This window comes from Rhinatrema bivittatum, unplaced genomic scaffold (assembly GCF_901001135.1).
Source record: "Rhinatrema bivittatum unplaced genomic scaffold, aRhiBiv1.1, whole genome shotgun sequence".
Classification (NCBI taxonomy): Eukaryota; Metazoa; Chordata; class Amphibia; order Gymnophiona; family Rhinatrematidae; genus Rhinatrema; species Rhinatrema bivittatum.
Window position 1 is genome coordinate 990,935 of NW_021820270.1, and position 236,597 is coordinate 1,227,531.

At 45.8% G+C, this 236,597-nt stretch overlaps 1 protein-coding gene across 1 annotated transcript; it reads left to right on the top strand.

The window, feature by feature from the left end:
• The first annotated feature begins 36,343 nt into the window (after nt 1-36,343).
• Nucleotides 36,344-221,706, top strand: TRPC5 (transient receptor potential cation channel subfamily C member 5). Its single transcript, XM_029585808.1, has 11 exons — nt 36,344-36,452; nt 72,498-72,896; nt 102,824-103,345; nt 154,054-154,390; nt 166,378-166,517; nt 175,473-175,795; nt 197,302-197,497; nt 213,909-214,115; nt 214,295-214,336; nt 215,085-215,174; nt 220,539-221,706. Exons 2-11 carry the CDS (start codon nt 72,519-72,521, stop codon nt 221,259-221,261), a joined length of 2,958 nt encoding a protein of 985 aa, XP_029441668.1. The 5' UTR covers nt 36,344-36,452; nt 72,498-72,518; the 3' UTR covers nt 221,262-221,706.
• The last annotated feature ends 14,891 nt before the right edge of the window (nt 221,707-236,597 follow it).

Below are 236,597 nucleotides of genomic sequence, written 5' to 3' on the forward strand. Positions count from 1 at the left end.
TATCATGGGGATCCCAAAGAGTGCCGCGGCTTCAACAGTCAATGTTGCATGCACTTTGAACTTCAGTCTACTCTATTTCCCACCAATAGCTCCAAAGTGACTTACATCTTGTTGCTGCTAGGCAGTACGGCTCTGACTTGGGCATCTCCTCTATGAGAATTCTCTGCTCCAGACTCTCTTGGGCTTCCTTTACCAGTTGTAGCTCGTGTTTGAGAAACCAGTTCAAGCGTCCGCCTTGGCTGCTGAGCTTCTCCGGGTTCAGCAGGGTTTGCACACTGTCGGAGAATATGCTATAGTGTTCAGTACCCTTCAGAGCTGCCGTAGGGAAAAGACAGTCTCCCTGCCATCTATTGGCAAGGCCTTTCCGGCAGAATAAAGGATGAACTGGTTGGCCAAGATGTTTCTACAAAATTGGATACATTAATCTCTCTGACCAATTCCACTGAATTGGCTACGGCTCTGGAAACTAAGGCAACTTGATGCTCTGTTGTATTGACCCCCATCTTCCATCTCCCTAAGTATCTAAGCCAGAATCCAGGTTCCAGAGCAGCCTATGCAGTTGGGCCACGCTAAGGTATCCACTGAGGAAAAACTACGGAGATGACAATTAGGCTTGTGCCTTTATTGTGCAGGTTGAGGACACCTTGCATCACAGTATCCTGAGAAATCGGGAAACTCTTGTGCCTAGGGTTGATTGGGGTGGCAACCCTAGGCCGAACACACACCTATCTGCAACTATTGGGTCCCATCTCTCTCATCACTGAACACTATCAGCTTGCAACGGAAGCCTTCCTTGATACAGGAGCAGGCGGGAACTTCATCAAAGAAGCCCTGGGCTGGCAGCATCGGATCTCTACCATTGTCTTGGAACATCCAGTAAGAATTTCCTCTGTATATGGGGACCCTCTCCCAGGACGCTTTATGGAGATGACCTTGCCACTTACCCTTCAGGTCAGCCTTCTTCACAAGGAAATCATCTCATGTCATGTGATACTCAGATTAGTGAATACGGTAATCCTGGGTCTGCCCTGGCTTCAAAGGCACCAGCCTATTATTGAATGGAACTCTTTGGAGCTGGTATTTTGGGGGTCCCACCTGCTTTACCACTTGTCTTACTCCCATCCACCTTCCATCTTGACAGTGGCTGCCACCATACCTGAAACCTTGTCCCCACATCGGTCCTAGGACCATGCCATAGATGATCTGCCAGAGAAGGTATCCCCACAGGGAAGGGTATCAGTTCCCAAGACTAAGCCCATGAGTCCACATATCAAAGAGAACTTGAAAGGGGTTTTATTCGTCCATTTCCTTCTCCAGCTGGAGCAGGCTTCTTTTTTCGTGGGCAAGAAAGATGGTTCCCTTAGGCCCTATATTGACTATAGGGGCCTCACGGTTATCACAAAAAAGAATAGATACCTACTACCTCTCACTTCTGAGCTTTTAAACCACCTGCAAGGGGTAAAAACTTTCACCAAATTAGACCTGTGGGAAGCATACAACCTTATTTGCATCTGAGAGAGATGAATGGAAAAACCGCGTTCAACACCAGATGGGCATTATGAATATTTAGTAATACCATTCGGCCTCTGTAATTCCCCCACAATGTTCCAAAATATTGTGAACAAAATATTTGTATTCCCATGTAGTGGTGTATCTTGATGAACGAGCACAACACTTCAGAATCCATACGTTAGTTTGAGTAAGGCAATTACTTATTTATTGCGGTGACTCCACAGTATTTAATGCAACACAGTTCTTTAAATTTCAACAAATTCCCTGACATGGTATCTGTGTTTTGCCTTACAGCTGCATCTGGAGGGACAGCAACAAATCTTAATAAATCTGAGGTGATACAGCGCTGTGTTGTGCACTGTAACACCTCAGATTTATTAAGATCTCGGTTGCCTAGGCCCAAGGTCTAGACATGGGTCCAATGTCAGAGTCTAGTCAAGGCCTCAGCCTAGACCTTGGCCCAATACTGGGGCCTGGCTGAGGCCAGGTCCTGGGTCACCAGGCTTAGGCCTAGTGCCTAGGCCTGGGTCTGACACCAGGGCCCAGCCAAGGCCTTGTCCTAGTCACCAAAGCCCTGCCCTGGGCTTAGGCCTAAGTCTGAAACTGGGGCCGGGCCAGAGGCCAGATCATGGTCTCTGAGGCCCAAGGCCTAGGCCCAGGACTGATGCTGGGACCGAGCTGAGCTCCTGGCTGCTGAGGCCAAGGCCTGGACCTAGACCTGAGCCTGTCGGCGACTGGGAGCTCATTGTTGGATCTGGGCCTAGGCCCAGGTTTTATTGATTGGGTCATGGCCTCGGCCCCCGTAACTGGGATCTGGGCTTCGACTGGATCCCGGTGTTGGGCCTAGGTGAAAGCGCAGGCCTCAACAACCAGGACTCAGCCTCAGCTGGGTCCCTTCGATGGTCTCAGCCTTAAGCCCTAGGCCCAGGACCTGGTGACTGTGACCTGGCCCCAGCCAGACCCCTGCTTTGGGCCTAGGCCTTGGGCCTGGCCTCCTAGTGTTCCATCAGCTCCCAACAACCCTAGATATGAAATATGAATATCTGCCAAACCTGGTGACCAAATTGGCTGTAGACTCTCCCCAACTCCTAATACTGGGAGATTCCAACTGGCACTTTGATGACTCAAAGTATAGTTCAGCCATGAATTTCCTACCCGTGTCATTCATTTTTTTCTTTTGTTGTATGTGTAACTTGCATAGTCTTATTGACAGACAGATGCGAGCAAGATTTGATAAAATTGATAAACACGATAGAGGAATGGTTTATTCATAACACGACAGCCCGTCTTATCTGAGTGTAATTCCTTCAGGCAGTCATTTTCTTATAATGCAACTTCTGAGACATAAAAACCAAAGAGGAGATTACCAGGATCCACGCCGTCTCTGAAAAATAGATGGGGATAATAGGGTGGGAGCCTGCCATGCTGCCTATTGAAATCTACCTCTTCTAACCCACTCCATCTTTTTAAAGTAAAACAAAATGATGGCAGTTAATTGCGTCTTTACAAGAGGACCTGGAACATTTCAGCTATGCTTGAGAATGTAAGAGACCATTTTATCCATTATTTCTGGCCTCTGTCACAGCATTCGTGACTCTGCTGTTATGAAAGGCCGGGGCTAACTTGGGAAGATAAATCTCCTAAATTTAGGTCAGATGAAATCTTACTCTATATTGCTGCAAGATATAAAATGCTGAGGAAATGTGAATTAGCATGTGGAAGGTCACAGTTGATCACTCAGCTGTGCCATTAAATTAGTTATAGTAATATATATCTTACAGTAAAACCCCGGTGGTGCATTCACAGAAGCAGAGGTATTTATACAAATGCATGAAACAAAAAATGTATCCAAGTTGTGTTTCTGTAGGTATCAGCCAGTTTTTTTCTGTGAATTAGTGGCTGATGCATCTGTACTTCACACTGCTCAGTTATGGCTCATTGGCTTTGCTGGCTGGCAGGCAGGCGTTCCCTAGTGGACCCCCATCTAGCTACCAGCCAGATTTGACCCTGTTTAGTCAACTACGCACAGGGAGCACTGTGTCAGCACAGATGCAAATGTCCCCTTTGGCTTGAGGCTATGATTTAGGACAGTCAATAGGTATCAGCTATAAACGTGAAGCTTTGAAAGGGCTAAGGAAAGCCATTTTTTTTTTAAATTGAAATTTCAAATTTTATACAGAAATAAGATACTTCATTCTTATCCATGAAATATTATAACAAAACATAATACCATATTATCCTTTAAAAGAATCTAGTAAGGTAAAGAGCTTGAGAACAAGGGGTTGCAAACATCAAAATAGGAGCATTTAGCTAATTGGAAAAACATATAAAGCAAATACTTGATGCTTAACTCATCCCATTATAATTTTTTTTCCCCTTATTGCACAGCTTGTTAAGAGTGTGTGTCCAAATATGTTCGCAGTTGTTCAGGCTGAGTGAAAACCTATCTATTATTTCAATGTTTGATTAAACATCTACAAGGAATTGTGCACCTCTTGATAATACTTCTGGTCGCATTACTAGAAACTTTTTTCACCTTAACTGAGTTGGGCGGGCAATATCTGGGAAAATCCTTATAGATTGCCCATAAAAATTATACTTCTGATATTTAAAATGCAATCTCAACACTGCATCTCTATTTGTGATGCAAATTGTACCAACAATGCTGCGGTGGTATTAACTTTTGACTCAAAAGATTTTTCCTAATATCTCTAATATCTAATATCTCTCCATTCTTTTCATTTCCCCCTCCCTCTGTTTGTGGTAAATAAAAGTTTATTTAATAATGAAAGCCATTTTATGGGAAAATGAGAGATGCACTATCATCTCCACCCCGAAATGTATTATAGAAACATAGACTATGTCCCACCGTTACGGGCTTTAAGCCCTATCCAGTCTGCCCAATTTACTTCCGAGTACGATGCCATAAACTCCAGTTGAACGCTGGCTTCTCTTCTTCACAACTAGGGATCCTCTGTGCTTATTTCCAGGTTTACAGAATTCCATTACTAGTTTTGCCTTCCCTGGAAGACCATTCCCTTCATTCCCCACCCTTTTCATGAAAAACTATTTTCTGATGTTATTCTCCTCAAGAAGCCCCCTCTAGAACGGTCTGCAAGGTCCCAGTGTTCCACCTCCTGGACTGGATGGAAGGATCAGTCCGCTCCCCGTGCGAGGGTGCAGTGTACCTTATTTTAAGGCAAAGGGAGCCTTAAATACTTACTGCATGTATCCCTGCAAAACATTTAGGGCCCAGTATTCAGTGCCGTTCAGCCTTAAGCCGGCTAAATGGCGCCTTTTGAGTATCCAGCGGCAATCAGCAACTGCCACTGTGCCGGATACTTCTTTTATTCAGCTGAAACGTTAAGACAGCTTAGCGAGGGGCGGAGCCGCTTGTCCAGCTGATTTGGCTGGATAAACGCTGAGATTCAGGGTTGTCCAGCTTAGGGTTGTCCAGCTTAGTCAGCTGTTGTTCAGATATCCTAAAATTGACCGGATAAACTCATCTGGCTAATTTTAAGGCCGGCAAATTTATTCAGTAGTGCAGCCTCTAAATATCTCAGCCAAGTTAGCTGGGTAGGTTTTTATCCAGCTAATTTAGGAAGCGGGATAGAGGTTCAATAAGGTCTGACTCCACTTACATATTTGGTGAACACCGAATAAAGGTATTTGTCCAGTGTTTCTGCTTATCCCTTGTCACCTGGCCTTACTGCCTCTGCTATCTTTTCTTTGGCTTCCACTTGTTATGCCTTCTCTCAGATTTCCCCAGATGTTCTCCTCTGTCCTCTTTCTGAGATTCCTCGTACTTTTTGAATGCTAATCTTCTTGCCCTTAGTTTTTCTGCCACCTCCTTGGAAAAATCAAAGATTTGTAGCCCTTTTAGTTTAACCCACCGATCTGTTTCACAAAAGATCTTCCCACCCTGCCGTTGCCTCTTTCAGGCACACCTGCATTTGAACAAAGTTGGCACTCTTAAGTCAAAGTCAGGCATTCACCTTGAAGAACACTTTTGAAGTACAAAAGTGAACGCAGTTTATGTCTTTACTCAGAATGAGGGATAGTCTGCCCTGGTGAGGGCCCACTGATTCCCCAGGGCAGATTTATATAGAAACACAGAATTTTTTGGCAGATAGGGGTCCGTCTGCCCAGTTTCATAGACCCCTCCCACCAGTTCCTCGTTGGCTTTCCCTTCACTTTATTAAGTCTGAGAGCTGAGCTGATAGCCCAATTCAAACAGGCCCTGAAGGAAGGCGGATGATGGCAACCTAGAGGAGTTACTCAGTGGGATCTTCATGCTGGATCTAGAGAGGCAAGTTCTGCAAGCAAGAAAGATTACAATTGTGGTTTCACCCACTGCCATGTTTCTTGAGAGAGGTTCATTAAGTCGCTGCGTGGCAAAGGTAACCGGTTAATTCTAATCTGTTATCTTTTAGGTGGATTTTTAGCAGAATCTAGCTGACTAGGATTGCAGCTGAAAATTCCCCGCAATCCAGCAAAGTTTGACCCAGCTAGATTTAGGCCTGCTGTTTTTCTGCTCGGTTAACCTGCTAGCGCTGAAAACGGCCTTCAAACAAGGGGCTTGGGAGAAAACAGATATGAAGTTTGCTTTCCCAAAAGGGGAAAATGTTGCTCTCTGACAGTTTCTCAGGAGTGTAAAGGTGTTAATGAAAGAAGCTGTTGGGTAGAAAAGCGGTGCTGCCGTGAGCTTGTATCGGAACGCAACCGAGAGGAATTGAAGCTTTCCATGTGACTCATTAACAGGACAACATTTAGCATGATAAAGCGAGGCAGGGCTGAGGGGCATTCCAGGGGGCAGCGCTAACACTTGTTCAGCTGGTTCCAGTAGCGCTAGGTATGTTCCATGGAGCACTTTCCCAGTAAACCTACCTAGACAGAGCTATCCGGGGAGGCCATTGCACAGGGACCTCTTCATCTTTTTATACCTCACATAATAATCTATTTCCAATCAAATGGATTCCTAAATGCCTTCCCTGTGCATAGCACTGTACCTTCGGCCAATGAGTGGACACGAGAGACATAAGAATAGACTGAAACGCTGATGTAGGGGCCCCATTGGGATCCTCATGAAGGAGTATGGCCTAGTACTTTAGATCATGGTAGTATAGAGAGTAGTGAACCACCTGAGTCCCAGCACCCCAACTACTGACTGCCTCGCCGCTTTCTCCCCCCGAGTGTCTGGGTGGATTTTAGTTTGATTTTTAAGAAAGATGGAGCATTTCCTTTCAGTTCTCTTAATTTTCAAGAGCAAAGGCCCAAAATCTTGGCTGCGGTTGCCTTTGCAAGTAAGAAAAGTAATTTTCAGCTCATACCCGGTGGCGAACCTACTCAAAAAATCTCTTACGGCTTAACTTATTTCTTAAGCGGATTTTTACAGGCAGAAGCTTTTATTCGCCCTTCCTGACCACAAGAGAGGAGAGTAAGAAGCGAAGCTTCTTTGGTTAACTGGATGTCTCATAGTCCAAAGGATTTCTGTTGCCTATCCGGCAGTGTTAGAGGAGGAGAAGAAGAAAGGGAAGTCATCCAGCGACCGGCAGAGATGGAGGAAGCAGGAGAGGTGGAACAGGGACACCACAACAGATAGAAAGAAGGAGTACCTGACGGGGGTGCCAGCCAGAAAGTCAGGATGTTCTTCTTGGCATTGACTTCCAGCTGACACCTTCCCCCACCCCTCAGCTTTCTTTTTTGGGGCCTGCTTTGAGGCTGCTTCTTCCCCATTGCCCAGGCTGCTCTACTATCCAGGTATAGGCAATGGGACTGGATTTGAAGCAGCCTCTACTGAAAGTAAAAGAGCGGTGATGGAAAGATTGCTTTTAATAATTGCGTAAAAATAAAATGTGAAGCTTTTAATGAAATCTGTGCTCAAAATAAAAAGAGAGTGCTCAGGGGTGTGAGAAGTACAAAAAAAACTGGAACCTTAGAAAGGCGGCTCCGTGGCTGCTCCGGGAAGGCCTGCAGCAGGAGTCTGATTAGAGCTCAGCCGGGCTTCAGAGCTTGTGGCCTGGGCTGAGCAGCTGAGACCCAGAGCTCCAGGAGCCTCAGCGATCAAATAAAGAAATAAAAAGTAATAACCTGCTGCTCTTTTAACTTATAAAACTAAAATAAAATTTAGAAAAAGGCAATTATGGGGAAGGGTTGAAATTAAATAACTAAATCAAACAAAACAGTTAAAATAAAACTCTTCCTTCAGCTCCAATGGGAGGCTGAAGGAAAGAGCACAGCAAAATGTAAAACTATAAGACAAATAGGAAAGGAAATGTGCTTGGAAAAAATTCCCTGCCTAAAACAAAACTCAGCCTAAAACTAAAGCCCTGACTGTGACTGAAACTTCGCCCTGAAAAGACGGAAATGTTTGCCAGTTTGCTTCAGAAGTTTTACATTTTTGCCGCAGGATCTCACCCTGAGCTGCCACAGAAACCGGGGGGGGGGGTGGGGACGGGGGGGACGACACACAAGCTGCCTTAGACCTCCTGCCTCCTGTTGTCCAACCCTGGGGGAGGAGGGGGGAGGGAGGATGACAGGGGGGCGACCAGCAGCAGCAGCAGTGCCCGTGGGGAACCAAAATCCTAAATCCATTACTGGGTGAGCCCAGACTTGGGGAATGACCCGAGAGCATGGGGTTGAAACTACATGACCATCCCTCAGCGGTGGAATATATAGAGGGTTGGCAGCCAGGTTCTGTTTCCCCTTTCCTTATGTAGATATAACTTAAAGTAGCAATATTGCTTTTTTTTTCTTTTTACAAACAATTGGGGGTGGACGGTAGTTGTCTAGTCTGAGAATACCGTGGGTGGAGGGTACGAGCGTGCCTGATTTAAAAGCTGTTTATAGAGCGACAGAATAGATCTGTGCACTGAGAGATTGGGCTAAGGTATTTTTTTGTTTATTTGTTTTGCTTTCCTTGAAGGAAGGACTATGAAAACTGTTACTGGTGAAATAGAAGAACGTAAATTAGAGTGATAAACTCCGGGAGCTAGCCCTTAAAGGTATGTTAGAGGAGTGCAGTAGTTTGGGGCTGTGTGTGAACTTTTGGATACTGCACGGGTTAACTTACCCACAGGAGTCCAAGCAGTGTTTGAAGAGAGGTTATCAGCCTACGGAGAGGAGAATCCTCGAGGCACACCAGAGAAGGCAGCTTCTTGACCATGGGTAAAGAGCACTGTAAAATCCAGTTTTAAGCACGTAAATGCATTTGAAAACCAGGCCTGTATTGAGCAACCCCAAGTATGGGGGGGTTACACTGGGGCGGGAAAATAGTAATCTAGCAGTCAGAGCATTTACCTACAAGTCAGAAAGTGCCTACAAGTTGGTGGGCAATTCCCCCATTCTCTCCTTGTGCAAGTTTATCCAGACGTATTTAAATATCCTTCATTTCCTCCTCGGAGGGTTTTTGTAGTCCAGGCACCAGGTCATCCACCCCATCCAGAGGTGACCGCACGCGTGTTTGTAAAGCAGGGACGCTGTGTAGTACAGGGCGCGTCTGCGTGGATGGAAGATGCCCTGTGCGCGGAAATAATCACCAGCACAGAGAAGCTGCCCGGGAGGAGGAAGGACTCAAACATGGGAGCCTGAACCCGCACTAAGCAACAAGGAAGCTGAACACCACCCAATGAAGAGATAAGGAAGAGCTGAGCAATCTGTTCCTGACAAGTTGTTTCCTAGTGACTATCCAAGAAAACTATCTAGCTGCTGGGCACAACAGTCTATATTTTATATCTGTTTTGTTTTGATAGCTCGTTTGAGTGCTTTTGCATTGGCCACCAGCACACCGAGAGATTATGTTCTTTGATTGTTTAGTTTATTAGAAAAAATCCCCAAAAACAATTCTCCAAGCAGAATGGAAGAGGAGAAAATAAAATCCCCTCTGTGCATTAAAGACAGTGCAACCCAGAGAACCAGGCTACAGCAAAAAAAAAAAAGGCTTTGAAGAGGGAGAGCTGGCAAAGTGAAAAAAATGTAATCACGCCATGCTCCATTAGGGCTGTATTAGCAAGTAAGGCAATGAAGCGTACGTGTGCTGGCAAAACTGACAGCAGAAAATGCAAAGAAATCATTTCAGAAAGAGGAAATACGGCTGTGAATAAGGACAATGATTGTTGCATCTTTTTCCATTTAAGGAGGCATTATTATTTTATTACTGTGCCCTGCTGTGCGTATAGGTCTGCAGTGTGCTGTATAAAAGCCTGCTTTTGTAGTTTTGTATGTTTATACGGCTCGTGTGGGTCTGGGAAAGAACGGAGACTGCCGACTTAGCAAGACTGGGAGCTTGGGCCAGCCCAGTGACTGCGGAGGATGGTGCTTACCAGAAAATATACTGCTGCCGCCATGTGACTCCAGAATTAAATTAAGCACAGGCTAATTATTAATAAGATGGGACAATGAGCTTCTAAGCTGTATCTCCCCGTGCACTAAATGTATTTATTTAATAATTTTTATATACCGACTTTTCATGCAAGTAGTTAGCAAACATTCATTTAAAAATGTTTGCATTTCCATAGAAGAAAGGAAGTAAATACATTGTTTTCATAATAAAATAATTAAAAAGGCAAACTAAATAGTAGGCTAAATAATCAAAATTTAAACACTTAGGTAATATAGTAAGTGTAGAGATAGTATAATAAAAATAAAAATATACATTACCTTGGTATTAAATCAGAAGTGTGGGATAATTATGATAACAGCTCTTTGTAGGCTTGGTTTAAAAAGCCAGGTTTAATCCCCTTTTTAAAATAATTTGATGTCAGCTTTCTAGTTGTAATTCCTGTGGCATAGAGTTCCACAGTAGGGGTCCAGCAATATTTTTAGGTGGACAATTTGGGGGAAGGAATTGGCAGCATCCCTGTTCCGGTTGATCTGGTGGTTCCTGAGGGGGTGTGGAAGTGAAGGGATGAGGTTAGCCATTCAATGTTTTATTGTAGAGGGTTTTGTGAATTAGTGATAAGATTTTATGCTGGGCCCTGTATTTGACCGGCAGCCAATGAAGTTCTTTTAATATTGGGGTGATATGTTCGGATCTTCTAGTACCTGACAAGAGTCTGGCCTCAGAGTTTCTGCAGAAGTTGCAATGGTCTTGTGATATTTGCGGGAAGCCTAAGAATAGTGAGTTACAATAGTCTAATCTTGATAAGATCAGTGCCTGTACGACAGTTCTAAAGTCTTTAGGGAATGGGAGGGGTTTAATCTTTTGAGGATGTTTAATTTGAAGTAAACCATCGCTTACGATTTTTTTAACGCAGGATTTCATGGAGAATCCGCAATCTATAAGAATCCCTAGATCTCGTTCTTCTAGGGAGATGGGGTAGTTTTTGGCCGCTTCTTGAATTTCAAGCTCTTTTGTCTTGCTTAATTTAGGTGAGATGTATAGGATTTCAGTTTTTTTTATTATTTAGGGATTCATTTGGGTTACCTTTTCAGTGGCGGATTGGTATATGTCCCAGAGCTTAAGAGTTTGGTCGATAGATTTTTGGATCGGTATTAAGATTTGAACGCCGTCGGCACAGATAAAATGTGTTAGACCGAGGCCTGCATAAAGGGAGCATATAGATACTAAATGTGGTAGAGGATAGAGAGGATCCCTGAAGTATTCTAAAGTTGAGATCGATGGGATGTGATTCGTTATCAAGGAATTTTACTTTGAAGTGCATTAACTTTCTCACAGCCATGCAGTTGTGAGAAATGACCCTGGGATGGGGCAGAGGTGGGAAGGCTATCACGTCCAGCCCTAAGCCTCCCGGGTCCGACACAAAAGAGAGGCCAGAGTTGCTTGCGCCCCTGCCTTCACAGAGCCCAGCACCCCTTCTGCTCCCCCAAAACAATTAGGCACCCCAGGACTCCCGGAAGCCTACCAACCCCCCCCAACATCTCCCCGATCCATGCCCCTCCACAGGGAGAAGCTGCTTACCTCCTGTTGTCTCACTGTCAAAATCATGCAGTCCAAAGTGCCAGGCAGAGATGAGCGGCACCATTTGGACAGCGATGGGCAAGGCAGCGCGAGGTAAGCACCCCTCCTCCTGCCAGGGCGGGGGAGAAGCAGCTCAGGGAGGCTTCAGGGATGGCCTTTGCCAGACAACCCAAGTTTGGATTATGGATTTCAGGGAGATGGGCAGGAAAGAATTGGAAGCAGGAGATTAGTGTGTGTAACCCTATCTGGGGTCACTGATGAGCTTGCTGAGGGGCTCCTGCTCTCCACAGATCGAGCTTTGTGCATGCTGAGCTCCTGGCATTATGCAAGGAATCCTTCCTTATAAGGAGGGCTTTGGAAGGCGTCATCAAAGGCAGTGGTTTCCAGCCTTTTTTGTGTCACAGCACATCTGGCATTGGGCTCACTTCATCTTGGCACACCAGCACCTTCCCTAACTGCAACCTCCTGGCATCATCACCTTCCCTTCACTCTCCCTTCTGCGCCCACATCATCACTTTTCTCTTCCCTCTCCCCTCATCCCCACTCCATCACATCATCACCATATTTCCCCCCCCCCCCCCCATTCCCTCTCCCTTCATTCTACTGCAATCCTCTCCACCAACCTTGGCATCATCATTCTCTGCCCTTCTCTCTATCCGGCATCATCACTTCTCTTCCCTTTCTTCTATCCCCCGGCATCATCACCTTCTCTTCCCTTTCTATCCCCCGGCATCATCACCTTCTCTTCCTTTCTATCCCCCGGCATCATCACCTTCTCTTCCCTTTCTTCTATCCCCCGGCATCATCACCTTCTCTTTCCTTTTCTTCTATCCCCCGGCATCATCAACTTCTCTTCCTTTCTTCTATCCCCCGGCATCATCACCTTCTCTTCCTTTCTTCTATCCCGGCATCCCTTTCCTTTCTTCTATCCCGGCATAATACCTTCTTCCTTTCTTCTATCCCCGTCATCATCACCTTCTTTCCCTTTCTTCTATCCCCGGCATCATCACCTTCTCTTCCCTTTCTTCTATCCCCCGGCATCATCACCCTCTTCCCTTCTTCTATCCCCGCATCATCACCTTCTCTTCCTTTTCTTCTATCCCCGGCATCATCAACCTCTTTCCCTTTCTTCTATCCCCCGGCATCATCACCTTCTCTTTCTTTCTTCTATCCCCCGGCATCATCACCTTCTCTTCCTTTCTTCTATCGCCGGCATCATCAACTTCTCTTTCCTTTCTTCTATCCCCCGGCATCATCAACTTCTCTTTCCTTTCTTCTATCCCCCGGCATCATCACCTTCTCTTTCCTTTCTTCTATCCCCCGGCATCATCACCTTCTCTTCCCTTTCTTCTATCCCCCGGCATCATCACCTTGTCTTCCCTTTCTTCTATCCCCGGCATCATCACCTTCTTCCTTTTCTTCTATCCCCCGGCATCATCACCTTCTCTTCCTTTTCTTCTATCCCCCGGCATCATCACCTCTTCCCTTTCTTCTATCCCCTGGCATCAATATCTTTTCTTTCCTTTCTCTCCTCCCTCCATCATCAACTTCTCTTTCCTTTTCTCTCCTCTTACCCCCTGGTATTATAACATTCCCCTCCCTTCTCCTTCCCTTCACCCTTGCTGGAATCACCACATCACCTTCCCCTCCTTTCTCTCACCCTCCACTCTTCTGGCATTATCACTATCACCATCCCCCAGGCCCGGCGCCACTGGGTGTGCAAACTGTGCAATTGCACAGGGCGGCACACCCGATGGAGCAGTGTTGGGAGCAGGGAGTGGCCTATGCTGCCGCCGGTGGACCTGATCCCTTCGGTGGCGGAAAAGGCCCATTGTGCTGCCGGTGGACCTGATCCTACTGGCGGGTGGAAGGAGGCCCATAGTGCCTCCAGTGGCGGCAGAAGCAGAAGGCCAAAGCAGAGGAAGCCCATCCTTCAGCTTCTCTCTTCCTCCTCCTCTGGTATTGAACACTTACGGTGCTAGAACTTCCTGTATTCTCGCGAGAATAGTCGTAACACTGAATAATTTTGTATCATCTGCAATTTAATTACCTCACTCGTCGTATTCCTTTCCAGATCATTTATAAATATATTGAAAAGTACCGGTCCAAGTACAGATCCCTGAGGCACTCCACTGTTTACCCTTTTCCACTGAGAAAATTGACCATTTAATCCTACTCTCTGTTTCCTGTCTTTTAACCAGTTTGTAATCCACGAAAGGACATCGCCTCCTATCCATGACTTTTGACTTTTCTTAGAAGCCTCTCATGAGGGACTTTGTCAAACGCCTTCTGAAAATCCAAATACACTACTTCTTCCGGTTCACCTTTATCCACATGTTTATTAACTCCTTCAAAAAGTGAAGCAGATTCCATGCTGACTTTGCTCCATTAAACCATATCTTTCTATATGTTCTGTGATTTTGATATTTAGAACATTTTCCACTATTTTTCCTGGCACTGAAGTCAGGCTAACTGGTTTGTAGTTTCCTGGATCACTCCTGGAGCCCTTTTTAAATATTGGGGTTACATTAGCCACCCTCAGTCTTCAGGTACAATGATAGGTTAGAAATTTAACTAATAGGTCTGAAATTTCATTTTTTAGTTCCTCAGAACTCTGGGGTGTATACCATCCAGTCCAGGTGATTTACTACTCTTGTTTATCAATCAGGCCTATCTCATCTTCTAGGTTCACAGGATTTAGGTCACTTCATCTGAATCATTACCCAATGAAAACCTTCTCTGGAACAGGTATCTCCCCAACATCCTCTTCAGTAAACACCGGAGCAAAGAAATCATTTAATCTTTCCGCGATGGCCTTATCTTCTCTAATTTCCCCTTTAAGCCCTCGATCATCTAACGGTCCAGCTGACTCCCTCACAGGCTTTCTGCTTCGGATATATGCTCATCTTCCTCCCTCTGTAATAATTCATAAGTTTATCCACAGTATGTGTGACAAGATCAGTAAATATGGCACAAAGGACAAAAACGATGCGCTGCGATACGCTGAAGAGTGAAGCCTACACAATCTCATTCAAAACTACCGTCCTGAATGTTGGTATATAAAAAACTTAAATAAATAAATAAAATAAATAAAACGACAGCCAGCTCTTAAAAAGAAGACAAGGAAGAACAGGAAACAAGGGAGCTCATGGAAAAAGCTGCAATACCCACAGTGGGAATCTCTTTGGGATTAAGGGAATGACAATTATAACTCACAGGCAGAGTCTGAAAGAGTAGAACGTATGGGCCGGTATAATTACAGATCATCCAGTCGCCTAATCAGGATAAATACACCAACAACAGGGACCTTCATTATCAGTTTAAATCCATTGCAAAGATAAAAATTAGTTTGAACCAATTGTAGGCCGTTTTAAATCAGCAGCTCCCCACTGACATGCAGCGGAAGGACAAGCATGCCGGGCCTCTGGCAGAGAAAAACGGGGAGCTAGCCAACACCGCTGCTGCCTGTGGCACAGTTGTCCTTTCCCTTGTTCCCCCATCTCTTGCTTTGTCCTCTTCAGCCAGTGGGAGGTGTCCGTGAGCAGGGCTTCTTTCTTGCTGTGAGGGCTATGTGGTTTAAAACTACCACTAAGCAAGCTTTTGCAAAATGCGGCCGCTTGACTTATATCTGGCCGTCATCTCTATGAACTCATTCAGTGGCGTGCAACTTATAAAGATACATAAACTGCTGGCACTTAACTCTTTTGCATGGACTAACTCCATGCTTAGGCTACACAACCTTATGTTCTTAATTCTCTTCCCCCAGTAGTTGCTACTTTTTTGCCATGTACAAAAACGTTCAGGGCTCTTTTGAAAACATATTTATTTTAGTCAAGCATTTTGTAATTGCCTATCACTGCTAATTGTCATTGAACAGGCTAGGACGTTGAGTTGGTTTTGTTTTGTCTTTGACTAGTATTGGTAGTTCTACAGCTTTCCATCGGATAAGGTATAATTCTTGTGCATCATTAATACTTTTTCGGATATTTAAACGTCTGCCATATCTCCCCTATCCCTTCTCTCCTCTAGGGTTTACATATTTAGGTCCTTCAGTCTCATAAGTTTTCCAGTGCAGACCCTACAACCAGTTTGGTTGCATCTCTTTGGACCGCCTCCATCCTTTCTCTGTCCCTTTTGAGATGTGGTCTCCAGAACTGAACCCATCGCTCCAGGTGAGGGCCTCACCAAGGACCTGGCAGTGGCATTGTCACCTCTTCTTTTCTGCTGGTTATGCCTCTCTCGATGCAGCCCAGCATGGCTATGGCCTTAGCCACCACTTTCTTATATTGCTTTGCTGCTTTCAGATCATCAGACACTATCACCGCGAGCTCTCTTTCTTAGTCTGTGCTCATCACTGCCTTCTCCCGTCCCCCCCACCATCTTATAGAGCTCTTTAGGATTTTTGCACCCAAAATTCATGACTCTAGACTTCTTGGTACTGAATACCACTGCCAAATTTTCATCCACTTCTCAAGCTTTCATGGACCAGTTTTCATTCTCTCTACTCCTTCAGGAGTTTCTATTCTGTTGCAGATCTTTGTCATCTGCAAACAGGCAAACTTTTTCTTCTACCCCCTTCTACTATGGCCCAGCACCAATCCCTGAGGAACTCCACTTATCACTCTTATGTCTTCAGAGTAGGCTCCATGTGCCACCACTCACATTTCTAATTCATTCCGCCCCCTTGGGAACTATTCCCAGGTTTTTCATTTTGTTCCTAAGCCTCCTGTGCAGAACCAGGGCCAGTGCACAAGTACGTGGCACGCTAGGCGAACCTTCGGTCATAATCCTCCTCTCCAGCTTACTTATTGGTGGCAGTTCCAGCACAGCAGTCACTCCTGGCAGTGGCTCCAGCAAAGTGCTCCCTTTTTTAGCGGTATTAGATCTGGCACAGCGCCCTTCTGTGCCTTATGCTGGCAGGATTTTGCCACACCCCCAAATTTTGGCACCCTAGTTAACCGCCTAGTTTGCTTAATGGAAGCACCGGCCCTGTGCAGAACGGTATCAAAATCTTTGCTGAAATCCAGAAAAAGCACAGCAAGTGATCTAATTCTCTAGCCACCCAAATCAAAAATATCTATCAGATTCTTTTGGCATGACCTTCCTCTGGTAAAACCATGTTGTCTTTGGTTCTCCAACCCATTGGATTCTAGATAGCTGACTATCCTTTGCAGTAGTGTTTCCATTTATTTTTTCACTACTGAGGTAAAGCTAACTGGCCTGTAGTTTCCAAGTTCTTTTCCGCTCACGATTTTGTGAAGCAGGACTACCCCCTGCCCTCCTCCAATCTGGTAGCACCACGTCCATTTTCCAAGGAACTATTGAACAAGCCTTTCAGTGGACCCACCAGAATCTCTGGTAGCAACCTTAGTATCCTGGGATATATCCCATCAGGCCCCATGGCCTTGTCCACTTTCAGTTTTGCTAGTTCCACCGAAACACTCTTTTCTGTAAACGGGGTTTGTAGCTACTCCATTCCCATCCGTATTCTTATCAGCCACCAACGATCCCTCTCCAAGGCCTTCTTCGGTGAACACTGAACTGAAGTGTTTGGTTTAATGTTTCTGCTTTTTTTCCTCATCTTTCTCCACACAGTGACCCTTGTCTCCTTTCAGTCTTACAATACCACCTCTGGCCCTTCTCCTTTCCTGATGTATCTGAAAAATGTTTTATCGCCTCTCTTTACCCTCTCTGGCGATCTTCACCACCTGATTTCTTTCCTTGTCTCTTTCAGCTTCCTACGATATTCTCTCTCCCTGTCTTCCTCTTTTTCAGTTCCTTTGTACTTTCTGAATGCTAATCGTTTTGCCTTTATTTTTTCCGCCACCCTCTTTTGGAGAATCTCTTACACTTATTTACTTTTCTTACGTAAAGATTTGTTGCCATTATTATAGCCCCTTTAATTGGGCCTGCTGTTTATTCCACTTCACCATTTTCACCCAGACCTTTCCTTCCTCCTCAAGACGCCTCCCCAATTTAACAAAGTCTGTTATTTTTTTAAATTCGGAACGCTGATCTTCATGTGACTTCTCTCCGTCTTGGCTGCTATATGAAAGCATACTGTCTGGAGATCACTGGCTGGGCACCTACCCAGATATTAGAAATACTACCCCCGTTTGTGAGCATCAGGTCCAGTATCGCTTCTTTGTCTAAACAGAAACACCTTGAAGGCCATCCACATTTTCTCTCTTCTTCTTTTAGATTCTGCAGCAGGGATACTCCTGTCCACATCAGATAGATTAAAGTCTCCAAGTAGCAACACTTCCCACCTTCCTTCTCACCTTTTGGATGTTTCAGACAGATTTCTGTCCAGTTCTTCTGTCTGATTTGGGCCTCCTGTAGGGTAAATGAAGTGCAATCATCTCTTTCCAAGAACAAGGTTTTCCTTCTTTCCTCCCCCACAAAATCTAGAATTTTGTTGCTCGGACTATGAGCATTTGTGCACGTAGCTTTCCAATATTTCTCCCTCAACTTGCTGCTCTAACTGGGCACCTTTTCCCTTTTGCTTAAGAGTGGACTAATTTTGTTCTTTTCTCCACCCACTTCCTGTATCTGTATGTATTATGGGTGACATTTTCCTTCCATTGACTTCCTCCTGCCACCCATGTCTTCTTAAACGCCTAGTTATAGGCTCTCTATACCGTATAATCTTTTATTATTCCCTGCATGGTCCCAGCCCCCAAGATATCCAAATCCTTCTTCTTTACACTAGATTTTGAGCCGTGTATTGAAGTTTCTATGTGGCTTAGCCTCTCTCTTCCCGTTGCGTGAACAGGTTACACCTCTGAAAAGCAAATTGTCTTTGCCACTTGCTCAAGCTGCTTCCCCAGAGTCTGGAAGTCTCTCTGTACTGCTTGGATGCTGTTTCTAGCGAGGACATTGGTCCCCAGATGGATGATAACAATTTTATAGTCCTTACTTTCTTCCTTAATGTCACTGACAATCTGGTTCACATTTCTGCCAGTTGAGGGTCTTGGAAGTTATTTAACTATTGTGTATACCTCAAAATAAGGTCCCCCCATGAGTCCCCTAATGTTAGAGTCTCTCAGCAAAAGGAGCTTTCTGTTACACTATTTGGCAGTATTTTAAGATTTCTGTGGCCACTGCTGACAGTGTCTTTCAGCCAAAGGGGGCTTCCTGTTATGTTTGAAAGTATTTAGGAATTTCTGTGTGCACTGGATGTCTTTCCTTTCAGATGCCACTTCAGTTTCCATTTCTGGAACATCTTTCCAATGTGGGGTATCATTTAGAAGAGTTGGTGTCTTTTCTGTTGCATGTCTTATCCTTCTAGAGCTCACTGTAATCCATTTATTCTTGGGTTTCTGAATCCTCTGTGGAAGTGGAGATTCAGACTGCTATGCAATTGAGGAGAGTGAATGCCTCTCATCCACTTGTCTAATTCTTCCAAAGCCCACTGTAATGCATGTATTTCTGGGCTTATGATCCTTCAGTGGAGATGAGGCAGATATTCTGGATGCTGCATAATTGGAGAGGTTTTTTCAATCCTAGTCAGCTCCTTTTTACTGCAGACAGCTGAAGACAAATGGTCAAGACTTTAACCTCCAGATAGTGTGACTTAGAACTAAAGCACCATAGTTATTGTACGGAATAAAAGTCACTGTGTTAATGCATCTATGAGGCTCACTTGAAATTATTGTGACTAATCCACAAATTGTTGGATTAGTTTTTAAGTGAAACAATATTGACATGTCCCTGGAAACACATTTAAAGAAAAAATACATGCTAGGGAGATAATTTTCAAAGGAGATATGTGCGTAAATGTAACATACTGTTATAGCAATTTTCAAAGCCCATTTATGGGCTTAAAGTGCATTTACACACGTAAAACCCAGTTTTACGTGTGTAAATCCATTTGAAATTTACCCTCTAGGGTGGGTGAGAGGGAACGAAAAACTCCCTAGAATCAAGACCCCTTTGAAATTTCTTAAAAACCTATAACTAAGCCAAGTTAAACTTTAGACTCAAGCAAAAGATTTTGAACAGGGTGGAATACAATTCAAATAAATACATAAATAAAAATAAGAGGTATTTGAAAGTAAGGAAAAGAAAAAAAGATTTAAACACAAGACAGTAGCGATTAATAGGCAGAATCTGAAAGCAAATATTATGACAAAGTTAAGTTTCTATGAGCTGCAAAGTAGTTGTGTAGCTGTGTTACTATTACTATGTAAGTGAAGATAATGTAATTTAAAATAATTAGATAGGAGTCCAGGGAAGTCTCTAACAAAAGTAGTCTCGGGTTGGTGGGTAGAAGGACAGGAGGGAGGGAGGGTATAAACAGTTGATATTAGTAACAGAAAAACTTAAGGGCAAGAATGCAATATAACTTGCCACTCCCTAAGAGAGAGAGGCTCAGGAACAGACAAAAAAATTATTTCTTTCATAAGCTTATGACTAAATATGTCATCCAATAAATTCTGCACCCAAGGAGTGTGGAATTCAATACAAAAAAACCTATTCCAAGTCCTTTTTTACCTAAAAAAAAAAACTTTTTTTTTTTTTTGCATTAACTGAATGAAATAAATGTTTTAAAAGTGGAAGGCAGAGATTTCTTAGACAGCCAAATACAGTACCATCCAGATTACCGTGGCTCTTATCTTTAATCATTAACCACGAACTATCCACCTTCTTTCATCCACTTAATTTTTACATTTTTTTTTTTTAGAAAAAAGATTACAGTAGATTACAGTACTATCACCTAAAATAAATATCCTGAATTATCCATATCCGTTCGACACTTGCTATGAAAGAATTATTTTTATTTTATTTTTATGTATGTGAATTATGTTTATGTTATATACTTAAATTTGTTTTATTATGTATGTAAACTTGTAAACCGTCAAGACGGACCCGTAAGTGACCCCATGTGCGGTAGATAAAAAACTTTTAAATAATAAAATAAATAAATGCATTTTAAAATCTACTTATAATTGCCATCATTTCCAAATTCTCTCCCAAACAATCAGCATTGATGTTCATATGTCCTCTCCACACAAACTGTGTAAAAAAATCAGGTGTCTTGTGCTGTCCTGCTCCAAATGTGAATCACAGAATGTCTGCCCACTACTCTCAAGCCCGATGTGTTTGAGTTTCAAATATTAATTCTTCATCAGGGAACAAAATGTTGCTTCACTCTCTGCCAGGTAAACATCACTCCAACATAGCAGCGTTTTCAGCAATTGCCTTCATGACATATCTTTTGATTAATTATGGAGTTTTTGTGGTTTGCATGTTCATATGGTTTAATTATGAATGTTTTAGTGTAAGCCACATTGAGCAAGTATTTCTTGGAAAGAGTGGACTATACATTATTTTTAAATAAATAATAAAAACAAAATATAGTTTGTATCCTACCTCTTTTACCCAACTTTTGCCTGTTAATTAATTTTAAACCTACCCTCACAAAAGCAAAACAGGTATACAATACACACAACTATATATTTGCCCCAGAGATTATGAAAAAGAAAAGAATTAGAGACTTATCCACTGGCCAGACAGAGCACACATTCTCTGAAAGCCTGAAAACGATTGACACTTAATAGCGGGGAATCACTGGCCAAATGCTTTATAATTCCTATAGTTTGCCACTCCCTAGGATGGTAACTTTCATAACGCTGCACAGGTGTACGCTGGCACGTGTGGGCCAGCGTACACCCAGGGACGCGGCCCGATTTTATAACTTGCACACATTTATGCATGCATGTTACAAAATAGCCCGGACGAGCACACATGTGAGGCAAATTTTAAACAGGCACAATCGTCTCGGCACGCATATCCCATTTCTGCTGCGTGAGGCGGGGAATGTTAAAAGGGGCACGTGTCCGCGCCACTGCCAGTTTCACCAGGTTCATCCACCAGGTTCGCCCAGTAAACCGCTAGGGTCCTCCAAACCAGCTGGCTGAATAGCTTACACTCCCCCAGTTACCTCAGACCCTTACAATCCCTCGGGTATAGCTAGTTTTTAAAAATTTTTTAAACTTACACCTCATCCCTAGCAGAAGTAAACTTACGCGGCAGGTGCGCGTATCCATCTATCTTAGCTGGATAAGTGTCAATACGTGGGACTTATCTGCCTGTGGTAGACAGATAAATTGGACCTGCTCACTAGCAGCTCTAAACTTAAGCCAGATATGAGTTATCCGGCAAAGTATGATTTCTATGGAGATATTCAGCTGCATACCGTAGCCTTGCTGCTAAATATCCCTTGTAAGTTAGACAGATAACTCTTATCCAGCTAACTTACATACCGTTCAGCTTTAAATATTGAGGCCATAGTTTCTTCTACCCCAAGCTCTTTACCCAACTTTCTCTGTAATGAAATTTTAAACCACCCCTACAAAAGAAACACAGGTACAAAAATTCAAACTATGTACTTTATATTAGCGGGATGACATCCAACTGTGCATTATAATAGGATCTGACCCAAACCTCTTCCATTCCTAATTTCAGTGACTGTTTTACAGCAGTAGTCCAATGGCTTAGTAACCACAAACTCAAATTAAATCTCTCTAAATTGAACATCCTCCAACAAACCTGCCGAGTCATCCCCTACAATCTCTACTTTCCCTGTCAGGTGCACCTCTTCATCCTGAGGAATCAGTACACGTGATCAAAACCTCACAATGGAATCCTACATCTCAAAGGTGGTAAGAACCTCCTTTATACATCTACGCCAGATTCGCCAACTGCAGAAGGACATGGATAAAACACAATTGAGCTGCCATATTTCATGCATTAATCACCAATTGAATTGACTATTATAACGTTCTACTCATTGGCATCTCCCAATACAGCCTGAAATACCTCTCTTGCAGAATTCTGCTGGCAGAATTTGGATAGTGACCAAAACAACTGACCACAGAAGGCCTATTTTATGTCAGCTGCCCTGGCTCCCAATCGAAAACAGGATAAAATTCAAACTCTTTGATTCTTCTATAAATCCATGAAGGAAAAAGCCCCTGAGTATCTCTTGTGATGGAGAGTCAAAGCTGCCACTAATATTGATCTTGTAATTGACTATTCAATGGCTTTTAGGAGGAGTTTTATATTTTTTTATTCCTCCCTATGGGATAACCCCACCTTTTTGGGGGATATGGCATCTGGGATATATATTGCCAAAGAGCATGTCCAGAACTTCAGCAGGAAGGCAATACAAGAAGAGAAGGGAGCTTAAGGTTCATCCCTGGATCTCCAGAGAGGGTTGGGTCTGGCTGAAGGAGCACTGGAAACAGCTAGAGATCCCCCTAGAATTTCAGAGCAAAGGAGTTAGTATTTTGATATCCCCCCCCCCCCCCCAAGGATTTCAAATACTTTTGGGTGAAGGTTCTCCCAGGATCTATGAGAAGGAGCGATGAGTTGTGGGACTTTTTAAAGGGGCTCAAAGCAAGAGTGTAGAGAACTTATTGGATGGGCCTTTACTCATCACTTTGGTAATTTTGATTTTCAAAGAACTTTTGGATTAAAGGATTTTTTTTTACTTTGACTTGACCAGTTTGAAGGGAAGGGTGTACCCCCAGTATCCCAGAGGACTGGGGCAAGGATCTAATTGCCTGAGTGACCTGAAGAAGCAAGGGTAAGAAGATTTTGATACTTTCTGATATGAGGACTCAAAGGGGTAAACTCAGTGAGATAGTGATACAGTTTTTCAAGTTAAAACTGGACCACCTGCAGTTGGATGTCTTTGTAAGTGGGGACAGTTGAGTTTTTGTGCTTGGGGGATTTTCTTCTATTTGCTGAGTGACTTCATGCTGGATCCCCATTCCCAATTTTCCAATCTTGCAAGGGGACATTAACAATCATCTTCATTGCTATTATATTTTTTATGCGTCTCTTTATTTTTATCATTGTGGCTTGGATTATTTTTTTATAAGTTGCAGTAAAGTCCATTTTAGATAAATACCGCATTTGGACTTCGGTGAGTGATTTATTCTGTTTTGCTGCTCCATCTATTGCCAGAACTGTATGGCTGAGTCCTAGTGTGAATCTGTTTATTTATCCCTGCTGCTGGTAATATCCTCCTTACTTCTATGGACAGTTTGGCACATTTGTGAAGTCTTTTAACTTCAGTGTGAGCAGTAAGAGTAAAGAGTGATAGACACACCAGAGGGCCCAGCTCGAGGTGAGCCTTGCAGGAGGATCTGAAGAATGGGCACGCTGGGAAACCGAGCAGGATGATAGACACAGTAGCAGACTAAACATAAGGGTCAATTTCCAAAACGTTAACCCGGCCAGCTTCAGAGAATGACAGATGGCTAAAACCGTCCTGCAGAATGCATTGCGTTTCATGAAAAAAAAAACAAAAAACCAAACAGTCAGATGAAAGCATTGGTCATATTGCCAACTCCTGCATAGTGAGGGTTGAACCTTATTGGGACTTGGATTGATGCTTTTCAATACATTTATAAATGATGTGGAAAGGAATACAACGAGTGAGGTAATCAAATTTGCAGATGACACAAAATTATTCAGAGTAGTTTAGTCACAAATGGATTGTAATAAATTACAGGAGGACCTTGTGAGACTGGAAAATTGGGCATACAAATGGCAGATGAAATTTAATGTGGACAAGTGCAAGGTGATGCATATAGGGAAAAATAACCCTTGCTGTAGTTACACGATGTTAGGTTCCATATTAGGAGCTACCACCCAGGAAAAAGATCTAGGCATCATAGTGGATAATACTTTAAAATCGTCGGCTCAGTGTGCTGCAGCAGTCAAAAAAGCAAACAGAATGTTAGGAATTATTAGAAAGGGAATGGTTAATACAATGGAAAATGTCATAATGCCTCTGTATCACTCCATGGTGAGACCGCACCTTGAATACTGTGTACAATTCTGGTCACCGCATCTCAAAAAAGATATAATTGTGATGGAGAAGGTACAGAGAAGGGCAACCAAAATGATAAAGGGGATGGAACAGCTCCCCTATGAGGAAAGGCTGAAGAGGTTAGGACTTTTCAGCTTGGAGAAGAGACAGCCGAGGGGGAATATGATAGAGATCTTTAAGATCATGAGAGGTCTAGAACGGGTAAATGTGAATCAATTATTTATTCTTTTAGATAATAGAAGGACTAGGGGACACTACATGAAGTTAGCAAGTAGCACATTTAAAACTAATTGGAGAAAATTCTTTTTCACTCAACGCACAATAAAACTCTGGAATTTGTTGCCAGAGGATGTGGTTAGTGCAGTTAGTGTAGTTGGGTTCATAAAAGGTTTGGATAAGTTCTTGGAGGAGAAGTCAATTAATGGCTATTAATGAAGTTTACTTAGGGAATAGCCACTGCTATTAATTGCTTCAGTAGCATGGGATCTACTCAGTGTTTGGGTAATTGTCAGGTACTTGTCGCCTGGATTGGCCACTGTAACTTATTTTGTTCTTATGTTGTTAAGATTATTCTTCCTCCCCATCCGGACTAAACTTGAACCTGTACCACCTCAAAATGAAGGATAAAGCACTCACTAGGGGACCAGGTACACTCTCCCAATTTCTTTCCTTCTTCACTCCCACTAGAGAACTATGATCCTTCCAAATGGCCCGTCTTTCTTCTTTCCTCCTCTGGTTCTGCAGATTGACTTACACAAGACTTGTGAGCTTTCAGCTGCTATGTACCAACAATAATGGAACAAGCTGTAAGCAAGTTTAGGGTGCAGAGACCTTGTCTGCTGCAGGTCACTTCCAATTACCCTCCCACTTTACTTCACGATCCTAAGTCAGGAAAAGACAACGTGTATTCTGCTCAGAAACAGACTTTTATTTGTCAGACTTGACAGGGTTTAGCATTTAGAAAATAGCAACAATTCTCTAACATTCTGACCACTGAGCACTTGTTTTCCTAAAGAAAGTTCGGTACCATGGGTGGTAACAAACATGCCATAAACCTTAGCCTGCTTAATATATTAATCCTTGTGGCTGACTTACTTACGCCTGGTCCCAGCTTCAGGCAATATCCCTCTGTTTTATCTCAGAAGCAGACGCTGGCAGGATGGCCTAGAGAAGGTGGGCAGAGGGAGAGGCTTGCTTCCTGGGGTTGGTACTGGCAGAGCGGGCAGGCGTTCCTGAAAGGAGACTTGCTTCTGGCTCTGGTACTTGCCAAGCTATTTGGACTTGCTCTTGCCTCTCACCATCCCAGACTCCATGTCACTCTCTGCATCTGAGTAGGGTTTCTCCTCTCTCTGGTCTCCTGCCCCAGTCTCTTGGCCACACTTAGTCTTCTCCCTCCTCGATAGCAGGGCTGCTAGTTTGCTTCAAGTTCCCCTTTCTTTTCTTTCAGGGGTCCCTTCTCCAGTTTCAGGGTTTTTCAAGATTCCCCTTCAGGGTTCACATCCCCAGGGGAGTCCTTTGCTTTTTTGGGTCTCACTCCCCTCTTCTTCTTTGCCTCCCTGTCTTGTACATTCCATGTGATAAATATGCATAAGCTCATGCATAATCACGTGGTGGGTGGAGGGTCTTTGTCACATTGCAGACCATTTCACCGGGGGGGGGGGGGTCCTGCCATGTTGCAAGTCTTCTTCCCCCTCCCCATTTCTTTAGGGGAAAACTGCCACATCAGTATGCCAAGCTGTGTGCCAGAGTGTTTTTTCTCCATCTCAGATTGCTCTCCCTCTCTTCCAAGGGTGGGGGGTCTTTGTGACCTCTGTACTCTGCCTTGGCTGCTGATGAGCTTAAGTTGTATTGTCTCTCTGTCTGCTTTTTTTATTTAGACAGACACAAACAGGCACATCTTGATAAAGTATCCTTCAGTGTATCCAGGCAAAATGTCGTCTTTTTCCATGAGACAGTGCTGTTTTATTAGGGGCATAGGTTCTTTCTCTTGCTTTGACAGTGTCTGGGGCCTGTCAGCAACTGGCCTGTACATTTCTTGGCTATTATGATTCATATTTGGTGATTCAGTGGTAAAACATGAGATATCTCCCTACAGAGCTACCACGACCCCTTTGCTTCAAGCTGTCATCTTGGTTTCCAGAAAAACGTTGAGGCTTGGCTGTTCAACCAGGCTTTCTACAGAGTGCTCAGTAGAGAACAAGAAAGAAACTTGTAATGCTCCTATGACTGCACACTTGATTCAGTTATGATTGCAAATGACCCTACAATGTTATTGTTATATGACCTGTAAGTAATTTAAATTTGATTGTAATGTGCCTTGAAGCCATTCTAAGAAAAATGTGGAATATATAAAATGTTTATAAATAAATATGAAATACTGAGATGAGTCAGGATTTAAGAATTAAAAGCAACCTCAAGGTTGTAGGGTTTTAGGTAGGACTTGAATATGGCCAAAGAGGAGGTGCCATGCACCAAGTTAAAAAGGCTGTGTCAGTCATACAGCGCGGCAAGGTGGAAAGCATGGCATCAGGAATTGGTGTTAAAGCAAAACAGCCTACTCACCCAGCCATAGTCTCCCTCTCTTACATACACCTATAACCATGCTCTCACAGATGTAGTCACTCTTGCACGCGCATGTACGCCAAACTAATGGTCCTTAGAAGGCTAAAACCCTTATTAAATCAGGAACACTTTCGTCCAATACTACAAACATTAATATTTGCCAGCACGGACTACTGTAACATACTTTTCCTAGGATTACCATACACCACTATCAGACCACTGCAAATACTACAGAACTCGGCTGCCAGAATACTTACTGGTAAAGGCAGAAGAGATCATATCACCCAGACACTTGCAGATCTACACTGGCTCCCAATAGAACAAAGAGTACAATTTAAAACACTATGCACAGTTCATAAACTAATAAATGATGAACATGCTGACTGGCTAAACACCACCCTGCGATTACATGTCCCTCAAAGGAATCTCAGATCGGCCAATAAAACTCTGCTAACCATTCCATCAGTCAAAACAGCAAAGTTGACCCAAGTCAGAGAGAGAGCACTATCATTGGCAGGACCTTTATTATGGAACTCATAACCCCTGGAATTAAGACTAATGAAAGAATTAAAGCTCTTCAAAAGAGGCTTAAAAACATGGCTCTTCAAAAAAGCATTTCACAGTGAGGTCGCTGAATAGCAACACAAAAACAGCTGAAAGTCACCAGTAAAAATGCAGAGTTGCTTATTTTTATTATTTTTTTCTCATATTTAATTATTATATTAAACCACACCCATTCCCCATTTAGAGTATATTATTGAACTATGTAACCGTATAATACTGGCACCTTTTGGATAATTTAGAAACCAAACCAAACCTATTTCTGCCTAACTGTAAACCGTTGTGATGGTGCTCTGCTAAACAACGGGATAGAAAAGCTTTAAATAAATAAATAAATAAATAAATGTACATCCTCTCTTACGCACGCCCAGCCACAGTTTCTCACTTGCAGTTAGAATATCGTGGTCCAGTTCTGGAGGCCATTCCTCTGAAAGGATACCGACAGGCAAAGGGCTATCAACATGGTGCAGAGCCTACCCCAACAATCAAATCATGAGAATTAAGGACCTAAATAGGTAAACAATAAAGGAGAGGAGAGAGAGAGAGAGGGAACACGATACCAATATCCAAATACCTTTAAGGTATAAATGGGGCACAAGAAGCAAACCTTTCTCAGAGGAAAGAATGTTCTAGAACAAGCGTTCATGATATAAGGCTCAGGGGACAGGTGGGGTGTTGAAACTGAGGAGAAACATCAGGAAATATTTCTTCATGGAAAGGGTGGTGGATTCATGGAATTGGCACTCAGCGGAGGTGGGTACCAACCAAAATGGTAACTGAATTCAAAAGTGCCTGGGCTAAGCACTGTGGCTAGGGAGTGAGGGGGAGAGCCAATGATGGGCTGGGGTCTTTGGCACTGTGCCAGGGGTGGAGCTGGGAGGACTAGATGGACCCAAATGGTCCTTATCTGCTTTTATAGCCTATAACAGTGGAAGGAACATGGCTGGAAGGTTGCAGTATTGCAAATAACCCACCCGCCACTTCCTCAAGAGTAGAGGCAAGTGGAGAGGTGATAAGGACAAAACAAAACAGAGAATGGAAGCACAATCCAATGATACTGCAGGCTGTGGGGAGGAGGGAAGGGGGAGGGTCAGGGGAGAAAGAGGAATAATGTGTATCTGCTTTCTCTCGTCAACATCATCCCTCACTAATCCAGACTTTATCTCCTCCCAAACCACCACTTCCCCACCTCCAGGGATGACCCCCAGCATTCTTCCCCTTCCTCCTTGCTCCCACCCACTCTATAAGTTACAACTCCCTGATCTGTGCACCCTCACTCTACTCTCATCTGAGTGAGCCCCAAGTCTTGGAATTGCAGCCTCTCTCTCCACTTTCTCATATGCTGCCTGCAGTGCCTGCCTCAGAATCACCCCTCTCCTCCTCCTCCTTCACTGGCTTACTGAGGAAGGGGAGTGGCTGGAGCACTAATCAGAAAGGCCCTGAGCTTTTTAGTGATTCCCTCAGCAACTGAAGCAAATCCCCTGGGTCTCTGGGGGCGAAATCTGGAGAGATCTCAGATATTTCAGACAACAGGCTCACCAATTTCAGTGGCTGTTAGGATTATTACAAACATAGAAACATAGAAATGACGGCAGAAGAAGACCAAATGACCCATCCAGTCTGCCCAGCAAACTTCACACATTTTTTCTCTCATACTTATCTGTTTCTCTTAGCTCTTTGGTTCTATTTCCCTTCCACCCCCGCCATTAATGTAGAGAGCGGTGATGGAGCTGCATCCGAGTGAAATATCAAGCTTGATTAGTTAGGGGTAGTAGGGGTAGTAACCGCCACAATAAGCAAGCTACACCCATGCTTATTTGTTTTACCCAGACTATGTTATACAGCCCTTATTGGTTGTTTTTCTTCTCCCCTGCCGTTGAAGCAGAGAGCTATGCTGGATATGCGTGAAGTATCAGTTTTTCTTCTCCCCTGCCGTTGAAGCAGAGAGCTATGCTGGATATGCGTGAAGTATCAGTTTTTCTCCCATGCTGTTGAAGCAGAGAGCCATGCTGGATATGCATCGAAAGTGAAGTATCAGGCACATTTGGTTTGGGGTAGTAACCGCCGTAACAAGCCAGCTACTCCCCGCTTTGTGAGTGCGAATCCTCTTTTCTTCTCCCCTGCCATTGAAGCTATGCTGGATATGCGTGAAGCATCAGTTTTTCTTTTCCCCTGCTGTTAAAGCAGAGAGCTATGCTGGAAATGCGTGATGTATCAGTCTTTCTCCCATGCCGTTGAAGCAGAGAGCTATGCTGGATATGCGTGAAGTATCAGGTTTTCTTTTCCCCTGCCGTTGAAGCAGAGAGCTATGCTGGAAATGCGTGATGTATCAGTCTTTCTCCCATGCCGTTGAAGCAGAGAGCCATGCTGGATATGCATCGAAAGTGAAGTATCAGGCACATTTGGTTTGGGGTAGTAACCGCCGTAGCAAAACTTGGTAACAAGACATGGCCGTAGCAAAACTTGGTAACAAGACATGGAAGGGGACCTGGGTATTGCATTAGGTATTGGTCGTGTAAGAATCAAAGAGAAAGATGACAAGGCCTAAAATGGCCCTATCAGCGAAGGTCAGCACTATGGCAGGCTTTGGGCATACTTGTGACACACATGGAGGCAGTGATGGGCTTGCGGATGTATGGAATGCCCTCTTGGAAGAGGTGGTGAAGACCCCAGGACTGGACTTCACCAGATAAACAGAGGATCCCTAGTGGCTAAAGGATGGAAATAAAGAAATGGAGTAACCTGTGGTTACTTTAGCTATAATATATCTGCATTGGGGGGGGGGGGGGGTAACCTGCATGGAGCAACAGTTACAGCTCTAAACATTTTGCTGGGCAGACTGGATGGACCATTCGGGTCTTTATCTGTCATCCTTTCCTAGGTTACCATGAGAGATCAGGTGGAAGATGTTAGTGGGAGAGTGAGAGAGATGTTGCTGGTTTGTATATGGGAATCTGTATGAGGGGATATGATAGAGGTGTTTAAAATCATGAGAGGTCTAGAATGGGTAGATGCGAATCGGTTATTTTCTCTTTCGAATAATAGAAAGACTAGGGAGCACTCCATGAAGTTAGCATGGGGCACATTTAAGACTAATTGGAGAAAATTCTTTTTCAATCAACGCACAATTAAACTCTGGAATTTGTTGCCAGAGGATATGGTTAGTGCAGTTAATGTAGCTGTGTTTAAAAAAGGATTGGATAAGTTCTTGGAGAAGACCATTACCTGCTATTAATTAAGTTGACTTAGAAACTAGCCACTGCTATTACTAGCAACGGTAACATGGAATAGACTTAGTTTTTGGGTACTTGCCAAGTTCTTATGGCCTGGATTGGCCACTGTTGGAAACAGGATGCTGGGCTTGATGGACCCTTGGTCTGACCCAGTATGGCATGTTCTTATGTTCTCATATACCAACACTGATAGAAAAGCAATGGAAACATCTCAGCTGGGCAGAGTGGACGGGCCAGTTGCTGTTTATCTACAGTCCATGTTCCATTGCTAGAAAACCACTTTACAGCATAAGGAGGCCGCACCTCTGTGCCAGCCGTTTTGAACAGCAGAAGTGGAGCATTGTTCCAAGAGCTTCTTACTAGACAGGAGATCACTGTAGTTCCACTTGTAAGGACTCTTTCCTGTACTAACTTGCTGGTGAGTTTCAGTGAGATTTTGTGAGTAGAGGCTGGGTTTTGACTCCCCCATGTGGGAGCGGTTGATGGTGTGCTCTAGTACACTATAAGCCCCTGCCACCATCTTAGGCTCTATATTTCTGAGGAGAATTTCTTTTTGATTTTTCGTAGACTTCAGTAGATTCTTAGTTTCATTTTCCTGTTGTGGGTTAGCCTTTCTGACTGACCCTTTTCTGCGAGAGCCCAGGTCTCTCTTGTCAGGAGGACTTTGGGGAGTCCCTGTGCGTGGTTAGGCCTGGTGTTAGGGCAGATCCACTCCTCTCTATAACACCTCCAGTGAATAGACCAGTTGGTGATCCGATGCAGAGTTGTTCCAATTTTGAGTTGTTTTTTTTCCATTACTAATTGTCTCATTTTAAGGGGGAAGGAAGTTTTTTTTTTTGTCCACCCTTCCTGTCTCTTGTTGGTTTGCCCCCTTTGAGTACAATTTTTACATTTCTGGTTTTCTGGACTGAGTGCCCATGGTACCAGGGCTCCAGTTCGGAATCATTCACGAGGGAGAGGAGTTTTTCACAGACATCACAGAGGAACGGATTCACATCCAGTAGAAGAGTTAAGGTTTTGTTGAAAAGTATATTCACTATTGACTCGAGTGTCCTCCGCTTGGGAAGAGCGTGCCCCTTTCATACTGCCAGAAAGAGAGAAGACTTCAGAAGAGATCTGAGACTTGGCACTTTACATTTTGTTAAGTAATTGGGACTTCTAATCTGGCTGTTCCACAGTGGGAAGAATCTGTTGTCAATTTGGGAGACTGGAAGAAGATTTACACATTTCCTTCAACTGGAGTATTGGAAAGGTGGAGGAGTTAAATGATTAGGGAATTGGATTGATCAAATGAAGACGTTTACTGGAAGAGCAAGGTTACAAATTTATTAATTTCAACTTGATATCAACTGATATCTGCTTGATATCAACTTGATATCAACTAATATCAACTTGATATCAACTGATATCTGCTACTCTCAATAGATTTTATTATCAAGCTTACCCTCACTCTAACATCATCAGTGTCTATTTGCTACTTGTAGTTCGCGATGTTAACCTCTCTTTACCGCTTCTCTACATCAGAATGCTATAATCCTTGTTAGAAATGTTCTCCAAGTTCTAAATGTTCCTCTTTTAGCCTTACCCCAAGTTAACTTGTTACAATGTAAGAATAAGCAGTTCTTGTCTTATTTGTTATGTTTTGATGTAAACCGATGTGATATCTCGATCGAATGTCGGTATATAAAAACAAACAAACAAATAAATAAATAAATTGATTGATGTTACATCCAATAACAGCAAACAATTTCATTCATTTTGATCAACTCTCAGTAAAAGGATTTGGGAACCAGTCAGCTTCCAGCACATTTATTGCTGATCTAGACTTGAGAGATTACTGGGGTGCTTTCCGAAAGGACGTAAGGGCGGTGGGAATTGTGATGCATGCAAACGGGCCTTGTAGCTCTGCTTCCCCCTCCAGAAGTAGGAGCTCTCCTGGAGAACTGCTGCATCCGGATTCTGTCCCACTCAGGGCTTACACGCTGTATCACTGCCAGCCATCGCATCCTTTTTGCCCTTTTGACTAATGTCACCGGTGGTACGCACGATCCTATATCTTGCTTTATTCTGACAGTTTGCATGGTTTCACAGCAAAACCATAATCAGTTCCCTGTCACTTCAGTATCATGCGATCTTAAGGGAGAATAATAGAGGCGATGTCTTGATCATCTGCTTCCTTCCATCATCCCTTCTTCTCTGAATAGGGATAGAAATGCTACTGAAGTCTGTTCTTCTTGTGAGCCTCCGAAAACAAATGGGAGACATAAGAGAGGCCTGCATTGTCCCAAATTCTGCATTAAAATACTGTGACAACTGCATCGTGGGGCCAAGGTATTCGCGGATATATTTGCCCTAAAATTATGTATAAAACAGGTCCTCATTTGTGGTACCAAGTGATGTAAGAAGGTACAGAGATTATATTTTGCCTCGGGCAGAGAGAGAGATCCAATTTAGCATCAACTTGCAAACATGTTTTAAATGACACGTCTCATGGCACAGGAGACATCATTTACAGAACTTAGGGCTGGATGTACTAAGGCGAGGTGGCCACCTCCTGGTTTCAGGATATCCACCGTGAATATGCAAGAGATAGATTTGCAGACGATGGAGGTAGGGTGCATGCAAATCTACCTCTTGCATTTTCATGGTGGATAGTCTGAAAACCAAACCTGTTTGTGACGCTCGAGGGCTGGAGTTGGCCATCACTGTACTAAGGGTTTTCTCTCCTATAAAACGGCAGCATCCTTACACACCTGCGTATTTACATTCCTCGGAGTCTGAAGTATTTCTTACAGACAAATCAGAAAAGCAGCAGCAAGAGCTGCATTGCTAGAGCCGATGATGCTGGGCAGCTGTGTGACCTCTGAAATGTCCCTGAGATGCGTGAGACATTTTATTCATTCGTTTATTCACAAGGCAGCAAACGGGCCCTGTTGTGTTAAGTCTTCTTTGCTCCGTCCATGGCCCTGCATCGTAACTCCCAGCCTACATCTCTTATCTGTCATCCTCGCAAAAATTTTAGCAGATCAGTTGAACAAAATCATTGGTTTGCTGATTCATTTGGACCAAGTGGGTTTCATAACTGGGAGAATGTCTGCAGATAACCTTAGAAAGATAGCTGATATAATTTGGTGGGCCCAAAAGCGAGATATTTCCTCGTTGCTCCTCACTGTCGATGCTGAGAAGGCATTCGATATGGTGTAGTGGCCATTCCTTTTTAGAGTTCTGGAGAAAGTGGGGTTTGGTGGAGGCTGAGGAAACTCTATTTATCCCCGCAGGCCTGTATTAAAGTTAATGGGGGATATTCTAAAAATTTTCAAGTAGAAAAGAGAACCAGGCAAGGATGCCCATTGTCTTCTCTTATGTTTGCAATCTTTCTGGAATCCTTTGCTATTCAGGTGAGAAATAACTCTAGAATAAACGGATATAGGGATGGCCTCTTATAACTCTAGAATAAAGATAATTGCAAATTGGTCAAAGTAAATAGCAGTCATCTGCAAATATTGATAATTTATAAGAGGCCTCTTATAAATTATCAATATTTGCAGATGACTGCTATTTACTTTGACCAATCCGAGGTTGTGGTAGGAACGATGGGGGATTTCAGTAAAGTTTCTGGTTTTAAAATCAATTGGGACAAGTCTAAAATATGAAATCTCTCTTGTCTAACTGGGTTAGAACAGTCCCCCGAGACATAAACATCCATTTAAATTGGCAAGGCAGAAAATCAAATATTTGGGGATATTCTTAGGCCTGAAGATTGAAGATCTGTTTCAGCTTAACTGTCTTCCCCTTTTCCATGGTATCTGCACAGATCTGGAGAAATGTGAACGCTCCTCATTCAGAGCAATCAGAGCAAACCAACACAGATGTTGGTGCAACAGACAGCTCTGGTGGCCCGGTGTGAGGTCGCCTTATGCTGGAAGAAAATGAATGCCCTGAATATTAAGGCAGTCATACAGCATTTGGAAGAGGTGTACCGAATGAGTAACTTGACAGCCAGCATCATACTCTCCCTAACTTCCATGCAGCATGGGGGACGTATATTGCATGGAGACAAGTGCTTAATAGATCTTTGAATAATTGGCAGTCCAGTACATAGTACTGTGATTTTTTTTAAGTAAGAGTGTAGTTCTTGGCAAGGTTCACATCACATTTAAATCCTGGATAATATTTGTATTACGCTTGTCTAGGTTGTGCATTTTTATATCTCTGCCTTACTTTAACAATTATAGCTTTATTCATGCTATCTCCTGGAATAAGATTAAGTGGAATGGTGGGAGGGGAGGGGATTTTTAGGAGAAGTTGGGGCAAATTGAAGAATATGTGTGGGGATTAAAAAGGCTGAATTAGTTTATCGTGTATAATATTTTTTAAAAATCATTATACCTGTGCCTGTGACAGCTTTGAGCAGGGTTCTTTTGTGTTGGCCCTGTTTTGTTTTGCTCTGTTAGTACAACATGGGTACAATAAATTTTTTGATTATAAAAAAAGAATATATACCTGCAATCAGACCGAATCTTTTAATTTTTCAAATGCTAGAGAGCAAACTCTTAAAAGGTTTTGGAAAGTACTGCTCAGTCTATGAATCTGCCGGTCTCTGTAACAGTGCTATTAAAACCAAGCTCAGAAGCAGAATAGCCAAAATGTAAAATCTCACTTCAAAACAGCAAAAATAAACCATCCTTAGATAAATGGACTAAAACGAGATCTCACCACATTAAAAACATAGATTGAATAATTGATTTAGTGAACCATCATATACTAGCACATGGACTGCAATAATAAATCTTTGTCTTATATCTGCTTATGTGCTCTTAGTTATAATCATCAGGTCAATGTCATGAGTCCAAGACATTATTCAGAGCTATATTTTTTGAAATTTTTCTTTATGCAAATAAAATCACACCTAGCTCTCATGTTCAAGAGTCATTTCATGTAAAAGTGTCTTCTTCAAACTGCTTTTCCATAAATCATGTCTGCATGTGCAAATCAATATTATACTTATCTTAGTGAATGCAATTTTCCCTTGTCGAGGTTGAAGAACTAGTTTGTCAGCAGTAATAAAGCACAGCCCGACACTGCAGCGTTTCGAGTGATATCTTCCTCCAGGGTCTGAGCACACAATTGATCATACTCCCAACCGAATGACAGGTGCATGCAAACTATGTGCTATGCGGGATTATGTTTCAGCGACATGATGGCAAAAGCATCATGTCGCTGAAACGTAAGAGGCATTGTGTTGTCTCTGTAGCAATCTCCACAACAGCTGTGCAAAAGAAACCATTAATTTGCCCCAAATATAAAAGAATACTCAATGAGAAACTATTTAAGTGTGCTGCATGTAATACTATGCGTAAATAAAAAAGAAGCCACCTAATCAGCCTAAATACAATATACAACTCTTTCTCAATATGCCAGCTCCTCGATGTCTCTTTGATGCCACAAATTGGTGATCAATGGAGATTTCAACCTGCATACAGAAAACCCTGATCCCAATATTGCAAGTTTTCTCAAATCCAGATCTGCACTACCTGATGTAAAGAAAGTTTGCCAGCTGTACCAATCTACCTTAATGTTGTTATTTATGTATCTTCTGTACACTGCTTTGGGTGAAAGTTTACTTTCAGAAAGATAGGTTAATAAATTATAATAAATACATTAAATAAATCGATGTATTTATTTATAATTATTTATATACTGCCTTCCAGGTCCAAATATCACTCACAAATTAGTCCTCTAGAACCGTGAAGCTTTCACAAGCAGGATGCAGCACAAGTGGCAGAAAGATGAGAGGCCTGATAACAGAGAAAAAGAGGTAAATAAATATGTATCCATGAAAAAAAAAAAGATATTTTGTAAACCTCCATGAATTAAATAGGAGGACTACAAAATTCCAGAGTCAAATAAAGAGCAAAATATGAGTCTGTGCTCTTCTTTTTTTCTCATGCTGCAGAAAGCATACTTGTCAGCATATCTGTATGTAGAGATGAATAGATACTGTCAAAAAGATGGATGGACAGATATGCTAGAAGAAATAGATACTATAAAACAAATGTACAAAGACAGATTGGTGGCAGAGAGTGCTTGATTTTTTTTTTCAGGTTTTGCTTTTGGTACAAAATGGCTGTAGCAGGAATGACCTGGTTTACTACATTAATTCCCAGCCAGTAAGTATCTGTGATTCGAGTCCCAGGGCTACAAGCAATGCATAAATGATCTTCTTTCTTTAGTTTCGAGCTGCTGAGTAGTATTTCTAGCTCGACCACACAAACCGTATGCTTGGTGGATGAAAGCGAAGGATGGCTGGAAGAGTTGAGATTGCATGGCTAAACAGCCGCGGAGAAGACCAGGAGGTGCACCGAGCGCAGCCTTCTTCCATTGCGACGGCTTACAATTCGGGTGGGCCCGGCTGGACGTACGCAGCGCTGTTCAGACACGTGGAAGAGAAGCCCCCCTGGCTCTCCGGAGTTTACGGGGCTAGCCAAGGCACGCAGGAAAGACAAAGAAGGAAATGTACTTAGCACAGTAAAGCTGGTTAAAATTGACAAGACAATAAACGCGGCCTGAAAAAAGCTCTCATGGAATTCTGCTCCTAAAGTGATTAGACGCGTACTCCAGAGATCCTGAGAGTTCGTAAAATGTGTAGCTTTCCAGTAATTGTCTCTTCCTCTCCTCGGCACTGCTCGGAAGATTAGGTTATACCGGGGTTTTTAATATATTGTAAAACATATTTAGGGGCATGTGGTTTTCTCTAGAATTTCTGTTGTTCTTTTGTTTTCGTATCAGACATCCTTTGCATTCAGCAGACTGTAGTCAAAACAGCAATCATGTATTGCATTAGATGAGATTTTCAGCTATTTTAAATGTTTGTTTCTGTCTCTTGTGAAGTTTTTCTGGTTCCTGTTTTCTGTCTGACAGGCCGATGCACTAATCCGGCCATTAAGAAACTGTGAACTGGTTTTCAGGGCACATTTTTAATGCCCAGATTGATTTTTTTTGAACTCCCAATGGAGTAAACTAATGATATGCAAATGCAGCTGGAGTTAAAAAAAAAATACATCTAAGAGTAAAATGTGCATTGGGCACAGGTCCAATGCATGTTTTTAACTCTGACAGACATAAGTGACGGCAGCCGCTGCCACTTAGCCTGATAAATACTGATCTATCTGACTATCTGGTGCAGGTGACCGCTACTTAGTCGGATAACTGTTCACAGCTGTTACCCTCTGTGAGATGGCTGGATAAGTCAGTACTTATCCGTTTAAGTGGCAGCAGCTGGCACGACTTACCTGGATATGTTGCTACTTATCTGCGGATATTTTTAAAGCATTTTCCCCCTAACGCGTGGAAAACGTGTGGCCAACCCCCCCCCCCCCCCCCCAACTTAATAGCACCCGCAACATGTAAATGCATGTTGATGGCCCTATTAGTTATTCCCGCGCGATACAGAAAGCAAAATGTGCAGCCAAGCCACACATTTTACTCTAAGAAATTAGCGCCTACCCAAAGGTAGGCGCTAATTTCTCCGGGCACTGGGAAAGTGCACAGAAAAGCAGTAAAAACTGCTTTTCTGTGCACCCTCCGACTTAATATCATGGCGATATTAAGTCGGAGGCCCCAAAAGTAAAAAATAAATTAAAAATTAAAATCAGCCCGCGGCTCGCAGGTCGGAAGACGGACACTCAATTTTGCCGGCATCCGTTTTCCGAACCCGTGGCTCTCAGCGGGCTCAAAAACCGACGCTGACAAAATTGAGCGTCGGCTGTCAAACCCGCTGAGAGCCACCGCTCCTGTCAAAAAAGAGGCGCTAGGGACGCGCTAGTGTCCCTAGCGCCTCCTTTTACTTCGGGCCCTCATTAGCATATTTTTTCTTACTGAATCGCGCGCCCAGGAGTGGCCTGGGCGCGCGTCGGGAGAGCGGGCGCTCGCCTGCTCTCCCGCGGGTTTTTCTGTATCGGCCCGTAAGAAAGGTGAGCTGGCCAGATGCAGTCTCCCTCTCTCTCTCTCTCTGCATCGGGGAGCACTGCCTACTGCCCTCATTTGCATGGGATTTCCATACGAGGGCGCTAAGCAGTACCTCCCGTTTAGGGATGCGCAGAACTCTTTGCTGCATGGGCAGTAAATCTTGCACGCAGAAGATGTGATTTGAAGTGCGGGCAGAAGGGTGCGTTCAGCTGAATGCGCCTTTCTGTCTCAGCCTGTTTGTGTTTCGCTTGTGTCTGTGTGTATGGATTTTATGTACAGATGCTGCAAGCTGCCTGTAGTCTCTGTGGAAAACAGGTGACGTAGCTTGCAGCCCCACTCCAGTTTCTCCCCACATGTCCAAGCTCGCCCCACGTCTCCTGTTCTCTGCAGGCTTACTGAGGAAGGGGAGCGGCTGAGCTGCGTAGAGAGAGGCCCTGAGATTTCTGGTGTTTTCCCGGCAATTGATGCAAACTCCCCGAGTTCCCGGGGTACGCTAACACCCTTGCACCAGCCCTGGCTGCACCGGCTCCAGGCGGGAAAGCAGACTTCCATCTGGAGCTGTGTTGTTGTTGTTGTTGTTGTGGGCCAGGCTCTCCCCAGCCTCTGCTACAGCCTTGACCAGGGCTTAATTTCCTTTTTCTTGAGCTCTGTAGGAAGCAGGTAGTATGGATTATTTCTAGACCCCCGGCTCTCCAGGCAGAGGCGAGCCTAGGGGATCGTAAAAGCAGCAGACTGTAGCGCGCAGTCAGTGAGAATGTGCAGAAGTGGAGGCGAGCTAGGGAGGGGGTGAGCCAGGAGGAGAGAGGCCTGCGTAGCGGTGGCTGAGCTGAGCTCGTGTGTGTGTCTGAGCCACTGGCTGGCAGTGCGGTTGTCTCATTACTGGGCAACTGGGTCACAAGCTGACCAGGACCCCAGGATATATGAGAGATGTAACCAAACTTGTGAGGGGCTGAACCGACTCGTGGAGAGAAGTGTGGGCTGCAGCTCAGTTTGCTCACCCCCTTTTCTGGGATGTGCTCTACTTCATGTTTTATGAAAAAGCTGAAATTTAGGTTGGAGACTCTTTTTTTTTGTCTCGATTTGGACAGGCTCTGTGTCCTTTTGGAAGACACTGAAGCAACTACTGCACAGAGAGCACATTAGTGAGTCACAAATACCCTGTGGGTTGGTTTCACAAAAAATCCCCCAGGCTGGCATCTGCCTGCAATCCACCCCTGGATGGAACCCAATGTAATTTTACAGGAACCTGAGTGCAGTTAAAAAACTACCAACCAAAGCTGGCCAAGCCGCTCTGGAGAGATTTATACGAGCGTCCCACAGAATGGCCACTCAGCAAGAGATTTATACGAGCGTCCCACAGAATGGCCACTCAGCATGCAGGAGAGCAGAGAAAAAGCAAGCATCCAAACTATGCAATGCTTGAAGGATCAACGGAAGAGCTGGAAGCCAAGCTCAGAAAAGCCCCAGCCGTTGATGGAGGACTCAACGTTGGCCTCAAACATTTAACATCTGGCAAACTACAAAAACCAATTGATCAGACAGCCAGAGCTAACAGCACAATGGCTAATAACAGGGAGCGCATCCCCAAATCTATCAACCAGTATTCTGCCTACCTCCAGCCTACAAGCTGTTCCCCTTCAACAGACCCAGATAGACTCTAGCAACATCACGGTGAAAGAAAGGAGCACGTTCAGCCAAAGATCAGTGGATGCTGAACAGAATCATTATGACCAGCTGTATAAATAGTCAAAACCTCACTAAAGCATGCAACCACTATAAAAAAAAAGATTCCAATATCATCTTCTGTTCTTGGACGATAAATTGTACAGCGTGAACCTTGGATTGATGGAGTATGTCAAGGTTATCATGAAATAATGGCAGACTACATGCCATCCGAATTATGAAGATGGACAACATGTTATTCCTAACATCAAGAGGAAAATTTCAAGGAGGTTCACTATCACCATTCCTGTTTTGTCTGGTACCGAATTCACCAAGTACTCTTATTCACTTCTTGGGCTACAGATTTAGCCTTCGGTCCTAGAGACACTAACGATCCACAAATGTCATTGCACCTACAATCTGTAGATGAGTGGAAGATTTACAGCTCCTGTGACCATCCCATAGCAGCAGAACTCCGAGTAATCAGGAGCTTCTAGGACGAGATCAGGCTCTAACATTTAGGCGGCAAACTTTTGGGGCTGGCAGTGAGCACGTCCTCCACGGCATCTCCAGCCCCTATCAACCTGGGAAACAGGATACTGGCCTGGGTCCTGAGCTCACCCTGGCCCTCAACTTCTTTTTGCCGATCACCTTGGATCGATTCAGATCTATGTTTTCTTCAGATTCAAACGAGATCTAAAAGATTCAAATTGGGCAAATAGGGAGACTTGAGTTAAATGGAGAACAGCTTGAATATTTCTGATTGACTGGTAGTCTGTCCAGTTCGATTCCCTGAACCCCTTAAACTGTGGGATATATTTCTTAGCAAAGCGACAAAAAATGGGGGACTTAATTGCTTTACACTTATACACTGTATATAACAATAACGCCTTCAGGAATCTCACAAATAATCTTTATACCTCCAGCGGGATAGGGATACAGTGTCACTCTCCCAGTCCCCTCAGCCTGTAACCTTGGGTCACTTCTCAGCCTTGACTCCTCTCTCTCAATTCTCTACGTATATCCAAAACACTGCTATAACATACTGCTTCTTTCTCTAGAACAGTGCCAAAATCAGTCCCTTCCTTTCTGAGCACAGCATTACAACCCTTGTCTACACACTCCTCACCTCCCGCTTAAACTACTGCAACCTGCTCCTCGCGGATCTCCCAACGAACCATCTCTCTCTCCACTACAATCCACTTAAAATTCAGCTGCGTGACTTATCTTCCGTTAATGTCGCTACACCCATGTAACCCCCCCCACCACACACTTTTCAAGTCACGTCACTGACTTCCTCTCCGCCTCCGCATACAGTTCAGGCTCCGCTTACTCACCTATAAGTGCTTTCATTCCTTTGGCCATCTGCTCATGGGCTGGTCACTCTTTTCCATGCCCTTCTCGTCCATCCCTTGACCATGCTTTCCACCTCGCCGCGGCATACGCTTGGAGTAGACTTCCTGAGTCGACGCGCCATGCTCCTTGCATGACCGTATTCAAATCCAATCTAAAACAAACCACCTTTTTCAGGCAGCTTTTGAATCTTATTCCCTGGCTCTCCTGGCGTATTACTGTTGGTTTTAACCACTTTCCACAATTCTCTTAGTTGTCCTGTTCCTCTTGTAAGCTCCGCAAGGCAGGAACGGTCTCTTATGTGTATTTATACAGCGCTGCGTATGTCTGGTAGCAGCTTAGAAATGCTAAGGAGTGTAGGAGAAGGGGCAGGAGGGAGTTGGTGGGGGGAGGGAAGGTAGGATGGGAGAGCAAGGGTATTAGGCACCCGAGGCGAACCTTCTGCCTTGCGCCCACTCTCCTCCCCCTCCCCCACCCCCCCGGTCCCGGCCCCGACCTCATTCGCTGAGACGCCACTAGTGCCCCACCGAGTGTGTGTGTGTGTATGTGAGTGTGAGTGTGTGTATGTGTGTGCATGTGTGTGTGTGTGTCTGTATGTGAGTGTGTGTGTGTATGTGTGTGCGTGTGTGTGTGTGTGTGAGTGTGTGTGTATGTGTGTGTGAGTGTGTGTGTGTATGTGTGTGTGTGTATGTGTGTGTGTGTATGTGTGTGTGTGTGTGTCTGTATGTGTGTGTCTGTATGTGTGTGTGAGTGTGTGTGTGTGTGTGAGTGTGTGTGTATGTGAGTGTGAGTGTGTGTATGTGAGTGTGTGTGTGTGTGTCTGTGTGTGCATGTGTGTGTGTGTGAGTGTGTGTGTGTCTGTGTGTGCATGTGTGTGTGTGTCTGTAGCTGTGTGTGTCTGTGAGTGAGTGTATGTGTGTGCGTGTGTGTGTGTGTCTGTGAGTGTATGTGTGAGTGAGTGTGTGTGTGCATGTGTGTATGTGTGTGCATGTGTGTGTGTGTCTGTAGGTGTGTGAGTCTGTATGTGAGTGTGAGTGAGTGTGTGTGTGTGTGTCTGTGTGTGTGTGTGCGTGTGTGCTTTTCTCAGCTGCGAGCAGGATGGGCGCCGCTCACGGCCCGCTGAGTCTCTACTCCTCACTGCCGCCTAGTTCACCTAATGGGACGCACTGGCCCTGGCTGCAACGCACACACACAGAAAACTCAGCCTGCAGCCGTGATTCCAGGACTTGGGAGTCACTCGGCTAAGGGCAGAGTGAGGGATGCGTAAGATCATGGAGCTGAGACTTATAGAGGGAGGGAGCAAAGAGAGCACTGGGGCGAGGCAGGTGATGGGGGGGGGGGGGGGGGGGGGGAGAAAGTGTGGATTAGATGGGTGGCGGAGGCAGTGGAAGAGAGAAAGCTGATGCATTTTATTCCATCTCCCCCCATCCCCACCATCACCACCTTCTACTAATCAACAGCAATCTCAGGGTGACCACAATTCAAAAAGTTCCCATGTATGGGTATTAGGCACCCTAGGGAAACCTTACAGCCGTGCATTCCCAGGCCTACCCTACACACACACACAGACACACACACAGACTCACACACAGACACACACACACACATACACTCACACTCATATACACACACACACAGACACACACACACAGACACACAGACACACACACACAGACACTCACACACACACACACACACATATACACACACACACACACACAAATAAAAATGGTGCATTGTGAAAATGGACATTCAAAGTACAGCCTTCTGACATGAAAATATCACAGCATGCACAGCATATTTACAGGCACCGCTGTGATGCCAATCACAAAACCCTGCACAAAGGAAGACGCTCAGAGCTCATATAGCATTAGGCCTGTTGGGTGTAGGCTTGGCCTTAAGAAAGCCCAGGAGTAAACTAACCTGCACTTGCAATACAGTAAATCCCCAAATCAAACAGCACTGACTGCCAGCACTCAAACAGTAACAACCCTACCTATGAAAACCAGGCTCTAAACGTCAATACACTTACTATTAGAAAACAGAACAAGCAAAGCTGCTATAGATCCCTTCACAGAAACTATATCCTAACCAAATACCTCATTTTGGTCTGGCACAGGCAGAATACAGACAGACCCTCAACAAAACAGAATAAAGAGACCACAAAGTATAACAAAAAACAAACAAACCATGCAGACAAAATCTGTACTGGAAACTGCAACAAGCCAGACACTGTATTTGAAAAATAGAAATATTACCATTCCTTATAAAACATCAAACAATAAAGCCAATATAAAACATGAGTAAAGCCATACTAAAAAACACCCCAAATATTTCAAAACAGCTGCTAAATAGATTATCCAATAATTGAAAACTCATACTTTTTTTTTTAATCTACTATTTCAAATATTGGAGGTGTTTGGGAGACACATCAAATAACACCCAATAATTAAAAATAGCAAGGTTAAAAAAACAAAATTTCCTGCTCTCCATACATGGGAATATTTGATTTCCACTCATCCTAAGATTGTTCTGGATTATTAGTAGAAGATAAGAGGGTACACAAACTTTCTCCTTTCTCCCTCTCACACATACATACGCAGACTCCCAATCTGTCTCTCATGCATGCAAGCAGGCTCCCAGTCTCTCTTTCTCACCGGCACCCACACACACACAAGCAAGCTCCCGATCTCTCTTTCTCACCGGCACCCACACACACACACACAAGCAGGCTCCCAGTCTCTCTTTCTCACAGGCACCCACACACACACAAGCAGGCTTCCGCGAATCTCTCTTCTCACCGCCACCTCACACACACACAAGCAGGCTCTCCAGTCTCTCGTTCTCACAGGCTCCGCAACCCACCAAACACACAAGTCAGGGCTCCAGTCTCTCTTCTCACAGGAAACCCACACACACAACAAGCAGGCTCCAGTCGCTCTTTCCTCAAGGCTCCCCCCACAAACCACAAGCATGCTCCCAGTCTCTCTTCTCAACAGGCAACCCACACACACACACGCACAAGCAGGCTTCCAGTCTCTTCTTCACAGGCACCCACACACACACACAGCAGCCAGTCCTTCAGGCTCCCCCCCACACACACACAAGCAGGCTCCCAGTCTCTCTTTCTCACAGGCACCCACACACACACACACACACACAAGCAGGCTCCCAGTCTCTTTCTCACAGGCACCCACACACACACACACAAGCAGGCTCCCAGTCTCTTTCTCACAGGCACCCACACACACAAGCAGGCTCCCAGTCTCTCTTTCTCACAGGCACACACACACACACACACACACACACACACACAAAAGCAGGCTCCCGATCTCTCTTTCTCACAGGCACCCACACAAACACAAGCAGGCTCCCAGTCTCTTTCTCACAGGCACCCCCACACACACAAGCAGGTTCTCAGTCTCTCTTTCTCACAGGAAACCCACACACACACAAGCAGGCTCCCAGTCTCTCTTTCTCAAGGCTCCCCCCCCACACACACACAAGCAGGCTCCAGTCTCTCTTTCTCACAGGCACCCACACACCACACACACACACAAACAGGCTCCCAGTCTCTTTCTCACAGGCACCCACACACACACAAGCAGGCTCCCAGTCTCTCTTTCTCACAGGCACACACACACACACACACACACAAGCAGGCTCCTGATCTCTCTTTCTCACAGGCACCCACACAAACACAAGCAGGCTCCCAGTCTCTTTCTCACAGGCACCCACGCACACACAAGCAGGCTCCCAGTCTCTCTTTCTCACAGGCACCCACACACACACACACACAAGCAGGCTCCCAGTCTCTCTTTCTCACAGGCACACACACACACACACACACACACACACAAAAGCAGGCTCCCGATCTCTCTTTCTCACAGGCACCCACACAAACACAAGCAGGCTCCCAGTCTCTTTCTCACAGGCACCCCCACACACACAAGCAGGTTCTCAGTCTCTCTTTCTCACAGGCACCCACACACACACAAGCAGGCTCCCAGTCTCTCTTTCTCAAGGCTCCCCCCCACACACACACAAGCAGGCTCCCAGTCTCTCTTTCTCACAGGCACACACACACACACACACACACACAAGCAGGCTCCCAGTCTCTTTCTCACAGGCACCCACACACACACAAGCAGGCTCCCAGTCTCTCTTTCTCACAGGCACACACACACACACACACAAGCAGGCTCCCGATCTCTCTTTCTCACAGGCACACACACACACACAAGCAGGCTCCCGATCTCTCTTTCTCACAGGCACCACACACAAACACAAGCAGGCTCCCAGTCTCTTTCTCACAGGCATCCACGCACACACAAGCAGGCTCCCAGTCTCTCTTTCTCACAGGCACCCACACACACACAAGCAGGCTCCCAGTCTCTTTCTCACAGGCACCCACACACACACAAACAGGCTCCCAGTCTCTCTTTCTCACAGGCACACACACACACACACACAAGCAGGCTCCCGATCTCTCTTTCTCACAGGCACCCACACAAACACAAGCAGGCTCCCAGTCTCTCTTTCTCACAGGCACCCCCACACACACAAGCAGGTTCTCAGTCTCTCTTTCTCACAGGCACCCACACACACACAAGCAGGCTCCCAGTCTCTCTTTCTCACAGGCACCCACACACACACACAAGCAAGGCTCCCAGTCTCTCTTTCTCACAGGCACTCACACACACACACACAAGCAGGCTCCCAGTCTCTCTTTCTCACAGGCACCCACACACACACAAGCAGGCTCCCAGTCTCTTTCTCACAGGCACCCACACACACACAAGCAGGCTCCCAGTCTCTTTCTCACAGGCACCCACACACACACAAGCAGGCTCCCAGTCTCTTTCTCACAGGCACCCACACACACACAAGCAGGCTCCCAGTCTCTTTCTCACAGGCACCCACACACACACAAGCAGGCTCCCAGTCTCTTTCTCACAGGCACCCACACACACACACACAAGCAAGCTCCCAGTCTCTCTTTCTCACAGGCACCCACACACATACACACTCAAGCAGGCTCCCGATCTCTCTTTCCCACAGGCACCCACACACACACACAAGCAGGCTCCCAGTCTCTTTCTCACAGGCACACACACACACACACACACACACAAGCAGGCTCCCGATCTCTCTTTCTCACAGGCACACAGTCTCTCTCTCTTTTCCGTACTCACAGACTCCCAATCTCTCTCACACTTTTCTGCCTTTGCTCATTCTTCACCCCACCGGCCTGCAGCTGGGTCTCTCTTGATTTACTGTGGCCCCATTGGTGGCCCCAGGGAGTCTCTCCTTTCATTTCAGCCCCGCCGGCCTACGCTCTGGCAGCAGCCCTCAGTGAATCTTTCGTTTCGGCTGCAGCCGGGTGCCTCTCTCTTTTTTTTTCTTTATATTTCTGCCCATAGTCAGGTCTCTCTTCTTTTGCTCTGGCAGTGGTCCGGGTCTCTCTTCTTCCTTTGGTTGCCTGTATTGCTAGGTTCTTCTGGAAACCTCTTTAGGCCCTTCACGCTGTATTCCCCAGACCGTGGGGACACAACACAGCAAGCAACCAATGAGAGGTGTCCTCGCACGACCAAGGTGAGCGGCGCACTGGGGCCAGTCCGCCCCTGCTTCATGTCTCTCGTTTCTGCTTTTCCTCACATCTCCACCAGCTCCTGGGCTTCTGAGGTTGTTTCCGGTTTGTTATCGGAGCATATAAACGTAAGGGCGGCAAGTTTCAGCTGGAGGTTTTGGATTCTTCTCATTATTTCTTGGTGTCCCCGATCCTTTGAGGTACTTGACGCAGTGATTTCATTTTTTTTTTTTCCAAGGAGGAGTTATTTTTCTCCCTTCTATCCTTGTTGGTAGGACCTTCTCAGTGATGAATTTTGCTGTACAATAATGTATCCAACTTATTTCTGTGATATCAATAGGTGCCTTTAAGCAGGATATGACCTTGTTTATCTTACTTGTCTTATTGCCTGTGCATGGTTTGGTTTTTTTTTTTTTGTTAGGAGGATGATGTTTTATGATTTTAATTCTGTAACCTACCTAGAATGTCTCATGTTGAATTAGGCGGGATGTAAAAGCATTTAAATAAATAAATCATGCTTTGTGCTCTGGGGGTCAGGTTTAACTTGGGGAAAATCTTTCCTCCTGGACCCCAGCGTGCGTTTCCATTTCTGCATAGGCCGAGAGCTCAACCGCCAGCTCCCGGTCTCTCTCCGGCTTTTTCTATTCCCTCTGTGTCCTGGCTTGTCTTGCATTGCTGTCGTCTCCTGAGTTGCATCATTACCATTCACTGATATCTCATCCGGTAACTCCCTCAATTGCTCAGGCTGTTCAGGCACTTCTCTTCTGGTGCTCCTCTCCCTCTTTCTGCATCAGCAATCAGTTGTTTTAAGACCTCATCTTTCCGGCACTTCTTTGCCTTGATTTCTCCAGTGAGAGATCTTAAATCTGTATCTCTTGCTTTCTGCAGCTTTATACGGGAAGCGTGGTGGAAATTTAAATGACAGACCCAAGAGCTCTGGAGATAACTAAACTTTATTATGTAGTCCCTATAACACTAGATACTGCAGGGTAACTTGACAGCCAGAATGACGTGTCTGCCTTTGCCTCCCTATGCAAAGATAAGGAAATGTCTTACCCCATCAGCTGACCCCTCAGAATCGGAGGTTCACGATCAGGATGGCCTCAGTGGCTCATCCGCTTTAGTTTCTGCCGTCTGAACCCAACTGGACTGCACTGGACCGGGTGTGTGGCGGCTGCAGTTGTACCCCTCCAGGTGCAAACAGTAGGCCAAATATAAGGCCATAGGTTACGTGCTCAGCTGGTTTCCTGCCTGGCGCTGAGCGTAGCAGGTTTGTGCGCTAGCAGTTTCAGCTGTTCAGACTCGGGGGGCCCCACTCATCCTGTCTGGCGGGATTTGCTCTTTGCTGGGTTGCCTGTCATTTCATGGTGTAATCTGCTCTTCTCTCATTCTGGTAGCTGACTGACCAGAGCCTGAGAGAAAGGATGATTGTTCTTCTCTATGCTATACTACACATCCATGCGCTGGTCCTATTGTTAAATACCCTACTGCCTCGGGTAACCTGCAGCATTCATAGCATATTTTTGTACAAAAAAGGAGAAAAATCAGAGTCAGCGCGGGAGTATCATAAACATATGCATCTGTTTGGTGCCTGCCTGCTTGCAAGATGTGGTTTTTCCTGGTTATTTCTGAGGCAGGAATCTCAGCCTGATATATTCGCTTTATCTAGCATCATTTTTTTATTGCTCCTGTCTTACTAGTACAGATATTTATAGTTTTCCTACCCGTACTGCTGTGGGAAATTCTACTATTGCTAACACTTCTATGGCTAATAATAGTTTCCCTCCTTCGGCCAGTTTTTGATCTGCTCTCTTTGTAAACCCTTTTGACTTAAATATAGGGTTTGTGTGTAAAACAATAGCAGTACAATATCTCCTTTATGTCTTCAGAAGTCCATGTAACTATAGCTCATCCTCTTAATTTTTTCTCTGTGTATTATGGCAGGTGTTTTCTTCATTGATTCCTAAGGAGCTGGGGTGAATAAGTGTTTCAGACAGGTATGGTGATTGGTCAGGCATTTGTTGGGGTTTTGATTTCCCCGCCTTTTTCTACTCTATTCTGTATATTATTTAAGATATGTTATTTCATTATATTCTTGGTTTCTATCATTGAGATTCATGATATTACTGTTATGTTTCCTATGTGATATCCTGTTTTGCTACATCCCTAAATAGAGAGAGAGGAAAAAAAAAAAGAAAATTGTGTGACCAAAATATACTGTATTTGCATACTTTTATGTGCACAGAGAAGAGGTATTCCAGGGGACAGAGATTGGGCAGGGTTGTGACTTACACGTGATTTTTTATTTTAAAAAGTATGCATGTAAATTCTCTCAGCAATAATATCAGGTGTAATTGTATGCAGATAGTTTTGTCAGAATAATTTTCAAAGAGGATTTATGCTTTGAAAATCAGTGTAAATTTATGTACATATTTGCTGGCTAACTTATGCACGATGTTAAATATTTATTCCGTAAATGCCTATTTACCCGTTAGGCCTTCCATCCAGGCTCTGCTCCAGCTTTTAATTGAAATAACTTTTTGCTGGGCTATTTGCTGGGCTGCCCAAATAGCTTTACAATTCAGTCTCCTTTCTGGCCTCAAAATGGATAAATCTAGCCCTAAAAGGGTAAATAGATCTTAAACGTTCATGCAGTACCATGTGTAGCCCCTGCTTGGCCACTAGAGTATACTAGAGTGAGGCCATGTTTTAACATGCAGACCTTCCAGCCTGGAGGGTTCACCAGGACTTCAAAGGGTGGGTAGATTTGCTGACTTGGAGAGGACCTTTTCAGCACTGGAGGGTTCACTAAGGGTTCAGAAGTGTCATGAAGTCTGTGCTGTTAACTTTGGGAATTTTCTTGCTCGAGAGGTTCAAAGGGAGTTCAATTATTGCAAACACAGCCGCCAAAGTCATATTTGGTCTCAAGAAATTCGATCCCATGACTCCTGTTCTACAAACTCTTCATTGTCTACCCATAACCCGTGGAATCAGGTTCTAAATCTTATGCTTAACGCTTCCTGCTCTTCATTTTGGCTTCCCTCTTCATTTTTCTGAACTTCTGATTCCCTATGCTCCTTCTCGCACTCTGCACTCTTCACAAAAAAAGCCTTATCAGGCTTTAGGGCACAAGAGAGTCATTGTTTAGTTATCAGCCCCAGCCCTCTGGACATCTGTGTGGAATCAGATTATATGAAATTGGAAGTCCGTAAAAACATAGCTATTCAGCCAGGCCTTTGACTGCTAATTTCTTACTTGGCCTTATGTATACAGTTTGTTTTATTGTATGCCTTGTTTGTTTAGACTTTGATATGATTTTATGTTTGTTTTGACTGTACATCATTTGGACATCTTCTTTACAAGTCGATATATTAAATCTAATAAATAATAATAATCTACATCATTTACTAGCGTGAGTGGGTAGATCTTCCCTCAGATGGGATGGGAGAAATAGGGGAGTATAAAATATGACTCCCATGAGGTATAGCAGGGGAGTTTTGGCAGAGTTTGGTGTTGGTCTGATCTGACATAAAGCTGAGCTGTGTGAAGTAAAAGAGATGAGAGAAAGGAACTATAAGAAAAGGACTCCTGGCCTGCCTTTTCAGTCATTTGGAGGGCCTTTGGAAAGGAAGAGGTAGTGAAGACAAGAATGTTAATGGAATTCAAAAGGGTGTGGGACAAACCCAGAGAATCCCTACTGACTAGAGAATGGAAATGAGGTAATGAAATAACCTCTGTTACACCTAAAATGTACATTTCTGCAGGGGGGAACATCCACAGAGTGGGAGTTTATACCTTTAACAGAAAGCTTGGGGGTAACCTGCGTGGAGTGGCAGTTACTATCTATAACAGAAAGCTTGGGAGTAACCTGCATGGAATGGCAGTTACTACCTATAACAGAAAGCCTGGGGGTAACCTGCGTGGAGTGGCAGTTACTACCTATAACAGAAAGCTTGAGGGTAACCTGCATGGAGTGGCAGTTACTACCTATAACAGAAAGCTTGGGGGTAATCTGCGTGGAGTGGCAGTTACTACTTATAACAGAAAGCTTGAGGGTAACCTGTGCGGAGTGGCAGTTACTACCTATAACAGAAAGCTTGGGGGGAACCTGCGTGGAGTGGCAGTTACTACCTATAACAGAAAGCTTGGGGGGAACCTGCGTGGAGTGGCAGTTACTACCTATAACAGAAAGCTTGGGGGTAATCTGCGTGGAGTGGCAGTTACTACTTATAACAGAAAGCTTGAGGGTAACCTGCGCGGAGTGGCAGTTACTACCTATAACAGAAAGCTTGAGGGTAACCTGCGCGGAGTGGCAGTTACTACCTATAACAGAAAGCTTGGGGGGAACCTGCGTGGAGTGGCAGTTACTACCTATAACAGAAAGCTTGAGGGTAACCTGCGCGGAGTGGCAGTTACTACCTATAACAGAAAGCTTGGGGGGAACCTGCGTGGAGTGGCAGTTACTACCTATAACAGAAAGCTTGGGGGGAACCTGCGTGGAGTGGCAGTTACTACCTATAACAGAAAGCTTGAGGGTAACCTGCATGGAGTGGCAGTTACTACCTATAACAGAAAGCTTGAGGGTAACCTGCGTGGAGGTGGCAGTTACTACCCTAAAAGGATTTGCTGGTCAGACTGGAAGTCCCATTTCGTTCTTTATCTGCTGTCATTTAGTATGTTACCAGAGGCAAGGGGAGGATTCTTCGGGTCAGTTGTGAGTATGAATACTGTGAGCAATAGCAAGAAAGATTCTTTCATCTTTCTATGAACAACAGAAAGCCTGGGGAAGATTCTTACAAAGTATAAGATCTGGATTTTTGGGAAATAAGTTGGAGGAATATTTGTAGTTTTTGTGACTGGAATTTCTACTCTTTTTTTTGCTGTGGACTGTACTTGCTTTGTATCTGCTGAAGTGGTTAGTTTTTCAAAGTAACCTCTCTTCTGTTTGGAGCACCAAGCTCTGTTTGGACCGTGTTTCATTTTTGGAAGGTAACCTCCACCCAGTTTGGCCTTGCGGGATTTCCTGCACCATTCCACGGACCCCGGAGAGACTTATCCCCACCCTCGTAGACTGGATCCAGTGCTCTCTGGGGCTGAGAAGTGGGGGGTTACGTACGTTTGCATCGTTTTTCATAGTGACTATTTATTTATAAACAGAAAAATACAGAACAAAAGGCTGCTTACCTTAGCAAACATACGTGGTATGCCTGTATGATGGCTTCCTGTCTTCTCCTGGGCCCTGACTTTTCTCATCCCCTGGGACCATAATTCCTTGCTAAGCTGGTTCTTAAGAAGGACCGGGCAGGATAGCTATGGCCAGTCCTGTACTGGGCGAGTTTCCTCTATACTCCCTCAAGGGAGTAGATGAAATAAAGCAGAAACAGTGAAAGAGAGTGCCTCCCGATTTCTGGCCATGGTGAGCCCGTAACTCCCCAAAGTTAGTTCATGATTATTAGTGACCAGTGGAGCAGGGACAAAAGAGATCATGAAGCTGCGAATTGCCTTTCGACTGATTAAATGTTCACCAAAGCATACCAAATCACCCAATGAACAACACAACGCCAACCCCCTCCAATCTAACCTGAAGAAAAATGAAAGTCAACACAACGATGTATTATAGCAAAGAATTGAAACGTAAAAAACTGAACAACAACTAACTTCTATGTGATATCCCCATGTTAACAAGATTTTGAACCTTTTTGAAACCCTCGTTATCCTCCTTAACCTTGTAACCTTTGTATTTTTTGTAAACCGTTATGATGGCGAAACCGAATGTCGGTATATAAAACTAGATAAATAAAATAAATAAATAAAATAAATGTAGCGCGATGCATCTGGAATGCGCAACGCGGGCAGGTCTACCTTGGGAGCGTAGCCTGCAAGACTGCTTCTTCGCTGCGGTGGAACGAGGTTAAAGAAGGCTTCGCGGTAGTGCAAAAGGAAAGGGAAATGGGCCTACTGGATGGGTCCTGTGTGCCTTTCTGCACTAGCGTTTTGTAGAGTTTGATGTTCAGGGCACTCCATGAGGGTTAATTTTCACAGAGGACCTCAATGGGTTAAGCAACGTTTTAGGTGCAGAGATGACCTTTTATGGAGTTGTCTACCCGGTGCGGGAGTAAACCCACGTGTGCGTGTTACGTCTGCTCGCGAATTCACCTGCAAGGAGCAGAGGCTTTCCTGGGGACTGAGACTGGGAAGGGTTCAATATTTTGGGACTTTAAAGAGAGAGTTTCTGTGGACGTTTCAGCGGGTGCGGATCTGCCGGGATAACTTTCAAGGTATGAGCGTGGGTCTGCTTTGAAGACTGGTGCAACGTGCCTGCGTGTTTGCTGTGTTACGCGGGCTGCTGGAAAATCGCAGGCTCTGTGTGTGCTGTAAAACCCAAAGTAGGATTTGCCAAACGTTTTTGGTTGTGGAAAAGGTTGCGGTCGGCCTTCTTTCCCGCTGCTCTCGTGTCTCGCATCCCATTGGCTACAGAGATGTGGCGTCGGGCTTGTGGAAAGCTTATATTTATTAAGAGGGGGACATCAGCCGGAGGGAAAACAAGAGCCCTGAATGGCAAACAGGAACGTGGCATGCTTATGCTGGCGTTTATACGTGTTCTGTGACACGGCTCGCGCGGTCTGTGGCTGGTTGGAGTACACATTTCAGTCTGCATTCCAGCTGTCTTTACACAAACTTTACCATTTAGCCAAATGAATAGCAGAAGCTGCTTACCTCAGCAGTGCTTCTCAGATACCCAGCAGCAGGTCAGCTATCTTCGCAGGAGCTGCCTTGTGCTCTTCTCCCAGGGCAGGGAAAACAAGAGCCCGTGTTCTGTGACACAGCTCGCGCGGTCTGCGGCTGGTTGGAGTACACATTTCAGTCTGCATTCCAGCTGTCTTTTACACAAACTTTACCATTTAGCCAAATGAATAGCGGAAGCTGCTTACCTCAGCAGTGCTTCTCAGATACCCAGCAGCAGGGCAGCTGTCTTTGCAGGAGGTGCCTTGCGCTCTTCACCCAGGGCTTCTGCCTGCTTTCCACCTGAGCCTAAGCTCTATATTCTTCCTCGGGGGGGGGGCTGCCCTGTACCCAGAATGCCTTGCCTTAAGATGGGCCGGGAGCAGGCAGCTGGGACCGGACCGTTAAGGTGTTCCGAGGGTTTCTCCGGTGCATTTTCTGTCTCAAACACATTATAATGCGGGTAGAGCAAGTCCTGACCTGAAAAGCTTACAAGCTAAGTGGGGACCCAAGGCAAGCTCAGTATCAATGGAAGGAGCAAGATTTGAACTCGGGTCCCTCCCTGGCCAATCCTGTAATCACTAGGCTACCCCTCTCTACCCCCTACATAAGCAACAGGGCCGAGCCCAAACAAAATGTCCCAGTGAGATTTTGGTCTCCTTTGTGCAATGTCAGATTGACAGGCACGAGGAGCATATAATCTGCCACATCAGAGCTATTACCTCAGGCAAATAACCCAAAATGAAGCCAGAGAGAGAGAGGGAAAACTGTGCTCTCTGTGTGAAGCAGCAGCTGCTCCTTCTCTCTGGCACCAGCCGCCCAGATCTGTTCGCTTCACTTTGGCTGCTCTCAGTCCCCTTCGTGCCAGAGATGGAGGGCTCAGCTCTTTGGAGCAGCCCTGTTAGTGGTTTGGGTTTTACTGGTTAGGCAGGTGGACAGTGTCAGCGGTGAGTTCCAGGTCTCTGGATCTCAGTGAAATGAAACCTCTATGGTCCTCTGCGATTAAGTAGCCAGAACATGATTTCTGGTACCATCCTTCTGTCTCGTTGTCAATCCTCTCGCTCAAGTGAGTTAAGAACTCCAAGGTAACCACTGCTTTCAGTGCCGCAGGAACCCAGAGTCTGGCAGATCTGTGCATATTTCTGGTCCGTGCCATTGTTTGATATTTCTGGTCTGTGTCATTGTTTGTCATGAGATTTATTTGCGTTTCTTATTCACCTTTAACAGTGTTACTCACGGCAAAGTGCAAGCTAAACACAAGCGCATCCAGATGACAGACATACAATCAAATAAAAAATGCAATAATAAAAAGAAAATACTCATTGCATCACGCAGTAAGAATCACCTAAGAGAAATGATTAGACAGGTGGAGAATAAGAGCAGTGCGACGCAGAGTTGAACAGATTGTTATTTTTAATTAGGCTGGGAATGGGCTATGATTTGTGTACAATATCTGGTGGTGAAGCGTGCTGTCTGGTTGCATGTTGATTTCCTTGTTACCTGGATGGAGAGCTGGGTGATTAGTTTGAGAGATTTTATGTCGAGTATTTGTTATTATGTTGTTTTTTGGAAATGTATTTTATGTTATGTATTCCCACCCTTGGACTATGGGGGAGGGGGCGAGTTGTGGATGTGAAAATAAATAAATATTACCTGCATGGACATCGCCACATAGGACGATCACCAACAAGTTCAGACTGCAACATTGCCAAACAATAACAAAAATCCTAATAACATCCCAATAATATTATTATAAAAAATAATAACAATATCAATATCATTAGAGATGCCCAACATCAGAAGACAAACAAGGCCTGCAGAACTCTGAATTGTGAAAACTGAAGGTTCAATTAGGTTCTTACATGCTAAGTGGCTTTCCTGGAGTCCTGTACTACAAGAAGGAATACATAATGGATTCCAAAATCCAATTACACGAACACTGAAGGAATCACTACCATAACTATATCAAAACTCTACAAAATGTCAGACTTAATTATACAATATACATTAATGAATACTTCATTAAAACATCTTAAACATATATCATAACATAAATGTACATATATTTTTCAAAGAATTTACATACTTCATTCACCTCATTCAATACATTCAAACCCTAATTCTCACGCATTCCACTCATATGGGACCCCCTTACATACGGGCCGATACAGTAAAAATAGCTCGCACAGGCCACTCTCCTGTGCGCGTGATTCAGTAAATAAAATTATTCAAATTAGGGCCCGCGGTAAAAAGAGGCGCTAGGGACACTAGCGCGTCCCTAGTGCCTCTTTTTTGACAGGAGCGGCGGCTGTCAGTGGGTTTGACATCCGACGCTCAATTTTGCCGGCGTCGGTTCTCAAACCCGCTGACAGCCAAGGGTTCGGAAACCGGATGCCGGCAAAATTGAGCGTCCGGTTTTCGAGCCGCGGGCCCATTTAAAATTTTTTTTTTTTTTAATTTTTGATTATTTTTAACTTTTGGGACCTCCAGCTTAATATAGCCATGATATTAAGTAGGAGGGTGTACACTTTCCCGGTGCAGAAAGAAATCAACGCCTACCTTTGTGTAGGTGCTAATTTCTGAAAGTAAAATGTGCTGATCAAGCATTAGGCAGCAGTCTCCCTGATTCTACTACTCCATCCCCCATGGCATACCCACTACGCCGTTTCCCTTGAAGGCACCTGGATGACCCATCTACAAACAACCTCCTTCCCTTATGTAAGGGTCCATCAGCCAGGTCCATTCTGACTTTAGTCTGATATTCAATTCTATCCAGACAATCCTGTGTTTTATCTGTCTCTCCCTCCTCCCCTTGTCTGTGTAAGAACCTCCATCATCTACTGTTACAGACAAACGGAAAGGTTTGTCTAAGGAGGACAAGGCTAAAACTGGGGCAGAGATTAAATCTTTCTTTAGGTTTTCTAGTATCTGCTCTTCTTCCTCTGTCCACTGTAAACTAGTTCCCTCCTATTAATTTACCATAAAGGGGCTTGGTTTTTTGGGCATATGAATCTATCCACAACCTCCTAGAGTATCCTATTAGTTCTAGGAATTTTCTCCATCTTCTCTTTGTCTTTGGTACTGGCTGTTCTATTATTCCCTGTTTCCGTTCAGGGATTATTCTCCTCTTTCCTTCACTGATTAAATGTCCTAAATACTTTACTTCTCTTTCCACATACTGTAGCTTAGCCTTGGATACCCTCAGACCCTGTTCCCCTAAGAAATTCAGCAATTGATTAGTAGCTTCTCTTACACATCCTTGCTTTTCAGGGAAATGTGATAAATGTGTCCCTGGGGACAATAAGAATCCTCCCCAAGCCTTCTCCAGGTGAGTGGGACTTGGTAGACTTTGAGGCATTCTCACGCCACAGATTAAATCCACACTGGGGGGGGAGGGCAGTAGAACCCAACAAGAACAAAACAAAAAGTCCATGGCAGGATAAGGCCAAGGACACGAAAAGAAGCCCTCTCAAGACTAAGCTTCAGACTGATCTCCCGCTGCTTCCCGGGGGGCTACCCTCTTTCAGTGGATGAACGCAAGCCATAGCTTAGCAGAACAGCTAATGTGTCTCGCTGCTGGGCTGCATCATCATGAAGTGAGTTTCTGACATATTGCTCGATTCTTTAAAGGCACATTTTAGGATGCAGTTCTTCACCGTTTTTTGGCAGACAAAATGTGCTAATCCCCCAAGAACAGCATTGCTACTTGAAGCGTCAATACTAAGTGACTGTTCTGCACAAATGCAGACAGATCATCAAGTACCAAAGGATGCAATCCAGACCAAGAAAGTGTGGCAGAAGGATACAGAAAGTTCTTGATTGTATTGGGTGTCGCCAGCTTGATTGAAAAGAGCCTTGATATGTTGCCTGTTCACAATACACCCTACAAGTTCCAAAAGGTAGCCGTGGTTGGCACGATGCAAGAGCACTAAGAAGAGCATTAGAGAGACTGAGATCACTCCTATCGTGGTATGTTCACAATCAGCCCATTCGGAGACATTACCCTGAGAGACACCTGGCTTCAATAAAAAGTTGAGAATTCAAGTTTTCTATACAGATGAATGCATATAGGGTGCAACTTGTATTTATTTATATTTATTAACCACTTATCCTGAAAGCCCCAGGAGATGTACAGAAAGAATTATAGAAACATAGAAATGACGGCAGAAGAAGACCAAATGGCCCATCCAGTCTGCCCAGCGAGCTTCACACATTTTTTTCTCATACTTATCTGTTTCTCTTAGCTCTTTGGTTCTATTTCCCTTCCACCCCCACCATTAATGTAGAGAGCAGTGATGGAGCTGCATCCAAGTGAAATATCAAGCTTGATTAGTTAGGGGTAGTAGGGGAAGTAACCGCCGCAATAAGCAAGCTACACCCATGCTTATTTGTTTTACCCAGACTGTGTTATTCAGCCCTTATTGGTTGTTTTTCTTCTCCCCTGCTGTTGAAGCAGGGAGCTATGCTGGATATGCGTGTAGTATCAGTTTTTCTTCTCCCCTGCCGTTGAAGCAGAGAGCTAAGCTGGATATGCGTGAAGTATCAGTTTTTCTTCTCCCCTGCCGTTGAAGCAGAGAGCTATGCTGGATATGCATTGAATTATAGACATGAATCAAGTATAGTCACATACAGCCAACAAGTGACATCTTAACCTCAAATTAATATCTTGTCACCAATGAAAACAAAATTGGCAACAATAAGTCCTAGCAACAAAAATAAAATCATCCTCCCAAACCTCTAAACATCCAATAATCAGAACAACTGGCCGACAAACTAATTAAAAGCCAAATTAGAAAAACGTGATTTTAAAGACATTCAAATTGTGGGCAGAAGTGTAAAGTCCACAGGTGCTTTTTATCCACTGACTTTACACCAATCTCCAAAGGAAAAAAAGTTTCCTTTGAAAACTGACTCAGACAAAAGTAATGTGCGCACAGACCAGATATATTCCACACATTAGAAAAGGTGGAAAGAAGGCTAAACGAGTACTGGCATGGTTGAAAGGTGAGGTGAGAGAGGCTTTAATATGTAAAAGAATATCAAGAAATGGAAAAGAGATCCGAATGAAGAAAACAGGAAACAGAATAAGCACTGGCAAGTTAGATGCAAAGCACTGATAAGGAAGGCAAAGAGAATTTGAAAAGAGGCTTGCCATGGAAGCAAAAACTCATAATAAAAACATTTTCAGGTACATTCGAGATAAAAAGCCTGTGGAGGAGTCAGTTGGATCATTAGATGATCAAGGGGTAAAAGGAGCACTTAGGGATTGACAAAGCCATAGCAGAGAGACTAAATTAATTCTTTGCTTCAGTATTCACTGAGGAAGATGTGAGAGATATACCCTTGCCAGAAATGATATTCAAAGGTGATGATTCAGGGGAACTGAAACAAAACTCAGTGAACCTGGAAGATGTACTAGGGCAAATTGACAAACTAAAGAGTAGCAAATCACCTGGACCAGATGGTATACATCCCAGAATGCTGAAAGAACTGAGAAGTGAAATTGCGGATTTGTAAACTATCAATAACTTCATCTGTGGTACCTGAATACTGGAGGGTTGCCAATGTAATGCCAATTTTTAAAAAGGAATCAAGGGGTGATCCAGGAAATTACAGATCAGTGAGCTTGATGTCTGTGCCATACAAAATGGTAGAAACTATCATAAAGAACAAAATTGCTGAACATATAGATAAGCATAGTTTAATGCAGCGAATCTGAATTGGTATATCGCCAAGCCCACGCAGGAGTGTCGCCACGCTTCCCAGTCCCCCACTGGTCCAGCTGCTCCCCTTTACCACTGAGAGATGCAAATTCTTCTTCCGCCTGGGCTTGAAATGCTGATAAGCCCGGGCGGAACACGACAGGGTAGCTGGAGTCAGCGGCACTAGCAGCGTGGTCTCTTCTTCCCGCCACCGTGGCTCAGAAGGGGAAGTGGTGTGCAGCTGCTGTGCACGCAGGAAGAAGAGACCGTGGTAATTTACAAGTGCAAGCAGCATCAGGCCAGCGCAAAAAGAGGAAAAACGTCAGCTCCTGTGGCCGATGGGACACCTTTCTCAAGACTATGAGGGTTGGAAGATGAGGTTGCTGCTCTGCTGCTGCCACCAGTTGTTTTTTGGGGTGGGGGTAAGATAGAGAGAGAGAAAGAGTGAGTGAGCAAGCATGTGTGTTTGAGACAGCATGTATGTAAGTGTGTGATTGAGATCCTGTGTGGTGTGTGTGAGAGAGAGTCTGTGTGTGTGTGTGATTGAGAGCCTGTGTCAATGTGTGATTGATATCCTTTGTGTGTGAGACACAGCATGTATGTAAATGTATGATTAAGAGCCTGTGTGCATAAGTGAGAGAGAGCATGTGTGATTGAGAGATACCATGTGAGTATGTGACTGAGAGCCTGTGTGTAAGTGAGAGAAAGAGAGAGAGCATGTGTGTGTGATTGAAAGCCTGTTTGTGTGTGTAATTTTGAGAAAGACAGAGAGCATGTGTGTAAATGTATGATTGTGACCCTATATAAGTGTGAGAGAGAGAGCATGTGTGTCTGTGTGTGATTGAGAGCCAGTGTGAGAGAGAGAGAGTGTTTGTGTGTGACTGAAAGGAGAAAGTTGCAAGTAACTCCCCTTCTGCTAATTCAAAACAGTCTCAGGGCATTTGGATACCAAACGTTCCTAAGTATGGAGACCAAAGCATTTTTATCTCATTATTTTTAATTATTTGGACTTTATAGCTGCTGTTTTGAAATATTTTATTGGTGTCTGGAAATTTTTTGAGTTTTTAATTATTGGATATTTCATTCATCAACCATTTTGAAATAATCTGTTCTTTTTGTTAGTAATGGTTTTCCTGCTATTGATTTTATATTTCTTGATTTGTTTAATGAGAACCGGTGATGTTTCTCTTTTTCCTTTGTTGCATTGCATACAGAGTCTCTGGCTTGTTGCGGTTTCCAGTTCAGTTTTGGGCTGCATGTTTCTATTTATGCTTTATGGTCTCTTTATTCTGTGTTAGGTGAGGGTCAGCACATGTGACTGAGGTGAGGTATTCTGTTGGCGTGTAGTTTCTGCATAGGGCTCTATAGCAGCCTGGCTTGTTCTGTTTTTCTGATATTGGTGGTTTAAGGCCCGGTGTAATGCTTTGTATTGCCTTTTCTTAAGTAAGGTGGCTACTTTGAGTGCTGAAAGTAGGTGCTGTTCTGGTTTACTATTTATGTAATTTCTGTTCAGACAGAGTACTTTCTTTCCCTTCTGTCATCCTTAACAATAAAAATAATACTGGGCTTTTATTTTATATTTCCACCGTGGATTGTAATGAGCAGCGTGTCTCACAGGTGAGTGTTGCCCGTCAGGTGTGTCACATTGGGAAAAAGTTTGAGAACCACTAGTTTAAGGGGACAAAGCAAACATGGATTCAGCCAAGGGAAGTTTTGCCTCACAAATTTGCTACATTTTTTTTGAGGGAGTAAACAAACGAGGATAAAAGTGAGCCAGTTGATACAGTGTATCTGGACTTCCAGAAAGCATTTGACAAAGTCCCTCATGAGAGACTTCTTAGGAAAATTGAAAGTCATGGGATAGGGGGCAGTGTACTATTGTGGATTGTGAGCTGATTAAAAGATAGAAAACAGAGAGTAGAGCTAAATAGAAAAAGATGAATAGTGGATGCCCCAGGGATCTGTTCTGGGACCACTGCTTCTTAATATATTTATAAATGACCTGGAAATGAGAACAAGTGAGGTGATAAAATTTGCAGATGACAAAATTATTCAAAGTTGTCAAATCATAAGAGGATTGTGAGAAATTGCAAGAGGACCATGGGAGACTGAGCATGCAAATGGAAAATTAAATTTAATGAGACATTTAGGGAAAAGTAGCCCAAATTATGGTTACACAATGCAAGGTTCCACATTAGGAGTCACCATTCAGGAAAAGGATCCAGGTGTCATCGCTGAAAATACGTTGAAATCTTCTGTTCAGTGTGCAGCAGCAGCAGCCAAGAAAGCAAATGGGATGCTCGGGATTATTAGGAAAGGACTGGAGAATAAAACAGAGAATATCATAATGTCTCTGAATCACTCCATGGTGCAACCTCATCTTGAGTACTGTGTGCAGTTCTGGTGACCACATCTCAAGAAAGATACAGCAGAATTAGAAAAGGTACAGAGAAGGGCGACCAAGATGATAAAGGGGATGGAACAGCTCCCCTATGAAGAAAGACTAAAGAGGTTAGGGCTGTTCAGCTTGGAGAAGAGATGGCTGAGAGGGGATATGATAGAGGTCTATAAAATAATGAGTGGAATAGAACGAGTAAATGTTAATAAGTTGTTTACTCTTTCCAAAAGTATAAAGACCAGGGGACACACAATGAAGTTATTGGGAAATGCATTTAAAATAACAGAAAATATTTTTTTTTACTCAATGCATAATTAAGCTCTGGAATTCGTTGCCAGAGGATGTGGTGAAAGCTATTAGCGTAGCTGTGTTTAAAAAAGGTTAGGACAAGTTCCTGGAGGAAAAGTCCATTAACCATTATTAAGGTGGCGTTGCAGAAATCTACTTCTTATTCCTGGGATAAGCAGCTTGGGATCTTATCTTCCCCTGGGGATCCTGCCAGGTGTTGGAAACAGGATTCTGGGTTTAATGGACCCTTGGTCTGACCCAGTATGGTAAACCTTATGTTCTTATGACATGTGCCTGCCATTTGTGTGAGGACGTTTTCCGGATTATGTTTGAAAACTGAGGCCTGATTTTAGAAACATTTACACACTTAAAACTGGGTTTTGTGTGTGTAAATGCGCTTTAAGCAAGTGAGTGGGCTTTTGAATATTGCTACAATATGTGCCATTGAATTGTGCGTAGGATTTATGCACCCAGAACAGGAATTCTGTAAAATGGGTGGAATATAAATTGCTGTAATAATAATAATAATAATAAATAAATACCTGCATGTTATGCGGGTAAATGGCTTTTGGAAATTGCTACAATTCTAGTTGCATTTACAAGTTTGAATCCTTTTGAAAATTCCTCCCTGGCTGCGGAAGTGCTGATTCCTCCCTAGCTCGGCCTGTAGGAAGGCCTCCTCTATCTGCGCCCAGCGTTGGGCTCTACATGTGTAACTGTATGTGCGGATAGGGGGGGCAGATTTCTAAGACCCCCCCCCATGACTTTGCATTGCCCTCGCTATAGGATACTGAGCCAGCTGTGCTCTCTCTTACATCTGTAACTGCTGCATTTCTTTCCAGAGGTTGCTTTCTCACTGGATCGACCTTACCATTGATCGGTTTTTATGTTTTTTTTCCATTTCTGCTTCTCACAGTAGCTGTCACTGCCTTCAGATCCCTCTCACGGGGGAACCCCTGTGCATTTCCCCAGGTTGCCACCTAAGGTTTCTTCCATTTGAGGAAAAGTCTTTTTTTTCTTTTTAATAAGGCCCACAATCTTCTCTTACATTTGAGCCGGGTAAGTGCAGCTCCCGTGGCTCCTAGTGGAGGGGACTGAATATCTTTCTCCAGCCAGCACTGGATACAACTCAGCTTTGTGACGCAAAACTGTAAAAGTGCTACTTCAGCAGGACTAGCACAAGCTGAAAGCTGGGATTTGGACCCAGATCCACCACCCTACGATGGTTTCTTTACCATTGAGTCATTAGAGTGGTTTCCAAGCATTGCTATCTTCAAAAAAAAAAGTTTCAATTGCTTAGACAAAAATCCTTCATGACAGGACGTTCTACTTTGCTTCTAATTCTCTTCAGTGGGCCTATGATTCACTTACAATCCTACAGTTTTAGCTCTACTATTTATTTTTCAAAAATGCACAGCAGTGATGAAAGTATGCCAGTATTAGGGTTAGACGTGCTTGTATAACTCCAAACACAACAAGCCAGTGAAAGTTAATGACATAGTGAGAGCGTCTTGCTCCGGTAATAAGATGCCGTTGGATTTTCAACAATAATTAATGCGCTGAAGAAGCCTTGTCTCCGAAACACTGGCCAACGTCGGCAATGCAAAGAAAAATTTGTGAACTGAAATGGGCATTGTTATGTTTTTTAGATATAGGAAAATTTCATAAAAACATTTTTTGCATTTGAATAAAAGGAAGGTTGGAAGTTTCTATGACTGATGATTGGAATGTGTGTAGCAAGTTCTTAACTTTTTTTTGACTAGTCTTGCTCATATTCTGAGGTCTTTTCCTCTATGTTATGAAGTTGCAAGAGTTGTAAGATCCAATTGTGGCAACTGAAATAATCTAAGTATTTTGTGAAAGTATTTTTTATGTACCACTGAGTATTAGGGTTAGTATAGTGCAGCGCTGGGGTGGACATGAGCATTAGCTTAGAATTAATAGTCAGGCCTAGTCAGTTGTCAGCCTCTTTCCACCTTTGTGCCGGTATGCACTTCTGGATAACATCGTGAAAACAGTTACTTTCCCACAAGGAAAAAAAAAAAGAAATTATGCCTAGTAGCTTCAAAGGACGTTTGGCATGGAACATGGAGCTCTAACAATCACCTGCAGAAAGTGACTTCCTTCAGCCCTCTAACAAGCTAAATCAGTAACTCAAGGACAGTGTATTCTGAAGACTTGCGGAGCTATCGTTCCCTGTTTCCTGCAAGAGAAAACCAGCTACTTGAGCCGGCTCAGCCAAGCAATGGATCAAATAATCTCTACTGCTAATTGGAAAGATTAGTGTGGCCCTTGCAAATAATGTGTGTGTGTTGTGTAAATAAGCTACACACAGAGTACAGCAACATCAGCAATAGCATCAGACTACACCAGTATCCTCTTTCCTTCACTGCTAGCAAAAGTGGGGAAACTGGCTGGCTTGGATGAGAGATAATCCGGTTCATCTGGTAGCTAAGCACAGGAAGACGTTTCTCTGCCGACCTGGCTTACTGTAGGTTTTACGTACATAGAAATGACGGCAGAAAAGGACCATCCAGTCTGCCCAGCAAGTTTATGGTAGTTTCTGTTGAGCCATACAAGTCCCCCATTCTTATCAGTTTCCAGACCGTCAAAGTCAGGGCCCTTGTTGATTGCTGTTAGAGTCCAATTCCCTGTTACCTTCTGCCATAGCAGAGAGCAATGTTGGAGTTGCATCAAGAGTTTCAGGCTTATTGATTAAGGGTAGTAACAGCCGCATCAGCAAGTTACCCCTATGTTCATTTCTCTCAGTCCGTAAAATTCAATGTCCTAGTTATTTGCTGTCAATAATTGCCTTTCCTCCTTTCTCCCTGCCGTTGAAGCAGAGAACAATGATGGAGTTGTGAGTTGTGACTTATTTGTTAAAGGTAGAACCACCACACCAGCAAGTTACCCCCATGTACTCATTTCTTCGTTTCTATCCTCTAGGGATCCACAGTGTTTATCCTATGCCCCTTTGAAATCTTTCACCGTTTTTGTCTTCACCACCACCTCCGGAAGAGCATTCCAGGCATCCACCACCCTCTCCATGAAGAAATATTTCCTGACATTGGTTCTGAGTTGCCCTCCCTGGAGTTTCATTTCGTGATCCCTAGTTCTACTGATTTCTTTCCAATGGAAAAAGTTTGTCGATTGTGCATCATTAAAACCTTTTTTCAAGTATCTGAAGGTCTGTATCATATCTCCCCTGCACCTCCTCCAACCTCTCCTCATAAGTCATTTGATGGAGACCCCCCCCCACACACACACACCCACCATTTTGGTTGCCCTTCTCTGGACCACCTCCATCCTGTCTATGTCCCTTTTGAGATACGGTCTCCAGAACTGAACACAGTACTCCAGGTGAGGCCTCACCAATGACCAGTACAAGGGAATTATCACCTTCTTTGTCTTACTGGTTATTTCTCTCTCTGTGCAGCCCCATATTCTTCTGGCTTTAGCTATTGCTTTGTCACATTGTTTCGCCGTCTTTAGAATACTATACACTATCACCCCAAGGTCCCTCTCTTGCTCCATATACAACAGCCCTTCACCTCCCATCACATACAGCTCTTTTGGATTACCACGCCCCAGATACATGACTCTGTACTTCTTGGCATTGAATCCCAGTTGCCATATCTTTGACCACTCTTCAAGCTTCCTTAAATCACTTCTCATTCTCTCTACTTCTTCCAGCATGTCCACTCTTTTGCAGATTTTAGTATCATCCACAAATAGACAAACTTAACCTTCTATCCCTTTCGCAATGTAGCTCACAAAGATATTGAACAGAACTGGTCCCAACACTGATCCTTGTGGCACTCCTCTTAACACCGGTCTCAGAGTTGGTTCCATTCACCATCAAGCACACTATCTTCTGTCCGATAACCAGTTTGTAATCCAGGCCACCACCTTGGCACACATTCCCAAGCATCTCATTTTATTTACAAGACTCCTATGAGGGACCATATCAAAAGCTTTGCTGAAATCCAAGCAGATCACATCACGTGCTCTTCCTTGAACATAAGAACATGCCATACTGGGTCAGACCAAGGGTCCATCAAGCCCAGCATCCTGTTTCCAACAGTGGCCAATCCGGGCCATAAGAACCTGGCAAGTACCCAAAAACTAAGTCTATTCCATGTTGCCATTGCTAATAATAGCAGTGGCTATTTTCTAAGTCAACTCAGTTAATAGCAGGTAATGGACTTCTCCTCCAAGAACTTATCCAATCCTTTTTTAAACACAGCTATACTAACTGCACTAACCACATCTTCTGGAAACAAATTCCAGAGTTTAATTGTGTGTTCAGTGAAAAAGAACTTTCTCCAATTAGTTTTAAATGTGGCACATGCTAAATTCAAGGAGTGGCCCCTAGTCTTTCTATTATCCGAAAGAGTAAATAACCGATTCACATCTACCCATTCTAGACCTCTCATGATTTTAAACACCTCTATTATATCCCCCCCTCAGCCATCTCTTCTCCAAGCTGAAAAGTCCTAACCTCTTTAGTCTTTCCTCATAGGGGAGCTGTTCCATTCCCCTTATCATTTTGGTAGCCCTTCTCTGTACCTTCTCCATCACAATTATATCTTTTTTGAGATTCGGCAACCAGAATTGTAAACAGTATTCAAGGTGCGGTCTCAACATGGAGCGATACAGAGGCATTATGACATTTTCCGTTTTATTCACCATTCCCTTTCTAATAATTCCCAACAGTCTGTTTGCTTTTTTGAATGCCACAGAACACTGAACCGATGATTTCAATGTGTTATCCACTACAACGCCTAAATCTCTTTCTTGGGATGTAGCACCTAATATGGAACCATTGTGTAACTATAGCATGGGTTCCATATTAGGTGCTACATCCCAAGAAAGAGATTTAGGCGTTGTAGTGGATTCCTCTCATGAGGAAAGAGATTTAGGCGTTGTAGTGGATTCCTCTCATGAGGAACTTTGTCAAACGCCTTCTGAAAATCCAAGTACATGACATCTACCGGTTCATCTTTATCCACATGTTTATTAACTCCTTCAAAAAAGTGAAGCAGATTTGTGAGGCAAGACTTGATCCAGTTCTTTTGTCACCCAATCAAAAATTTCCATCAGATTTGTCTAATAGGACCTTCCCCTAGTGAATCCATGCTGACTGGGGTCCAGGAATCCTCCCGACTGTAGATAGTTCATTATCCTTTCCTTCAGCAAAGTCTCCATAAATTTACCCACCACTGAGATGAGGTTAACCAGCCTGTAGTTTCTGGCCTCCTCTCTTCTCCCACTCCTGTGGAGCGGGATCACCACCGCTCTTCTCCAATCACTCGGCACCACTCCCGTTTCCAGGGATCTATTGAACAGGTCACACAGCAGACCCGCCAGCACATCTCTGAGCTCCTCAGTATCCTGTGATGTATCTCATCTGGCCTCATGGCCTTGTCCACTTTCAATTTTCCTAGCTCTTCCCCTACATTCTCTTCTGTAAACGGAGTTTCATCCATCCCATCTCCACCAATGGTTTTGTCAACCAGCAAAGGTCCTTCTCCAGGGTCTTCTTTAGTGAACACCAAACTGTTTAATATTTCTGCCTTTTCTTTATCTCTCTCCGATCCTTGTCACCTTTCAATTTCACTATACTACTTTGGAGCTTTCTCCTTTCTCTGATGTATCTGAAAAATGTTTTGTCTCCTCTACCTCTTTGGCAATCCTTTCTTCCGCTTGACTGTTAACTTTCTTGATTTCCTTCTTCTTCTCCCCGTTTCAAGCGATATTCTTCCCTGTGTTCCTCATTTTGAGATCCTTTATATTTCTTGAACGCTGATCTTTTTGCTTTTATTTTATCAGCCACTTCCTTTGAGAACCAAATTGGTTTCTTATTTCTCTTACTTTTGTTTACTCTTCTAACATATAGATTTGTTGCCTTTTGTAATTGCTCTTTTTAGTTTGGCCCACTGTTGTTCCACCTCACCCATTTTCTCCCAGTCTTCTAATTCTATATCCAGGTATGTCCTCATTTTGACAAAGTCCGTATTTTTTAAATTGAAAATCCAGGTCTTCGTGTGACTTCTTTGCATCCTATTTGCGATATCAAACCATACCATTTGATGATCACTAGTGCTGAGGTGGGCTCCCACCTGGACATTAGAGATATTTTCCCCGTTAGTGAGCACCAAGTCAAATATTGCATTTTTCCTCATGGGTTCTATTACCTTTTGTTTGAACAGAGCCCCTTGCAGGGCATCCACTATCTCTCTACTACTGTTAGATTCCACAGAAGGGATTCTCCAGTCTACGTCCGGCAGATTAAAATCTCCAACAATCAACACTTCTCCCTTCTTTCCTACCTTATGGATGTCTTCGACCAGATCTCTGTCAAGTTCTTCCGATTGAGTCGGAGGCCTGTAAACCACGCCAGTAAAAAAGGATGCACCATCATCTTTTTTTAGGACGGCCCATAATGCTTTTTCTCTACCCCTCATTCCTTGCAGCTCAATTGCTTGGATATTGTTTTTGACATAAAGAGCTACTCCTTCCCCTTTCCTGTCTTCTCTGTCCTTCCTTAACAAGTTATATTCCGGGATGGCTGCATCCCAATCATGAGACTCTGTGAACCACGTCTCCGTGACAGCAACATTGTCCAAGTCTGCCTCCACCATTAGGGCCTGCAGGTCTGGGATTTTGTTGCCCAAACTATGAGCATTTGTAGTCATCGCTTTCCACTTTCTTTCCCTTGATTTGTTTTGCTTTTTAGACACCTGTTTCACTTTTTTTTGAGCTGATTGATTTTGTTGTTGTCTCCTCCCATATCTTTTATAGCTTTTGTGCTTTGTTTATATACCAGGGTTATAGGTGTAGGGATTTTGTTCATACCCTACTAATGCTTGGACTGGAGTATAGATTTGGTATGGGGGTAGCAGGTTGGTAGCTTATTGGGTTTGCAGTTTCCACTTGTGGCAGCTGGAAATGGTGGTGTCCCCAGGTTTTTTCTAAAGAGGTCACCATTTTGCTCCTCTGGATCCTTTTTACTTTCAAGGAGGCAGCATATCCTGTGCTGTGCTCTCACGTTTCTATGTCTTAAGCTCCCTGGAGACTTGTGGTTTGGATGAGAGTTTCTTTCCACCCTCTCATTCCACTTTTTGTTTTGGAGTGCCAAATCCTTTTGGCCTCAACTAAGCTATTTCGAGTTTTTCTTCTAATCCAAAGGAGGAGGTTTCCTTCCTATCAGAGAAATTTGAGATCACAAGAATCCTGAGAGAATGAGGAAGAAGAAAGGAGAGAAGGAGAGGAGATGGACCACATCCACGGCCCATGAATATCCATTGAAGAGGCAGAAAAAGGGATCGCCCTATATACTACAGAAGGAGGTAGGAGATAAAGAACTTTTAAAAAGTACTCTTTGATACTTCATCTACATTGGGAGGGAAGTACCCTGCTTACCCTAAGATCCAATGGGAAGGAAAAAATCAAGAAATTAAATGAACTACTTAAATTGAATTAACGTCTGACCTTAAGAAAGACTGTAAGAAGTCACAAACCTACTAAAAGCATTGGTTTCATCTTGTAAAATGAAGCACTCAGCTGTAAAGACTTTAAATCATTATCTGCACCTTCTCAGTAGAAGAGAAAAAGTGGAAACCGCCAGTTAACTCTCCTGTGTCTTATCGAGTAGTGACTTCATTATTCTATAATACTGAGATCATCAGTGCTGTGTACAAGTGACTAATTTATGGGGAAAGTAAAGAGCAATGTGAAGGCCTTGAAAGGAACACTCCCCACGCAGGAAACCTTGGAAAAGGTTAATTGAGAGAATAACTACAGTGTCTATCCAAGTAGAGGTATGAGATGTGGCTTCTGGAACAGTTATCCAGGTTCTACCATGACAGCCGGGGGTTACATAATAAACATTATAGTGCCACGGGTTTGTCTCTCCTGTGTCTATATTCCCACACATGCCTCCTGGTAGACACGTTAGTGGCTATAACACTAGTGGAACAAATACATAGTTAGATTTGTGAATCTATTCAGCAACATTCATGGCAAAGGATGACACATGCCAAAGTGATTTTTGTGTTGGTTTTTTTTAAAGAATTGAACTTTACTGTACTGCACGTGCAGTTCTGGATTCTTTGGGCAAGTGCAAACCTGTGAACTACCTGCAACCAAACCTGACCAAAAATAACCAGGCCGGGAGAATCTGGGGCTCCAACTGGAGTTGAGAACAACTCCGTGTTACCAGACTTGTTTCCAGGCCACGTCTTGATCTGACTTTCTATAACCAATCTTTCCATCTTTTCCTCCCTGGTTCTATTAGGGGCTCAGACTGAATACCAACTAGAACTGGTTTGCTTTCTGTTCCTAATTTTAAATATGAATTTTGTTTTTTCATTTCTTAGCAGCTGGTTTATTTATCCTCAGTATGACGAGATAAAACCAAGCGCTGTTACTCCATCAAGACAATAGTTGACATGGAGGTCAGCATTGTACCTGCCCTTTACCCGACCCTAAAAAAATAGATCTCAGCACAGAAGACACAAGTGCACGATGACTCATTCCCCATGTGTCCCACTGATGACCTCAGTCAAGCTGCCAGGGCAGGAAAGGTGCTGAAGACATTTCATGACTTGTGCGGCATCAGATGCCACATTTTATCCTTGTACGATTCCTTATTTTTCCTTTGTCTTAGTTCTGATTTTACTCCTTTCCGCTCAGTCGTTGCTCTCATGGTCAATGGAAGTGGTGTCGGCTTTAATTAAACCACTGCTCCAGCCCATTCTTGGTTTGTCGTAATTTCATCCTTTCTTTGCCTCCGGGTTTTTCTTTCTCTTCTGCATTTCCCAAGGAAGCAGGGATGTGCTCCGGGGTCAGCAGCACTATAGCCAGGCATGTCATGGCCTATTGGGGGTTTTCCTGAATGAGTAATGCTCCTGGAAATCAAACTATCGATAACCATAAATCACCAATGAGAGTTCTGCAAGACAGTCTACGGCCGACAAGGCCCTTAAACAGTCAGTGCAGTGCAGAAGTCCTGTGTTGGATGGAATATTACATCTGCCTTGTGATTCCCTTGATTCCTGTTCTCATTTTCCAATGTTCTGCATTTATTTTAGACTTGACTGTTGGTTGCACTTTCACTTGTGAAATGCAAGGAGGGAGCTTGGCCTAAGAACCAGCACTGCTCCGAGTGAAAACCTGACTAATTGCAAGGAACCTTCTTTTTGATTGACTGAGAAGGCCTCATATATTATGCGCCACACTTACAAAGGCTTTCAGGATTGGAGTCAGGGTAGGAACGGTTTTCTTACCAAGAAGGGGATCGGGATGGGGGGGGGGGGGGGGAGTGCGTGTGTCCGTGTGACACAAGGGAGATATAGTCCACACAGGAGCTAGGCGCGGGAGCGAGCTCTGCGGGTGGGACCCTGCTGGGGAGGTTAAGAGGCAGAGCCCAGCTGGGATGAGGAGCTCTTGACCCTCTCTGGGAAGTGTGAGTTGTGAGTGCCCTGCAAACATAGGCACTCTACTGTGACTTAGTACTAAAGGTTGAAATTGCATAAGAAAAGGCTGGAGTTAGCATGGTTCCTGCTCCAGCCCACAAGATATCGCTCAAGTCATCCTCGCACACCGGTCAGAAGCAGCTTCCAAACAGAAAAACGAATGGGAGGCTGGAATGAGGACAGTGAAAATTTGCTTTACTGAATAAACTTGTTGCACAAATAAACGGTTGGTTTGTTCCACAGGAACTGTATTTCTTTAACCAATCCTTTTTTTTTTTTAAGTGACATTTCTGATGTAGTTACAGCTGTATGAGCTATTATTTTATGTCAGGATCTTCACAGCAACTGTAATCTATTGTTTTATGTCTTCATGGGGTAAATTTCAGTTGCTAAAAGAAAACGTCCTTAAGAGTTTTTCCTTTTGTGAATCTGGAACGAGAGATGATGTGATAGTAGATACATGTTTCCTTCAGGTTTTTCTCCAACTTCATGAGCAGATGACAAGCAAAGATATAACAGTTCAGGCCTCATTAACAGAAGGATCGCCTCTTAGGCACAAAATGGAAGAGGCTGCATTATTGGCTTGAACCATTAGTAATGGGGAATAAAGAGCTCAGGTCAAGGAGAGACGATCAGCTCTAGTATCTTATGGGTTTCTGTTCTTTGTGTGCTGAATTTACGTCTTCTCTCCCCTCCATAGGTTGTAATGCCACTATGAACCATGGCCCAGCTATATTACAAAAAGGTTAGCTACTCGCCGTACAGAGATCGGATCCCGTTGCAGATCGTGAGGGCGGAGGCGGAGCTCTCGCTGGAGGAGAAGGCCTACCTGACCGCCGTGGAGAAGGGCGACTATGCCAGCGTGAAGCACGCCTTGCAGGAGGCCGAGATCTACTACAACATCAACATCAACTGCATGGATCCCCTGGGGCGCAGTGCTCTTCTCATAGCCATAGAGAACGAAAACCTGGAGATCATGGAGCTGCTGCTCAGCCACAGCGTGTACGTGGGCGACGCCCTCCTGTATGCAATCCGCAAGGAGGTGGTGGGCGCCGTGGAGCTGCTTCTGAGCTACAGGAAGTCCAGCGGAGAAAAACAGGTCAGTGAGAATGTCATTGCGTGCAAGCAAATTTATGTTGGTGCCAAAGTAGTCAGCAGTTCATGTCAATCAAAAGCATTCTTTTGGGCTGGCCGGAATTTACGGGCCTAATTTTTAAAGCATTTCAATGCGCACAAATCATGGTTTTATGTACGCAAACGGCCAGGGCTCGGAGCATGTAAAAGTGTGCGTGTAGCCCGGTTACATGCATAAGTTTAAGAGAACTGGCACCAGGTGTTTTGGAGGGAGGGGTGAGGGGTGGAATTGGAACTTAAGAGCAAACTTTTTGATTTTAAAAGCTATGTAGCGGAATTAGAAGAGGTAGAGAGAAGAGCAACAAATATGGTTAAAGGGATGGAACAGCTCCCTTATGAAGAAAAGCTAAACAGGTGATGACTGAGATGGGATACAATATGGGGTAGATTTTAAAAGCCCTACGCTGGCGCGCCTATTTTGCATAGGCCGCCGGCGCGCGCAAGTCCCGGGGTTTGCTAAAATGGGCGGTCCGGGGGCACGTCCGGGGGGGGGGGCGTGTCTGCGGTCCGGGGGCGTGGCCGAGTGCCCCGACACAGCGGCCTGTGTAGGGGCCTGGCCAGCCGGCATGCGCAAGTTATTCCTGCCAGCGGCAGGCGCGCGCAGGCTGCTGATTTTGCGCAGGCTTGCGCGCGCCCCCCCCCCCCCCCGTATTTTAATAGATATGCATGGCTACGCGCGTATCTTTTAAAATCCGGAGTACTTTTGTTCGCGCCGGTTGCGCGAACAAAAGTACATGTGCGTATTTTTTTAAAATCTGCCCCTATAGGTCTACAAGATTATTAGTGGGATGGAACAGGGAATTAGGGATGTGCATTCGTTTAAAACAATATAGACAATCTCAACGACCTTGTCCAAGTCGTTACTTTTGTTTTTGAAATGAGATGAAACGATAGGAAAAAACCCTGAAAGTGTGTTTTTTTTTTCTCCCATTGCTTTTTACGCACGCTACTTGCAAATAGTGCGTTCAGGTACCCAAAACAAACAGTGCAGCCCGGGATCTACGGAAACTTCCCCACCACGGCTCCTGGATGCGGCCATTTCCTCCAAAAAAGTAGTATTTGTACAATAAACCCCGCTCACAGGCTCTGCCCCCCCCACTCCCCAGCCCTTCCGCTTTGTTAAAAAATATCTTCATGGGAGTCGGACCTCCAGGGTCCACTCTAGCCCAACTCCTCGACCCCCCTGGACTCACCAAATTCTTCCTAATGGTGTTATAGGGGCCCAGGCGTGACCCGTCCACTCCTGGACCCAGCAGCCGCCGCTGGCTGCCCTTTGCCTCTGTCATGTGATGGGGGCTACCAGTGCCATTGGGTATCTCCTGTTTCATGATGGGGCAAAGGATGGCTGATGCCATTTTGAAAAATGGCAACCGCTAGGTTCTGGAAAGGAGGGGTCGCTCCTGGGCCTCCACTAGATCTCCAGGGAGAATTTACTGAGTCCAGGGGCATCAGGAGGGTGGGCCGTGGGGATGCTGCTTCCCAGGTGGGTGGTATAAGAACAAGGGGTAGCGGCAGGGCCTGTGACCGGAGGTTTATTTTACAAAATAATTACTTTTTGGGGTTGGCGGGGGAGTGGGTGGGACATCCCTGGAGTGTTCTTTTTGGTTTCAGAAAATAATGCACACAATTTTTTTGAAAAAAAAAGAAACAAAAAAAAAAACCCACCCAAACGAAATGACATAAAAAAACGAAATGACATAAAAAAAACGAAATGCAATTTTTTTGCTGTGCACATCCCTGGTAAATAAAGAACGGTTACTTACCTTTTGAAATAACACTAGGATTAGGGACACTCCTCGAAATGTCTGTATTTCCCTTGCCTTGGGGGTGGCTGCGCCAGGGGGTGTCACGATGGATTAATCAGCATGGATAGGCTGGGTAGCAGTTGCTGGAGATGGGGCAGAGGAAGAAGGGCTGAGCGGAAAGGAAAGAGGACATTTCTCAAAAGAAGAAGAGCAGAAATGGTTGTGATTCATCCTGGGTCACTCTGGCAGGCCATTTTGTGCTCTGAGAAGCCTGGTGATGCATGGGTACCTGCTCCTGGCTGCAGGCGTAAGTGCAGACTTATGTTTCAGCTGGAATGTAAATGTCAGTTCCCTGAAGGTAGGGGGAAAATTACTGTCCCCGCCACACTTGGGTAATTATTGCTTTTTCTCAGTTAGGTTTTTTTTTTTAACTCTCTCCCTTCACTGATGAGGCAGAGCCAAAACTACCGGCAGGGACGTTGACACAGCCCTAAGGCCAACGTTATTTCATTGAAGATGAGCGTTAGCAAAAGAGAAATATTCCTGCAGGTGTGCAGAGGGTGGTAAAGTGCAATGAGAGCATTTCTGAGCCACTGAACGTTAAGGGTCTAGGAATCAAGGCTAGAACATGGAATGGGCCGAGGAAGAAGTTGCTATTCAACACGTGATAGTACTTGGATTGATTACTTTCCAATCAATAGCATAAGAATCTTTCAGTGACTTTAAATTAACAAGGGGTGGCATGTATATTTCATGAGGAGGCATCAAGCAAAAAAAAAAAACAACAAAAAACTTGTGTTTTTCATACTTGGCCGGTGCTCGCTGTTTTTGCTGCCCTGCGCGTGCACGCACGCACACACACACACACACACACATATATACACACACACACTCACACATACACTCACACACACACTCCCACACTCACACACACACACATGCACACACACACACACACACACACACACTTCATTCAATCTCTGTCTCCTACCTGCCAAAAAAAAAAAAGCTCAGCTCCTTCCAGCAACCTAAACTTTAAAAACTGTCACCCTCTACTCTCGGGTCTTCACCCCCTCCCCTGGAACCCATTGCTGGTGCGAGAGTATGAGGGGCCCTAAGCAAATCTTATACCCTTGCACCCCACCTCCTGCTCTCTCCATGTACACAGCTAATAATTATGCATTCATTATTCAGGTTTTACACGAAAAAGAATATTAAAGGTACAGTCTTCTGAGGTAAAAAAAATATAACATGTATTTGCATGCATTTCTTTGGTGCCAACCAGAAAAACCCTATAAAAAAGAGACTTGGAAGCCATATGGCATTAGGGCTACTGTAATGTGTGTTAGGTGTGGGCTTGACCCTCAGAAAGCCATGAGTAAGTTATAATAAAAAATCCAAAAAGAGCCCCAATAAACTCAGCAATCTGAGGTAACTGTACAAAAACCAAAAACAATGTTCCTCAGTATAATATCTTTTCCGTTAAATTAGCTATTTATGTAGGACCTTCATGGGAACAACTTTGAAAAACCAGACAAGTCGTATGACCTTCTGGTGTACTTTTATTTAATTTATTCATTCATTAATATGTTTTCATTTTTTTGTCTTTTTTCTCAATTTCTTATACTGAGGAACATTGTGGTGTGATTTTTTTGGTTTTAAATTATAATTGAAATATAATACACCTACCACACCAAAACAGCACTAACTGCCAGAACTTAAAAAAATAACAACCCCTACCTATGGAAAGGCAGCACTGCAAATATTGCACCAGGCCCTAGAGCATTGATACACCTCCTATTAAGAAACCAAGCTGCTATAGATTCCTACATGCTAGCAAAATACCTCTCCTTGGTCACACATGCAGACCCTCAGACTAAAAAGACCGTAACATACAAATGGAAACATGCAGGCAAAAACTGAATAGGAAAACCGCAACAAGCCAGAGTCTCTGTATGCAGTGCAACCTGGAAAAACAGAAACCACCACCAATCCTCAGACGTTAAACAATAAAATCAAGAAATCTAATATGAATCCAAATAGTGTAAACATACTAATAAAAATGTTTCAAAACAGCTGGTGAATGGAAGATCCAATAATTAAAAACTCATAAACAATTTGTTTGAAATTTCTCAAACACCAATAAAATATTTCAAAACAGCATCCAAAAGTTAAAACTAATGAGGATAAAATAATTCCCACGCTCCATACCTGGAACCTTTTGATTTCCAGTCACTCTGAGAGTATAGTGGATTAGTGAGAGAAGGATATATATAAACTTTCTCCTCTCTCTTAGATATATATATCTATGCACACACACATACATACGCACACATGCTCCCTCTTAAATACACATGCACATTTCCTCTCTCTCACACACATTCTCACATGTGCTCCTTCCTACATATACATGTTCACACACATGTTCCCTCTTATACACACACACGCACACTCATACAAGATCCCTCTCTTTCTCACATATACATGCTCAGACACACACTTAGAGAACACTCTGTCTTTCCTGATATAAACTGAAGGATTTACTGCTCAAAAAGAAGTTACTATTATTTAGACCTCTTATTCCATCATCCCTAGAGCTCACATCTGTCTCAGTGCTCTCTCTCTCACTCTCTCTCACACACACACACACACACACACACACACACATGCCTCCGCTCACACGCACATGCTCAGACACCCACACCCACTCCGCTTCTGCTCAGAGACCCTCACCCACACATGCTCAGACACACAAATGCTTACGTCAAGGCCTCTCCCAGCAGCCTCTGGCCCTCCACTTCTGCTGCAGGTTGGGAACTGCCTCATGGCTTTCTTTCCTTCTGGTTGCCTAGAACATCATCCCTAGAGCTTGCATCTGTCTCAGTGCTCCCTCACACACATGCTCAGACACCCACACACACTGTGCTTCTGCTCGTCACACACACACACACATACATACTCAGACACACACACATGCATACACCAAGGCCTTTCCCAGCAGCCCCAGCCCTCCACTTCTTCTGTGTCTTCTGGTCACCTGGGAACCCCATGGTCCTGCAGGCTGCAGCTCCTGGTCACGTGGCCCTACAGCTCCTCATCTTTACCGTGTGGCACGTTGGAAACCACCGTGTGGCTGGTGGCTCTGTAACTCTTACCTTTGCTGTGCAGTGGATTGTGAGCCACCACATGGCCCTAGGGCTCCTCCTTCGCCGGGTGGCCCTGCAGCTCTTCATCTTCATCACATGGCGATTAGGGAAACAGTCCTCAGGCCGCCACCCCTTCCAGGCCACCACCCTGTGCAAGTGCATGGCTTGCACAGTGGGTGGCGCTGGCCCTGTTGTTGGATAGATTCTCTTCATAAATTTTGAGGACAACGTGAAACACCAAAGACCCTCTTGTCGTTTTTTTTTTTAAATCCCCAGATTACCCTCCTTCCTATATCTCCCTCCCCAGATGGCACGCCTGGGCACGACAGGTTCCCTTGATTACCATGGGCTAAGAAATGTCTCCTGGCTGGTCTTCTAGCCAGTAATGACAATTATCTTCCTTCATGTTGCCTCTGTTGTGTGCACAAGTGTCACTTGACTCCCCAAACTCTTTACTATCATCTTAGTCCACAAGCCTGCCCCTTAAAAAATGCAGAGGTAATGGAGAAGCTAAGGGTGACTTATCCAGTTTGATGGCTGTATTTTACCTCCAAAGTTCATCGAAATGGCGCATGGGTAATGTCAAACACCCCAAATTCCCAGCACCTTCAGTAGCATCAAACCGTTCTTAATAAAGCTTGTTTGTTTTCAGACTAAGAGGCCTATGCTATAAAACTCACAATAAAAAAAAGTTTAGTGTGCCGTGCCCTCACAAAATAATTTAACATGCACATTACAATGCTGCTTAATGAGTATTCGCATAGTAAAAAAAAGTCCTTAATAGTGTGGAAACGCCAGTTCTGTGCATTGGCTAAATAATGTAAACACGTTACTTAGCAAGGGAAAGTTAAATAGTAGGAGTTTGCTAAACTGAGCATGCTCAGTTCTCTTTTCCCCTTGAGCATGCTCAGTTCTCTTTTCCCCATGGCTCCTCCTGCTTGCTTCCAAAGGGGTAGATATTCAAAGATATCCGGTTAAGTACGTTAGCTGGATAAGATTTATTCCATGCATTAGAAAAGGTGGAAGGAAGGTGAAATGACTAGCGACATGGTTAAAAGGTGAGGTAAGAGAGGCCATAATCGCTAAAAGAACTTCTTTCAGGAAATGGAAAAGGGATCCGAATAAAGGAAACAGGAGATATCATAAGCACGGGCAAGTCAGATGCAAAGCACTGATAATGAAGGCAAAGAATTTGAAAAGAAGCTTTGCCGTGAAAGCATAAGCTCATAATAAAAACATTTTCAGGTACATTTCAAGGTAAAAATCCCGTGAGGAGTCAGTTGGACCACTAGATGATCAAGGGGCGTAAAAGGTGGACTGAGTGGTAGGTTATGTGTCACAGAATACACAACACACTTATTCACAAGTATAGAAGTTTACTTATAAGTCTCGGAATAAGCAATAAAAGCATACAAGTTTAGAGTTCTTAAAGAATACTCACAAAAATACTTCCCCTTACAGTTTCCAATGTAAGTCCTACATATCTTTGGCAATACAGAAATACAGCACTGGGAAGCCAGCATCCGTTCATCAGGCACTTCGGAGCTGTTCTTGCTCTGATTTCAAACTGCTTGTCTCATGTTGCTCTTTTTAAGTTAATTCTTCTGATCTTTGCACTAGTTTCTTCTCTGGGCTATTATTAAATCAGCAAACATTTAGGTGTGGCTAAGTTACTGCTGTTCTATTTTCCTCTGATACCTGCACAGTTAGCCTCTTGAGTAACTGATCTTTAATGTATCTGATCTCATGACTTGTTTTTTGTTACAAGCAGGCTAAGAAAAATGGAATATTTATTCTCAGAACATATAGGCCTTATATCAAATAATTATACTAGTAATATTAGTGTTTCTCTGCTTCACTAATTTCCATCGCAGTACAAAATTCTTCATGTAAGCTAAATAGCTCCCTAAAATAATTTCTCACATTCCCCCTGTCAGTGCTTGGAGCAGAGTAATCATTAATATTAGTTGTTCATATGTACTTCTACCTTACACAGAGGCAGGATAAGCACACGAGTCATAACAGCTTTCACAGAGCAACATGAGACAAACAGTCGGGGCTCCCCTAGGGCTTGGCGTGTGCAAGGTGTACACCCCCTTGCGTGCACCGACCCAGGATTTTATAACGCGCGAGGCTGCGCGCGCATGTTATAAAATCGGGCGTAGATTTGTGCGCGCCAGGTTGCACGCACGAATCTACACCCGCGCGTAGTTACTAAAATCTAGCCCTATATGTCTATTTTTTTTTTAACTTTAAAACATTTCTATCCTGCACGCTCACAAGACGGCGCGCAGCGGTTTACAATTAAAAGGGCCACACGCATAATTTGGAAAACAACGCGTATGTAAATCAAATGAATAACCTTGACGACACCGGAGAGGTGGGACCCTTGGGATGAGGAGGAACGGGAAGGAGCTCTGATAATTCATACAACGATACTGGGTGGTTTTTGAAAGTGAAGTCCATCGTGGAAGAGCTGCCTTTCAATATATCAGACTTATCAGTGGTGGGTGACCCCCTCCTCTTCCAAGCATTTCACCAGAAGCCTGACTAAGCAGGTGTGGCTCAGCAGGGCTGCTGCTTTTAACTCCTAGTGGCATAGCCTCCAAAATTCCCTGCACCGCCCTTTTATATTTCGCTGCCATGCTGAGCCTTCAAGAGTCCATGTGGCAGGCCCTGCATCTATCAAAGCTTGGGGGTTCCTTGGAGCATCTGCTGCGGCACGCCTGCTTCAGTGACAGAAACGTGACAGAATCGTGCCCAAGACTAGCAGGCCCTGCATCTATCAAAGCTTGGGGGTTCCTTGGAGCATCTGCTGCGGCACGCCTGCTTCAGTGACAGAAACGTGACAGAATCGTGCCCAAGACTAGCAGGCCCTGCATCTATCAAAGCTTGGGGGTTCCTTGGAGCATCTGCTGCGGCACGCCTGCTTCAGTGACAGAAACGTGACAGAATCGTGCCCAAGACTAGCAGGCCCTGCATCTATCAAAGCTTGGGGGTTCCTTGGAGCATCTGCTGCGGCACGCCTGCTTCAGTGACAGAAACGTGACAGAATCGTGCCCAAGACTAGCAGGCCCAGATCTCCAGTCTGAGGGTCCGCCTTTTCTTTGCCTTTCTTCGTGTCTGGTCTGGTTTGAGTGAGACTGTCTAGGAACATGTTAATACTGTACGTCACAACTTTGATCAAAGCCTTACTGTACGTTTGAGAAAAGCCTTTGATTAGTCAAGTCCAGTTTGTTCATTATTAATTATGTGCACAGCCAGCTTTGACTGCTTTTGTAACAGTCAAACATACAAGCCTAGCAAATATGACCGGGTTTTATATTTTAACTCCTCAGATCACTTAGGGTGAAAAAGAAAAACCCAAAGGTCAGAGTTCAGGATATATTTTAAGCATCTGGATGCCAAAGCTTGGGAGAGTTAGAGGTGTGGCTCTACAATTTGACGCTATCAGCTTATTTTCAAAACGGGACCTATCTAAATTGCCAGCTCTTCACTGCACTGGGCATTCACAAGTCTAACTGGGCCCCCCATTTAGGCATCCAGTCCAGTAACCGGGGGTGTTTTAGATGTCTCGCCCTGACTGTCTCCAGGTTAGTTGCGTGGAGCCCACTTAAATCCTACGACTGCAGTGCTAGTCTCTGAAGATTTAGCCCTAATGGCCCAGACCGTCTCTTAAAAATCAACCTCACAGGGATCGTTCCTGAGAGACGTGGAGAGGCAAACGGTAGCCACTGAGTGACCAGTCAGTACTGGCAGCTAGTCGTGTGTGAATGTTTTTCTACCACAAGTAAAGAGCGGGGGTTTCTGTTCTTTACCACCGCTCATTAACGCAGCGCTGTACAGATACATAAAAGAGAGCGCTTACAATCTAGTCGAGACGCACAGACAAGACAAATAATTACTAGTAATTACCTATTTAATGTCCAGATCAGGATGGACATTAAATCCAAGGGCTTTAAGTGGCTCTTGAACATGGCCTGTGATAGAGCAAGGGGCACCAACTCAGGAAGGCCATTCCAGGCAATGCCTTCCTGAGTTGGCGCAGAGTCTGGAATTAGCCACAGAGGAGACAGGGTGCAGAGAGGAGCGGGAAACAGTAGCCCCCTGATCGGAGGTCATGAGGAGGGATATAAGGCACTACCGGTAAAAAAAAAACAAAACCTCACTTTGCACCTCTGTTTTCCACCCATACCTACAACAGCAAACTACAATTCTACACAAAGCACCCACTTTGTTAGAGAAACACGGTATCTATCTAGACAGGAAAAAAAAGATCCAGGCAATAACCATCTTTCTTAGAAACATCATACGACTTTACTCATTAGACCACAAAATGGGGGAGAGGATACATACATGAGGAGATCAGAGGTAATTATAAAAAAAAATAGCTAAGAAATGACTTAGAATATGCAAGTTAGCTTAAGCTAACATAGGATGAATTAACCTGGATTTAGCTACTAGACAGTAGTACTCTCTGAATCTACAAAACTCTTGTTGTTCTGGATGAAAAAAACCATAATTATCTCTGTTGTATGTAACTATGCAACTGGATGGGAACCTTAGAAAAAAGGTTGCACCTATAGCTAGAGTCTCTTGCCGTAAGGCCAGAAAACCTTTTCTTCTTTCCTGTGTAGATTTAGGGGGTCATTCTCTAACGCTGTGGCCCGCGAAAAGTCCCTTTTCGTGTGTGATAGCTAGCTCGGGGTGGAGTCGGGGTGGCACCGGGGGCCGATGCTGCGGACACATCGCTGGCGGCGAAAGGTAAGATTCCTTATCGCCGCCAGTTTTCGCACCAAATTACTACACCTTTTATGGTGTAGTTATTCGGCGCGAAAGCCGGCAGCGATCGCACCGCAGAGGTGCGATCCCTGCCGGCTATCGCTGGACCGCCCCCCGCTTTGGGCCCCCGTTATCGCCGGATTCTCTAAGGTCTGCAACCTTAGAGAATCCAGGCCTTAGGTCAGGAAACATCCTGATTTTATGACCCAGAAACATGATGTTGGATTTTTTGAAGTAACCTTTCATTACCATACTTAGATCTTTTTCGGTGTACAAGGATATCAATAAAGTGGCTCTCTCGGATATTTCATAAGCTGAAGGTTCTAACATCGCTGTTAGATTTCCCATATCAACAGAAATAAGTTGAGATTGCAAATTTAAGCGAGTAGGCAGAAAATATACCTTATCCAGTGGGGGAGCAGATTCATTTGTGAAATCAAGAACTTCAAAGAAATATCTTCTGAGGGTAACTCATGGAATTTCTCCCACCACTCTTGGAAAATGTATAACTCGCAAATTTAAGTGTCTTAACGCATTCTCAATAAGGTCCACTCTTCTCTTCATAGCTCCACAAGCTTGAATAATAACCGATTGAATTTCCTTCACATGATGTAATTCTGTTTCCATAGCCTTAAACTTTCCCAGAGTTTCTTGTTGATGTACTTCATTATTCTTTGAAATAATTTCCATTTGTTGAGTTATCCCATTTATTTTCTTTAAACATTCAGAAAACAGTTTTATCATAGAGGATGTAAGATCCCATAAGGAGTCCAGGGTGACTACCACTGGTTTCTGAACCAAAGCTGACAAGTCTTGGCTCAACTGGGATCTAGGAAGAGGCCTCTCTCCGTCCACATTCAGGCCCTCCACTCCCAGCCCTCCGCCAGCTTCTTCGCTGGCTTCCAACGGGCTAAACAAGGGTGAATCGCTTGACGCTGGTCCCTCAACCTCCGTATCCTGAGGTCTAACTTTGTGATTCAGGGCAGGCATGGCGACATGTTTCCCCGCGTTTCCAGCAACAGTCTTTCACCCATGGGAATCGGCGAGAACTCCGAAGTAGAGGGGGGTTCTCCTCTGCCCTCCTCGACAGCTGAAACGCCTGTCCCTCCATGCAATGTCGCTCCGTTGCACTGGAAGATTGTTTTCTGCCCCGGGGGTGGAATAGAGCTCGAGGGATAAACTCTTACTCTTCCCTTCCTTTTCGGAGGCATTCAAAATTTTAAAGGTAACAAGTTTAGGAAAACTTTCTAATGAGGCATCCAGCACTCCGGTTAAGCTGCCATCTTGACTCCTCCCCCCTTTGATTATGATTTTTCTGATCCTATTTTTGTATTTCTCAGTACTGGCTTGGATTCTTAGTTTCAGACTAAGTACATTTGAACACCATTCTTGGACACTGTCAGGCCGATACAGTACAGTGCGCTCCAGCACATTTTACTTTCAGAAATTAGCGCCTACCCAAAGGTAGGCATTAATTTCTGCCGGCACCAGGAAAGTGTACAGAAAAGGGTGCTTTTCTGTACACCCTCCGACTTAATATCATGGCGATATTAAGTCGGAGGTCCCAAAAGTAAAAAATAATTCAAAATAAATTTAAAATAAAATTCAAAATCAGCCCCACTGCTTGCGGGTTGAAAACCAGATGCTCAATTTTGCCGGCGTCCGGTTTCCGAACCTATGGCTCTCAGCGGGTTTGAGAACCGACGCCGGCAAAATTGAGCGTCGGCTGTCAAACTCGCTGACAGCCGCCATTCCTGTCAAAAATACTGAATTGCATGCACAGGAGAGCGGGCGCTAGCCCGCTCTCTCGCGACTTTTACTGTATCAGCCTGCTAGGTTGTTTGTTACCCAAGGGCATTGCTAGGTACTTAAAAGATCCGGAGCATGGGCCCATAGGTCCTTTATTCCTCCCCAGGGTTGCCTACTTTTCCAAAAGTGAGGACTGGACACTTGAGGACTTGGGAGAGAAGAGACATCTGACCCAACCCTCACTTGCATTCATTTGCATAAATATGCCACTACTACCCCTGAACCTGCCTTCTCTTTCTCATTCACCTGTTCTTTCTATTCTACATCCCCAGGATTCATTGCATATGTGACAAATTAAAGGCAGCACTATAAACCTCTACAGTACTGTAACCCGAAGGCTGAATGTAAATGGCTATTTGATTTGCTGTGTTGTATCTGGGTCCCTCAACCAGCTGAGTACAATGGACAATCTATGAGTGAATCAACAGATCCAACAGAGCTATTAATGATGAGTGATTCACTCATGAATCTATTTGAAACACCATAAGAATGACGGAGCATAATCTGCATAGATGCATACATTCCATTAATTGTGTGTGCACATGTGTATAGGGGTGCACTGCTCTATTTTCCAAATTTTATGAAAATATTATGAGTGCATCAATCAATCACACCTTCACTGATCTCTTCTCAGAGTGTACTCAGCTGGTTGAGGGACCCAGGTACAACACAGCGTATCATACAGCCATTTACATTCAGCCTTCAGGTTACAGCACTGTAGAGGTTTATAAATTGTGCTGCCCGCATAGTTTGATGCGGGCAACAAATTGGCAATGAATCCACTGAACAAAAGTGACTTACAATTACAATATGGTAAACCTTCCATACCAATATACCACTAACTGCCAGCACTCAAATAGTACCACCCTACCTATGAAAAGGCAACACGGCAAATATTATATTAGACCCTACAACACCAATACACCTCCTATCAGGAAAATAGAACAAGCCAAGATGCTATAGGTGTCTACATAGAAACTACATATTAGCAAAATACCTTGTCTTGGTCACATATGCAGAACACAGACAAACCCTCACCAAACACAGACTAAAGAGACCATAAAATATAAAGAAAAACATGCAGATAAACTCAACTTGAAACCATCACAAGCCAGACGCTATATTCAATGCAAACATGGAAAAACACAAACATCATCATCTCACATAAAACATAAAAAATAAAACCAAGAAATATAAAACATCATAATAATAAAACTATTCTCAGAGAAAAAATAAACATTTCAAAATAGCTGGCAAAAAGAATAACCAATAGGCGGGAGGTCCCCAAGATGGCGGCGTGACCAGACGTCTTTTTGCTGACATGCCTCCCAAACGGAAGGGTAAAGTTCAGGTCTACCCCCGGACACGATATTACCTCAAGGGCAGCGGTCGATAACATCCTACTCGTCTGGATCGGTGGATGAGAGGGGAGACCTGTCCCCGCTGCGATGACTGGCGAGGGAGCACCGGAATCGCTTGGGGAGATCACTCTGAGTCCCCTGGTTTGTCGATTGCCGCCAGCTCCAGTGCCTGCTGAGCCTCTCCTCGGGACTTCTGCACAGATTGATGACATCATTCATGTGTTGGTAGGGAAGGGGGGGGGGCCGGAGCGGAAGTTCCCACAGCTTTCCTCCAGCTTGCTGGAGTCAGCGTTGCTGGCGGAGGCTGTAGCTTCTGCGCTCCCTATGTCACCAGTGGAATCACAGGAGGAACGGGAGAGAATTAGAGCTGTCTCAGCAGTGGGTCTCTCTGGAGCAGTTTGTCCTGGCGTTGGGGGGTGAGTTTTTTCAACCTCCTCCTATACCAGCGGTGGTAACATCCGAGGCACTATGGGATCCAGTGGCAAGTTTTGGAAGTTTGGTGAAGGAGTGCCAAAACAGGATTGAGACTCTGACCACCAATGTGAACTCTATTAATATTAATCTCGGAGGTCAAATTCAAGATCTTAGAGTACGCGTGGAATCTTCGGAGCAAGCTACACTCCAAACTCAAGCTTGCAATTCTAAATTAGTCAAGGACTTCGGGAATTCCTCTCGTAGGTTGGAAATATTAGAAAATTATGTTAGGCATTTAAACTTAATGCTTTTTACATTTTCCTAGAGTGTTGGGAGAGGATGTATACAGTTTTTTTCATGAAAACTTGAAATGTGAATTAGAGAAGACTCCTCTAATAAATCGTTTTTACTATCTAGTGCTAATAATCAGAATTTTCCTAAAGGGGGTTATACGGAAGCCTTAGCTAATTTGACTCAGTTTTTGGAAGATTCAAATGCCGAGGTTATTGATAGATCAACTCTCCTTGTGTCATTTGTGGTGGAACAGATAAGGAGACGAGATTTTTTTATCGTGAGATCTCAGGTTATAACGTTGGGGTATACATTTACTTTGAGATATCCATGTAGATGTGTTATTAGAGGTAAAACTGAATGTTTTGTCTTCTTTCTACCTGAACAACTAAAATCCTTTATAAATGCCAGGAGTACAAGTTCAACACAGCCTGGCCAATAATAGATTCCTAGACAATTCATTAAAATGTATCTACCCTTACCGTTAAGCCTGTTTCTAAGATTATATTTCTTGATTTCTCCCTATAATATTGGGACCTCTCTAATTTTGCCTTTGAGAAAATGATGTAACCTATATAGAGAATGTCTTTGTTTTTATTTTATGTTTTATTTTCCTTGGAAACATTTTATTTTCTGTAGTAAGATATTTTCTTGCTCATTGTGTGAAATTAATAAAAATAAGATTAAAAAAAAAAGAATATCCAATAATTCAAAACTTGTATAAAAATTTTAAAACATTTCCCAAACACCAACAACATATTTTAAAACAGCAGACACAACAAATAACTCCCAATAATGAAAACAAATAAGGATTTTTAAAAATCCCTTGCTCTCCATAGTCATCCTGATTAGGGGGTACACAAATATTCTCTCTCACACATACAAATACTCTCCAGTACGCACATGCTGGCTCACACCCCCCCACATGCTTTATTTATTTAGAGTCTTTTTTATACCGAAGTATAACAAATTGCCTTCACTCCGGTTTACATTATAAACAACTTAGTACATATAACACTTCTGTATGTTAACATATTGACAAGTTTACAAAAAAACTAGATACATTTCAGCCTCAGTTAAAGATTATGAACAGGTAAACAAGAAAAAATAACGTAAGTCGGTTATCAATTTCTCTCTCTATCATATGTCATATATGATATATATATATATATATATATCATATATCATATCATATCTTCCCTTAGCCTCCCCTCTCCCACTCCCCGGTATCCTCCCTTTCCCACTCCCCTCCCCTCTACTATTGCTCTACTACGCTATTGTTTTACCTATTTATCAGTTTTACTGTGTTATTGTTATATTGTAACTTTCCTCCTTTGAGTTTTTTGTAAACCGGCATGATGTGTTTCACGAATGTCGGTAAATAAAAGTTAATAAATAAATAAATAAATAAATCTTTCTCTATCATATGCTCTCTCAAATACACGCACACATGCTCCTTCACATGCTTTCTCACACACACATGCTCTCTCTCTCCCTGGAACATACAGGCAATAGCAGCCTTCTCCTTGTACTTGTGCAATGTCTCTCTCACACACAGAATCACACATGCTCTTTCTCTCTCACCAGAGACCCAAAAATTGAGTGTATATGTGTGAGGCAACATATGTGTGAGAGACACACACATGCTATCTCACACGCACTCATGCATGCTCATGCTCTCTTATATACATGTACACTCATGCTCTGTCTCTCACAGACACACATGCTATCTCACACACTAATGCATGCTCATGCTCTCTTATATACATGTACACTCATGCTCTGTCTCTCTCACACACACATGCTATCTCACATGCACTCATGCATGCTCATGCTCTCTTATATACATGTACACTCATGCTCTGTCTCTCTCACACACACACACATGCTATCTCACATGCACTCATGCATGCTCATGCTCCCTTATATACATGTACACTCATGCTCTGTCTCTCTCACACATATGCTATCTCACATGCACTCATGCATGCTCATGCTCCCTTATATACATGTACACTCATGCTCTGTCTCTCTCACACATATGCTATCTCACACGCACTCATGCATGCTCATGCTCTTATGCTGTCTCTCACACACACACATGCTATCTCACACGCACTCATGCATGCTCATGCTCTCTTATATACATGTACACTCATGCTCTGACTCTCACAAACACACATGCTATCTCACACACTAATGCATGCTCATGCTCTCTTATATACATGTACACTCATGCTCTGTCTCACGCACACATGCTATCTCACACGCACTCATGCATGCTCATGCTCTTATATACATGTACACTCATGCTGTCTCTCTCACACACATGCTATCTCACACGCACTCATGCATGCTCATGCTCTTATGCTGTCTCTCTCACACACACATGCTATCTCACACACACTCATGCATGCTCATGCTCTCTCATACTCACTGACTCATGCTCTGTCTCTCACACACACTCATGCTCTCTGTATCTCTCTCTTATACAGAGGCACTCATGCTATCACTCATATGCACAAATGCAATCTGTCTCTCTTTCCCCAAAGCATGCAGGGTTGCAGGTAGGAGCAGCCTTCTTTCTTTAGCAGGCCTGGCCAATGCAGCAGCCGCCTCCTCCTCGGGCTGCATGGGCCAAGCTGACACAGCTGTGCTACAGCCTCTTCCTTAACAGGAGACTCGGGGCACTGAGGTTTTGGACGTGGGGTATGGGCCCCCTGTGCCCAGTGTTAATGATGCCCCTGTTGGTCCTGATACTTCCTATCTGAGAATATCTCTGACCAGTGATCCTGAGAGTGGAGTGAGAGTAAATTTAATGACTGTATCCACGACTGAACCCTTCACCCCCTCACCCTCACTTGATGAACTCCGATGCCTCCAAGGACTCTTGCAAGGCAAGTATGAGAAAAGGAGAGGTCCAGGACCTAGAAGAGCATATTGCGACCCCCTATATTCAATGCACCCCACAAAGGGGGCGGGGTTTGCATAATAATTGTAACAATTTGCATGCATTAACCAAGAAACAAACCCAGAGACAGTCATTTAATAAAATACGTGCATGCTCTGCTTCTAAAAATACTGACGTGTGGACTTGGAATCACCGAATTGCTGATACGTCCTCCAGTTCACCCAGGACCTTTACAAGTTTACCCAGACCCTCCAGCACTTCAGCCTGACCGACCCTCCCCCCCGCCCTTCTCAATAGTTCACCCGGACTTCCAATCCAAAACAACAGGCAAAAGGCAAGATTTCAATTGCCCAAGTCAACCAGCAGGTGTAAAAACATACGGACAAAATCTGTAATGTATGCACATCTAGCGCTATGAAAATAGCTCTGGAATGCCTCTTAATCAGCCCCTTTATTCCCCCGTTAACATGCGTGCACGTGCACTCGAGGTTTATTAAACAGAATACACGTGCGTACCTGCTGCTTACTCGAGTATTTATTTATTTATTATTTATTTATTAACTTTTATTTACCGACATTCGTGAAGCACATCATGCCGGTTTACAATGAACTCAGGTGGGAGATAGAGTAAAACAAAATAACATTAAAACAATATAATATTACTAACACAAAAACAAGGTACAAAAAAGAACAAAACTATAAAACTATAAATACAATGAACCAAGGGAGCAGAGAATCAAGGGAGAAAAGGGGAGGGAGAGGAGGGGGAGGGTAGGCTGGGGGCAGGGCGAGGGGAGAGGGAGGTAGGGTAGGGTTCGGAGGGGAGTGGGAAAAGGGGGGGGCTGAGGTGTAAAGTACCTGCTAATTCTGCATGCATGACCCCGCCCCCCCCCCCCCCCCCCCCCCCCCGATGTATCTCTGAAAATGATCCCAAATGAGAATTCTGCAGGATGGTTTGAGCACCCATTACTTTTTCCTAGTACATCTGCTGTATGTTGGCCGCCAAAATGTTGTTGTTGTTACATCCTACGTCAAAAGGTTCAGCCAGAATCTGAGAGTGAAAGATTCTCATGAAAGGGGGAATAAACTTTTTTCATGGATCCCCCTCTGCAGGGCCTCCTTTGCAGAAAAATCTTGTTATTAGCGCAGTATCCGCCCTCTGGACTGGCTGGGGCCAGGGATGCTGCAGAGGTGGCGTTCCCAGGCCTAGCTGTTGCTCATCGGGCCAAACTCAGTCCCCATAACCACGTTCCAGAGGTTGCTGCAGCTTGTGGCCCCCGGGCGAGGGCTTGCTCTGCGGTGGCCAAGCTAAGTAACTTGGAAGGGGGATATAAAAAATAATATAAGGGCAGCTGCGTATGAAGGCTTGGTTTTGACTGAGCTGGAAGTCCAGAGGAGTGGGAGGAAACTGCCGGCTTAGAAGAATGAGAAATAAAAACAGCAAATCAGTTCAGGCCGAATAGCCACAGATTGATGAGTCTACAGCGCTGGATGTTCCAGTGAGTTCTGGGCAGCGTTTGCATGCAAGTCAGAGCGAAAGAAATAATTACAAAGGCAGAAAGCTTAATAACATCCCTGTGCCTCTCAGACAAGGAGCAAAACAACTGAAAATTAACCTTGCTCTGAAAAATGCGTTTTTTTTCAGTCCTCGGCGGGCTCGATTCCAGTCCGTTTGCACCGTGGAGGCATCCATCTGCAGAGGGGGCTGGCGAGGGCTAGCAAAAGTCTCGATGGCAACCTCATTTCTTGACGGTTGCCATCACGTCCCAGTTCTAGTTTTCCTGTCACCAGCTCAATAGGTTTCTAAATTATGAATGAAATCGGGGAGAGGTGAAGCCATGGTCTGCTTTGCAAATGGACAAAGAGTGGAGGAGCGGGTATCGAACCACGCAGTAGGCAGGAAAACCACCAGCGTGCTTATAGATGCAGGAGCAATAATGCTAAACCATGCAAGGGGGAAACAAATGCACCTCCATCCACCAATGTGAAGAAGCTGCTGAGGAGGAGAATTATGTTTACCGTGCATATGAGTATACGTAAAAGATTCTAAGGGGGGTCACCTTGTAACGTCACCCCTAAGTTACGTTAATCTTCAAAGCAGACAGGCGCACGAGTCCCCTTGGAAAATTATCCCGGCAAAACTACGCACGCACAATTATCCCCGCTATGTGGCACACGTAGTTTTGACGTGAGAACCTCTGTGTTATAGTCAGAAAGTGTGTGTGTGGGGGGGGGGGGGTAAATCCTAGCCCTGCGCAGCCTCCACCCCCCTGGAACGCCTCCCCCCCCCCCCCCCCCCCCCCCCCCCCCCCCCCCCCCCGTGTACGTAAAAACCACACACTTGCAGCGTCTCTGCCAAGGCTTTGATGGGCGTATTGCTCGCTCGGTTTTGCTATAAGGGCCATTTCTGAGGGGAGAGCACTGCATCGTCCGCAGGAGTCCCTTTGAGAATTAGGATTGTTAACAGGGGGGTTGATGATTGAAATGATTCCTCGTGCAGTAACTCACAGACCCAGAAAAAGCCCCCTTACTCCTTCTGCTGTGCCTTGGTCCTGCCATTTCAGAAGTTTACCGCTGATCTGACGCCCTTCCTGCCTTAAAGGCTCACTTGCTCTATGCCTGGATTTGTGATTTAGGCTTGCATCATCTGAATACTGAATTCTTTCAGTTGTTTCACACACCCTCTTTTTTTTTCCCCATAATCTCAAGCCTATTTCTGCCCTGAGCTCCTAAATTAGGCCCTGCATCAATGTTCCCTCTAATTTTTGAGAGAGAAAGCTTGTTAGAGAATCTGAAACTCTATATAATCTCCCGCTGTAAGAGGGGCACTGTCAGCTCGGGCTGGGTTTTGGCGGGGGGCGGTGTTTCATTGATCTGCCTAGGGTGCAAGGCTCTGTGGCAGGCTTCCCATACTTTTATCCAGGGTGACCCTGTTTTAGCACTCGAAAGTTTGCATGACTCCAGATGATGACGAAACCAAATCAGCAGGGCTGCAGTTTTTCATCCATCAATCACTCCTCATCCTCCCTGCACGCCAGCTTATTCCTCGCTCAACATCCACCCTCTCCAGTCCATCTCTCTCAACCTCTACCCCTTCCAGAGGAGCTCCGGGGTACTCCCCTCTCACATCACCTCCACTTGATCCTTTCACCTTAAACCCTTCTTATAACCCCCATCGGATCCTGTTATTCCCCCCTCCTCATCCTCCACAGCCAATCTCTCTCCACCTTATCCAACCACCCAACCCTTCCTCCCTCATATCCATCCCTTTGCCAGGGTCAAAGGCAACATTTTTCTTTGGGGCCTGGGCCAAGAGGTTGATGACAACTGATCAGAAGAGGACGGGCTGATGACCGACTTCTCTGGAGGTTCAGTGGTGGGTGGCCCTCCTCTCGCCTTATAGCTGGTCCTGTGCCCAATGGTGATCTGCAAGTGGCCACGTTATTAATGAAAGTCAGTACGGGGCCTGTGGGCTAGTGCAAGCCCCCGACCCTCAGTAACGGGTGTAAAGCAGAAACTAGAACATTCCCCGTGCAACTCACCATACAAAAAAGATATTCTGGTGTTATCTCAGTAACAGCAACACAAACTCCCTCTATACCAGGCGCAATGGCCCTGCTTATGGAAAGACAGCAGCTCACCACCAGTGCATGTCCTATTGAGAAAACACAACAAATGAGGTGTCCTGTAGGCATGCAGGGACACTTTCCTCTTCAAACATAACAAATATGAAATGCTTTACAATGTGTCTGCTTTTTGTAGCACCGTGTATTACTAAATAAAGGATCATTTGGGTGAAAATAGGTTATTGGGCCATGCTGCTGGAACCAATCCCATTTATAACATTGTTCTTATGGGACTTAAGATGTGGTCGTCAGGAGCCAATTGTGCCTCGAGCCTGAGAACTGCCTGCATGATTTGTAATGGAAGCAGCAGGGCGTGGCTGCCTTTTCCGTGTCCCTTGAAAGTGCCACAAAGCGCGCGGCACAGCCACAGCTTGATCTGTTTCGGACGCTGCCAGCTGCGGTTCCTGAGCTGGGCAGGGAACCAGCAGTGATCGCCCTTCACAAGTATCCTGTGAGCAGTCCGCAGATCATCTCTGCAGCCAGCACCACAGGACTCGACCGGGGGACACAAAATCAGGTCGAATGCAAGGAAGCGTGAGCTAACGTGAAAGCTGCTTATCGGGGTTTGCTCAGCTGACTGTCATGCTTGATTTCTGCAGCACAGATTCAGTCTAGAAAGCGCATATTCTTTCCCTTTACACAAAGGGCGGCCGCAGTACTGCAAGCGTTTCTCCCTGTCGCCTACTGATGGCAGGTGATTGGGTTAATTAAAAAGATTTTATTATTCAGGTTTAATTATTCAGGTCGTTTGATGGATATAACCTTGGAAGAGCTCGGTGCAGTCTTTGGGGTGAAGTAATGTATTCTGCTTATTGTCGCTCAGTCAAAATGTATCACACAAAGCTGAAGCTCTACCAGGGAGTCCATTGATAATCAGAGACAGGGCCTTATCAATAAACTCTTTCGTGAGGGTACCAACGTTACACCTTAATTATGGCTGATCGTGACCACCGGGCTCGTCTTGTCTGTCTTACCCTACATAATCTTCACTTCTACGCCACTAATGGTCCTCTGTGCTTTCTTAAATTCCACTACAGTTTTGTTCCTTACACCGTCATTCAGGGTCCAGACCACACATCCACCCGCTTCGTCTGCTTAACCAACCTACTCACCTGCAGCTTGATATCATTACCTCTTGCTGAAAAATTACTTGCCTTCGATGTATTCAAATAGCTTTGTATTCCCCCTCTTCCTCCTCTAGTCCAGGGCATAAATATTAAGATCCTTACCAGTGCAGACACTGTACCATTTTCATTTTCTAAATAAGTAGCTGAAAAGGTAAGGGAGAAAAGGTTCGCATTCATAAACTGCAAAGGATCACAGAAAGAGGAAGACAGGCGACAGTATCTGGGAAAGTTAAGAGAAGCTGGGAAAGCAGTCAGGAATGCAAACCTTCAAATAGGAGAACAATAGCAAACACGGTAAAACAGGGGCGGGGGAGAGGGGGACAAGACTATTTTATAGATCTGTTAGTGATAGAAGGGAGTATGAAAGTGGCATCGTGAGACTCAGAGGTGAAGGGGAAGGAATATGCAGAGGATGATGAGGAAAAAGCAAAAATTGCTTAACAAATATTTCTGTTCGGTGTTCACTGTGGAAGGGCCTGGATCAGGGCCAAATAAAATGAATACAAATAAGATTGGAAGAGAGGTAAACCTCACTCGATTTTCGCAGCAGTGTGTTTGTGAGGAGCTAGCCAAACTTAAAGTAGATAAGGCGATAGGACCGGATGGGACACGTCCGAGGGTACTAAGGGAACTTAGAGATGTCCTGGCAGCTCCGCTGGGTGACCATTTTCAGTGCTTCTTTAGAGTCCCCGAGGACTGGAAATGAGCAGATGTGGTTCCTATTCATAAAAGTGTAAGTAAGGAGGAGGCTGGGAACTACAGGCCACTTAGTCTGACCTTTGTGGTCAGCAAACTAATGGAATCATTGCCATTTTTGGAGCAATTAATAATTTCTTTGGGTGACCAGAGAGTTGGATCAAGGGAGAGAGCACTAGACATTGTGTACTTGGATTTCAGCGAGGCCTTTGAAACAGTTCCAGAAGATTTATAAATGAATTATGCGCTCTTAGTCTGGATCCTAGAGTGACTGTGACTGGGTTAGAAACTGGCTGAGTGGGAGGAGACAAAGGGGAGTGGTAAATGGAGCGTTACTAGCGCTGTGCCTCAGGGATCTGCCCTTGGACCGGTTCTTTTCAACGTTTCTGTGAGCGACATAATGGAAGGACTGTCGGGAATGGTTTGCCTTTTTGCCGATGATACCAAAATCTGCAACAGGGTGGACAGCCTGGAAGGAGTGGAAAACATGAGGAGGGATCTAGCGAAGCTCGAGGAATGGTCTGAGGTCTGGCAGCTAAGATTTAATGCTAAGAAATGCAGAGTAAGGCATTTAGGATGCAAAATCCCAAGGGAAAGCTGCAGTATTGGAGATGAAATTCTTCTAAGCACAAAGGAAGAGCAGGATCTGGGGGTGATTGTATCTGATGATCTTAAGGTGGCCAAACAGGTGGATAAAGCGATGGCAAAAACTAGAACAATGCTTGGGTGCATGGGGAGAGGAATGGTCAGCAGATAAAGGGAGGTGATATTACCCCTGTATAGGTCCCTGGTGAGACCTCACATGGGATACTGAGTACAGATCTGGAGACCCCACCTTCAGAAGGATAGAAACAGGATGGAGCTGGTCCAGAGGGAGGCTACTAAAATGGTCAGTGGTCTTCAGTGTAAAGCATTCGGGGATACAAAGATCTAAACATGCACACCTTGGAGGAAAAGCGAGATAGGCGAGATATGATAGAGACATTCAAATATCTCACAGGTTTCCATGCACAGGAGGCGAGTCTCTCTCAATGGAAAGGAGGCTCTAGAACGAGGGGGTCATGCAGTGAGATTTACAGGGGGTAGGAATAATCTTAGGGTGGTGGATGCAAGGAACGGCCTCCCAGTGGATGTGGTAGAGACGAAAACAGTAACTGAATTCAAGAAAGCATGGGATAAATACAGGGGGTCTCTAAGGAAGTGATGGGGTTTATAATGCTAAATTAATTGGACGGGCAGTACGGTCTTTTTCTGCCATCCTGTTTCTATGTTTCTTTCCGTTGGGCTGACTTTAATCTTTCTATATCCAAGAAACGGCGCTGCCTCTGGAAACTCTTTCAGGACCCCGTTTTCAAAAGCCAGGCCAAACACATAAGTATTGTAATCCCTCCCTGAGACATTAGCAGCGTCTGAAGTCAGCTGTGTGTGCTTTAGAAAGGCCTCAGTCTGTATTTCCCTGCAGATGATCCCACAGAGCTAATCCTTTTAAAATGCAAGTTTCTGAACATGTTGACATTTTATAAGCACTTTGCCTTTGAAGGGATTTTTGGAAAAAAGGCGGCGTGGAAGAGTAGCCAAGTAGTTAAAAAAAAACCCGATGTGAGGTTACTAAACAAATGTCGGTATATAAAAACTGCAAATAAATAAAACAAATAAATAGATAGAGCCAGGGAAGCCCCTGTTCAAATCTCACCGACCATCCTGGGGTCCCCGGTCAAGTCACTTCATACTCCATTGCCTAATTTACTAAGGCTTTTCTCCCGTTCTGTGACTATGGGAAAACTTCATAAGTGAGGCCCCTAGATTGGGGGACAGGGAAATAGCTACAGTACCTGAATTTAACTCACATTCAACTACCAATGGAAAGGCCTGAGCTAAATAAAAAAACAACCCACGCATATTGGATGTTATTCATTTTTGTGCATTTGTTAGATTTTCTTTTTCAGGGTCAGATGTTTGCTATTTAAAAATTACCAAAAAGGCAAGAATTGTTGGTAAATGTAAATCGGTTGTTTACTTTTTCAGATAATAGAAGGACTAGGGGGCACTCCATGCAGTTAGCATGTAGCACATTTAAAACAAATTGGAGAAAATTCTTTTTCACTCTACACAATTAACTTCTGGAATTCTTTGCCAGAGGATGCGGTTAAGGCAGTTAGCGAAGCTGGCTTTAAAAAAAGGCTTGGATAAATTCCTGAAGGAGAATTCCATAAATTATTAGTCAAGTTGACTTTGGAAATAGCCACTGCTATTACTGGCATCAGTAGCATGGGATCTGCTTAGTATTTGGGTACTTGTAGCCTGGATTGGCCACTGTTGGAAACAGGATGCTGGGCTTGATGGACCCTTGGTCAGACCCAGTATGGCAACTTCTTATGTTCTTATGTTATTCCAAAGTTATTCCAAGTTATTGATTTCCTTGTTATATGTAACTGCTTTTCTGCACTTTTGTTCAAATTGTAAAGTCTTATTATTATTGCACCCCTGTTTCTTGTGAACCAGCATGATGGGACTATCGTCCTGAATGTTGGTATATAAAAAAACTTAAATAAATAAATAAATTATGTGCTTGCATAAATAAAGTAAAATTAGAACAACCTTGTTTTGTTCGACATGCAAACATAAAATAAATACAACAGAAATATTTTCTATGATTATTTTTCAGCATTTCTTGCCTTTTTGTAACTTCTTATCTGTGGTGGGCTGCATCTCTATTTTGAACAGTAATGAGTAAAGGTGGTGGTCAAGGAGCAAGTGAGCACTAAGGGTAATCTTTGCCCTGGCCAGCAGTTTCACAGATCATGGCAGCCAGCGGCTGGCAGAATGGCCAAATCAAGAGCAGCCTGAATAGTGATACCCCGTGCACTGCCAAGAGTTACGGGGGCACTACACGGTGAGAGCTGTGTAGGAAGGTTATGAAGAGAAAGGCGGGAGAATGAATTCAGGTTAGGCGTCAGAAACGGGTATCCCTGCGCTCTGTAGCTGTGATGCGTATTTATTTACATTTATTTATTTACATCTTTTTACTATCCCGACGTTCAAGACGAAAATTCTTATCACGCCGGTTTACATCGAACCAAAATTGGAAAAAGTTACAAATAACAAGTATCTTCAAATCAATAAATATAAAATATAGAAGAGAGAATGATGTATAACAAGGGGGGAAACATAACATAACAAGGGCTGATTAACAACAATGTAGAAGAAACAACTAGATTACAGGCTATCTCTGCATGTGGTATGGATCATGAGTATGGACAGAGTAAAATGGGGGGGGGGTATGGGGGAGGGGGAGGCCAGCGGGGTCAGGAAGGGAAAGAATTCAAAGTCGTAACAGCAAGCATTGTACGTAAACTGAAGCAGGAGTCCGTGTTAGTGTCGCGGGATGTTAAGGAAAGGCTTGTCTGAATAACCAGGTCTTCAATTTCTTTCTAAAGGTAAGCGGGCATTGTTCCTGGCGAAGCTCTGTGGGTAAAGCGTTCCAGTGTGTAGGTCCGGCGCTAGAGAGGCGCGTTTTCTTAATGAGGGGTGGAGCATAGCCTTGGCAGAAGGGGTGAGGAGGGTTGCTTTGTAGGCAGTTCTAATCGGTCTGGAAGAGATATGAACCTGGAATGGAATGTTTAGCTATAAGGAGGACTGATTGTGGATGGTTTTGTGTATGATGATGAGGGACTTGTAGAGGATTCTGAAATTAATGGGAAGCCAATGTAGATTCTTGAGGATGGGTGTGATATGTTCTCGTCGATTTGAATTGGTTAGTATCCTTGCAGCGGCGTTCTGGAGCATCTGCAAAGGTTTGGTGGAGGTTGCCGGGAGGCCAAGAAGTAAAGTGTTACAATAGTCTATTTTTGGGAAGAGGATGGCTTGAAGAACTGTGCGGAAATCATGAAAGTGCAGGAGAGGTCTGAGCTTTTTTAGTATGTGTAACTTATGGAAGCATTCTTTTGTTGTATTATTGATTAATTTTTTAAAGTCCAGTTGGTTATCTGTGGCTCCAAGATCTCTCACATGTGTTGTGGTGGCAGTAGAGAAATTGTTGAAGGCGGAGTTGATGTCGTTGGTAGAGATGACTAGAAGTTCTGTTTTTGTTGTGCTGAGGACTAGATTGAGGCTAGTTAAGAGGTGGTTGATTGAGTTGAGGCAGCTGTTCCAAAAGTTAAAGGTTTTGGAGATGGATTCTGTTATGGGGATCAGGATCTGTACATCGTCGGCATAGATATAGTGAGTTAATTTTAAATTTTCAAGGAGCTGGCAGAGGCGGAGAAGATAAATGTTAGAGAGTGGGAGAGAGAGATGAACCTTGAGGTACTCCATGAGTTGAGCTTATGGGGTGCGAGTCTTTGTTGTTTATTCTGATCCTGAAGTTTCTATTGCTGAGGAATGACTTGAACCAGTTAAGGGCAGAACCTGTGATGCCAATATCAGCTAAGCGATTAATGAGAATGGTGTGATTTACCGTGTCAAACGCCGCTGAGATGTCGAGTAAGGCTAGTAGGTAAGATTGTCCTTTGTCAAGACCCATGATGATGTTGTCGGTGAGGGAGATAAGTAGGGATTCTCTATTTGAGGATTTACGGAATCCGAACTGAGCAGGGAATAGGATCTTGTGTCTAGATAGTCAGAAAGTTGGGTGTTGACTAGTTTCTCCATCAGTTTGGCAATGAAAGGAAGGTTGGCTATAGGACGGAAGTTGGCGGGGTCAGCAGGATCCAGATTGGGTTTTTTTAGCAAAGGTTTGACGGTGGCGATTTTCAATGGATCAGGTACAAATCCTTGGGCTAGGAAGCAAGTGATGATTTCCGCTAGTGGTTTGGAAATGGTGTTTGGAATGGAAAGAAGGAGTTTAGTAGGAATGTGATCTGAAGGGTGTGAGGATGGTTTCATGTTTTTGAGTACAAATTCAATTTCAAGAGATGAAGTGAGTTCCAATGAATCAAAGGTTGCTTTATGGCAGTCTAGAGAGGTATGGAGGTGGGGGGGGGGGGCAGTTGGGTATTAGCGCGGATGAGAGGGTCTAGGAGCTTAGAGATTTTTTTCTTGAAGATGCCAATTCGTTAGCCTTGGATTGGGCTTTGCCGTCAGGAATGGTAGGTGGCAAAGGTTTGGTAAGTGCTGATACATAAGAGAATAAAGCCTTAGCATCGTAGAAGAAGTTGTGGATTTTGCTGGCATAGAAGTCTCTCTTAGTGTGGATTTTGATGTTCCTGTAGGAGTCCATGGTGGCTTTATAGGCAGACATCGAGGTTGGGGTAGGGTCTTTGCGCCAACTCTGTTCTTTACGTATTAACTCTTGTTTAAGGTTTTTCAACTCAAGAGAGAACCAGGGTTTTTTGTTTTTAAATGACGGGTTAATTTCTTTGGTGGTCAATGGACAGATTTTATTTGCAACAGAGTTGCACATGTAAGCACATGTGCTTACATTGGAGCCTGCTGGGCATGACTGCTCATTAGAGAGATCCGTGAAAAACGTAAAATCCTTCATGACCGATGCTGATCATTGCAGTGGAGGAATGCCGAAAAGGATGGACGGATGACCAAAGCAGAGACTTACGGTAATCTTCCACTCCCCCCTCCAGTCCCTCTAGTCGAACCAACTGTCCTGGGGAGCTTTCTAGGCCAACCAGGCCCCAGGCAGTCTCCGTACACCCCCTCTCCATGTGCTGGGATCCGAGATCATTTTGTAATAATCTTCAGTGCAGTGCAGGCAGGGTTCTTGCTCTGGAGGGAGCATCACCTTCTGTTACGGGAACACCGACAACGTGGTGATATAATTATTGCACTTTCTTTTCTGCCCTAAGTCTCCCGTGCAATATAATTGAGAAGAATGATCTCGTCAGTAAGTGCTGGGGGCGCGGAGGGAGATGCATGATTTCATTTGCCTTTTGCAATATTCATTAAGACTGTTTAAAAAAAACAAAAATATTTTTGCATAACTCAGTTGGTAATTCCAACAAAATCGTTAAGACCTATTTTTTTTTTGTAATTCAAAATTCTCTTTCATGTCAAAAGATATTTTGAAAGCTCCCACCAGCCACGCCCAGTATTAAGTGTTTTACTAATGAGCACGGCTGTATCCCATTTTTACCTCTGAGCTCCACGCCAGGTTCAAAAATGCCGATGTCGGGGGAGGGGGGGGGGCACAGAGCTGCGTCTGCTGGCGATCTGGGTACCCCCAGTGCTTTAGGACTTGCACCCCTCAATGATCAATGTGCTGAAAAGAAAGAGCAAAAAAAAACCCCTTCTGTGCAGAAAATGCCACTGAAAGTCTCTGTTCTAAGCAGAGAGTGGAATGTGTCCCCTGTGCATCCTTTTATGACCCATTACACTCAAAGACATAATGTGCGTTTCCTTCCGAGAAAGCTGTGTCTGTAGTATTCGCAGTCACTTGGTGGAAACAGCACCAGAGCCGTCAGCTAGAAGCCACGGTGGATGATCATCAGCAGGGGACTGGGGGCACCACCGCTGGCTGTTCCTTCGCTGCCTTAACACATTCAGGCAGTTTTTAAAATCCCAAGTTCATTTTTTTTTTTTTAAATTGTATAGTATTTGACCCTGGCAACTTCCTCCTGATTCCTTTGGGCTTCTGGCTCAGTCGGAACCAGGCCGGTACCATGGGCTTTCATTTGCAGCCATCCGGGTTCTTCTATTTTTATAGCCCCCTTCCACCTCCCCCTAGCCCAGCTATAGTAATGGTGGCCTTTGGCCAGGGGACCACAGAGCCTGTTACGCAGGCACTTCCCAACCCAGCCGGCAGGTGTGACCGACCAGCGATAGCCGGGACTCCCACCCACAAGGGGCTGTTGAGCGCTGCCTCCACGGTGTCCCAAACCCTGACCCAACCGGAGCAATGGAAGACTCTGTTTAAAAACTGAGCGCAGATCCTTCACAGCCCAGTCCGTTGTTTGGGGGGTCAGCTTTGAAGCTGCCCCCCCCCGCACCACACGGACAGTCAGTCTCACTTGTATGTGCGCAGGCAGCTCCTGGAAGGTGTGGGAAACCTTAAGCAGTGCAGAAGGGAGAGGTCACGAGCAGGCAGCGATGACCCCCCCTGCAGGGAGGCTGAGGCACGCTGAAGGAAAAGCACGGGCGCAGCTGGCGCCAGTTCTGGTGGAGGGATCGGTGCCCTCACAGCTGGGGGGGGGGGGTCAGAGGGAAGGGAGTGAGTGCAGGGCTTGAACCCGACGCACTGAAGGGAGAAGATAAGGACTGCCGCCCTGGGTCAGAGCATGGGATCCATCAGGCCCAGTATCCCGCTTCCACCAATGGCCAATCCAAGTCACAAGTACCCGGAGGAATCCCCAACAGTAGACGGATCCCCGGGGATAAGCAGTGGCTTTCTCAAATCTCCTCCAAGATCTCGTCCAAAGAGAAGGAGGAGCAATGGTGAATGGCAGAGGCAGATTAACGTGAGGAGGAATGTGGGAAGGAACCTGGGGGAGAGGGGGAGTGGAGCAGAGAATGGAAGGGAGGGGAGTGGAGCGGGGAATGTAAGCGGCGAGGGAGTGGCAGTGCGAGACAGTCTTGTTTTGGTTAAGCGCACTTTCATCTTGCGAGGTCCTTGGGACCCTGGATTGACCACTGATGGAAACAGAATACTGGGCTTGGTGGACTCTCGGCCGGACCCACCGTGGCAGCCCCTTACCGAACGCCAGCTCTTTGGGTTCGTGCATCCTTGCCCTCAGATACCCCTGGACCTGCCCCCCCCCCCCTGGAAAACCATCAGTAAAGGGAGGTTGCAACCTGGGTATCTCTGCCCCGGTGGAAACCATGTTGGCCTCTGATCAGCTGACGTGGTGCGCGATGTCATTAGCGACTTTCTGTCCGACATTTCTTCTCAGGATTCGGCAGGGAAATAACAGGGCGGGCTGAGCAGAGTCAGCCCTATCAGCTGAAGATTTAATCACGAAGCACCTCTAGTGGCACTTTAAAGGCAAAGGGCAAAGGTCATCATTTCTAATTTGTTTTATTTCCCCCCCTCCCCCAGGTTCCCACCTTGATGATGGACACCCAGTTTTCCGAATTTACTCCCGACATCACCCCGATTATGCTGGCCGCTCACACGAACAACTACGAGATCATAAAGCTGCTGGTCCAGAGGCGGGTGACCATACCCCGCCCGCACCAGATCCGCTGCAACTGCGTGGAGTGCGTCTCCAGCTCCGAGGTGGACAGCCTGCGGCACTCCCGCTCCCGGCTCAACATCTACAAGGCCCTGGCCAGCCCGTCCCTGGTGGCCTTGTCCAGTGAAGACCCCATCCTGACGGCCTTCCGGCTCGGCTGGGAGCTGAAGGAGCTCAGCAAGGTGGAGAACGAGTTCAAGGCGGAGTACGAGGAGCTCTCCCAGCAGTGCAAGCGCTTCGCCAAGGACCTCCTGGACCAGGCTCGCAGCTCCCGAGAGCTGGAGATCGTCCTCAACCACAGGGACGACCAGAGCGAGGAGCTGGACCCCCAGAAATGCCACGATTTGGCCAAGCTGAAGGTAGCAATAAAGTATCACCAGAAGGAGGTAAGTCCGCCCGTAGGGCCGAGACGAGGGGAAAGGACCCCGTACTGCGTGGCTGTAACCGGGGCTCAGAGTTGGGTTCAGGGGGCGGGATTGCTTTCGTTTCCCTTCGCAGCAGAAAGCGGGAGAGTTATTTGTTTTACCAAAGACATAAAACTTAAACTTAACACTCGGGGAAAGTTGTTTCTCCAACAATCAGGAAAATAATATGGAATCGGGTACTCATTAGATGAATGCACCTGATCGTCTTTCTGATTTTTGTGACAGGAAAAACCAAAAAGAATTTCCCAGTTGCTAGGGCCCTTTCCTTAGCGTTCAGCCTTTTTTGCTACTTGTGACAGGGGTCCCGTTACTGAAGTGACCTTCTCTGGGAGTATTCTTCATGCTCCTCTGCTTTTGGGAGACCATTACTCCAGCTGGAAGGAAAAGTTTGCACACCCTGAGCCCCGCAGCCCACTCAGACTTCCTCTGGCTTCGGAACCACAGCGTTGCTGTTGGAAGCTGGGGTCTGATGCCTCCTCGGAGTGGGGTGGTCTGTGCAGGACTGAGATGCATCCTCCTGCTGGCCATGTGCATCTCTTCCACTGCAGTTTCTGCAGCGACCAAGCGTCGTGCGCATTGCCCCTTAGTATGGCTGCGGTAAAGCAGCAGCACCCAGCGGAGCATGCGGCCTGCCCTTCTCTCTCTCGAGGCTCCTTAAAGTCGCTGCGTGTATACAGTCCATGAGGGTTACAGGAGGACGCTGGAGGAGAAACAAATCGTGCACTTTTCCTGTCTGTCTGCTATACAATTACTGAGAGGGTTTTTTTGTTGCAGAGTGAGCTTCTCTCAATTGCACACTTGATTGTAAACTTGCTTTGAGCTCAGATTTCGAAAGACAAATAATTAAATCTTAAAAAAAAAAAAAAGAAATCCAACAGCAGGCCCCTGAAGCAGGACTTTATTTTAGTACGGAAGGCTTTTCATCTTATTGCAGCTCATAGGCGTTGCTACGGGGTGGAAGGAGGTGGCAGATGGCATCCCAGTTTCAGAGAGGGTTGTTTGCATGCCCCTCCTCATTTGCCGGCCCTGCGAGTATTCTAGAGACTCTTGTATTGTATTCTGAGCTCACAATGAACGAGAGCACCATAGGAAAAAGGGCTAAGCCCTGCGAGTTTTAAATACATCTGTGGGGCCCGCAAACGAGGCAGCGTCAGAAAATGGCGAGGCCTCAACTGAGCTGCCGACAGATTCCATGCCATGAGCAGCTGAAAAAAGAAGAGGGAGAGGCCCAGCCTGGGTGTGAGTGAGAAGGAGCCTGCCTGCATGCCTGTGAGTGTAAGAAAGGGAGCATGTCTGTGTGTGTGTGTGTGTGTGTGTGTGTGTGTGTGTGTGTGTAGGAGAGAGAGAGGGAGCCTGCCTGCCTGTGTGTGAGAGGGAGAGGGAGCTTGTCTTGCCTGTATGTGAGACAGGGAAGGAGCCTGCCTGCGTGAGTGTCTGTGTGAGAGTGTGTGTGACGGGAAGCCTGCCTCTGTGTGTGTGAGAGAGAGAAGGAGGGAGCATGCCTATCTGAATCCATATGTGTGTGTGTGAGGAAGCCTACCTGTGTGTGTGTGTGTGTGTGTGTGAGAGAGAAAGGGAGCCTGCTTCTGTGGGGGTGTGGAGATGTAATTGAGGGAGCCTGCCTGTGTGAGTGAGTATGTGTGTGTGAGAGGGAGCTTGCCTGCTGTGAATATGTGTGTGTGTGTGTGCATGTGAGAGGGAGCCTCTCCGAGTGGGTAAGTGGGTGTGTGTGGGAGAAAGGGAGCCTGCTTCTGTGGGGGTGTGGAGATGTAATTGAGGGAGCCTGCCTGTGTGTGTGTGTGTGAGAGGGAGCTTGCCTGCTGTGAATATGTGTGTGTGTGCATGTGAAAGGGAGCCTCTCCGAATGTGTGTGTGTGAGAGAGAGAGAGAGAGAGAGAGAGCCTGCCTGTGTGTACATATGTGTTTATATGTGTCTGAGTGAGAAGCCTGCCTGCATGTGTGTGTGAGTGAACGTGTGAGTGTGTGAGAGAATGAACGTGTGTTAGTGTATGTGTATGAGAGAGATAGAAAGTATATTTTTTGCCCCTCCCCCTCCCATACTAATCCATGACAATTGCAGGGTGACTGGAAATCAAATGTTCCCAAGTACTTTTAATGGATGTTATTTTATGTCTGCTGTTTTGAAATGTTTTATTGGTGGACTCTGGTAAATTTTTAAAATTTCCTTTGAATCTGAAGGAAGAAAAGGAAATTTTGATGTTTCATAAGAACTTAAAAACCTGGCTCATAATAGTGGTTTTTAGTGATCAGTGATTATATGAAGTTGGAATGGCATTTTCTTTCTTAAAATTAAAAGGAAGAAATGGAAGTTCTGAAGTTCCATAAGAAACTAAGAACTTGGCTTATGATAGTGACGTTCAGTGACTCATTAGTTGGCGATTGTATTATTTTATGATTGATGTATTTTGTATGATAGTTTATTTGTTTTATTTTGTTGTAAATTGCTTTGGAAGATTTGATCAGGAAAATGATTAATAAATAATAATACATAATTTTTAAATACATTTTCTATTTTGGATGTTATTTTATTTATTTAAAAAATTTTGTATGCCACTTATAAATGGGTAATGGTCTAGGCGGCTTACATATAAAAACATACATAAATAAATCATAACAGATAAAATGATATAACAGACTTTTAAGTGTAAATAGTAATAAATAAAATTAAATAATATGAGGTAGAACAAAACTATAGTCAGAAAGTAAAAGCAAACTTAAAATATAGATTTGGAATGTTAAGAGGAACATCATGGTATGAACAGAATGGGTAGTAAAACAGAAGTCGGGGAACAATTATTCAGGGTAATCAAGGTTGAAGGCAATGGCACATAGATAGGGTTTTAGTTTTTTCTGAATTCTTTAGGGTTAGTTGTGAGTTTTAGTGTTGTTGGTCTAGAATTCCATTCTAATCAGATGTTTTGAAATATTTATTCTTTTATTAGTATGAGTCACGCTTTACAAAATGTGCAAATCCCAAAGCTACAGGCTCAACAACCACTGCACCTTGTAGTTTGAAGGTAGTAGTTGTTGGTGTCTTGCATCTGAGGGGCACAGAGGCATCCATCTGCCAAGCTGACATGTTGTCCCAGAAAATGCACTGTCTTCTAGGAGAGATTGCTGACTAGTATTTGATGCTTCTTATCCATGTTTGGGTACTTGCCAGGTTCTTGTGGCCTGGATTGGCCACTGTTGGAAACAGGATGCTGGGCTTGATGGACCCTCGGTCTGACCCAGCATGGCAATTTCTTATGTTCTGATGTTCTTACATTTCTTGAATTTCTTGTTTATTTTTATGATGAATGCTGATGTTTCTTGCATACAGAATCTGGCCTGTTGTGGGTTTCCAGTTCAGTTTTTGTCTGCATGTTTCCACTTCTACCTTCATCGCCACTAGCCTTATGCAGTCAAAAGACACCCTTGCATTTAAAAAAAAGTAGTAAAAACGCATCTATTTCTGACAGCATTCAAAGATGGAGCTCATTTGTTGGGAGCTTGGTATATCTGACATCTGCGTGGTCTGTTCAGATAGTTTTGGTTTTATGTTTTCAGTATGTATGTTTTTATTGCGGAGGGCGCGGGATAGAAATACGTTTTAAAATAAATAATTGTTCTGTTTAATCTATTTGGCAAGGATCTCTCTGTGTTCTGCATGTGTGACCGAGGTGAGGTAATCTGCTAGCGTGTACTTTCAGTGGAGGGAGCAGCCTGGCTTATTCTGTTTTCCAATAGCTGTATTGGTGTTCTAGGGCCAGTGTTGCTCCTTTGTAGGCAGGGTTGTAGGCTATACAGGTTTTTTTTGTTTTTTTTTTTAAATAATCTTTATTCTGCATCCACACGATGCAGTAACACATGGAGCGTATCAGTATAACCAACACTGTCCATCTCGTGATATATAATACGATGCACATCAGCAAGTTCAATGAGAGTTTGGGGTTACTTCCCAAGGTGCCTGTGCTGCTGTTCCTGAGGTGAGAAGGCGCTGGGGGTTTATGGTGCATGGTAAAGGTCAGTGTCCTAAGTCCGTGGTTGGGGGGACTATCTGTGCGTGCACATTGTATATTGAGATTGTTCCTTGTTGTGTAGACTTTGAGCTTCCACGCTCATATCCATATAGAATGGTTGAAATGAGGCTGGTAAATAATTTCAGTGCTTGCTTTTCTGGGAGGCTGAACCTGGCTAGGTGTTGGGTTTTGTTTTTTTTTATTCAACAGATGGAGCTGGGGACTCTTTCTTATTGCGTCTTTTATAGCCAATTTCATGGCAGCGCGGGGGGAGGAGGGGAGAGGGAATGCGATGTGTATAAATTTCACTTTAGCTTGTCCCCCTCCATTCTTGGCTTGCCCACCTGTCGCCACCCGAAATCCTTCTGTCCAGAGGTGCCTGTATTACAACTTGAGACCGGCAGTGAGAGTAGCATCACCTCGACCAGGAGCTGAGCAGAACCCAATGCAGAGAAACCACTCCTTAAACAGAACAGTGCCAGCGACCAGGGCTCACCTCGACCGTAACGTGTGACCGCTGAATAGTTCAACGGGGTTTTCAAAACTCACTTGACCTTCCAGGACCCGTCAGCAAGATGCCTGGAGGAAAAGATGGGTGATTTTACCGCTCGTGTGTGTGTGTGATTAGAGCAGACGCTGCTGCTCCTGCGTGGCTACGATGAGGACGGGGGCGCTGTCCGCACATCTGGATGGGCAGCCCAGGAAAGGAGGAGCCTGAGCCACAAGCCAGGCTTTGATCCTCTGCCCGGCAGAGTGCGCTGTTTAACCCGTGGTTGGACGCGCGTCCACAACCCCTTATTCTATAAGGGGTCGGTTTTCAGACCGGCGCACGCTGATTTTATAACGTGCACACGGTGCGCCCATGTTATAAAATACGTTTCCCGAACGTACACGGGCGCCGGATTTTAATGTCCATGCGCGCATGTACAGGTGGGTGACCTCCTCCATGCACGGTGGGGGGTGATTTTTTTTCAGTTACGCGTGGTGATGCGATAGGGCGTCTTCTCAGTCCCTCCCAGTTCCCACCAATTAAGGAGCGGATTGGGAGCAAACTTTCCTATCCCTAACCCTACTCTTCCTACCTCTTCTCCTCTCCACCCCGACCCCCAAACTGATCCTAGCAATACCCTTTTTTTTTAAAACTTTTTTTTTTTAACTTACTTTGTGCCCCGACGAAGTAAGTTGCATTGGGACACTGCAAAATGGTGCTGTCCCAGCCATCCCCCATCCCGCCCCTCCCAGGCCACACCCCCATATCGCCCCTCCCAGACCACGCACCCGGCCTGTCCCTTCCAGGCCACGCCCCCTGCCCGCCCCTTTTGCAGGGCCTGGCACTTCTGGGGGTTGCGCACGTAGCTGGGCCTCTTCTCAATTAACGAGCGTCCATTTTCCTAACCCATGGCTGTGCATTTCCTAACCCGCTGACAGCCAAGAAAGCGCTAGGCGCACACTTTTGTCCCTTGCGCCTCCTTGGCAGCGTGAGCCCTCATTTAAACATGCCATCACGCACCCGGTAGAGGTGGCTGGGCACGCATTAGGAAAGCTCAGCTCTGAGCGCCCGTTTTCTGCACAGATTTATTGCGGCGACCCCGTAGTGCAGAGCCATCGGGCTGAAATCCCCAAGACCACCGAGGAGCGCATGCAAGGGGTTACGGCTGCTCCCATATCATCAGAAATCGGTATGAAGCAGAGTTCAGGCACAGCTGTTACAGGCCAGGGTGGCAGGGTGGTAAATTTATTTCTTCTAGCACCGACATATTCTGCATCTTTTTGGAGGAGGTAAACCGAAATGAATTAGATGGATATCCCTTTATATTTCCACTGGCTGTTTTCATCACATTGGGCCGATGTGTCAGTGGCGCTGCTACACTGTGAACAAAAGCCAGTGTGCATGGGGCAGGGGAGGGGGGACAGTGCCTACAGACACCCCTGCACCAGCCACCGATGACCATAACAACACTGTCATCCTGATCTTTCAAAAAGCAGATAAAAGACAACAAAATCAAAAGGGTGACCAGCTTAATACCTTTTATGATGAGCTTTTGAGAGCCTTTCTTAGGTCCGAACAGAATGAACAGTTCAGAGCAAAAGATGGCACCCCTGGAAGTGAGCTGCAGAAATGAATAATAGCCTCGGTGCAAGCAAATCCATGCGTGACTTTAGCAAGTTTTATTTCTGTGGCATCAAAGCAGACCAGCGACACTGCAGTCAAATGCAAGGCTTCTCCATGGAAAGTAAGGTAGTAAATCAGCTCCGTGTCAGTGTTATCACTGCAGTGTGCACTCCTTTGATATATCAGCACCGTGTCAGTGTTATCAGTGCAGCATATGCTCCTGTGGTAAATCAGCCCTGTGTCAGTGTTATCAGTGCAGTGTGCGCTCCTTTGATATATCAGCACCGTGTCAGTGATATCAGTGCAGTGTGTGCTCCTTTGATATATCAACACTGTGTCAGTGTTATCAGTGCAGTATGTGTGCGCTCCTTTGATATATCAGCACCGTGTCAGTGTTATCAGTGCAGTGTGTGCTACTTTGATATATCAGCACCGTGTCAGTGATATCAGTGCAGTGTGTGCTCCTTTGATATATCAACACTGTGTCAGTGTTATCAGTGCAGTATGTGTGCGCTCCTTTGATATATCAGCACCGTGTCAGTGTTATCAGTGCAGTGTGCGCTCCTTTGATATATCAGCACCGTGTCAGTGTTATCAGTGCAGTGTGTGCTCCTTTGATATATCAGCACTGTGTTAGTGTTATCAGTGCAGTGTGTGCTACTTTGATATATCAGCACTGTGTCAGTGTTATCAGTGCAGTGTGTGCTACTTTGATATATCAGCACCGTGTCAGTGTTATCAGTGCAGTGTGTGTGTGCTCCTTTGATATATCAGCACTGTCAGTGTTATCAGTGCAGTGTGTGCTCCTTTGATATATCAGCACCGTATTAGTGTTATCAGTGCAGTGTGTGTGCGCTCCTTTGATGTATCAGCACTGTGTCAGTGTTATCAGTGCAGTGTGCGCTCCTTTGATGTATCAGCACCGTGTCAGTGTTATCAGTGCAGTGTGTGCTCCTTTGATATATCAGCACCGTGTCAGTGTTATCAGTGCAGTGTGCGTTCCTTTGATGTATCAGCACCGTGTCAGTGTTATCAGTGCAGTGTGCGCTCCTTTGATGTATCAGCACCGTGTCAGTGTTATCAGTGCAGTGTGCGCTCCTTTGATGTATCAGCACCGTGTCAGTGTTATCAGTGCAGTGTGCGCTCCTTTGATATATCAGCACCCTGTCAGTGTTATCAGTGCAGTGTGTGCTCCTTTGATGTATCAGCACCGTGTCAGTGTTATCAGTGCAGTGTGTGCTCCTTTGATATATCAGCACCGTGTCAGTGTTATCAGTGCAGTGTGCGCTCCTTTGATGTATCAGCACCGTGTCAGTGTTATCAGTGCAGTGTGCGCTCCTTTGATGTATCAGCACCGTGTCAGTGTTATCAGTGCAGTGTGCGCTCCTTTGATGTATCAGCACCGTGTCAGTGTTATCAGTGCAGTGTGTGCTCCTTTGATATATCAGCACCGTGTCAGTGTTATCAGTGCAGTGTGCGCTCCTTTGATGTATCAGCACCGTGTCAGTGTTATCAGTGCAGTGTGTGCTCCTTTGATATATCAGCACCGTGTCATTGTTATCAGTGCAGTGTGTGCTCCTTTGATGTATCAGCACCGTGTCAGTGTTATCAGTGCAGTGTGCACTCCTTTGATGTATCAGCAGCGTGTCCATGTCAGATGGAAGCATAGATGATGTCAGAAGAAAGGAGCAGTCTATCCTCGCTGTTTGCACATTTGTAGTTGCCTGCCGGGCTGTCACAACTCCTACTTGATCTGCGCTCCTCGCCGTCACCGCTAAGGTGCCTTTGTGTCTGTCCCTTGCAGGTTTGAATTCTGCCACGTTTAACCTATTCCAGGTATCCGTCACCTTCTGAGCGTAAAATTGTTTGCTCGCTTTCCCTTTCAGCCTCTCTTCCTTCCTCTTGTCCTTGAACTTTTCACGGTCCTGGAAGATGCTTCCTTCTGGTACCTTCCTGAGGCCTGCCGGATATCTGCAGGTGTGTATCTCACCTCCCCGCCCTCTTCTGGTGAGAGCATCTTTTCCTCCTTCCTCTTACTGGTGCAGTCCTCAATCTTCGCACTTTCAGTCTCTTCTCTTGGTTCTTTTTTTAATGTTTACCCTGCAGTTTCCTCTGCCTCATTTGGACCTCTAGGTCAATTAGAGCCCTAGCTTTTAGGCTATGTCCCCTTGACCCCTGAATTCATAACTACGTGGGACGGGGGTGGTTTCTCTTATTTTTATCCCTTCTCTACTTATCCCAGTCTATACAGTGACCGTCTTCAGCCAGAGGTCACAGACCAGGGCTCTCTCTCTCTCTCTCTCTGGATCCTGACTGTGTGAATTCTGAGTCTGGCCAGTAGGTGTCGCCATTGAGCAGCAGCTGTAACTTCTCTCCTCTCTCCTGGGGCCTGTGATCCTTGTCTCTACGGCATCCCCAGCTCCCGCCAGGCCTAGGAATCAAACTTGGGGTTCTTTTCCCGCCTTACTGCCTTGGCGCGCACAGTGGATTAACAGTGGAATACGCTTTGATGTGTCAGGAAAGATGGAATAGAAATAGTAACATTTCATTTCTATCGAAAGTTGCAATAACCTTAAAGGCAGATTTTAAAAGCCTTACGTGTGCAAAAAAAGGCCAGATATGCACATAAGTTGGCCGCACAGGAGCTATGCAAATGTGTACATCAATGTATGCATTAGGCACAGGAGTCTGTGAGCATTGGGGGGGGGTGGGGAGAGAGAGAGAGAGAGAGTGCCTCTTTATAAGGCTCATTATAAGGGGCACTTTAAATTGGGGGTGAGTTTTCAGGAGGTGGCTTGGGGTTGGGGGGCGGGGGGTGTTACAGATACATTCAGCGCTGTCCATTGTAAAATTGACATCATTAAAGAATTTTAGACCTTGAGTGATGGAAATTGTAAGGAGCTGCCGTGACTCCCGTGCCTGGGGAGGAGCTGTAGCACAGCGCCGCGTGTAGTGCGTTTCTGGGTGCACGTGCGCACCTGCCTCCCGCTCTCAGAGCAGTAATGCACCGCAAGGGGGCTCCCAGAGGCCCTCCAAGGACCCCGTTTAAACTCATTCATGGAAATAAAGAGCGCCGCGCGCAGACCGGGACGGCGCTGGCTTCTTTTCCGCGCGCGCGCTGCAGCGTGCTATGTGCCTCGCTGCACGCGCAGAGAGAGACGGGGGAGACACAGGCCCGTGTTTCTTCGGGGGGGGGGGGGGGGAATCGGAAGCAGCCCATTTCCTTATATCTGGGTGAAAGCCCCCTTAGCGGTGGACCTGAAAGCTCATTCCCGAGCAGCAGTGGAACAGGCGATTAAGGACTGGCCAGGGAGAGGGGGGATCTTTCTCGCCGGTGCTTAGGATCTGAGAAGCTGCAGGGCATCCGGTCATGCAAGAGCCCCCGAGACTCCAGATCCCCCCCCCCCCCCCCCCCCCCGAGAGCTTCTGGAGTTTCAGGTTGTGCTTTTCTGGTCGTGTTTTTTTCTCCCTGACTGCATCTTTTCTAGCTGGCATGCGTTAGCTGCTGTTGGATAACGCAGCGGTTTGCTCTGTTGGTCAAGGTTAATGGAGCCCCAGTATGAATGCAGGGCTTCTATTTTTAGGGGTTTATAAATTGTGCTTATTTTTTTTTTTTTTTAGCTAATTAGGTGGTCTCTGAAGATAAAAAAAAATAAAAATTGGTATTCATGCGGCACAGGTACAATTGCTGGATTCTTTTTACGGTTGAATGAAATTCAGGCATCTGTGCAGCCGAGGGGTCCTCAGTGCAGAAAGGCACAAAACAGAGCGGAGGATCCAAGGCAGGCAAGGGGATGGGGGAGAGAATTCTAGAGGAAATCTGCATTTTCCCGTGTTTATCCAATAAATATCTTTTATGTTTTGCATTGGGGTATGTTATCAGTTAAAAGCTAAAATCAGAGTCCTTAAGTATGCAATAAAGAAAATATTCTCAGCTATTTCACCGTACAATTTCTCATAAGAACATGCCATGCTGGGTCAGACCAAGGGTCCATCAAGCCCAGCATCCTGTTTCCAACAGAGGCCAAAACCAGGCCACAAGAACCTGGCAATTACCCAAACACCAAGAAGATCCCATGCTACTGATGCAATTAATAGCAGTGGCTATTCCCTAAGTAAATTTGATTAATAGCAGTTAATAGACTTCTCCTCCAAGAACTTATCCAAACCTTTTTTAAACCCAGCTATACTAACTGCACTAACCATATCCTCTGGCAACAAATTCCAGAGATTTATTGTGCGTTGAGTGAAAAAGAATTTTCTCCGATTAGTCTTAAATGTGCTACTTGCTAACTTCATGGAATGCCCCCTAGTCCTTCTATTATTCGAAAGTGTAAATAACCGAGTCACATCTACTCGTTCAAGACCTCTCATGATCTTAAAGACCTCTATCATATCCCCCCTCAGCCGTCTCTTCTCCAAGCTGAACAGCCCTAACCTCTTCAGTCTTTCCTCATAGGGGAGCTGTTACATCCCCTTTATCATTTTGGTAGCCCTTCTCTGTACCTTCTCCATTGCAACTATATCTTTTTTGAGATGCGGCGACCAGAATTGTACACATTATTCAAGGTGCGGTCTCACCAAGGAGCGATAAAAGAGGCATTATGACATTTTCCGTTTTATTAACCATTCCCTTCCTAATAATTCCTAATATTCTGTTTGCTTTTTTGACTGCCGCAGCACACTGAGCCGACAATTTTAAAGTATAATCCACTATGATGCTTAGATCTTTTTCCTGGGTGGTAGCTCCTAATATGGAACCTAACATCGTGTAACTACAGCAAGGGTTATTTTTCCCTATATGCATCACCTTGCACTTGTCCACATTAAATTTCATCTGCCATTTGGATGCCCAATCTTCCAGTCTTGCAAGGTCCTCCTGCAATGTATCACAATCCGCTTGTGATTTAACTACTCTGAATAATTTTGTATCATCCACAAATTTGATAACCTCACTCGTCATATTCCTTTTCAGATCATTTATAAATATATTGAAAAGCATCGGTCCAAGTACAGATCCCTGAGGCACTGCACTGTTTACCCTTTTCCACTGAGAAAATTGACCATTTAATCCTACTCTGTTTCCTGTCTTTTAACCAGTTTGCAATCCACGAAAGGACATCGCCTCCTATCCCATGACTTTTTACTTTTCCTAGAAGCCTCTCATGAGGGACTTTGTCAAACGCCTTCTGAAAATCCAAATAGATTATATCTACCAGTTCACCTTTATCCACATGTTTATTAACCCCTTCAAAAAAATGAAGCAGATTTGTTAGGCAAGACTTCCCTTGGACAAATCCATGTTCACTGTGTTCCATTAAACCATATCTTTCTGTATGCTCTATGATTTTGATCTTGAGAATAGTTTCCACTATTTTCCCTGGCACTGAAGTCAGGCTCACTTGTCTATAGCCCCTGGAGCCCTTTTTAAATATTGGGGTTACATTGGCCACCCTCCAGTCTTCAGGTGCAATGGATGATTTTAATGATAGGTTACAAATTTTAACTAATAGATCAGAAATTTCATTTTTGAGTTCCTTCAGAACCCTAGGATGCATACCATCCGGTCCAGGTGATTTGCTACTCTTTAATTTGTCAATCTGGCCTATTGCATCTTCCAGGTTCACAGTGATTTGGTTCAGTTCATCTGACTCATCACCTCTGAAAACCATCTCTGGAACTGGTATCTCCCCAACATCCTCATTAGTAAACACGGAGGCAAAGAATTCATTTAGTCTTTCTGCAATGGCCTTATCTTCCCTAAGAGCCCCTTTAACCCCTCTGTCATCTAATGGTCCAACCGACTCCCTCACAGGTTTCTTGCTTTGGATATATTTTAAAAAGTTTTTATTATGAGTTTTTGCCTCTATGGCCAACTTCATTTCAAATTCTCTCTTTGCCTGTCTTATCAATGTTTTATATTTAAGTTGACAATGTTTATGTTTTATCCTATTTTCTTCAGATGGATCCAATTTTTGAGGTTTTTTTTTGGCTAAAATAGCCTCTTTCACCTCACCTTTTAACCATGATGGTAATCGTTTTGCCTTCCTTCCACCTTTCTTAATGTGTGGAATACATATGGACTGCGCCTCTAGGATTGTATTTTTAAACAATGTCCATGCCTGTTGAACACTTTTAACCTTTGCGGCTGCACCTTTCAGTTTTTTTCTATTTTCCTCACTTTATCAAAGTTTCCCCTTTGAAAGTTTAGTGTTAGAGCTGCAGATTTACTTATTGTCCCCCCTTCCAGTCATTAGTTTAAATTTGATCATGTTATGATCACTGTTGCCAAGTGGCCCCACCAGTTACCTCTCATCAAATCGTGCATTCCACTCAGAATTAAATCTAAAATAGCTCCCTCTCTTGTTGGTTCCTGAACCAATTGCTCCATGAAGCAGTCATTTATTACATCCAGGAACTTTGTCTCTAGCAAGTCCTGATTTATATGTACCCAGTCTGTGCGTGTGTGTGTGAGAAAGAGAGGAAGTCTGCACGTGTGTGTGTGTGAGAGAGAGAGAGGAAGTCTGTGCGTGAGAGAGAGAGAGAGGAAGTCTGTGTGTGTGAGAGAGCATGTAGAGAGGGAGCGCGTGTGTGTGTGAGAGAGAGAGAGAGGAAGTCTGTGTTTGTGTGAGAGAGATAGCATGCAGAGAGGGAGAGGATCGCGTGTGTGTGTGTGTGAGAGAGAGGGAGCATGTATGTGTGACCCTCCCTTGAGGTAGTTCAGTTTCCTGAGCTAAGGGAGGGGCAGTTAACCATGGAAGAAAACATGATAAATCTTTGAGTTCGCTTGCCTTGAAAAGTGAAAGACTGCATCCCCACTCCAGTACCACATTTGGTGCCCCTTCTTAAGACCCCCTTGCTTGTAACACCATGTAACATATAAAAGCACCACACAGGAAAGGGCAGTATAACTGTTCTACTATGAACGTGATAAAGTAAGAATGAATAGGTGTCAAAAACAAGATAAGTAGGAAACGCACAATAATAAAGGCAGTGCCAAATACGATCAATTGTTATGGATTTTAAATGTGGCAGAATCAAATAGAGTAATAATATCAGTATAACTTATTCAGAGCCAGTTAAATTGGCCTCCCGACAGGCCAGCTTTGTCATTTGTTACTTCTGGATTCAACTCCAAGTCTCACAGTCCTCAGTAAAAATTGAGTGCACACAAGAACAAAAGAAGGAGAAAAAAAAGCTCTGGGCCCTTTGTTATTTTTTTTGAAGAAACAGAAGCCGCATGCACAAAAGATAAGAGCTGCATTCGATATCACAGTTCTCCGTTCTTTCCACTGGTAAGGGCAGACTTAAAAGTCAAAATGTAATTAGCAGGCCCCTGGCACGTTGAATGAGTGTCCCAGCTGGCTGTACCCACTGTGCCTCGCTTGCAAGGAGGCTGCAGATCCAAACGCTGCTCTGCTTCTGTGCAGGAGGTGCGACCGGGGGCCTGGGTCCCTGCTCTGCTGAATCCCGGGGGGGAGATCAGCTTGAGGAAAGAGCCCACACCCATGGTCTCTCGTCTGTACACTTTCTCTTTTTTTCTTCCACGCCGGACTGCTGTGAACGCAGTTATGTGGTTGCAGCTCTCAGCACTTGTCCCTTCTTTCAGGTCGGGTGCTCCTTCTCAGCTGAAATTCTCGCAGGTTTTGCCAGGGGAAGAAGCTCTGATCTGATTAGCTCCTGTTGCAGTTGATCTCTCACCCTGGCTGAGGTAATCAGAGGCGGAGCGGCTGGGTTTCTTGTGGATTTCAGCTTCTTAACATTGACATTGCTGCTTTAGTTATCAACACGTAATTCAGGTAGCCAGGACATACACTTCTCCCAGCATCCGCCCTTTTACAAAGATCAACACAATATACGCACAGACACTAGGCCGCAGCCTTATTACACATAACAACCAGATGCCCGAGCCTGAAAGAAGCAAGAAATTAACCCACAGTGAACATCCACCACCAACCAACAAGATGAACACCAACAGGCCACCGGCCTGTGGGTTACCCTCATTACACTACAGCTGCTCCCACGACCCCCGCTACTGCCCAGCAAGGAGCCGTACATGGGACAACCGCACCCAACAAGAACCTATCCCAAACATGCAAATCTTCATGAATCCCATGCGTAATCCAAATAGAATGATTGATCTTCTTCACTCCAGACATCGTGAACGACAACCTGCGCAGGAATACTTTTCCCATGGGAATAACCCGACAGACAAAATTCAAACTACCCACCAAGGATTGTATCTGTTGCAAGGTCATCTTTTTACCAAGTAGTGCCCTCTCTACCATCCCCTTCAAACCTTCTACTTTCTTTGGGGGCAGTTGCAAAATCATATTCACTAAATCCAACTCAATCCCCAGAAAAACTAAACGAGTGCAAGGCCCTTCCATTTTCCCCTTCGCGATAGAAATACCGAAAATGGCAAAAATCTCCTGAAAGCAATGCAGAACATCAGCACGAGCATTCGAAGTCACCTTGGACCATCCCTAGATTCACGTGAAGCATGCGCCTGTGAAGGAACAAAAGCAGCCGAAGCAGGAGGACGAAACAGCCCCGCCAACTCAAGACCTCCGACAGCCACCCTCAACACTTTAGGAAAAGGACCCCAGCCCAAGGCATAGCCAGAGGTAGGCCGCCACTCCATGACCCAGGCTGCCAAATGGAACTCCGCCCACATCGAACCCAGATGGCCAATAACAAGAAGGGCTACCCCCAGCTATCCCCACCCAGAGAAGGAAACCTCCCCTGAAAACACAACACTGACCAAGGTACTGCAGGACCCTCTCCCGCTGTCAGAAAATACTGGCCCAAATTATTCCATAAACCCCTAACATTTCCAGCCTGACCCCCAGCCCCCATCCCCCAATCCGTGGAAAAACCAGCACCAGAAAAATAGCCGGCCCGACCATCCCCCATCATAGCCTCCGTGCCGGGACACAAAGCCCCCACCAAAGCACTATGACCACCCCTACTTGGGAGCATGACCCACACCCCCAGCCTTCTGGAGGCTACCCCCAGAGCTCCCCTGCCAAAACTTTGCACACAGGTTCAGATACCCTGAAGAAAACTCCCTCTGGAGGGTTCCCTTCCCCAAACCCCCGTAAAAGAGTTACAGTCTAGAAACCTTCCCATTGGCTGACATACACCGTGTACGTCTGCCGTGCGCTGGGCCATTTTATGGTTGTTCAAAGTCATTGTTGGCCTCGGTATTTTCCCCAGTCAAAACATTTAAAAACATTATCAACCATTTACAGTAGCCCAGGAAAAGGTCAAGGACCTTCCAAGGTCCATTCTCTAGCGATGCCGGACCCTCGTGCTGGAACAACTTCTGCCCTTTCTCATTTGTTTTTTGACATTTGCATTTCTGATGAGAATATTCAAGCTGCTGAGATATTATAACCCTGATATATCTGTGCAGGGTTAAGACCGTCCCAGAGAATTGTGTGGAGTTATCTTATGGGGAGGCAAAAACACAAGGACATTTATTGTTAGTGAGATGAGATTTGGAAGACAGGTTGGATATTTCACTGCATTATTCTGAAGATGTGACCTCTAATGTCCTTGAGATGAGGGAAGAGGCTTGCATTCAGATGCTGAAAGGTATTTGGAGCCGAAGTAATACAGTCTGAAGAAGATAATTTCAGCCTTCGCCGTGCCGTGCCCAGCTGTGTGCTGGCTCCGTCAGGAGCTCTGCTGCTGGTAGATACGCGGGAGACTCGGGGAACACAATGAATTAAGCTGGAAGGTCTCCAAGGGCGCTTTAAGTCTGCTTATGAAAGAAGCGGCAGTAAAAATATCACAGACACGTGAAGGCGAGGAGCTTGCGTGCTCTACCAGGCCCACTCATTTCCCTGGCGAGAAAAGCAAGCTTTGACTTTTGCCGTGGCATCTGCAGTATACGAAGGGCTTGCCTTCGTGTAGCTTGGTTTTAACGTTTGTCATTATTCCTCGCTTCCGCCTGGCAGAGACAGGGAAATGGATTTGATTTTTTTTTTGCTGTTCCGGTGCTCCAGCTTAGGGTGGCGAGGCCCAAGAGTAGTTTTACAGTCGGACGGGACTGGGCGAGTCCAGGTAGAGTGCCCAAGGACCCTCGGGAAAGGGCAGGTGATGTCAAGGTGGCGTCCCATCCCCCACTGCCTAATCAGTAAGAGCTGCGTGTTACTGGGAGATAAGAACATGCGCACCGGGTGCACTGCGGAGGGGGCATGGTCAGGACCGGGAAGGGAGGAATCATCCGCCGCTGTAGCGATGGCCTCTGCCGGGCTTCCAGAGGCATTCAGGGCTCATCTGAGAAGGGACTGTGCATTTTCAGATCTAAATACGTTGTCTGGAAGGGGAAGAAGCAGCTGCACATTTTCAAGGGCACTTCCGCCCCCCCCCCCCCCCCCCCAGGACAGTTTTTAAAGGAAATTATATCTTCGTGTTTTCCTTTTGAGAAATGGTGCACGGCGCCTGGGTAAAGGTTCCCTTGTACTTCGCATGAAGTCATGCAGTTCTGCAGATTGCTCCATGCTTCTAAATATTAAACTTTGTTTTATATATATATATATATTTATATATATGTACGTATGCAAGCTCCGGGATGTGACCACCAGGGACAGGCTGAGCCTTTTACTGGTTTTAGGCTCATTTCCTGCAGGAAGGTGTAGTTCCAGTTTTTTCCAGACCCTCGGGGAGCAGCAGCCACGAAACCTCACTCTCACCGCATCCCCGTGGCCCAGGCACGTCACCCACTCCGTGTACCATCCCACGAGAAGACGGGCAAGAATCTGACAGGCAGTGACCCAGTCGTAAAATCTGCGTGTCATACGAGCCCGGATACTGCCTGCAGAAGCCTTGCACTGTGCGAGGCCCGCACAGCTCGACTTCGGAGTTTAATGTTTGAAGCAGAATAGAAATGTGCTGCAAGTATTAGGCAAGCCCACCCTGCCCTGCCAGATTCTCATCAAAAGTGTCTCGCCCGTGGTGAGACTTACTTTCTTATCTTCAAATTAAAAGGGGCCATCTAAGGTCCCCTGGAAGCCCCCCTCCAGCGCACCACTGAACCCGTGGTTGGGAAGAGGATGACTAGCAGTGGGCCGTCTTCATCGTGCTCCTGACTGCCAACATGGTGCTTGCCAGGGGGCACCCAAAGAGATACCAAGAGCAGAGAGCAGCGTGAGATGAGGGACCTCTGAGCTCTCATTCAATTTTGACTGAGGTTTCTCTACAACTGCTTAGGTATAGAATAGACCCCAGTAGGAGCTGTAGTCCATCTCAACGCAAAGTTCAATGTTGCCAGGAGTTGCAGATGTTGCAGCTTTAAGGCAAAGAATTGTTCTGGAAGAGGAAAGTCGCACCTTTATAGCAGCCATGTAGAGGAGAACTTGTTGGCAGGGGCATGGAGAGGACAGCGTGCGCTCATCTCTTCCGGGCACGCGCTGCTTTTGTTTTCCACATTAGGTCCCCCTTTCCTATCTGATACACAGAGGTAGTGGGAATGACGCATTCCTGACAGCAGCCCCTTCGAACATTAGGGACATGGACAGGAAAGCAGTTGTTGTGTAAATTCCCATGTTCCTAATTTTGCTTGCGTAAGGAACATTGGGATGTGTACAATACGGTTGTACGATGCTCTCACACGAGCTGCTCGCTGACGATAGCCGTCAGGTGCATCTTCTCTGTCTGTCCTTTCAAGACACACCAGACCGTCTGTCTGCACCTCTCCTCCTCCTCCTTGTACACATGCAAACCAGAAACGGACAGCGATATCCGAAGGGACGCTTCTCCTCTCCCCTGCCTCTCTTGCCTACCCTGGGGGTAATCGAGAGGCATCAGTCTTAATAAATTGTAATATTCAGAGAGCACTGCTCTAGCATTGCATGCTGGACGCAACGTAAGGAGGCCCCTGAGGGAACACCCTCTTCAGACAGCTCGCCAAAGGGAAATTAGCAAAGGGGTTTAATTCAGCAGAGCTTCCTAAATTCCTCAAATTCAAACTGCGGTTTAGGTTTTTGGCATCTGGTATCAGTGGCACTGAAACCAGTCCTCGAGGCTTTCAGGATATCCCTAATAAAAATGCATGAGGGGTTTTTGCGCACGCAAATATATCTCCTGCCTCTTCCTTAAAGGTATCCTGAAAATCAGGCTGGTTATGGGGGTCCGCTGCACAACGTTGCTGGGGGGGGGGGGAGTAGTGTAGGGAAACACGGGTCAGGCTGGGTTTTGCTGGGTATGGTCTGACCATCACCGTCACCACTGAAACATGGGTACACAAGGACGGACAGGAGGTCAGCCATGGAAAAAAAATCTCCGTCGCTTTCAAGATGTGAAATAAGGCGGGGACAGAAGAGCCAGTGGGCAACCTTCTGCCACTATCCAGCTGAGCAAGATATCCGCTTAACATGGCCGCGATATTCAGCTGCCATCGTTAGCCAGATAAGTAGCTCCGCCCCCCCGAAGGCCCTCATCCCCCCCTTCCAGTAGATAGATTTGTCTGGCTATGTGGCAGCAGTTGAGCACAGCTGAATATTCAAATAGCACCATTTAGCCAGCCAAGTTGGAATTTAACTAACTTAGCGGCACTGATTATCGAGCTCCAAGTTTTTTTTTTTTATTTTTTAATAACATTTGGGTCGGGGGTGCTGAGAGGTGACGGAGCACGGACTTGTCTAGAAATGTCTTAGGGTAGACGGAAACAGTAAGCGCGAGTGCGCTGTTCTTCCGGTGCTGGTGTGATGCCGTTTCAGCCTTTAATATGTCACAAACGCACAAGGACTGAACATGCTGGTGACGCTGGGCTCGTTCAGAAGAGGCATCTGCGCGCCCTTTCCCACATAGGCATGCTGGATTTTTGTTTTGTTTTTTTTTGCAATATAAATATAGAAAGGCCTCTATGTTTAAAAATGTTCCCTGTTCCATTAGGAGAGACACCAAGGTGATTCATTAGCATGGAAGTGTCAACGGAAAACATCAGGTCTCTGCTGTAATGACAGGCTGTGAATGTTAACTACATGGCAAGGTGACCCTTCCGTATCTCTGATTCCGGCTTACACTGTATCCGGCTTGACAGTGCGCCCAATCATTTAGAATCTGGTAAAGCCATCAACTTAAATAACGCTCTGTAAATAATGTATTGTTGCTGATTTAAGCACTGCATACAAATAGCAGTATCGTAAGTACAGCTTCTCCTGGTTCTCTTTCTAAGACCAACAGCACGATTCCAACGTGGAGGGGGTCCTGGCCTCCTGGAATTGTATCGACCAGCTCGTTCCCTACGATGGCGAGGAACAGTTTTGTTAGATATTCTGCTGGCTAAACTAGCGCGTCTCAGCGAGAGATGACACCGCGCATGTTATGCTTTGAGGTCCATCTCTTTGGAAGGCATTACCGATAACCGAACCATCTTCGGCCCTTGACGACATAAAGTCTTCACTGTTCGAAGCAGCTTTTTTAGATTATGACCTTGGTTTTATTATTTTGTATTGTGAATTTTATTACTAGTTTTAATGATGGTTTACTAATGACTTATTTTATAATCTGCCTAGCGCATTTTTCGCTACAGGTGGAGCAGAACTATTTATAAATAAATAAATGATGTTCTCGGCTGCAATAACGCAGAGCATTGGTAGACTTAGCGACTGCTGCTCTTACTTCTGGGACTGAGCAACAGGGAAGTGATCTTCCTATTAGAATCTTCTAGATAGTTATTTCCAAATGACCTGGACTGGCCACTGTCAGACACAGAGTTCTGGGCTCAATGGACCATTGGTCTGACTCAGCATGGCAATTCTTATATTTTTCTGCAAACATTTCGTTGATGTATTAATTTTTTTTTGCCTGGCACAGCCCACTGAACAAACAGTGCCCTTGCACAGGGCAGCGGCTCAGAGAGGGTGGTGGCATACGGGCCACAGGCAGACCCTAATATGCCAGTGGCCAAAGTCAAGAGGAGGCCGCGAGGCAACCTGCAGCCGGTGAATGACGGCCGAAGTCAGGAAATGGCCACAGGGCCAACAGTGCACCCCAGCCCACTAGTGGCTAAAATCAGGAAGAGGATGCGAAGCCACCAATACAACCCAACCTGCCAGTGGCCAAAGGCTAAAGGAGACCTCAAAGCCGCCAGTGCATCCCATCCCTCACACAGCCTCAGTGAGGAGAAAGTTGCAGGGACTCCCCTCCCCTGCAGATTCCAATTACAAAAGAGAGGGAGAGGCCTTGGTGAGAGAGGAGGAAGTGTGAACATATGTGTGTATGTAAAAATGTGTGTATGAGTAAGAGAGTGTGTTGTGTGAGCATGTGTGTGTGACAGCATGTATGTATGAGAGAAGGAGTGTGCATTTTGTGTGAGTGAGTGTGTGTATGTGTGAGTGTGTGTGTGTCTGTGTGTGAGTGAGTGTGTGTGTGAGTGTGTCTGTGTGTGAGTGAGTGTGTGTGTGTGTAAATGTGTGTGTGTGTATGGGTGTGTGAGTGAGTGTGTGTGTGTGTGCATTTTGTGTGAGTGAGTGTGTGTGTGTGTGTGGATAGAGCCATGGGAGGAGGGGGTCACTCAGGACCCCTTACGTATCCTGGGACCGGGGTCTCTGACCTGGACGTCTCTCTCTTACACGTGTTTTCTCACTCGTTCTTTATTGATTTGTTTTATAAGTCACTTGTGGCTTTTGCTGGCTTTTGTTGTGTTGTGTGTGTGTATGGGGGTGTGTGTGTGTGTGTGTATGGGGGTGTGTGTGTGTGTGTGTATGGGTGGGTGTGTGTGTGTGTGTGGATGGAGCCATGGGAGGAGGGGGTCACTCAGGACCCCTTACGTATCCTGGGACCGGGGCCTCTGACCCGGACGTCTCTCTCTTACACGTGTTTTCTCACTTGTTCTTTATTGATTTGTTTTATAAGTCACTTGTGGCTTTTGCTGGCTTTTGTTGTGTTGTGTGTGTGTATGGGGGTGTGTGTGTGTGTGTGTATGGGGGTGTGTGTGTGTGTGTGTATGGGTGGGTGTGTGTGTGTGTGTGGATGGAGCCATGGGAGGAGGGGGTCACTCAGGACCCCTTACGTATCCTGGGACCGGGGCCTCTGACCCGGACGTCTCTCTCTTACACGTGTTTCCTCACTTGTTCTTTATTGATTTGTTTTATAAGTCACTTGTGGCTTTTGCTGGCTTTTGTTGTGTTGTGTGTGTGTGTATGGGGGTGTGTGTGTGTGTGTGTGTGTACGGCGCCATGGGAGGAGGGGGTCACTCAGGACCGCTTACGTATCCTGGGACCGGGGCCTCTGACCCGGACGTCTCTCTCTTACACGTGTTTTCTCACTTGTTCTTTATTGATTTGTTTTATAAGTCACTTGTGGCTTTTGCTGGCTTTTGTTGTGTTGTGTGTGTGTATGGGGGTGTGTGTGTGTGTGTGTCTATGGGGGTGTGTGTGTGTGTGTGTATGGGTGGGTGTGTGTGTGTGTGTGTGGATGGAGCCATGGGAGGAGGGGATCACTCAGGACCCCTTACGTATCCTGGGACCGGGGCCTCTGACCCGGACGTCTCTCTCTTACACGTGTTTCCTCACTTGTTCTTTATTGATTTGTTTTATAAGTCACTTGTAGCTTTTGCTGGCTTTTGTTGTGTTGTGTGTGTGTGTATGGGGGTGTGTGTGTGTGTGTGTGTGTGTGTACGGCGCCATGGGAGGAGGGGGTTACTCAGGACCCCTTACGTATCCTGGGACCGGGGCCTCTGACCCGGACATCTCTCTCTTACACGTGTTTTCTCACTCGTTCTTTATTGATTTGTTTTATAAGTCACTTGTGGCTTTTGCTGGCTTTTGTTGTGTTGTGTGTGTGTGTGTATGTGTGAGTGAGTGTGTGTGCATTTTGTGTGTGTGTGTGTGTGTGTGTGTGAGTGTGTGTGTGTATGTGTGAGTGAGTGTGTGTGCATTTTGTGTGAGTGTGTGTGTGTGTATGGGGGTGTGTGTGTGTGTGTGTGTACGGCGCCATGGGAGGAGGGGTCACTCAGGACCCCTTACGTATCCTGGGACCGGGGCCTCTGACCCGGACGTCTCTCTCTTACACGTGTTTCCTCACTCGTTCTTTATTGATTTGTTTTATAAGTCACTTGTGGCTTTTGCTGGCTTTTGTTGTGTTGTGTGTGTGTGTATGGAGGTGTGTGTGTGTGTGTGTGTACGGCGCCATGGGAGGAGGGGGTCACTCAGGACCCCTTACGTATCCTGGGACCGGGGCCTCTGACCCGGACGTCTCTCTCTTACACGTGTTTCCTCACTCGTTCTTTATTGATTTGTTTTATAAGTCACTTGTGGCTTTTGCTGGCTTTTGTTGTGTTGTGTGTGTGTGTATGGGGGTGTGTGTGTGTATGGGGTGTGTGTGTGTGTGTGTGTGTGTACGCGCCATGGGAGGAGGGGGTCACTCAGGACCCCTTACGTATCCTGGGACCGGGGCCTCTGACCCGGACGTCTCTCTCTTACACGTGTTTCCTCACTCCGTCTTTATTGATTTGTTTTATAAGTCACTTGTGGCTTTTGCTGGCTGGTTTGAAGGTTTCTGTGTATAATGAATCCCCTTGCTCAGGATAACACACGTCAGGCCTCAGGCTTTCTATTGCCCCTGAGAATGTGCTTTTAGGGATATTTTGATGACAGTTTTGCGAGGGGGCAGTCCAGTACATAAACCTTCCCCTCCCCACAAACAAGGGGGAAAGTGGCCCAAATGTGCCCCCTCTGACCCCTCCGCCCCTGCAAGCGATGTTCAGACTGAAAGTTATGTTTTTCTCCCTTTACTTAATACTTCCTAGCAGTTTGCAGACGGAGGTACAGACACAGATTCAGGAAGAAAGGAAACAGGGAGCAAGAAAAACCAATCTGAATTATTGTTAGGGAGAAAGAGAAGCCACGGACGGCTCCGAGGGTCTCCAAGTCAGCGCGGTGAGCAGGTAGCACTGACCCTGCTCCCGCCCACCCGGAGCACTGCAGCGGCCTCTGCACCCGGTTCTCCAGCGCCCCCAGGGGTTCCGAACCCCTCTCTCTCTCTCGCTGCAGCACCTTCATCATCATCATCATCATCATCCTCTTCTCATCTCCTCCCTCTCCCCCCCCCCCCCCCACTCCATGGCACCATCACCTTCCCTCTCCCACCATCTCTCCCCCCCCCAACCCTGACATTATCATCACTTTCCCACTCCTCCTAACCCACCCCCCCATCATCATCATTACCTTCCTTTTATCTCCACCCCACCCTCTGGAATCATCATCTTCATCTTCTCTCTCCACTTTCTCACCCCAGCATCATCATCATCAGCACCACCACCTTTCCTTTCACTCTACCCCCTCTATCCAACCCCTGGCATCTTCATCCCCTTCCACCACCACTCTTGCCTCATCCCTTCTCTTTCCCTTCACCCCCGTCATCATCACCTTCCCTCCCCCTCCACCTCTTCATCTCACCCCCTGGCATCACCTCCCTCCCTCTGCCTCCACCTTTCTCCCTTACCCCCCCCCCCTCCCTCTGCCTCCAGCCACTGCCTCTTGCAGAGGGGAAATCAGGGGCAGGTAGAGAGGTAAGCGCTGCTGCTCTGCCGCAGAAGGACATCCTGCTGGCCAGGGGAGAGAGAGAGAGAGAGACAGAAAATGGGACATGAGACAGCAGCTCTGGTGCTCTTGCCCTTCAGCCGCGGCTCACCAGTTGGGTAACGCAGGCATCCTGCCCTGGGTGGCTCATATTCTTCAGTGTTACCTGCTGGAGCCCCCCCCCCCAGTGAAACCTTAGGGGTGATCGTGAGATATTATTCTCAGATGTAGTTCTTAGTCCTCCATGGCTGTGACTGACTGACTCTCAGATTGTTTTATAGCCCTGATTCTGCTGGAGTCAGTGAGAACAAAGTGTACAGCAAGAACGCCTCATAAATATGCTCATTTATTCAGCTCCATTCTGCGCCGGCTATCAGAAGCTGAGCAGCTGGGTTAGGGAATGGCCCATATAAGTCAAACCCCACATTTATACAGCGTCATAAAAAGTCATTAAAAGAGAATCGGCATCCTGTACCTCCAGCATCCTATACCTCCAGCACCCTGTACCTCCAGCATCCTGTACCTCCAGCACCCTGTACCTACAGCATCCTATACCTCCAGCACCCTGTACCTACAGCACCCCTATACCTCCAGCACCCTGTACCTCCAGCACCCTGTACCTACAGCATCCTATACCTCCAGCACCCTGTACCTCCAGCACCCTGTACCTACAGCATCCTATACCTCCAGCACCCTGTACCTCCAGCACCCTGTACCTCCAGCACCCTGTACCTCCAGCACCCTGTACCTACAGCATCCTATACCTACAGCACCCTGTACCTCCAGCACCCTGTACCTCCAGCACCCTATACCTCCAGCACCCTGTACCTCCAGCACCCTGTACCTCCAGCACCCTATACCTCCAGCACCCTGTACCTCCAGCACCCTATACCTCCAGCATCCTATACCTCCAGCCCCCTGTACCTCCAGCCCCCTGTACCTCCAGCATCCTATACCTCCAGCATCCTATACCTCCAGCACCCTGTACCTCCAGCACCCTGTACCTACAGCACCCTGTACCTACAGCATCCTATACCTCCAGCACCCTGTACCTCCAGCACCCTATACCTACAGCATCCTATACCTCCAGCACCCTATACCTCCAGCACCCTGTACCTACAGCACCCTGTACCTCCAGCATCCTGTACCTCCAGCACCCTGTACCTCCAGCATCCTGTACCTCCAGCACCCTGTACCTCCAGCACCCTGTACCTACAGCATCCTGTACCTCCAGCACCCTGTACCTCCAGCACCCTGTACCTCCAGCACCCTGTACCTACAGCATCCTATAACTACAGCACCCTGTACCTCCAGCACCCTGTACCTCCAGCACCCTGTACCTCCAGCACCCTATACCTACAGCATCCTATAACTACAGCACCCTGTACCTACAGCACCCTGTACCTCCAGCACCCTATAACTACAGCACCCTGTACCTCCAGCACCCTGTACCTCCAGCACCCTGTACCTCCAGCACCCTGTACCTCCAGCACCCTATAACTACAGCACCCTGTACCTCCAGCATCATTCCAGTACAGTTAGCTGCAAGGTGCAGGGCAGCCCGGAGGACTACGCTGAGCTCTCTGGGGAGTTGGGGTCAGTGCTGCAGCCTTAACCCGTGGCCACACACCACAACTGTCAAGACTTTTCCCCTTAACAATCAGAAGGATCATTTTCAGAGAGCAATTCATCTCTGTTAAACCTCTTTTCATAACAGATGACAGCAGAGACCAAATGGACCCATCCAGGCTGCCCTAGTGAGATTCCTCCACTTTGGGTAGATGTGCATATAAATTTCAATATGCCACCCCCAGGGGCAGAGGAACAAGACAACCAAGCTCTTCCCCCCCAGCTCCCTCAACTCCTTTCCTCTCTCCCCACCTCTCTCTTTCTCTTCCCTCCCCTTCCCCCCAGGCTGATCAGCGGCAGGAGGAGGAGAGCCGTGATGAATTAGGCCTCCATCCTCTTCCTCTGCTGCCGGGGCTGATTACTGCTTCGCACAGCTGTACTGAGCCCCATGCAGTAATAGCAGCGGTCGAGCCTAAAGCTGCAGACGTGAAGGATGCAGCCAACGCACTGCTGACTCCCTCCTTCCACCAAACAGCTGCTACCCGTCCGAACTAGCCCCGGATCCCCTACGGTAATTATGCAGGAAAGGTCAGATTTTGGTTAGGCTTTGGCTCCTGTGGCCCGGTCTATTCTGTCGCCTATGTGCAGTCCAACATCAACGCTATCCTCCATCTTGTCTTTTACCTGGACTTCTCAACCCTCTTCCCACTACAGCCCACCCAATATCCATGCTAACCATGTCCAAAATCCACTATAATTGCTTTCCTCCACCACCTTCTCTGGTAGGTCATTCCAGGCCTTCTCATCTTCATCTTTGATTCTTACAAGACCAATAAATAAGTCGCCATGACCTCTGCCTAGGCGAAATGCAAAGCTGACACTTGGAATCCTGCTCCTGATGCCTCGGTCTAGGCCATATTTATTTATTTATTTTTGGTTTTTATATACCGGAAGTTCCTGTATAAAATACATATCACTCCGGTTCACAGGTAACTGAAATAACTACCGCCGTGTGGCGGTTTACATGGAACATATCAAACGATTTACATAGAACATTTCAAACGATTGCTATATAATAAGTAGAAAAACAAACTAAGTTCACCTATGAAACATATAAATAAGGCCAATAATAAATAGTGTAAAATAAACATTGCATTAATGCTATAGGACAGTAGGTTGATTATATCTTGTTCTTAGCTCTCTGGGAATGCTTGAAGGAAGAGCCAAGTCTTGAGTTTCACCTTAAAAGTGTTATGGCATGGCTCGAGGCGGAGGTCTGGAGGTAGTGAGTTCCAGAGTGACGGGCCCGCTGTGGATTAAAGCGCGTTTTCTCAGGGAGGATTTTGCGGGTTGGGTGATCAATCTGTTTTGATATGCCCTTCTCGTCGGCTTTTTAGAAGTGTGTAGTTGGAGCTGGAATGTTAGGTTGAGTGGGGAGATGTTTATGTAGGGCCTTATGATCATCATGCTGGTTTTAAACTGTATCCTGTATTTGATGGGAAGCCAATGGAGGTGTTGGAGGATCGGGGGTGATGTGGTCTTTTTTTTTGGCATTGGTGAGAATTCTTGCTGTGGCATTTAAGACCATCTGTAGGGGTTTTGTGGAGCAGGCGGGAAGTCCCAGCAGGAGTGAATTGCAGTAATCCAACTTCGGGAGAATGATGGCTTGGAGTACTGTGCGGAAATCTCTGTAGCGTAGAAGTGGCTTTAGTTTCTTTAAAACTTGTAATTTAAAGAAGCATTCTTTTGTGGTGTTGTTTACGAATTTACTGAGGCTGAGTCTGTTGTCTAGGAGTACACCCAGATCTCTGACTTGAGGTGAGGGTGGTGTATCCTGATGTGTCTGGAGAGTTGCTGGAGCTAGGTGTAAATAGTTCCGGTGCTATTATTAGGATTTCCGTTTTGTTAGTATTTAGGACCAGGTTGAGGCTGGTTAGAAGCTCGTTGATGGTTGAGAGGCATTTATTCCAGTAGTTCATGGTCTTGTGTAGGGTGTCTGTTATGGGGATGAGAATTTGTATATCATCCGCGTATAGGAAGTGGGTAAGCTTGAGGTTGGTAAGAAGTTGACAGAGTGGGAGAAGATAAATGTTGAAGAGGGTGGGGGAGAGTGAGGAGCCCTGTGGTACCCCCATTTTGGCTTGAATGGATGAGACTCTTCGTTGTTTATCTTGACTTTAAATGTTCTGTTCTCCAGGAAGGATTTAAACCAGTTGAAGGCTGCTCCTGTGATGCCGATGTCTGTTAGACGTTGTAGTAGGCTAGAGTGATTCACGGTGGTCGAACGCTGCGGAAAGATCCAGAAGTGCGAGGATGGCAAGGTTGGCCTTTTTCAAGATTGAAGATAATGGTGTCCGCTAGTGTGGCTAATAGCGATTCGGTGTTCTTTTTCTTCCGGAATCCAAATTGGTTATTGGAGATGATATTGTTGTCTTCTAGGAATTCAGATAGTTGTCGGTTGACGGACTTTCTCCATAATTTTAGCTAACATTGGAAGGTTTGCTATAGGTCTGTAGTTAGCGGGATCTGTGGTGGGAAGGTTGGGTTTTTTGAGGAGCGGTTTGAGTATTGCCAACTTGAGTTGGTTGGGAACTTGGCCTTGGGCGAGTGAACGGTTAATGATATCTGCCATTGGCTTGGCTATGGTGTCAGGATGGAACTCAGCAGGTTGATGGGATATGATCTAGAGGGTGAGAAGATGGTTTTAGCTTCTTAAGGATGTTTGCTATTTCTAAGGTGGATGTGGGTTCCAGAGATTCGAGTTCTGCTGTATGTGTGTTGGGTTGAAGAACGGGTGCTATATATGTTTGCGAATTGTGGTTGCTTGTGAGGCTTGTGTGTGGAGATGTCCCTTTGAGAGGGGCTACGAGTGTGGTGATTTTGTTGTCAAAGAAGTTGGCTAGTTCATTGGCTTTTTTGAGAGCTTGGTCATCAGGGATGCTCGGTCCAGGAGGTTTAGTAAGGGCTGAGACATAGGCGAAGAGGGCTCTTGAGTCGAATGAGAAGTGGTGAATTTTTTTGGAGAAGAATTCTTTCTTGGTTTTGTTGATTTCGTTTCTGTATGTGTTAAGGCATGATTTGTAGTTGAGGAGTGTTGTTGTAGTTGGGTTTTTTCGCCATTGGTTTTCCTTGCATCTAAGCTCCTGTTTGCGAGACTTCAGCTCTGTGGTGAACCAGGGTTTTCTGTTGTCTTTGTCCGGGTTGATGGATTTTGTTTTTTTTGGACACACTTGATCGGCGACCTTGTTAGAGATATTGATCCATGAGGATGTTGCTGAGTTGGTGTCCGTAAGGTCCAGGTTCCTTAGTTCCTTAGTCAGGTGTTTGCTGAGAAGATCTCCTGAGCATTGTTTTCTAACCGAAATGGTGATAGATTGATTTGTTTGGTGAGGCGGCTCATAGATCTCTATCATAGAAGATGCCAGGGCCTAGGCCAAGGCCCTGGCATCTGGCTTAGGCCCCATATGATGGGGCCTAAGCCAGATGCCAGGGCCTTGGCCTAGGCCAAAGGCTGGGCCCTGACCCGAATCTGGGGCTTGGTCTGACAAATGGGTCCCAACACTTGGGCCTTGTCCTAGGTGCAGGCCCAGCATCCAGGCCCAGTCCAGAGGCCAGGCCCCGATACCTCGGACCAGGCCCAGGCCCATGCCTGATACCATATCCTGCTCCAGAGGCCGGGTCCTGAAGCTGGAGCCTCATTCTAGACACAGGCCCAACACTGGGACCCAGCTCGGAGGCTGGGCCTGTTGCCTGAGTCTTGGCCTAGGCCCAGACCTGGGACCATGCCCGATGACCCAGCCTGGAATTCTATGTGACCCCAGTGGACTGCATAATTACCAACAAGAAGACAGAAGACTCTCAAAGATGTCCAAGGCCTGGGTTCCAGGCCTGGGCCTGACCCTAGGTTGAGGTCCAGGCAACAGGACTCTGCCTCTGGACCAGGCTGTGTCATCAGGCCTGGGTCTCGGCCTAGGTCGAGGCCCAGGCATCAGGAACCGGCCTCCGGGCCTGGAACTGCACCAAGGCCTAGGCATTAGGATCTGGCCTTCAGACCAGATGCCGGTTTCGGGCCTGGGCCCATGCTCCCACCTAGGCCAAGGCCCTGGCATCAGCACCTGACCTTTCGGCCTGAGCTGAGGCTCGGGTGTTGGGACCCGGCCTCAGGACCAAGTCCTGCCGTTGGACCTGGGCTCTGGCCTAGGCCAAGCCTCCAGCGTTGGGAACCAGTCTCTGGAACAGGCCAAGGCCCTGGCATCAGCACCTGACCTTTCGGCCTGAGCTGAGGCTCGGGTGTTGGGACCCGGCCTCTGGCCTTCAGATCCAGCCTCTGGATTGTGCCCTGGCCTGGCCGCAGCTTCGGATAACCAACGGATCAGGCAAGTTAACTTTTCAGGGTTCCTGGGCCTTTTCTCGGGTCTCGGTACAGGGCCTCGGTCAAGACCGCAGTGTCAGGCTGGGGGCCTAGTCTGTGGCCCCTGTTTTGGGCCCAGGCACCGATGTCGCGCTCAGGTGTAGGCTGCAGGCCCTAGGCATGGACCGGGCTTCAGTCCTAGGCGTAGGCTCGACCGGAAGTTTTAACTGAATTAAATGAACAAGATTGGTTTAATTTGGAGGCCCTCAATTCGTTTCGGGGCCCCCCCCCCCCAAATGAAATGAATTGGCCCTTGTTTGTTGCATTTTGCAAACTCGGTTAAAACGAATGCAGCTCCCTATTGGGGGAGAGCCAGGGATAAGATTTAAAGTCTGAAAGGTAGACACCTACTTTATTTCAAGATAGAGATGTTTATGGACGCTGTTGAGAAGACGCTCTTTTCTTTTACAGTCTGCCTGCCTGGAAGTGTGTAAGAGGCAACGTCTCCTCTCCCTTGCTCCTTCCTGTTAGAGGGCTATGTCTTACCTACATTTATTTCTTACCATCTTTTATATTCCGCAAATTCCATGTTGTGCTCAGTGCGGAGCAGGCATATGCATCTCCCAGATGGCCTGAAGCCCTTCTGTTTGTCATTTTAATATTTGGGTGAAACTCATGCCAAATGCTCGTTTTAGGGACTATTTTTGGGTGCCTGGGTTTTTCTGTTATCTTCATTTCATCCAATGCTCTTCACAATAATGTGCAGCCTTTTCAGAGCACAGAACGGGGGCTGTAACGCAGTAGGACCCAGGCTCAAACTCTCTTGGCAAGGGATGCTTAAGCGTTAGTATTTGCAGCTTCGGAGGGGGGGGAGGGGAGGAATGGGGGGAGTCCTGGCTGCCGTGCACCTGTCACTCGTGGGTGTACCTGTGCCGTATTCTGGAGGATAGCGTAGTCCATATCCCTCTCACAGGAGACTGTCACTGCGATGGCTGGGCTACAGGGGAGGGGGGAGGAGGGGAGGGGGTCAGGCAGGTTGCAGGGCCAAAAATGTTGAACAGGACTGTACACCTCATGGGTGAGAGATCCCCCCTATCCCACCAACCCCCAAGGAGCAACTGCACACAAGAGCTGATTTAATCAGAAAGTGGCTAGGGATGCAGAGTTAGAGCAAATCTAATTTTGGTTTTTAACTGAGAATCTGTTTGATGTATTTTGTCATTGCTGGCTTTGGAAAGGTTTATTTTATTATTATTATTATTATTTTTTTTTTAGAAAAATAAATGGGAAGTTTCTACTCTCTGTGCATAGGAAAACAGATATTTTAATTAGGCAGTGAAATAAAATATAAAGACCAAGAACTCTGAAGGACTTGTGCAGGTAAATGTCGTAATCTGTCTGTCCGACTGGAATTAGGTGTGATGGATCAGCTGAGCTCTCCGCAACGCCACGTATTGCACTGACGCTAGCGGACACCCCCCACCCCCCGCCGTTACCAGGGGCCACGTTCACGTTGCTGTGAAGCCACAACTCTCGTGACGCACCGTGGAATCTGCTGTGGAGATCACACTCGGTCACTCCAAAACACAGCCCGTGTCCCAACATAAGGACCTCAGTTTACGGAAAGAAAAATACGGTGCAGTAGCACAGGAATGCAGAGAAACCGTGAAGATCGGCTCCTTAAACAGGTTCAGAAGACGGGTGAGGCTCATTCTCCACGAGGCGCCAGCTCCTCTAGAAACCAGTGCCAGATTTAGGAATTTCCTGCCCCTAGGCACTGATGGCACTGAGTGAGGTCAGGCGACAGGGATTAGGTCTACGTCGCGGGCTGCGGGGCAGATTCTGTGGCAGAAGCCTGAGAATTCTGACGTACACTGACAAACCTTTCCATCTTTTATATTGCATTATAAACCTTGCCTGCGTCTGTATAATTTATTTTCCTTTTATTGGGCGAGGAAAAGAAAGATTGAGTTTTTTCAGTACAGAGAAGAGATCTCAGGGACGGGGAGAGGAGAAGGTGAGAGGAGCAGGGAGGGAGAGAGAAAGGGAGAAGAACTGGAGAAGGGGAAGAGTGAAGTGGGGGTGACATAGGGAATCTGGGATGGGAGAGGGAGGGGCGTTCTGGGATTGAGGAAGGGGAGGAGGGGAGGGGCTGGATAAGGAAACTGAGAGCTGTTCTCTGCTAAGGGAGATTCAGCACAGCTGTAAGGCGGGAAATCTCCAGCCAGCCAGCTGCCCCCTTAGATTTTGTGTGCCTGTTGATAAATCCAGGCCTGCTAGAAACCTCAATGGAAACCGAAAGCTTTCTTCCATTCAGAAGTAAAATACTTAGGTCCTGGATGCAGTCAGGACCTGGGGGTGCGAATCTTCCTGGCTGCACTATTCACTGTTTATCAGCGGCCACTCCTGCTTTCCCTCCTGGTAGTCCTGCCTGCCTGTCTGTCATGTCCAGGAATCCATCCACCTGCCTGACATTGGCTGACCACTACACCCATGGACACCTCCCATTGCTGGAAGTTTCCTCTTTAACCTATGGAAGGACCTAGTCAGTTTTCCTCAGGATGAATTTTCTGGATGCCACAAATCCAGCCATGAGAAGAGGTTTCTGGATGCGAAAGGGTAGGATGAAGCAGACGCATTGCTAACATAGAAACATAGAAACATAGAAACGACGGCAGAAGAAGACCAAACGGCCCATCCAGTCTGCCCAGCAAGCTTCGCACTTTTTTTCTCTCATACTTATCTGTTTCTCTTAGCTCTTGGTTCTATTTCCCTTCCACCCCCACCATTAATGTAGAGAGCAGTGATGGAGCTGCATCCAAGTGAAATATCAAGCTTGATTAGTTAGGGGTAGTAACCGCCGCAATAAGCAAGCTACACCCATGCTTATTTGTTTTACCCAGACTATGTAATTCAGTCCTTGTTGATCCACTTTTCTTCATCCCCCATCTCTTTCTCCTCTGCTGTGTTGGGAATTTCTCTTTTGTGCTGCTGCGCTGACACTAACCATGCACTTCAGTCTAGGAGTCTTATTACCAAAGCAATAGTGAGATCCTGCTTTAACAATCACATTTTTTTCTCTCAAGCTCAAAAGCCTATTGTGCTCTGCTAATAGGAGTTTTACTCTCTGCTCTCTGAAATCAGATTCTGCCCATTGTGCGGCTAGAATTTGGCTAATTTGGTTAACGTAGCTGTCGTCAAGGCAATACCAGGCAGTGCAATGAAAACATAAGCTATTATAATTAAAGGAGCAGATATCACTTGAATGGCTGTCGTTGTTCAACAGCTGCTAATAAAGTACATTTAAAAGACAATTTGCATTCTGTCCAGGACCTTATTAATTTTTAAGTTCTTTAGGACGTTCTGAGAGTAATAAATACATAAGGCTTGCCATACTGGGTCGGACCAAAGGTCCAGCAAGCCCAGGATCCTGTTTCCAGCAGTGGTCAAGCCAGGTCACAAGAACCTGGCAGGATCCCCAGGGGTAGATAAGATTCCAAGCTGCTGATCCCAGGGATAAGAAGCGGATTCCTGCAACACCATTTTAACTTGTCCAAACTGTTTTAAAACATAGTTACATTAATAGCTTTCATCACATCCTCTGGCATCGAATTCCAGAGCTTTATTGTACGTTGAGTAAAAAACATATTTTCTTTTATTAGTTTTAAATGTATTGCCCAGTAACTTCATTGTGAGTCCCCTGGTCTTTGTACTTTTTGAAAGAGTAAACAACTGATTAACGTTTACTCGTTCTATTCCACTCATTATTTTATAGACCTCTATCATATCTCCCCTCAGCCATCTCTTCTCCAAGCTGAACAGCCCTAACCTCTTCGGCCTTTCCTCCTAGGGGAGCTGTTCTATCCCCTTTACCATCTTGGTCGCCCTTCTCTGTACCTTTTCTAATTCTGCTCTATCTTTCTTGAGATGTGGTGACCAGAACTGCACACAGTACTCAAGATGAGGTCTCACCATGGAGTGATACAGAGACATTAGGATATTCTCTGTTTTATTCTCCATTCCTTTCCTAATAATCCCCAGCATTCTGTTTGTGTATGATATATGAACACAAGATGAGGATGCACCATGGAGTGATACAGAGGCATTAGGATATTCTCTGTTTTATTCTCCATTCCTTTCCTAATAATCCCCAGCATTCTGTTTGTGTATGATATATGAACACAAGATGAGGATGCACCATGGAGTGATACAGAGGCATTATGATATTCTCTGTTTTATTCTCCATTCCTTTCCTAATAATCCCCAGCATTCTGTTTGTGTATGATATATGAACACAAGATGAGGTCACACGATGGAGTGATACAGAGGCATTAGGATATTCTCTGTTTTATTCTCCATTCCTTTCCTAATAATCCCCAGCATTCTGTTTGTGTATGATATATGAACACAAGATGAGGATGCACCATGGAGTGATACAGAGGCATTATGATATTCTCTGTTTTATTCTCCATTCCTTTCCTAATAATCCCCAGCATTCTGTTTGTGTATGATATATGAACACAAGATGAGGATGCACACCATGGAGTGATACAGAGGACATTATGATATTCTCTGTTTTATTCTCCATTCCTTTCCTAATAATCCCCAGCATTCTGTTTGTGTATGATATATGAACACAAGATGAGGATGCACCATGGAGTGATACAGAGGCATTAGGATATTCTCTGTTTTATTCTCCATTCCTTTCCTAATAATCCCCAGCATTCTGTTTGTGTATGATATATGAACACAAGATGAGGATGCACCATGGAGTGATACAGAGACATTATGATATTCTCTGTTTTATTCTCCATTCCTTTCCTAATAATCCCCAGCATTCTGTTTGTGTATGATATATGAACACAAGATGATGATAGCACCATGGAGTGATACAGAGGCATTATGATATTCTCTGTTTTATTCTCCATTCCTTTCCTAATAATCCCCAGCATTTCTATTTGTGTATGATATATGAATACACAAGATGAGGATGCACCATGGAGTGATACAGAGGCATTATGATATTCTCTGTTTTATTCTCCATTCCTTTCCTAATAATCCCCAGCATTCTGTTTGTGTATGATATATGAACACAAGATGAGGATGTACCATGGAGTGATACAGAGACATTATGATATTCTCTGTTTTATTCTCCATTCCTTCCTAATAATCCCCAGCATTCTGTTTGTGTATGATATATGAACACAAGATGAGGATGCACACCATGGAGTGATACAGAGGCATTATGATATTCTCTGTTTTATTCTCCATTCCTTTCCTAATAATCCGCAGCATTCTGTTTGTGTATGATATATGAACACAAGATGAGGATGCACCATGGAGTGATACAGAGACATTATGATATTCTCTGTTTTATTCTCCATTCCTTTCCTAATAATCCCCAGCATTCTGTTTGTGTATGATATATGAACACAAGATGAGGTCACACGATGGAGTGATACAGAGGCATTAGGATATTCTCTGTTTTATTCTCCATTCCTTTCCTAATAATCCCCAGCATTCTGTTTGTGTATGATATATGAACACAAGATGACGTCACACGATGGAGTGATACAGAGGCATTAGGATATTCTCTGTTTTATTCTCCATTCCTTTCCTAATAATCCCCAGCATTCTGTTTGTGTATGATATATGAACACAAGATGAGGATGCACCATGGAGTGATACAGAGGCATTATGATATTCTCTGTTTTATTCTCCATTCCTTTCCTAATAATCCCCAGCATTCTGTTTGTGTATGATATATGAACACAAGATGAGGATGCACCATGGAGTGATACAGAGACATTATGATATTCTCTGTTTTATTCTCCATTCCTTTCCTAATAATCCCCAGCATTCTGTTTGTGTATGATATATGAACACAAGATGAGGATGCACCATGGAGTGATACAGAGGCATTATGATATTCTCTGTTTTATTCTCCATTCCTTTCCTAATAATCCCCAGCATTCTGTTTGTGTATGATATATGAACACAAGATGAGGATGCACACCATGGAGTGATACAGAGGACATTAGGATATTCTCTGTTTTATTCTCCATTCCTTTCCTAATAATCCCCAGCATTCTGTTTGTGTATGATATATGAACACAAGATGAGGATGCAGCATGGAGTGATACAGAGACATTATGATATTCTCTGTTTTATTCTCCATTCCTTTCCTAATAATCCCCAGCATTCTGTTTGTGTATGATATATGAACACAAGATGAGGATGCACCATGGAGTGATACAGAGGCATTATGATATTCTCTGTTTTATTCTCCATTCCTTTCCTAATAATCCCCAGCATTCTGTTTGTGTATGATATATGAACACAAGATGAGGATGCACCATGGAGTGATACAGAGGCATTATGATATTCTCTGTTTTATTCTCCATTCCTTTCCTAATAATCCCCAGCATTCTGTTTGTGTATGATATATGAACACAAGATGAGGATGCACCATGGAGTGATACAGAGACATTATGATATTCTCTGTTTTATTCTCCATTCCTTTCCTAATAATCCCCAGCATTCTGTTTGTGTATGATATATGAACACAAGATGAGGATCGCACCATGGAGTGATACAGAGACATTATGATATTCTCTGTTTTATTCTCCATTCCTTTCCTAATAATCCCCAGCATTCTGTGTGTGTATGATATATGAACACAAGATGAGGATGCACCATGGAGTGATACAGAGGCATTATGATATTCTCTGTTTTATTCTCCATTCCTTTCCTAATAATCCCCAGCATTCTGTTTGTGTATGATATATGAACACAAGATGAGGATGCACCATGGAGTGATACAGAGGCATTATGATATTCTCTGTTTTATTCTCCATTCCTTTCCTAATAATCCCCAGCATTCTGTGTGTGTATGATATATGAACACAAGATGAGGATGCACCATGGAGTGATACAGAGACATTATGATATTCTCTGCTTTATTCTCCATTCCTTTCCTAATAATCCCCAGCATTCTGTTTGTGTATGATATATGAACACAAGATGAGGATGCACCATGGAGTGATACAGAGGCATTATGATATTCTCTGTTTTATTCTCCATTCCTTTCCTAATAATCCCCAGCATTCTGTTTGTGTATGATATATGAACACAAGATGAGGATGCAGCATGGAGTGATACAGAGACATTATGATATTCTCTGTTTTATTCTCCATTCCTTTCCTAATAATCCCCAGGATTCTGTTTGCTTTCTTGGCTGCTGCTGCACACTGAGCAGAAGATTTCAAAGTATGTTATTTTATTTATTTTGCATTTCTTATATACCGGCATTCGCGATGGGAGTCGCATCATGCCGGTTTACAATAAACAGGGTGTGACAGAAGGATAAATACTTAAAACACTTAACATTAACATGTGATAGAATAGGAAAATAGCAGTTACAATAAAACAGGGACATAATGCAACTTGGATTGAAGAGAAGGTGAAAGAGAAATTAACAATGAGCTAAAAAAGAAATATTAACAATGAGCTAAAAAAGAAAAATTAACAATGAGCTAAAAAAGAAATAAAAATGTTCAATGATGACACCTGGATCTTTTCCCTGAGTGGTGACTCCTAATGTGGAACCTTGCATTTTGTAGCTATAATTTGGGTTTCACTTCACTAAATGCATCACTTTGAATTCTCCACATTTCATTTGCCATTTGCATGCCCAGTCTCCCAGTTTTGCAAGGTCCTTATACAATTTCTCATATTCCTCTTGTGATTTAACAACTTTGAATAATTTTGTGTCATCTGCAAATTTGATCACCTCTCTTGTTGTTCCCATTTCCAGGTCATTTATAAATATATTAAGAAGCAGTGGTCCCAGAACAGATCCCTGGGGCTTCCACTATTCACCTTTTTCCATTGGGAAAATTTACCATTTAGCTCTACTCTCTGTTTTCTATCTTTTAACCAGGTGGCCATCCACAATAGGACACTGCCCCCTATCCCATGACTTTTTAATTTTCTAAGTCATCTCTCATGAGGGACTTTGTCAAATGCTTTCTGGAAATGCAGATACGCTATATCAGCTGGCTCACTTTTATCCACATGTTTGTTTATCCCCTCAAAAAAACATAACAGATTTGTGTGGCAAGACTTCCCTTGGCTAAATCCATGTTGGCTTTTTCCCATTAAGCTATGCCTATCTATATGTTCAGCAATTTTGTTTTTTATGATAGTTATACCATTTGGTACGGCACAGACATCAAGCTCACTGATCTGTAATTTCCTTGATCACCCCTTGATCCCTTTTTAAAAGGGCAACCCTCCAGTCTTCAGGTACCACAGATGATTTTAATGATAGTTTACAAATTACTAATAGCAGGTCTGCAATTTAATTTCTCAGTTCTTTCAGCACTCTGGGATGTATACCATCTGGTCCAGGTGATTTGCTACTCTTTAGTTTGTCAATTTGCCTATTTGTTTTAGTGCCACCTAATCATCACCTTTGAATATCATTCCTTGGTGAAGACCAAAGCAAAGAATTAATTTAGTCTCTTTGCTATGGCTTTGTCATCCCTAAGTGCCTCTTTGGATCATCTAATAGTCCAACTGACTCCTCAGAGGCTTTCCAATGTACCTGAAAAAGTTATTATTATGCATTTTTACTTCCATGGCAAGCTTCTTTTCAAATTCTCTATTCACCTTCCTTATCAATGCTTTGCATCTAACTTGTCAGGTCTTGTACTGTTTCCTGTTTTCTTCATTCGGATCCCTTTTCTATTTCTTGAAAAATGTTCTTTTAGATATTAAAGCCTCTCTCACCTCACCTTTTAACCATGCCAGTAGTCATTTAGCCTTCCTTCCACCTTTTCTAGTCCTCCCTGCAATTATTAAGTCAAATTTAAGAATATAAGAAATTGCCATGCTGGGTCAGACCACGGGTCCATCAAGCCCAGCATCCTGTTTCCAACAGAGGCCAAACCAGGCCACAAGAACCTGGCAATTACCCAAACACTAAAAAGATCCTATGCCACTGATGGCAATTAATAGCAGTGGCTATTCCCTAAGTAAACTTGATTAATAGCTGTTAATGGACTTCTCCTCCAAGAACTTATCCAAACCTTTTTTGAACCCAGCTATAATAACTGCACTAACCACATCCTCTGGCAACAAATTCCAGAGCTTAATTGTGCATTGAGTGAAAAAGCATTTTCTCCGATTAGTCTTAAATGTGCTACTTGCTAACTTCATGGAATGCCCCCTATTCGAAAGTGTAAATAAGAGTCACATCTACTCGTTCAAGACCTCTCATGATCTTAAAGACCTCTATCATATCCCCCCTCAGCCATCTCTTCTCCAAGCTGAACAGCCCTAACCTCTTCAGCCTTTCCTCATAGGGGAGCTGTTCCATCCCCTTTATCATTTTGGTTGCCTTTCTCTGTAGCTTCTCCATCACAACTATATCTTTTTTTGAGATGTGGCGACCAGAATTGTACACAGATTTCAAGGTGTGGTCTCACTATGAAGCGATATAGAGGCATTATGACATTTTCCGTTTTATTCACCATTCCCTTCCTAATAATTCCTAACATTGTTTGCTTTTTTGACTGCTGCAGCACACTGAGCCGACGATTTCAAAGTATTATCCACTTTGATGCCTAGATCTTTTTCCTGGGTGGCTCCACCAAATCCTAAGGACTAGGTCTAAAATAGTTTCCCCCTGAACAACTCAAAACATTCTTGATTCCCATAAAAGGTTTCTTCCATCCTCTTCCCCTAATGAGAGTCCAAAAACTTAAGAATTTATAGGGTAGTGTACACATGTCAAGGCTACTCCTCATATTGTTTCCTATTATGTGCTCCTCTTATGGATCCGCCCCCATCCCAAGGATTTGTGTTCTAATTGTAAACATTTGGTTTTCTTTAAATATTATTCTAATATTTTTATTTTCTGTTGTTTTTGTGCAAAGATAATATGCTTTGTAATTATGCTAAAATTCAATAAAAATAAAAAAAAAAGTTTCCCCTCTTGTTGTTCTTGTACCAGCTGCTCCGTGAAGCAGTCATTTATTTCATCTAGGAACTTTACCTCTCTAGAATATCCTGATGTGACATTCACCCAGTCAGTACTGGGATAATTGAAATCACCCATTATTACTGTGCTGCTGATTTTGTAAGCTTCCCTAATTTCTTTTAGCTTTTCATTCTCTGTTAGTTCATTTTGGCCAGGTGGACGGTAATACACCCCCACTACTATTTTATTCCCCCTTTCACCTGGAATTTCTATCCATAAAGATTCAATATTGCATTTTGTTTTCTGCAGAACTTTTATCCTGTTTGACTCAATGCTCTCTTTAACATTTGGGGGTAGATTTACAAAAAATGCGCGTTCGCGTACTTTTGTTGGCGCACCAGTCGCAAACAAAAGTACGCTGGATTTTAGTAGATACGCGCGTATCTGCTAAAATCCAGGATCGGCGTGCGCAAGGCTGCCGATTTTGTGCAGCCGGCGTGCGCCGAGCCGCGCAGCCTGCCTCCATTCCCTCCAAGGCCGCTCCGAAATCGGAGCAGCCTCGGAGGGAACTCGCTTTCGCCCTCCCCTCACCTTCCCCTCCCTTCCTCTACCTAACCCACCCCCCCCGGCCCTATCTAAAAACCCCCCCCCTACCTTTGTCCGGGGATTTACGCCTCCCGGAGGAAGAAGTAAATCCCCGCGCGCCAGCGGGCCGCTAGCGCGCCGAGACGCGACCTGGGGGCGGTTCCGGAGGGCGCGGCCACGCCCCCGGACCGCCCCGGGCTGAAACCACGCCCCCGGGCCCGCCCCCGAAACGCCGCATCCCGCCCCCAAAACGCAGCGTCGATCGGCCCCGCCCCCGACAAAAAACCCCGGGACTTACGCGAGTCCCGGGGCTCTGCGCGCGCCGGCAGGCCTATGGAAAATAGGCCTGCCGGCGCACAAGGCCCTGCTCGCATAAATCCAGGCGGATTTACGCGAGCAGGGCTTTTAAAATCCACCCCATAGTGCCACCCCTCCACTAATTTGATCCATCCTATCATTTCAATATAATTTGTATCCTGATATCAGTGTCCCATTGGTTCTCCTCCTTCCACCAGGTCTCTGGGATGCCAATTATATCTACCTCTTCAGCCAGGACTGTACACATTAACTCTGCCACCTTATTTTTTAGATTTCTAGTATTTGTATATAGACATTTCAAAGTATGTTTCTTGTTTGTATTAACAAGCTGCTCATCAGTTGACGAGGGGTAATTTGGAATCTTTCTGCTCTGTCTGCTCTGTACTGAAAGGCACCTTGTCCACTTTGGCATTTATAGCTACTGGGATGACTTAAATTCCCTGCTCTCTTAATATTTTTCATTCTGAACCATGCACATTTGAGTGACTGTTGGCTTTCCCCCATCATCTAGTTTCAAAGCTGCTCTATCCAGGACCAGTGCCTCCAATAGGCAAACTAGGCGGACGCCTAGAGCGCCAAGATCTTGGGTTGCTGTACCACAGCCCATACAGTCAAAGAAGGGAGGGCTGTGCTAGAACCACTGCCATCGGTAGTTAAGTTGGACAGTGGGGGAGGAGGTGAATGACCAAAGGTTCACCTAGGACACCAAATATGTTTGCCCTGGCTCTATCTCCTTTTTAAAGGTTAGTGCCAGCAGCCTGGTTCAGTCTGGTTAAGCTGGAGCCTGTCCTTTCGGAAAAGGACCCCCTCTTCCCCAAAATGATGCCCAGTATCTTCTAATTCATGCATTGAGACTCTGGAGCACCCTGAGAAGCAGCCATGTTTGCAGCAGCCTTACACGCCACTTTAGCTGAGTGGTCTAAGGTGTCAGATTCAAGGAATGCAATCCTTACCCAGATGGATGTTCTGGTCTCCAACTGGAGGCGAGGGTTCATAGTAACATATAGGAAAATATTAATGATGCCAGAAAAAGACCAAATGGGCCATCCAGTCTGCCCAGCAAGTTTCTAATGGTAGTAACTGCCACTCCATGCCAGTTATCCCCATGCCTTATGTTAAGGGTACTCTATCCCACCAGACTTAAGACAGGAGCCATGCTCTCTAACATTTAGGAAAAGACTAAAAACTTGGCTTTTCAAAAAAGCATTTCCAAGCCCTGAATAAAACCTTCACGCAACAGCACAACTGGATCTAAATTCTGTGTTATATTTATTCATATTCTCTGTCATACTTAGCCTTCTAGATACATAGGTTCCATCTCACTGTGATATACCGCCACATTTATTCGCATAGTCTTATTTACTCATCTTGTTACTCTTCTACATTAATTGGCTGAAATGTAAATATTGCTCTGTTCCTTTATCTCCCCTCTTCCAGTTCCAAGTTAATTTTCCCTGTTTTTTGTAACTTTCTCACATCCTTTTCTGATTCCCTGTATTTAAAGTTCAAGGTTTTTATTGAGAATATTGTTATTACGCTACGTTATGCCTTTCACACTTTGTTAATTGTAAACCGGGTTGATGTGATGCCTGTCATGAAACTCGGTATAACAAAAACAATAAATAAATAAATAAATAAGGGTAGCAATATTTGCAATCAAAACCAAGTATCCGTCAAAACTATAGCAAAATTATTGCTAGGAACATTTTTACGGAGTGAAAAGCCTTCTTGATAATTCAGACAATGCTGCCTGAACATATTTTGCTTTTGGACTTGGCTGTAGAAGCAGCCCTGTGATTTTTCCCTAATGTCTGCGTATCAGTAACCCAGATTGTAAAGGTTGGGGCCCAGCGTTGACGGTCATCTGAATCCAATTCCCCTTTTTCCCTTCCTTCTTCCCCCTTCCCCTGCCACGGAAGTGGAAAGTGATGTTGCAGTTGTATCAGAAGAATAAAGGCTAATTGGTTAAGGATGAAAATCCCCAAGCCCGCTGCTAAGAGCAGCAACTGCCGCTCCATGCAAGTCACCTCCATGCACCCTTTCCTTCTTTTCCAACCTCTAGTCTTTGGGGATCCACTGTATTTAACCCATAGCTTTTAAAATTCATTTTCTGTTTTCATCCTCACCACCTCTTTCGGTGCATTACAGGCATCCACCACCTTCAAGTTTACTTAGGGAATAGCCACTGCTATTAATTGCATCAGTAGCATGGGATCTTCTTAGTGTTTGGGTAATTGCCAGGTTCTTGTGGCCTGGTTTGGCCACTGTTGGAAACAGGATGCTGGCCTTGATGGACCCTTGGTCTGACCCAGCATGGCAATTTCTTATGTTCTTATGTTCTCCATGAAGAAATATTTCTTGATGTTTGCTCTGAGTTATCCCCCTAGAGTTTCATTTCGTGACCCCTAGTTCTACTATTTCCTTTCCAATGGAAAAGGTTTGAAGTTCTACATCATTAAAACCTTTCAGGTATCTGAAGGTCTGTATCATAGCTCCCCTGCACCTCTTCTCTGCCAAGGTATACATATTCATATTCTTCAGCCTCTCCTCATAAGTCTTCCGATACAGAACCCCATATCATTCTGGTCGTATTTCTTTGGACCGCCTCCTCCCTGTCTCAGTCCCTTTTGGAGATACGGCTCCTGAACTGAACACAGTACTCCAGGTGAGGCCTCACCAAGGACCTGTACAAGAGCATTATCACCTCCTTTTTTTTCTGGTTATGCCTCTCTATATGTAGCCCAGCATTCTTCTGGCTTTGGCTATTGCCTTGTCATATTGCTTCGCCGCCTTCAGATCACCAGACACTATCACCCCAAGATCCCTCTCCCAGTCCGTGCACATCAGTCTTTCACCCCTCATCACATACAGCTCTTTTGGATTGCTGCAACCCAAATGCAAGACTCTGCACTTCTTGGCATTGAATCCCAACTGTCAAATCTTCGACCACTCTTCAAGCTTTCTTAAATCATTTTTCATTCTCTCGACTCCTTCAGGCGTGTCCACTCTGTTGCAGATCTTAGTATCGTAGGCAAATAAACAAATTTTACTTCCATCCCTTCCTCAATATCACTCACAAAGATATTGAACAGAACTGGTCCCAAAACCAATCCTTGTGGCACTCCACTTAATATGGTTTTCTCTTCAGAGTAGGTTCCATTTACCATTACTCACTGTCTCCTGTCAGTCAACCAGTTTGTAGTTCACTCCATCACCTTAGCACTCACTCCCAAGCTTATTATTTTATTCACAAGCCTCCAATGGGAGATCATATCAAAGCTTTGCTGAAATCCAAGTAAATCACATTGAACGCTTTTCCTTGATCCAATTCTCTCATCACCCATCACTTTCAGTTTTCCTAGCTCCTCCCTTATATTCTGTTTTGTAAATTGAGTTGTATCTACCCCACTATCATCCATGGTTTGTCAACCCAAAAACGGTCTATCTCCAGGGTCTTCTTTAGTGAATGCTGAACTAAAGTATTTGTTTAATATTTCTGATATTTCTTCATCTTTCTCTACACATTGCTTCTGGTCACCTTCAATTTCATTATACCACCTTGGGCCTTTGATATATCCAAAAAATGTTTTGTCGCCTCACTTTACCTCTTAGGCAATCAAGAAGTTGCCATACTGGGTCAGACGATCAAGCCCAGTATCCTGTTTCCAACAGTGGCCAATGCAGTTTGCAAGTACCCAAACACCAAATAGATACCATGCTACTGATGCTAGTAATAGTAGTGTCTATTCCCTAAATCAGCTTGGTTAATAGCAGTTTATGGACTTCTTCTCCAGGAACTTATCCAAACCTTTTTTAAACCCAGCTACACTAACTGCACTAACCACATCTTCTGGCAATGAATTCCAGAACTTAATTGTGCATTGAGTGAAAAATAATTTTCTCTGAATTGTTTTAAATGTGCAACTTGTTAACTCTGTGGAGTGCCCCCTAGTCTTTCTGTTATGCGAAAGAGTAAATAACTGATTCACATTTATCCATTCTAGACCTTTCATGATCTTAAACATCTCTATCATATCCCCCCTCAGCCGTCTCTTCTCCAAGCTGAACAGCACTAACCTCTTCAGCCTTTCCTCATAGGGGAGCTGTTCCATCCCCTTTATCATTTTGGTCACCCTTCTCTGTACCTTCTCCAGTGCAACTTGACCTTTCTTCCACTTGACCATTTGCTTTCCTGATTTCTTTCTTTACCCTCTTCACTTTCACCAGGTATTCTTCCCTGTCTTCCTCTTTTGGGGTTCCTTTTACTTCTTGAATGCCGTTATTTTTGTGTTTATTTTTTCAGCTACCTCTTTTGAGAACCAGATCGGTTTCTTTTTCCTCTTACATTTGTATCACTCCCTCCCTCGTGGGTTCCATTACCATTCGTTTGAGCAGAGCCCCTTGAAAGGGCATCCACTATCTACTTCCTATAGATTCCGCGTAAGGGACTCTCCAATCCACATCAGCAGATGAAAATCTCCAACGAGCAACACTTTTCTCTTCTTTCCTACTTTTTGGATGTCTTCAACAAGATCGCTGTCCAGTTCTTCTGTTTGAGTCAGAGGCCTGTAAGATTAAGTCAGTGTAGATGGAAGCACCACCCTCATTTTGTAGGACAGCCCATAATACTTCTTCCCTACCCCATGTCACTTGCAGCTCAGTTGCATGGATATTGTTTTTGACATAAAGAGCTACTCCTCCGCTTTCCTGTCTTCTCTGCCCTTCCTTAATAAGTTATAGCCCAGGATGTCCGCATCCCAATCATAAGACTCAGTGAACCAGGTCTCTTTAACAGCAGCAGTGTCCAAGTCCGCCTCCACCATTAGGGCCTGCAGTTCTGGGATTTTGTTGCCCAAACTACGAGCATTTGTAGTCATCGCTTTCCAATTTTTCTCCCTTGGTTTGCTGATCTTCCTAGTCACCTTTTCTGCTTTTTTGAGCTGATTGATTTTATTTTTTCCTCTCATTGGGGGTGACAAGGCAATTTAATTGGCCACCTCCTGCCACCCCGGTCCTCTGCTTTAAATGCCTGATAATGTATAACCTAAATGTTTCACTTAGGGTCCTCTTTCCTGCCACAGAGGAATGTAGATCATCCTTAGCATATAAGCTTTTACTTCCCTATGCTCGGCCCCAGCCTCCAATCTATCCAAAACCGCTTTCTCTACACCATGTTTTGAGCCATGAATTGAAATTATCTGCATGGCAGAGCTTTTCCTTTCCCGGAACAGGTAATACTTCAGGAAAGGCAATGGACTTGCCATCTATCTACTCTTCTTCCCTACCTTTTGTAAATGTATTTATTTATTTATACATTTTTATATACCGACATTAGATTAGTGATGTCACATCAGTTTACAGAAGAACAAAACTGAAATATGCGGGAGGGGGGGTGTCTTATTTCTTACAATGAAACATAATAAACATAACTAATCTTTCTGTACTGCATGGATACCATTTCTAGCATGGTCATTGGTTCCCAGATGGATGACAACATTGCTATCGGGGTCCCTACTTTCTTCCATAATTACGGCGACAATCTGGTTTGCATTTTACTAGCTGAGGATCTTGGAAGGCATTTAACTGTTGTTTCCCCCATCAAAATGAGTTCCCAAGTTAATTCCTTTGGTGATCGAGTCTCCCAGCATAAGAAGTTTTCTTTTCTGGCATTTGATGATGTTAAAGGGTTTCTGGGTGCACTGGATGTTGGGGAGATACCAGTTCCAGAGATGGTTTTCAGGGTTGATGAGTCAGATGAACTGAACGAAATCACTGTGAACCTGGAAGATGTAATATGCCAGATTGACAAACTAAAAAGTAGAAAATCACCTGGACCGGAAGGTATGCATCCTAGGGTACTGAAGGAACTAAAAAATGAAATTTCTGATCTATTAGTTAAAATTTGTAACCTGTCATTAAAATCATCCATTGTACCTGAAGACTGGAGGTAGCCAATGTAACCCCGATATTTAAAAAAGGCTCCAGGGGCGATCCGGGTAACTATATACCAGTGAGCCTGACTTCAGTGCCAGGAAAAATAGTGGAAACTATTCTCAAGATCAAAATCATAGAGCATATAGAAAGACATGATTTAATGGAACACAGTCAACATGGATTTACCCAAGGGAAGTCTTGCCTAACAAATCTGCTTCATTTTTTTGAAGGGGGTTAATAAACATGTGGATAAAGGTAAACCGGTAGCTGTAGTATATTTGGATTTTCAGAAGGCGTTTGACAAAGTCTCTCATGACAGGCTTCGAAGAAAACTAAAAAGTCATGGGATAGGAGGCGATGTCCTTTCGTGGATTACAAACTGGTTAAAAGACAGGAAACAGAGAGTAGGATTAAATGGTCAATTTTCTCAGTGGAAGAGGGTAAACAGTGGAGTGCCTCAGGGATCTGTACTTGGACCGGTGCTTTTCAATATATATATAAATGATCTGGAAAGGAATACGACGAGTGAGGTTATCAAATTTGCAGATGATACAAAATTAAGAGTAGTTAAATCACAAGCGGATTGTGATACATTACAGGAGGATCTTGCAAAACTGGAAGATTGGGCATCCAAATGGCAGATGAAATTTAATGTGGACAAGTGCAAGGTGTTTCATATGGGGAAAAATAATCCTTGCTGTAATTACACGGTTAGGTTCCATTTTAGGAGCTACCATCCAGGAAAAAGATCTAGGCATCATAGTGGATAATACTTTAAAATCATCGGCTCAGTGTGCTGCAGCAGTCAAAAAAGCAAACAGAATGTTAGGAATTATTAGGAAGGGAATGGTGAATAAAACGGAAAATGTCATAATGCCTCTGTATCGCTCTATGGTGAGACCGCACCTTGAAATCTGTGTACAATTCTGGTCGCCGCATCTCAAAAAAGATATAGTTGCGATGGAGAAGGTACAGAGAAGGTGAACCAAAATGATAAAGGGGATGGAACAGCTCCCCTATGAGGAAAGGCTGAAGAGGTTAGGGCTGTTCAGCTTGGAGAAGAGACGGCTGAGGGGGGATATGATAGAGGTGTTTAAAATCATGAGAGGTCTTGAACGAGTAGATGTGAATCAGTTATTTACACTTTTGAATAATAGAAGGACTAGGGGGCATTCCATGAAGTTAGCAAGTAACACATTTAAGACTAATTGGAGAAAATTCTTTTTCACTCAACGCACAATAAAGCTCTGGGATTTGTTGCCAGAGGAGGTGGTTAGTGCAGTTAGTGTAGCTGGGTTCAAAAAAGGTTTGGATAAGTTCTTGAAGAAAAATTACATTATGTGTGTTCGTAGATTGAATTATACTTTTACACTTTTTTAAAAATAAAATATGTACCTCTTTTTCTGATGGCGACACTTGGAGGTCAATACTTGGAGGCATTTAGCTGGCTAAATGCCGACTTTTGAATATTGTGGACTGTTATCTGACTAAATTATAAACAGATAACTCATTATAAGGTGCATAACATGGGGGCATACCAGGGGCGTTCTGGAGTTAAGTTAGCCGAATAAGTTATCCAGCTAACTCTGGCTGTGCTAGAGTTTGTATGTATTTATTTATTTATTTATTTATTTAAAAGTTTTTTATATACCGCACATGGGGTCACTTACGTGTCCGTCTAGGCGGTTTACAATTTACATACACAATAAAACAATTTGAAATAAGACACAATAAAACAAAATAATTCTTTCTTTACAAGTATCAAGCAGATATAGATAATTCAGAGTAAACATTTAAATGGTGGTACTGAGATTGTATGCTTCATTAAATAGAAAGGTTTTAACCATCTTTTTGAATTCATTTCGATTAGATGTCATTCGGATACTGTCTGGTATAGAGTTCCACAAGGAAGGACCAAAAACTGAGAAAGCTCTGTTTCTTGTTAGGGCTAAGCTAGTAGATCTGACTGACGGAATTTCCAGTAAACATTTGTCTGTGGAACGGAGTTGGCTTGTTGGTTTATATATGTGTAGCATAGAGCAGAGCCATATAGAATTGGGGTTATAAAGTAGGTTGTGGATAGTGGTTAAGATTTTGTATTTTATGCGGTGAGTAATGGGAAGCCAGTGTAAATGTTGGAGTACTGGGGAGATATGTTCTCTCTTAGGAAGGTTGAAAATCAGTCTAGCAGTAGCATTCTGAATAAGCTGAAGTGGGCGTAAAGATGATAGTGGGAGTCCAATGTATAGTGCATTACAATAATCCAGATTTGATAATATTAAAGCTTGTGTTACGGTTCGGAAGTCTGATGACAGCAGAAGTGGCTTTAGTTTTTTTAACATGTGTATCTTGAAAAATGATTTTTTGACTGTTTCTGATTTGTGTTTTGATAGAGATAACTTAGAATCTACTGTTATGCCAAGGTTTCTAGCATGGTTAGTTATAGATATAGATTGTCCATCAAAAGTGAATGTTTTTGGAGGGCGTTGAGTGGAATCGGGAATAGTAGATAAGTAAATTAGTTCTGTTTTCGCTGCGTTCAGTTTGAGTCGATTGTGAGCTAACCAGGTTTTTATTGTTTCTAGATAGATTTGAAGTAGTGAAAGTGTTTTGGGCCATGTTTCAGTGAAAGGTAAGATAAATTGGATATCGTCTGCGTAAAGTTTGAAATTTAAGTTTAAACCATCTAGAAGTCGACAAAGGGGTAAGAGATAGATAAAGTTATCCGTCTATCTTTAAGACAGCAGGCTATATTCAATAGTGTGGCTGCACCACTGAATATCCCTCCAAAGTTAGCCAGAGAAGTTTATCTGGCTAACTTTGCAATCTGGACAGTGACTGAACATTACTCCCCTTCTTTAAAAAACAAACTCCTTCTCAGAGTCCCATGTTAACTGTTCAGATGTTCTTTGTACTTTTATACTTTGCATGTGTGGAGGTGATGCCTGCATGGGATTCTGATGACAATCAGCACAGCATTGCCCTGATTTGCTCAGATTCACCACAGATGGTGGGGCAGAGGCAGTCTCAGTGCTAGTCTGTCACACGCCCTTGAAAGATTACATGGAGATGATTTATTTCTATAACCTTAGGGGGGGCTGTGCTGTCTAGGGATGTGCATTCGTTTCATTCGTTTCATACGTATCCCATTACATGTCAATTAGATGTGCATTTGTCTCATATGTTTCATACGTTTCTTATTACATGCTTGTATAAGAAACGTATGAATGGATGAAACGAATGCACATCCCCGCTGTCCTTCCCGATGCAGCCTTCTGCGAAACGCGGCCCGTGTCGGAGGGTCGAAGCGATATTTGAAAGCGGACCGTCATCTTTCTCGAAGACTTTTCGACTGGCTGTTCAGCAATTTGGAATTGTAAAAAAAAAAAAAGAGATTATTTCTCTTAAGACATCTTTGTCTGCAGATTAACGTGAACTGGATTTAGCACACTCTTGGCAGAGGAGGAAGCATGCTCAGAAGTGAAACCATTCTTACAGAAATCAGAAATCAGAAAAAGAGAGAGGGGTTAGGAGGAGCTTAATTCATTTTGTATTAACTGCCAAACTGAATTGTTTGATTTGATTTTGCTCGTGTGCATTTAACGTTCTGTTTAGTAATGGCTAATAGGATGTGGCATTAACTGGCCTGCAAGATGGGAAGAAATATAGGGGGCGGGGGGGGGGGGGGTGGAGAATAAATACTGAACCTTAATTGCTAAGAAAGAGTGCATCCTTTGAGCAGGCTTTGATGATTGTACTGCTGTATAAGTGCTATAGCCTTTCAGTGCCCCGGGGTCTGGCCCGGCACACCCAGCGAGCCCTTTGCAGGGTATCTCAGAAGCTGCCGTGAGGAGAATCCTGTGGGGGTGGGCGCAGGGTCCGGGGAGCTCCCGGGATGCAACCCCCCCGCCCCAAGCAAGTAATTTTCTGAACAGGATACTTTCTCCTCCTGAAATGACAGGAATACACTTCTCACGCTCCACCAGAGGAGAACTTCAGATTTTTTTTAAGTTGGCTAATATGCATTTTCCCTTTAAATGCCGTCACCCTCCCTGTTTAACCCTTGCCCTCCTGTGGAGCAGCCCTTTTGATCACGCTTAGGAAAGGTGCCGCCCGCCCAGGTTTGCCTCCCTGTAGGACTCAGCGTGCAATAACGCGGCACGAGTGGACTGCACAAGCAGCCGATGGGAACGGGATAGGAAGGTGCTGAGATAATGTCTTGAGTTCTCAGGCTTCTTTTCTCTCTCTTCTTTTCTAGTTTGTTGCTCAGCCGAACTGCCAGCAGTTACTAGCCACGCTGTGGTACGACGGCTTCCCCGGATGGCGGCGCAAACATTGGGCTGTGAAACTCGTCACCTGTGTCACCATCGGACTGCTCTTCCCTGTGCTTTCTGTGGCCTACTTGATTGCACCCAGGAGCAGGCTGGGATTGTTCATCAAAAAGCCATTTATAAAGTTTATTTGCCACACGGCTTCTTACCTAACCTTCCTCTTCATGCTGCTCCTGGCATCTCAGCACATCGTCAGGACTGACCTCCACGTGCAGGGACCTCCTCCGACAGTCGTAGAGTGGATGATATTACCTTGGGTTCTAGGTAAATCACAGGAATGGGGAAAATAAAAACCAGCTGGGTCTCTGTGCCGCTGACCAGGCCTGGGCTGGATAAGGCCTGCAGAGAGTAACGTCCTTGATGTTCATTGCATTTTTGAAGAGGCTTTTCCACTAAATTTGATGGGATGGCACAGTTCACCAAAAAGAATGGAATCGGCCATTCCGATTGGTGGGTTCAGGTATTGCCAAGATGCAAGGTCACGTATGTAGCGTGAATCATCACCCCTCAGCGGTTTCCTTACCCACCGTCTTTCTTCTACCAAAGCTCTATGTTATGTACATTTAGATGGAGACAGTAACTTTATAATAAGAAGTTATTTCTTTTCTAATTTTAGAGCTTTCTTAAGTGAACTTTAATCCCAAGCTGAGCCTATCAGACGCGCGCTGTCCAGAAAGTGATAAGCCTAAGGGGGAAGGGCTTTACAGTTCTCTCATGAAATACAGTTCTCTCATAAAATACGCCATCTCACAATGGCGTATTTTAAAGTTACGTTCCCCTTCCAAGAGTTTATATAGCTCTGGATATTAACACAATATCCCCACGGGGAACCTTTTAAGCCAGTCAACCACTTGAGTTATCAATGTGAAAATGTGCCTTCCATAATTTCATTATGAGAAAACTGTTCAAGCAATACCAGCCAGATTCTTCAAACTAGCCTCCTGCCTGTTTCTTGGTTCTGGTGAATTCCCTGTTAAGCTTATTCCTTTTTCCCCCTTTTCCCTTGTTCTGCTTTGAAAGAGCAAGGTCGCCTTGCAGTTGACCGTCACCTTGTTGCACTGAGGATGTGGCTCCAGGGCCGGGTGCCCAGGAGGGAGGAGTTAGGATGGTCATTATAGTGGGTGATTCGATCATTAGAAATGTGGTTAGCCGGGTGGCTAATGAGCGGGAGGATCACTTGGTAACTTGCCCACCTGGTGCAAAGGTAGCGGATTTCACACGCAACAGACAAGATTTTAGAGAGTGCTGGGGTGGAGCCGACTTGTCGTGGTACATGTGAGTACCAGTGACATAGGAAGGTACAGGAGGGAGGTTCTGGAGGCGAGATTTAGGCTCCAGAACCTGAAATCCAGAACCTCCATTCTCAGAAATGCTCCCCTTCCACGGGCAGGACCCCAGAGTCTCAATGCCTGGATGAGAGGATGGTGCAGGGAAGAGGGTTTTAGGTTTGTTAGGAACTGAGGAACATTTTGGGGAAGGAGGAGCCTATTCTGGAGGGATGGGCTCCGCCTTAACCAGAGTAGAAGCAGACTGCGGGCGCTAACCTTTAAAAAAGGAGACAGAGCAGCTTTTACACAAGATGATGGGGGGAATGCCGACCGCAGCGCATGGTTCAGAATGATGGACCTTTGAAGGCTGGCTCAGGTCAAACTGCTGCCTGAGGCCAGGGATGGGATTGCACCCCCTCCCCTCTCATGGCAGGGCACAGGTCAGATCATCAGCAGCACAAGGCTTGCTCTCTTCCTCTTCCTGCCGCCAACGGGATGAGCTCCAGTAGCAGTGAAAGGCTTGCTCTCCTCCTCCTCCTGCCACCGGCAGGGCCTCCTCCTTCGGTCGCCGGCAGGGGTTGGGAACCCCACCGAGGTTTAGCTAACCATTTCATCTGGTGGCAAGGTGAGGCAACCGCCCGGTGTTTTGGGGGGCATTTTTTGCTGCTCCAAAACTTTGCCCCCTAAAGCGGCCACCTCACCCGTCCTCATTATAGAATTGCCCCGTTTGAAGGATACTAACTAACAAAACAGGGAAATTAGGGCATCCCAATAGAGAGATTGCAATAAACGCTAACGTAGCCCAGGTACTTTAAGTAAAGTGCAGTCCGAGCAGGAAGATTCCAAATTACCCCTGACAACTGATAAGCAGATTGTTCATACAAACAAAATACTTACTTTGAAATGTCTGTATACAAATGTTACTCTAAGAAATAAGATGAGTTAGAATGCATAGCACAGAATGACGAGGTAGATATAATTGGCATCTCAGAGACCTGGTGGGAAGAAGATAACCAATGGGACATTGAAACAAGGGTACAAATTATATTGAAATGATAGACTGGATGAAACTAGTAAAGGGATAATGCTATATGTTAAAGAGGGCATAGAGTCAAACAGGATAAAAGTTCTAAAGGAAACACAATGAACTGTACAATCTTTATGGATAGAAATTCCATGTGAGAAGGGGAATAGAATAACAGTGGGGGTGTACTACCGTCCACCTGACCACAATGAATAGACAGAAGATGAAATGCTAAAGTAGGGAAACTTACAAAATCAGCAGCACAATAATAATGGGTGACGAAGGGGGAGGGGGGCGGGGAGAACCAAGAAGGGGGAGGAGTTATTTTAGACCTAATTCTTAGTGGAATGCATTATTTGGTGCAAGAGGTAATGGTGTTAGGGCCACTTGGCAATAACATGATCAAATTTAACTTGATAACTGGAGAGAGGAGACCAAAGAAATCCATTGCGATAGCATTTAACTTTCAGAAGGGAGACTGAGAAAATGAGAAAAATGCTTGGGAAAAAATTGAAAGGAGCAGCTGCAAAGGTCAAGAGTTTCCATCAGGCATGAACGTTGTTTAAAAATTCTATCTTGGAAGTCCAGACCAGATGTATTTCACACATTTAGAAAATGGAAGGAAGGATATTTTAGCCAAAATAATATCTTTCAAAAATTTAAAAAGGAATCTAAATGAAGAAAACAAGAGACAGCATAAGCACTGGTAAGTTAAATACAAAGTACTGATAAGGAAGGTAAAGGCAGTATTTGAAAATAAGCTTGCTATGTGGAAGCAAAAACTCATAATAAGAATTTGTTCGATACATTCAAACCAAAATGCCTGCAAGGGAGTCAACTGGACCATTAGATGATCGAGGGGCAAAAGGGGCCTTAAGGGAGGACAAAGCAATAGTAGAAAGATTTAAATGAATTCTTTGCTTCAGACTTTACTGAGGAAGATGTAAGACAGATACTCGAGCCAGAAGTGATATTTAAAGGAGATTATTCAGAGGAACTGAAACAAATCTCAGTGAACCTGGAAGATGTACTAAGGCATATTGACAAACAAAGCCAGATGGTATATATCCCAGAGTGCTAAAAGAACTGAAAAATGAAAATTCAGACCTAATGTTAGCAATCTTTAAACTATCATTAAAATCAGCTACAAAACCTGAAGATTTGAGGGTGGTGAATGTAACAGCAGTTTTTAAAAAGGGTTCCAGGGGTGGTATGGGAAATTACAACCAGTGAGGCTGATGCCAGTGCTAGGAAAAATGGGTGAAACTATTTTAAAGAACACAATTACTGAACATATAAACAGTTTAATGGGACAAAGCCAACATGGATTTAGCCAAGGGAAGTCTTGCCTCACCAATCTGCTACACTGCTTTGAAGGTGTGAATAAACAAACATGGATAAAGGTGAGCCAGGTGATACAGTGCATCTGGATTTTCAGAAAGCATTTGGCAAAGTCCCTCATGAGAGACTTCTTAGGAAATTTAAAAAAGTCATGAGATAGGAGGCGATGTTTTATTGTGGACTGAGAACTGATTAAAAGAAAACAGAGAGTAGGGTACATGGTCAGTTTTCTCAATGGAGAAAGTTGCCCCAGAGATCTATACTGGGACCACTGCTTTTTTACATATTTATAAATGACCTAGAGATGAGAACGAGTGAAGGGGATCAAATTTGCTGATGATACACAATTATTCAAAGTTGTTAAATCACAAGAGTACTTGTGAGAATTTGCAAGAGGACCTTGCAAGACTGGGCATGCAAGTGGCAGATGACAATTAATGTGGACAAGTGCAACGTGATGCATGAAGGGAACAGCAAGCCACATTATAGCTCCACCATGTAACGTTCCACAATGGGAGTCACCATCCAGGGAAAGGATCCAGGGAACATCATTGTTAATAATACGTTGGAATCTCTCTACCCCTTGGGATCCTGCCAGGCACTTGTGGCTTGGATTGGCCGCTGTTGGAAACAGGATGCTGGGCTTGATGGACCTTTGGTCTGACCCAGTATGGTGAATCTTATTTCTTATCTTTTTTTGTTTTGATATTCCTTTAGAAGTAAAAGAATAACAACAACAGACAAGTTGTAGGTGATATGATTTTAGCTTGCCGCAGATGGATTGAGTTAGTCCAGTAAAAAGATCTCACCTAAAGCTTTCATGTTGACCCTTATTTATAAATAACTAGGAGGTCAAAATTCAAAGCCATTTACATGGATGACACAAGTTATCCACCTAACTCCAGATTATCCAAGTTATGCATCTAAATGCAAGCTATCCATTTAAATGTTTAGTTTTGAATATTGATCTCTAAGAGACTGATGAACTAAACTGTTTTAACACTGATTGTTAATGTGCATAAACACGGTGTTTTATCCTTGTATTAACAGCCCAATGTAAACGAGATACAAATGAGGCGCACGTTACTCAGACGGTAAAGGTTGCACATGAAAGTATGTGCATTATTTCGGATGGTAAGCCACCGCCCCGAGGTGCAGTTAAATTTTTTTTTTTTGCCATTCCTGCACCTGTATTAGATTTTGCCTTTTTTAACGTGCTAATAAAATAAAATATTAAAATGAGCTGTTTTGCCTGCTTTTGCTTCTCATTACCGCATTAGCATAGATTGTGCATTAAGACCAACACAAGTTAATTTACATGTGCTAACAGTTGGTGACAGATAACGCAGGCGTTTAATGCACATTAACAACTGAGTTACCATGAACGTGATTTAGTACACCTGCTCCTACGTAAACTGATAGGGAAAACTCATGACTAACATTTTGTAGTGAATGAAAGGTGTGCACGTTTTGTTATGATCATGTTGCCAGTTTTAAAAAATTCTCCTCTCCGAGTCTCTTCTTCATGTATGTGCTGTATTCATGCTATACATCTATCAGTGTGATGCCTGCATGGAACTCTGATGATGATCTGCTCTTTAGCTGTCCGTGCTGTGTACATGCTTTACATGTAGTAATGTGAGAAGAGACAACTGAGGGGGGATATGATAGAAGTCTACTAAACCATGAAAGGACTTGAACAGGTTAATGTAAATCGGCTCCTGTCAGATAATAGAAGGACCAGGGGCCACTCCATGAAGTTTCAAGTAGCTCATTTAAAACAAATCTGAGAAAATTATTTTTCACTCAGTGCATAGTTAAGCTCTGGAATTCATTGCCAGAGGATGTGGTTAAGGCAGTTAGTGTAACTGGGTTTAAAAATGGTTTGGATAAGTTCCTAAAGGATAAGCCCATAAACTGCTATTACGGTAATTAATAAGCAATAGTAGCTTGTGATCTAAGGTATGGGTACTTGCCAGATTCTTATGGCCTGGATTGGCCACTGTCGGAAACAGGATGCTGGGCTTGATGGACCCTTGCTCTAACCCAGTAAGGCATGTACCAATGTTCTTAATTGATGCTTACATGGTATTTTGATGAAGATCCGCTCTTCGGTTGTCTATGCTGTATTCATACTTTAGGAATATCAGTATGATGCCTATATGTGGTTCTGTTGAAGGTACGCTCATGGCCATGCTGTATTCATACTTTAGGAATATCAGTGAGATGCCTGTATGTGGTTCTGATGAAGGTCCGCTCATGGCCATGCTGTATTCATATTTTAGGAATATTAGTGAGATGCCTGTAGGAAGTTCTGATGAAGGTCCGCTCATGGCCATACTTTAGGAATATCAGTGAGATGCCTGTATGTGGTTCTGATGAAGGTCCGCTCATGGCCATACTTTAGGAATATCAGTGAGATGCCTGTATGTGGTTCTGATGAAGGTCTGCTCATGGCCATACTTTAGGAATATCTGTGAGATGCCTGTATGTGGTTCTGATGAAGGTCCGCTCATGGCCAAGCTGTATTCATACTTTAGGAATATCAGTGAGATGCCTGTATGGGGTTCTGATGAAGGTCTGCTCATGGCCATGCTGTATTCACACTTTAGGAATATTAGTGAGATGCCTGCATGAGGTTCTGATGAAGGTCCGCTCATGGCCATACTTTAGGAATATCAGTGAGATGCCTGTAGGTGGTTCTGATGAAGGTCCGCTCATAGCCATACTTTAGGAATATCAGTGAGATGCCTGTATGTGGTTCTGATGAAGGTCCGCTCATAGCCATACTTTAGGAATATCAGTGAGATGCCTGTATGGGGTTCTGATGAAGGTCCGGTCATGTCCATGTTGTATTCATACTTTAGGAATATCAGTGAGATTCCTGTGTGGTTCTGATGAAGGTCCGCTCATGTTCATGCTGTATTCATTCTTTAGGAATATCAGTGTGATGCCTGTATTATTTATTTATTTATTTAACATTTTTATATACCGAACTTCATGACAGGCTTCATATCAGGCCGGTTTACATCAAACTTGGGGGTTAACTGAACAAAAAACCATATAACGAGAAGGCCGAGGCGCAGATACAAATAACAGGGGGAATGAACTTGGAGGCTAGGGTAGCCAGGAAGTAAAGGACAGAATAAACTGGAGAATGAACATGAATGAATATACAATTACTGGATTGGACATTTAGTCTATTGGGCTAAATGAGTGCACTGTTGCAATGTTATGTTTGAGGGAAGGCTTGGACAAAAAGCCAAGTCTTGAGTTTTTTCCGGAAGGTGGTCAGGCAGGGTTCCAGTCTTAAATCCGTCGGAAGGTTATTCCAAATGATGGGGCCAGCTGTGGAAAGTGCCCGTTCTCTTGTGGAGGTTAGTCGAGTGGATTTAGTTGGGGGGACTTGAAGGGTTCCTTTGTGAGCTTCTCTGATGGGTCTTGTAGATGTGTATGGTTTGAATGGTAACTGAAGGTCTAAAGGGAGTTGGTTGTGTATGGATTTGTGGATGATGGTGAGAGCTTTGTGCCAAATTCTGTATTTAATAGGTAACCAGTGTAGGTTCCTAAGTATAGGAATTCTGTATGGGGTTCTGATGAAGGTCCGGTCATGGCCATGCTGTATTCACACTTTAGGAATATCAGTGAGATGCCTGTATGTGGTTCTGATGAAGGTCCACTCATGGCCATGCTGTATTCACACTTTAGGAATATCAGTGAGATGCCTGTATGGGGTTCTGATGAAGGTCCGCTCATGTCCATGCTGTATTCATACTTTAGGAATATCAATGAGATACCTGCATGGGGTTCTGATGAAGGTCCGCTCATGGCCATGCTGTATTCATACTTTAGGAATATCAGTGAGATGCCTGTATGGGGTTCTGATGAAGGTCCGGTCATGGCCATGCTGTATTCACACTTTAGGAATATCAGTGAGATGCCTGTATGTGGTTCTGATGAAGGTCCGCTCATGGCCATGCTGTATTCATACTTTAGGAATATCAATGAGATACCTGCATGGGTCCGGTTATGTCCATGCTGTATTCATACTTTAGGAATATCAATGAGATACCTGCATGGGGTTCTGATGAAGGTCCGCTCATGGCCATGCTGTATTCATAAGAACATAAGAACATAAGAACATAAGAAATTGCCATGCTGGGTCAGACCAAGGGTCCATCAAGCCCAGCATCCTGTTTCCAACAGAGGCCAAACCAGGCCACAAGAACCTGGCAATTACCCAAACACCTAGAAGATCCCATGCTACTGATGCAATTAATAGCAGTGACTATTCCCTAAGTAAACTTGATTAATAGCAGTTAATGGACTTCTCTTCCAAGAACTTATCCAAACCTTTTTTGAACCCAGCTACACTAACTGCACTAACCACATCCTCTGGCAACAAATTCCAGAGATTTATTGTGCGTTGAGTGAAAAAGAATTTTCTCCGATTAGTCTTAAATGTGCTACTTGCTAACTTCATGGAATGCCCCCTAGTCCTTCTATTATTCGAAAGTGTAAATAACCGAGTCACATCTACTCGTTCAAGACCTCTCATGATCTTAAAGACCTCTATGATATCCCCCCTCAGCCGTCTCTTCTCCAAGCTGAACAGCCCTAACCTCTTCAGCCTTTCCTCATAGGGGAGCTGTTCCATCCCCTTTATCATTTTGGTTGCCCTTCTCTGTACCTTCTCCATTGCAACTATATCTTTTTTGAGATACGGCGACCAGAATTGTACACAGTATTCAAGGTGTGGTCTCACCATGGAGCGATATAGAGGCATTATGACATTTTCCGTTTTATTAACCATTCCCTTCCTAATAATTCCTAACATTTTATTTGCTTTTTTGACTGCTGCAGCACACTGAGCTGACGATTTCAATGTATTATCTACTATGACGCCTAGATCTCTTTCTTGGGTGGTAGCTCCTAATATGGAACCTAACATCGTGTAACTAGGAATATCAGTGAGATGCCTGTATGTGGTTCTGATGAAGGTCCGCTTATGTCCATGCTGTATTCATACTTTAGGAATATCAGTGAGATGGCTGTATGTGGTTCTGATGAAGGTCCGCTCATGGCCATGCTGTATTCACACTTTAGGAATATCAGTGAGATGCCTGTATGGGGTTCTGATGAAGGTCTGGTCATGTCCATGCTGTATTCATACTTTAGGAATATCAGTGAGATGGCTGTATGTGGTTCTGATGAAGGTCCGCTCATGGCCATGCTGTATTCACACTTTAGGAATATCAGTGAGATGCCTGTATGGGGTTCTGATGAAGGTCTGGTCATGGCCATGCTGTATTCATACTTTAGGAATATCAGTGAGATACCTGTATGTGGTTCTGATGAAGGTCCGCTCATGGCCATGCTGTATTCATACTTTAGGAATATCAGTGAGATGGCTGTATGTGGTTCTGATGAAGGTCCGCTCATGGCCATGCTGTATTCACACTTTAGGAATATCAGTGAGATGCCTGTATGTGGTTCTGATGAAGGTCCGCTCATGGCCATGCTGTATTCATACTTTAGGAATATCAGTGAGATGCCTGCATGGGGTTCTGATGAAGGTCCGCTCATGTCCATGCTGTATTTATACTTTAGGAATATCAGTGAGATGCCTGTATGTGGTTCTGATGAAGGACCGCTCATGGCCATGCTGTATTCACACTTTCCATGTATCTGAATTAAAAGGAGGGATTTAATGATCTTTCTGTTTTAATTGCCCCCTGCATTAATATGACTTCTTCTGTAACTAAAGGACATATAGAAAGACATGATTTAATGGGACACAGTCAACATGGATTTACCCAAGGGAAGTCTTGGCTAACAAATCTGCTTCATTTTTTTGAAGGGGTTAATAAACATGTGGATAAAGGTGAACCGGTAGATGTAGTGTATTTGGATTTTCAGAAGGCGTTTGACAAAGTCCCTCATGAGAGGCTTCTAGAAAAGTAAAAAGTCATGGGATAGGTGGTGATGCCTAACATGGAATCCAACATCGTATACCTGTAGTTTGGATTATTCTCACCACTCTGACAGTGCATCCCCCCCCATGGGCCTGGTAATGACGAGGGATAAGGAAAAACCCTGGTTTCTCCTGTTTGAAATTTCACTGAAAGAAATTGGTTGGGGCTGAGATCCTTTCCAGGGATCCTACATCAGAACCCCATACAGGCATCTCACTGATATTCCTAAAGTATGCCTAACAGCAGGGTGAGAGAAGCTGCAGGTTACCCCTGGAGTGACTGGGGCTAAGGACGCTGCTGGTGTAGGACCCAGCACTGAGCCAGAGAGCGCCTGCCCTGGGCTTGGGGAATCCTGAAGTCACTTCTGAAGGGTTTTCCCTGTAACTGAGCAGAAGTCCCAGTAAGTAAGTATCCACATCTGTCTGGCGAGGAGTGGAAGTAAATACTAGCCTGCTTTTGCAGCAGGGGACAAAGGAGGGAGAAGTAAAAGTTACTGGAGACCTTGAGTTGCCTCTCCAAGAAACCATCTTCATAAGGGGAGTTTGTGAAGAGGGGTGTAAAGCTTTCTTTGAATTGTGATTTCGTTTGAGTTGTACTTGTACTTGCACATACCTGGCTGTCACTATGTTTAACGCTGAATTAGACTCTCTGGAGCACAGTTAGAGGCTGCAATGTTTCGTTTGGATGTTCTCAGCCAGCACTGGCCCTGTAGGAAACCCTGGCCCCAGCTCTCGCCCCTCGGGGTTGTGAATTGTGATTTCGTTTGAGTTGTACTTGCACATACCTGGCTGTCACTATGTTTAACGCTGAATTAGACTCTCTGGAGCACAGTTAGAGGCTGCAGTGTTTCGTTTGGATGTTCTCAGCCAGCACTGGCCCTGCAGGAAACCCTGGCCCCAGCTCTCACCCCTCGGGGTTGTGAATTGTGATTTCGTTTGAGTTGTACTTGCACATACCTGGCTGTCACTATGTTTAATGCTGAATTAGACTCTCTGGAGCACAGTTAGAGACTGCAGAGTGTTTCATTTCAATGTTCTCAGCCAGCACTGGCCCTGTAGGAAACCCTGGCCCCAGCTCTCACCCCTCGGGGTTGTGAATTGTGATTTCATTTGAGTTGTACTTGCACATACCTGGCTGTCACTATGTTTAATGCTGAATTACACTCTTTGGAGCACAGTTAGAGGCTGCAGTGTTTCGTTTGGATGTTCTCAGCCAGCACTGGCCCTGCAGGATACCCTGGCCCCAGCTCTCGCTCCTCGGGGTTGTGAATACCAAGCACCCCGAGTCTGGGAAGGTGGCCCCCCCACGAAAGGCGGGGGTTACACTCGTGTGTGCATCATTTGCACTTGTCCACGTTAAACCTCATCTGCCATTTGGACGCCTAATCCCCCGGTCTTGCAAAGTAAGTCTTCCCGTTTCTCTTCAGTCAGTTTGTGATGTTTTGTGTCGGCTGTGAATGTCATCACCTCACTCATCTCTCTCTCTGTTCCAGATCATTTACACACACGCATGTCGAAAAGCAGCGGTCCCAAAACAGATCCCTGGCGCACGGTCATTCAGCAGTTCTCTCCCTTAGCCAGTCCACCTCCTACCCCACGACTCCTGATGGGGGACGTGGTCAAACACCTTCTGAAAGCCCATCAGATCTTTTCTACTCCTTCATTGTTTAAAGGAGGCAAAAGAAGACTTTAACGAACACAAAACGATCCAGAGAATAAGGTTAATGTTATCCTTAAGGAGGCCTTTCAGCCGAGCCAGCTCAAGTAAGATGTGTGTCCAGTAGCTTTTCTATGAAATTAAACATTACGAGTTATTTTCTGGAGTTTGCCAGGAGAAGTTGTAACATAAGATACAGTATAGGAATGCTGTACAGGTTCTGACAGTTTTTCCCGTGCCTCTTTGTTATACAGTTTCACATATATCTCTCTCTATATCTATATTAAACAATAAAGCTTTCTGAGCTGCTGCTGGCCAGCCCTGCTGTTCCCGCGTGCCTGACCATGCAGCCCAGTCACAGCCACTTTACTGCTCCCTCTGGGCCTTCACTGGAGAGCACCAGGCCGCACCCTCCTCCCGTCCACATCCCAGCCTCGGTCATGGGGGGGGTGGGGGGGCCGCGGACCACGGCCGGCCTTGGAGCCCGCTATTGGGGGGGGCCCTTCCACAGACAGGGCCGGGCTTAAGATGACGCCTGTGGGCAGAGGTTTTGGGGCAAGGGGGAAACGTAGTTTGTGGGTGCCTTCTGAATCTGGCACCCGAGGCTCCTGCCTTGGCCTAAACCCAGCCCTGCCCCATGGCTGCTGCTGCTGCTGTTCTGCAAGGAAAGGGGGATTTCCTCAGCCAGCCCCCTCCCCCGCCTCTGCGGTATCCCCTGGGAGTGGAGCCCAGGTCTCCCCCATGCTCCCCCGGCCTGCTTCCAAAGTCCTCTTCCCTTAGGGCACCTTTTAACACCCCCCCCCCCCCCCCGAACAGGAAGTGATTCGTTCGGTGGAGTCACTGCCTGGAAGGGGGAGCCAGAAAATGCAATTGGTTTCCCCGTGGCTGCTCAGGCTGGTGGGATGAATGCAAGCGAGACCCTTTCCAGACTCGGGGCTGTCTGTTTCAGGTTTGAATGCATAAACATGGCCTTTTCTTTCCCCGCAGGTTTCATTTGGGGCGAAATCAAAGAGATGTGGGACGGTGGATTCAACGAGTACGTCCACGACTGGTGGAATCTGATGGACTTTGCAATGAACTCCCTGTACCTTGCCACCATCTCCCTTAAAATAGTTGCTTACGTTAAGGTAAATGCGCAAGTTTCTTTCTACAGGCGCTGGTTAAAGCATCAGGGCCGCTTCCTTTCCCCTAAGACTCACCCCTTGCAGCTGCAGACAGATTCCCACAGCAGGACCCCTCCCCTTTTAACACACGCTGGTTCCCTCAGCACCTTTACCAAACTCTGCCATTCCAAAGGATTTCATTCAAAGCCGTCAGGAATCGAACCTGTGCAGGGGCCAGCAAGGCCTCATGGCTCAGCTCAGCTCAGCTCCAGGCAGCAAGCATGCTTTGATTATTGGTTATAATTATTCTTCCCTAAAGCACTAATGAGTGTAACATAGAAGGATAAGGGTGGGATAAGCCAAGAGATCCCTAAGCAGCAGGTCGTGAGGAGGCAGAGGCAGCACGACCTACCCTAGTGGCACTCCGTTAAAAGCTTAAGGTACCCTATTCGGTGATCCAAAATTAGCAGGGGTGCATGCAAATCCCATGCAAAGGAGGGCACTCGCTATTCCCCAGCAGTGCAGGGAGGTGCCTTAAAGGGCAAATGGCTTAAAGCCCATTCTCTCAATGCTGGAAATGTAACCCCTGGGTCAGAGCAGCAGTAAAACTGAACTCACGTTTCTGGAGGCCGGGCTACACTATTGCTGTGCTGCTTCTTCCAGACTGGATAGAGCAATAGAATAACTTTGGCCATCAGAAATGTAAGAGTCCTCCACATCGGACCCAGGAGTGTAATTTCCAGCGTAAGCTCTCGGGGCGGGCACTTACAGCTGAGCAGTACCCTGGCACTGGGCATCCACCTTTGGCGTACTGTTTAACTGTAGATGCCCATCCCAAGAAGCTTACGCTTGGTTCAGCAAATTCTTCATCCAAGGTCAGAGAATGGCAAGTAAAATCATAGCGTAAGCTCTCTGGGATGGGCACCCACAGCTAGCTTAACAAAACACAAACTCTCTAGGGGGGGGGGGGCGCCTGCAGCTGAACAGGATGCCAAAGGCAGATGCGCAGCACCAAAGTGCACACTGTTCAGCTGAAGGTGCCTGCCCCAGAGAGCTTATGCTTTGATTTTTCTTGCCTTAGCAAACCGACGTTGCATCTGAGCTTGGTGCTGTGCATCTCTAACTTGTGGGCATATTCTCTCATTCAAGTCCATTTTGACAAGGAATGGCAAGTAAAATAAGAGAATAAGCTCTCTGGGGAAGGCACCTACAGCTAGCTGACCAAAGCGTAGGCTACCTGGGTGAGCACCAGCAGCTGAATAGTGTCCACTTTAGCACTGTGTGTGTGTGTGTGCTGTCCAGCTGTGCAGGAGAACAAAGAAAACCCCTGACTGCTGCCTGCCTCACAGAGCAATATTGGCCTCACATTTCTGGTGGCCAGTATTGTCTTTTGCTTAGCCAGTGTCATACTCCACCTCAGACCCAGGAAGAATTTAAATTGTAATGTAAGCTCTCTGGGGTGGGCACCTACAGCTGAACAGGATGTCAATGCAGAATTCATTGCACCAAAGCGCTTACTGTTCTGCTGAAAGTGCTTTCCCCATAGGTTCTGTTCAGCTGAAGGTGCTAGCCCCAGAGAGCTTATGCTGGAAATGTTACACCTTCTTTGGTCCAAGCTGGAATAAACTCACATTTCTAGTGGCCAAAGTTATTCTATTGCTGTGCCCAGTGTGGTAGAAACAGCTGGACACTACTGCATGTGCACAGCAGTGCAATATCAGGGCCACCAGAAATGTGAATTAATCTTTACTCCGCTTCAGGCCAAGGCGTTAAACTGAAAATAGGGATGTCCAGAACGAATGAGGCAATTTCAACGAAATTGCCTCATTCGTCCTGGTTCGGCCACCCCGAAAAACGAAGCGGATTTTCCCGAAATTTCGGGAAAATTCGTATTTCGGGGTTGGTGAGCATGCACTAACAGGGATTTAGTGCACACTAACGGGAGGTAGCACGCTCCAACCCCCGAAATTCGGGGCGGCCGAAAAAAATCTGTCTGAACCGCAGGAAAACAAAATTTCCCGCGGTGGGCTGATAACAAAGGCCAAACCAAAAGGTTCGGCCGAATCACATCTCTAAAATCCACCCTAGTATAGCATGCCAAGTAAAATCAAAGAGTAAGCTTTCTGGAACAGGGAACTCAGCCGTAGGGATACCCAGCAACACAGTGCATACCATTTGGCTGTAGGTGCTCACCCTAGAGAGCTTACCCTTTGATTTCATTTGACAGGCCTGACTGCGAGATTATGCCCAAGTTGAGGTGCCCAGTGCCAGTCTTTCATGCAAGGCCATTTTGATCACACTTCCTGTAACTTCACTTACCTCCTTACTCGTTATAAAGCACTTTTTAAAGCACGTTTCTGCATTAGAGTGGATTTTTCAGGTTAACACACGTTATAGCGTATTTTTTTTTTCGTAGTGCTCTTTTTTTTTTTACTCCTGCTCGATTTGCATCCCATTAGCGAACTGCATCCTGTGGGGACCCCTGTTTGTAATAGGGATGTGTATTCCTTGTTCCATTCGTTTCATTCGTTTTGGCGGTACATGAATGGATTGCAGGCAGGCAAAACTGATGGAAGGGCCTGTATGTAGGTGGCTGCCCAAATGAATGGAGCAACGCATGCACATCCCTGGTTTTTAACATACGCATTACGTAAAACGTGCTGAAATTTAATTCCAATTTTAGCAGGGATTTTATTACCTCAGCCCCTAAAGGTCCTAGCGAAAAAACACAGGCAACCCTTGCAGTCTGGCAGGCTGCACCTGTAGTGATAACTGAAAGTCCTAGCAAAACTAGAGGTGCTCACATAGCCAGGTACGTCTGGCAGGCCATCCAGAGTCATCAGAAGAACGAATGTTCGGGGGACAGCAATGCTGCTGTGGATTGCAAATTGGACATGGGAAGAGAGGGGTGATGGGTGTGAACGAAGTGGGGGACCTTGTGCGCTCATCTGCCTGAGATGATGGGATGCAGATAATGAAGATGACAAAATCTGTCCTGGATCAGGACTGAACTTACCGTCGGTCATGCTGGCAGCTGGGATATATTCTTGGCAGTGTGAACAGGATTAACTCTGTAGCCTGGGTGGGCCTGCTGATATTTTTCTGTCTCCATCTGCTGTGTTACCGTTAGGTTATTGTGTAATTTACATAGATTCCCTTTAACATGAAAAGAGGGTACACAGGAAAACTATTGTTATTAAGAGAGAGATAGAAAAAAAGCACATTGTGAAAAATAATTTGGGAATTTGAAGCTGGTCTAGATAATTACATTCTGCAGCACTGCCAGCTCAGCTTTTTTTTGGAAGCGTTTGAGATTCGCTTAAGTAATTGTATTTCCAACTGCAGCTGGCAAGTTCTATAGGATGCTTTTAATTATTTCATGCTGCAGGTTACAAATCCAAAGCTGCTTGCAGACAGTGCAAAAAAAAAAAAACCCCCAAAAAAACCAAGCCAAAAATGAGGTTAGCAATATAAGCACCGTCAGCAAGTAGCCAGGTTCTTGTACTCCAGTGGCAGTGCTTACGACAGCCGCGGGAGTTAAGGGGCAATTTTAAACCTGGCCGCACTGGGCTATATATATCCATTGACCCCCTTTCCAAAAATGGTAGCGATACGGCCCCCTCTCCCCCTTTCTGCATGCCAGCTGTGCACCCACAAGCTTGACCCGCTATTTGCGCCCATTCTGCCAGCGAAAGCATTGCGCGTACTTTAGCTTCGAATCCTACAGTGCGAGGAGAGCGCGCGTTGTCGCGGGCGCCTGCTTTTTACCGAAAATGCACGGGCGAATTTTGGAAATTGCCAATAGCTGTGCGCCCCTCCCCCTCCATCGACTTAAGTACCTCCTCGAGAGGGCTTCGTCTCGTGGGGGCTAAAAGGACGCATCTTGCAGTGCGCCATGCGGACTTCTGTCGGGAAGGAAGCAGAGAGGGGCATTTTCGGGTCGGCTGATTAACGCGGCTAAACACGCTTTGAAAAATTGTCCGGAGTCAGATCAGAGCATCTAACAACAACAACAACAAAAGAAGGGGGTCATTATCTTACTTGATATCCTTACTAGTGAAGGAGATACGGGAGAGGAGAGCCAGGGTTAAGGGTTACTAACTCCTCCTGGTGCTGAGAAGTGGAGCTCATAGCCATGATATCCTTACTAGTGAAGGAGATACGGGAGAGGAGAGCCAGGGTTAAGGGTTACTAACTCCTCCTGGCGCTGAGAAGTGGAGCTCATAGCCATGATATCCTTACTAGTGAAGGAGATACGGGAGAGGAGAGCCAGGGTTAAGGGTTACTAACTTCTCCTGGTGCTGAGAAGTGGAGCTCATAGCCATGATATCCTTACTAGTGAAGGAGATACGGGAGAGGAGAGCCAAGGTTAAGGGTTACTAACTCCTCCTGGCGCTGAGAAGTGGAGCTCATAGCCATGATATCCTTACTAGTGAAGGAGATACGGGAGAGGAGAGCCAAGGTTAAGGGTTACTAACTCCTCCTGGCGCTGAGAAGTGGAGCTCGTAGCCATGATATCCTTACTAGTGAAGGAGATACGGGAGAGGAGAGCCAGGGTTAAGGGTTACTAACTCCTCCTGGCGGTGAGGAGCTCGTAGCCATGATATCCTTACTAGTGAAGGAGTTACGGGAGAGGAGAGCCAGGGTTAAGGGTTACTAACTCCTCCTGGCGGTGAGAAGTGGAGCTCATAGCCATGATATCCTTACTAGTGAAGGAGTTACGGGAGAGGAGAGCCAGGGTTAAGGGTTACTAACTCCTCCTGGCGCTGAGAAGTGGAGCTCATAGCCATGATATCCTTACTAGTGAAGGAGTTATGGGAGAGGAGAGCCAGGGTTAAGGGTTACTAACTCCTCCTGGCGGTGAGGAGCTCGTAGCCATGATATCCTTACTAGGGAAGGAGATACGGGAAAGGAGAGCCAGGGTTAAGGGTTACTAACTCCTCCTGGCGCTGAGAAGTGGAGCTCGTAGCCATGATATCCTTACTAGTGAAGGAGATATGGGAGAGGAGAGCCAAGGTTAAGGGTTACTAACTCCTCCTGGCAGTGAGAAGTGGAGCTCATAGCCATGATATCCTTACTAGTGAAGGAGATACGGGAGAGGAGAGCCAGGGTTAAGGGTTACTAACTCCTCCTGGCAGTGAGAAGTGGAGCTCATAGCCATGATATCCTTACTAGTGAAGGAGATACGGGAGAGGAGAGCCAGGGTTAAGGGTTACTAACTCCTGGCAGTGAGAAGTGGAGCTCGTAGCCATGATATCCTTACTAGTGAAGGAGATACGGGAGAGGAGAGCCAGGGTTAAGGGTTACTAACTCCTCCTGGCGGTGAGGAGCTCGTAGCCATGATATCCTTACTAGTGAAGGAGTTACGGGAGAGGAGAGCCAGGGTTAAGGGTTACTAACTCCTCCTGGCGGTGAGGAGCTCATAGCCATGATATCCTTACTAGTGAAGGAGTTACGGGAGAGGAGAGCCAGGGTTAAGGGTTACTAACTCCTCCTGGCAGTGAGAAGTGGAGCTCATAGCCATGATATCCTTACTAGTGAAGGAGATACGGGAGAGGAGAGCCAGGGTTAAGGGTTACTAACTCCTGGCAGTGAGAAGTGGAGCTCGTAGCCATGATATCCTTACTAGTGAAGGAGATACGGGAGAGGAGAGCCAGGGTTAAGGGTTACTAACTCCTCCTGGCGGTGAGGAGCTCGTAGCCATGATATCCTTACTAGTGAAGGAGTTACGGGAGAGGAGAGCCAGGGTTAAGGGTTACTAACTCCTCCTGGCGGTGAGGAGCTCATAGCCATGATATCCTTACTAGTGAAGGAGTTACGGGAGAGGAGAGCCAGGGTTAAGGGTTACTAACTCCTCCTGGTGCTGAGAAGTGGAGCTCGTAGCCATGATATCCTTTCTAGTGAAGGAGATACGGGAGAGGAGAGCCAGGGTTAAGGGTTACTAACTCCTCCTGGCGGTGAGGAGCTCGTAGCCATGATATCCTTACTAGTGAAGGAGATACGGGAAAGGAGAGCCAGGGTTAAGGGTTACTAACTCCTCCTGGCACTGAGAAGTGGAGCTCGTAGCCATGATATCCTTACTAGTGAAGGAGATATGGGAGAGGAGAGCCAAGGTTAAGGGTTACTAACTCCTCCTGGCAGTGAGAAGTGGAGCTCATAGCCATGATATCCTTACTAGTGAAGGAGATACGGGAGAGGAGAGCCAGGGTTAAGGGTTACTAACTTCTCCTGGTGCTGAGAAGTGGAGCTCGTAGCCATGATATCCTTACTAGTGAAGGAGATACGGGAGAGGAGAGCCAGGGTTAAGGGTTACTAACTTCTCCTGGTGCTGAGAAGTGGAGCTCGTAGCCATGATATCCTTACTAGTGAAGGAGATACGGGAGAGGAGAGCCAGGGTTAAGGGTTACTAACTTCTCCTGGCGCTGAGAAGTGGAGCTCGTAGCCATGATATCCTTACTAGTGAAGGAGATATGGGAAAGGAGAGCCAGGGTTAAGGGTTACTAACTCCTCCTGGCGCTGAGAAGTGGAGCTCGTAGCCATGATATCCTTACTAGTGAAGGAGATATGGGAGAGGAGAGCCAAGGTTAAGGGTTACTAACTTCTCCTGGTGCTGAGAAGTGGAGCTCATAGCCATGATATCCTTACTAGTGAAGGAGATACGGGAGAGGAGAGCCAGGGTTAAGGGTTACTAACTCCTCCTGGCAGTGAGAAGTGGAGCTCATAGCCATGATATCCTTACTAGTGAAGGAGATACGGGAGAGTAGAGCCAGGGTTAAGGGTTACTAACTCCTCCTGGTGCTGAGAATTGGAGCTCATAGCCATGATATCCTTACTAGTTGGGTAGCTCAGTTTATTTCTCGCTCAATGACAAAAACGCTCCAAGAGAGTTAAGAACATAAGAACATGCCATACTGGGTCAGACCAAGGGTCCATCAAGCCCAGCATCCTGTTTCCAACAGTGGCCAATCCAGGCCATAAGAACCTGGCAAGTACCCAAAAACTAAGTCTATTCCATGTTACCGTTGCTAATGGCAGTGGCTATTCCCTAAGTGAACTTAATAGCAGGTAATGGACTTCTCCTCCAAGAACTTATCCAATCCTTTTTTAAACACAGCTATACTAACTGCACGAACCACATTCTCTGGCAACAAATTCCAGAGTTTAATTGTGCGTTGAGTAAAAAAGAACTTTCTCCGATTAGTCTTAAATGTGCCCCTTGCTAACTTCATGGAGTGCCCCCTAGTCCTTCTATTATCCGAAAGAGTAAATAACCGATTCACATCTACCCGTTCTAGACCTCTCATGATTTTAAACACCTCTATCCCCCCCCCCCCCTCAGAATTACAGTGCAAGCGGAGTAAAAACAGTCAAAGAAAACAGAAAATAAGTAAGTAATAATAAAAGTGATACAAAGTTAAAACATGGAAAAAAAAACCTCTAAATAAATACTTTCTATCCTTCATTCTTCCCTCAGTGGATATTCAGCTGCTACAGGCGGTTTACGGGCATTTATTGCTCACTGGGGAGCACAGATGCAGATGATGCACTGCTTTTAACCCTTGTGTTTATGCAGCTCACATGCAGAACAGGGGATCCTGTGGCGGTCAGTCGGGACGGGTCATCTCACACTGTAAATCCAGGGACGGGTCATCTCACACTGTAAATCCAGGTGTTAACCTGTGTTAAGAAAAGGTAGTGTTCATTAACTGTTAACAGGAAAAGGGGGGGCTGGCTGAGTGGCGGTGAGGACCAGCGCAGTGTGGTGCAGTTCCTGGGCCTGGCTTCCGTTCTCTGGGTCAGCCCAGGCTGGGAGTGCTGAGAGGTAGCGCTCACGACCCCGGTAGTGGGGAGAGAGAGAGACTTGGGATGCAGAGGGAGATGTGCTCAGGGATGCCTGGTCACTGCTGGCTTCAATGGGGGAACGATTGAAAAAGGGGGGGGGGGGAGGGAGAGCGACTTGGGATGCAGAGGGAGAGACTCGGGATGCAGAGGGAGATGTGCTCAGGGATGGCTTCAGTGGGGAAACGATTGAAAAAGGGGGGGGAGAGCCGGTAGATGCACAGGAAGGCTCGGGGTGCCTGGAGCTGAGACCCAGAGATGCAGGAGACTCCTGTCCAGGTAGAACAGGACGGGACACAATCCTGGAAGCTCTGGGTATATTGTACTTTCTCTGATGGCTTTTTAAAAAGATCCAAAATCAGATTTAAGAAACGAGCCCTGGGTCTGGCACCATCCGGAGGGCCCTGGGGTTTAGTGACCGGATCAGGTCCTTCCCATCCGGCTGGAACTGGAGATGTTGTGGAGGCAAAGTTTACAGCCTCTGGGGGGAGGGGGGGGACCATGGGAAAGGTGCAGGGCTCACAATTGCAGGGGGGGAGGGGCCGGTAGGAGCCCCTCATGCGTGGCCTCCGGCCAAGGGCTATTTGTGTGGCGCCTACACCCAAGGTCAGTTGGGGACGGGGAATCCTGGATATCTGCGATGAGGTTCTTGCACCCTAACCCACGAGAGGCGGAAGGCTGCTCCAGGGCGCCGGCTTACACCTTGCCTCCTTGCATGACGCTGAGGCCTCTTTCTGAGCATCCTCCGTGAGAAGCTCCAAGCGACTTTTATCCAATGAAGCCGCTCTCCTGGGAAGGGATGCAACCGGTTGCCTGTGTGCCCTGAAGCCCAGTCTCTCCCTGCACTCGCGTACGTGCCCACGAGTGGAGGCGTCTCGTGCTGTGCTGGGGGAGTTTCCGCCCACCGGGCAGAGGCTGCAGGCTCTTCTGCCTTGGCTGCATTGAAAGTGCCCTCTCCAAGTGCCAAAGGTCAGTCCCATAGACCTCGGCACTTTTCGGGGGCCTGAAATGAGATGACGGATGCGGCCTGCTCAAGCACTTAATGCAAAGCACCTGCAAGTGGCTTTAGGTAGAAAAGATTTACCGCTGCATGAGTCACGCCTGCAGATTTACAGCGCGCTGCTTTTTATTTCCCTTCAGTATAACGGCTCTCGGCCAAGGGAAGAATGGGAGATGTGGCACCCCACGCTGATCGCCGAAGCCCTCTTTGCAATATCCAACATTTTAAGCTCCCTGCGGCTCATCTCCCTGTTTACAGCCAACTCCCACCTGGGACCCCTGCAGATCTCGCTGGGACGCATGCTGATAGACATCCTCAAGTTTCTCTTCATCTACTGCCTGGTGCTTCTGGCTTTTGCCAACGGACTCAACCAGCTCTACTTCTACTACGAAACCAGTGCCTCTGAGGAGCCCAACAACTGCAAGGGGATTCGATGTGAGAAGCAGAACAACGCCTTCTCCACGTAAGACCTGCCTTTTTCTTATCTGAAGGCTGAAACCCAGCTCCTGTCCGCATTCTGTCTTCTACTGAATTGTGTGTGTGGGGGGGGGGGGAGCAAGGTTACCATGGGTGGGCAGTAGACATGCAGACCTAGGTCCTACTAGTTGTACTCTTAATGATAAATAATGCCTTAGCTTGCACCCTACAATGGATTTCTGAGCAGTCTGCAACAGTCATCATGCATGAGTGACATTTTAAAATATTTTAATGCTATTACTTCAAGCACTTACCAGCATTAAAAATGCCTTATTAATCTGTATTCATTTATTGGATATTTATTGCAGTTTATAAATACACAATATCTTGTAAATAGTAAACAAAGAACAGAAACATCAGATCCAATCACATAATAAAAATATCAGTATATTCTTTTATGAATCCTCTTTCCAAAAATGCATAAAGATACAATAAATTTTTATTTTTTTTTCTTTATTTGGTTTTTTTTTTCTTTTTTTTTTTTTTCATTTTCCCACCTAGATAATGAAAAAAATGAATAAAGCAGATCAAAATCAGAAATTAGAAGTAGATAATGAACGAGAAGTTGTTAATAATTCTATAGATTTGACAGATCTTTTACAAAAATCCCAGGATGAGATAGTAGTAAAATCTAGGGGGATACTATTAGTACAGCTGGCTTTTTCCTCAGATAAAGACCTCGTAATGAGATCGTTTTTCCAAAACAGGTTAGGTACCTTTTATGGTGAAAAAATTTGGATATTTCCAGATTTAATAAAGATCACTCAGATACGGAGGAAAAACTTTTTACAATATAGGGGGAAAGTTTTGGAGAAAGGCGGTTATTTCAATTTGAAATATCCATGCAGATGTATCGTAAAACTGAACGGTAATAACTATTCTTTTACAGATCCAGAGGGCTTAAGGGATCTTCTTGCAATGTAAAGTCCGGTATAGAGAAATGTGAGGGGATTGAATGCATAAATTTCATTTTGTTTTTGTTTGTTTCCTTAAGACCGTTCGATTGAAAAGAAAAGACACTTCTATTACCTTTAATATTAGTCTTATGAATGTCGTGTAAATAGTTTTCCTTTTGTGTTGAATAACAAAAAAATTTTTACCTGTGCAAATTATTGTATTATATCTGACTCTTAAGACTTTATTTTCAGTTGTATGTTAATATGTTTTCAAAAAACTTTATGAAAACAATAAACAGAGAATTAAAAAAAAAAAAAAAAAAAAAAGATACAATAAAACAGCAATAATCATAATAATCATTATAAAGGCAGCAGGTGCAGAACCGAACTAGGACATGCAAAAAAAAAAAAAAAGAATTAAAATTCTGGTGTCACCTCAGTGACAGCAAAACAAATTCCCTTCACGCCAAACCCTTTGTGAAGTAACACAAACCCCTGCAATAAATAAATAAAATAAATACCTAGAACTTTACCATACCATAACAGTAATAACTCTCAGGACTCAAACAGCAGCAACCTTATCCACAAAAAGACAGCTAGGCAAACATTACACCAGGCCCTAGAACACCAATAATCTACCTAGAGGTCAAACAGAACAAGCCAGACTGCTACAAATCCCTATAGAGAGACAAAATGCTAGTCACACATGCACAACACAGACAGAGCCTTACCTAATACAGAATAAGGGACTACAAATCAGAAACAAACATGCAGCAAGGCAAACATTACACCAGGCCCTAGAACACCAATAATCTACCTACAGGTCAAACAGATCAAACCAGACTGCTACAAATCCCTATAGAGAGACAAAACGCTAGTCACACATACACAACACAGACAGAGCCTTACCTAATACAGAATAAGGGACTACAAATCAGAAACAAACATGCAGACAAAACTGAAATGGAAAGCCTGAGAAACAAGACTCAGTGAACACTGTACAAATATATAAGAAATGCACATTCCCAAAGATGGCATATTCCAGTCCCTGAAAGGCAAAATAATTTTTTTACCTTTGTTGTCTGATCTTATTTTTATAATTGGTTGTCCCAGTCTCTTTTTTCCCCTTTGTCTATCTTTTCCTTATTCCTTTTTCAGTGTCTCTTTTATTCTATTTCTTCTCCTGTCTTTTTTCCTTCCTCCTTCCTACACACATACACAGACTCTCTCTCTCACACACACACACACACACACACACACACACATTTTCTCTCACACAGGATCTCACTCTTCCTTGCTCTTTGTCACATACACACGGGCTCCCATCCCCCCCCCCCACAGGCTCTCATTCTCACATACTGTCTCTCACACATGCAGTCTCCCACTCCCATACATATGTGCACACACAGGCTCTCACTCTCACATGCTGTCTCTCACACATGCAGTCTCCCACTCCCATACATATGTGCACACACAGGCTCTCACTCTCACATGCTCACACACAGCTTTATATTTCTATACAAACACACAGGCTCTCACATGCTCTCTCTCACATGCAGGCTCCTACTCCCACATGCACACGTTCTTACTCCCACATGCTTTTTCTTACACCCCCAGGTAAGCCCATTCACATCCACTCCCCCCCCCCCAGCAGGCTCCCATTTACACTCCCCAGCCCCCCAGGCAGGCTACCAATCACACATATACACCCCTACTCATCCACACACCCCCCACACACAGGCAGGCTACCACACACACACACACACGCAGGCTCCCATTCACACACACCTCCACACACACAGGCACGCTACCAGCCACACATCTACACACACACACACACCTACCATCCAGACACCCCCCCCCCCACACAAAGGCAGGCTCCCATTCACACACACACACACACACACACACACACACCCCCCTACCATCCACACACCTCTCCACACATAGGCAGGCTACTATCCACACACCCACACACCTACCATCCAGATACCCACACACAAAGCAGGGCCTCTGAGCTGCAGCCTGTTCCCCTGGATGTGAATGCCCGGTGTGTCTGTTGTGGCCCTGTGACAGGGCCTCTCTTCTTGGGCCACCGGGCAATGCTGATTGGGTGGGCCATGGACCATCCAGGCCCACCCATGGCTACACCACTGCTTCTAATGCAATCCAAGAGATGCTGTAGGTTAAAAATACAGAAAGAGCCAAGGGAATGGAGTAGACATGACTAGTCCAGTCATATTTTTCCAAATATCTTCTTTTTTGTGTGTTATAACAGTAAATGACTACAGGATTTGTTTCCTAAACTTTGCTGGGAACGACACTAATTGTCAACCAATTAATCAACTTTAGGGGGAGACAGAAGGCATCAGGATTGCTTGCAATCTCATGAGATAACGTCAATGACCCCTGTGTCCATTGTCCAGTGTTCAATATTTTGAACATTCGGCCACTGTGAAACTGAAAATTCCCCTAAATTTAGGGACCGTAGTTTATTAGCGCCGAAAATCAGTTCTAGGCTGCTAACGTTTTTCCCTGCTCTAACGCCAGCTTCGTAGGGGCCCACATTTTGGCAGATAGATTTAGGACCTCAGCCCTAAGTCGGTTTTCAAAGGGGCTGATTTAAAGCCTATGTTAGGTGCTGCCTAAACCCTTTGAAGATTGTCCCTAAGGCTCTCTCCCCGTCTAAATCAGGTTCTCGCCACAGGGAGAGCAGGGGGCTGAACGAGCGTTGGCCCGCCCATCCTCTTCCCCCCGTCCACCACCTGCGACTGCCGGTCCAGGCGGGGGTCATTGAAAAAAACGGTAGCGGTGGTGGCTCGAGCCATTTCCTCTTCACCTGCAGCCCCGGGTCAGAGAGTTGCGCTGCCGCGCCGTGCGCCACATGGTTATACGATGGTGACCCTCTGACCCTGGGGCTGCAGGCGAAGAGGAGGCAGCTGGAGACGTCTCTGCCACTGCTGTCTCTCAGGTCCCATGATGAGACGCGCCGGGCGATGGATGGGCCAAGATCGAAAGGGGAGAGAGGGGGGAAAGGAATCAGCACTGGGGAACAGGAGGGGCTTACTGAGATGGGGGGGGGGGTGGGGAGAGGAGAAAGAGGCTCAGCGGTGAAGAGACATTTTTATTTAAGGTGGGTGTGAGTAAGGGGATCGGGGGTGTGGGTGTGAATGAGAGGATTGGAGGGGCCGTGGGCTGCGAGAGGGGGTGTCCATGAGTGAGAGGATCAGAGGGGACATGCGGAGTGTGAGTGAGTGAGGGCACGGGATTGGAGAGGGTGTGGGGGTGTGGATTGAGGGGATTAAAGGTGGTGCAGGGGGGGTGAGCGAGGGATAAGAGACGGGATTGGCACCGGGAGGACCGGTGTGAGGAAGTGGTCCACCCTCTCTCTCTCTCTCTCCTGATCCTAAATGCCCCTCCCCATTCCCTCCACCCCATCCCTCTGGCCCTCCTCCAGGAGATCCCTTCTTCAGCTCCTGTCCATCCCCTACGCCCGTTCTCCATCCTCACCCTCCTTTCTCAGCACACGTCACTAAGATAAGTTTTCACCCAAAAAATTCCAAATAGATTAGGCAGAGACACGAGCAATGGCCGAAAGTGACTTGCTATTGATAAAGTGAAATACAAATGTTCTCTATTTATTGTGCCACCCAACTTCCACAGCGCTTTCGATACTTTGCCTCAGGAAATCGGGGGCTCTGGTCATTCCTGTGCTGTTCCCTAAACTGCGATAAATCTACAGGGTCAGCCTCACCTGGGTAAATTTTAAGCTTTTATTATAATTTAAAATACTTACGGCCAGCATTACACGAGAAACCTCTTTCCAAGTGCGTCCTCTCAGGAGCTCTCGTTAACTGCTAGTGAGCCGAGCCTGCTCAGTGAGAGGCAGGGTCCTGGGTCTCCCCCTGAGGCCCCCCCCCCCCCAAAAACAAAGTGACCTACCCTCACCACTGCCCCCACCCCCCCTGTCCCAGAGGCCAGATACCCCGTCCAGGCTCCCATTACACCCCCCCAGAGCGGCAGAAGAGAATTTCCTGTGCCCTGCTGACCTGGCCCCCGGCTCCTGGAACTTTGAGTCCTCTTTAAATTTGGACCCTGTCAGCATGGGGGAACACGAAAACCCAAAACGTAGAGAGACCACAGTCACGTTCGGAGGACCGCGTTCTCTTTAATGCAGCCCTTTGAGGGCGCCTGCACCCTGCGTAGGATTATGTTAGCGCACTAAAGCCCAGGGTGCCATACCTGCTGTTTTTGACAGGTTACCTGCAAGTGATCTCCAAAAAATAGCATCGCGCGTCTCATACACAGGCCCCTTTGTAATGAAGACCCACTGACTGCTGTTAGACTGGGCCACAATCCAAGCCGCATCTTCCTAACTCGTTGTTGAGTTTGTGGCATTGTGGACCCTTGGTCGCAATGGAGATGACTCCGCCCGCGGGGAGGAGCCCCGTGGGGAACCACTGTGATAGGCTGACACAGACAGCAGACACAGAATGGATGGAGGCTTTATTGTACTGCTGTAATAGATGGGGAAGCAGGAAGGTAAGGCACTGATCCATGAAGTGCCAGTACGTTCAACAGGCTCAGAAGTGAAGTCTCACCCAGATGTTTACTTTAGGCAGGAGCCCGCAGTGCGGGTAACGCCGCGGCTGGTGGGTGGAGTTGGAGCGCTGGATCGTAGAGGTACTCACAGAGTGAAGGCGTCTTCCTGGTGGTAAAATGGTGGGACTGAAGGTCCCTGGTGCAGGATATAAAGGTGGATAGGCCCTCGAGGAGCGAGTACCCAAAGGTCCAATATCCTGAAAGTAGAATAGAGAAAAGACTTCCGAGGAGCGGTTGTCTTAGTTAGTGGGAAGCCCCGAAGGGAAGCTGGAAGCGAGAGACCCCCGAGGAGCGGGTGTCTAGAGCTTCTTGCTGGAGCGAGGCCCTTAGAGTGAGGATGACGTCTAAGCGTACAGCCTAGAGCAGTCAGAATAGCAAAGCAAAGTCTTTGCTAACTCAAAGTGGAAGTGGAGGCGGAGGCGGAGGCTAGATATACCCGGAGGTACTGACGTCATGCGGTGGGGCCGCCCCCGAGGTTCCCGCCATGACGTGTATTAGAACATAGGAGATGTGCGCGCTCGCATCCTAGGAGGCCGCGGGAGTGAGCATGGCGGATGGGGACGCCCATGCTGGTCTGGAAACGCTGAAGCCCTTGGCACTGGAGGCAGCCATCTTGCCCAAAGGGAGAGAAAGGGGAGAAAAAGAGGTAAGGCAGAGCGGTCGCAGCCATCTGCGACCGACGGACGCAACACTCGTTTACGTGTATGCAGGTAACATCACTGGCTTGCAGTTGAAGCCTTCTAGGTTTATCAGTATTTGAATATGCCCGTACTGTGAGACTAAAAGCTTCCGGTGAGGAGGTTAAGAATCACACTTAACTGTGCCAGCATTCACCCTCCGAGTTGGGCACATTGGTGCACATCCATCAAGCCACCGAGAACAAAATAGAACCAACTTTGGGTGTGAGAACTGATCAGAGCCATAGTCTACAGCCGTCCCAATTTCAGACCAAACCAGAGGTCCGGCTCGTCCTCTCCCTACTGCAGACAGTAAGGGAGGATATTCAGATGATCCAGAAATGTCACTCTTCTAGTAAACAAGGAGGTTTTAAGAGAGGTAGCCTGGAGGCAGCTCAATGGCCCAGTGACAGTGCTGGGCTGCGCGAAAGACCCCCAGTTCAATCCCCGGATCTGGCGTGGCCCCTCCACGGCGTGGGGGTACTGCAGAGGTAGCGTTCACAGCTCTTCAGGGGTAAGGGAGGGGGGAGACTTGGGGAGCTGCAGCCTGACCATGGACTTGTCATTACAGCGGCTAGGTTAAGTGAGGGGGGGGGCGGCCGTGTAATGAAAGGGGGTGGGACCCTGGGCAATTCTGAAGGAAGGCTCTTGGCTCTGTAACCCAGTGGAGGTTGATTCCAATTGAACTGGAAGCTCCGAGCAGCAGGAGGCCAACCGCGCCCCGAAAGGTGTTTTTAGACTGCTTGCTTACCGGGCTGAGCCCAGCGGAGACATCTGCTGACGTGGACTCCGCTCCCGGAAACCTCAGGCCTCTGTCGTTTCTGCTGCGCCGGAATAACAAGGTTTTCAGCCGCGCCTGGGCGCCGTTGTTAAACAGATGCGCTGCCGCAGCGCCTCGCAGGCCTGGCTCGTGATAACGAGCGAGTGCAGGGTCCCCCAGAATGGGACCTTGGCACCCCCAGGTCCTCTTTCAGCGTCTGCAGGACGACCCAGAGACCCTGCCTGCCTGTTTGAGGCTGACTTTCTCTCTTTGCTTTTTGTTAACGAGACTTTCTCTCACCGCCCAGAGTCGGCACCTTTTCTCCTGTTTCGAGAAAGTGATTATGGAGAGGGACACAGGTCTGCTTCTACAAGGCATTTCCATTTTTTGTTTTCCGTCACCCCCCAGGGCCACTTCAGTACTTAAATGTTTTGATACTGTTAATTGCACCCCCAGTTCAGCTTGGCATGCAGATTGCAGTGCAGAGGGCGCACACACGCAAAATGAGACGCCTCTGGGCATGAAAGAAACCTTTTTACTACTTCCAGAGCAGGGCTAATGCTATCTCAAGTTCCCTTCAATTAGTCCTTATGTAATGAAGGAAGGCAAACAATGCCCCGACCACTACAGCTTAGCCAGGTTGTTACATTCATTGCTGCATCAAAGGACGAGGAGTGAAGCCTGACTCTCGTCCATAAGTCTAATTTAAAGTATGACATCGATTTACTGTCATATTGTAGGTTATTGCTCCCCAGAGACGCCTTTAATATCTTTGTGAAGCAAGACTCAACCACACACACACACACACATAGCTCCCAGTAAAGTAATATCCTTCCCTGACAGTGATGCTGTGAACGTATTAATAATTCAGGTCTCACACTGGGGCCTTTTTTGTTCTCAAGACGTGGCGCGTTGACTGAGTAAGCAATTTGGAAAATGCATATAAATATTGTAGAGTCCTGGGAGACCACATAAATAGGAGATGTAGTGTGGGGCAGAGGCATTTCGGGACCCTCAATGCTGGAGGTACTGTCTTTGGGCTTGCGACTGCTCCAGAGGTTGTGTGCTACAGGGAACTTGCTCACTGATGGATACTTTTATCCTGTTGAAGTCTGCAGAGGGTAGAGTGCCTTCTGCTGGAAATTACAGACCAAAGTGCTGAGCGCTTTCAGAGCAGGGGGATGTCGGTGAAGATTTATAGCAGTCCTGGGACACCCCCAGCTGTTCAGGTGTTCAGGATACCAGCAATGAATATGCATGAGATAGATTTGCACACAATGGAGCAGGTCCACAATGACTTTTCATCACATATATCTGCATACATAAGCAAGGTAAAGATGTGCATTTGTTTGAAACAAAAAGGGAAAGTTTAACAATTTCCTGTTTCATTTCAATTTGTTTTTAAACAAAGCAAAAGAAAAATAAAACAATTTAATTTGTTTCCTTTCGTTTCATTTTAAAATTTTGCAATTGACATAAAAAAAACCTTCCTGGTCTTCCCCTCCGATTCCCCCTTTCCCACACCTGAAAACCCATAATTTTCTTTTTCTTGCTGACTCAGGAGCAATTCCCGGTCACTCATGCCTTGCAGATGGTATGCGTAGACATATTCATTAGGAATACCCCGAAAACCTGGGTGGATTGGCAGCCACAAAGACTGGCACTTGCCTACCCCTGGCTGTACCACTGTCAGGGATGGTCAGGCACATCGGCAAAGTTACACCTTATGTAGTGAAGAACAGATTAATCAACCAAAGAGGTCCAATTGATGGGGAGGAGTTAATGGCCTACTTAGATGAAACCTTAACCTCCTGCTCTGAGAAGGTGCAGATGTAATGGGATGAGATGCTGCGAGATGTGCTGGACACCGACTGCACCCCAGAGAATAAGGGTATTACCCCAGACTCCTCAAAAATGGTTACAAGCTGAACTGCGCATGTTTTGGTGTCGACTTAAAAAGGCCGAAAGAAAGTGGTGCAGGAATTAGGATGATGCAGATCTGACCGCTTCTAAAAAAACAATGAGTCAAGAATAGAATTTTACTCCAAACTGATTCATGAGGCAGGATACAGTTCAAAAGCTCTCGTCAACATTGTTAAATCCTTAATCACTCGAAACATACCAGAAACCTCGGAAGGCATCAATGGTGATGCCTTCTTACGCTTCTTGCTACTGAAATTGGGCTAGATTTCTACTGCTTTTATGAAGGTCGGTCATCTTATTGATGAGCCACCAAGTGTGGCAGTTCCAAAGTGGAGCACTTTGGAGCCCACTAAGTCTGGAAATGTTCAAAGTGATTAGCACGGTAAACTGTACCTCATGCCCGCTCGAAACCTGTAAGACATCAACTTTGAAACTGATGAAGAAAACCATTTCACCTTCTATCAAGCATCTAATTAATCTGTCTTTAGCTGAACGACTTGTCCCAATTAATTTGAAGCCGGCCGATTGATCAGTGATTGATCCCACCGATCTATTGAACTACTGACCTATATTCTTAATGTCTTTCTTAGCTAAAATTTTAGAAAGTATAATTTTAAAGCATTTAGAGGAGTTCATAGAGGACCATGGGGTCCTTAATCCATGCCAGTTTAGTTTCAGAAAAGCTTTCAGTACAGAGCCTTTAATGATAAGCCTTGTTGATACTTTGAGGAGAGAGCTAGCTAGGGGACATGGCTTTATCTTAGTCATGCTTGACCTCGGTGCTGTGTTCGACACAGTCAATCATAACCTCTTGACATGCCGAGTTCGTGCCTTAGGCTTTTCAGGCATGGTCCTGAGCTGGTTTCACTCTTACTTGCTTGACAGAAGGCAACAGGTCTGCAATAAGAGAAAGACCTCTGATGTCTATGGAATGCACTCCAGAGTCCCGCAGGGGACAGCTCTGTCAGCCACCTTGTTCAATATCAGTCTTGTTCCAATATGTGAGTTACTGCCTGGCCTCTGTGAGGGCTTCCAAGTGTAAGCAGATGATATCCAGATTTAACTCCCAGTAGAGAAAACATGGCCTGAAACTGATAAGAAAACGCCATCTTGCATGTCTGCAGTCACTACTTGGCTAGCTGAAAATCATCTAGCCTTAAACTTGTCTAAAACCGAAATTCTATGTATTAGGAGGATGGTTAATACCTGACCATCTCTCTGTCAATGGAACCATCATAAAGGTTCTCTCACAAGCTAAAAGTTTAGGAGTGATCATTGACCACAAACTCTTTTGTTCCTCAAGTAAAAGCTTTAATTAGGTCAGGTTTTTTATAAAACTTACTTCATCCATTAAAGACCCCATTGCAGCCTCATGATTTTCCTTTGGTTGTTCAGGCTATGTTGATTCCCATTTTGCATTATTGTAATGTGCTTCACCTGGGCCTTCCTGAAGCCACTTTGAATTCTTTCTCGCCAGCTTGCGGGCTGGTCAGTTCGAGAACACATTAAACCAGTGATGCTTGATCTCCATTGGTTAACCGATCCGATGGGGAATCAGATTCAAGGCCATCTTACTGGTTTTTAAACTCCTTGTGTATGGACTAACAAGTCCTGTCGTCCAGAAAGAGCCTTGCGCTCCTCTCAGCCAGCCCAGCTAGAGATACCTTCTATTCGAGAAGCCCGCTTAGCTGAATGACGTCAGCGAGCATTCTCTGTAGCGCCCCAGAGATGTGGAATAATCTCCTACTAGAATTGTGACAATTAGACTGGGTCAGAAGCTACAAGAAGCTTTTAAAGACTCTATTGTTTGAAGCTGCAGATGGATAGCAGAGATACGAGGAGCTGTCTCATACTGAGCTGCTGCCACAAGATGGAACAGCTGACCTTCTGGCTTAGTTTTCCTGAATCACTAATGTGATATGTAATGTACATAAAATCAAGTTACATTTGTTGAGTAGGAAGCCAGATTTAACCGGATATGTATTGTTTATCAATATTAGGAACTGCCTTGAGTTGCAATTGGAAAAACAGAATAGAAATTCAAACAATTAATCATGTGCCATGTTTTCAATTTAACCATGGGGGGGTGGGGGGTACAAGATGACCAAGTGATTTGCACAAAGTCAGGCAGAGAATCCATAGAGGCAAATCCTGAACTCGGAGCAGTGGTCTTCTCCTAGTATCCTCCACAGCCCAGTGCCAGTCCCTAGGCCAGGGCTTCTCCAACCTGGCCTGGTGACCCCCTACAGCCAGTCAGGTTTTCAGGATATCCACAATGAATATGCATGAGATAAATTTGCATATGTTTAGTCTCCATGAGAAGCACATTTATCTCATGCATACTCATTGTGGATATCCTGAAAACCTGACTGGCTGTAGGAGGTCACCAGGCCAGGTTTGGGAAGCCCTGACCTGGATCATTCCTCCTCCTTACATAACCATAGAGGATTGTGTGCTTCTGTGAACCTGCTTGTACCCCCAAAGTGGAGGCACTGGATTAGGGGTGGGGAGCCCCCAGTCCTTCAGGGCCACAAATCAGTTGGGTTTTCGGGACGTCCCGCTTGTGCATAAGCCATCAGGGATAGCCTGGAGCGTAAACCTGACTAACCCTACAGGGCCGGAGGATCCCCATCCCCACACCAGATGATGACAGGGCTGTGCACTCAGGAATTAGTTTCATAACTAATGCGCATAATCACTGTTGGATAGGTCCTTAGTTTTTAAAGAGTTTGAATAACAATCGAGAGTCATGGGACCCAGTGTATTTTTTTCAGTCAAACATGAAACATTTAGAATGAGGTGGGTGTTGCAGAGGGAGAGGGAGAGTGGAGCAGGCCGCGCGTGTTTTCTAGTTCAGTGACCCCCACCCTGGTAACCCATCGCTAGCCCATGGTGTGGTCTAGCGAATCTTAGACATTAAGGAGAAGGCCAAAGGGAATGCTGAAGATGCTCATGGGAGACGGGGGTGCTATGTGCTGCCAGGCCGGGAACACGGATTCAGTTCCTGAAAAGGTTTTCTGCTTCGGGGGGGGGGGGGGGGGGGTCGGGCTGGGCTGGAGAGGGTGCCCCCCATGGCCCCCCTGGAGGAAAGGGAGCCCCAGGCACAGCAAAACAGCGACACCTAGCAGCTGGATGTAGGCTCCATCCATGATTGCAGGGTCTAAGGAAGGGGCCCCCAGTGCATGGCCCCCAGCCCAGGACTCTCATTGCAATCCCTGGCCTAAAGTGAGTGGGCGGGGCAAGGTGAAAAAAAGTCCCCCCAGTTAGTTGTGAATGAAGGCCCAAGAGAGGCTGCTTTTGAATGAGCTGGAAGCTTCCGCGAGCAGGAAGAAAGTGCCAGGCCGGAAAGAAAGAAGATGCTCATGGGAGCTCCAGTTTGCATATAAAGTGGATTCCTCTAATTTTAATGTACACGGGGCCAGACATAAAATGTTCTTATTATAAAGGTGAGTGTTCTTTCACTTTGAAAGGAGTACATGGATTTTAATATGTTATATCCAATAAGCAGCAGCATGGCAAACACAGGAAGGAGCACCCAGAGACTGCGAAACCTTCTTCTCCCTACAATGGGCCATGCACACCAGCAATTAAAACCTCTTCAGAGGGAGATTGAGCCGGCAGAAGAGGGAAGTGACTATTTCTCAAGGAGGGAACTTTTAAGTGTTGTGTGTGTGTGAGAGAGGGAAGAGAGGACCAGAAAAAAAATCTGTGATTCTTCTGAGCCACTCTTCTGATCTTGCAACCATTCCTATAAATGGGCAGGGCAGCTATTTTCTCGTGCTCCTTTGGGTTGGGGGTCTCATGCTACGAACCTTCATAAATCCCCCTCCCGACTCACATAGCCCACAGTCATTGCAGTAATGGACCAGGACTGGGGACCAGGCACCAGAGCTCTCCTTCTGATGTGGCCGTTGCACGAGCGGGACACCCTCCCTAGCCCTGGCTTCTGCTGTGGCCGTTGCACGAGCGGGACACCCTCCCTAGCCCTGGCTTCTGCTGTGGCCGTTGCACGAGCGGGACACCCTCCCTAGCCCTGGCTTCTGGTGTGGCCGTTGCACGAGCGGGACACCCTCCCTAGCCCTGGCTTCTGGTGTGGCCGTTGCACGAGCGGGACACCCTCCCTAGCCCTGGCTTCTGATGTGGCCGTTGCACGAGCGGGACACCCTCCCTAGCCCTGGCTTCTGGTGTGGCCGTTGCACGAGCGGGACACCCTCCCTAGCCCTGGCTTCTGATGTGGCCGTTGCACGAGCGGGACACCCTCCCTAGCCCTGGCTTCTGGTGTGGCCGTTGCACGAGCGGGACACCCTCCCTAGCCCTGGCTTCTGGTGTGGCCGTTGCACGAGCGGGACACCCTCCCTAGCCCTGGCTTCTGATGTGGCCGATGCACGAGCGGGACACCCTCCCTAGCCCTGGCTTCTGGTGTGGCCGTTGCACGAGCGGGACACCCTCCCTAGCCCAGGCTTCTGGTGTGGCCATTGCACGAGCGGGACACCCTCCCTAGCCCTGGCTTCTGGTGTGGCCGTTGCACGAGCGGGACACCCTCCCTAGCCCTGGCTTCTGGTGTGGCCGTTGCACGAGCGGGACACCCTCCCTAGCCCTGGCTTCTGGTGTGGCCGTTGCACGAGCGGGACACCCTCCCTAGCCCAGGCTTCTGCTGTGGCCGTTGCACGAGCGGGACACCCTCCCTAGCCCTGGCTTCTGGTGTGGCCGTTGCACGAGCGGGACACCCTCCCTAGCCCTGGCTTCTGATGTGGCCGTTGCACGAGCGGGACACCCTCCCTAGCCCTGGCTTCTGGTGTGGCCGTTGCACGAGCGGGACACCCTCCCTAGCCCTGGCTTCTGATGTGGCCGTTGCACGAGCGGGACACCCTCCCTAGCCCTGGCTTCTGGTGTGGCCATTGCACGAGCGGGACACCCTCCCTAGCCCTGGCTTCTGGTGTGGCCGTTGCACGAGCGGGACACCCTCCCTAGCCCTGGCTTCTGGTGTGGCCATTGCACGAGCGGGACACCTTCCCTAGCCCTGGCTTCTGGTGTGGCCATTGCACGAGCGGGACACCCTCCCTAGCCCTGGCTTCTGGTGTGGCCGTTGCACGAGCGGGACACCCTCCCTAGCCCTGGCTTCTGGTGTGGCCATTGCACGAGCGGGACACCCTCCCTAGCCCTGGCTTCTGCTGTGGCCGTTGCACGAGCGGGACACCCTCCCTAGCCCTGGCTTCTGGTGTGGCCGTTGCACGAGCGGGACACCCTCCCTAGCCCTGGCTTCTGCTGTGGCCGTTGCACGAGCGGGACACCCTCCCTAGCCCTGGCTTCTGGTGTGGCCGTTGCACGAGCGGGACACCCTCCCTAGCCCTGGCTTCTGGTGTGGCCGTTGCACGAGCGGGACACCCTCCCTAGCCCTGGCTTCTGGTGTGGCCGTTGCACGAGCGGGACACCCTCCCTAGCCCTGGCTTCTGGTGTGGCCGTTGCACGAGCGGGACACCCTCCCTAGCCCTGGCTTCTGATGTGGCCGTTGCACGAGCGGGACACCCTCCCTAGCCCTGGCTTCTGGTGTGGCCGTTGCACGAGCGGGACACCCTCCCTAGCCCTGGCTTCTGGTGTGGCCATTGCACGAGCGGGACACCCTCCCTAGCCCTGGCTTCTGGTGTGGCCGTTGCACGAGCGGGACACCCTCCCTAGCCCTGGCTTCTGGTGTGGCCATTGCACGAGCGGGACACCTTCCCTAGCCCTGGCTTCTGGTGTGGCCGTTGCACGAGCGGGACACCCTCCCTAGCCCTGGCTTCTGCTGTGGCCGTTGCACGAGCGGGACACCCTCCCTAGCCCTGGCTTCTGCTGTGGCCGTTGCACGAGCGGGACACCCTCCCTAGCCCTGGCTTCTGCTGTGGCCGTTGCACGAGCGGGACACCCTCCCTAGCCCTGGCTTCTGGTGTGGCCATTGCACGAGCGGGACACCCTCCCTAGCCCTGGCTTCTGCTGTGGCCGTTGCACGAGCGGGACACCCTCCCTAGCCCTGGCTGCTGGTGTGGCCGTTGCACGAGCGGGACACCCTCCCTCGCCCTGGCTTCTGGTGTGGCCGTTGCACGAGCGGGACACCCTCCCTAGCCCTGGCTTCTGGTGTGGCCGTTGCACGAGCGGGACACCCTCCCTAGCCCTGGCTTCTGCTGTGGCCATTGCACAAGCGGGACACCCTCCCTAGCCCTGGCTTCTGCTGTGGCCATTGCACGAGCGGGACACCCTCCCTAGCCCTGGCTTCTGGTGTGGCCGTTGCACGAGCGGGACACCCTCCCTAGCCCTGGCTTCTGGTGTGGCCGTTGCACGAGCGGGACACCCTCCCTAGCCCTGGCTTCTGATGTGGCCGTTGCACGAGCGGGACACCCTCCCTAGCCCTGGCTTCTGGTGTGGCCATTGCACGAGCGGGACACCCTCCCTAGCCCTGGCTTCTGGTGTGGCCGTTGCACGAGCGGGACACCCTCCCTAGCCCAGGCTTCTGCTGTGGCCATTGCACGAGCGGGACACCCTCCCTAGCCCTGGCTTCTGGTGTGGCCGTTGCACGAGCGGGACACCCTCCCTAGCCCTGGCTTCTGGTGTGGCCGTTGCACGAGCGGGACACCCTCCCTAGCCCTGGCTTCTGATGTGGCCGTTGCACGAGCGGGACACCCTCCCTAGCCCTGGCTTCTGGTGTGGCCGTTGCACGAGCGGGACACCCTCCCTAGCCCTGGCTTCTGGTGTGGCCATTGCACGAGCGGGACACCCTCCCTAGCCCTGGCTTCTGGTGTGGCCGTTGCACGAGCGGGACACCCTCCCTAGCCCTGGCTTCTGGTGTGGCCATTGCACGAGCGGGACACCTTCCCTAGCCCTGGCTTCTGGTGTGGCCGTTGCACGAGCGGGACACCCTCCCTAGCCCTGGCTTCTGGTGTGGCCATTGCACGAGCGGGACACCCTCCCTAGCCCTGGCTTCTGGTGTGGCCGTTGCACGAGCGGGACACCCTCCCTAGCCCTGGCTTCTGGTGTGGCCGTTGCACGAGCGGGACACCCTCCCTAGCCCTGGCTTCTGGTGTGGCCGTTGCACGAGCGGGACACCCTCCCTAGCCCTGGCTTCTGGTGTGGCCGTTGCACGAGCGGGCCACCCTCCCTAGCCCTGGCTTCTGGTGTGGCCGTTGCACGAGCGGGACACCCTCCCTAGCCCTGGCTTCTGGTGTGGCCATTGCACGAGCGGGACACCCTCCCTAGCCCTGGCTTCTGGTGTGGCCGTTGCACGAGCGGGACACCCTCCCTAGCCCTGACTTCTGGTGTGGCCGTTGCACGAGCGGGACACCCTCCCTAGCCCTGGCTTCTGGTGTGGCCGTTGCACGAGCGGGACACCCTCCCTAGCCCTGACTTCTGGTGTGGCCGTTGCACGAGCGGGACACCCTCCCTAGCCCTGGCTTCTGGTGTGGCCGTTGCACGAGCGGGACACCCTCCCTAGCCCGGGCTTCTGCTGTGGCCGTTGCACGAGCGGGACACCCTCCCTAGCCCTGGCTTCTGCTGTGGCCGTTGCACGAGCGGGACACCCTCCCTAGCCCTGGCTTCTGCTGTGGCCGTTGCACGAGCGGGACACCCTCCCTAGCCCTGGCTTCTGGTGTGGCCATTGCACGAGCGGGACACCCTCCCTAGCCCTGGCTTCTGCTGTGGCCGTTGCACGAGCGGGACACCCTCCCTAGCCCTGGCTTCTGGTGTGGCCGTTGCACGAGCGGGACACCCTCCCTAGCCCTGGCTTCTGGTGTGGCCGTTGCACGAGCGGGACACCCTCCCTAGCCCTGGCTTCTGGTGTGGCCGTTGCACGAGCGGGACACCCTCCCTAGCCCTGGCTTCTGCTGTGGCCATTGCACAAGCGGGACACCCTCCCTAGCCCTGGCTTCTGCTGTGGCCATTGCACGAGCGGGACACCCTCCCTAGCCCTGGCTTCTGGTGTGGCCGTTGCACGAGCGGGACACCCTCCCTAGCCCTGGCTTCTGGTGTGGCCGTTGCACGAGCGGGACACCCTCCCTAGCCCTGGCTTCTGATGTGGCCATTGCACGAGCGGGACACCCTCCCTAGCCCTGGCTTCTGGTGTGGCCATTGCACGAGCGGGACACCCTCCCTAGCCCTGGCTTCTGGTGTGGCCGTTGCACGAGCGGGACACCCTCCCTAGCCCAGGCTTCTGCTGTGGCCATTGCACGAGCGGGACACCCTCCCTAGCCCTGGCTTCTGGTGTGGCCGTTGCACGAGCGGGACACCCTCCCTAGCCCTGGCTTCTGGTGTGGCCGTTGCACGAGCGGGACACCCTCCCTAGCCCTGGCTTCTGCTGTGGCCGTTGCACGAGCGGGACACCCTCCCTAGCCCTGGCTTCTGGTGTGGCCGTTGCACGAGCGGGACACCCTCCCTAGCCCTGGCTTCTGGTGTGGCCGTTGCACGAGCGGGACACCCTCCCTAGCCCTGGCTTCTGGTGTGGCCATTGCACGAGCGGGACACCCTCCCTAGCCCTGGCTTCTGGTGTGGCCGTTGCACGAGCGGGACACCCTCCCTAGCCCTGGCTTCTGGTGTGGCCGTTGCACGAGCGGGACACCCTCCCTAGCCCTGGCTTCTGGTGTGGCCGTTGCACGAGCGGGACACCCTCCCTAGCCCTGGCTTCTGGTGTGGCCGTTGCACGAGCGGGACACCCTCCCTAGCCCTGGCTTCTGCTGTGGCCGTTGCACGAGCGGGACACCCTCCCTAGCCCTGGCTTCTGGTGTGGCCGTTGCACGAGCGGGACACCCTCCCTAGCCCTGGCTTCTGGTGTGGCCGTTGCACGAGCGGGACACCCTCCCTAGCCCTGGCTTCTGGTGTGGCCGTTGCACGAGCGGGACACCCTCCCTAGCCCTGGCTTCTGGTGTGGCCGTTGCACGAGCGGGACACCCTCCCTAGCCCTGGCTTCTGGTGTGGCCGTTGCACGAGCGGGACACCCTCCCTAGCCCTGGCTTCTGGTGTGGCCGTTGCACGAGCGGGACACCCTCCCTAGCCCTGGCTTCTGGTGTGGCCGTTGCACGAGCGGGACACCTTCCCTAGCCCTGGCTTCTGGTGTGGCCGTTGCACGAGCGGAACACCCTCCCTAGCCCTGGCTTCTGGTGTGGCCGTTGCACGAGCGGGACACCCTCCCTAGCCCTGGCTTCTGGTGTGGCCGTTGCACGAGCGGGACACCCTCCCTAGCCCAGGCTTCTGGTGTGGCCGTTGCACGAGCGGGACACCCTCCCTAGCCCTGGCTTCTGATGTGGCCGTTGCACGAGCGGGACACCTTCCCTAGCCCTGGCTTCTGGTGTGGCCGTTGCACGAGCGGGACACCCTCCCTAGCCCTGGCTTCTGATGTGGCCGTTGCACGAGCGGGACACCCTCCCTAGCCCTGGCTTCTGATGTGGCCGTTGCACGAGCGGGACACCCTCCCTAGCCCTGGCTTCTGGTGTGGCCATTGCACGAGCGGGACACCCTCCCTAGCCCTGGCTTCTGATGTGGCCGTTGCACGAGCGGGACACCCTCCCTAGCCCTGGCTTCTGGTGTGGCCGTTGCACGAGCGGGACACCCTCCCTAGCCCTGGCTGGCCCTGCAGAACAGAAGATCTGAGCCAGGAATCAAAGGCTGTGGCTGCAATGACTGGATTAGATTTATTGGGGGGGGGGGGGGGATTATAAAATTGGGGAATCCTCGGCAAACGAAGGCGTCTGGTGCCAGGTCCAGCCCTGATTCTGATTCAGCTGGAGGTACAAAGGAGCAGAAGGAAACCGCTGGGTCTAGAAAAAGCCTCACGCCAAGCCCCACATGCCTTTTGGGAACATAAATTTTAGCAGGAAACAGTGAACAGCCATAGGGATAGGTGGCATTTCCTCTCAGCCAAGCCTTGAGTAGAATCCATTGTGTTGCGTTACATAGAAGTAGACTATGATGGGTGGTGGGCAACACAAGGCCCGTCTGCTCTGCCCACTTCCTGGTGCAATGCTGTGGATCTCGGCTGACCTCTGGCTTTTTCTTCACTTCTTTCACCCAGGGATCTGCACTGCTTATCCCGAGCTTTATTGAATCCTGTTACTGTTTCTGCTCCCACTACAAGGGCCGTTCTGTGCATGAAGAAATATTGTCTGATGTTGCTCCTAACCCCTTGTTCTAGCCTCTTTTCCACTGAGACAAGCGTTGCATCTTGTGCATGATTTATATCTTCTGAGGTATCTCAGTGTCTCCTCTCCAAGGTGTGTTTAGGTCCTTAGGTTCATGCCACACAGCTTATGGTACAGACGCTGCATCACTTCGCTAGCCCTTCTCTGGACTGCCTTCCCCCTGTCTATATATTTTTTTTTTTTGGGAGGTACAGACTCCAGAACTGGACACTAGTGAGGTCTCATGAGTGACCGCTACACTGGCATTATCACCTCCTTTTTAAAAAAAAAAAAATCTATTGCTTAATGCTTATACCTCTTCCTGGGCACCCCGGTATTCCTCCGGCCTTCACCACTGCAGTCCCCGCACTGTTATCAGAAGTGATCACGCCAAGGTCTGTCCTGCGTGCTGCACATCTGAATTCCCCTCCTCCCCCCCACCCCTTCTCATACTGCTCTTTTGGATTTGGACTTGTTTTGGCATTGACCCTTAGCTGCCCGTCCACCACTGCTCCATTCTTCAGCAGATAGCACATCAGCGGGGGGATAGGATCAGGAGCACCCAGATAACTGCAGGGTAACAGGGGAATACACCGACCCAGTCCTGGTTGTCTTCCCCCTTTCCCCTGCCACTGAATCTATGGACTTGATGTAAATATTTTTCTTAGAGACATTAAAACCTTACATGAACATTCAGATGTCGTGATCAAGCTTTCCAGTAATCAGTCCATTGCAACAATCCATTCTTTTGTATAAGTAAATAAATTCGCCCTTGCCAAACCCAATTCTAATTTCCCATTGATGCAGAGATCATTTACGTTTAGTTAACACAACAGAGCCGGCCCCCAACTGCTAATCAAAGCCAGGCTTCTGGGTGCACTCTTAAGGGTGTGATCATCTCACTGCTAAAAAGCCAGCCTCACCCCAAGAAGTGGTCACCCTGATCCGGTTAACAAATTAAAACCTGTGCAGACATTTGATCATTAGCAAAACATTCAGATTTATTTTCACAAGTACTTTGCCCGCCCCCAGGGAAAGCTCCTTGTGTGGGAGCAGCTGATTCCTTCCAGTGCTTCTAAAACACCCCAGCCTCGCCTGGCAGGCCGAACTGAGAGTCTCAGGGCAGAGAACTCAGCAGCAAGTGCTGAAGGGGAGATCAGTGAAAATGAGAAAAACCACCAACAGCCCCAGGTGAGGATTTAACACACATTGAGGTCATCATGACAGTACTCAGTATGTAGAGCAAAACAGATTCTTGGTTTTCATACATAAGATAAACTGTTGTTAGATCAACAAGCTACATAGGCGTAAAGGGAGAGTGCACAAGGACCATTTCCAGAGTTGAGCCAGGAAATTGAGTGAATGCACTTTAGAAAAAAAATTAAAAACTTGGCTGAGGTCTGAAATGCAGAATATGTAAAATGGGACATCTCTTTTGGTGAGGCCAGATTAAAGGTTCCTTTCTTTGGATGCTGTAACGATTTGATACGTTTTTTTATTTTTTGTTTTGTTATGTTGTTTTTATTGTTTGTTTTATTGTATTATTGTGGGATGACCAAGCAGCTTTCTTAGGTTGGAGACACAGTCACTCAGGACTCCAGCCTTTCTTCATGCAATTTGAACTTTTATTTCTTCCATTCACTCATAAACTGCCTGTCCTCTCGACATTCAGTAGACTGCATACCTTCTACTAGCAGAGTACTTCACAAACCTTAGTGCAGAGCTGTGTACAGGCCCCCAGCATCTCTCCTGGAGATGCTGGGGGCCTCCTGAACCCAGCTAGCTCAGTCCCTTATCCTGCCCTAGCAGGGTCCTGCCCTAGCTCTCTCTCTCTCTCTCCATGGGATTTAAGGTGGACCAGGCATCAGGTTAAGAAGGGTTAGGCAGGCCACTCCTTCTCAATTATGTATTGTTATTTTTATTGTACTATGCCAATCTTTCTAATCTGAAAGGTGATCCATAAATCATATTAGATACATGAATTTCCAAAGCCATTTGGAGGGGTAAAGAGCGAACTCCTGCTGAAAATTGCCCTCCATCAATACGGCGAAGAGTATGCGCCATGCATTGCTTTTAGCTGCATATGGGGAAGGTGTTCCCGGGGGGAAATCGGGAACAATGCGCGCAGACTGAATTTGAAATCTCTGCGTGTTGTTTTCCGTGCAAAGTCCATGCACACAAAGAAGCAATAGACCTGGCCTTTGTACCCGCGGCAATGTTCAGAGGGAGCGTCCATATCCTACCATCCCTTTGAAACCGGGGGCTAAGTTCACCAGTAAAAAAAAAAAAGTACTTGTGGATTTTAGGAAGATTGCCCACCCCCTCCCCCATAAATCAATGGAGAGAGTACAAACTCGTTCTGCAGTTCAAGGAAGTCTGGTCCTAAGGATCTTTTCCCGGCTCCTATCAAAGGTTTAGATCACAAAGCCGCTCTTCCAGTTGATAACGATTGGGACTACTTTTAGCATTGTCTGAGATGCTCCTGTTTTCCTGCCTAGGTTGTTTGAGACCCTCCAGTCTTTATTCTGGTCTGTGTTCGGGCTGCTGAATCTCTACGTCACCAACGTGAAAGCAAGGCACGAGTTCACCGAATTTGTGGGCGCCACCATGTTTGGAACGTACAATGTCATATCCCTCGTCGTGTTACTCAACATGCTCATAGCCATGATGAACAACTCCTACCAGCTCATTGCCGTGAGTACCCTCCGTTCGCAGCTCCCGGGCCTGTGTCTTTCACCGGATTTGTTTCCTGCAGAATGTTTCAGGTTTGCCTCCTCGGCTCTTCTGCAGCCGAGCAGCCCAGGATTGCATTTTTTTTGTTGTTTTGTTAACTACTGCAAGTAAAGAACCCACCGCACGCTCGTGCAATGTTGCGACAGGCAGCTAGCAATCGTACAGCCTATTTACTAACCTGCAGCGTGCGGTACACACGCGTGTTATCAGGTGGTCTTACCGAGCAGAGCATTCTGAATTGCTGGAGCTCAGGACTGAGTTTCCTGGAGGTGTTCAGGAGGCTGACGGCTTCTGCTTTTGCTTTGAAAATAAGAAGAAAACATGTTTTAATTTAGAATAGTAATACTTCTCCCCTGAATGCTGGATACGCTGGCACACAGGTGCCAGCTCTGTTGGGGCAGTGGGTTTCTTGAGCATTGAGTTAAACTCCTTCACTGTGAACATGGAGAGGAAATCTGTGTTGCGTTTAACACCCCAATATTTTGAAAAGTTGGCTCCTATGTGCTTGCAGTTAATAAGCTACGTGGAGGATACTTAAACGTTGGGGGTCCATATTCAGCTGCCAAGAGGCTAGATGTTAGCCGTATAGACGTATCTGACTATCTGAACTGGGTTTTTCAGCAGCTCAGCCATGCTGCTGAATATACCATCATAAAAGTTAGCCACATAGGTAGACCTTCCTGCAGCGTGGCCAGAGTCAGCTGGTTAGATTAGGTTAACCTAACCAACTGCTCCTCCGCCCCAGGAACGTCCCTGACATATCCGGTTAGAATTTAGCAGGTTAAGTCACCAAATATTGCAGCCAAGCCATTTGAATATCTGCGCCTTCGCATGTTGTCCAGAGGGGCTTGTGGCAGAATGAAATGGTGGAACACTATTTCTGCAAAATCTAATCAAGACTTGGTCAGAGAAGACTTGCCAGAGGTCACAACCTGCAGCATAATCGAGAGACTCCAAACTGGCGGCTGGACAGACAAAAAAAATCTTGCAAAAAGCATGAGCCAGCTGTGATTAGATGCCCTCCCGAAACCTGATGTGCAGTTTTACTGAATTTACAGGGCACACCTGTAAGGGTTTTGACCGGGAGGGATGCGGGGGCTTGTGCTTGGCCCTGGAGTGAGGATTTATTAAGGAAAGGTTACTTTAGAAGTCCTAAAGTTTGCATCAGTAAATGTATTTCCTATTGAGTTTCCCCTTTTTCTTTTTCTATTCAGGCAAATATTCTGCTTTCCTGCCCTAAAAAAGGGAAGCCAGAGCAATTTGCAATTCAGAAACAAGCTACAGCAATAAAGCCCAATGCATAGTGCCTTATCCTTGGGGCTTTTACCTTTCTTTCTCTGTGAGCCCCTCTCCTTCCTCCCCCACCTGTGAGATTCTCCGTAGGAGACATCATTGGGACTTTCTCCTGCTTCCCCTCATACAGGGCAGCGCCTGCGGCTGCTTAGGGTGGCCCTCCCACCGCCCCCTCCCCCCCCCCCCATCCTGTCCCTCCTGGGTCTCTTCCTCACCTCCCTTCTTCCAAGCCGTCTCCACTACTCCCTGCCTCCATCGCAGCAGAGCAGCTCTGGGTCTCACTGCTGCCTGCGGGGGCCGACGCAATGCGCTGAGCCTTAAAATTGTGCTGAAATTCGCTGCGCAGTTTCCTAAGGCACCGATTCCCTTTTTTTTTTTTTAAACTCCCGGGGCAGTAAGCTGTTTGGATGCTAATGCACAGAGAGCAAAAAAAAATAAACGCACACAAACCGGAAATTGTACGCAAAACCAAAAGGGCTTAGCACCCGGAAAAGTTTCTGCGCAGAAAAACATGGTCGGGCGAATTGGTGAAGGTCACGTGGTGAGGCCCGGGGGTTTGCACAACTTCGTGCGACAGCCTTCTGCCGCAGGGGGTTGCACACAAATACCCTCTCCTCCTCACGCAGGAGGGCAGCTAGGAACTGAGGGGCCATTAAATACCCCCGGGGAGGAAGGCAAGCGTTCAAGGCCCTTAAGGTTTTGTATTTTTTCCCGCTCCGACACAAAGGTCGGGGTCGTTCCAAAGTTAAATTTTATTACAGATGCGCATTTTTCTTTTCTTTTTTCGTTTTGTTTCACGTATGGGCTTTATTTCATTTTATTAGAAACAAAAAAAAATATTCCAAAACTGTCCCCTTTCCCCCACTAACAAATTCAGCACTGGCACAAGAAAAATGTGAAAAATAAAGCCCCACCACCAGCATCCCGGGCCTGCCGAGCCCCATGAGCCCCACCTTCCTCCGTTTGTGAGTCTTAAGAATTCCAAGTGGGGCAAAAGTGATCCCAGGCTGCCCCTCCCTGAGGCCTGGCAGGGTAGAAGCCTCTGGGGATTGCGTCCGCCCCACCTGGATTTCTTAAGATCCACCGGCAGGGAAGGATGAAGCTGGGGAATCAGGTTGCCAAACTGCACACATTTTCTCCGGACAGTACGGATATTAGAGGGCCCTGTCCAGAAGCCAGGTGCGGGGCTAAAATGTCCGGATTTTAGCCCTCCGGGTCCAGCTGTAGTTAAAGGCCCGCCATCTGACTTATCCTCGGAGCACTGCTCCTCCAGCCCAGCACCGCAGAACCTGCAATTAAATGCAGCCCCAGCCGCGCTGTCTGTCTGGCCGACGTGAGGTGCTGGAGTACAGGAGCAGCGGTGACCGGCTGGAAGAGAGGAGGCAACAAAGCAGTGACCGGGCCCTCCTGGCCAAAGAGAAGGACTAGAGGCTGTAGAGGTGGCCAGGCCCTCCTGGCCAAAGAGAGCAGGCAGAGAAGTGGTGCCTAGGCTCGGGTCCTGGCTTAAGAGAGGAGCCGGCACGTCGCTGGCAGTGGGGCCCCTGGGGCCAAAGAGGGGAGAAACGTCAGCCCCACAAGTAAGAGGCCTCCAAATGCTGCGTAGGCCCAAGGAAGAGGCTGATGCTGCCGCCTGCACATTCTGGGGGGAGACAGTGAGTGTGAATGGCCCTAGCATGGGAGGGGAAAGAGAGAGAGCATGTATGTATGTATGTATGTATGTATGCATGGGGAAGGGAGGGCACGTATATATATGGGGAGAGAGAACATGTATGTATGTGGAGGAAGAGAACATGTATGTATATGGGGGAGACAGAGAGTGCATGTGTGTGTGGGAGAGAAAAAGCATGTGTGTATGTGCATGGGGGAAGGGAGAGAGTATGTATTTATGTGCCTGGGAAGAGAGAGAATATGTTTGTATGTGTGTGCATGGGGGAAGAGAGAGAGTATGTATTTATGTATGTGCATAGGTGAAGTGAGAGAGTATGCATGTATATGCATAGGTGAAGAGAGAATGTATGTGCATAGGTGAAGAGAGTATGTATATATGTATGTGCATAGGTGAAGAGAGAAAGTATGTCTGTGCGTGCATGGGGAAGAGAGAGAGTATGTATGTATTTGCATAGGGGAAGAGAGAGAATATGTATGGGCGTGCATGGGGAGAGAGAGAGAGTATATATGCATGTATGTGCATGGGGGAAGAGAGAGAGTATGTATTTGCATAGGGGAAGAGAGAGAGAATATGTATGTGCGTGCATGGGGGGAGAGAGAGAGTATGTATGTGCATGGGAACAAACACAAGGAGTTGAATCGGTATAAAAATGGACTTTATTGAATCTTGCCCGACTCTGGCCGAGTTTCGCTCTTTCGAGCTGCCTCAGGGGCTTGAGAGCCACTTGAATTGGCTCAGATTAGCATGGATCTCTGATATCATACTTTAGAGAAACATCAGCAAAAACTAACTATACAAACTGTTGAATCTGTTTTTACCAATGGAATCTCTTTTTTAAACCAGCCACTTTTCACAACACCGCTGTAAGCGCAATGGCGATTCAGTACTACTCGCTGCTCAACACTGAATGATATGTGCATGGGGGAAGAGAGAGTATGTATGTATGTGTGTGCATCGTGAAGAGAGAGAATATATATGTATGTGCATGGGGAAGAGAGGGAGTATACATGTATGTATGTCCATCGGGGAAGAGAGAGAGAGTATGTATGTATGTGCATGGGGGAAGAGAGAGAGAATATGTATTTATGTGCATGGGGGAAGAGAGAGAGAGTATGAATGTATGTGCATGGGGGAAGAGAGAGAATATGTATGTATGTATGTGCATGGGGGAAGAGAGAGTATGTACGTACGTGCATGTGGGAAGAGAGTATGTATGTATGTGCATACATGGGGAAGAGAGAGAGTATGTATATATGTATTTGCATGGGGAGGAGAGAGAGCATGGGGAAGAGAGAGTATGTTATGTGCATGGGGAAGAGAGAGAGTGTGTATATATATGTATGTGCATGGGGGAAGAGAGAGTATGTATGTGCATGCATAGGGAAGAGCGAGAGAGTATGTATGTATGTGCATGGGGAAGAGAGAGAGAGTGTATGTATGTATGTGCATGGGGGAAGAGAGAGAATATGTATGTATGTATGTGCATGGTGGAAGAGAGAGTATGTACGTATGTACGTGCATGTGGGAAGAGAGTATGTATGTATGTGCATACATGGGGAAGAGAGAGAGTATGTATATATGTATGTGCATGGGGAAGAGAGAGAGTGTGTATATATGTATGTGTATGGAGGAAGAGAGAGTATGTATGTGCATGCATAGGGAAGAGCGAGAGAGTATGTATGTGCATTCATGGGGAAGAGAGAGTATGTATGTGCATGGGGAAGAGAGAGTATGTATGCATGTGTGTGCATGGGGAAGATAGAGTATGTATGCATGTGTGTGCATAGGTGAGAGAGTATGTATGTGCATATGTAAAGAGAGAGAGTATGTATGTATGTGCATGGGGAAGAGAAAGAGAGTATGTATTTATGTGCATGCGGAAGAGAGAGAGTATGTATATATGTATGTGCATGGGGAGGAGAGAGAGTATGTATGTATGTGCTTGCATGGGGGAAGAGAGAGTATGTACTTATGTATGTGCATGTGGAAGAGAGAGTATGTATGTGCATGGGGAAGAGAGAGTATGTATGTATGTGCATGGGGGAAGAGAAAGAGAGTATGTATTTATGTGCATGTGGAAGAGAGAGTATGTATATATGTATGTGCATGGGGAGGAGAGAGAGTATGTATGTATGTCCGTGCATGGGGGAAGAGAGAGTATGTATGTATGTGTGTACATGGGTAAGAGAGAGTATGTTTACATGTATGTGCATGGGGAGGAGAGAGAGTATGTATGTATGTATGTGCATGGGGGAAGAGAGAGAGTATGTATGTGCATTCATGGAGAAGAGAGAGTATGTATGTATGTGCATGGGGAAGAGAGCGTATGTATGTATGTGCGTGCATGGGTGAAGAGAGAGAGTATGTATGTATGTGCATGGGTGAAGATAGAGTATGTATGCGTGTATGTGCATAGGTGAGAGAGTATGTATGTGCATATGTAAAGAGAGAGAGAGTATGTATGTGCATGGGGGAAGAGAAAGAGAGTATGTATTTATGTGCATGCAGAAGAGAGAGAGTATGTATGCATGTGTGCATGGGGTAGAGAGTATATATGTGTGTGCATGGGGGAAGAGAGAGTATGTATGTATGTGCATGGGGGAAGAGAGAGAGTATGTATGTATGTGCATAGGTGAAGGGAGAGAGTATGTATGTGCATGGGGGAAGAGAGAGTATGTATGTATGTGCATGGGGAAGAGAGAGAGGGTATGTATGTATGTATGTGCATGGGGAAGAGAGAGAGAGTATGTTTGTATGTGTGTGCGTGTGTATGGGGAGAGGAAGAGCATTTATGTGTGAGTGAGCATTATGAGTAATTGAGTGTGTTGTGTTGGAAAGTGTGAGCTTGTGTGAGAGAGGAGAAAGTTTGTGTCCCCTGCCCCTGGAGAGGAAAGAGATGTTCTTTTGGAGGGGTAAGTTAATGGGAATAATTTTGAAGTTACAGTAAAAGAAGGGTACTTGGATGCTGGCTAGGATTTAAAAGAGGAGCGGGCAGGAGGTAGGGGAGTAGCGAGTGCTGGTGAGCGGATTAGAGACAGAGGAAAAGAGTTGAGGACTAGAGAGAGGATGTTTATAAAAGGTGGAAATGGGAACGAGAGTGAGGAATCGATTGGGAAAGTGGGGAGATGGACTGGAAAGGTGATGAGAGGGTGAGAGTTGAAAAGAGAGATTGAGGACTAAGGTGAGGAGAAAGAAGGAGCGGTGAAATCTAGTTATGAGCTGCTAGAGGCAGATAGGAGATGAACGTGAAAGATAAATCTCAGAGGGAAATGTAGAGGAGGAAGTGAAGTATACAGGAGAAGAAACAGAAACACAGACCTGGAGGAAAAGCAGAAAAAGAGACTGTGATCAACACAATTTGGAAAATAAGACCTCCCAGGGTAGAAGAAAGCATGACTTTTTTAGTTTATGGTTTGGAATATGTCTGTTTTGGAAATATGCATCTCTTATCGTTTCATTTTGCTTGGGAGAGGAAGAAATGCATTTCTATTTCAAGTTCTCCAATCTTGCACTGAACGTGGAGCCTGGCTTTTCAGGATTCTCAGTTCAGTTTTTGTCTTAATATTTCTAATTTCTGCTCACGTATTCTATATTTGGTGAGGGCATGCATGTGCGGCTGAGGTGACGTGTGCCAGTGTGTAGTTTTTGTGTAGGGACTGGTCACATTCTGCTTTCTTCGGTTTTCCCAGTAGGAGGTATATTGGTGTTCTAGGACCCATTGCAGTATTTGCAGTGTCACCTTTTCACAGGTAGGGTTTATTGCTGTTTGAGTTCGGGGTGTTGGTGCTGTTTTGGGGACGGCAGGGTTGCTACATAGGATTTTGTGTTGCTTCACAGAGCGCCTGGTACAGGATAGAGTTTGTGGCATTGTTCCTGAGACGATGCTAAAATGCGAATATTCTTTTTTTGTACGGTGAATAGTAAGGAAAAACCTCCTCCTCTTGCTCTGTCCTCTTCTTGGGGGTGTTTCTGTGGGCATAGAATATTTATTTGCAGGATTGCTGTAGGGGGTTCTGTTCTGTATAGTTGGGGGTGAATGATAGAACCCTTATATGAGAGGATTGGTTAAACGATGCTATTGTATATTTGGTCGTCATCTGCCGTCATTTACTAAGTTACTAATGGTGGGGTGGCAATAACAGTCGTATGTGGATGGACATCATCAGCATAAACTTTACTTGGCACCTCTGAGCGATCAGAATTTTCCCAGTTGCAAGTTGCTAACCTTACTGGGGACCCTTTCCTTTTTCACTTTTCGTGATGCCGGCGCTGTTGTTTTCTTAATTTCGAAGGGGGGGAGGGGAAGGGAGATGCAGGGCAGGCCTTGCAGGACAGTTCTGGCTTATGCCCCCTGCCCTGACTGCACATCACCGGCAGACCTGAGCTGAAAGTTTAATGCAGCTCCTGTTTCCACGGCTACTACCAAATTAATCTTCTGTGCCTGCTCCGACGACACACGTGGCCTCGCTTGCAGGCCAATAGCGTCCTCTGCTAATTCTTTTAGCCGCCTTCTCTTGCACAGCAGGTTCAGGTTCCTTCTGGCGTCTTTCCTCTTGTTCAGAGAGGAGCAGGGGGCAGGCAGTAGCAGCGCATAAAAGCTCTTGGTGCAGACGTTGGTTAAAATAAAGGACCGATGGCGTGTGTGGTGTCGAGCCCGCCGAAGCCTGATGGCTCCATTGCTTCTGTGCCAGGCGGCACAGCAAGGGCTCCTGTAATTATGCAAGGGGAAGTCAAAATATCCAGATGGAGAACAGAGGTTGCAGCCCACTGCATTATCTGGTCTTCTGTTGGGATCTGACAGACCGAATTAACATGATCTCAGACTGCTGAGTTAAATAGCCTTTAGTTAACAGAGAAAGCAAACAGTGGGTACCCAATTCTCTCTCTCTCTGGATTCACTCTCTTCATTACTCTGGGTGGGGAGGGCTGCGGATGGTCAAGGAGCCCTACTGATGCCCGACTGATAATCAGGATGGAGAGGAAGGGGGCAGTAACCCTAAGGAACATTTCCTTAGACCCTAGTTAAATTCAGGTAAAAGAAAATATATATATACTTTTCTTCTTCTGGGGAACCGGTTTCTTGACCTCCTAGTGCTTTGTTTATTTATTTTTACCTCATTGTACATTTTAAATTTGTAAGTTTGCAGTGCTTTCAACACAGCACACCGGCCTGATTCCCACAGTGATGCCCCGGGGCTCTGTAGATTGCCGGACGTGTGTGTGTGGGTGTGTCTGTGTCTGTGTGTGTGGGTGTGTGGGTGTGTCTGTGTGTGTGAGATGCCCAGTCAGTCCCGGTGTAGATGCACCCGCCAGGCGTCCCGCAGAATCCGAGATTTCTGTCTGCATCAGCTCCGGCTTTTGGAAGAGCCGCCTGCTCCCCAGATTTAAGGTCTGCGCCGTGCCCCACACCTAAGCACAAACTGCATTCTTCAGCTGCAAAAATGTCATCGGCAGAAACGCACAGTGCCGTGGCCGGTTACACGTGTCCATGCCCGCCTCAGCCCGCTTCCCCCGAATTTCAGCATGTAACACCTGTGCAACAGCAAAGTGCTCATTTCGTCTGGATTAAATGGCAGATCATTTTCAGGAAGCAGAGGTAGGAATAAAGGAACTAGGGTATGTACTCGGAACCGCCTAGAAGATGCTTCCCTGATGTGTGCCAGTTGTTTTAGCAGAACCCCCAGCTCCTTTCAGAAGGGATTTGGTCTGCTCTGCTAATGTGATCAAACTCTGCAGGACCCAGAAGGATGAAGCCCTCTATGTCTGTGGCCTGGAGACACGGGATACCTTTGGCACCTTTTTTAGTTTCACGCAGATATACTGTACCTTGCTCGACAAGATTTCATTCTGCTGAAACATAAATCTACTGCATGTCGCTTTTGCTGGCATTTATTCGAACATGAGGAACCAGACTGAAAGAGATTTCTCTGCGTTTTCACCACTATAAAAGCTGGAGAATATTTTGCTTATCAGCGCAAAAAAAAAAAAAATCCAAGTGCTTTTCCGGGCAGTCGTCCAGTGCTTGAATCACTGATTTTGTTCCCAGTAAAATACAAATTAATTGGTGGTGCAGTTTCTTTCTGCTAACATGGAAGTTTGTATTTTTTTTTCTCCCCCCTGAAGGGAAGTGCAGCCTGGCATTAAGCGCGTATCTATATATCAGGATCAGCAGCTGGATCCGAGGTTTCAGGCACACGGATCCAGTCCCGGTTCAGCACCCCTCTCCCACTGCATGCATGGGCTCCTGCGTCTCCTTTCCTTTGGGGAACCAGACTTGCAAGCGTATTCTGGATCTGTCAGGTACTGACAAAATGGAGCCAGCCAGAGACTGCGTCCAGGAGCCACAAGGGCCAGGGAAAGCCACCAACCGACTCATTTTCTGGCTCCCCACATTATCCTCCCCCCTCGCCTTTTTCCCCCTGGACTCTTTCTCTTTTCCTTTGTATTCATCGCTTCGATTTCCGGTCCTCTCGCCCCATCCCTGGGATGCGCACCACCTGTATCTGAGAGTTTGAGTGCTGGAGAAGTGCAAAAAAAAAACCAGGAGTGCAAAACGCCGATATTTAAAAGCATCCTGTTAGGACCGGCTTAGGGGCTGTGCTGTGCAGAGAATTCCTGGCTCCGGCCTTCCACGTGCCGCTGGGGGGTGCTGCGTTCACAGTCACTGGAAGGGGGGGAGAGATGGAGTCATGGTCAGTGTGAAGGGTGACACCTGATGGCAGCAGTCAGGGCGCAACGATACAGGGTTCCCGAAGGAGCCCTGGTTATGCCCCCAGCCTCAGGACCGTTGCTGCAAGGCGCATCCGAGGGGCAGTGGGAGGCTCCATTTAAATAGGGGAAACGCTGCACTGCTGTAGGATATTCCCGGCTGGAAGTTCCCCCTTCTTATCGGCTCCCATTTAATGGGTAATGCAGGAGGGGCGCTGTTAAAGTCTGATTCTTATCAGAATCCCCGGGCAGGGGTAGGGCTGCCACCTGGCTCCACTTCATAAGGAGTGGGCTAATCCAGTCCTGGGTTTACTCCATTGCATGCAGGGACTTGTAGTTCTGATTATCTCGGGTACATCAGAGGAAGAATCTGGGCAAATGGGATAAATCAAAAGTTCAAACACCTCTCAGGAATCATGGAGTGAACAGAAATGTTCTTTAAAATATTCAAAACTCAATAACCGGAAAACCCCCAATTAAAAAGGAGAATTGTATCAGAGTATGAAGGTGCTAAAGGTTTTAATCTGCTGTTTCCTGCCTGCAATGGGCTTCAAACAGTCTCAGAATACCAAATCATTTCTCAAACACCTTTGCGATATATTTCCAATATGCAAAAAGCCAAGGACCTGATTTTAAAAAGCATTTACAGGTAAAACTGGGTTTACTTGGGTGAATGCACCTTCCTCGAGTTACGTGGGCTTTTGAAAACCATTAAATTGTGTCCGTAGGATTCACCTGCATAAGTGCGCTGTGCAGAGGTGTTTGGGAAATGATTTGGTATCGTGGGCTTCTGTCTGAGACCGTTTGAAGACCATAGATTCGAAACTTTGGTGCCCTCATACTCTGATACCATTCTCCTTTTTGATTGGAGGTGTTTACCAGTTATTGAGTTCTGAATATTTCAAAGAACGTTTTTGTTCACCCAATTGTGATTTTGCAGTGGGGCAAAGCCGTGACCAGACTGGCCTGTCCCGTATGACATGGAGCCAGGCGGCAAACCCTATGCAAGCCTGACACAAATACCTAATGGATTTTGGAAGAGGCGAAATGTGACCAGAAGAAAAGGGAACCAGGGAGTAAGACCTAACGAAGGAAGCGCCAGGAACAGGCACAGTGCAAGTTAATATCTTGAGCCTCTGGGATCATGGTGTTTCCGTAATCCTGCTCATTGCTTTGGCGGCAGGTACATTTAATACCCCTGCTGCTTTTCCTGGTTTATGCTAATCCGAGGCCACGTGCTGCGTTTTGCTTTCGCAGAAGATTTCTCTTTTGCTTCCTGCGGCCAAACATCTAATCCCCTTTCCAGGGATAACCGCCTCCGGTGTGAGAGAGCGGCCCTCCGGTGCTTTGTGTGCATCCGTCGTGCTTCTCTGTGAGAAAAGGTGCTGCGCCGGGACAGAGGTCACGCTGGTCAGTTATTCCCTCCCGTCCTCGGGGCTGACCTCAGCGGGGTGCAGGGCCTGAGGCGAATCAGCCGGAGCGGGGTCCCTCCTCCCCCCCCCCCCCCCAAGGCTGAAGGGCTGGAGATTGAAACGCTGGGGAGAGGGGGGGGGATGTCAGGCCTCCCAGGCCGGACTCGGATGCTCCCACCGCAGCGCCTCATTCCCTGTTTCTCTCTTCTCTCTCCCCATTCCGTGAGCTCGCACTTCCCTGTGCCCGTCCCTTCCAGCGCCGGCTCCTGACTCTCTCTCACTGCCATCCCAGCTCTGCTTTCTATTGCCTTCAGGCTCCTCCAGGGTCCCCTCCCTCTCTGATTCCTTACAGTTTGCTTTCTGTCCTGCTCACCCCATCAAAAATGCTCCCACCAAAATATCCGCGACCCTCTTCCTGGCCACATGGCCTTGTCTGGCCTTCCTCTTCGGCTCGCTTAGGTACTTATGCAGCCTTTGGTTCCTGCTGATTGCGATTGCTCCTCCGCTCACCCTGATTCGCTTCCGATCACCACTGCCTCCAAGTGATTTCGCACTTGACGTTTGGACTTTCTTAATTCTTCTGCTTACCTTTCCTTAATTCATGTCCCCCCTGGTGAAAAGAGCTGTGGGAATCAGTAATGTTCAGCTTCCCCCGTTATTTCATGAACCTATTGTGTTATGACAGCGACCAGCGCCTGCCTGACCAGGGAGATTCTGGTGAAGTTCTGTGCGTGTGTGTGTGCGTGTGTGTGCGTGTGTGTGTGCGTGTGTGTGCACATGTGTGTGTGTGTGTGCACATGTGTGTGTGCGTGTGTATGCACGTGTGTGTGCGTGTGTGTGCGCGTGTATGTGTGCGTGTGTATGTGTGCGTGTGTGTGTGCGTGCGTGTGTGTGTGCGTGCGTGTGCATGCGCGTGTGTGTGTGTGTGCACCAGAACTGTCAATTTGTATAAACTTTCCCAGACTCCAAACAGGGGACCAGCCTGAGCTACAGAGGTTCTGAAGTGTCTTTCCTAGCTCAGCCTTGCTCTTCGGGTTGGCCCATAAGAGTCCTCCTGCAGAGTGTGGGGGGACAATCAAGTCCTACCTTAAAAATGGCCTTGGAAGTATCTCTCTAGTGAGCTGCAACCTGCTGTCAGCCACAGGACAGCGCTGCTTTACTTGGCCTATGATACGGCAAAGGATGCGAGAGAAACCTGGGTAAACATGGGCCCCTGATGACTCTGAAAAGAGCGCGGATTTTACGCCAGGCCAGTGTGTGCAGTTTTCCCTGTGAATCCCAATTCCACAAGACCCCCATCCTCTCAGTCCGCGAGGAGAGCTTTTTGGGGGGGGGAAGAGTAAATGCTTAGGCAAAGGCGGTGGGACCTCAACAGAACAAAAACGGCATGCTTGGGCAAACACTGGCGTTGTAAAGGTCTGCCTTACCCTGCAAATCAACTTTCAGCTTCCGCTCGACAGTAAACATGTGAATGAGTTGCCAAGAGCTTGGGTCAGTTATAACAGGGATCTCACAGGTACACTCATGCGCACACACACACACACACACACACTCTCATACACGCACACGCACACACACGCACGCACACCCATCCATACACACGCACGCACACACACACACACAGCCATACACACGCACACACACACACTCACTCTCATACACACACACGCACACACACACACACTCTCATACACGCACACGCACGCACACACACACACACACCCATCCATACACACTCACGCACGCACACATACACACACAGCCATACACACTCACGCACGCACACACACACACACTCACTCTCATACACACACACGCGCACACAAATTGCCAAGGGCTTGCAGTGCCGAGAGGTGGCTAGTGGAGGTAATGGCACTTTCTCAGACAGCCAAGGCGAATCTCTGGGGAGGGTTGCTATGGAAACACAGGCTACGCTGCGGAGCAGATTCAGGATCCCTGCCATCTCGTAGTCGTAAACTAGGAAGAGGTGAAGAAAATAAAAATGCATGGAAGAACAATTAAGGGCCCTGTTCAGTAAGTCGGAGGCCAGCCAGCACTTTATATCAGACCTGATGACCTGGCTTCTCCCTCCGACTACATCTGAGAGGCGACAGCGCGCACAGCGCAGGTGGCTGGAGCTGACCCTTTTGGATTTCTCTCACCTCGTACGCCGGCGGCAAAAATTCGGCCCCGAATCCCCTCGTCGTTCCTTCTCGTTATCTTTTTTTTTTTTTAACCTTCGATTCATGCTGGTGCCAGCGTTGCAAAGCAAAATCTCCGAAGGTGCCAGCCTGGTCGTGCAGGGGAGAGCCTCCCTGGCTCTTTCCACAGCGATGCTCACCTTCCTGGCGGGGTGGCTCCCTCGGCGTGAGAGAACGCGTGCGCAGGTCGGCTTCTTGCCGGCAGCGAGCCAGGTTTTAGAAACGGATTTCAGCTTGCCCGCTTTAACGTTACGTTACCTTCGGTCTGAGACGCGATGCTGTGTATTTATCGTTAGGTGTTTTATGTGCCTTCGAGGGCAGGAGCCTCGCGTGGATGGATTTGGGTACTCTGGAGTACTGCTGCGCGCTGCTGCTCTGCGTGCCTCTTGTGGCCAGTGAATGGCGCAGCCGTGTGGTTTGTCATCTGACATTTCTGCACCTTGCACGTTACGATGCTTGCACTCTCGTTCCGTGGCCTCCGATTTGCTGCTTTGAGCGCAAACGGTTAATCGCGGCACCTTGGAAAGTATTTTCTCACCTTCCTTCTGAGCATCCCCTCCTGTGAAGCTGAAGGGAAAGTGATGATTACTTTTCTTTTACCGAGTGGTTGGTGGAGCAGACTCCGGCAGAGATGCTATGAGTAGGTCCCTTCGTGGCCGAGGGAGAGAGGAGGCCACAGGTCCAGTGAGGCAGGTACAAACGAGCAGGCCTTCTGCGTGATGGACGGTCTGGGTCTTTATCTGCCACCAATGACTCTGTTTAGTGTGTGAAATCTGCTGCTGTCATAGGGACAATTTTGCTTTTAGTCCGAGCCTGCTAGCAAGCTTCACTGCCCCTTGCCTTATTGCCTTCTGCTGCTTTCCTGCGTTCCAAGGTCAGGCAGAGGACTCCTCTTCGGCTCTTCCTCTGACCGTGTTATTTTGTTGACCTCATTAAACTTAGCTTTCTTCCCTTTATTTGCAGAGTGTAGTGCAAGGTAGACGTGGAGAAGTCAGTGATCATTAAACAAAGTCCTGCAGGTAGGGTGAGGGAGCTTCTCATCTGAGCCCATAACTCGCTGGGCGGCTCAGCTGGTTAAGTCAGATAAACGGATCCGGCTAATTTAACTCCTCCCAGTAATATGGCCCTCGGGATGAACAGGACATTCATGAACCAGGCCCTTGAGCGGTAGAAGAAGGAGGAGGCAGAATGGACACTGACCGCAGAGGCCCAGTTCACCTTCGTACTGCAGGTCCCCAGCTGATCTCTTTTCCCCGGCGCTAAAGGTCCTGTGTGCCTGTCCCGGGCTTGTGCCTGCAGCAGCGCCGTTAGGCGACTCCTGCAGGGGAGGCAGTGCTTCCTTGCTTTTCACTCCACTGTCAGCAAAATCAAGTTAACCAACTTCTCCCGCTTGGTTTGCTTTTATTCCTACTCTGCGCCTTCTTCCCTTTCTTGTCATTTTCTTCAGTAGAAATGTTTCTGCCTTTTGTTGTGCCCGGCTGCCTGTTTAGAAACATCTCCTTCCCCGAGTCCTTTCTTCAGACTTCGATGTGACATTTATGCTTTACATGACAATTGGGATTAAATTTATTTCCACATTTTCATCTGAATGTAGTAGAAGATTGTGTGTGTGTGTGTATTTATTTGCTGGGAAAGATTTGTAGTGGATACCGCTACTTGCTAGTAGTATAGCAGGCGGTGCTGGTTTCTGCTGGTTTCGTTGCATTACTGGCTGACGTTGTGGACCCAGTCTGGAGGAATTCCTGACCTGCTCAGCTCGCATGCGAGATCTCTCTCCTCTTCTGCGACGTCATTGCATCTTAAAAGCTAAAGTCGCTCCCATTTCATGAGAGCCCGCTTTGTATTTCTGGCGAAGGAGCAGAAGCCGCAGACGTCCTGAGCCACCTGATGCAGAAACAATTCCTAGGTCGCAGAGTGGCACCTTGCGTCCACGGGGAACGGACAGCAGGCCCTCGGCTGCTCGTCTGGTGGAGAACACGCGGACGTCGGACCTGATTGCCTGTATTTTGGGAAAATAAAAAACCCTTCGCGTGGTCACAGAGCTCAGTATTTCTGATAGAAATAAACCAGTGCCAGGTGAGGTGTGAGTGACAGAAAGCTGCTCTCTGCTGCATGACCTTAGAAAGACAATTTTTGCAAAGGAAGCCCCCCGCGTAGCACTCACAAAGGCAACTTTGGCTGTCATTTGCACCCCCAGTAAATGGGCGGTGGTGATCTGGGAATGTTATTTATTTCCAGGGCAGGTTGATCCAATTCTAGTTTTGCTGCATTGCAGACATGGACTTATGTAATTTCAATTACTGATGTCCATCCCCTGCCTTCCCTCCCAAAAGAAAAATAAATAAATAAAAGGACCGAGCGCGTGTACACGGTGAGAGGTTAAACCCGGGCTGAATCAAGCTGTGCTGAAGGCAGGTTACATTTCTGGGGCAGCTGGAGGGCTTCTACCTGAGGCAAGGGAGGGAGAAGTAAACTTGCACGAGAAGCGCTAGCATCAGGATTTCGACTCTGGTTTTTCTCCCCCGGGCCTCAGCCTCCAGCTCTAACCACGAGGCTTCTCCTCTGCTCGGTAACTCTGTAAAAGATGTCCCCCTTGCCCTAGCCACATACACCCAAATTAAGCCATTAATTAGAAAACCAAGCTTTCTGATTAGTCACCCTTACAGGAAGGGGATGTGCCTGCTCGCTTTCCCGTGCACACTGTGTCAGTTAAGCTGAACGGCATGCAGTGTGCTGGAGTAGTGCTTATTAACACTTCTTCACAGGTGAGCCGCTGCCCCTGCTTTGCTTCTTCAAGAAAGCGAACTTGCATCTTACTCCTGAAGGGTAATTTGGCGGAACTCCCCCTCTGTACATCCACCTGCTAGTCACCTTCAAAATGGCGCCAATAACCTTTGCCCTTACTATGTCACAGGGGCTACCGGTGCCATTGGTCGGCCCCTGTCACATGGCAGGAGCACAAGATGGCGCCGGCCATCCATTGCTCCTACCATGTGACACGGGCTGACCACTCCCTTTCGATAACCCACTTTGCTCCCATCAGCCTTGCTGGGACTGACGCGGTCTGTGTTGTCTTTTTTTTTTACTAGGACCATGCGGATATTGAATGGAAGTTTGCCCGGACTAAGCTGTGGATGAGCTATTTCGACGAAGGCGGAACTCTGCCGCCTCCTTTTAACATTGTCCCCAGCCCTAAGTCAACCTGGTACCTCTGCAAGTGGATCCACAAACAGCTGTGTCCCGCCAAGGAGGTGGAGGATGAACAGAAGAAGCACGAAAACTTAAAAACATTCACGGTAAGGCAACTTATTTGTTAAAAAAGCACTTTTCAAAGGATTATTTACTAATGCCACGCTTGCATACAGCCAGAGATCCAGGCTCTTAAGGGCCTACGGAGATATTTTTTTTTTCCTAGACTCCGTGAGCAGTAACTTAAGAGCTGCATATGTTAATACTCCTATGTTTTTAATTACAGGAACGGCACGCTGACAACCTGATTCAGAATCAGCATTACCAGGTACCAGCCTCTTCAGCACGTTAAGCAGTTTTGTGGCCTGGTTCTTGGCCATCCTTGACTGGGAAGGGTGTGCTTTCCACGTTGTTGACCTCTGCTCTGCTGTAATTTGACAACGGTAGAAGTGCGGCGAGATTGCTGTTGGTTTCGCGATGAAATATGTATAACTTCACGGGACCTCATAGCCTGCTACCCAATTACAGTCTCAGAGCAATTCCCAGAAGGACCTGGCACCAACTATACAATGAAAATAATATCAGAAACCAGTGTGGCATCTAATTAAAGAACTAGAAAAGTAAAATAGAAGGTCAACATAGGATCAGTATCATGTGCTAGCAATGCTGCTTTTCTATTTTTTCTATAATGATATATGATCCATAAATATACATGAAACATTATTGCATACGTTGGAAATCCATTGTATCCAAATAGGTTTCGTGTGCATCTCTCGTGGATTGCTCTCGTACCCTGCCTAGACAATTTAACAGGAATCCAAAATCATTTTCGATGTTCTCAGGCTGTTGTGCTCAAGACCCAGCCTGAATAAGAGATGCCTTTGCTTTACTGGTACCCGGGTTATGACCTTCACCATGCAGATTATTGATCAATGAATCGCTTAAGTTAAAAATAAAATAAAATAAATAAAAGGCGCACACACACACACACTGGGGTGAGGGAAAGAGAGTGAGATGTAGCATGATGGGTTTTTTTTTTCATGAGACAATTAGATTTTTATTTTTCTCTATTGCAGGAAGTCATCAGGAATTTAGTGAAACGATATGTTGCAGCGATGATTAGAAATTCAAAAACCAACGAGGGACTCACAGAGGAAAATTTCAAGGTAACTTACTGGTTGAAAAAGCTCTAGAAACATAAAGGGAGATTTGTTTCCAATGCAGTCTGTTTTATTTTAAGAAGCCCATAGATCCTGGTTCTCAAATGCATAATAGGAGGATTCATAACTTTTTGGATGTCAGCATATTCGATGAATTCAAAACTGGAAGTCTTCCAAATTTTTATTCAGAGTCAAAATACCTCCATATTCCAAAATGTGCCTGTCATGACCATCCTTCTAGGAAAAGTAAAAAGTCATGGGATAGGTGGCGATGTCCTTTCGTGGATTGCAAACTGGCTAAAAGACAGGAAACAGAGAGTAGGATTAAATGGGCAATTTTCTCAGTGGAAGGGAGTGGACAGTGGAGTGCCTCAGGGATCTGTATTGGGACCCTTACTGTTCAATATATTTATAAATGATCTGGAAAGAAATACGACGAGTGAGATAATCAAATTTGCAGATAACACAAAATTGTTCAGAGTAGTTAAATCACAAGCAGATTGTGATAAATTGCAGGAAGACCTTGTGAGACTGGAAAATTGGGCATCCAAATGGCAGTTGAAATTTAATGTGGATAAGTGCAAGGTGATGCATATAGGGAAAAATAACCCATGCTATAATTACACGATGTTGGGTTCCATATTAGGTGCTACAACCCAAGAAAGAGATCTAGGTGTCATAGTGGATAACACATTGAAATCGTCGGTTCAGTGTGCTGCGGCAGTCAAAAAAGCAAACAGAATGTTGGGAATTATTAGAAAAGGAATGATGAATAAAACAGAAAATGTCATAATGCCTCTGTATCGCTCCATGGTGAGACCGCACCTTGAATACTGTGTACAATTCTGGTCGCCGCATCTCAAAAAAGATATAATTGCGATGGAGAAGGTACAGAGAAGGGCTACCAAAATGATAAGGGGAATGGAACAACTCCCCTATGAGGAAAGACTAAAGAGGTTAGGACTTTTCAGCTTGGAGAAGAGACGACTGAGGGGGGATATGATAGAGGTGTTTAAAATCATGAGAGGTCTAGAACGGGTAGATGTGAATCGGTTATTTACTCTTTCGGATAGTAGAAAGACTAGGGGACACTCCATGAAGTTAGCATGGGGCACATTTAAAACCAATCGGAGAAAGTTCTTTTTTACTCAACGCACAATTAAACTCTGGAATTTGTTGCCAGAGAATGTGGTTCGTGCAGTTAGTATAGCTGTGTTTAAAAAAGGATTGGATAAGTTCTTGGAGGAGAAGTCCATTACCTGCTATTAAGTTCACTTAGAGAATAGCCACTGCCATTAGCAATGGTTACATGGAATAGACTTAGTTTTTGGGTACTTGCCAGGTTCTTATGGCCTGGATTGGCCACTGTTGGAAACAGGATGCTGGGCTTGATGGACCCTTGGTCTGACCCAGTATGGCATTTTCTTATGTTCTTATGTTCTTCTTATCCTCATTAACCTCATTAACCTAACTGGCTGTGGATCAACAACTTAAAATATCAGTGAATATAAAGAACATTTTTCACTGGAAAGGCCACAAACGATTTGACGTCACACAAAAAAGGATGGATTTTTGCTTCGTTCGTCGGGAAAAACTGGATTTTACACAGATCCACTATGACGATCCACAATATTGTTCATGTCAGATCTGGGAAAAATCCAAAGCTAAGCCAAAAAACGAAATGTTGAAACGAATCCAAAACATTCATAAGAACATAAGAAATTGCCATGCTGGGTGAGACCAAGGGTCCATCAAGCCCAAAATCCTGTTTCCAACAGTGGCCAATCCAGGCCACAAGAACCTGGCAATTGCCCAAACACTAAGAAGATCCCATGCTACTGATGCAATTAATAGCAGTGGCTATTCCCTAAGTAAACTTGATTAATAGCCGTTAATGGACTTCTCCTCCAAGAACTTATCCAAACCTTTTTTGAACTCAGCTACACTAACTGCACTAACCACATCCTCTGGCAACAAATTCCAGAGTTTAATTGTGCGTTGAGTGAAAAAGAATTTTCTCCGATTAGTCTTAAATGTGCTACTTGCTAACTTCATGGAATGCTCCCTAGTCCTTCTGTTATTCGAAAGTGTAAATAACCAATTCACATCTACTCGTTCAAGACCTCTCATGATCTTAAAGACCTCTATCATATCCCCCCTCAGCCGTCTCTTCTCCAAGCTGAAAAGTCCTAACCTCTTTAGTCTTTCCTCATAGGGGAGCTGTTCCATCCCCTTTATCATTTTGGTTGCCCTTCTCTGTACCTTCTCCATCGCAACTATATCTTTTTTGAGATGCGGCGACCAGAATTGTACACAGTATTCCAGGTGCGGTCTCACCATGGAGCGATACAGAGGCATTATGACATTTTCCGTTTTATTAACCATTCCCTTCCTAATAATTCCTAACATTCTATTTGCTTTTTTGACTGCTGCAGCACACTGAGCCGACGATTTTAAAGTATTATCCACTATAATGCCTAGATCTTTTTCCTGGGTGGTAGCTCCTAATATAGAACCTAACATCGTGTAACTACAGCAAGGGTTATTTTTCCCTATATGCAACACCTTGCACTTATCTACATTAAATTTCATCTGCCATTTGAACACCTAGTCTCGCAAGGTCCTCCTGCAATTGACATCTGCAAATTTAAGCAGCTTACTCATCGTACTCCTTTCCAGATCATTTATAAATATATTGAAAAGCACCGGTCCAATTACAGATCCCTGAAGCACTCCACTGTTTACCCTTTTCCACTGAGAAAATTGACCATTTAATCCTACTCTCTATTTCCTGGCTTTTAACAGATTTGCAATTTATGAAAGGACATCGCCTCCTATCCCATGACTTTTTAGCTCTCTTAGAAGCCTCTCATAAGGGACTATTGTCAAATGCCTTCTGAGAATCCAAATACACTACATCTACCGATTCACCTTTATCCACATTTTTATTAACCCCTTGAAAAAAATGAAGCAAGTTTGTGAGGCAAGACTTCCCTTTTTTTCTATAATTTTGTTCTTTAGAATAGTTAGCATTATTTTTCCCGGCACTGGTCAGGCTCACCGGTCTGTAGTTTCCCTGATCAGTGCTGGAGCCTTTTTTAAATATTGGGGTTACATTGGCCACCCTCCAGTCTTCAGGTACAATGGATGATTTTAATGATAGGTTACACATTTTTACCAATAGGTCTGAAATTTCATTTTTGAGTTCTTTCAGATCCCTGGGGTGTATACCATCTGTTCCAGGTGTTTTGCTCTTCTTCAGTTTTTCAGTCAGACCTACTACATCTTCCAGTTTCACCATGATTTTGGTTCACTTCATCCAAATTATCACCCTTGACCACAGTCTCCAGAACTGGTATCTTCCCCAATGTCCTTATTAATGAACATGGAAGCAAAAAATTAATTTAGTCTTTCTATGATGGCCTTATCTTTCTTAAGAGCCCCTTTAACCCCTCGGTCATCTAATGGTCCAATGGACTCCCTCACAGGTTTCTTGCTTCAGATATATTTTTAAAAGTTTTTATTATGAGTTTTTGCCTCTACAGTCAACTTCATTTCAAATTCTCTCTTAGCCTGCCTTATCAATATTTTACACTTAAATTGACAATGCTTATGCTTTTTCCTATTTTCTTCAGATGGCTCCTTCTTCCAATTTTTGAAGGAAGTTTTTATGGCTAAAATAGCCTTTTTCACCTCACTTTTTAACCATACTGGCAGTTGTTCAGTCTTCCTTTGACCGTTGTTAATGCGTGGAATACATCTGGACCTCTCTTCTAAGATGGTATTTTTAAACAATCTCCATGCCTGTTGCACATTCTTAACCTTTGTAGCCGCACTTTTCAGTTTTTTTCTAACTATTCTCCTCATTTTATCGCTCCAATGAAATCCACTTTGGATATTCCAAAGAGCCAAAGTGAATTTCTAAGGACTTGACATTCACAATCCGAAAACTCCATTCATACTCAGTAACCAGGCTGAAATCAGTTTGTACTTGCAAAGCTAATCTGAAAACCCCTAACAGATTTTGAATTTGATGGGAAATCTGATTTTTCCAGCAAATCTAATTTGAACATTTTGCCTCCCTCTCTTTCTGTCACTGAACTCTGGTGTGTTTCTAGCTGTTCTCCGTTCCATTCGTCTGTCTGTCTTTTTCTCCCATACACTTTCAGTCCTTCTCTTCTTAGGGCAGCATTGTCTTCTAATGTGTCAGTCCTTTCCAGCTGCCGACTCCACGTGGAACATCAGTAGTGCTCAGCAGAGGTTGCCAGCTCCTTGCCAGGGACAGCCCCAGCAAGCTCCTGCTTTTACAGCTCAGAATTCGTATTTTCTCCAATTCTTTTTTTATGCTTTGTGGTAGGATACGTTATTGTTTTGTTCATTCATTTAAGTTCTGCTGGATTTTTAATCAAATGTTTTTGGTTCTAACTTGCGTTTTCTATCAGTGTTTTCATTCTCTCCTCACTTGCAGCAGCTTTAATTCTCAGGTGAGAATTGACTGTGGTCTCATTCTTCTCTTTCAGGTCTGTTGTCCATACTCACTCTCGCACTTGTCTGTGCATTCTGCCTGTTGTGAGAGGGCCTCTCCTTTTTCTGACCTCTCTGCTGCTTTGTTCTTCTCTCTTTTTCATCCTATTTAGCCATCGATTTTGCCTTTGAGTAAAGTGGTCGTCTTCTTCAACGAGGGCAGTCATCCCTTCCTAGTGCTTTTTCTGATTGAGCACAATATCACGCCGAGGGGTCGGTTGCCTCTGTCATCCCATTTTCCATACCCGATGTGGTGGAGGAGGGCACGACAAGCACCTCCATTAGCTTAGACATATCCTATGAGTTTCCCCTTTCCTGTCCCCCTTATGCAACTCCACAGCATGCACGGGCAACACAAAACTTGGCAAACCAGTGTGGTAAACTGGACATTGGACAGAAGTGGCAAGCAAAAAAACTTTTAGCTACCCATATATCCTTTTCACTTATCTTTGACATTTGTTCACATTTTGGGAGAGCAAAGCATTAACTGGCACCTCTTCTTTCTAGTGTGGCCCTGGCTCAGTGCAGAGACTATAAAGGGGCCCAGCTCAAGACCCCGGCATGCGAGTGGCAAATAGAGCATTTGGGGAAAGCCAAAAGCCCCAGCTCAGTGCTCCAGTGACTTAGCTGTACACTATTGCTCTGCAGATATTTCAGGCATGAGCGTGTCTGGTGCATTATCGCATATTTCTAACAATTTAAGAGTACAGAATATATGTTTGTATTGTGAGCCAGTGATCGATACTTGCAAGAGGCTGAGCATTGTCCTCAGGAGAGGATGGGGGCGGGGGATACAATCTTGTTTTTAACAGATAAACCTTTCACATAGTTTGTTCCATACTTTAGGAACTGAAGCAAGACATTTCCAGTTTTCGTTACGAGGTTCTTGACCTCTTGGGAAACCGCAAACCACCCAGGAGAAGTTACTCCACCAGCAGTACGGAGGTTTCCCAGAAAGACGACATGAACGACGAGAGCACCGGGGAGCAAGCCAAAGCCAAGAACGTTTCTTTCAACTTGGCCAACAAGAAGAAAGACTTCAACGTGTCTGCTCTCATTAAAACGATGTCTGGGATTGAAATTGTGGAAGAGAAGCCCAAAAGCAATGGATTGCATAAGCGCTCTTTCATCAGAAACGGGAACAGACTTCAGAGACTGTCCACCTCCAAGAAGGAGTCCTTCAAAAGGCTGGGCCTCCTCTTCTCCAAAATGAACGGACATTTGCCCGAAGCAAATTCCGAGCCAGTATATACCATTACTGATGGACTCATTCAGCCACACTGCATGTGGCAGGATTTTAAGCACTCTCAGACAGACAGAGAAACCGAAGCCTGTAAAAGTGAATTTAACCTCAATGAGGTGGGCTGTGATGGGAGCATTACTGGGCAGAGCAATGAATGCCCTCCAGTTTGTACCAACTCTCTTCACTGTGCTTCCAGTATTTGCTCCTCTAATTCCAAGCTCATAGAGTCAACGGAAGACGTGTTTGACTCTTGGGGCGAAGCCTGTGATTTGCTTATAACCCAATGGAAAGACGGACAGGAGGATCAGGTTACCACTAGACTATAAGTAGATCAATTGAGACTTGTTATAGCATCTAGTTAATATTTGTAATTATGATCACAGAAGATTAAACAAGACCCACTCTCTCTCTCTAGAAACAGGTATGGAATCCCATTTATTTCAGCCTAATTTACAGCCATGTTTTCCATACGATTAATTTGTTTTTTATACTGATGGGTGCTGAACTATTACCTATTTTGGCATTGAATTAAAGCAATGATAATAACCAGAAGAGCTGCAGACTGGTGTGTGGTAGTCCTGGCTATGTCTTTCTTATTCTGGTTATCATGAAGTCCTGGGGTAATCTGCTAATGAACATAATTTATCAGTTAACCATAATCCTCCAGGAGGTCTTTCAGCCTCCTGCAGCAGCCTATAGAAAGTGTGTCACTATTTCCACTGCTAGATGTACTCACCATTGATGTTCTTAGCATTGTTGCAGGTCTTTACTCTCAGGGGTGGGACAAGGAGGTTTGGATTTTAGGATTAAAATCTGGGTCTTCATAGCCTTGGGGATGGGGGGGGGGGAGGCTGAAGAGCAATTAGGAGGTAACATGACCAGAGCAAAATCTGAATTGTGCACAGAGCTTCTTACCTATAATTGGCAGCGACAAATGAAAGAGACTCATTGACAGAATCGATTGCATTGTTTAATCAAAAGAAAATGCAAAGAAATATAATAGATTATTTCAGATATAATGCTGTACACCATGGGGGATGAGAAAATGACACACTTTCTCCATAAAGTATGTTTAAAAATGTAATAAAGAAATGTGTTAAAAAAAAATCAATCAATCCCATACCAATTCCCTCCTTGCTGGTGCTTCAACCACCTCCCGCTCCCCAATGGAGCTCGGTAACTGAGCGCCTACTCCTGAAACTGGGGAGAAATGTAATGTAATGGCCTCCCAACGCTGAAGGACTGCTTCGCCACGTTCCTTCGCATGCAAACAGGGCTCTTCCTTTGGGAGTGTGAGTTCGGTAGGTAGGAAGCCTGCTAACTCGGCTTTATGAAAGGAGAAAGAAAAAAATGAACCTTCCCTTACAGTTTTATTATAGGTCGCAACAAGGCATTCGCATGGACAGGCAGGGTCCCGCTGGTCGACATGTTTATAAGGTGAGAAGAAGGAAGCTTTTCCTAAATGTTTGTTTCTATAGGTTCCTCTTTATTCAGGTGCAAGCACAGTGCCCATCAGGGCATAGGGTGCTCCAGCCTGGATCATGGGAGATGTGCCAAACCCAACCCCAATGAAAAAAACCACAACGTCCCTCTCCGTCTGACCCCCAGTTCTATGACACTTTCCAACAGTGTCATAGAGCAAGTTATAAACTGGAAGATTGTAAAGATGCAGAAAGGAATTGGAATATGTAAGCATTTCACTTGTCCCTGCTGAATGTTAGACTACCTTACGCTTTCATCTTTTCACTTTTTCTAGAAACATTTCTTTTTTTTTTTTTGACCCTTCGGTTTCTGCCTGCTCCTGTCTATTTCCAGCTGAATCAGAACCAGGCTGGGATCTGGCACCTTCACTCAACAATTACCCAGAGATTTTCCTCCTCTGTTATACCCTCCACCCCCAACCTATTTCATCTGGTCTTGGGCTGGGGGTCATGCACCAGGGCTCCTTCCGGAACCCTGCAATCACAGGCTGTGACTCCGGTCATCAGACATCGCCCTTAAGCAAGGGCCATGAGTACCTCCCCATGAACACGGCCTCTGCAGCATCCACGGCCTTGACCGACCTTGAGAATGGAAGACCCTACTCGAAGATCGAGCCAGAAAGCGGCCACACAGTGGTGCACAGTCCTTGTCACTTACAACACTGGGCCATTCCACATTATAAAAGCTTTAATCAGGGTGGGATTTCTTGGATGGTTCATCAGAAAGAGCAAGACCGGGTCAGGACTGTAGGACATATCAGCACTGCTGAGCTGGAAAAGGTCAGGCTAAAATTAGAAGTAGGTGGAGGTCACTGCCATAATGGAAGCATTCTAAGATCACAAAATAGTAATTTAAAAAAAGAAGCTAATCTGATTTCAACTGAATGTGTCGCCAAGTTACACAGACCTCTTCCATAGTTGCTTTGTATAAGATTTAAACTATTATTCTTGTTTCATGTATAACGCTCCGGCGTATGTTTTTGTTCTCTGTACACCGACGCGATATCTCTGATGAGCGGCGATATATAAAAACCAATAAATAAATAAATAAAATAAAAAATTCTTTACCAAAAAAGTTTGGAAGTGCTGAGCACTATATAGCCCAGGTTTGCTTCACACCCTTAGACAAGTCAAAGCCAACTTCTGAAGAGTGCACAAGATGCAGAACAGAAAGCTTCTTAAAACCACACAGAAGTAAAGGCCAATACCTTTTTATGGGCCTACCTTAATCATCTCTTGACGAGCTTCCAGGATAGTCATGGGGTCTTGATGAAGGGCGTGTAACTCCCAAAAGCTAGACAAGGAATGTGTTACGTTAGTCCAGTATGTAGCATGCTGGGTCAGAGCAATGATCCGTTGAGCCCAGCATCCCATCTCCCGCAGTGGCCAGTCTGGGTCCCCTGGAGCACCGGTCAGATGCCGAGAAGAAAGCCCATTCCATGCGGCTCAGAAGTGGGAGGTGAGGCCCCTGGGTTGTACAGCTGAATAATACTTCTGCCCTTGAGAAACGTAACCTAATGTTTTTCTCTCTTTCTTTGAGTTTGCTACCTCCCTTCTTGAATACACAATTCATCCAAAGCGGTTTACAATGCATTATCGTAGCAGCATCAGAGCAAAGGCTATCTCCAACTTTACAGTCCCACTGTGTGCATCCGTTTAAATAGCAGCAATCTCATTGTACTTCACAGTATAAAGCTGCACCGCAGGACTACCTTCTGTCTAAGGAACACCTCAACTCAGAGGAAAGAACGAATGCTCTACGCGAAAGTCTCTACTGTAGCATTAATATTCGGTTTTAAACTCGGCTGTTTCACTAGCCATGACCACATATTCTGGCAGCAGTTTGACTTAAAAAAAACACTTTCTAAAATTTGTTTTAAAACTGCTGCTAATAGTTCTAGTTCTCGCACATCACTGATTTTATAAACCTTTATTATGACTCGGCCATCTCTTCTCCAAGCCGAACAGCCCTAACCTCGCTACCCTTAATTATTTTGGTCGCCCTTCTCTGTACCTTTTCTCGTTCTGCTATATCTTTTTTAAGATGTGGCGATCAGAACAGCACATTGTACTTGAGGTTCGGTCGCACCATGGATTGGTACAGTAGCATTAAAATATTCCCTATTTTGTTCTCTGTTCCTTTCAAAATAATTCCCACCATGCCATGTGCTTTTTTTGTTTGCTGTTGCCATAGACGGGGCTTTCAAAATATTGGCCACAATGATTTCAACATCTGTTTATTGACTCATCAATGTGTACCTAATAGTTTGGATTTCTTTTTCCTATGTGCATCAATTTCAGTTACCATTCAGATGCCCAGTTTTCTAGTCTTACAAGGTTGTCCTGTAATTCGTGACAGTCAACTTGCATTTCATCATTTTGAATAACTTTGTGCCATCTGCAAATTTGATCTCCACACACTGCTCGTTATCCAGGTCATTAAAGAATTAGGTTAAACAAACACTGGTCCCTGGGGCACTCCACTTTTTACCTCTCTCCATTTGGAGAACTGACCATTTAGTCTTACTCTGCCTTTCCTATATTTTAACCCTTTTTCAACCCCAATGGGACATTACCTCCTATTCCATGGCCTTTTAATTTCCACTGGAGTTTCTCATGAGGGATATTATTTGCAAGGCGAGACTTCCCTTTTTTAAATCCACTTCTCCGTTTATTGATATGTTCAGTGATTTTACCCTTAAAAACAACTTTCACCATTTTGCCCAGTAGTGATATCACTCACGACTGTAGTTTCTCAGATCATCCCTGGAGAGCTTTTACAAATTTGGCATTATGTTTGCTATCTTTCAGTCTTCAGGCACTATGGTGAATTACCTGTAGTATATCTGCAATTTACATCTGGCCTTGGTCATTTGCTGCCAGTAAGCCTGTCAATGTATTCTAATACAACTTCCAGTTTCACCATGATTTGCTTCAGTTCTCCAGAATCATCACCTTCAAAGACCAAATCTGGTGTGGATTCCCCCTAAAATCCTCTTCAGTAAAGAGGTATCATCTAATATATATATATATATATATTTTTTTTTTTGTCTGTTGATCTCTATTTCTGCTTATTCAAATGGAGTAACACAGCAACCACGCGACTTTATAAGAACTGAAACCTTCTATCCCAACCTTTTAATGGTGGGACCAAGAAAGATGTCTGAGCCCATAGGGGTCCCTTCTTCATGCATTACATCTTTATAAAAGCTATCACATCCTACAAAGTATATGCTTCCCAAAATTTCAGCTCTGTACAGCAAAACCATCTCTGGGTGATGCCAGTCTGCTCTGCAGCTCTACCCAAGGTCCTGAAGATCCTCTTTAATGGCTGTGCTGTCACAGTGTTGGACATGTCTGCACATATTCTCTGGCATGTGCAATAGCTTACAGTGTAAGACACCCATAGCATGGGCTCTTTGAATGACGTCTTCTCTACCTCATCCCACCCATGCTGAGATTTATTATAATTTGCGTTATTTTATTTCTTTATAAAAAAAAAGAGAAAACATTACTATGATTTGGCTTAAAATCAAGACCATCATAATAATAATAATAATAAAAACAAAAAAGGAAATTCAGACTCCAGTACTAAATCCTGTTGCTAATTATTTTCAACTAGCCCTTTCCAGCACAACATACTGTGGCATTAGGACTCGTATGATGACAAACAGTGAACCACTGTACATCCGAGGGAAGCTTCATTGACTGCTATGGGCAAGAAGGACAGAGCTTAATGCAATAGTGATAAATGTAACCAAAAAATGTTGACATTTTATTTCTCCCCTCCCCCCGGGGAGATATTTTCTACTTTTTCATTTTTTATGCATTTTTTTAAAAATTTTAATTGAATACATTTTTTTTGTTTTCTTGTCCCATCATGCTAGAGGCTGGCGGTGCGATGCCATGCTTCTGTCCATTTCTGCTCAGCGTATCTACAAGAGGGGTGCCACAATCAGCACATCCACAGGGAACATGCATGAGACATATCCGCGTGCAAAGGAGGCAGTGCGTGCGGATCTGTCTCCCGAATATTCCTTGAGGGGATCCTGAAAACCTTAACTCTTTGTCCACGACATTTCTCTGCATCTTTTTTTTATCTGGCCTTGCTGCTCAGCTAAACAAGTGTTCACATTGCATAGAGGAGAAGAGGTGGCGTGGCAACGAGTTATGGAAATCTGCCGTGCGCCCTTGGCAGTCGTGGTAAGAGAATCCGCCAAAATTACTTTTTTCGAAAATTGTTTCTGGCTAAGTCTGAGAAAGGTGAGAATGAAACGAATCGGCTGGACGACTTGGAAGGGTAGAAGATCAGTGTAAGCCTCTGTCAGACTGGATCAAGAAGAATAGCACCTGTAGCACTGCTCTTCTGTCTGAGGGATCTGTGTCCGAGCTAAAGCCCTAAGCTGCAGCACCTCTGGATAATTTCTAGCAGGGCCATACTCCGTTTCTTAGCAAAGGGATCTTACCAGCTCTGTTCAACTTGGTGAGACACTTTGTTCATTAAAATGCATTTAATATGGGGCGTGGTTGGCTCTCAAAGCTACCTATAGCACATCATCAGTTCTTAAGTAAAACAAAAACAGTGTAGGACAGTATACAAATAACCCACTCACTTTTTCAGTCAGCTGGCTGCATGTGAGCATGAGTGCTAGCTCTGCACAGTCCAGGCCCGCATGAACCTTAACCAAAAGTGGCTGTCACAAGCTGGCGCATGCTTAGATCACATCCAGGCATGCAGGCTTATCAGGAACGTACCACAGCCTGTCGTGTTATGAATACACCGCGCTGGAAGGGCAGCGTTAACTTAAGCCAGTAATGCCTGCGGAGGTTCATTGTGGCAATACCAGGCAGCGGCAGCAGAAGCCTTAAGCACGATGACCGCTGGTGCAGTGAAAAAGAAATGAACTCTCGATGACAGGACCCTCAACTGAAAGGGTTAACAAAGAGAGTCAGTGCCTTATTAATATGTAACACACAAAAAAAAAGTCAATTCACTTTATTTCCCACAGACGACTCTTTTGTTCTGGTTTACCAGTTTCTGGATGAATCATTCCTGGACAAAAATAGGGCCTTTTGTTGTAGGAAATGGAAATGAAAAACACTCTTCGCTTATTCCCAGTGACCACTGTTTTGTTTTGCTGTGGGTTTTTTGTTTTTGTTTTGTTTTTAAGAGAAAGGCTGGAGTCAAAATTGAAATCTGTACATAAGGGGAAACAAACAGTTAAACTTAAAAATAATACATTAAAAGATGTTCGGTCTCTGTCATTGATCTAAGAACCGTACGTTTTCATTCTTGTAAAAACAAAAAAAAAACACATTTGAAAGAGGGGCAGGAAGAAATCTTTTGCTTGAATTGTAAAATCACCTGGGATGGCCTGTCCTCTGAAGTGGGCTTATATTAATCTTTAGTTTTAATTCAATATTTGGTGATTTGTCACAGCCAATTAACAGCGATGTGATGCCTTGAAATAACGCTACTAACATGGACTCCTCCGCCTCCACCACCACCAGCACTGCGTTAGCACCCCCCGCACAAGAGCGGGCAAGCGGAGAGCCAAAAAAGAGAGGGCAGGCCGTGCTCCCAAACGCTCACCTGGGGATGAGCACACGATGTCATGCAGAGGCCACGTTCATAGTCCTTAGGGGGGGCATCCCAGGCCTTGCGTAACGGCGACGCTTAGCGGCCTGATGATTGCAGGGCTCCGGCCCCCGGCTGAACGTAAGTTGGGAGAAATTATAAACTGGGGAGGGTGGGGGGAAACAGTCCCCCCCCCCCCCCCCCCCCGGGTAGCTGCGAAGGAAGTGGTGCCAGATCCCAGCCCTGCGGGAAGCGCAGAGGAGCAGACGGAAGCTGACCCGGCCAGAATTCCAAAATGTTCACCCGACGGGTCTACCAGCGCTCCCCCAGCCTCGGCGGCAGCGGGGTGGCGTGCAAAGCATTAAAAGGCTCTCAGTAGCTTAAGCAATCACTGTGAAATGTACACTGTACTGGGAAAAAATGCCTTTCGAAATACTTTAATAAATACTGCTTTATTTCCTCTGTATAGAATGAGTTCTTGCTGTACGTTATGGGACAACTGGATGTAATTATCCCAGGCAAAGAGCAGGGAATGGTGAAGGAGCAGTAATTTGCCAAGGACTGTCTTGTTTTGGTCAATTAAGTTAGCATTTCCCAGTTCACAGATACCCATCACCCAGGGTTTTGCGTTACGCATCAATAAAAAAAAAAAACAAAAAACATTCTCTTACCAGAGCTTTACGTTATATATAAAAAACAATGTTGGGGGCTTATACTGTAATGGAGGTTTTCTGTACTGCCAAACTATTTATGGTACCTTGAGTGCACTCCAGCGCTGGTTTTCTAATTCTGTTCTGCTCTCTGCCATCCACGGATAGCAAAACAGCAAGGAGCAGATCCCACCTGGGGCAGGTGTCAGGAAATTACCTTAGGAATGAAGTTACTTCTGTAACACTGGGTTGGTTTTTTTTTTTGCATTTCCGCAGGCAAAGAAATAAATCAAACATCTCGGAAAAAAAAAAAAGACATCCCTGAATACTTTCTGTACATGGTACAAAATAGATGTCAAATCTTGCATATATAAGATAACTGTACAAATGAAGAGAAACTTTGTATATAATATATAAAATTATTTATTTTGAGTGTATTTTTAGCTTAAATTGTAAACTTGAAAACGAAATAAAGCATTTACTTTTTTTCCCAAAATGTATGCCTACTTTAAATTCAAGATATTTCTAGCCTTTCATACAGTATGTAAGCATTACAGCTGCCTTGTGTTAATAAACATTTATGAACAGATATGGAGCAGAGCCTGCATTTGTAACCCGGGGAGCAGAGCAGAGTTTTGCATTTTGGTCATAGACTTACAAATACACGGGGAAGGGTTTGTTCACCGTGCAGACACGCAGCCGTTGGGACGCCAGGAATGGAAGCACGACAAGCAGGTCTGGTTTTCAGGGCGAGAGGTGTGTGCGCAAAATTTCTCATGAATATTTGTTGTGGAAAGCCAGAAAGTCAGACCTGCTTGGGGTACTTGTTTGTTTATCTATTTAAAAGTATTTTTTTTTTCCTGTGCTCTCCAAAGTTCAGGGTGGGGTGCATAAAACAACATACATAATAAAATGAAACATCAATAACATTAAAAAAAAAAGTAAATGCTGCTTACAACAGAGTAGGTTGTCTGAGAAATAAACAAATGCTGCTTATAACAAAATGGATGCCCTAGGTAAACATTACTGCTTTGCACTGCATTCCGTCTCCAGCCACAACCTACCCCTAGGACGTCTTCCCTCCTTTTCTTCAGCCGCCAGGTACACTTTCACCACATCCTCTGGCAATGAATTCCAGAGCTTAATTATGCATTGAGTAAAAAAATATTTTAGTTTTAAATGCATTACCTAATAACTTCATTGTGTGTCCTTTGGTCTTTGAAGGCCAGGGTAAATCATAGGATCTAACAGTGGCTTAAGATGGCGCAGGAGTCTTCATTTAGCTAAAGAGTTCTTGACTACTGCTTTGACTTGTGGCTGCATGGACAAGGATGAAAATGACATCAAGATTGTGTACCTTCTGTGTTATATGTAATATCTGATTATCAAAGGTGAGCGTAGACTTGTTCTGATGAGGAATGACCTAAAATTATTTCAATTTTTTGAGATTCAAAGACAGTTTGATGTGGGAAAGCCAGTTTCTGACAGTAGATAAATATAATACAGCAATCCAGATAGTAGCAGACCAAAAAGATTTTAACAGGAAAAAGAACTGAATGTCATCTGCATACAGCATTTATGACAGCCCAAGGGTATAGAAGGAAGATGACAAAGGAGGTGTAAGATAATCATTAAACAAAGCCGCCGATAGAGCTGAGCCTTGAGGGACTCTGGTTGAGATAGGATACCAAGCAGAAGTTGAGTTAGCTACTTTGATTTGATATGTTTACCTCCTGAGATATGATTTGAACCATAATAGTACTGAATTAGTGATCCCAGTGAGGGATAAATGGGCGAGGAAGAATATTATGATTTAAATTATCGAATGTAGCTGTAATATCCAAGTGTTAGCATATATGATGTACCAGAGTCAAAACCATGATATAAGGTATCATTGCTAGATAAGAGTAATGCCTCAATGCTGTGTTGATAGCGAGTGGCACAAGATTTAACAATTTATTAAATATAAGCAAAAGGCTGTTATACATATGAATAATCTTGTGGGCAAAATTGATTTAATAATAGATCACTGTCTGTGGACAAGGTTTCAGTGAGACAAAAGCAATCAGGTTTAACTGATGTCAAGTAATTATACATTATTGACAATTTCTTGTATATTGACTGTGAAGTTATCAGCAACATGGGCAAGGCAGTAGGTGATATCAATATTCTAGTGGTTTCAAACCAGAAGTAAGAGCTAACCTTTTCTGCTGGAAAGTCCTCAAATACCTTGGTGGGCTGAGGGCCATTCTGCCCATGTCCAGAGATGGTGGGAATGTTCACCATGAAAAGCAAGAATTCCAAAAGCTAAAAATAAAGGGGATCGGGCACAATAATTGTGTACACGAAGAAGCACGTACACGCCCCCTCCAGTGCCCCTCGGCTCAGCTTTAAAGGGCCGGTGCCCTCGGATGACATCACAGGGAGGTGGAAGCTCAGGCTGTTATCAGAGGAAGCAATGTCAACTCCCAGGGGGCCCTTAGATGGTGATTGGGCCTGGATGGATGAGATGGCGGCGGGCGGATGGATCCCAGCAGGTCCTCTGGGGTCCTTGGATGACATCACAGGGGGTGTGGAAAAGGTGGCAGCAGAGAAGGAAGCTCAGGCTGCCAGCAGAGGAAAGAGCATCAACTTTTGGGGAGTTTGTCATATCTAGTTCATTAATTTTCCACTTCTGGGCCATGGTCATAGGATCAAATCCTGGTCTGGTTTATTAACCTATAATGGCAACCAGCCCTGTTTACATAATGCACTTACATTTCCGCCAGGAAGATTAACCCTCTACACTGCATGCCATTACTGGCCCAGTCATAACTCGATAGTAACAAGGATGACCTTCCCTCCTCCTGTGGACTACCCTTTGGAAGCTACTGTTACAGACCAGGCTGCAAAATTGGGAGGCAAACCTCAGAGCTGTCTAGCTCCATACTGGGACAATAAATTGTAAAATGTGTTGGCATTTCGCTTGGATAAAAGGTACTGTACAAACCTAATTTATTATTTCCATTGTAAAAGGATTTCCTCTTGTGAACTGGTCACATGACATTTTGCTTGGAAATCAAAAATGTCCATTTGCTTGTAATGCCCTGGTGCTTTCCCTGGACACATCCCCCGGCTGCCCCGTGAATTTGCTGCAATAAGATGTTCCAATTCCAATTTATAAACAGCAAAATCTGTTTCTCATTACATCCGGTGGGTGTAGGGAATGGGGCTAGAAGAGTTCGTTCTCCCCATTGCCCTGTGCAGTGCAAAAAAAAAAATTAAAGGTGAATTTTAAAAGCCCGGTGCGCCCATTGATTAGGGGCTGCGTGAATAATTCGGGCTCGCGTACGCCGAGCGGGTTTTAAGAGCTGCCCGGATGCACGCGTATCTCCCGCGGCACGCACATCTCGAAAGTTTTCAGAAAGAGGCGGGGGTGTGAGAGTGGTCTGGATGAGGAATGGGTGTGCGTCGTAAATACTTGCACGCCCCGGCACACACCGAGGGCCCCTGTCGTGTAATTGTACTTTGGCTACGGAAGAGGTGTAAGTTATAAAATAAAGTAGGCAGATATGTGGGGGTTTTAAGGGTCGGGGATAACTATGGGGAGCGAAGGCTATTAAACTAGGGGGATTTGGAGGACCTACCCCTTAACTGGGTGAACTGGGGATGAACTGGTTTAACTGGCAATGGCAGCTGCACACGCCACTTTTAAAATCCCCTGACTTAGGTGGGAGAAGTGGGATCTGTGCACGTGTGCACGCAGCCAGACTATTTCATAACATGCGTGCGTACGTTATAAACCGGCTGACTCCCTGTGTGCGGGCCAACGCACCTGTGCAAATCTGCGCCTGCACGCCGGCTTGAAAGTTGCTTTTCTCTGTGCATTTCCCTGAAAATGAATTGCACGTTCGGAGACAGAAACGTGAAAGCTCTCAAAGGTACTGAAAAAGAACGTGTGCATCGCAAAGGAGGAAGTCTGTTGAGCGTAAAAGAAGGCTGCAGCTAAGCCCGGCATCTTTCAGCAAATGTGCACAGTATCACTGAGCAGTGCCACGCACAGAAATAGCGTCAAATTTAAAGTAAGAAACATTTTTCCATAGGCCTCTTCCTGTAGTGACCAGACAGCTTCCCTACCTGATAAACGGCTAGTCATGCTCACTGAGGAGCCAGGATCGGATGGAGGTAGAAGGAATGGTATGCTTCATGGTCTTGCTTTGCTAAACATAGTTCCTACGTCATTGCATTTCAGAGTGTGCCATGCTGCAATGTCACCGCAGGCGCTTCCGGGCAGTTTTCCAGCTTCTCAGAAAAAAAAAGTAAGGTCAGATCATGTGGTTTCCAGGTATCCCTGAACAACAGCATTGCCAAAGCTCCCTCTAAGTTGTAACTTGGTTTAGTTAATAAGCAATTAAACGATGAGACAAGAATAATTAGCTGCATTTTTAACGTAGAACCAACTATAATTACTTTCATCAAGTACATATCTTTTTTTTTTTTCATTTAAATGGCAGGTTCTTCTCTCATTGTGTAGAGCCCTTCTGTGTCTCTACCAAGAAGACTATTCCATCTGTGTCTGTAGAGGAAGGCATACTACCTATTTTGCAGCTCCACCATGTGGGCTGCTGAAGTGGTTGCTGCCTGCCTGTATAAAAGGCGGAGAGCAGTGAGCAAGTGGATTCTTAGTTTGGGTTTGGAGAAAGCAGTTGTTACGCGTGCCATCCGTGGCAGACCCGCGGCACGGCCCCCTCACCTTTCTACATTGACTCCAGCTCCTGGTTCCTCCTCATTGGTGGGCCATCAGCTCCGTCCTCGGGCCTCCCCCGGTGCCTCCGGCCCTGCCGCAGTTCCTGGCGTTCCTGGTCCAGCCACCATTTCTCATCGGGACTCTCCACGTGGCCTGCTGAAAGACGCTGCTACTCGCGCTGCACCCCTCCCTAGGCACGCACGCACCATTGATGTTTAAGTGGGGACCACGGCGGGAACCTCGCCACGGCCCCGGATAATAACGTCAACTCAGCTACAGTATTTAAGTGCAGGCTCCGCTCCCTAGAGTTGCCTTTGCAACAGGTCTCCTCACTGGTCGAGTACTCATTGCCTCCTAGAGATTCGTCTCGTCTCTGCGTTCCTATTCCTCGTTGTTCCTGGTTCCTGTCTCCTTGTTCCTACCTTGCTTCATCCCTTGGATTGATTACACGGATTTTCTGCTTGCTTGACCACGCCATCGACTCTCTTCAAGCCCGGACCTCTGCTTCACCTGACCATGCCATGGACTCCCTCTGACCACACCATCGACTCTCTCCAAGCCCGGACCTCTGCTTTGCCTGACCATGCCATCAACTCTCTCCAATCCCGGACTTCTGCTTCGCCTGACCACGCCATCGACTCTCTCCAAGCCCGGACTTCTGCTTCGCCTGACCACGCCATTGACTCCCTCTGACCACACCATTGACTCTCTCCAAGCCCGGACTTCTGCTTCGCCTGACCACACCATTGACTCCATCTGACCACGCCATCGACTCTCTCCAAGCCCGGACCTCTGCTTTACCTGACTACTCTATTACCTATGTCCAGACGTGGACCTCTGCTTCGCTCCTGTCTGCCTCTGTTCCTCTCTCTCTGCCCCCAAAAGTAAGAAATGCCTGTCTGGGCAACTTGTGAAGTACAAATATGGTGGGGTATGATAAGTTTAATGTACGTAGCAATAAAGTACCTATGCAAAGCACTAATATAAGGTGCAGTAACTCTAAAATTATCCTAGCCACATTCCTTTTCCTTATCACGGGTGTTATTCATGCAAAAATTATGGCATTTTTGATTAATCTAGCTATTAGCTATCTAACTTATTAGCCGGCTAGGATTTAGCTGGATAAATGCCCAAATATTCATTTAGCCAGCTAACTTCTAAATTATCAGGCTAAACGCTTCTAAATATGGACCTCTAAATGTCTAGCATGAGTCCAACCTTCCCTGCTTGGAGTAGCCAATGCTATAACTGCATGATCAGCTGACTACAAAATGTAGAGTGTAACTTATTCCTTATGCAAGAGATTTTCTGGAAGTGTTTGTCACACTGAGAGTTGGAATAATTCTCAGTCCTTGATTGTGAAGGTTGATATAAAAGACTCTTTTAATACAGAAAAGTCCTTTTATGATTCTGGACTTGCGTTACTGGTGGAGGAGAAATCATTTCTCTTTGCTGTTATAACCATTAAAACTGTAGACCAGGGTGGCCAACGCCAATCCTCAAGAGCTTAAACATGTCTGGATTTTAGGATATCCACAGTGCTTGTTCGGCCCATTTCCTAGTCAGTTAGCAATTAAATATTTTTTACGTAAGCTGTTTTTGTTTTATGTTTTTATTTATATATGGACATTTGTTAATCACTTTGAACCTTGCCTAGGCAGCATATACATTTTTTTTAAATAAGTAAATATATAGGTGAGATACATTTATTTATTTATTTTTGGTTTTTATATACCGGAAGTTCCTGTATACAATACATATCACTCCGGTTCACATTTAACAGAGATAACTATCGCCGGGGAGGCGGTTTACATGGAACATTTGCGTTCATTGCCTCCAGTGTATAGCTCATGTATATTCATTATGGATACGTTACTGAAATTCTGGCCTGTTTGTGACTCCTGAGGGCTGGCGTTGGCCACCCCTGCTATAGGCCCTTGCATGGGCTTTATACAGGCTCTCATCGCATTCGGTTTTCTGCTATTTTCTCTCTAAACAGCAACCTAACTGATTTTCAAAGCTCTACAGAAAACCGGGAGGCAGAATGGAGCACATCCCTTCACATGGACCATTGTATCTCAGCCTTGGCTCAGTTCTTTATTCCATACATCTATTAACATTCTCGCCAAGGTTCCTGCTAGCTCTAGGGTAGCAATTTCAGGGCTTCCAGCAAATCACGTTACATTCATCCCACCTTTAGCATAAACCCTTTTAAATGAGGCACAGTTAAATGATCCAATTATTAAAGGAGGAGTTGAAGGCCCTCTACCCTCAGAGTCCCCAGCACAAAAAACAAATCCAGAATACAACTGAGATGAGGGTCACGCTGGGGGCTTCTGACATTATTTTATTACTATTTTTCTTTTCAAGTATTACAGATACTGTAAGGGGGTAGGTGACTTACCCAGGTTCACAAGAAGGAGCAGCAAGATTTGAACACTGAACTTCCCTGCTCTACCACCAGACCACTCCTCCCCTTCCATGCCCCATGCAATGTATGTCTGTCCTGCCACGCATCTCACGGGAGGAGGAGGGGAGAAACTCCAGGGCCCTTAGCGATGTTTCTTTTCAGCCCATAATAAATCCCACAGGATTCTCGAATGCTGTTCCAACAATTAACTTTTACTTCATAATCAGCTTCTTCAGCTGTGCATGGGGAAAACGTTTTATTCGTTTTTCTTGGGGTTTTGTTTTTTTCATTTCTGCATTTTAGTGTGTGCTAAAGCACAGAAATGAAATGAAAGTGTGTGTGTGTGCGAGGGGGGATTCGTTTCAGAAACAACCACCACAAAACGAAAAAAGAAATGTCATCTCTACTGGGCATGAGATTTATTTATTTTATTTATTTAAAAGCTTTTATAGACCGGTATTCGTGGGAACATCAAATCGGTTTACAAGGAACAAACGTAGTACATGGAACTTGGAGTGGGATGACAACAGAACTTGACAAGAATAGAATATATACATACTTGATGATTATAGGGGATATCTATCTATCTATCTAACTATCTATCTATAGAGATATATATCTATATATAGATAGATATAGATGTATTGATTATATATCTATATATCTATATCTATCTCTATATATATATATAGATATATATCTATATCTCTATAGATATAGAGATATATAGAGATATAGATAGAGATATAGAGATATATATAGAGATATAGAGATATATAGAGAGATATATAGATATATATATAGATAGAGAGAGATA

Excerpts from the sequence above, each read along its gene's own strand:
- TRPC5 (XM_029585808.1), top strand. The coding sequence starts at position 72,519 with ATGGCCCAGCTATATTACAAAAAGGTTAGCTACTCGCCGTACAGAGAT. Across the intron at positions 72,897-102,823 it reads AGTCCAGCGGAGAAAAACAG|GTTCCCACCTTGATGATGGA; the intron begins GTCAGTGAGAAT and ends CCCCTCCCCCAG. Across the intron at positions 214,116-214,294 it reads AAAACTTAAAAACATTCACG|GAACGGCACGCTGACAACCT; the intron begins GTAAGGCAACTT and ends TTTTAATTACAG.